The 243,793-nt window shown below is 43.0% G+C and overlaps 1 protein-coding gene across 9 annotated transcripts; it reads left to right on the plus strand.

Moving 5' to 3' along the window:
• The first annotated feature begins 88,530 nt into the window (after positions 1–88,530).
• Positions 88,531–241,788, plus strand: COL13A1 (collagen type XIII alpha 1 chain). Of its 9 annotated transcripts, none has more exons than XM_043550696.1 (44): positions 88,531–89,350; positions 100,308–100,377; positions 140,914–140,921; positions 142,968–142,994; positions 147,653–147,688; positions 151,070–151,096; positions 155,839–155,889; positions 165,625–165,660; positions 167,222–167,248; positions 168,421–168,447; positions 170,960–170,986; positions 171,095–171,121; positions 172,286–172,312; positions 178,066–178,131; positions 182,575–182,691; positions 183,102–183,143; positions 185,440–185,466; positions 186,277–186,312; positions 188,769–188,831; positions 189,692–189,718; positions 197,597–197,641; positions 199,519–199,551; positions 201,670–201,732; positions 205,360–205,413; positions 207,187–207,273; positions 207,997–208,050; positions 211,263–211,307; positions 211,711–211,779; positions 212,575–212,598; positions 213,732–213,785; positions 214,351–214,395; positions 215,450–215,602; positions 216,256–216,354; positions 217,539–217,592; positions 217,878–217,919; positions 218,693–218,719; positions 220,562–220,642; positions 223,703–223,738; positions 226,539–226,592; positions 227,153–227,206; positions 227,952–227,987; positions 231,965–232,051; positions 238,779–238,817; positions 241,326–241,788. In XM_043550696.1, exons 1-44 carry the CDS (start codon positions 89,048–89,050, stop codon positions 241,326–241,328), a joined length of 2,409 nt encoding a protein of 802 aa, XP_043406631.1. In that variant the 5' UTR covers positions 88,531–89,047; the 3' UTR covers positions 241,329–241,788. The 9 variants fall into 9 exon arrangements, with proteins under 9 accessions (XP_043406631.1, XP_043406632.1, XP_043406633.1 ...); XM_043550697.1 differs by lacking the exon at positions 178,066–178,131 and adding an exon at positions 174,995–175,051 and having other exon boundaries at positions 88,532–89,350; XM_043550698.1 differs by lacking the exon at positions 188,769–188,831 and having other exon boundaries at positions 88,532–89,350.
• Positions 241,789–243,793: the final 2,005 nt, after the last annotated feature.

Raw genomic sequence — 243,793 nt, forward strand, 5'->3', positions numbered from 1 at the left:
TACTGTACCTCCTGTTCAGTACCCTCCTTCTCTTTGCACTCCTACTTGCTCACAGCCCTGAACATGGCGGCTGCTCGAATCAGATTTAGATACAAAGGCTCCTTCCTGTGACTTTGCTCTGGACCACTGGAGATGGTAAAGGGAAAAGAGGAGACAGAACTCCACCAGCTAACCCTTGCCTTTTGTGCACTGAGGAGGGGGGGTGGGGGAATTTGGGGGAGAAGACAGAGGGACTGTGGTAGGAGAGGAACCCACTATGATTTTAGGAATCCAAGATTGAAATATATTCTGAAATTTATGCAGTGTCTAGTTCACACAGCTATATATGGAACTTGCTCTGTACACTGACTGCACTAAAGTGACCTGCTGTGCCTTGGGCCTTTCCCTTTTGCTTATGAGAGCAATGAGACCCAGAATGGGATTTCACTACTGAACTCAAGGGGGAGGAGCAGGGGCACTCGTATTCTGCATCAGCATCTCAGTAGAAGAAGCTCCATTGTCACTGCCTACTGTTGCATACACTGAGATAATGGAGCTGTAGAGAAGCCAAGCACAGGGTCATGGCTCAGGTACTCGGTGATATCAGAACTCATTCATGCGGAAAATGATCACCCAAGCCCCCACTCTCCGATCCTTTCTAACATGAAGAGTCAAGTCAGGCAAACAAGAGAAGTGCTAGGAAAGACAGTATTGTCTTGCAGGTAAACAATGAGAAAGCAGCACAAGGCCCACCTCAGAAGCTGGGAGTCAAGGCCAGGAGTAAACATTCCTCCCCTGGAAAAGGGAAGAGGCAGTAGGGACTGTGCTTCGGACATGTATTTAGCTGTCAGAAATGTAATAGCCAGAAAGGTGACTTTCCATCTCATTCTATGGGGATGCCAGGAATGAAATGCTACTGTGACAGAGGGGTGCTACAAACCGTATATCCATGATGCCCAGGAAACTCAGGGTCTGTACTGTTGATATCTTGAATAAGAAGCTGAATAGAACACGGACAGGAGTTACCAAAACATTGTTTCCATGTAGCACTTTTACTCATGAAACACAAGTTGGCCTTGCTGTGTAAGTCTCCACAATTGTTTTTTTCTCCTCCCAAAGAATCAATCATAGAATCATAGAATATCAGGGTTGGAAGGGACCTCAGGAGGTCATCTAGTCCAACCCCCTGCTCAAAGCAGGACCGATCCCCAATTAAATCATCCCAGCCAGGGCTTTGTCAAGCCTGACCTTAAAAACTTCTGAGGAAGGAGATTCCACCACCTCCCTAGGCATTCCAGTGTTTCACCACCCTCCTAGTGAAAAAGTTTTTCCTAATATCCAACATAAATCTCCCCCACTGCAACTTGAGACCATTACTCCTCGTTCTGTCATCTGCTACCACTGAGAACAGTCTAGAGCCATCCTCCTAGGAACCCCCTTTCAGGTAGTTGAAAGCAGCCATCAAATCCCCCCTCATTCTTCTCTTCCGTAGACTAAACATCCCCAGTTCCCTCAGCCTCGCCTCATAAGTCATGTGTTCCAGTCCCCTAATCATTTTTGTTGCCCTCCGCTGGACTCTTTCCAATTTTTCCACATCCTTCTTGTAGTGTGGGGCCCAAAACTGGACACTGTACTCCAGATGAGGCCTCACCAGTGTCGAATAGAGGGGAATGATCACGTCCCTCAATCTGCTGGCAATGCCCCTACTTATACATCCCAAAATGCCATTGGCCTTCTTGACAACAAGGGCACACTGTTGACTCATATCCAGCTTCTCGTCCACTGTAACCCCTAGGTCCTTTTCTGCAGAACTGCTGCCAAGCCATTCGGTCCCTAGTCCGTAGCGGTGCATGGGATTCTTCCATCCTAAGTGCAGGACTTTGCACTTGTCCTTGTTGAACCTCATCAGATTTCTTTTGGCCCAATCCTCCAATTTGTCTAGGTCCCTCTGTATCCTATCCCTACTCTCCAGCATATCTACCTCTCCTCCCAGTTTAGTGTCATCTGCAAACTTGCTGAGGGTGCAATCCACACCATCCTCCAGATCATTTATGAAGATATTGAACAAAACCGGTGCGAGGACCGACCCTTGGGGCACTCCACTTGTTACCGGCTGCCAACTAGACATAGAGCCATTGATCACTACCCGTTGAGCCCAACAATCTAGCCAGCTTTCTATCCACCTTATAGTCCATTCATCCAGCCCATACTTCTTTAACTTGCTGGCAAGAATACTGTGGGAGATAGTGTCAAAAGCTTTGCTAAAGTCAAGGAACAACACGTCCACTGCTCTAGGGACAGCTCTAATTATTGAGCTCAATGGAGTTACAGGATGAATTTTCCTCTTGATTATCTGTACTCCCATGGCAACTAGAGGCCCCAACCAAGATCAGAGCCCCATTGTACTTGGCACTGCACAAACCTAGAGTAAAAGGCAGTCTATGTCCTGACAGCTTTCAAAGTAGCAGCCGTGTTAGTCTGTATCTGCAAAAAGAAAAGGAGGACTTGTGGCACCTTAGAGACTAAAAAAATTTATTTGAGCATAAGCTTTCATGAGCTACAGCTCACTTCAGCTCACGAAAGCTTATGCTCAAATAAATTTGTTAGTCTCTAAGGTGCCACAAGTCCTCCTTTTCTTTTTATGTCCTGACAATGTCACAATCTCCCCTCATCTGTAGGCACTCATTCTGCTTCCCCTGTTGTTGCACCTTACTTTAGTGCATCCACACACCTGTAGTCCTTAATGCATCTTTATTTAAGAAAGGAGTTAGATGAGTTTTACAATCAGAGATACCAAACCAGAAAGCCTTTCCCTTGAGGACAAGATACTGCTCCTGAATCCAGATGCCTGCTCGTGTGTGTATGTCAGCCACTCTCTCTTTGTAGGAAAGATGTTTTTTGTCTGACAGACGAGTCTCATCAAGGAATCAACCTAATCCCTGAAGCATAAGATTTGGTTACCATCCTTAAGTTAGGATAAACAATTGTCCTAAAGAGACCTAGCTATGAAATCTGACTCAGTGACTTCCTGATGCCGTCACTTGATGATCATCTCTCCAAAGACATGACAAACTGCACAGGATACAACTGAGGGCAGGAGAGAAGAGTGCAGTCAGGAAAAACAGATGAGGTGGCCTAAACCTAGTTATTTCAATTTCATACTTTATTAAGTGTATCGTTATTCTTCAGGGCAGGAAATGTAGAATTGGAAGCGTTCCTCTCCAAAATCTGGCAGAGAGGAAACCTTTCTTCCTTTTCTTTTTATCACCGTCTCTCCCACCTCCATCACCCTGGCCTCTCCCAAAACACACAATTTTAGGTTTCAGTACAGATGCTCCAGATGGGACATTGTATACCTGAGCCTGGATGCTGAACAATGCCCACTTTCTTTCCCGTGGAGCAGCATGGAGTAAGAGACTCGTGTTGTCTCAGCTTTCGTAGTGGGAGATTTATGAGGTGTTCCACTCCAGGGGACACTGCCAAATGTTAATTGCTTCTGTTACATGACTGCTGAGGAAGAAAGGGAAGAAAAAGAAGGAACTCTTTCAATAAAAGACTGTGTTTGAGGTTCATTGCCTTTACATGAAGTATCAGTTTATATCCCTTCTGAATTGCTGGTCACCTTTGGTTCTGCTTTTGAATACCAGTTGCCACAGTGTTACCTGCCTTTATTCTGTTCTTGGTTAAGTAGAATATAGAAATGTCCAATCAGCACATTTAGCATGGAAGAGAAAAAGCCATGTTTTAAAAATAAACCCAAACAACACAGCTTCTTTGAAGTGCAATGTCTAAGCAAGATAACCACGTTGGCAAGGGGTTAGCCACACAAGGGGTCCCCATTTAACAAGTCACAGTTATACCTAACTTGATTGCCTCTCTCCCCAGTCAGTGGCTCTTGTTTTTATGCTGGTATAATTCTGTGGTGTTATACCCATCTACAACTATAGTCATGCATCTGTAAATCAGGCCCCATGTTATTATTTGGGGTCTAAGGGGAACACTTATTTTTCCTAATGTGTTTTTTTTTATTAAACAGATGTAATGTTTGGATCAGGGCTAATTTATTTTAGAAAAATGGCCTGGATAATTAATCTATAATTCCATTGAAAAAGAAAAGTTAGTGGGAATTTTAATAGAAGCAGTAAAGTATTCATTACTTTTGCAACACAACAGAGACACTTTATCCACTAAGCCAGTGGTTCTCAACCAGGGGTACGCGTCTTGCAGGGGGTACATCAACTCACCTAGATATTTGCCTAGTTTTACAACAGGCTAAATAAAAAGCACTAGCAAAGTCAGTACAAACTAAATTTCATACAGACAATTACTCGTTTATACTGCTCTATATACGATACACAGAAATTTAAGTACACTATTTATATTCCAATTGATTTGTTTTATAATTATATGGTAAAAATGAGAAAGTACGCCATTTTTCAGGAATAGTGTGCTGTGACCCTTTTGTATTTTTATGTCTGATTTTGTAAGCAAGTAGTTTTTAAGTGAGGTGAAATGTAGGGGTATTCAAGACAAATCAGACTCCTGAAGGGGATACAGTAGTCTGGAAAAGTTGACAGCCACTGCACTAAGCTTCATACACTTTTGATGTGGAGCCATGATAACCATAGGACGGTTTCTGTAGTGCAGTTGATATACTGAGAATTACCATTAAATAAAAAGTTAGAAGGGCTACGCAGACTTAGGGGCCTGGTGTGCAGGGGTAAACAGGTGCTGTGACCCACTATGCCCCCCTCCCTAGAATCAGTGGGCAGGAAGTGGCTGGGCAGGGTGGGAGAGCAGAAAGAACCTGAGCCAGAATGGAGTGAGTAATACTGTGTTATGGGAGGTTTCAGAGTAACAGCCGTGTTAGTCTGTATTCGTAAAAAGAAAAGGAGTACTTGTGGCACCTTAGAGACTAACCAGTTTATTTGAGCATGAGCTTTCGTGAGCTACAGCTCACTTCATCGGATGCATAGCATATCGTGGAAACTGCAGAAGACATTATATACACACAGAGACCATGAAACAAAACTTCCTCCCACCCCACTCTCCTGCTGGTAACAGCTTATCTAAAGTGATCATCAAGTAGAGCCATTTCCAGCACAAATCCAGGTTTTCTCACCCTTCCCCCCCCCCCACATACAAACTCACTCTCCTGCTGGTAATAGCCCATCCCTCTTTGAAACCTCTCTTTATAATGCGCATGATAATCAAGGTGGGTCATTTCCAGCACTAATCCAGGTTTTCTCACCCCCCCCCCACACACCCCCCTCCAAAAACCCCACACACAAACTCACTCTCCTGCTGGCAATAGCTCATCTTACAATGTGCACAGCAATAATCCAAGTTTAACCAGAACGTCTTGGGGGGGTTTTGTAGGAAAAAAAACAAGGGGAGATAGGCTACCTTGCATAATGACTTAGCCACTCCCAGTCTCTATTCAAGCCCAAATTAATAGTATCCAATTTGCAAATGAATTCCAATTCAGCAGTTTCTCGCTGGAGTCTGGATTTGAAGTTTTTTTGCTTTAAGATAGCGACCCTCATGTCTGTGATTGCGTGACCAGAGAGATTGAAGTGTTCTCCGACTGGTTTATGAATGTTATAATTCTTAACATCTGATTTGTGTCCATTTATTCTTTTACGTAGAGACTGTCCAGTTTGACCAATGTACATGGCAGAGGGGCATTGCTGGCACATGATGGCATATATCACATTGGTGGATGTGCAGGTGAACGAGCCTCTGATAGTGTGGCTGATGTTGTTAGGCCCTGTGATGGTGTCCCCTGAATAGATATGTGGGCACAGTTGGCAACGGGCTTTGTTGCAAGGATAGGTTCCTGGGTTAGTGGTTCTGTTGTGTGGTATGTGGTTGTTGGTGAGTATTCGCTTCAGGTTGGGGGGCTGTCTGTAGGCAAGGACTGGCCTTTCTCCCAAGATTTGTGAGAGTGTTGGGTCATCCTTCAGGATAGGTTGTAGATCCTTAATAATGCGTTGGAGGGGTTTTAGTTGGGGGCTGAAGGTGACGGCTAGTGGCGTTCTGTTATTTTCTTTGTTAGGCCTGTCCTGTAGTAGGTGACTTCTGGGAACTCTTCTGGCTCTATCAATCCCAACAGCATATTCCTTCCATCCCTGGAGCATAAGGGAAGCAGAGAAGAAATCATGCCACTCTGTGCATGATTCCCTGACTCGAGTGCTCCTGGTACCAGCACATCAATGCACTGCCCAATATGCAGGACTTGACAAAGCATCCAATTAAAAACTTTTTAAAAAGTCAATATTTGACCCTTCTGAGCGAAGCTCCAACAAACAAAGCCATTTCTTCAGCTCACACTGAGATCTACATGTGAACACTAAATTCCATGTAAATCAGATATGGTTTACTGTGGCCACAGCCTGCAGCTCTTACTCAGAACTGAGATACGACTGAGTAATGGCTGCAGGGTTTGACCCTGTGCATTTAACTTCTTTAATAAAAGAAAACAGAAGACTTTCCCCACATACAATGCTCACATAGTAAGGCAATGTTTGTATATGATGTTAAAGTAAGTCTGTGCAAAAATAAATCTCAGAAACAAAGAAACCTCATTATTTTGCAATACTTGGTATTGCCTGAGCAACACTCCAGATTCCTGATTGAGTTCAGTCTCAAATAGAGTTAAATACATTCTTCTTTTTCAGACTTGGCTTGAGTCGCTGCAGTGGTGTCCATGTTACGCACGGTGTATACCATTGGCAGGGCTGGATTAAGGCATAGGCTGCCTAGACACATGGTTAGGATCCAATTTGTGGGAGGGCACAATCTGAGCTCTGGCTGATTTGGTTCAGGTACTGGTGCAGAAGCCAGCCTAGTGGCAACAGTGAGGAGCAGCAGCTCTGGCCACCCCACTGCCATTCAGGTTTGTTTCAGCAGCTCCTCCATCACAGCAGGTCAGTGCAGCCAGAATTGAGTGAGTGTCATTGCTACATGGCACACAGGGGTTGCAGTGATGCTCGGGTTTGGCCCCGTGAAGGGGCTGTGGGGCCCCCCCTGAGCAGCACCCTGACTCCTGTGCTTCATCACGGAGGGCCATGCAAACCTGCCAGGATGCAATGCTACTCATTCAGTTTTGGCCCTGCCAACCCCTCCGTCATGATGGAGGGCCACAGGGCCAAATCTGAATGGGCAGTGGGGCGGCACATTTTGGGATCGGCTTCTGCACCGGGGCTCCCCTGCAGCCTTTTCCTGCTTCCAGAAGCCTGTGTCCCTCTGCTCTGCCTGCAGGACTTGCTCAGTGACAGCCTCAAGTCCTGTTAGAAGTACAGGGAGCCGCGGTAAGTGGCCACACACAGGTGAGCTGGTGGGAAAAGGGAAGTGGGGGGTTCTGGGGAGTGGACACAAGGGAAGTTTGCTTAGTGTAAGACAAAAATTTGTATGTGTAGACACCCTGCTAAGCTAAAGTGAGAGTGTTTCAGTTGTGTGCACCAAGTGAAAAATTTCTAGGGATGCCTCTGAGCCACTCTCCATAGTTTGTAACTCAGAGGAAGCAGAAAAGGAGTACAAGTGACTGTAATACATAACCTTAAAAAGAGAGCTATCAAGTAGTGAAAGTGCTAGAATCTGCCAGGAATAAGGGGACTCGCTGTTACTGAGTCCTGCCAGTAACCTCCAGTTATGAGTGGTACCAGAGATCCATCCTGAAGCATTGTTACTCAGCTCTGGAATCATTACAGGAGTCTGGATGGAAAACCATTGACATGGCCAAAATGCCCTTTTAGTTCCTAGAGCTGGGGTGGATTTGACTTGTACCTGGGAAAGTTCTGGAGATGGAAAAGCTGTAAGCAGAAATACCCTGACTATTCACAGCAAAGAATTACCCATTAGCCAAGAATTTCACAAAACCTCCAGACTGTTTCTCACAAGAACTCCAGCAAAGAGTTCAGACAGTCTTTGGGAAGGTGGAGAATGCCAACTTCTTTGTGGGGCATTTGCCCATATTCAGTTATCACTTTAAAGTTTATACATTTACTTTTAATAATGGTTTCCAGTTCACTCACCAATAACTGAATGAAACGGCTACAATCCTACAACTTCCTCAGCAGAATACTTAGCTTCTGACCCAGTGTTCAGGCTTCCCTCTCCCTTTCAGAAGCTGGACTTTCTAGTAAATAAAAACACCCCACCCAAAGAACTAGGCCCACCACTTGTATAGCCTGATGGAGCTAATTAGGTCCACCTGACAGTATGACTCAGCAGTAATTTACTCAGACTTTTAATGCATGAATGTATGGTGACTCAACAGAAGAGCCTTCCATTTCTATACAGGGCCTTAGAGTCTCCCACCTTGTTAGAAATCTGCAGTTATATGTATTTGGAAAAGAAATACACCAAAAACTGTGTTGGAAATCATTCCACCATGGAAAGGTTGTTTTATTCTGACACCTTTTCTGAACATTTCATTAGCTAACAGTTTCTCCCTGTCATACCTCAAGACCCTTGCCTGAGGAAATGGTAAGTCAAATTCATTCCTGGTTAACTGACTTCTGTTGAGTTAAACTAGCCATGAATTTGGCTGACTATGTCTGGGAATAACATCACCTGGGTACTGTAAATAACATAGGTATGTCATCTGCAGGACTCATTCTGACACCTCTACTGCAAGTGTCACTTCCTGAGGCAGCACTATATTCTGGGAATGCTGTCACTGTGCCGTAGCAATTACTGGGGTTATAAAATACTCCTCCATTGCCTCTCCTCCACCTCTTACATCAGCTTGAAATTAGACTGTGAATGAAATAGCTAACAGCAGCATGGCTGGCTGAATACCAGCTGATCACAACAATGTGGCAATCTTCAGGATGACACACTGCATGGTGGTGGGATCGTGAAATGTCCCCTCCAAGGCAACACTTCTCCAAGACATGAGGGCCTCCAGTCTCTGGAGAAAGCCTCACTTTAGTTTATAAAAGGAGAGTTCCTAGCTGAAACTTCCCTCCCATAAGTCACAAACCAGCTGGATCCAAGTGGCCTTCATTCAAGGAAAGTGGGGAGTGTTCAAGTGACTTTGAGTGAGACAGAAACAGATCTCTGTTTTGAGTAGACCCTTCTCCCTATCTATAGCCAGCCTCTCCAGCTTTATACAATTGACGTATGCATCTCAGCAAATGATGCCCGAGGACGAAAGCTGGGGAACAGAGCAGGAGGCAAAATCTGAAAACAGTTTGTAAACTGAAACTCTTTCTCTAGGCTTGTTAAATACCATAACAGCTTGTAACCCTGAACCAGTTTAGAGACCCTGTCCCCACTCAGAGCTGGATCAGGAAGTTAGCTTTACTTAAGACCCTGTTCCATTAAGTGGCAGATGAGTGGTAATAATGATTTATTTGCCAAAGTAGCCCAACAGGGTTCTCTGTCCCCACTGTTTTGCAGGATTGTTTTCACTTTGCAGAAGCTGTCACTCAGTGTTCAGATGGTTATTGGCTCCACTGTGCAAACAGTATGAGTAGATCTCCTGCTTCTGGTTTTCCAGGACTCTTTACATATTAGTGGTGATATAACAAACTCCTTCCTGCCTGGCATTTTCCACCTTTTGATGATGTCATCATGATGCAGTGTAGTCCTGTGCACTGTAGGGACTACTCTTTCTTGCCCTCTAAAGAAGGATATGTAAGAAAACGTAGTGGGGAGACATTAAGAAGGTCGCAAGCCAAGAACTGCCAGGTGTGTCATTACTCAGTGAGGGGTTTTTATTCACTTGGAATAATATTTTAGGAATCAACTTCTTCACATGAATTCATAATGCACCCTAGGCAGAGCATTCTGTTTGGTTTGGCCATGACAGCCTGTGACCCTGTGCAACCCAGGCCACCTTAACTTTGGCCGTGATACAGTGGAGCCTGCAAGAAGGATCATCTCCAGGAGCTGTCCCCTTTTCTTAAAGGACCACTTTAAGGAAGCTTTGCAAAACTGTTATAGAAATTCATAGGCTCAAGCACAAAGCTACTGACCAGCCTTTTATCATGATGATTGAGGATGGAAATAATAACGGTATTTTACTTACCAGCACTCGCCTCGAGACCAGCCCTCTCCTACAGAAGAAACTCTCATTGAAAACTCCTACAAGGTGTGCAGGCAAATAGAGTTCTGCAAGGCTACTTTTAAGTGTCCCCAAGGTTTCTGATCAATTCTGTTTGACCTGTAGTTAAAGAACTCAACTAGGTACGTCAGGTAGGCGGTGCCCTGGGTAGGCACTTGATTATATATTCAAAAGCACTTCCATGAAATGCCCATATTTGGACAAAGAAGAGTCCTTACTGGCATGAGAGAGGGCTTTAAGGGAGGGGAGGGGATTCTCAAATGTGCGCAGTGTTGGTCTCACTGAAAAGAATGATGAAACTGCTGCTGATTTCAAAGGGAGCAGAGATAGGCCAATACTGAGCATTTTGGAAAATCCCACCCTAATTCCCTGATCTAATTCCCCCCTGACACCCTATGTGGGATCCTTTGCACTTGAAAGGGATTTCTGATATTCTCTCACAATTTCCCCCTCCTCTGCCCTTTCTCCTTTGAGGCCATGAATCCCCCTCAGGATCTGTTATCAACACCCCTGAATCAGTCATTCTGAGTCACTATGGAACTTCACAAAGCGTTTCACCATTTTCACCTCATTTAAATAATCTACTCTCACCCCAGGTCACCCCTTTGGACCTGTCTGCTTTGTTCTTTAAGCAGCTTGTTGTTGCTGCTGAGTGATGCAAAGTTTTCCCTTCTCTTCCCTGGCTGCCCCATAGAACAAGGGACCAGGATCAGGGACCAAAGTGGATCTGTCCTTTAACAGGGTACAGTTTGCTTTTCTTGGGTATTGTAAATATGATTGTTAAGTAAAATGAACAAATCCAGATCAGATAGTTTGTTCTTCTAATACATCACGACCTCAGTGGGGAAACTGCACAGGTAGGGTCGATTCCATGTGTTGCTATGCATGCACAGTCACACAGGGATAGGAGGAACATGGGAGTATGTGTCCGCTTATCCTGCCCAGGATTTTATCCAGAATTAGACACCCCATATTGAGTTAGAAGCTACATTCGTCCTACATTTGTCCAATATTATAAAAAGTTGGGCCACCCCATGCATGCATGTGTGTAATATATCTATCTATCGAAAGTGCTTAGGTTATATACTTACTTCAAAATTTCTGCTGCTTCTACCCCCACCCCCACCCCCTGACTGCCCAAATCCACCAGCAAGTCATCTTGTCCCTGCCATTCTGTGAAACGTTTGCCTGTTCCAGTCCCATCAGTACCTGTCACTCCAGATGGCTGTGTCTCTCTCCGATCAACCCTGCTCAGCTCTTGGCTCGGGGAAACATTCTTGGTCACTGTTTCGCAGTCGGCTCTGCACCTGTTTCTCCACAACGGCACCATGGGAGTCTAAAGCATAATAAAGGGATATAAATAATGCAGTGACACACACACGCTAGCTTACACAATCCACTACGGGCGGCAGTGTGTGCAATCTGTAATGAGAACCATCAGCTGTCCTCTTGCAAGCTTCTCAAAACCCTGTCACTGGGCCCTTTTGGTATCATCCAGACTATCACAAGCAAGTGGGTCTTTGGGTTCTATATTGGGAGATCCTCCACAACCCAGATGGGGAAAATTTTGCAATTCTATCTAAATATTTATATAACAAATGCTGATCTTGAGCTATTTTGTTGCCATCAAACACATTTTTAGGTAGTAACAATCAGGGACCCAAATTCATCCCTGGTGTAACTCCTCTGGCCCAGAGTTTTTAGTTTTATTTGAGAGATCTGTGGTTCCTAGTACACTAATTTAAAAAGAAAGGGTGTTATATATGTTTACATTTAAAAATGTGTGCAAATCTGCCACTGAAAACCCAGTGAGGAGTTTATGAGATTATACAAAACTCCGGTGCAGATTCTCCCAAGTTTACAAGGTATATTTTAGCCAGTAACGTAGTAGAAACTCTGAGTTATATTTAAAATGAAAGCTTTACAATTACACTGATAATTCCCTGCCTCCTGTCAGCAGTGGCCATCTTAAGTGAAAGGTGACATCATCTGTGGTATCAGAAGTAGGAGAGACCCAAAGACAGAGATCGTAAACAAGTTTCCTTCCAGTGGAATACTGGTTTAACAATCAGGAGTGGGGGGAAGAGGGGAAGGAGTTTTTCTGTTTAAGCATTAACCAGATTATTTTAATGTTAAAGAGTACGATCCTGTTTCTGATCATTAAACCAGCATTAAAACTGAGTGGGGACTGTCAAATCTCAACTTGCAACAAATGGAGTCTCCTTTCAATACCTGCAAAAAAATTCACATTCCCAAAATACCAGGTCAAATTCTCACTAAAGCTCTTTGTTAAACTGTCTTCAAACAGAGCAAAACAAGGTCACTCTATTTGCTTTAATGCAGTCTGTGTATGTGTGTTTGTGTGCATACATGCATGAGAGAGAGAGAAAGGGGGGAGCTATATCACTTGCACAGGTATATTATCTTACACCTTGAGTAATGGAACTTGCGGGTGGATCTCTTACCCCGTATGAACAGTTACACCTAATACTTGGGGATGATCATGGGTTAGTATTTTAGTGCCCGGAGTGTTTTGTGCTTGAAGATAAAAATCTTGTTACATTCAGTGAAGTTTTGTTCATTGGGGCAAGTTTGGAGATTTTCTGACAGAACGTTTTTCCACTGGAAAATGCCAATTTGTCAAAAGTGAAACATTTTGTGGTAACATCTAGATTTCAGCTCAATTTTGTTAAGGTACCTATCTGCATCTTTAGGCATCTAAATGCCGTTAAAAGCTGGCCTCTAGTGACAAGCGAGGGGTTTTCTTCCTTGCATAAATCCTATCAAAAGCGGTCTGTTCTAGGAGTCCTTTCCCTCTAAGAGTGAAAAGCTATTGGTAAGGAGCTGAATATATACCACGCTCTTTAGCATCTGGTCAGTCTGACCATGCTGCTATAAAGCGGGGAAGGTGGTTACAATTTCCCATCAAAGTGAAAAAATCAGCAGGATCTTGTTCAGACGTGAGAAAGCCTACAGGACCCAATCCTTGAGCTCTGCCCAGGAATTGCTCCCAGCAGTGCTACAGACAAGAGATGCAGACAGGTTGTAGTCCTGTCTAGGGGTGCCATTGCCAGGTGGTTTTTATGGGAGCGCAGCAAACCCAAGATTTAGGACAACTGGGATGCTGATCAGAGCCAAAGTTTTTGAAGTTTCTGCTCTACTGAGTGTCTTTCAGCAAGACACAAGCAGCTCTGACATTCCAGGAAAAATAAAATAAAATTAATGGCCACAAAAAGACCCAACTGTATTTCATAGCTGTATTTATTTTTATAGCCCTAAGGTTTTAAGCAATCTGTTTACATAGGAAAAAGAAAAGGTATTGTTGCATTCTGATTAATGTATTATTCTGATCCTTGACAAACTATATTTTATAACACACAAAAATTGTTCTAAAAGGCTCCAGGGTTTTTTGGTGCCCTTGGTCAGGGTTCTAATATAGAGTGTGTTTGGGTGTGTGTATATATGGAGTTATACTGCTATGTCTCTCTCTTGAATGTCTTTCACCAACTCACTGATTAAAATATAGCCTCAGATCCCAATCCTGTAATTAACTGTGGGTGCACATTCGCCTGTGTGGAGCCCCTTAGACTTCAGTAGGGGTGTGCCTGCATGCAGTCACTTGCAAGATGAGGGACCTAGTCTGTAGTGGCCACAAATAGTTACGATCTGACAGCTGCGTGGTGACCTAATGTGAAATTAGTTGGTAATCTCAGTCCAGTTCCTGGTAGCGAACATGTGACTGTATCCCTAAAAACCACCATCACAGCCCGTACTACTTGGAACCCTTATTAGCAATCTCAAATAGAAGGCTCAATTCTTGCCTGTGCATAGAAACTGAACTCCCCTCTGATCCCTAGAGATAGTGCCACCAGATCAGGGTTGAGGTGCACTGGCAGGGCAGCATGGAGAAGAGTGCATTGCTGCTGCCCGTGCTTTACCAGTTCTGTGGGTAAACAGAAGACTTCAGTCTCTCCAATGCTGTTTTCAGTCTGGTATCTGGCACCAGCACTAAATTTATGTTAAGTAAAAAAAGCAACTGAGAGCCTTTGCGTGTGTTCCAAAGGTCTGAGTGCCACGAAACTAAGTGGTTTGGGGACAAACCAGATATGGCAAGCCGCATCCAGGAAGCCCCAAGGGATGCAGAAACACACCACGTGCTTTTCACTGAATTCTCAGTCCTTTCCGCACACTTTTGAAATTGTTAATATTTATTTGAATTTTCCGTCATCAGATTCCTTATGTTGCTAGGAATTTCCTTCTCTTGAGGTGGAATGCTCGCTTTTCTAAATAAGGAGCTCTCACACAGAGTTGAACACTGAACTGTGTTTAGGGGTGGTGAGTGGTCTGAAAAGTCTTATAATAGAACTTACATTTTAAAGGGGTATTGCCTAGATTTAGAGCCAATATTTGTTCCACCTTAAAATTGTTGTAATCTAGACGGAGATATCTTATCGCCTCCAGTAGTCTGATTTTGATCTAACTCACACTGTTTGTAAATCAACAGTTACACAAGTTACACAAGTCTAAATCCCAGGATCAGCCCTAACTCTCGCTCCTTAAAAACAACATCTTACTCCACCGTAGCTGAGGCAGTATTTTTTAAAAAGCCATCATTTTTATAGGACCGCTACAATTGTTTTCTGCTATTTTGTTATCTGCTTATGCCTGCTGGCTCTGACTGTAAAACCGTAATTAATTACCAAGTACTGTTCCCACATAGATTTCTGCTGGCTTGATTGATGATGCTGAATGCACAATTAAAGAAGTAAAAGAAAATATTCATGGTGAAAGGACACTTTCAAGGTGTTCTGTGTAATTAAAAAAACCACACGCATTTCTCTTGCTCTTGTTTACATAACCCATTGGAAGCTGGAATGCAGAATGTGTTACATTTAGCTATTTTTGACTTTCACTCGGTGCACATACCAGTTTGTTGGAGCTTCGCTCAGAAGGGTCAAATATTGACTTTTTAAAAAGTTTTTAATTGGATGCTTTGTCAAGTCCTGCATATTGGGCAGTGCATTCATGTGCTGGTACCAGGAGCACTCGAGTCAGGGAATCATGTATAGAGTGGCATGATTTCTTCTCTGCTTCCCTTATGCTCCAGGGATGGAAGGAATATGCTGTTGGTCCATTCCCATAACACAGTATTACTCACTCCATTCTGGCTCAGGTTCTTTCTGCTCTCCCACCCTGCCCAGCCACTTCCTGCTCAGCCACTTCCTGCCCACTGATTCTAGGGAGGGGGGCGTAGTGGGTCACAGCACCTGTTTACCCCTGCACACCAGGCCCCTAAGTCTGCATAGCCCATGCAGAGGCAGAATCTAGCCCAATGAGATGAGAAGCATCTCTTTTTTAAGTTCAGCTCCAGCTGAGGAAGTGGGCAAAGAAATCTACCTGACAGAAAAGGACAAGAGTGGCAGGGAACTAGCTTATTTTCATGTGTCTAAGACAGCATTGCAAATAAGAGGGAGTACACAAAAATGAAACACTAGGGGCTAGATTCTGTCACCCTTACTCATGTGGAGTAGTGTCTTACACTGCAGTCACTCCCAATTGTTTCAGTGGGAATACTTGTGGAGTAAGGTAGTACTCAGTGTGACTAAAGGTGGCACAGTGTGGGCCTATAAAAGTGGCCTAGAGTTAGCTTGCCTTTAGTACCAGGATTTCTCCCTCCCCCTGCTTTTTAGAAGGTGAATCTCAGTAGCAATACTGCCCTTCATGGCCCGAGCCTAAACTGGAGATCCCTGGCTTTGCTTTGTCCATTTTCCGCCTCATCACTTCTTTTGCTTTATTGCTTCTGCTGTGTTTTTACTCATCTCTCTTCTTTTACAAGCAGGTCCCTGAAACCCTTCTCTGGCTGTGTCCTTCCTGCTCTCCTGAAGAATCAGTTACTGAAATCCCAACTGGACTAGCCTGCCAGATTGCTTCGAGTAGTGAACTGCTGCCCCCGTTTCATTTGCCTTGTAGGCAACTCTGCTTTTCCTCCCTTTTCACAGATGTTTCACATTACTGTAGGGCTTCAAACAGGAAGGCCGGGGACTGTGGAATATTTTGCTACATTAAGTAATGCAGGGCAGGCTTGAAACATTTGGAAAGGAGGTGGATAAACTCAAACAAAGCTGGTTGTCGAAGCCCTGGTCTTGTGGGTTTCATGCATCAGTCTCCAGTGGTAGGGACAGATGGTAAAATTTGGCAGATTTGTCAAGAGAAAAGGATGAAGACTGTCACTTGCCTACGTGTAAAGCTGGCCTTTTGCTGCCTTTCCTTCCTCACCAACTCAGAATTTATCACCCCTTAGTAATTTTTCCCTACATGAAGCTTATTGCTCCTTTCCCTTGGGATGGCAACCTTATCCTTCAAGGAGCCAGAACTTTGGGCCATATTCAGAGATGATATCCACTAATTCAGACTCCCTTCATCTCGGTTAGAATATTTTAAAATTACTTACACCCACCCATCCATTCACTTCAATGGGCTTTGGATTGGGCCCTAAGTAGCTGTGACTTACACAAAAGGGAGCTCGAAGAAGATGTGAATTAAAGTACCCCCACTCTACTTTAATTTGAGCCTTTCTTCCACTTGCTCATAAGAACATAAGAACAGCCATACTGGGTCAGACCAATGGTAAATCTAGCCCAGTATCCTACCTCCTCATGGTGGCTTGTGTCAGATGCTTCAGAGGGAACGAACAGAACAGAGCAATTATTGAATGATCCATCCCCTGTCTTCCAGTCCAAATCCCTGGAAATGAGTTCCAAAGTTTGACCATGCACATTATGTGAAGAAGGACTTCCTTATGTTAGTTTTAAACCTGCTACCTATTAATTTCATTGACCCCTGGTTCTTAGATTATGCGACGGGGTAAATAACACTTCCCTATTCACTTTTTCCATGATTCATTATTTTATAGACCTCTATCATATCCCCTCTTAGTCATCTCTTTTCTAAACTGAACAGTCCCAGTCTTTAAAATATCTCCTCGTATGGAAGCTGGTCCATACCCCCAATCATTTTTGTTGCCTTTCTCTGTAACTTCTCCAATTCTAATATACCTTTTTGGAGATGGGATAACCAGAACTTCATACAGTATTCAAGGTGTGGGCATATCATGGATTTATAAAGTGGCATTGTGATATTTTCTGTCTTATTATCTATCCCTCTAGCCCAGTATCCTGTCTTCTAACAGTGGCTAATGCCAGGTCCTTCAGAGGGAATGAACAGAACAGGTAGTCATCGAGTGATTCATCCCCTTTCATCCACTCTCAGCTTCTGGTAGTCAGAGGCTAGGGCCACCGAGAGCACGGAGTTGCATCACTGACCATCTTGGCTAATAGTTATTGATGGACCTATCCTCCATGAACCTATCTAATTCTTTTTTGGACCATGTTATAGTTTTGGCCTTCACAACATCCAGATCCTTGGGGGTTAACCCCAGTATTTGCCTCTTTGCTTTGTAAAAGCAGACCATTTATTCCTACCCTTTGTTTCCTGTCTTTTAACCAGTTACTGATCCATGAGAAGACCTTCCCTCTTATCCCATGACTGCTTAGTTTGCTTAAAATACTTAGGTGTGGGACCTGGTCAAAGACTTTCTGAAAGTTCAAGTGCACTCTCTCAACTGGATCACCTTTGTCCGCATGCTTGTTGACACCCTCAGAGAATTCTAATAGATTGGTGAGGCATGATTTCCCTTCACAAAAGCTGTGTTGACTCTTCCCCAACTCCTTGGCCTAAGTCACACCTACTTAGACTCCCTCACATATGGACTGAATGGGGGTGAGTAGTTGTAATAGTTTAACTCAGTGTAAGTGGGTCTGACTCATACCATCTCTGAATTTGGCCCTTATTGTTACTGTGATGGGACACCTACCTCCTCCTAAATCACAGCAGGAGAGCAAATAGGAAGGATGTTAGGTCTAGAAAGAGGAATTTTTTGCTATTCTTTGATGGTCATTGGCAGGGAATGCCGATTCACCCATGCTTTTATATACAGTGTGCCTATCACCATGGTATCGAAGGGCTTAGCTATCTAAATCTGATCCAGGTTTCAAACTCTCTCAAAGTACATGAGCATTGGGGAAGTGGATTCCAGTTCAGGGTATTATTGAGAAAAGCCCTGATGCTGAAATCTGGGTCACAGTGTAGTTCTATGTTTCAAACTCCCTAAAAGTTTGGGGATGTTCAGATTGGGGGATCCAGTTTTGGCCCAGCTCAAATCACAAACTGTAGCTCCTTTACAAGGGGAAACTTTGTCAATGCCACACTGTATGAGGTCTCAGTCACCCTGTAGGAGCCCAAGGTGAGTTATGCTGAAAAGCATCAGCTACCCCTGAGCAGTCACATACTTAGTCAGCCCTTAAAGGCACAGCACAGCACATCCCCAGTCCTTGACAGGTGATTATACCCTCAGCCACACAACAGTCACCAAGGCAGAGGTTTCCCCCTATTTCTCCTCAGTTCTTCGGAGGGGGTGTCAGGGTGATGAGAAGAGGAAGGACCACGTTCCGTGTCTGTATGTAAGTGGGATTCCAATGGCTATTGCCTTCTCAGATTTAGAACAATAAAAGCAGCCATAAAAAGATGGAGCTTCTCATCTGAGGGAAGCAGATTCTGATGATGCTTGACAAGCAAACCTGTCAGGCCAGATGCTTTTACCCTGAGATTTACTTCTGGGTGCCCCAGAATCCTCTGCCTAACTCTTTGGCCTTTTGAGCAGATGGTGTGAAGAAGCTGGTAATTTTGCGCAGCCTTTTTAACCAGGCTTTGTTTGGAAGAGAAGGTGAGGAAAGGTGTCCTGTCTGGAGCAGGTAGCAGCACAGCAGGAGCGACAGCTTGGGATGACAGTCACACTTGCCTTCTCTGCCACCTCTCCACACCCAGTCCCTACTTCGTTCCATCTCATTTCTTCTCTCTCCCCCCTCTCCTTTTCTTTTACGCTTTCTACCTTTCATCCACTTCATCTCCCTCCCTCTAAAAGGTCTCTCCCCTTCTCTCTATCCCTTCCACTCCGTGTGTTTCTCCCTTTTCTGCTCCGCTGGCCCTTATTGACTCCTCTCTATCATCTTCCACCAACTACTTACCTCTGTCCCCTTCTGTCTCCCCATTCCTCCCTCTCTGTCCCTGTCTCTCCACCCTGCTTGTCATTATAACTAGCAGCCCAATAAACACGTCAAGAAGGACATCTGCTATTGCTCTCTTTGCCTGGACAGCCTGCTTCTCTCCCCACACCTCCACCTCCTCCTTCTCCCAAGCCACTTGGCTCTTTGCAGTGTGAAGACAGGAGGAGGAGGGAGTTGTGGAGCAGCATCAGTCTCACTCCAGCTGACATCTGGTGATCTGAGATCTTTGTGAAAAGCTTCAAAAGGACAGCTGGAAGTCTCTCTTGGTTGCACAAAAATATGCAGGACCCCCCTGATCATTGTTCATAAATACACCTCAGAGATCAGCCTCCCACATATATATGGAACCTAGACTGTAGTTATGGGATGGGAACAAAATGAGTAGGGTGGAGAAGTCAAAGGAAAGGGAGTCTGCACCTGTCACTTGGTAACCTAGGTTCTTTCGGGGTAAAGAAAAAGCTTCCCTGGCAGGAAAATCAAGTTCCTATATGAAACTGACACACTCAAGAATTGCTGATGGTAGGTCTCATGCTGATGCATAAGTCTCCTTTCATGACTCCTGTGATCTGAAATCACTTTGCTACATCATTATGCCCATGAAAAGGTGTGGGGGGAAAAAAGAGACATCTAAGCCAAGTTCTGCCCTCAGATACACATTCACAGCTCCCACCGACCCTACTCCGACCTTTACTATTTAAAGCACTGTGTTTTAAAGAACAGGTACTGGCATGTTCTAAAGACCGTTTGAGCCACTACTTGATTTGGCAGGTTTGGGGATTACTGACCTCCCATGTCCAGGAAAGACGGAGGTGACTTCATATGAACCTCAGCTTTGCTTCCTGGTCTTGAGGCTTCTCCTTACACTGGGTTTAGTCAGCCCTGTCCTGAATGAACTTTCTCAGGTGGTTCTTTTTATTCTGCTAGAACAATGTCCTGTTGCTGTGGCCTGGGAGTTGAGGTTCCAGTCTACTTCTGAGGACACTAGCAGGTCCCTATACCTTTGATGGGAATGACAGGATAGGAAGAACCCTGCCCATTTACAAAGTTATCTTTCCCTAATCAGTCTCCTGGATCCAGTTTGGGTATTTTGTAATTCCCCAAACACATGGCAACTAATATAGATGGTGCCAATTGCTGTAGAATCTAAGAGTGAAATATAGTGAATGACATGCCTCTCCCATTCAGTTCAGTCTAGGGTGACCAGAGAGCAAGTGTGAAAAACCGGGATGGGGGTGGGGAGGGTAATAGGAGCCTATATAAGAAAAAGACCCAAAAATCGGGACTGTCCCGATAAAATTGAGACATCTGGTTACCCTAGTTCAGTCATGAAATCTGGCACGGTTTTTCTGGTCCCCAGAGGTGTTATTCTGGGTCCTATACTATTCTGCTACATTTTAGTGGCCAGCATAGCATTTAACAGTGCCATGAGGGTCTGCAAATGCTGTAGTAGCCGTGATGGAAGTTTTGTAGTCCTGTGAGCGAGAAGGACTCGGGATACAGAGAGAGATGGCAAAATCTTAGGGTTTCACTTTTTGAAATTTTAGGGGGGAGCCAGACATTTTCTGGAACATGAACAAAATGAACGACCATCAAGGATTATTGACACCGCACCATAGCATTTCATCCACACCTGAAATGGACAGTTGCCTGCCCCACCGAGTCATGAACTATGGCTGCTACCCGAGTTGAAATCCATGGCAAAATTCCTATTGAATTGAAAGGATGGAGGATTGACACTGAAATTTGACATAACGTAGCCAGGGAGGACAACAAGCAAAAAGCGTCAGAGAGGGCCTAGGAGACCGGTGGTTACCTCCAGATGAAAAGATCACAAGATAATTGGAAAGCTGTGCACTATTTTCACAAAATGAGCTACGCTTCCATTTTCACGCACAGCAGAAATGGGGAAGAAGCCCCCTCCCCCAATTCCATGTGAAACTTTCCTCTTCTCTCTAGTTACTGATTAGAGAAGAGAGATTTCCCTTCCTGCATGACCAGGCCCTGAGAAAGAAGAGGTCGGTGACGAGCGACTAATGTCTCTCCTTTAGCCTTCCAAGAGCGCTGGAGGCTGCTGGGCCATTCATTCCAGCAAATGTCCTTCCCTCCTTAACCATTTGACTTTCAAAAAGAAAAGGAGTACTAGTGGCACCTTAGAGACTAACCAATTTATAAGCTTTCGTGAGCAATTGGTTAGTCTCTAAGGTGCCACTAGTACTCCTTTTCTTTTTGCGAATACAGACTAACATGGCTACTACTCTGAAACCTGTCATTTGACTTTCAGTTTGCCCATTAAAGTGAGGATAGCCTGATATCTGCAGTTCTCTTCCTTACAGTTTCTCCAGCAGGAACTGTAAATTAAAGCCTGGCTCAAAAACTCGTAAGAAGCAACAACCAGCAACATGAAAGGGAACGTTTGGAAACATTATAAATGCAATTAGATAGATAGCATCATCTTACACCACAAGAGACTCTTTTGTATTTTTATACATGGTAAGAGAATAAACTTTCTGAATGAATCTGTAGAGCCCCTGGGCCAAATGCTGCTCTTTTACACTAGCCCACATACAGACTCACATGAATAAAGATACTTGTGTATGTTTGTGAGACTGGGCCATGAATCACTAATAATTATTTTTTTAACATTCCCGACATGGTGCAAAACTATACATGAAAAAACAAAGTAGGAAGCAGATGAATGATCAGCCTTAGGACATGTAATAAGACAGGAAGGTCAGAGCTGCCCCTGGTGACACAAGGAACGGCAGCAGATGTGCACACCTCTTTCAGGATAAGTTCTGTATTTTCTTTTTTGTTGTTTGTTTTGCTTAGTGTGCATTTCCTTGTCAGATGCACACTGCTCTTCACAAAGAGCTGTGGAAAACTACTGCTCCTTGTGCCTCTGGGTTCTACCTGGTTTGATATATGTCATCATGCTGCAGCTCCTGCTTGAGTTATAATTAAAGTGGCAGCCCCCAGGGATTTCACAGCTGCTCAGGTCACATCAAGGGAGACTGTGAAACATTTGCAGTTATAACTTATTCTCCTAGCACAAGTTTTTCTGGAGCCACCTAAGGCAGCAGTAAATGGATCCCTGAAGCTTTCCTTTAGCTGCTATACACCTTTTTTGAGTCCTCACATTAGGGCACAAAACGAGGCAGCCTTCTAGCTGGTGATAGCCAGACTTGGGTGTTGGGGAAATGCACAGAAGGAAGGAGACAGTTTACAAAGTAAGAAGAGATAAGGTACCAAGTGACAAATGATAGTGAGACCTCTCCTGGAGGGCATGATATAAATAGACAGCAAAGGGTTTCATTTTCAATATAGCACTTGCCTTGTCTCCTCTCCCCACTCACCAAAGCACCGCTTAATGCATCCTAAACCTGGGAAACAGAAGATACTGGCAGTGTTTGGGAGGGGCCATTGGGGTTGATATGAAGAGGAGAGAAATCTGCTTCTGGAATTAAACTTTATGGATAACATTAGAAGGAGAGAACATTTTGGGGGGCCCCTTGTCATTGGGGGCCCTGTGCCACGGCATGGTTTGTTTCATGGTAAATATGTTCCTGGGTGGACCCTAGCTCACCAGAGGCACCACCCCTGAAGGTCCCAATTGGAAGAGATGTCTGGCGTCTCCGATTGGCTCAGACTCGCTTGTCAAGCCAGAAGGCACAGGAAGTTTTCTGAGTAACGAAGTGAATCCCTAGCTGGCTGCTACATTTGACCCTGCCTTCTTGCCTGACTCCTGAGCCCTGCCTTGTTCCTGATTCCTGCCTTCCTGTCCTGTTCCAATAGACTGCTCCTATGCCCCACCCCTGGCTACTAACTTCGGCTCTGACCTTTGGCTTGACTCCTGACTCTGTCTCCATCTTTAACCCCTGGCTCTGGTTCTCAGCTCCTGACCCCCACAGCTCTGACCACTAGGCATGACCGCCTATATGCCAGTAAAGGACAGTTTGCTTGGACCACTAACCCCTCTGAGTGGGCCTAACCTGGTATGAACCTAGTGGATCTCTCCCTACCCCCAAGGAGTCCTGGCGCTCCAAGAGCAGTTGACCTGCCTCCAGATGGACAACCAAGGTGTGTGGGTGCGGCTCACACAGCTGGTTACTGCAGGGGCAAGTCCTTCAACTCTGTGCAGAAAACAGTGTGCTCCAGGCCCATGAGCCAGGACATGTCCCCACCTCCCGGAGCACTTCAGTGAGGATCATTCCAAATTTCGAGGCTTCATGATCCAGTGCCACTTTTTATTCTTGCTTTTCCCTCAACCATACACATCCGACCAGACCAAGGTAGGCCTAATAGTCAGCCTGCTGACTGGGGAGGCCTTGGACTAGGCCTCCTCATGCTAGAAGCCAGCAGTCTAGTGCTATCTAGCTGGGACGCTTTCCAGCTGGCAATATCAACCATCTTTGGTGATGCCAGCCATGCTCGCTCTGCTGAGGCCTTCTTGCAGAAACTCTGACAGGTCAGGAACAGCTGCCTCCTATGCAGCACACTTCTGCCATCTCACATCAGACAGAGTGGAATGCAGCAGCCCAGCTGTTCCAGTTCTGATGGGGACTGCAGGATGAGATCACGGATGAAGTGGCTAGAGTTGAGTTCGTGATGGATTTGGGCACCTCTATGGCTCGTCATCTGGTTTGACAACCGACTGCGTGGATGGCAGGCAGAATGATGGGTGGCACTACAGCCATTCCCCTCCCCGCCCCCATTGGTTTCTGTTCCAGAGCACTCCCTTCCAATCCCTCTGCAGCAGGCCCTCATTGCCTCGGGTGCAGCAGAGAACTTTATTGAGAGAAATTGATGGGCCCCTGCTATCCTCCAGGCCATGCCCTTAGAGGTCACCATCCAAGGACACCAAGAGATGCTGCAGTTTAGTGCCTTTTCCCTGCATTTTCTTCTGATCCTGGGTATTTCTTGGCTGACTTTCCATAACGCTCTCATTCATTGGCACAAACTAAAGGTCAACTTCTCTTCGGAATACTGCCGGCAGCACTACTTGATCCCAGGAAGTAGCGAGTGCCCAGCAGAGCTCTGACAGTCACAAGCCAGAGTAGCTGGTCCAACAGACTCGCTTGCTGATGTGGCGCCTCGACTTCCACCGAACATACTTTGCCGATGTATTTGAAAAAAAGAATGCAGACATCCTACTCCCACATAGGGATTTGGACTGCTCACCTAACTACCGCCAAGAGAGAACATTCCATTTGGTTGCATTTACGCCAAGTCTGAACCCAAATTAACCACCCTGTGCACCTACCTGCAGGAGAACCTGGCCAAGGGCTTGATTTGCAAATCCATCTTGCCTGCTGGGGCGCTGGTCCTCTTTGTTTTAAAAGAAAGATGGTAGCCTCTGATTTTGTATGAACTACTCAGTGCTGAATCAGATCACCCTTAGGAACTGTGCCCCCTACTTTTAATCCCTGAACTATTGGACCATGTAGGGGCTGCCTGGATATACACAAAATTAGACCTCCAGGGTCATATAATCTCGTATGTATTAGAGCTAGGGATAAGTAGGAAACTGCCTGGCTCTGGGTGCATCAAGCTGTTGGCCTCCTGGAACACATCATCTTTGATTGCAGCGCACAACTTCCACTTCTGGTGTGAAGTCCTCTGGTGTTGGGCATTTGCTCCTGTCTCTCCTCTTCCTATTACCCTCAGTCAAATGGTCAGGTAGACAGAACAAACCAAATTCTGGAACAGTACCTATGGTGCTATATAAACTACCACCAAGATGACTGGTCCTTGCTACTACCCCATGTAGAGTTTGCATACAACAATATGGAACATGGTTCTACATGACAGAACCCCTTTTCATCAAACTATGGGGTCCACCTTTGATTTTACTTGGAACTATTTATGGCCTCCCCAATCCCACAGCCTTAGACTGGGTGCAACAGATCCATCAGCCCCAAGGTGACCTTAAAACCCACCTACAGGATGCCAAGAGAAGCAATAAGCAAAATGCAGAACAATGACAAGAAGGGCCCATTTTTTCCATAGGTCAGATGTTGTGGCTTTCAACTATATATCTGCGCACAGACAGGCCCTCTTGCAAACTAGATTACCAGTTCCTGGGCCCCTACTGAATTTGCCACCTAATCAATCTGGTTACCTTTGAACTCCTCCTGCCCCAGTCCCTCTGAATCCACATCGTGTTTCACATATCATTTCTAAAGCTTCTATTGCAGGATGTTTCCTCATCACTCCCAGCTGCTCCCCGGCCTCCTGGTACATGTTTACGGTCACAACAAATATGTCCTCCAGGAGATCCTTGATGCCCGAATGAGATGTGGTAAACTCTGGTATTTGATTCAGACTACAACCCTCTCGAAGAATGATCCTGTAAGCACACAGAAAATGTCCACACCCCTGATCTGGTAAAGAGCTTCCAAAAGAACCAACCTGGAAAACCCACCCCACTGACTTGCAGAGGGTGCCCTGGGAAGGGAGATGCGAGGGATCATGTGTCTTGAATCCAACTCCATGGATCCTCAGGCAGTCCTCAGAGTGCAGCCACCCACCAGCAGCTTACTTGTACCAGCATGGAGCGTGGGCTGGTGGATACTAGCTCACCATAGGCACTGCCCAGGAAGGTCCTAATGGAAAGAGATGTCCAGCCTCTCCAGCTGGCTAAGACTCACTATTTAAGCCAGGAAGAGGAACAGGAAGTTGTGTGAGCAACTATGTGAATCCTTGGCTGGCTGCTACATTGGACTCAGACTTATAGAATTTAAGGCCAGAAGGGACCATCATGCTCAGTTAGTCTGACCTCCTGCACATTGCAGGCCACAGAACCTCACCCACCCACTCCTGTAATAGACCCACAACCTCTGGCTGAGTTACTGAAGTCCTCAAATCATGGTTTGAAGACTTCAAGTTACAGAGAATCCACCATTTACTCTAGGTTACTCACGTGACCTGTGACCTAAAAGAAGGTGAAAAGCCCCCAGGGTCTCTGCTAATCTGACCCAGGGGTAAATTCCTTCATGACCCCAAATATGGCAGTCAGTTGGACCCTGTGCATTTCGGCAAGACCTACCAGCCAGACCCCTGGGAAAGAATACTCTGCAGTAACTCAGAGCCCTCCCCATCTAGTGTCCCATCACCGGTTGTTGGGGATATTTTCTACTAGAAGTCACAGATCAACTACTTGCCACTGTAGGAACCTGCCTTCTCCCCAATTCCTGCCTTCCTGTTCTGTTCCTGATTCCTGCCCTCCTGCCTTGTTCCAGATCCCTGCTCCTACTCCCACCCCAGCTACTGACTCTGGCTCTGACCCTTGGCTTGCCTCTTGATTCTGTCTCCTTCTTTGACCTCTGACTCTAGTTCCTGGCTCCTGACCACCACTGATCTGATGACCAGATCTGATCTCCTGGTCTATGACAGGGCTGGAGGTGCTGAGGTGTGTTTGTGGCTGCCTGTTGGTGATTTTGTTTCTCTCTTTATATGAAGGTATTTGACATGGTCACAGCTTTCTCAGGCACTGGAATCACAGCTTTTTGCTTACACTTGATAGCATCAGTTATGATTACCAGACAGCAATGGCAGAGACAGAAATTCCATTCTTGTGCAGATTAATTGTGGAAGCACTCTCAGGAATTGTGCCAGCCTCTTTATCAGTCTACCCTTCTTTATGTGGCTGTGGTTTGCTTTTGTGAGTCCCACTTGCATTTATTTGAATATTAGCAAATCTCTGGTAACCTTCTAGCTACATCATCATGCAGCCTCAGTTTGCACTGTGAACAGTAAAGGTTCACTTTGGTTCTACCATTCCAGCACTAAGAATCCCAGTCCTAGTTGAGATCCTGAAGCTCCTAAAATGGTCCCCAGTTAGTCTCCCCATCTACATCACTGGCAATTTATTGCTACACCTGCCATATGTTGGTCTCCATTCCGTACTAATCTCGCTTCAATCTCTGCTCTTGCAACATGGCCAACCCTTTAAGCTTCTTCACATTCTTCAAGCTGTCTTTTGCTCTAATTTTCTCTCTAACCAATCTGTTTGCTCTCCCACCTCTCTGTGAGATACAGATCTGTTCTGTCTCCTAGAAATGGGCAGACATGCTGAAGTTTTCCCAAACTAATATTTCCATGCTTCACTATGTAGCTTTTAGCTTCTGCTCCATTATTAGCGTTACCTTTGGCAGTAGTACGCCATCCCCTTTTAATATAGGTTTAAATTAGACGTGTCCCAATAAGAACTGGATAATTCAAGCAGAGGGTACCAGAGCACATTACCTTTCTCTCCTAGAGCAATTGTTCTGATGTTTTTCAAGTCAGTAGTGACTTAAAGTCTTGAACATCTGCTAGCTGTTTAATTGGTCTATGAGAAATAAGTTAGTAGCCTCACTCCATTTTGTAGCGGACAGATGCATACACCATAAAAAACACTGCCATATGTAGCACCCTTGTTTGCTGCCTAAGTAGACAGGCCTAAGAGTCCGTGCACAAGGGGAATGAACTATCCTCTCACTTAGAGGTGGCTTGAGCTGAGTGGTACAGGGAAGCTTACATTGCTACTACCTGTGCTACAGATAAAAAGAAAATATCACCCTCTAGGACTGTCAATCTGCCCCCTTCCACCAGTGCTAACATCACTTATGAAAATGGCGTCATGGTAGTGACAGGCCGCAGGATGGATGCAAGCAAGCCAGTTATTCACCAGCATCACCAGCAAGTTGTTCTGCCATTACAAGAGCCAAACAGCAAAGATATAGGAGCCAAAAGCTCTATTTTAAGAGGCATGAAGTGGAGCATTAATGGGAAATGATGATTCCTTTGAAAGATTTCTGCATATGTTCAAAACCTCCATGGTTTTCATAACAATTAGCAGTTCCAGGGCTCAGCACTTTGCCCAAGCCTGTCAGACAGATCCATACCTTATGAAGAAGTGACGTCTGGGTTTATTTCATAGGGATCGCCTCTGGACTCAGTGAGAGAGAAACATCTTGTTTCAATTCCCTGGACGTGCATATATCTTACAGTGCAATTTGTACCACATCTGTAACACCACCTCCAGAAAATCACGGCAACAAGGAAAAGGTGAAGGAAAAAATGTGCATTTAGGCCAAGAAAAATAAAAGTATGGAAAGTTTCTGCAGATGAGATCTGCCGACTTTTCCCACCACAAAGCCTGCTGCCCTCCTCAGCAAAGGCAGTGTTCGCCTCAGAGAATCCTCCCTGGAATGCAGATCACTCACAATGTGACCCACCCTCACTTTGCCCCCACCTTACCCCCAAACACTTGCCTGTATATCAGAGTGAGAGCTGCCTACAGGCCACTCCCCAATAATATCAGCAGCTGAAATTGTATTTTATAATGAAAAAAATAATCATTGATTCTATGCAGATCAAAGAATCCAAATACTCAAGAGAGTTTTTAAATCTTAGGAAAGTTAAAGGCCGGAATGGAGTCAGAGCAACCAGTCATGGGGAGTTTTAATCATTATGCAAGCTTCCCTACACGGCTCTGCCAAGGCACCTTGATCCTGATCTGCAGCACCAGCTGCTATTCTAGTCCTGAGTGCCCCGCAAACCTCTGCTAATGAACCCCTGCATGAACTGTAGTACCCCCTGCTATTTCAGTCTTACCATCTCTGCCAATGCACGTGAATTCAGTTCCCCCAATAAAGGCCTAAATTCCCCCTGACCCATGAGTGAGTGATGGAATGCCCAGTCTCCTGAGATGAGCTCATATGAGCTTTGCCTGTTAAAATTCTCTCTCACCACTCATGTGCAAGTCCAATGCAGAGAATTCCTGTGAAATACATCCGAGGGGTGCTTGCTTTGTTTGTGTAGCTTCCAGAAAACTCTGCTGGGAGGATGCTGAAGGCATTAGACATTGGGTGAGTGAGGGGAGAGGGAAACTGGGGGGCATGCAGAGAGCACAAAGCAGGATGGATCCACCGCCTGTCAACCATTGAAATTCCTGATATATGGAGTTTCTTTTGTGCTAAGATCAGCTGTCAGCCTGCTGCCTATTTTTAGGCCCGCAGATCCCACACCCTCAATACTATGTTATGGCAATACTAAAAGAGAGTGTGCTAACTAATGGGATCTGTGCATGGGTACTCATATGTGTTTGTACATGTGAATAGGTGTAAGTGTTTATGTATAATAGTGTGTACAGACATTTTTGGTTATATGGACAAGTATTTGGGTGTATTCTGTGACAGGGCCAGGCCAGACGGCTATAGGAGAGTAATAGAAGGCAGATATATTAGCCCCAGGCTCAGCAGGTCCCTTTTCCCTGGGTAAGGTAACAGGGAAGGTTCCAGAACAATCAGGAACCTTCTGAAGACAATTAAGACAGGCTGATTAGAACACCTGCAGCCAATCAAGAAGCTGCTAGAATCAATTAAGGCAGGCTAATCAGTGCACCTGTGTTTTAAAAAGGAGCTCACTTCAGTTTGTGGTGTGCGTGTGAGGAGCTGGGAGCAAGAGGTGCTAGGAGCTGAGAGTGAGAAAGCATACTGTTGGAGGATTGAGGTGTACAAGCATTATCAGACACCAGGAGGAAGGTCCTATGGTGAGGATAAAGAAGGTGTTGGGAGGAGGCCATGGGGAAGTAGCCCAGGGAGTTGTAGCTGTCGCACAGCTGTTCCAGGAGGCACTCTAGACAGCTGCATTCCACAGGGCCCTGGGCTGGAACCCCGAGTAGAGGGCGGGCCCGGGTTCCCCCCAAATCCTCCCAACTCCTGGTCAGACACAGGAGGAGTAGACCGGACTGTGGGTTCAGAAAAAATGGCCAAGCTGAGGGCTGCCGTGAAGTTCCAAGGCGAGCCAATCTGCCAATAAGCACAAGACCCACCAAGGTAGAGCAGGAACTTTGTCACAATTCCTATTCAAGTGTGCATTTTAACATGTATTTTATACGTGTATATGAATGTAGCAACCTGCATGGAACCTGAAGGAAGAAGCACAGTTGCAGGAGGGAAGAATTTATAGGAGGCACTAGTAAGTCAGTCTGTATGCCCATGACTAGAATGCCAGCTGCAGTTGCAACATCTCAGTAAATAATTCTCTTAATAAAGGGCCAGTTTAATTTTACCATTTTTTTAACCCAAAAACAAACAAAAATCCCAGAAGGAGGAATAGATTCATTATAGAGCTGAGAACTCTAGCAGCTACGTATAACTTTGGAGACATAAAAGACTCACTAATTAGAGGGGGAATCACTTGTGGGACATGTGAGTCCAGTTTACAGGACAGACTATTGAGAGAAACAGATTAAACCTAGAGAAATGCCTCCAAATAGCTATGGCAGCTGAACTATCCTAGGAAAGGATCAAAACAATGACAGTCACTAGTACAGAACAAGTACATACACTCAAGATAAAGGAACCCAGAAATCGGGGCAGAGACAGATTGACTGATAATGCAGGTGTCGTGTTCCAGCATATGTACTATGGAAAGCAGCATGAAATGCTGAAAGAAAGATGCCCAGCCTATGGGCAATGGTGCCAGAAATGTGGGGAAAAGAACCACCCTATGTCCCCAAACTGCATCTACAACAGTACATAGAGTGACTGAGGACACAGAAGCTTCCAGCGAGGAGGAGGAGGAGGATGTCTGCAGTGTGATTTTAGTCGATCCAAAGACTCTCAACGTACACATGCTGCACAAGAAAGCTGTCAGTTGTTCTCCCTTCTCTCTCACACTGATTACAGGATAACACCACAGTATCCTCAATGTGAGAGAGAAGGGGAAACAGTTACCATGGGCCCTGCCTAGTATTCTAACAGAACGTAAGGACATATTTTAAGGAGATGGACACCTAGAGGACAAGCTGCAGTTAGAAATAAAATCCCACATGGAGCCCCTGAGGCTCCCAAAACACAGAATTCCATTAGTCCTGGTGAAGCTATTGAAGAAGGAACTGTCAAGCCTGCAAAGAAGGAGCACATTACATCCATCAAAACTAGCTCAGTGTGGAACAGTAGTCTAGTAGAGGTGAGAAAAACTTCAAGGAAACTGAGAATCCATATTGATCAATAACCTCTTAATAGAACATTGAAAAGACATCACTACCAACTATCAATGACTGAGGACATACTACCCAATCTATCTAGGCCAAAAGTGTTCACTGCTTGTGATGTCAACAATGGGTTCTAGTATATTGAAATAGATGAGCAAGCCATCCCCCTGACAATCTTTGCCACACCTTTTTGGCAAGTATTGCTGGGTATGAATGCCAATGGCAGCAGCCCAGCCCCAGAGGTCTTCCAGTGTAAACTCAACCAAGCACTGAAGCATACCTGAGTTGAGCCAGGGAGTGTATCTACATGCACATGCATGACTGTCCAGTTGAGAATATACACAGAACAGCATGAGGTGTGCAAAGAATACAATGATCAACATCAGAAGGAGACTCTACAGCCTCATGAAATCTCAACCCGACCCTGGGAAAAGGTCAGAACAGACCTGTTCATTTGTAATGACAGGAACTACATGGTCACAGCTGATGACTGCTCCAATTTCTGGGAGGTGGACTATCTGGAGGACACTTAAGAAAAAACTATTATCTGGAAATGGAAGGTGCATTTAGCAAGATAGGGAATTCCTGATATGCTATTTTCAGACAGTGGGCCATAGTATACTGCAGCAGAATTCAAACAGTTCAGTGCCAAGTGGGAATTTGAACTCAAGACATCTTCCCCTGGGTATCCACTCTGTCTCTGGCAGACCAAGCACTAGCTCATGCCAAGGTCCCCATGTCTTAACTGAACACAGACAGACACTAAAATCTGGCTCACTTATGGGTTAACATTAATAGCATAGGTATTAGAATGATAAGAAAGTGTTTGGTGTGTGGACTCTACTGAATGCTAGAGACTCATTGACTTAATCTTTCTTGTAATATCGGTGTTCCATATTGTAATGTGATATTTGTGTGGATGTAGTGTGAGCTGTGTGAATCACTATGCAGGAGAGGGCAATGAAGAGCTACTCTTCTATAGAAATTGTTACACCCCTCCTGAAAGAGAAGACCTATTGATACAGGCTATGGTTGGATCTTACAACTGCAAACTCCCTACATCTGGATTGAGAAATTGTCAACAAAAGGATGAAAGACACTTATTGTTGTTTCGCTTTCCTTCCCATAAAGATGAGTCATGCGAATGGACTCCTCCCACCAGCTGAGTTTGCAGCAGAGAGCACATGGCAGGAGAAGGCTAAAACCCCAAACAAAAGAAACTAAGCATCTCTATATTTCTAGGACCTTGGAGGGGCAAGACATTTCCTAGGCATAAGCAAGAGATCCCCCAGCTGCTTAGCCTGGGTTAAAAAAGACAAATAGAGCTTACTGATTATAGAAGACTGTATTATCTTTTAAAACTCAAGACTGTAACTCATTTGTGTGTGTATGTTTGCTTTCATCAACCCTGTAAATAACTCTCTAGTTTCCTTTTCCTATTTAATAAATCTTCATATAGTTTATTATAGGATTGGCCATAATTGTTGTCCTTGGTGTGAGATCTAAGATGCAATTGACCTGTGGTAAGCGACTGGTCCTTTGGGACTAGGAGTAACCTGAATATTGCTGTGATTCTTGGTTTAAGGGCTATCTATGACAGAGATATGCTCACATGGGTGGCAAGACAGGCCAGAGTATCCAAGAGGACCATCTCTAACTCTGTTTAAGGCTGTTAACGTGCCTGAGGAGTGGTGCGGGTGGTTGATGAAATCTAAGTTTAGAACTCACAGTCAATTTGCGGTTTGTGCCTGGGTTTTTTTTTTTTTTTTTTTAAAACAGTCTACCCTGAGGTTGGTAGTCATGCTGTTGCACCCCTGTTGGGATTGTCATACCCACAAAGCAATGGGAAGCCAGAGTCAGCATTAACGACTGCCAAGAGACTGACGGCAAAAGCAAAACAGGCAGGAAGATCTAGCAATGTTGGACCATCACAGTACACCCACCCAGGGACTAGATAGTGCCCCAGCACAGGGACTAATGTGTTGGAGAACCAAGACTCTGCTTCCTATGTGGGGCAGTTTGCTGCAGCCCAGTGGAGGAATGATAGACAGGAAAGAGAAGCAGTTAAGAGAATGCCAAGCTACGCTGGCAGCCCGTTACAACAAAGGAGCCAAGGACCTGAAGTCACTGTGCTCAGGTGAGCAGGTCTGGATCCAACCATCAAATAGCCACACAAAGCAATAGTGAAAGGTAACAGTCCAAGCTGCATGTCACAAGAGGTGGCTACAGACTCAGGACAGTGGCAGAGATGAAACTGAACACAACTGCTGAGTGGTGGCAGACAACCAGCACACCTAGACAGATGGACCAAAGCCAGGACCAGGAAGGCCTAGAATGAGTCATCAGCTGGCCTGACATAGGAGAGTCAGAAACAAGGTATATGAGCAATACAGAGGGAAAAAAAGGTTGACCGCTAACATACTGAAGGCTGCAGTGGGTGGAAACAATTCCCCTCCAACAACAATAACAGAACTAGAAGATTGTTTAGAAGACCAGGATACATGAAAAACTATGGGGCAGACAACTGCTTGGCAGTAAAGGCCATATCCCTAGAGTGGACTATGTACTGGTAACCTCTGGCCCCAGTAACTAAGCAAATGATTGTACAAAAGATGGAACAATAACAAAAATTCTTGTAAGGAAAGTGTAGCAACCTGCATGGAACTTGGAGGGTGGAGCAGAGGTTGCAAAAGGGAAGAGTTTGGAAAGGCATCAGGAAGTTGGTCTGTATGCAAATGAATTGACTCCTAGATGCAGTTGCAATGCCTCTGTAAATAGTTCTCTTAATAAAGAATCAGTTTAGTTTTACACATATGGAGTCCTCTAATGTTACTACCCAACAGATGGTACATGAAACAATTATCATTAGGGAGCCATAAATCCAGCATGTTCTTGTCTGGGGAGAGAGATACATGGATTGGTTAAGGGGAGGAGTAGGGAGACAACCCAGTTGGCAAGAGAAGGTGAAACAGTTAAATATGGGGGGTGGGAGGAGTGGTTCTTGACTCACTAGGAATCTGCTTTCACCTGTTTGGTCTGTCCCACCTGTTGTGTTACTTTCTCTCTTGCTCCTCCCCCCATTATTGTCTCTCACTGCTAGGTACATAAGTCTTAAGTAAATGTACACAAACACGCAAGGCCTACCTTCCTACATAATGCTGCTCTGACTAGTTTCTGGCACCTTCTAAAATATAGAACGCTGTGAGCACCACTAGAGGGCTCACTGACTAGTTAAAGGGATACTCTATCCTATTCTTACACTACACTGCCTCTTCCCTTGTTTTCTCTGTTCTTCATTCCCTCTTCCCAGTGATGTGCTGCCAATATTTTAAATAACCAGCTCACTCAAAATTCCCCCTTCTGCCTGTATAGGGGAGCAGTGGGGGCAAAAGACAGATCTGGCTTCAAGACGAAGCTTGATAAGTTTATGGAGGGGATGGTATGATGGGATAGCCTAATTTTGGCAATTAATTGATCTTTGACTATTAGCAGTAAATATGCCCAATGGGGTGTTAGATGGGGTGGGATGTGAGTTATTACAGAGAATTCTTTCCTGGGTGTCTGGCTGGTGAGTCTTGCCCACATGCTCAGGATTTAGCTGATTGCCATATTTAGGGTCAGGAAGGAATTTTTCTCCAGGGCAGATTGGCAGAGGCCCTGGGGGTTTTTTCGCCTTCCTCTGCAGCGTGGGGCACGGGTCACTTGCTGGAGGATTCTCTGCATCTTGAAGTCTTTAAACCATGATTTGAGGACTTCAATAGCTCAGACACAGGTTAGGGGTTTATTACAGGAGTGGGTGGGTGAGATTGTGTGGCCTGCGTTGTGCAGGTCAGACTAGACGATCATAATGGTCCCTTCTGACCTTAAAGTCTATGATTCTATGAGTGCGTGTGGGCCAGGGACTAGGGGATCTACTCATTTTAAACAGAAATGTTTTCTCAGACCCTCGTTTGCCAAATGGCTTTGCCTTCTTCCTTGGTCAAACCTTCTTTAAAAACTGTGTTTGCTGGAGATGATTATATTATGTTCCTGAAAGACAGAGCATATACACATAGGATAGTACTGTGTCCAGCTGGTGCGATTTGAAGTAGGTGCTAGGCGCTGGGATGAAGAACTTCTAGGAAATCAAGGCGGAGGCAAGGGTATCCTTCCTGACACATTAAAACACCCCTGAAATTTAGTGAAATCTGGTCCCTTTCAAAACCAAAAATGTGTTGGGCAAAAGTATTTCTATGAGCGTTAAGGACAGATAATCCCTGGCAATGATGTTTTGCATCCAGACTGAAGGTAACTGCATCAGAAGGAAGGAAATCATACTAGCTTCCTATTCAATTTGTTGCAGTTTAATAACTAGTTTCCAGGAATCCTTGAGAGCCCCCTCCAGTGCATCACTAGCCTGAGCCCAGAAAACTGGACCCAACCTTAACTGTAGACAGGACCAATTAATTTCCTTAATAGCAACCCTGCCATAGTCAGTGCCAATATTTTCTCTAGTCCACATGTATGATCTGGTTCCAGTTTTACTCTAGACCAGGCCCACAAGCGAGTCGTAATCCTAGCTCCCAGTCTTGCTCTCACGCCTCTGACTATCCTAGGCCCATCAACTTCCAACAGGCAGTACTTTATCTTTCTGATGACATTCCATAGTGCAAGGATGTTGTAGTTTCCATATCATGTCACACTGGCTCACTATCACCCGTAACTGAAACAATAATATGGGGACAAGAAAACGTATGGAGAAACAGTTATTAAAAGTGTGGGGTTATCTCTGATGTTTGCACATAAAGTCATATAAATCCTCACTCAGCTGGTGTGCGTTGTTCCACTGACTTCAATGGAACTACACCAGTTGAGGATCTGACCTGGTGCCCAGATTTGGGGATCTATATGAGATGCTTCAAGACTCACGTATTTTCCCAGGTTTTTTCTGGAGTTAAGAGTTAGACTGGGGGATGGGCTGAATGATAGGGTGATAATGGGAAGGAAATTTTTGGGAGGTCTATTTTTTCTAATGCCATTTTGATGTGTTTGGATTATCGCTTATGGATTATTGCTTTTAGTTTTTATAATATGTCCCCAAAACTGATTGACTGGGTCAATGGGGGGGGGGGGAGGCTATGGAAGGCTAGATTCTTCCACTTTTAATCACACTGGGGAGCACTTATTTATGCAAATAAGCCTATTGGCTTCACTAAGGCCTCCTGTATGAGGAAAGGTTCATCAACATGAGTAAAGGTGTGGAATCTGGCCTCAAATTAAAAAAAAAGTATAATAAGGAATTTAAAACATTGACATTTGTTCTATAACCAACATCTCAGTCTGCAAAACTCAGAGCATCATCCAGGGTTCATGATGGTAGTGTAAGACCTCCTGGTTTTTGTGCATGACTCCTTTACGGAGAAGCCACCCAAACTTGGCAGAAATGGTTCCATGGCATCAGTGGAAGTGGGCAACTCTGTTGGCATTGGTTGCACACTGGTTTTGCAGGTAAGAATAAACAAATCTACTCAGTTGTGGTTAATGCTTGTTCCTGATGGCCAGAAATCATACATATGAAAAAGACTCTGCTGCTGGGACTATTGCGACACTGTGTGATACGTTTTCTGCCTACGGGAGAGCTGAGGAGGTGGTTTAAATTACTGGGCTTCAATGTGGGAGAAATTCTTTCAGCCACAACAGAAATGCAGACTTCCAACACGATGAAGCTTTATAATAAAAGAAAGCAAAATTTGCCGTGGAGGATGCAGTTAATTTTTTTCGGCACTGCGTCTTTCAATGTCTAAGCACCTTCCCGTGTTTGGCCATTTTGTTCTTAGAGCTGCTGCAGCCTACAAGAGAGGAGACACAGGCACCGTGCTTGCTCATTGAGACTTTGGCTTTCTTGTCTCTTGTTGATGCAGTCAATAGATCAATTATATTGATTTGTTTGTGATTTTTTGTTCTTATGATAGGTATTCCTGACATAAGACGGTCTTAGCACAGATGCTAGTCAACTCAGGGCAGATGCTAGTCAACTTTCCTACACACATTTCTGACAGCACTGCCCAATTTGAACTTGGAATGTCTCTCACTATTCCAGTCTTAGTACCCCACATAGTTCTGCCTCAGACCTTCAGTGCTGACCTGCAGCTTCCCATTATTCCAAGGTCTCTTTTGGGCAGAGACTGCCAGTCACATGGCATTCTGTACTGGTTTTGTGATGAAGACAAACACGAGCCCAAGCCTGCCAAGTTTTTCCATTTGTGAATTAAATTGGATTTGAACAGAGGTCTCCAGAGGAGACAGGCTGTTTCACTAATTCTCTGCATCGCCAGGTCCTAAGAGAAACTGCTTGGTCAGATCCCACGTGTTCTTGCAGTAGAGTCTGCATGGCAAATAGTTTACATAAAACAGGTCTTTCCCCCCTGTTCTGTTGTATGTTCTGTTAACAGCATTTCAGGCAGTGGTAAAAAAGGTGCTAGTGAGCTCAGCCACCATACGAGGAGCTGGGAATGTAAAACGTTGGCCATTCACCTCAGGATTGGTAGGTCTAGCCCATTGCGGGAGTCGTGAGTGCTGAGTTTGGTCTGACACTATGGCCACGAACAGTGATCCTGTCTCCAAACTGGTCCAGAATCTGGCAGTCACTTGTTCATTATTAGAGTCCCAGGCCTGAGCAAGTCTGAGGTGTGAACCTGTGAATTCCAGTCAGCCTGCAGGAGAGGGACAAGGTCATTGGCAGGACAGTAAGAAGGAGAGGGGATGTTTGTATTTAAAAGAAAAAATTTTAAAAAAGCGTATAGTCTGCCCTGCTTAGAAAGTGGTTCCATGATGATATTGGCAATTTGATTACTTCAGAACCAGGGCTAGAGCATTCATCTCGTTGAAGGTCCTTAAGGGGCTGTAAAATGACTCTCAGTCCCCCCAGGCTCTGATATAATGAATTCTGACCTCCACTTCCAAAAAGTGGTGCTAGAACTGACTCTCAGTCAAAGACAGGGTTTTTTTTTTAAAGGGGCCTGTGCTGCAATGAAAGGGAATGGAGTGAAAAGGGCAATGCTAATGATGGTACAGATGGTAGCTATGCCTCTGTTCTCAATCTTCCATCTAATGTCTTAAGCCTTCAGGGTGGGAGTCCCTTTCTGATGACTTTCCTAAGGTTCATTGAATGCAGTGATCCTCAGGAACGTCACCAGGCGCAGAAGAGTCCTCTATTGCTGAGCTCCTAGCTATGTTGCTCAGGCAACTTTAGCTCTCCCTGCCCACTGTTGGTAGCTAATAGGGGCTAGGACATGGTAGGAAGGAGCAGTCAGGGCAGGGACCTGCAGCCGAAGTTGCCTGGGAAGCACTGCTTGCAGCTTTACTATGAAAGAAGCTTCACCCCGATGAACCTCCTGTGAAAGATGCTGTGGGGTCCTAGTTCCTGGATCATGCCCAAATTTCAGCTCAGACACTTATATTGTCTCCATACATTTCCCTGCACTTTATGTTGGCCACTTCTCCCTTCCTTTTCTTCCTGTAAGCAGCATTGTGTAGTGTTGCTGGTGAGGAATGGCTGCTGCGCTTCCACTCCAGCTGGTATCACATCTCAGAGAAAATTAGTTCTCAGTTTGAGTATAATTGCCTATTTCAACCCATCATAATCTCCCATCCTGGGTCTAATGCTTTTATGTCCTTTAGTCACCAGGGTCACAGTGAGTTCCATTACTGGCACTAATCTGCTCACCTGGAAGTTTTGACACCTACAGTTAGAGGTTGGAAAGTTAGGCATTTTCCTCTATACATACTCAGGAGGGCTCAAACCAGTGGGAGATCTGCATATGATTTTAATTAGAAATAGATGTTTTCCATATTAAAATCTTGTGATGCCCTTCAAATATGTCAAAAAAAGCCCACATGAAAATTGTTATTAAAGCCACACACCTATCTCTGGCTTCTGTAGCTAATGCCATAAACTATCTGTAAAAGGGAAGTCCTATTAAAATCAATGGGAGTTCTGCATTCAGAGTGCTTGCAGACTAGGCTGTTATGTAAACAGCTTCTAGTTAGGTGCAGGGAATATGAGATCAGAGGTAAGATAATTGTACTTTAGGTCATTAACAGATTGCAGTTCTGTTGGTTAGAAACATTATAGGTCTGATATTGACAACCGTACTCATGTAGATCAGTTCACTTCATAAGCAGTAGCCCTATTGAAGCAAGGTGCTACTCAATTTGATTATGGGAATCAGAATCTGACCCTGTGTTGGGTTCTATTGCTCTTAAATAATCATATTTCGTAAGTCTGACCCTGAAACATAACTAGCCATGTGAAACTCAGACATCTTGAATTCACAGGGGTTCATGCAAACCCTTCCCTCAGTTTTGGGTCATGGGGTTTTAACCCCCTTGCCTCCCCCTGAGTTTTCCTTTACATTTTGAATTAAGGCAAACACTGCAAGTGAAAAATCAGCCAAACTGTCTGAGAGTTACCTAGTTTCAGGTTGAAATAAAACTAAGGGAAGCCTCTGAGTTTATTATGGTTTCTACCCCAATCAATAAACTGAAATAAAATTAAAAATTGGCTCAGGTTCACTTGAAACACAGCCCAGATTTGCTTGAAACATAGCCCAATTTTGTCAGAAGGCAAACCTTAAAAGAGGGTTGGGTTGTGTGTCAGAGAGGGGTGTCTAGCACCTGGAAACTACAATAATTGTGTAGTGCTAAACAGAGGAAAACAAACCCGCCTGGATTCCAAGACAGCGTTGTGATGCAGAGAGCACTAGCACATGCAATCAAACCCACAAAGGTGACTTTGCATCACCACAAGGGGAACAGAAATTAATACTTTAAATGCCTTTTTTTCCTAACTTAATCGACCCAAAGCAAGTTGAAAACTGGACATCAAACTGAGCCAGTGTATCCTCTACCCGGAAAGCGGGACACTTGACCATGCAAGTGTAACTCATGTGCTGGCAGGGGAAGAGCTGGGATGACTTGGAAACCCTTAAAAAGGCATTGCATTCCTGAGCAGATACAGCTCCAACCTGATTTCACCTACATGAGAAAAAAGGTCGGAGCTGCCTGTTTGACTAAACTATCCCGGCAGACACCCAGGATCATGTGAAAGACTGTGTAGTATTTTATACAAGAAATAAGCTTAGATAGAATCTTTATGCATTTTAAAAATAAGTGATAATGAATGCATTTTTCCCATGCTTATCCATATAGCAAGTACATTCCCTCTGGGAATATGTGCACAGTCATTCCATTTCTGTCCTATCAGGCCATGTTGCTGTAGATGTTAAATGCTAGAAAGAACAAACATATATTTTGCTTACATTTATAGGGGCAAATTCTATACTCAATGACACTAAAGTCAGTGGGGGTACCTCAGTGTAACTGAAAACAGAATTTGGCTCATTCATCATAAGGAAGAGTAAATTAGGAAGGAAATAAGACTAACCTGACTGTCATTGACTAGCATGCTTCTAAAACATCTATAGAGGGACCACACAGAGAAGAGCCCTTTGCCTGGAGTACTTTATACAGGCAAAATAAGGGTTTTCTGACTGTGTAATAAATTAATTTTACCCTAGACGCAGCCTGTCATTTCTCATGTTCTGCTTGGTTTGGGAGAAAGAGGAGTCAACAATATCAAAAGCCACCACTATGCCAATTACCCACAGAATATCTACATCACTGAGGCATCCTCAGACACAAACTACAGATGCTGCGGCAAGCAAGAGTAGTTGTGTCTCTTTCAAGGGCCAAATGCTTTGCCTGGCACATGTGTCTTGGAGCCCAGCTGGCCCATTGGTTCGTCAGACTCTCCTGCCTACCATCACCTGTGATGTCTGCAGGAAATGCTATCTGGACGATATAAAAAGCAAGCTGGAGGAGTTTAGAATGGAGCACGTCTGTGGTGGGTGGAAATGCTGCAGTCAGTCTTCAGGAAACTAGCCCTTTCCTCAAATGTACAAATTCTCACCTTCATTTTGAAAACTAAGCTTTCTGCTGTTGCAGTTTAGCAACGAGGCTTTGATATATGTTATTTACCAAAGGTATCTGACTATGACATTTTCAAGATAATGACGAGTTATTGGAACTGGATACGGCTAGATGGAAATCTGCAGTGCCAAGAATATTGCAGAGCTACCAAATCTGCTGCTCTTCCCAACAGGCTAGTGCTTTCTGGCCCTTTCTATTAGTCAACTGGAAAACCTAACCCATCTACTGCTGAGGTCCAGGCTTCATGCAGAGGGTGGAGGACGGGGATTTGGTATGAAATCAGATAGTTTATCTGTGCTAATACTTAGCTGTGGGATTCAAATGTTTAAAAGTGATCTGTCTTCCTGACTTCTCTCATAATTTAGATTATTCAGATTCTCTATACTCCCACAAGAGATAACGCTAAGGCACATGTTTCTACTGGTGCGTGCAATATATATGTAATATGTGCAAATTTATAATCCTTTGCTTATTTGTTAGAGGATGTGGCATGTGCTCCAAAGATGAGCAGGGACGTGCTTCTAAAACTCAGCAATATCTTGATAATAATGATGCCACCACTTTGGGTCATGAAAACCACCCTATCTTGGAAAGTGGAAACCATGATACACTGTGATGCATTATTTAGCACCCTCCAGTCCCACTACACTACTCTGCCCAGTCCAAGGCCTGCAAACTGTCAAAACTTTAGCATTAAATAGCAAGCTCAGCATCCAATGGCATTTTGTGGCCACTATGGCATTAATGAAGCTCATTTGAGTTCCAGTAGAGCTATTTGATGGTCTGCTTTTTGCAGTAATTTTGGTTTTATTGCCATGGGGAGAATGTTCCTGCAAGCCAATGAAATGTGCACAGGGGTGATAAAAGGTGTAAACTGAACTAACCTCATGTGGTCCCCAAGAAGCAAAAGTGGATGAAGGGACTTCTCCCTGTTTAACAGCTCCCTCTACTTTGTAATAAATTGGGCTTGAGGTGTTGCTGTACGAAAAACAATATTTTTATGATGGCTACAGTATGCCTGAGATTGCCCCTGTGGAGAGCTCCATGGACTGGTGTTTTCTCTTCATTACACCTCACTCCTCTTAGACTTGGTTTCCTGATGGCTACTTCATTTCTCTGTCCTCATGTTATTTTATTTTCTTGTAAGCCCCTCCACACCCCCACCAGCTTTTTTCAATTTTTGTTTTTGTCTCAGCTTATTTTGCTCCCCCTGCCTTTCTGTCATCTCCTTTGGTGCCTTCTTTTTATGAAACAGACATAGCTGGGAGGCAATGCCAATGCATGGGGTGCACTAAAACGTCCCCCCTCTCTCATCACTGGCAGAAAGTTAACATTACTATTGTGGTAATGAGTTGCCAACCAACAGAACAATCCTAAAACTCTTATCTTTTTTGACTGTGGAAACCTATGTGGCCCCATCCACTCAGGCCTTGGACTCTATAAAATCACAAAGGGTGTGGAGAAAGTGAATAAGGAAGTGGTATTTACCTGTTGGCATAACACAAGAACCAGGGGTGCCCCAATGAAATTAATAGGCAGCAGGATTAAAACTAACAAAAGGAAGTACTTCTTCACCCCACACACAGTCAACCTGTGGAACTCATTGCCAAAGGATGTTGTGAAGGCCAAAAGTATAAATGGGTTCAAAAAGGCATTAGCTAATGTCATGGAGGATAGTTCCATCAATGCTGTTAGCCAAGATGGTCAGGGACACAACCCCATGTTCTGGGTGTCCCAAAACCTCTGATTGCTAGAAGCTGGAACTGGACAACAGTGGGTGGATCACTCAGTAAAGTGCCCTGTTCTGTTCATTCCTTCTGAAGCATCTGGCACCACCCACTGTTGGAAGACAGGATACTGGGCTAGATGGACCAATGGTCTGAACCAGTACGGCTGTTCTTATATTCTTATGTTCACTTTCAGTCAGCTTGGTAGATCTGCCATAGAATCATAGGGTTGGAAGGGACCACAAGGGTCATCTAGTGTAACCCCCGCCAAGATGCAGGATCTGTTGTGTTTAAGCCATCCAAGACAGGTGGCTATCCACCCTCCTTTTGAAAGCCTCCAGTGAGCTTCCACAACTTCCCAAGGCAGTCTATTCCATTGTCCTACTGTTCTTACAGTTAAGACGTTTTGCCACGAAACTTGTGGCAGCACTGCGATTGCAGAGTGTCTTGCACTTAGGGTGACCAGATGTCCTGATATGATTGGGCCCATACCCCTACCTGCCCCCTAAAAAGTCCTGATCTTTCACACTTGCTATCTGGTCACCCAACTTGCACTTCAATCTCTACCGCACACTCTCAGCCCCTCCCTATGCAGTCCTTGCTGAATCCTTCTGGTCTCCATCCATTCCAACATGATTCTAAAAGCCTCTTGCTCTCCAAGCCCTGATCTAAAGCTCGCGGGAATCAATGGAAAGATTCTCATTGACTTCAGTGGGATTCGGAACAGGCAATAACCCGCACTGAAAATAGCATGAAAAGTGGCAAACCTCTTCCTGCTCAGCTATATGCACTCAAAGCCTCCGTATAACAAGAAAGTGTTTCTCTCCTGTATGAATAGGAACAAAACCTGTCTCAGTATAACAGAAGAGGAAGAGGTCCTCTGGATCCATTTGCTGAAGAAACCCCTTGTGGAGCAGAGGTGTTTTCATGACTGTTTGGATCCTGGTTCTTTTGAATCTAGTCAGCTCTGCAACAGACTGAATTTTGTTGGGGAAAGGGAAACCTATTGTATTAGATAGCAAAGGTAACTACTACTAAGTATAAAGACAGGTTTGCATTTTATGGTTTTGTTTTGTATTGTAACCATTTGTTTCCATCAATTTATCCTCACTTAAATAAACCGACTTTTGTTTGATTAGAAGAGCTCACAAGTGCTGTGTGGTTTACAGGAGTGGTGGTTTACAGCAAAACTGGTAAACTGGGGCACATTGCAACTTTGGGGGCACAGGATCTGGGCTTTGTGAGTAGCCAGTGTCAGGGGCTGTATATCACGGGGGAACGATTCAAAGGGACTCGGGGACAGGGATGTACCTACTGTTAACTTGCAAGATGAAGACAGGGCTGGCATAGCCCAGAGGAGAGTGCTTGAGTAGCTGGAAGGCTGGCGGTGTTAGGGTGCCAGGCAGAGGCACGATTCCCTCACGCTGGTGGCAAAGGGTAACAAGGTGACTCACAGTCCTGGATGCCCGGAGAACCATCATATTGAGTGCAGATGTGATGGGTAGCAGTACAAAACCCTAATGCACTTAGCTCCCTATAGCAGTGATATAAAGGAATAAAATCCCCTTTGTTCAGATGATGAGACAGAAGCAGCACGAGTTCTCTCCCCTTCAAGGATCTCTCTTTTTATTTAGCCATATTAAGTGTTGACTATCCCTCCTCTATTGCTTGCAGCCCACTCACTATTCCATCTGGCACTTTTCCAGTTGGCGCTGCTCCTTACTACTATTTTCTCTTCTTTGAAGGTTTGCACTCCACCCTTACAGAGGCTCCTGTTTTTAGAGGCAGCAATATCTTCACAGAGCCTCATCCAAGCTGAGTTGCTAACATTAGACAAGGGGGAGGCGACTCAGCCCTCTGAAGGGATGATTTCTTGTTCCCAGCTACTGTAGGAAATTGCAGTAAGTAGTTAACATCACTGGTAAGATGCATACAGAAGAAAGTATTGTACTAATTGTGACACTGGCAGACCAGGTGCCAGCTCACCCCAAGGCCACAGGGCCTCACTAAACACTAACAAGTGCATAGCTGGAAACCAGTCAGGCTCACCTGTGTGTTAGTATTGTTAAAATAGATATTAGCGTTATAAGAATGTGTTTAGACTTTGTGAATGCTTGTAGCGTGCTGCATGTATTAATCCTACTTACAATATTTGTCTCTCATGTTATAAGGTAATGTTTAAATGTTTGCTCTGTAACTATAAAAAGCTATAAAACCCCCAAAGTCAGGAGAGAAGCATTACTTGGTGTGAAATACTAGTTACTTGGTTGGTGAAATCTAAGTATAGAACTCACAACCAGTTTGAGGTTTGGGCTCTGCTTTTTGAAAGTCTGCCCTGAGGTTGACACTCATGGTTGTGAGCCACTCCAGCAATGTTTTCTCCAGGAATTGAAATTAGAGGGGGTGTCTGAATGTACAGGGTGTGTGTGTGTTGGAAAATGGCTAAATTGGAAACACAGCATGTAACTAGTTGACCACTGGAGGGATGTGGGAGTTTGGGGGTGGGCGTGGTGGTGTAGGGAAATCTCTAGACAGCTTGACACTAATAACATTAGATCTCTGATTTCAGTCAGTCAATAGCAGGAAATTAGAAATTAAAGGCTGCCACACTGTCTTTAATTCACCTTGTGAAATACAAATAATTCAGGCATCACGTGAGAGTTAAGGATGAGGTACTGTAACTGGCATAGTATGGAATTTCCTGGCTTTTATGGTGGGGATGGAAGAAAAGTTATGTCCTGAACTTTATCATCAAAAACCAGCCTAGTCTCTAAGGTCAATACAGACCCAAGCATATTTTAGTCAGTTTTAACATTTGTATTATGCAGCCAATACACTAGAATGATTCTGCCATTAGATACATGTTTATTCATTCATTCAAGCAGTTTTTAAAAGTGAGCTACATATCTATATGACTCAAACAGGATGCATCTGATCTGTTAAGCAGGTCTACTTTGGGTAGACAGATACTTCAATATGTGGAAGTTCCAGGAATTTGCAAAACAGGTTGGTTAATCTTTAATCCTTTATACAAAAAACATCAAAAGAAAGATGATTTCCAGCAGGGAAAATCCATTTAGCATCCTAGTACCTCTCAATTTCTAGGTGAAGCTGTCTCTGAAATCCCTTCAGTGGGTGAAATCCTGGCCCCATTCAAGTTTATAGGAGTTTTGCAATTGACTTCCATGGGGCTGGGCTTTTACTGTTTCATACTAGCCATCTGGTTACCAGCCTTACTGGACTACATATCAACAACTCTGGTTGCTTGGATTCCAACTGAACAGGTTCAGTTCAGGAAAGTATTCAATCATTGGGATGCTTTAATGTTTCAGGATTAGGAATATTTTATGTGGGCGTTGACAGACTAAACTGAAAACTAACATTACAAATGAAGTATCTCGAGCCAGGTTCTGATACTCTTATTCATGGTGAGTAGTACTTAACATGCTGCCGGGGATTTTTGAATGTTACAGTTCTTGATGTCTGATTTGTGTCCATTTATTCTTTTGCATAGAGACTGTCCAGTTTGGCCAACGTACATAGCAAAGGGGCATTGTTGGTACATGATGGTATATATCACATTGGTAGATGTGCAGGTGAACAAGCCCCTGATGGTGTGGCTGATGTGGTTAGGTCCTATGATGGTGTCCCTTGAATAGATATGATAGAATAAATGGACACAGATCAGACATCAAGAATTGTAACATTCAAAAACCAGTAGGAGAGCACTTCAATCTTCCTGGACACTCAATAATAGACTTAAAAGTGGTCTTTCTTCAACAAAAAAACTTCAAAAACAGACTTCAACGAGAAACTGCAGAGCTGGAATTAATTTACAAACTTGACACCATCAAATTAGGCCTGAATAAAGACTGGGAGTGGCTGGGTCACTACAAAAAGTAATTTTCCCTCTGTTGATACTCACACCTTCTTGTCAACTATTGGGAATGGCCCACATCCACTCTGATTGAATTGGCCTCATTAGCACTGATCCCCCATTTGGTAAGGCAACTCACATCTTTTCATGTGCTGTATATTTATAGCTGCTTACTGTATTTTTCACTCCATGCATCTGATGAAGTGGGTTCTAGCCCACGAAAGCTTATGCCCAATAAATTTGTTAGTCTAAGGTGCCACAAGGACTCCATTTTTCTTAAAGTGACACAGTGACCACCAACACACTCATCACTTTGCCACGTTTTCATCATAATGGCAAACACACACCAGGAAAAGTAATGGGCTGGAAATTTCAATTACAGGCTCTCTTTAGAGACATCCAGCAAGTCGAGGTTTTGGCAGGGTCAGAAATATGAAAGTAGGTTTTCCCATAATTTTTATAAAAAAATGTACATCTGCCCTTCATGATTTGGTAAAAAGAAATTATTGGACTTTTTGGACATGAAGAAAAGGTTTGGTTCAGCCTGAGTTAGGGGCACAGTTTTGACATCAGTTCTTGTTCTTATTTTAGTTTGCAAATTCCATAAAAATAGCCCTTTGGGGACTCAGTGTTCCTGATCATCCCTGCAAACATCAGCCTGAGAGTTGGAGAAATCATCCTGCAACAGGGACAGGCAACAACGGATCAAAATCTTTAGACTTCATGGCACACAAAGCAGCCCCACAAAGATTAGCTCACCACATGCTGAGAAATCAGTGCAAGTGAGGATGGATGACAGAACAGCAGCTGTGCATATCAAAAAGCCAGGAAAGATGAAGACTAACTTCACTCTACCAGAAAGCAACCAATATCTTCCTCTGCATGAGCCAAAGAGGATCCAACATCCATTATATGTAATTCCTACCCCAAGAGAGACTGACTCCCCAGGCAGACTGGCCCCATAGTGTGAAACACTTTTCAAAGGAGTTGGGCTTATATCAGGAAGGCTTGAAGTTTGTAACTGAACTCTGAGGAAAGGGAGCACCATATGCAGATTGAGTGCTCTCAGATGACATTTACAAACTTCCCACATTCTGATCCAGGACCAACTCCCCGACAGCATGGAATGTGGATGAACTCTCCTTCCCTTGGAATCCACAGTCTTTTCCTTCCCCACCTAATTTAATGCTACCAAAATCATTAATAAACTCAAAAAAAAAGGATCAGGGGACGTGTGGCGGGTCGGGCACCGCACCGTCTCTTTGTGGTAGGGATGGGATGGGGTGTCGGAACCTCACCACTCCCAAGTTCCCACGCCTGTCTCTCTCTGGACGTCCGGATGTGGCCTAATGGCCTCCTTCCACACAATCACCCCTGGCCGGTGAGGTAGTGCAGCCTATCGGCCGGAGTCCATGTAACTTGCCCCAAGCATCAGGGTGGTGTGGCCCAATGGCCAGGGTCCATATAAATCGCTCCCCGTGTTGGAGCAGTGCGGCCCAATGGCCAGAGTCTACACAATTCCCCTCGCAAGTGGGGTAGTGTGGCCTAGCGGCTGGAGTCCATAGGATTCCCATGGTGCGGAGGGTAGTAGGGGGACCCTGGCCCACCCTCTCCACTGGGTCCCGACCCTGGGCCCTGGTAGTGGCAAGCTCCCCTTGCCACCAGCTCAGTGGGAATCCGCCTGCAACACACTGAGTGTCTGTTAGGCTCTAACACCGTTTGCCTCTAAAGTTCCCCTGGGTCACTTCCAGTGGTGAGCTGGAGCTGGTTCGCACCGGTTCGATGGAACTGGTTGTTAAATTTAGAAGCCCTTTTAGAACCGGTTGTCCCAGACAACCGGTTCTAAAAGAGCTTCTATATTTAACAACTGGCCAAAAGTGGCGCCTTAGGCACCACCTCCGTGGGTGCTCCGGGGCTGGAGCACCCACGGGGAAAATTTGGTGGGTGCAGAGCACCTACCGGCAGCTCCTCGCCTGGCCCCAGCTCACCTCACCTCCGCTCCGCCTCTGCCTCCTCCCCTGAACGCACCGCCCCAATCTGCTTCTCTGCCCCCCCCCCCAGCTTCCCATGAATCAACTGTTTGCACGGGAAGCCGGGGAGGGCTGAGAAGCAAGCGGCGGCTTCGCACTCAGGCCCAAGGAGGCGGAGCGGAGGTGAGCTGGGGGGGGGCGGGCACGAGGCAGGCCGCCCATGTTGCAGCGGGTAACCCGGGGGGTGGGCAGGGGAACTGCTCCCCGCCCCAGCTCACCTCCACCTCCCTGGGCCTAAGTGTGAAGCTGCCGCCTGCTTCTCAGCCCTCCCAGGCTTCCCACCGAACAGCTGATTCGCGGGAAGCCAGGGGAGGGGGCAAAGAAGCAGAACAGGGCAATGCATTTAGGGGAAGAGGCAGAGGCAAGGTGAGCTGGGGCCGGGTGTGGGGCAGGGAGCTGCCGGTGGGTGCTCTGCACCCACCAAATTTTCCCCATGGGTGCTCCAGCCCTGGAGCACCCAGGGAGTCGGTGCCTAAGGTGCCACTTTTGATGTGATTGGTGGGGGGGAGCAGGTTCTCCCCCAGGTAAGCACCACCGGGTCTCCCCACCTCAACCCCTGGCAGATCCCTCTGGCTCTTAGGGGCAGGGCACAGTGGGCACCCACTACAGCGGCCCACAAGACCCTCCTGCCCAGTTCTGGGGGCAGTCAGGGGATGGGGAGGGGTTTGGATGGGGCAGGGGTCCCAAGGGGGCAGGGGCAGGTCACAACCCCCTTGTGGGGTGAGGAGGGAACCAGTTGTTAAGATTTTGGCAGCTCATCACTGGTCACTTCCTACCATAAACGCCAGGTTCTCTGGTTCAGGGGGTCCTCTGGTCTGTTCCCCTCCTGTGATGTCCTCCACCTGGGTATCAGAGTGCATCCTGGCTTGGCTGGCCTCTGGATCCTGGCACTCAGGCTGTCCCTCCTCAGGAGTTGGCAGCATGCCTCCTTCCCCTCCCATGATCAGCCCAGACTGAGCAGCTCTGCAGGCTTTTATACCTGTACTCCAGTTGGAGCATGCCCAGCAGAGCTTCCGGGGCAGGGCTTCCTCTGCTAGGAAGGAAGGGTTAACCCCTGCGGTGCCAGCGTGGGGCCACTCTGCCCGGACACAGAACCATGGAGCGGATTTTGCTCTCAGTTACATCACCATAAATCAGGAATTACTCCACTGAGTCAATGGCATTATCCACCCACAGGTCTAAAATCTGTGTGAGATCAGAATCAGGGCCCATGACTATAAATCTCTGAAAGGATGATCACACTGGAACCAGTGTGCACAAGTGCAGTTAAATATGGCCCCCCAAACCAAGACAAAATCCTTTGCCAAAATTCACAGGCAAATCAGCATTAATGACTTGGAAATGGAAGGACGAGATCATCCAAAGAGTACTTTACCAAACAGTTTAAGTTGTTCAAGAAAATAATTTCCCCATTACTCTACTTACAATGCATATTTTGTACACAGCCATGTTACTGCCCAAAAATAATAGTAAATGTAGTACAGAGTAGCATCATAGTTAAAATCCGTTCTTACAGGTTAATTCATAATAATTAGAGCTGGGCAGAAATTACAAACTGTTTTCTGCAAAACAGGTCAGGATATAATGGTCTATATCTATTCTGAATCCAAACCTGAAAGTCATATAGTGCATGTAACCCATGACTGAGCTTCAGCCACAGCTATTAACCATGAAATGATTACACAGTCCCTCATATTTTCAGGTGGAAGATAGGAGATGATATTCAATGTCAGATGTGAGCAATTAAGTCTTTGTATTGACCTGACAGAGAAGGCAAAATTTAAGGGAAAATGAAAGGCAGAATTTACTGGCTAATCACATGATTATTTGCAGTCATTTAGTAGCCAGAAAAGACTCTCAAGGAAACTACTGTAAAATATATAGGTCGAAATGTTCAGAATGATCACTCAGTTGCTGGATGCCCAACTCAAGATATCACTTTCAGAGGTGCTGAGTCCTGTATTTTCCGTTGCCTTCACTGCACGAGTAAAGACTCGGCACCTTTGAAAATTAGACTCATGGTGTCTCAAGTTGGGCACCTATATTTTGAAGCACCCGAACACAGAGGCCATTCTGATAATTTTGCACATAGAGACAAATTCTTTCCTTAGATACGCACACAAACTAGCCACAAATTTCAATGGCTCTTGCACGCATGTATCCGAGAGCAGCATCTGACCACAGGCTATATAGTTACTGTCCAAAGAAGGCAACAAGAAATTGTAAGTGGCATTTTATGCAGAAAAAGTAAAACTTTGAAAAGCCTGCCACGAACGAAATGCTTCATGGTTCTTTAATCAGCAAGATGGTTTTTCATGGACAAAAAATACCATGTTGGTGTTTTCTCCTGAATTCATCCAGTTCCCTACAGACCATCATACTTTCTGCAGAAACTGTTGATTAAACAGTCTGTCTAACACAGAAAGTCACATAATATGTCATTAAAATCATTTGTAATGCACTACAGGAGACACACCAATGCTGTCAGAATACATGGAGCTGGTTAACTTCACTTTGATTTACAGATAAATACAAGAAGTCTGTGACTTCCACTTGCTGACTGCATGCAAGCAAACTCCATGATTACATGCTGAACTCTGACTCTTTGGAATTAATTGGGACCACCTGGAAGTGTGACAGTAGCTCTGGTGTTACCCATCTCATCAGGGTGTCGTCCTCAATAACACCATTTGCATTGAAAAGTTAAGTCTTACTGCTGTCTCCACAGAAATAATAACCTAGATGAACCCGAAAGGTAGATAGACATACTGTAATGCTGGTTGAAAGATTTCACCCATCAAATGATAATGGAGAATTGAGAGTGGGAGTTGCTGATTTTGTGGAAACGATATAGCTGTGATGCCTCCCTTTTTTCAGCAGGGCAGTGTCTTGATTCATGAGTTTTTAGCACAAATAAAAACCTAAAAATTCAAAATATAGCAACTGCAAAATATACAAAATGACAGTGAATTTGTGAACTTCAGAAAAATCATGTAAAAGGTTACAGTGCAGCTACCTCTGGATCGATTGGTCAGGCTTGCCACAGACTGAGTCTGCTCTCACTCCAGTTTTACCCTTGTGTAACTCCATTGGCTTCAGTGAATTTTTTTTACGCCAGTGTGAGAGGACAATCAGGCTTTACATTGCTAATTATGCTGTTTATAAGGTATCCTTCTCATTGTCTTCATCTCCCAGAGATGAAGGAGTACATTTAAAATGAGGTCAGACGACACTTTGTACTCATCTGCTTTTTCAAGTCTTTTATAGATTTATGAAGGAAGTTCAAACAACCCAACAAGCCCCTTTCCCAATATCTGCTACATATCTCACTAAAGAGGGCTGTCACAACAGATATCAGTCAGAAGTTAATTTGAGGGCTTTTTGTTGACACATTGGGACTCAATCCTACAAACATTTACTGATGTGAGTCTTTTAGATCACATCCATTGTCCCACTGAATTTGATTAAAATAAATTAAGGAAATGACAAAGTTCTTCCATTTGGTGCTTTAGCAAAAATGTGTCAAGCCATTTAAGCCAGTCTGTGGCTCATATTTATTGAAGGTTATGTACAGCCTTTATATGGCACCAAAGTTTGAATCTTTTCTGTTAAGAAACACTGAGATCAAGAGTAAGACCAGACTTTGGGAGCCAAAGAGAGGGAAGTCCATGTCCAAGGGAACATCTGCCCAATATTATTTATCTGGGAACAGAATGGAGCCTTCTTTCTAAAAGAAAAACACAAACAAAATACAAGAAAATGTTAGGGGCATAACTAACACATGGGGTGGAATATGCTTTGTGGACTAGACCTCCTTCACTGCCTTACCTCCATCTCAATCCAATGGAAAAGATGCATCCTTCAAAGGACATTTCTCAACATGTGGTAGTTATGCCCACATTTTGTTTTGTTTTGTTTTCATTTGTGGGAGTTTTGCTTGGTTGCTTTAAAAGAAAGGTCCATTCTATTAAATGGTTTAAAATGCTTTTGTCAAAGCAGCTAAGGATACGGAGTCACGGGGCAATATCAATTCCTTTTTCAGTTCTACCCAGAGTTCTCCTTATTTGCTCAATTTATCAAGTACTGAGAATTGTTCTGGTGACAGTCTGGTGATGGCCTAAATTTCTGTGATCTTTAAAGCTCATGTCTGGCACAGCTGTTTCTGTTATTTCATCTACTTTTTGTCTGTTTGTAAAAGGCTCAGCTCAAGGTTAACACATGGGAAGTCCTGGGACTTTAATAGCAGTTAACTACTTGAAATTCCCATTGGAACTGGCAAACACTTTAAAAAAGGCTATTATTCCTCCGAGTTAACAAAGGGCCCATGACACAGCATGAACCTCCTCATATGTAAATAGACACTGTTTTTTTGATACAATGTGGTTATGGGAGAGAGATAAGGATGATGGGAAGAGCAATGCTCACAAGTAATGGCCTGGAGGATATGCCATGGAAAACAGCTTTGCACTGAGCAATTTTTTTTAATAGGTCCCAACAAAGACATGAAAAAAATATATGAGCAGCTCTGTTGCAGGGGTTATTATACTGAAGAGAAAACCTGACATTCTGCAAAAGGCACACAATGGAAAGGAGAGGAAGATAGTGTGTGTGTCTGCAGAATATTGGGGAGAGATGCAATTCTAGGATTTTGTGTTTGTTTTTATTTTCAATTCATTCCAAAACCTATGTCTAAATATTCCCTGAACTTTGGATCCAGCTCTCAATTTTATGACTCAGGCCTACCTCCAGTCTTCAATTTTCTCTCTAACTCCATGGCTCTTTTTTCCTTCTCTTTGTTTTATGCATGTGTGTGTTTGTAATCCTGGTTTCCATTACACCAACTTTCTTAGCAAGTGTGGGTGTATCTGGAGTGATACAATACTGAGCAGCAGCTTTAACCCAGTTATCCTACTTTCACATGCAGGGATGTCTAGCTGAGGTCAGCCATGGAGCTCATTAACACAGTAATTGCTCCCAGTTTGGATAGTTGCTTGGTCTCGTACTGTTATTTGGTCTGTTAATTCCAGGGAGATTTTGCTTGTATGATTTCAGTCAAGAAAATTTGAGAGTCAAGAAAAAAACGGTTTTCACCAGCTCAAAAAGTGAAGTGAACTGAAGTGAAGATTCCAGTTCTGCAGAGAGACTGACAGAGACAGAAAATATTAATGAAACAATAAAGATACATCTTTCATAGAATCATAGAACTGGAAGGGACCTCGAGAGGTCATCTAGTCTAGTCCCCTGCACTCAAGGCAGGACTAAGTATTATCTAGACCAGTGGTTCCCAAACTTGTTCCACCGCTTGTGCAGGGAAAGCCCCTGGCGGGCTGGGCCGGTTTGTTTACCTGTCGCATCCGCAGGTTCAGCCGATCGTGGCTCCCACTGGCCGCGGTTTGCTGCTCTAGGCCAATGGGAGCTGTTGGAAGCAGCGGCCAATACGTCCCTCGGCCTGCGCCGCTTCCAGCAGCTCCCACTGGCCTGGAGCAGCAAACCGCAGCCACTGGGAGCCACGATCGGCCGAACCTGCAGATGTGGCAGGTAAACAAACCGGCCCGGCCCAGCAGGGGCTTTCCCAGCACAAGTGGTGGAACAAGTTTGGGAACCACTGATCTAGACCATCCCTGGCAGGTGTTTGTCCAACCTGCTCTTAAAAATCCCCAATGATGGAGATTCCACAGCCTCCCTAGGCAATTTATTCCAGTGTTTAACCACTCTGACAGGAAGTTTTTCCTAATGTCCAACCTAAACTGCTCTTGCTGCAATTTAAGCCCATTGCTTCTTGTCCTATCCTCAGAGGTTAAGAAGAAAAATTTTTCTCCCTCCTCCTTGTAACAACATTGTTTTAAGCCCCTCAGGACAGGAGCAGGGTGACCACCCCGCTACAGTGTCCCTTGAATAGATATGATAGAATAAACGGACACAGGTCAGGCATCAATCTTCCCTCATAGGTCATGTTTTCTAGACCTTTAATCATTTTGGTTGCCCTTCTCTGGACTTTCTTCACTTTGTCCACATCTTTCCTAAAGATGTCAAAAGACCTACTGTCAAATATCAGTTCAGTCTCACTCTGGGGAAGGTGAAGTGTCAGAAGAAGCAGGATTTTCAAAAATAGTAAATGTGTGTTAAAAAATTAACATGCAAATAGAAAGGTTCTAATCTCTTATTGCCCTTCACCTTATGTAGCCATTCACACCAGCACAATGGGAGTGTAAACTGCTGCTAAATCAGCATGGTGTAAATGTCTACACAAGATGCAGGCCCATAGAAACTGAGACCCAGTGACTTTCAGCTCACTACACCAAAGAGTTGTACTTTCAGTATGCCATGTTTTGACTATTCAGCACAGGTGAAGGCTGCTCACCCACATTAAAAAGAAAAGACAAAAAACAAAGATTGGGAATTACTTTTTGGGGTATATATTTGTAATATGAATTGAAAGCTGGCTAGAGTTCGGAGTGCAGAATATTTGGTAAAATTAAATGTAACCAAATTCACAGTGGACGAGTGAAAAGCAAGAGTGTAAGCCCCATGCTGGTCTGTAATGTGTTGTCTACGGTCAGTGTGCTGACAGACTTTACAAACACACAGCATACAGCACATTCTGCAAGTGGCTTGTTTACACAAGGCAACTTGTGCCCTTCCATAACTGTAGCAGACAGTGTCCAGTTCAAAAATCAGACAGTGACACTGGGCCAAAGGGTCTTTAATGGTCATATCCATGGTGACCCCTACAGATTAGTCATCTTTTGGGTTTGGAAATTAAGCAGTAATGGGCCTTAAACTGCTATTTCATTCACCTTCAGCTCCTCTCCAGGGTCCTATTTCTTCTCCTCTGTCCCATTTTACCTGTAAACCAAAAGAATACACCCACGACTCAACCTCTGCACTCAGGGAGGCAATAAAGGGCTAATTTTCAAAGCAGTAAAGGTGAACTAAAAACTTTTGTAAACTAAAAACAGTGAAAAACTCCCAACAAAGTAGCAGAAAATGTGTGTGGACTTCATTAAAGCAAAGGGTTTGAAAAATCACCTCCTTCTTGACAGACCTTCCAAGACCTGAGATCAGGATGCTGTGTTTCCCCTACGACAGCCAATGTCATCACTGACACTCAATGCTTTAGGTATGCTTTACCGAATTGGGGCCTGGGGGTTGAAAGTGACTGTTTATTTTTTTCATAGTTAGAGCAGGTATCCTTTGAGGCATTTCTTTCTCAGTCTTTGCTCCAGCAGCATAGTTAAGGTTGCTCCACTCTGGCTCTTTTATGAGCCCCTTCTGATTTCTGATACATATGTGTGCTTCGCTGTGAACCTTGCAGGCTGAGCATGAGTAGTGGCGTGCAAGCAACACCAGTCTACTCACTCCATAATGGAGATCCAAAAGAATGTGGCTCTTGGATTAGCTCGGCCAGTTTGATTTTACAAGCGAGCACCTAAAGCACAGCTGGAAATGATAGTTTTTATTAATATTTCTTTATTAACAACACTGTATGCAATGTGAACTCAAGGGATGGGCACCCTCTTTGCTGAGAATATTGTTTCTCCCTCTCTCCCTCACCCTCTCCAGAAAACAGCATCAGCAAAACGGTATGCCTTATATTCACCAAGGAAGTTGCACCAATTTAGTTAGATCAGTTTTTAAACCAATTTAGTTAAAATGATGCACACACCTGCGTGGACTCTCCTTTTTCAGTTTAAGAGTGGGTCTAGTCAGTGGCTTAGAGTGATTCCCAATAGATTTCAGCTAAAGTGAAATACACCTGGTTTAAAGTGAAATAAGTGTGTCCAGACATGCTTCTGCGCCAGTTTAACTAAACTGGCTTAAAATCACACCTTCAGTTAAACTTGTGCAATTGTTTTATGTAGAACAGCCCTGAGGGCCTGGGTCCTCTAATGTAGGGGTTCCCAATGTTTTTCTTTCTGACCCACTTTCCCCCCCCCCCCCACAACATGCTATAAAAACTCCACGGCCCAGCTGTGCCACAACAACTGTTTTTCAGCATATAAAAGTCAGGGTTGGTGTTAGGGGGTATCAAGGAGGGCAACTGCACGGGGGCAACCACAGGGGGGCAACGTGAAGCTAAGTTGCTCAGGCTTCGGCTTCAGCCCCAGGTGGCGGGGCTCAGGGTCTCGGGCTCCAGTCCCACTTGGCAGGACTTTGGCTTTCTGCCTTGGGCCCTAGCGTGTCTAAAGCCAGCCATGCTTGGCAGACCCCCTGAAATCTGTTCGCGGCCCTCCGGGGGCCCCTGGACTCCTCATTGAGAACTACTGCTCTAATGGGATGATTTCAGTGGGGCTCTCTTTGGGCACAGGGGTCTGCCTGTGCTCAGCTAAGGACAGCAGTCATTGGAGAATGAAGATGGTACTTGTAGTATTCAGTGAAATTTCACCTGTGTTAAAGACCCAATCTTGCAGTGGGATGCCATTGCAGGATTGGGGCCTTAACATAGGTGAAATGTCATTGAGCAGTACTAGTACTATATTCACTGTCCAGTGACTGCTGTCCTTTACTGAGCCATACCTCAGCTCTGCCACCTTGTCAAGGGGAAACAAGGAACCGTTTTATATTTTGAGAAGCTGTCCCAATCCCAACGGCTTGGTGCAGAGATGGGATTGTCTTAAGGAGCTTTGTTCACCCCTAAAACTCCCAGGCACCAAGAGAACAATCAGGAACCAGTATCCATCACTACAGATTTCCCCTCATTCCCGGCCAGTTCAGTCCAGCCCAGCCCAGCCCAGCATGGACCAGGTCCAGCAGTCTGAACTCACCTGATGGTTTGTGTTTTGTTTTTTAAACCACAATTAAACCACAATTAAACCACACTATCTGGGTCACACACCAAAGGCCTCGCCATCTGAGTCCCCAGGATGTTTATTCCCAAGCATCATTTAAAATGAAAAATAGAACAATGCCAACTTTTCTGATTCATTCCTTGTCCAAGAGGGGTGGGGAGCAGAGAGTACGCTCCCCATTTTGTTTCTTGTCCCCAACAACCTACATCTCTCTCTGCCCTCAATTGAACACAGATGCCAGGAAATAATTCTGCGGTAAGTCTGAAGTGAAGACACATGGAGGGAAAAAATCCTACATTTGCAACTTAATTACTGTCATCTATAGAAACGTGGATAGTGCTGGGGAGATCTTTGAATCAAGCACACAGTCATGTGTGTATGTGTGTGTGCACGCACGTGTACATATGCTCTTGCAAAGTAACTTACAACATGCAATAGCTCACCCTGTATTTTTGGCTGTAATGCTACACTATTTTTAAAAAAAGATTACGTTTCCTTTTATTGTTTATTCAGAGAAACATGATCCCAGCCAGATTAGTGTTACCAAGGCTAAAACTGGGGGGTGATATTACAATACATTCTCACTTTGTCTGTCTTGTCTATTTAGGATGGGATTTTCAAATGCACCTGAGTTAGGAGCACAAGTCTCGCTGAACATTAATGTGATTGGTGTCCCTAACTCAACCAGGTGCTTTTAAAAATCCCACCTTTGTCAACTCTTTGAGGCTGTGACTGTCTCTAACCATGTATATGTACAGGGCCTAGCACAATAGGACTCAATCTTGACTGTGGCCATTTGACCCTATTGTAATCGATTAATCAATTAATTAATCAATCAATCAACCACTTCATCCTTTAAAAAACAAAACAAAACGAAATAAACTTGCTTTCCTTTTTCCCGGCTGGCTTCAGTGAGAATTCCTGGGGTGAACAAATCATTTCAAATAACTTAATTTGACTTGTATAGGAACTTGGGCAAACTAGGCAAAGTCTGAAGAATTGCAAACCCATTTGAAAGTCTAGAATGTGTAGAACCTTTTGAAAAAATATTTCTCTTTTTCTCTCTCTGGGTCATAACAGCAACTTAAGGATTCCATCTGCTAAGACCCACTACATTTTAGTATAGTCTCAACAATTCTGTCCTGGCACTACTAACTGTTATCCACAGATCTCTGTTACAGGGCTCCCGGGATTTCATGGCAGTACTTTCCGACAGAAACATACACGTTCTACTTCCAGTCAAATACTTCTTGACTTTCAAAGCTAGCCAGGTACAGAGTGTATGCAACTTTTCCTTCTGCTCCTTTTTAAGCATCTGAAAGTTGCTTTACAAGAGTCCCAGTTCTGCAACCCCTAATCACAGTGCTACTAAGTGGGAGTAAGGATTGCAGAATTGGGCCAAAATTCTTCCAGCTACCTAAGGATAGAAAGAGGCCGTCAGCATTTGCAGCTATTGTGTTTCTTGTTTGACTTGGAAAACTTCCACTGATTTTTCTGTGAGGACTTTCACTCCTTCACACATTTTTGCCAGATTTGTTTGGTATGTTCTGGCCAGACCTCCTGAACAGGGTCTATCAATAACTAGCAGAGACAGGCATTAAAATGAATGATGTCTGAACTTTGTTGAGGAACATGCAGATAGAGTACAAGCAGCGTTCTGCATGCTCAGACAGCCCCTTCCCTGAGACTCTGCTGGGACTTGGAGAACCACAAGGAAGTCACCAATCCCTTCTGGGATCACAAGTCACTGCCTACTGCCAGCAATCAACTAAGAATAAGTACACCATCCTATCACCTTCCAGGGGTGAGAGACACCATGTTACATATGCAAAGGCACAGGAACGGCCCTAGTCATTTTGCCAGCCACTGAGTCTGCAAAACCTCTCAAGAATAGGCTCCTGAATGAGATTTCTAGCCTGTCCACATGGTGATTCCCATTACTGATAACAGGAGTTATGCACATGACCCTCACTGCCCTGTGGCAAGTCCTGCTCTTGGCTCTGTGAGACTCAGAGCTGGAACTTAGGGGGATTCACTTTAGATACAGATGCTACAGATACAGATGCCAAAGCCTACGGGCACTTTTATTTCCTGCGCTCACTTCATGAGTTGGAAAAGCTGCTGTTGGCCAGTAACTTATTGAAACAAAAAACCAAAGACAAAGTAGACGGGAAGCCATGTGCCTCACCAATAAGCTGAGCCTGTTGGGTTGGTTTCCATCCCAAAGTGGATCCCCAAAGGAAGGGGGTGATCACTTCTCTCCTCCCCTTCACTTTGAAGCTGCCTTTCTGCACCCCACTTATTAACTCTTTAGTTCACTTCACCACAACAGTTCCTCATGCTCTTTGCCAGGGTGGGGCTATTGTCATTCTGTTGACTCAGGTGGTAAGGAGGGTTGCCCTAGAATTGGAACATCCCTAATCCTTCTCATATGTTTCTCATTGTTCCCAATAAAGGGACTTTCCTGCTCGACATCTGGTCAGAGGCTGGCACAGCTGATCTAACCATTGCCCTCCCCATGGATATAAGTCAGCTGTGGAGGAGGGCTGCAGCCTCATTTCATTCCCCACAGGAGCAGTAGGAATCTGTAAGATTGGATATTGAGTATACTAAAGGATCCCCCCGTCATCCAAAAGCAAACCTCCATTATGTTAAGCAGACTGGACAATTGTCTCCCCTGCTCCATACCTGCCTTTCTGCTTAAAGGCTTGAATAAGAGTTGGTTTTGATTAGATCATTCCTGGTTGGTCTTAGGTCTTTGTTTCCTAATGTCCACGTTAGACCTGGAAATGTGTCAGGCTAGAAAATTTCATTACGTCAAGCACACAATTGTTGGTGACCTCTCGAGGACTCCCAACATACAGTACTTTGTTTCACAGTAAATGCATTATGCAGCTCCCGTTAACCTCCATCCTCCTGGATTTCAGCATCAGGCCAGCCATTTGTTCCTACTGTACAGCACCTCCCTATGTTTTTGTTGGTCTAAATCAAGTGTATCCAGGTTTCCTGGGCACTACAGTGAGTGACCCTGGGGAGTTGCACTGAAAAAGAAGGTTTCTCTCAAGTTGAGCCATGTTAAAAATGTCACCAATAAACTTGTGATTGGAAATTTTTAGCAAGTTTGGCAAAAAATTAAATTAAATTTAAAAAGTGAGCAAGGGTGACCTTTTTCTTAGCGCAGCTTGACATTGTGTCTGAGAGTTGAGGGGCTGATGGCTATGCTGTACTAGGCCTCTGCTCTCAAATGACTCTAATGTACCATTAAGACATCTGGCAGATGGTCAAAAGGCAGTTATGAGAGAAAAGGCCTTTTAATGGCAATTCAAATGTATGAATTGAATTTTCCATGAGGTTCTTACCCAACGCATAGCTTCGGTGCTAGTTGACTCCACTCCTGAAGACCTCTCCCCCAAAGCCTACATGATGAGGCCAAGCACCACAGACTTTTGGTAACCCCCAAATAAACCTGTAGCCCTGCTTAAAAGTCCCCTTCTAAACTTCACAAAGATGAAATCAAGTAGAAATACCCCGCCCCCATTACATGCTTTTTGTATAAGGAGTGAGGTGAGGGAGTCAAAACCAATTGTTTGTTGTCTCTCTTCCCATTTCTCTTGCTCGTGTTCTTTATTCACTGTCTCTTTCTATTGTGTTTTCTCCCTACAATGGTAAGAGCCTCTTTCTCTTTGTTTGTTTAAAACAGAAAACATGAAAGGAGTTATCTCAATTTGTACATATAAGCAACTTTTAATTGGGGGAAAAGGGAAAAACAATCAAAAGAAATATGAAAACCCAGGATATATATTTACCTATATGAAAATGAGCAACACAAATCCGTGTGTCAGGACTTTAGTCAATCCACAATTCCAAGTAATAACTGTCCAACTCATGGAGTTCCAGAACTCTTAGTCCCAAGACAATGCCCATCCACCTAAAACCACACTCATGGGTCCAAAGAGACTCTTGGTAGTTGGGGGGGGGGAGGAGTGAGAACGCAGGGGCTGGCCTCTTGTGTACCCATCTATTCCAGTCCAGATAAAACCTTCCTATCAGGTCCCACTCTGATATGTAGCTATTTGATCCAGTTCTGTGATACCAACTCTGCTTCTGCTGGCCTGGGGCATTGTGAAGTCAACTCAGTGCTGCTCTGGTTATCAGGGTGCTTAAAAGCCACCTCTGTGCCCAGTGGCAGATTAATGATTTTGCCACCCCTAGGCCCAGAAATAATTGCCCCCCCACAGCTCACCTCCGCTCCGACTCCTCCTCCTCCCCTGAGTGCGCCGCCGGGTCCTGCTTCTCCCCACTCCCTGCTTGTGCTTGTGCACGAAACAGCTTCGCGAAGGAGGGGAGCAGGGGGGGAACGCAGTACGCTCAGGAGAGGAGGCAGGGCTGGGGCGGGGATTTGGGGAAGGGGACCAATAGGGGCAGGAGGGGGCGGGGAAGGGGGCAGAGGGCGTGAACCGGCACCAGGGGAAGGGCTGCTATTATAAATTTGCCGCCCCTGCAATTTGCCGCCCTAGGCCTAGGCCTTGTCGGCCTAGGCGTTAATACACCGCTGTCTGTGCCCCATGAGGTCAGGCCTCCCAGTGAGGACAAATCCAGTTCATTGCCACCACTTGTTCAGTTCCACAGATTCACTCCTCACAGAGCACAGACTCTCCAAGTGGGGAACGCAGAATAAAACAGACACTTGGACAAAGCGCCTTCTCCATGAATTAGTGCTGCAATTCTCTAGAACTGAGCTCCATTCCCCTTCTGAATCTGAGTTTTGTTACTAAGCCAAAGCCTGATAGTTATAAAATTCAGGGTGACCTACTCACTCCAGGGGCTATCCAGAAAATTCCTGTGCCCTTTCATGAGTATAGTAATACTAGTGAACTATCATCACGTTTACAAATCAAAACAAACAAATTCCAACCAAAGCAACAACATTCAGTTGCTGGAATTATTGGTAAACAAAATTAGAATTCATGTAAATGAAGCTGGCCAGAGCTGGTTTTCTCCTCTCTCCCCTATAGAGGGAGCAGAGACTTCCAGCCCTGTATGTCTTCTGTCTCTGGGGCTTTCATCAGTCTAGTTAGGTTATAAGCTCTTTAGGACAGGGATTATCTCTTACTATTTGTTTGTACAGTGACTAGTGCAATGGGTACTCTAAACACTACTGTAATACTAATGAAAGAGTTGGAGCATACCATCACTTTTAGGGGGCCATAATATTACCTATTCCCCCTAGTGTGAATTCTGCTGCATGGCCTATAACAGGGCCTACAAATTAAATGAGGAGGGAGTTTAGGGAGTTTCTCTGAGTTTCTTTTGCTGCTTGAGTAGTATTTTTGAATTCTCTCTACACTGGCATCTTGTCAGACTTCTTATGTTATTAATTTGTGTGGTTTTAACATGGATGTGATTTTGTAAATTGAAAGACATATTTAAAAAGTCAAATCTGGACAAAATGCACTCTGGAGCTCTAGTAATTGTACACAATTTAAAATAAAACAATCCTGAAATACAAATGGGCTCAAACCAAAAACCTAGATCCAAAATCATTAAACTTGGAGGGGTTTAAAAAAAATCCAGACACAAAATATGAAGCTTCAGCTCATCCCTATGTTTAATTCTCTTTAATGTGCAGTTCTAGTCCTACAGAGATGGTTCTAATAATGTTTAGTATGAATAAGCAGCTATACAAGTATAATGTAATCAAGGTTCATTTTAATTCAGCCTGTTAGGTCACAAGGCAGTGTGGTCCAGGAGGGGCCAGGATACATGAGTTTTATTCTTAATTCTTTAAAGTGACCTGCCACGTGACATTGGCAAGTCACTTAAATGCTCTGTGACTTGGTTTTTGCACGTGTAAAATGGGGATAATGATACTTATCCTTCTTTGTAAAGCACTTTGAGATCTATGAATGAAATGTGTAATACAAGAGCCAAGTATTGTTAATTATTATTAATTATTATTATTGTTATTGCTGCTATAGTACTATTAGACATTATTATTGGTGGCAATTTATACTTAGAAATCTGGGGCAAAAGCTTTAGCTGATGTAAACCAATGGAGCTGCACTTATCTACACCAGCTGAGGATCTGGTATCTTTTTTTTGCTGCCAGTAGTTAATTTGTTTTGATACTTATCTGTTGCAATGTCTTTTGCTGTAGGCAGAATAAAGAGTACAGGACATAATGATACGTTTATAAGATCTGATACTTAACACTTCCCCACAATATATTTCCAACATAGGACAATGAGAGCAATGCCAGTAAATAAATATGTTAACACTCATTACCAATACATGAGACAGACTAAACTCTTGGTAGTTTGTAAACTTTCCTTGTGGAAGTTTTTTTAATGTATAGTAATGTAACGAGGCTGTGGTTGGCCATCGATCTCTGTCAGCCCACATAGACTTCCCTAGTCTTACAGTGACTTCTGTACATTGTGCAGGTGTCAGGTGGGGATAGTGGCTACCGTATGGCCTTTAGGCAGATTTCTAGTGTAGCAAAAGCTTTCCATTTTGGAACAGCTTGGAATCATTATATGAGCAGAGAAAGTGCTTGTATAAGGTAAAGCAAGGGAAACTGCCAGCCCTTAGGATTTTTGTTTTTTAATTTCCTGTGTTCCAAACAAATAATAGGGGAGCTATTCTAAGCTGGATGTACTCACATCCTGAGGCCTACAGCTTAGCAATATCAGGTGGTAGTTGGAAGGGAATGTCAATGTTATCCAGTATCAGTCCTCCTCTGTCTGGGGAAGAAGACTAAAGATTTAATTTGGGGACCGCCACATCTCCTGTCCATTTACCCACCCCAGTCTCCTGGTTTGGGGGCCTACAGCCTTAAGCTGCATAGGACAGGTCAGGAACAAAAGTCCTATGTTTGCCATGTCTGTGCGTGATTTTTCCTGGGTATGTTATCTCTGACAGTGGTGGTGTCACAAAAATACTGCAGTTCAATGTAAGTCTGACACTGCATCGTGCCACTGCAGGGTAATGTGAAACTATGAAAATGTCTATTTTAGACAATACAGCAATAAAGCTGGTCAACATTTTTTCATCAGAATATGGCCTTAATTAAAAATCAACATTTGTCACCAAAAAAGTTGACATTGTTGAAATTATTAGTTTTTAAAGAAAAAATTCTCACATTATCAACTTTTTTTGGATTGAAACATAAACAAATGGATCCATTTCGAATCCTTCAAAAGGAAAACAACTTTGCAATTTTGAATTTTTATTCACAAAAGTCTTTTTTTTTCAATTTTTCAAGCAGCTCTACGTAGTACAGGGGTCGGCAACCTTCAGCATTGGCCGGGAACAGTGTACTGCAGCCACTGGGAGCTGCGGGGGGCTGTGCTGGCGGACGGTCAGTGTAAACAAAATGCCTTGCGGCCCGCCACATGCCGAAGGTTGCCGAGCTCTGACCTAGTCACTACTGCTGGGTCTCCTGGTTTTGTGAATGTTGGTGGATTAGCATGTGCTGTGTTAGTATGGGTGAGACTATCTCTAGGCCAGGCCAAATTTTTAGAAAACATTGTCGCTTTTTTCATACACAATTCAATTTACTCCACAGTATATTACAAGGACTTAATCCTAGAATCACAGAAATTACAGAAGGGAAAGCCCTATTAGGTCCATTTCCCTGGCAATGTAGATCTATTGTCTTGTCTTTGTCCACTCTGGTTTTAAATGTTCAGAGCAATGGAATATTTTAAAGGGACACTGTCAAGTAAAATTTACTTTAAAAAAATTACTTATGGGCCTAATCCCCATTGCAGTTGCTGTGATCTGAGTGTAAGGAGGACGTAAAATGCCCCTGTTCTGTTTGGTAGTTTTGATATTCACTTTTGCACAGATGTAAATAACTACACAAGGTGCAACAAAGTGGAGAATCAGGCCCACATATCTTTAGACCAAATCTGCCATAATACACCAGAAGACCAGTCCAGAATGCACAGAGAACTTCCACCCCTCTCCACTAGAGACAACCTGGGACTGCCAATAGCAGGGGAGGGGGAGCAGAGTCGGGGTAGCCGGTTTCAGCCATGTTACTGAGCATGCTCAGTCCATTTAAGCATGCTCAATACAAGCCAAGCAGCAAATTGGGGATGGACACATGACCCTGCATGCCCCCACCCCATGTGTCGCCTCTGCTCTCCCCTACACATGGGTTGCACACCCAGACCTTTGCAGTATTGTGGCCTGGTGCAGCACAGCCCTTAAGCACATATTTAACTTTAAGCATGTGCTTAAGTCAGCCTTAGGGAATGTCTTCCATTGAAGTCAAAGGGAGTTAAGGGTGCTTAGCATGTCTTTCATCCTCTTCTACTTGAAACACAAAGGGGAAAAACAAAACAAAACAAAGCAAATGGAGTCAGTCACTTTAGCAGGGAATATTGTTTCCAAGGTTTGTACAGTCTGAAGTACTTGACAATGTTCTTCAACCCTCCAGTGTTTCCTACTGTATTACTGACGGCCTCTGGTGTACTGCACAAAGGTGGCTCATGTCCAAGCTTGTACTAAAGCTATCCCCGCAAAGTTAATTTCACTACAGTGCATATTATTAAACAGAGAGCACTTACATTGAAAATGTGTAGAAACACATGTAAGGAAACACTGAATGTGTTTGTTATAGGATGGCATTCCTTTTATACCAGCATCATACAGCTCGGTCATGTTAATGGTCAGGGAACATTTAACTTCTCCATCTGGAATCTTTATCCCAGGAAGGTCGCAGGCCCCACAGGTCTAATGATGAATTTGCTTTTAGTTGCAGGTGATGAGGTAGAAGTGCTGGGATTGTATTTCCGAACATTGCTTAACCAAACAGTCTCCTCAACACCTTATGGTTTCTCCTCTGTACAGATCATTGTTCTTTCTGCAGACAATACATTATGCATTTCCTTTTGAGGTGCAAGAAGAATGTTCACAGTTTATAAATGAAACTCCAGGACCATGAATTTTTCAATGGATGGGTGTGGTATATTCACATACACTGCAGGTTCCATCTCATGGTTTGGGTTTAATTCTTACGTACGTATACAATAGCTTGTACTGGACTTGGAAGCACCTTGGCAGTACCTGAGTGAACACCAATCATCTTTTATAAAAGCAACTAGGAATGATCTTTAAATTTGGCAGAACACGGCTAAAAAGATCGAAAATCTCAGTCTTTGTTAAACTACAGCTGCTACGAGGAAGCCACAGACCCACTGTTTGATTGCTGCTTCTTGTGAACTTTTCCAAACCCGGTCTATGGTTCAGACAATGGACCTCTTCCAACCACATTTCCTTGAACATTAATAAAAGCAAATAACTAGCTATAGGCATTCCAACTGCCTGTGCAAAATGATTTCTATGCCCCAGACAGGAGTTTTGTTCTCATGCAATCCCAAAATCAGCCACACACAGTCTGGAGCTGTTTAAAGATTTGCCTTTGTTCATTGACCAGCTCACTAAATAAATCAAATTCCTGCTGAAGAATCTGGCAGAAATGTGTGTGTACAATGAGCTTCTCTGGGTTCTGACCCATGAGGGATATCAGCCCAGCCAGATTCTATTTCCCTGTCACACAATTAATCCATCTCCTGGTGATACTCACCAATGCTCTGCAAAACGCTGACATAGTTAGAGAGCCATCATCATTCAGAAATATCTATCCAAGTTAGGTACTTATTTGGCCCCCTTTACCATAGTATCTGAGCATGTCACAATCTTTAATGTATTTATCCTGACAACACTCCTGGGAGATAGGGAAGTGTTATTATCTCCATTTTACAGATGAGAAAGTGAGGCACAGAGAGGCTAAGTGATGTGCCCAGTGTCACACAGGAAGTCTGTGACAGAGCAGGGACTTGAACGCAGCTCTCCCAGCTCCTAGTCTAGTGCCTGAACCACTGGACCATTCTCTCTCTCTCTCTTTATCAAAAGCATTGTTCAAAAAGTAATATTTAGTCATGTGAGCTTCTTAAGGGATGGCAGTCTCAGGCAGAAAAGGTCCAGAGGAGGTCAACAGAAATTATTGGTGATATGGGTGAGGTGAAGGGAACATTTCTAAACAGTCAGCAATGAGAAGGTCAGAGGGGATATAGCATGGGATTTTCAAAATCAAACAGCATTGGCCTAACTTTGCTCCTGCTGAATTCAGTGGAAATCCCAACAAATTCAGTGAGAACAGAGTTAAGCCAACAATCAGTGCTTTTGAAAATCCCACCCATAATCTTGATAGTATGAAGGAGGCTAGTCAGGCCTTCCTATTTACCATCTCTTCTAATACAAGAAGTAGAGAGTAACTCAACTGTGTTAAAATATAGCAAGTCTAAAGTGGATAAAAGGAAATACACAATCAATAATCAATCTGTGAAACTCACTTCAGCTGAATATTCTAGAGGCTAATCACTGAATAAAATCTGTTTTTAAAGGATTAAATACTGGGACAGATCTTTGTCTCCCTACTTCCTTGCTGCACCTAGATATCTGGTGGATCTAGCTATCTGGAGATTCCCTGGTGTATGGGAATCCTTAGGAGGGAAAGAGCTGGCATAGCCATTTCTATGCCATCTGCTCTCGCAGGCTCCTGTTTATGATGTGTGACAAGGACATGACTGAGAGAAAGGAGCATAGCTGGAACATCTTTGAGGTCCAGCAATCCCTGACTAGCACAATAGCCCTTGGAGGGCCATACTTAGAGGATGCTCTAAGCTATGACAGGGCTGAACTGACCCCTGGAAACTCCTAGAAATCAGAAACCAACATGCACACAAACTTAAGTCTGCCTCTGTAATGATGACATCAGAAGAAAGAAAGAAAATACAACCAAAATCTTTGTTTTAACAAGTACAAATTAATAACAACACAAAATACTACTCTAATATAGTTATATTCAGGTATTACTAAATATATAGTTAGTACACGTATGTGTGCTGGAAAAACATCACATGTAAAACAGGTATCATATGTACAACTTCCAAGCAGTACGAATACAGAATTTTGCAGTTCTAAAGTTTCTCCAGCCACCGCAGAATAGGAACTTCTTACAGGACCTTAGAAATAAAATTGGACAATGGCCAGATTTGAGGTTAGAACTGATATGGATACTATCAAGTTACACTGATTAGTCAGAAATTATGACAACAACCACCATCGTGGATCTCATTTGAGAAGTCGGTAAGGAAAAAAGGAACACCTCTTATCAGGTAGATACGTGATTTTAATGGTGGGATTGAGGGCGAAAGGGTGAAGACTCAGGGACAGTGCAGCAACACAAGACCCCAAAACAAGCACAAATTCTTTATTAATTTGGAACGTAAAATTATCTGGCACCAGAAGTGAGTTTTAAATGCAAATGAGCTGTGACAAGTTTTTGGAGGCTAGCTCTCTAAAACACTAAGGCTTGGGGGAGATGTAAGTGATTACATAACAAACTGTTCTAGCAATTTAGTGGTCCCCCCAAAAAGCTATTTCCTGGGGAATTTGAAGACTCGCAATGGGATTCAGGCCCAAGGAATTTCATCCATATGATCCCACAGAGATGTGTGCTGCTATTCCTGTACATCTTGAAAGGAACCTGCCATCAGATCCTTTGCTATTTTCTCTCATATGGCCCCCCTGATAGGCATGATATTTCAGTCTCCGCTAACCCATGCACTCCAAATATTTAAAGACACTTGTGCATACATAGAATCACAATTTGCCTTATGTTTAGGAAGAGACACTAGGAAGAGGCATTCCTTTCTCTACAGACATGCCTGGACAATGAATTCCCTTTCCCCTTGAGAAAGATAAACCACAGTGTCTCAGTTAGCCCAGATGGTTTACGGCAAAACAGAATTTTGCACCAATCAATCACAAATCCTAACAATGAGGGTAAATCATACTTAGATTCTGCCTTATCTATGGCAGTTGATCATTGCTAACTCATCATAAATTCATAGCTTCTTACAGTTTCAGGCCAGATGGAACCATTAGATCCTCTAGTCCAGGGGTTCTCAAACTGTGGGTCAGGACCCCAAAGTGGGTCGAAGGGGTTGCCAGGGCTGGTGTTAGACTTGCTGGGGCCCAGGGCCGAAGCCAAAGCCCAAGGGCTTCAGCCCTGGGCACATGGGCTAAGGTTACATGCCCCCTGCCCAGGGCAGAAGCCCTTGGGTTTCAGGTTTGGCCTCCAGTCCAGGCGGGGCTGTGGGCAGGTTCGGGCTCCAGTTCCCCTTCCTGGGGTTGTGTAGTAATTTTTGTTGTCAGAAGGGGGTCACAGTGCAATGAAGTTTGAGACGCACTGATCTAGTCTGACCCCCTGTAAATCTGGCCCTTAAATATCACCCAGTTATCCCTGTATTGAGCCCAATTACTTGTGTATGACTAAAGTGTATCTTCTAGAAAGACATGCAGTCTTGAAGACATCTAGAGATGAAGAATCCACCACTTCCCTTAGTAATTTGTTCCAATGATTAATCATTGCCACTGTTAAAAAATTATTCTTTATTTTCAATTTGAATTTGTCTGGCTTCAGCTTCCACCCATTGGTTCTTTTAGGGCTTTCTCTGCTAGATTAAAGAGCCCCTTAGTACTCAGTATTTTTGGTCAAAAGTGTTGGCTTTAGGTTAGCTGTAGTCTAAGTGTTTTACCACATTTAGCTCCAAAGCTTGGTGATCATTTTCTGATCAGAAACGATACATTAATTCATTAAATTAGTTGTTTATGAAGGATCCCCATGGGGCTGACTTACCTCATGATAATTTACTTGAAACAGTAGATAATTAATCACAAGTCATTCCATTTTGATGGGGATGCTCTTTCTCAAGGGTTTATCACTTATCCTCATTGTCACCACTGTATTAAAGAAGACTCACAACTATCCTATTTTAGTTGTCTGAATAACCTCTGAGAACAGTGGATAATGACCACTAGAACTGTTTTAGTTTATTTAAACTAGGTCCAGTACCACCTCATCTAACCAGATATACTTATCAGAAAGAGGACTCTTAAAGCTAACGTGCTTCAATATTTCCCCATGAGGCTCCTATTTATTGATTTGCTTTTCTTTTTAAAAGTTACAGGACATACTTTTCCGGCATCCACCCAAACTTTAGTTTTCACTTTTTCAGCGTCACCAGTGTTTTTCCACTTGCTTCATTCTAGTAATCTCCTCTATATTTGAAAGGGCCAGTTTCCCCATATTAGCTCTCTGAGACTGAGAGTTATGCTTAGTGCATGCACGAGATACATAATTGTGTTTCTTACAGTTCACGTAAATACCATCAAAGGAATCACACCAGGTTACTCTAGAAAATTGCACTGCACAAAAATTGCTAATCTTACAGTCCATTAATGCCAATTGACGCTATGAATGCTCAGCAATTTTGTTAATCGGGCCAAACATCTCAAACCAAGCACCCAAAATTTCAGGCACCCAAAATTCAAGGCCACTTTGGAAACTCTGTTTTATCACATTGCCAATGGATATGGCACAGCATGGTTACTTTGCTCTGTTTCCTTTTTGTACACCAGAAGCGTTATTGATAAAGTCAGCAGTGTGGTGTTTGGTGATCACAGATTGCCTACGAGCTTGCAAGGGAACTTCTGCCCATGCATTCCATCTGGCTGGGCATAACAGCAGCAAGAGCTTCAGAGTGACCCACCCAGACGCTGTCTGGGAAGCTTGCCCCCTAAAGGCAGAGCTCCCAACACCCCAGAACCTACTCGTCTCTGGGATTACATTTGCCAGCTAGGTGCTGCTGCTCCAGAGCCTGCAAGTGGCGCTCTCACATTGTTTTCCTGTTTGCCCCTCAAAATAGTGGCGATTGGGTTTTATGTAATTTCTCAATAGCGACATGTTGGTTAAAAAAATATGTAGAATCAGAGTCTAACATTTTTAATGGGAAATTTTAAAGGTGGTTTTAATACTTTTTAATATTTTATTTTTACGCATAGCTGTTTATGATCAGAATAAGGCATCTCAAGTTTGAAACTGATACTTGTTTCCTTACCAGGGCTGGCGTTAGACTCGCTGGGTCTCAAGGCAGACATCTGAAGCCTGTGCCCCGCTGCTTGGGACTGAAGCCGAAGCCGGAGCCCTGCTGTCCAGGGCTGAAGCCCAAGCCCTGCCACATGGGGCTGAAGCCGAAGCCTGGGGAACTTGGCTTCACAGGGCCCCCTGTGATGTGGGGCCACAGGCAATTGCCCTGCTTGCTACCCTCTAATGCCGGCCCTCTTCCTTACTGCAATTTGTCTTTGCATTGCAAAAGTGTTCCTTGCATCATGATTGCAATTATTTTATTTGTTAGTCTCTAAGGTGCCACAAGTACTCCTTTTCTTTTTGCGAATACAGACTAACATGGCTGCTACTCTGACACCAATTATTTTATTGTATCACTTATGAGAATTAAGCTGCTGGCACTGATTTTATATAGGAAAAAAGATCAGTTGTTTTGAAAGGCAACACATAAAGAATCACAAGGACTTTGCAAACAGACGTGATAAAAAGGTAGGTTAAATCAGCATAGTTCCACTGACTTCTGATGACAACCTGAGGTGCTCGTCCTCTGTCTCCACATCATGGTATTTTGCAGCTGAGTCTTCTCTCGCTTACACTGATGTAAATCTGGAGTAACTACAGACAAGTCAACTTAGTGTAAAACACCAGGGCCTGATTCAAAGCCTACTCAAGTCAATGGAAGACCATTGACTTTAAAGAGCTTCTGATCAAGTCTCAAATTCGAGGTGAATCAGACTCTTTTGTCTTTAAAATCAGTCATATCAGTGACCCCAACTGTTTTGTGGTGCCATTTGAAATGAATGTTCATGTGGTACAGAAACACGTGTTTGTTAAGGATGGCGAATAGTTCAGCCAGGGAATCTTGCACTCGCCTAGCAATGCCAGCGTGACCGATTGTGAAAAAAGGAAGAAAGTCGTCAGGAGGTGCTTCAAGAGGATCAGAAATTCTTAGTGGCCAGCACCAGAATACCCCAAAAGATGCGGAATGATATACTGCAGTTGTCTAGCTGTGCTGCTAAAAAAACACCTTCATTCGTATGGCAGCTAAAAGACATGACAAGTTGGAAGAAGCCTCACACATGGCTGGGTTTTTTTTGAGAGAGCTGACTTTAATAAGACAGGTTAACCCCTGTGACAGGAAGATTTACATCAGACATTGCAAAAGCAATGACAGAGAGAGAAGCATGTTACAATAAGAGCTGTGTATAACATGAACCCTATAAGCAGCAGCAGCTGTTGCCTCATCCATGTCATGCAGCTGTAGCTGGAATGACTTCAGTGAAACTCCTAATGCAAAGAGCAATAAACTTTCTTACAGGAAGGTTGTGCCCTCCCTCAGGTTCTTCCACTAAACTGTCACCAAACTGGAGACATGAAGTGATTCTAGACATGGAGAGGAGCTACAGATTAATAATTACACTAAGGCCAATCATTTTAGACTTCCATCATTGGAAGCATTCCCAACCAGTGGAAACTAGAGCACAGAAGAGCTAGTGATCTGACATCACTCACTGACAGAGAGGCGTGAGAGAGCCTGAGTGAGATGGGAAAGGAAACAAAAAAGAGAAAGAGGGACCCAGGTGGTATTTCACAGAAAACTCAAAAAAGATGTGACACCAGGATTACCACTACCCAGGAAACCCCAGCACAGGGCATTTCCTGACAGTTGAGAATATCAGGAGGGGACAAAGTTCTCTTTTTCCTTTTCCTCCCCCTAAATTTAGTTTTATTTAATTCTTTCCCCTCACTTTGATGTGAATTATTGTCAAAAATAAAACCAGCATAGGTTACAATATTCAAAATCTGTGTTTGTTTTATGGACTACCAGAGAGATGGACAATACAGAGATAGTAAGGAGAAGAAAAGGGAAAAGAGGAAGTGAGAAAGAGTCTGTCACTGGATTGTGTAGGAATAGGGTAGTGTCCTTTTAAATATATTTGAGCTCTCTAGTGGCCTTCCCATGTTCTATGTTTCAGAGGCAGCCAGAAACCAGTCAGCGCAGCAGTATTTATGTAGCTAGGCCGGGCTTGTTCATATATATTTAATAAACATGCTTTTTTTTTTTTAAACTCAGCTGTACCCCTGTGGTTTGTTCATATTGTTATTGTTGTGGAAAGAGCAGATGACAGAAGAGTTACTTTCTGGAGTGAAGGCTCAAGTACTTCTGCTTTCCTCTTTCCTCAGGGCCTGATTCTCCATTCCCTGGCACCTTGTGCGGCCATTTGCATCAGTGCAGGATGGGTGCAGAACGTTACCAAATGAGAGTGGTAATGTTTTACCTCTACATTGCATCACTGTAAATAACCACACGAGGTGGAGAATCAGGCCCTTGCTGTCCAAAGAAGCTCTAAATTGTGGCATTCTTTGGCAGCATACACTGGGTTACTGATAATCAATCCTTCTTCTGAGGGAACCTCAGATCAGTGTGTTTTTTAGCCATAAACATCAGCTTATTCAGATAGTTCTGCTTCAGATCAGAACACTCTCCGCCAAAGAACACCTTACAAATGATACAATGTTTTCCTCTAACTGAGCCCTTGTGCAGGACACACCCTTTGCCACTCATTTCCCCGCTCAGAAGAGTCTTGGGTCTTTGCACACTTTCTGATTCTGTGATTTTAAATTTCATGGGAAATAATGGAGGAGCCTTCAGACCCTTGACCCTCCCCACCCTGGGAAAACCAGAAACTGTCCTGACAATGGATCCCTTTCCCACCCCACTCCCACTCTGCAGTTCTTCCAGTTTAACCTGCCCCTCTATAAGAGGCCAACTTAAGGCAATGGGCCACCCCTGGTGTAAATTCTTTGCCTTCAACTGAATTACACCAGAGATGAATTTGTCCCCATTATTACAGATTGCTGTGAGACCTGAATCACTCAGCCTTTGCAAAGCTTGTCCTGGAATGTGGGTAAATCATCTACCGTATTTGCAGAAGCAGGCACATCAATCGGGGAATTAGACCACCCAACAAAATAAAGCATCAACCTACAGAAGACAGTACTTGTTTTCTGTGCTGCTTTGTAGTTCTTTGAAGTGTTTAGGTAAACAAATGTTTGGGGTTTCTGGACACACTTTGAGTCAAGGATACATAAGACTAATTACTCTATGTATCTGGTTTGGATAACAAATTCTACAACTTGCATTTGGTCTGAATCCCCACCGCAGGGTCTAACTCTTTGACAATACACGTCTCACTTGGGGCTTACTCAGGGTTTGGAATGCAGGCAGCATCCTGGTAATTATAGACATTAAGAATGAACGTATGGGTGAAATCTGTATTTACTTTTATGTGGTTAGCATGCAAATATGGTACATGCAGTGGCTGATCTGTTGCTCACTACCTCCTCTTCGTGTTGTATGCCCCTAAACTAATGGCAGACAAACTATTTTACACAAGGTATCTGCTCCTGCTCCCATTAAAATCAATGGCAAAACTCCCACTGCTTTCTGTGGATCAAGACTGGGACAGTCACATCACTGATAGGATAGCAATAATCCTGCCAAGTGCTGTCTGCAAGTAACCAAAAATTGCACACCATGATATGTGATGCTCAGTCTCTAAGGGGAAACCCTTGCCACCTATTCCTTCAGAAAACTCTACATTTCATATCTCCTCAACATGAAGAATACACTGTGTCCTTATTAAAGATACCAGGTGTAATGACCAAAATGACTTCAAAGATGGCAATCAAGGGGCATTGGCTTTGGCCTCCCAAGTATAACTAATGAGAAAAGGGATTTACTCTACCCCCTTCCTGCTCCGAGCTCAGCTCACAAACCCTTGCCTTCCTGTGATCCTACGCTGATCTCATTTCGTTTTCCACTTTTCCCTGCTCCGCTGTTCCCATGCCTGAGCTAATGTAGTTTCTCCCTCCTTGTGCTGCTTCCTTGCTTTCTGACCCTCTCTGGTCTGCAATATTGCTGAAAATTGTGAGAGTGACAGCGCAGGAGGAGTGAGTCCAGTGTCATAAACCAGTTTCTATCCAGCTGTCATAACACTAGCAGGGGAAAAACAGGGAGATAGTTATGGCTCCCTGATGCTCTGCATTGTGTCTATGGCTCTCCCTGATGCTCACCTTGGTGGTGGCATGAACCTTCTGCCTCTGGCAATGACCCCCAACAGACCATCATCTAAAGGGATCTCTGGAGTATATTGTGCTCTGGTTACTGCCATCCACTACCCCTTCCCTCTCCCTGCACTGGGGGCTGCAGGAAAGGGGAACACGAGTCAACTCAGCCAACTCTATATCCCTTGGGGATTCCTCCGCGTGCTGAATGGCACAAATTTTGGAAAGCAAAAGCTGGGAATCTGTCCGCTGGTGTTTCCATACCCCAAAACCAAAACATGTGCTTTCATTCTAAATGTAAAGGACTAGATCTTTGGGTCCAGGACAATCCCTTTGCATTGCTCCAGCTGTGCAAAGGATCCACAGAGATGGCTTAATTGGACAGATCATAGTGCACCAAATGGCTGGTGTTTTCAAAAACAGTTTTCCTGGGGAGGATGCTCCCTGATCCTCTGTAAGGTTCTTACCTCTGTTATCTTTAACTGTCCCATATGTTTGACACATGGGCCATAAACAGACCCATACAGTTCCCCTATATTGTGTTGGTGTGGGTGTGTGCATCTTTTTCTACCGGGATCAGCTGGTGTTCTTCAAGTTATCATTGAATAAATATTCTATTCATTACCTTATTTTCTCTAGAAGTCCTGCCACCCAGGCTGTGCCGGAAGTGAGATAATTGTGCAGATCAATCTGGAGTAGATGGCCATCTCTGTGACTCCCACTGCACAGGGCAAAGTCCATGTGAAATCAAATCCAGACACCAGAACAAGAGAAAGAGAAGTGACTGACTGTGAGAAACTGAACTCTACCTTCCATGCATGTAACTGTCTAGCATTTCTGTGGGGAGCAGCTCCCCAAGAACGTCACAAAATGAGTTTTTCAGGGCAATGCTCCTCCACTTGTCCACCTCAAACCAAAAGACTGATTGAAAACACAAACGAAGTTGCAAAAAAGGAAGCTTAACTCTGAATATTCTGGATTCTGTTTGTATCTCAGCTTTAATGCAATTTTAACCTAGTTGTTTTGGATTTCTTTTATTGGGGAGGAGATAGCCAATCTCCCTATGCTGACTCCTACCCAGCTTACTGAATATGCCATAACAGAACTGTATAACACTAGGGGGTTGGTTCATCTGGGCTCACTCTCTGAGTGAAATGCAGCTGAAATCTCCAAGTTTGCCTGGTGTGATACTGAAACCATGAGAAGCCACCAAATTCCGTATGGTTTCCTTCTGAAACCATAACTCAGCTTAGGTTTGCTTAGTATTCGGCCCAGGATTGTTGTGCACTACGATGAGTTTGGGCTTTGTTACGGAACACACAGAATTTGTGGGGGTTTGTGTGAAAGTTTTGCAGAGCTGCAGGAGCCAGCCCTTATTGTCAGACGTATGAAGCTGACTTAACCTCAATTAAAAAGAAAAGAAATTAGTCTGGCCATGTTAGGGTTATAAAATGACAAAGCCAAAACTAGATGTTCCCAGTTCCACATCTTGTTTTGTGTCCTTGATGTTTGCCAAATCTGATTCACAGTATACACTGAGCCCTTTTGTGTTTTAGAAACTCAAGTGATTGAAAACAGCCATGATATTGCAGCATGTAAAGCCTTACTACTCATGAACAATACATTTTTTCCATTTATTTTCATAACTCTTTCCCCAATGGATAGCATGTGCCTCAATTTTGTAATTCCACAATGGGCTGGAGCAGCTCCTAAGGGAAGAACTGTTCTGCTCCACAGGCTACTTAATACTTACTATAAACAATTGCCAAATTAGGTAGTTAGTACCCAATACTACTGACCTGACCAGCATGGTATGCATATTTGCGTGTCTGGGGAGAAAAGGGAGGTGAGACTGGGGTTACTGAGCAGAAAACCTGTACTATAAGAAGCTTGTAATTGCATATTTACAGTGCACATCATATTCCATATCTTCAAAAGAAATGTAATCAAGCACTGGTCACTCAACCCATGTCATACCCAGTTATAATGTATCCAGTTAAGGATGGAGTTTTACCAATAATCCAGAGGGATACATTTTTAAAGGAGGAGAAATCTCAGTCCTGACCTGCAACCACCCTCGCTTTTTTTGCCCCAAGTAACACCACACAATTCTCTAAATATCCCTTAGACCTGATCTATGACCTCCCTCATTATTCAAGTCCAGGGCACGCCCGTGCAGCTATGGTCCTATATATTCATCCTCATCTGACATTCCAGTTCTGTGCTTCCTTTCATAGAAACTGCTGACCATGGCACATTGTGAGATGGTGCACAAATGGAGAAACAGATGAGACCACCAAATTCATTTCCACTCTGCCCTCCAGAATTTAAGGTGACAGATCTTTCAAATCATATGAAAAAAGCATCGGGCTGCTGAGAAGTTTTCCTTCAAGGAGCACAATGTGCTATAATTTGCGGTGCACAAAGTGGGTGAAAGGTTGGGGAAGCCCACAACTGGAGTGCAGGGAACAGGTAACATCATTCTTTAAAAACTGGAGGTGGTGCCAGGGCTGCTTACTAAGAAAGCAACGGACAGTTGGATTACACTGAAAAGGGAGATCTTGAGACAAATGCAAGGCATTCTCTGTGGAATTACCGGGAAAGGCTTGTGGCAAACACTGGCAGAACCAATAACTCCCTAGGCCCGTAGGCCATCTCCACTGTCACGGAGATTTCTAAGCATAGCAACAAGTGGAACTGGACCTGAGCCACAAAGTTCAGATCCAGAATTAAACGCCCCCAAGTCCCAGGTGTAGTAGTGATCTAGTGTTGCGGTTAGGCTCGTAATTAAGACAGGAGTCAGCCACAACGTTTCAATCTGCATCTGAGCCTTCCCCCATTCAACAGTGTTTTTAACTAGTCTTTCTGTACAGATCCATCCCTAGGCAAAACAAGTCTGACCTCTGCTTATGCACCATCAGTAAAAATAATGCCATCAAGGACATTACAAGTATCTATAACTTACTGTGGTGCGGACAGAGATTTCAGTTGCTTACCTGTCTTTTTACAATACCTGTAAGAATGACACTCTCATGATAATTAAGTGGCAAAATAACAGCAGCAGCTTCAGACCTTTCCTTTATGGGCTGGTTAATTTGCCACTAGCAGACTCTGGCCTCTTGCAAACACTCGTGCCCCTTGTGAACAGCAGGGGCCATTCACTGACAGATCCCCATTCAGCTGCTCCATACATTTCCACCACTCCAATGTGCTGTTTTTCTCTCTCTTCCCTCCGCCCCCTTTGCTCTGTCTCAGAAAACATCTGTTTCCAGATGTTGTTCTCAAGTCTAATTAATGCAACAAAAGGCTTGAGTTAATATATTTACAATGGCTTGAAATGTCGGCTGCTAGTTAATGTCAGCAATGGATCACCAGAGCACAACAGGACCCCCGCATTTCCTGACATGGAGGGGGGAAAAGAAAAAGAAACGGTGTGGATTTTTTTCCACTTAAGACATGGCCTTAAAAGGGGACCAGCTCCTTAAAAAACACCCCAGATTTACAGGATCAATACTGTGGGCAGTTACTGAGACAGCTGGCTGGCGCGCTCAGCTACTGACAGGAACGAGCTGTTTGTTAAGAGAAGTTCAACTTTCAGCAGAGGAAAGTTAACACTGCTTGGTGCTGTCACCCAGCCCTTAGAGTCCAAATAGAATGTTGCCATAGATTTATTATAAGCTTGGTTAAAACACATAGCAGCATATGGCTGTGACTGCACAAAGATATAAGAAGACCTGCGTTCTATTCCTAGCTTTGCCAGTGACTTCCTCCTATGTGACCACTGGGTCCTGAACCTGAGAGGTGAGGAATGCAAATGCCAACTGAAATCAGAGAATTGCAGGGGCTAGGCAGTTCTCTCACAATCAGGCCCATAAAAAAGAAATTTCTCCGTGACTCAGTGTCCCCACCTGTAAAATAGGGAAATCATGTTTACTTTCCTACTTTAGAGGGGTATTGTGAGGCTTAATTGTTTAAGGTTTGTAGAGAACTTTGAGATCCTCAGATGAAAGGAACTAAAGAAAAGCAAAATACTAGCACCAGTTGTAAATTAATATACATAGACGTGTATAGAAAACAATGAACAAACATGTAAATTAACTAAAAGTATCTGGCATGTACTCAAAACAAAATAGCACCTGTAGGCACAGAGACAGGTTCACATCTCCTTTCTGCTTAGGGAAGTACATATTTTAATATATTTACCATAAGTTTCATTGCATGTTTATAATATAGTGTTACCGCCCCCAATGGACTAGTTAAAAACCATGAATGTCTGTGCTTATTGTCCTTTTATGGAATTATCTAAAACTTCCAAAGGAAAGAGAGTGCTATAACCTGAATGTTGGAATTCTGGGGAAAGTCCAACTAGCAGAAGTCAGCTGAGTGTACTGGGTCAGTGAAACCACACCACTGGTAGTGTTTGAGCATCTGGTTAAATGTCCCCAGCTTTGAAAGTCACAGCAAGTTCTGGGTGTCTTTCAGAAATAGGGACACACACACACACACACATACACACCCCCGCCCGCCCTGGAGGACTACGAAAAACCTGTAAAGAATTCTGTACCCAAATCAAGAGAAATGAGGTGATTCTAATTGCTGGGGACAGTCTCTGGAGGCACCTTATTAGCAGAGCAGCACCACTAACTCAGCTTACACAGTTGGATATGGTCCATAGCTAAATTAGTCAGTTTATATTGGCACAGGATTATAAAACTCCTTAATTCCTCATGGATAAAAAAATTACCCTCCTTGCACATCTGCAGCCAAAACTCCTCATCCACTAAACTTTGCTGAGTTGCAGCTCCCCAGCCTGCAGCAGCTATTACAGTAAATGAACTGATCAGAAGAGGAGGAGCTGGCTTAGAGGCAGGAAAAGGCATTTATAAAGTCACTCAACCGATGCTCGTGTCTGGACTGCAGGATCTATATCACAAATCAGATCTGAGGAGTGGGGAACTCTCTCCAGCTAGCTCTGGGATTTGAATTATATACACACAGCATGTTTCCTTCTAAAAGTTAAGGCTGGATTTGGTGAATTTCAGTGCTCATACTGGTACAAGTGAGACAGACTGATGGCCTTAGCAGGAGTCAGGCAGGTGCTGCACAAGTTTCTGCCAGTTCTCCTCAATCATGATCTTCCAGACCCCTTGCTATTCTGAACACTGGCTACTCCTAGCATTGCCAATGCTGCTCAGTCCTAACTCTTCCATCCCTGGTACTTCAGTCGCTGGCCCCCATATAGCTCTGCCCCAGTGCTTCCATCGTGGTCGTCAGCATCGTTATTGCGGCCATGGGCCTCCCTAGCCAACAGGTTTTTTCAATTCACCTCAGTACTGTCCTGCAACACCCCTTGCTATTCTCTCCCTCCAGCCATCCCCACATCTCTGTTCTAATCTGAGAAATCCATTATCCCAGCCCCAAGCCACCAGGCATATCTCACTTCAAACCTGTCCTACCACACTCCCTCTACTACAAGCCCGAGTCCCAACTGAGAAGCAAGAACTAAGCCTGGCCAAGTATGGTGGGTTTGTGACGTAGGCAGTCGCCCACTAGCAACTTACCTGGGAACATCATCATCATCAGCATGTTCCCATTACGCCTCAGGCGTTTAAGGCAGTGACGAAGCTCCTCCACTCCTGTCTGTTTCTGGCAAGTCTTTAAATGGTTCCCCAGCTGTGCCCCAGGCTTTTCAGCTCGGCTTCTGCAGCATTTTGCCATGTTGTTTTCGGGTGGCCTTGTTTTCACTTGTCTTCAGGTGTCCATCTTATTGCTAGTCTGGTGATGGAATCCATTTCCATCCGAAGCACATGGCCAATCCATCTCCAACACCTCCTGGCAATGATGGTGCTCATATCCCCTTGGCTGCACTGTGTCAATAGATCTTGGTTTGAGATTGTTCTGGGCCAAAAGATACAGAGGATTATTCTGAGGCAGGTTGTATGGAATGAAGACAGTTTGGACATGTCATACTTTCTCATTCCCCAGCATTCTGCACTGTAACATAGTATTGGAAGTACGCAGCTCTGATAAATCTTGAATTTGGTTTCGGTTGAGCTGATGATTTCCAGACTGTATGTAAGCTCCTGAAGGCGTTCCTGGCTTTATTGATTTTGTTCCAGATGCCCTGGCTTGTTCCACCATCCTGGCTGATGGTGCTGCCCAAGTATGTGAATGTTTCTACATTGGTGAGAACATAATCCTCTATCTGTACTGCTGATAGTGAGGCAATATTAAAGGTCATGATATCTGTCTTATTGTGATTGATTTTTCAGTCCAATTTGCTGGCTGAATGCATTGAGCCAAGTTGTTTTTTCTTGTACATGGTGCTGGGTATATGATAGGAGAGTGAGATCATCTGCGAAGTCCAGGTCTTCAAGGGTTGAGAGGGGTGTCCATTTAATGCCTCTTAGCATGTCTTCTGTTGTACGCTGCATTACGCAGTCGATGGCAATGTTGAAGAGGATTGCAGACATGACACACCCCTGACGTACTTCTGTTTTGACTTCAAAACTGAGCTTACTGTGATCGCGCTGCATGTAAAGTTGAAATAAAAGCTTTTGATGATGTTGATTATATGAGAGGGATTCCATATGCCTGCAGAATGCACCATAGGCTGGTCCTGTGAATGCTATCAAAAGCCTTCTCAAAGTCTGTGAAGTTTATTTAGAGCTGCTGTTGCCATTCTAAGCATTGTTCTATTATGTTTTGTGGAGTGAAGATCTGGTCTGAGCATTCACGCCCTTTTTGAAACTGGCTTGCTCTTGTCTGAGAAAATCTATCAACTGCCTCTGATATACGCTGGACTATGATCTTACCCAATACTTGGCACAGATAAAAGTGTGATACCATGCCAGTTATTACAATCACTGAGAGTTCCTTTCTTTGGTATCTTCACTATAACCCCATTGGTCCATTCATCTGGCACTTTTTCCCTTTCCCAGACTGATGTAAATAGAGGGGCCAGGATAGAGCCTCACGTTATTCAGGAGCTGGTGAGACCTATAGCTTTCAGCTGTAACAGGTCAGTGCATTAACTCCTGGAAAACTCTGCCATTGCACTTAGCCTAAAATCCATCTTCTTAAATAGATGCTGGTCAACAGGGCTGACAAATGGGCCACCATTCATCAGCAGGAGCAGTACAAACTTGAGAAAGGGTGAGGGAGATGGATTTTCAAACCTATTGTCTGTTTAATACAGAAATGACAAATGACACATGTTGTATTATTTATCTGTTGTACTTGTAGGGTTCCCATCACAATAGTATCTAAATACTATCATCTAGGTGCCAATGTGCTGCTATTTCTTCATATTTCTCCATCAAATTTTACCAACCTATAGAACAGAATCATCAGCAGAATTGAAAATAGGGCAATGAACTTAGACATTTCTCTTTCTTCCCAGATTTGCTTGTAGGATCTCCTATATCCTATTTTTTCACTCTTTTAACTCCCTCACCCACCTACCTTTGTCTTGCAGCTAACATGCTTTCAGCCAAGAAGGTCTGCATGGGCATCTCCTTAGGACTATCAACACCAATTTGAAATGGGTCATAGAAACACCTGTTGAGTGACAATTTCTTTCCCATCCTAGAAGCTTAATATACTAGCTCCAAAGCTACACCTGCTGGCCAGGCTTGGGAACCGGACGTGTTTCTTTCACATGGTATTGTGGATATTAACTGGGAGTTGGAAAAAAACCCTTCAGGTCTCCTCTCCCTGACTTCAGGGTGACACAGTGATGTTGATCTCCTGGAAAGTCATGTAGAAATGGGCCAGAGCTGGATCTGATCTGGATCTGAACTCTTTCCAAGCTCAAGGGTTTTAGATCTAGGGGTTTGTTGCCGGCCTGTCCCTAAGTAAACGGGCACAAATGTGTTAACCTTTCCAAAGTTCAACATACTTGTCAATAAACTCAGTTATGAGGAGATGTAGAACATTCAACATGCACCTAGTCGTTCTTTGCTTCACATGCACCAGACATGTACATGAAATCAAAGCCACATGACAACTGGAGAGAAACCGAAACAGAGAAGAGAAAATTGTGAGGGAATCACGGGTAGCAAACCCAGGTCCATAGGCAGTCCTCAGAGTGCAGCCACCACCCACCAGCTTGCTGGGACCAGCAGGGAGTGTGGGCTGGTGGACCCTAGCTCACCCGTGGTACCTCCTAAAAAGCTCCTGATAGGAGGAGACATCCAGCCTCTTCAAATGCCTCAGAGTCACTACTTAAGCCAAGAAGCACAGGAAATTGTCTGAGCAACTAGGTCATCCTCCTTGATAAACCTGCAGAAAACCAAGAAGCCTTCCTGTCTTTTCACCGTACAACTCTTCCTTGCCTGCTGACCAGCTGCTCCTCCATCACCAATTTCCCTTCCTCAGGATGTCCCCCCATCCTTCATCTGCAGCAGTAAATGGGAGACTCTGTTTGGGATATAGCCTCCTTTGTGGCTGACCAGGCCAAAACTCACCTGAAATGGTTTGGACTGGCTATGTGGAAATGTATACAGTAGATTTTAACAGGGCAGAGAACGATTCCTTCAATCATACCAAAGCAGAGTTGATTAATTAAATCAACTGCCTATGGAAAAGATACTTGGAAATGCACTGATCTGTGGGTACAGTCCTGATGTGAAGAACTTGAAATGGATTTCTGTGCCTAGCTAAAATGGACTCTGCATACAACCACCAGGGAGAAGACAGGGCTATAATTTTTGTGCCCTATTGGAATGATATCTAGATCATCTTGATATCTGGTATCAATGGGGATTTAAATGCAAAGGGAAAGCAGATCACGAATAGATAGGAGAGAATTGTAGAAAGAAAAGTATTTACTGCAAATAGTGTGATGCTGCCATATAAGACCAAGAGCAGGGCATGTCTTGTAACTCCTAAATTCTGGCTTGTCCCAAGACGTGGATAACATCCAAACCTCAAAATAGGGAGGGTTAGGCAGTTAGCACAGGGTTCATGTGACAATGCAGGTGCTTCAGGCTTTTGTGATTGGCTGCCCTTACCTGCCAAAGGGCCAGTTCTACAACTCATGTGAGAGCTAGTCAGTGTGAGTGAGTGTTGCTGGATCAGGCCCTTAATGAGGAACTTCTGTGCTGGTCCGCAGGGTATGTGCAGCTTGACTCCCTTTCCTCTGCCTATATTCAAACCTACAATGAATCTTGTGCTGCTGAAAACACCATGCATCTCTGAATGTGAGTGGCTGGTACAACCAAGGTCTTAACCTAGTTAACTGGTGCAGTTCCCTGAAATGGTTGAGAACTAGAATGACTGTGAATAACCTGGCCCAAGAGTCCTTTCCTTTACAAAGACACATGCTGTACAGCATTGTGTAACCAAGAGAGCCCCAGAATAGGGGAAAATCAAAAGCTTCAGGAAATTCATGGAAGGCCACAGAATGCTCTCCTGAAATGTACACACTTTCTCTGTGTACTAAACTCTCAGATTATGCAACATCAACTCTTTTATATGAGAAACTGTTGAAAGAATATAACCATCAGAGGACGGAGAATGTTTTCCATTTATCCAAAGAAACAACATTAATTTGAGCTGTTAAAAGACAAGAAACCTGTTAAAAGAAATTTTTAAAAAAGGGTTTCCTGCCTAGCAGACGCTAAAATCTCATTTTGGAAAATAAGTGGCTGTGAAAGGGATGTGGCTATTCAAAGAATAAGCACTGTGTGCTACTGGGCCCTCAGAGGGTTTGTTTGACTGAGAGGGAACAGTTCTCTCTCTCTTTAACCTGCTCCCACAGGTCTATTTCTTCAAACTCTCCGAACCGGAGATCAGGATGGAGATGAATATGAGTTTTCTCTGCCAATAATTCCAAGCACAGACTGCATGCAAAATGTTCATTTAAAATGTGTAAATGACAGGGAAATAGTCACAGGGGAACTTGACTTAAGAGGTCGGTTCACAGCTTCTGATTTAATGATCACACATCACTGTAGCCTCACATTGCTTTGTTGCTGTGTATGAGTGAGGGACAGAAACAGACAGACCAAAGGACAGGCTGAGGGCAGATGAAGGGACAGAGGGGACACCACCCCTTGGGGTGAGATACTGCATGGGATTTATTTTCCTCAATGTGCAGAACATGGCAAAGCTAGGTTACATTTCAAGCCCTCATAGTTGGGAAGATTACATTTGGATCCTGTTTTCAAGGTTAACAGATGCAGTGCTGTCTTCCTAAGTCAGCAGATAACCTAAAACAATACCTCTGAGAGAGGTGAACTGGTGGTTGCTGTAGGGTGCCCTGAAATGCCAGATAAGCCTGCAAGGCATTTCTTACCTTCTCAGGTATCCTTCACCTGGCTGTGCTCACCCTGAGAGCTTTATCCAGGACTTGGGGATGCTCCCGAGTGGGCAGAGTGGCTGTTCATTTAGCTCTGTAGAACTAATTACAGTCCTGTGGGAGAAGACTCAGCAAGAGTAGTTAAAAGAACCATGGAGTGCGGATGGCTTCTGCCAGTGTCAAAATTTCCTCTACTAATGTATAAGGGCAGAGAAAAGGAGCCATCCCATAGACACGGATGTACCTCATATAGTGCAAGGGTATTGTTCCACCAAACCTGCAGGCACATACCTTTCAATGGCTGGGTCAGATATCTAGCAATCAGCACTGCCAATTAACCATATAAACCATCAATTAGTGCTAAGAATGGGTAGAGTTGGTGCTCATTTAATATCTCTTACTCGTTTTCTCTCTCTAGAACACCCATATCTGGTCCTACAGACCTGAGACCTTTAATCTGGGTGCTAAATTTCAGCACATGTTATCTTGAGAAGCTATTGAATTGAGTTTCCATTTCTCACAGGTTTCCATGGGAACAAGTGTCAATTTCTCTTGAGTTCTATAGAAGTGATGGCTACACCCTCTTTATTCCTGTTACCCAGCCCACTACACAGCTCTCATCCCTTCTCCAGACAAAGTAACCATTCTGTAAATCTTTTCCAAACAGGGCAAAATCCTGTTTTATGGAATGCTTAGTGCAAAGAAAGGAGAAACTGCACTGATTGAGGTACTTGGCATGTCTATCGATAGCCCCTTTCTAACCCGTGGTCTCAAATCACTTAACCAACACTAGGCAAAGTACACTCAAGATGCTCCAGAGCTAATGACCCTCTTTGCACTTCCTGGGGAATAAATTCTAATGGAGAGCTGATGGTGTCTCCACTAGTAGGGTCCTCTTGGGGATGCTTGCTATGGAAAGGATCCTTCTTCACTCCCACTGGGGGCTCCATGGGAATCCTGTGAGCAGGAATCGCTGCAAGGAGGTGTTCAGTCAGTGTACTGCCAGGCTGCCTGGACACCCCCTTTCCCCAGCTAGCACAGCCTACAATGGGGCTACACTGGTCTGCTACATTCCCCTGCCTGTTTCCCCAGTGCAAAGAACTTTGTGGCCACTTTCCACTGTAACATCGTCCCTTAGCAGAGTTGCTGTCACCACAGACCTCTGCTACACTCTGTGCCTGCAAAATCTGATATAGACCTGGCTGTTAATTAAAACCCATGTGAGTTAAGTGAGAGATACTGCGACCAATTCACCCACCACTGAAATGCTGCCATCTCCCCAGTGGAACATAGCACCTGTATAACCATGCAGGCTGCTGGTGCACTGAGACCATTGCCCATCATGCTAGCCACTATTGTCTCATTGTTTCCTTTCCTTTCCCTTCCCTGTCTGTCTGTATCCATCTGTTGTCTCTTGTCTTATACTTAAATTGTAAGCTCCTTGGGGCAGGGGCCATCTTTTGTTCTGTGTTAGTACAACACATACCACAATGGGGTCCTGGTCCTTGACTGGGGGTCCTAAGCAACATGGTATGTAACTAATAGATGATAATAAATAATAATAATAATAAAATGATATTACATTTTAGATAGCAAAATGAATAATACAGAACCCAGTGGGAATTGCAAGGGGAACATAGGCAGACAGAATGTAATTACCTCAGCTGGAATTTGGCCAGGACCCATATTTTTACTTCAGCAGAAAGTGACACAGGATCTGTAATGACCGCAAGTGATAAGAGACTCATTTTTTACATCTGGTTGAAAAAATAGTACTTTGAGCAGCCCGGTGCCCCCTAGCCCTATGCTTGGAGAGGAGAACAATATGTACTGAATCATCAGCCTCACTTCCTGCAGCACAAGAGTGTGTCAGGGGAGGCGTCCTGTCCAACAACTGACCTTGACCAAGCACGATTAGGTTATAAACCTAACATGATCAGAAATATGAGCATTTAAGAGACCCCCCCCAAGCAGTGATCCCCTTCTCTTCCAACACAGTCTCCAGCTCCTCCATTTTGAGCCATAACATAATTTTGATTGAAGATATCTGGGATCTATATGCCAGTAGAGGCTGCTGAAAGGATAGAGCCCATTCAGTTCAGCTGCATGCTGAATGTTAGATCTTACGTGGCTTTTGTGGACTTTGTTCAGAGTTTTGGCTATTTCCCTCCTGTCCCACATCAGTGAGCTGCTCTTCTGAAACACCTGCGCCAAATTAACCTACATGTCCTAGTTACTGAGCCAGATTTGCCTCCATACCAAGAAAGAAGCCAGTGGAAGATTCACTGCAGAACAATCTGAAAGCAGGGTGAAGTTCTGCTCCCAGTTACTGCCGTCCCAGACAAGTTCACAACACCAGATCTGTCCAGAAACCAGGACCCATTTGTGGCAGTATCATAAAGTGCCTTCTGAAGGAAGTTAGAAAAACACCATGGTGTGAGACAAGGGAAGAAGTGTGAGTCCTGTCTCTGCTTTACAATCTCTTTCCTGATACTATAAATAACTGCAGTGAGTGCCACTTCAAAGGGAAGGGGTAGCTGACGAGAGGTGCTTTGGGGACTGATGGGGATGGGGGCGTCGCAAGGTCTGATCCCACCCAGAAACTTTGCATAAATAAATAAATCATTGCACAGAGAAAGAGAGAGAGGGAGAGCAGAGGAGGTTACTTTGGGAAGCAGTACAGCTTGCTCATCCGATCCGTGTAGTTCAGACAGAGTGTGTCATGTTACAGAGAAGCCAGGATCAGCCACAGTGCAACTCCAAAGCAGTTGAGAATTACCTCTCTCCAATGGGGACTTTCATGTGCAATCTCTTAACCACTCTGCTAAGGAACTGAAACTGACAAACCTAGAGGGAGAGGAAAAGAACAACAAACAAAAAAGACTGAAAGACATAAACTGATCTGATTATTTTCCCCAAAACTTTTCTGGAGTTGGAGCCTTTCTTTTTTTTAAATAACTTTTTCCCCCTTTTTATCCATACAATTTTGTTATTATTGTTGTTATAATTTCTATTATTCAGTGGCATTGGGATTCCCTCGGACGCTGCTCTTCCATGAATTCTGGATTGTTCTTCTTGGAGTGGGATTGAAACTTTATTTATTCTATTTATTTATTTATTGTTTCTCAGGACAGGGAGGGAATGTTGGAGGAGAAGGGCTGGAAAGGTGCTAGCAATGGTGCCTTTGACAGAGGGTGCATCGCTCCCCCCAGGACAGGGGATGGAGAAAGATGCTGCAGGTTTCCTCTACTGCTGGGCTCTGGGCTTCCTGGGGTGTCTTTGATTTCTCTGGTGTTGAGCCTCCTGCTATACTTTAGGACATCAGACCTGCAATCCAGGGTTTCACATTTGGAAGCAGACAGATGCATTCAGCTCCCTGCCTGGCTCTCTGCAGACCAAATGGAGACAGCTATTTTGGGAAGAGTTGACCAACTGCTTGATGAGGTCTGTGTGCTTTCATTTTCATATAAATATATATTTTAGCTTTTTCTATTTTGCTTAAAGAATTTTCTAAGCAAATGATACAACCGAGTGCCTGTTAACTTATTCAGATGTGAATCCCCTCAGATAGCTCCCCTTTAGCCCTCCTTCTTTATAAGCAGCTCAGATTTTGCTTCTGTCTGACAAAGTCTATGATTTGTCTGAGCTTTCACGGTTTTAAAATTAGAGGGTTTTGTTTCTTTTCCCCAAGAAAGGGCCCCTTTATAGCATCAGTTTTTAGCTTCAGTCTGGTAACGAGGGGTTTTGGATTCATATGAGATGACAGAATACCACTAGGGGTAGGTACACAAGGTGCAATTCAGAGACCAGATTTAAACATCACATTAACACAGTTTAAAACAAATAGAAAAATGCACCACCAGCTGAACCGAACATGCCTGGGAACAGCCTGGTGATAGTAGCAAAGGTACCCATATTGTGACAGGTAAACTAGGAAAAGCAGCAGGCAGAGACAGGTAAATAATATGATGAGCTGATTCCTAGATGCTTGTTTCAAAGCAGTTTGGAAGAAATTCCCATTTATTTCAATCCAAACTACTTTTACAGTAGTTTGGAAAATAGAAAGACAAATATTGCTAGAGTCCTTCTAGGTATTAACAGAAGTTCATACTCCTGAACTCTTCGCTGGCTTAAGCACTTAGGGCCTGATCCAAACATTCCTGAAGTCAATCAGAGTCTGTCTGTGGAGTCCATGGGGCTGTGGATCAGATTCTTAGATACTACAGTGATAGCTACTGTCAAAAAATCTTAGACAGACAGACCAATAGATAGATGAGTCATATTGTGCATCTTAAAGCTCAGAGATAAACCCCTCCAACCCTGAAAGATCTCCCATTTCATCATTGTAATGTAGCCACTTCATGTTTCTAATCATACAATCACAGAAATGTAGGGCTGGAAGGGACCTTTGACAGTCATCTAATCCAGTCCCCTGCACTGAGGCAGGACCAAGTCTACCTAGACCACCCCTGACAGGTGTTTGTCCAACTGGTTCTTAAAAACTTCCAGTGACGGAGATTCCACAACCTCCCTTGGAAGCCAATTACAGAGTTTAACAATCCTTATAGTTAGAAAGTTTTTCCTACTATCTACCTTCAATTTCCTTTGTTGCAGATTAAGCCCATTATTTCTTGTCCTACCTTTAGTGGACATGCAGAATAATATATCACTGTCCTCTTTAAAGCACTCCTTAACATATATGACTGTTATCAGGTCCTCCTTCAGTCTTCTTTTCTCATGACTAAACATGCCAAGTTTTTTTAACCTTCTTCATAGCTCAGGTTTTCTAAGCCTTTTATCATTTTGTAGCTCTCCTCTGGACTCTTTCTAATATGTCCACATCTTTCCTAAAGTGTGGTGCCAAGAATTTAACACAGTACTCCAGCTGAGGCCTCACCAGTGCCCAATAGAGCGTGACAGTTTTACATAGGACACTCCTGTTAATACAGCGCATTTGTTCGTCTCAATTGTTGTTGATGGCCAACTTTTACAACCCTGTACAGCTTGTGGGTTTTGCTGTGGTTCTGACAAGTGCTAGAAGTTAGATTGGTGCTCACTTGTCCAAACTGGTCAAAGATGCCGAACTTTGGTGTGCACTGATTCAAATGATAAGGGAGGATGTTCTGTGATACCCAGAGAGATCGGGGGCGGGGAGGGGGGAGGGAGAAGGGGGGGTATGCTAGGTCTTTTTTTTCTCTTTCACTGTGCAAACCACTCGAGCTTTTGCTCAAGTCATAAGTATTACAGATTCGTATAAATGTGGGGTAGGGAAAGGATGGCTTATAAAAAATGGAGCTAGTTTCTGCAGCCCATTGTGTTTCATTATTTCATTCACATATTGCAATATTAGGAAACTAGTGAAGGAACAAAGCAATAAAATTACTCTGTTTTAATGGCCATTGAGAGCTGCATTACCCTAGAACATCAGCAAACAATGAATAAGAGCAGCACTGTGACTCTACCATGATCTCATCATACTCTGAGATAGGACTTTTGGCTCAGGTTAAAATAATGGGGGGTTCTGGATAAAATATCACTGTACTACATGTAATGACTCTGTGTTCTTGATATCTGTGGATGGTTCTTTGACAGCCTGATTAGCTTGCAGATGAGCTCTTTAATAGCTAACATTGGTATGGCACTGCAGTGGGGAAGCTCACACAGCTGAACTCCGAGCTGGGATTGACAGGGCACTACCCTACAAGCCCACACTACTAGTAATGCACTTCTGTGAAGTAGATCACATTGCTAAAGTCCTACTGACCTATGTGGGGCACTGCCACAAAGAGGCTCACACACTGTTCAATTCCCAGCTGACCCTGGCAGAATGGGAATATGAAGGAAGTCCCTATCGCTGGAGTCCCTGCTGGTATTGATAGGACACTGGTGTAAGGAAGCTGGCATAGGAGACAGCACTGCTAGGACATTGCCTTGCGAAAGCTTCAAAATTATAACAGAACTCAATGAAAGAAGTTAAGGAGGACTTGTGGCACCTTAGAGACTAACCAATTTATTTGAGCATGAGCTTTCGTGAGCTACAGCTCACTTCATCGGATGCACTTCCGATGAAGTGAGCTGTAGCTCACGAAAGCTCATGCTCAAATAAATTGATTAGTCTCTAAGGTGCCACAAGTACTCCTTTTCTTTTTGCGAATACAGACTGACACGGCTGTTACTCTGAAACCTGAAAGAAGTTAGGTTCTCTAAGAGAAAATGAGTCTGATTCTCCTGTCACACCAGATTTACACTGTTGTAACTGCATCTACTTCAATGGAGTTACTCCTGATTGACACCCGTGTCCATCAGAAGAGAATCAAACCCAGTAAACTATATGTTTTCTCTTCTAATAGCTAGTTCAACACTCTAGCAGCACAAGTCCCCAGGAAGAATGTCAAGAGATAAGAAGGAAAGAGACAGAGCAAAAGCATAGAGGAGAAAGGGAGACTGAGAAAGGAGATTAAAGGGAGGGAGAACAAGAATGGGAAAAGCAAGAGAGGGAGACAGAAACTGGTGGAATATGAGAGAAAGGGGCTGGGAGATCGCTTTAGTGGAAGGGTGAGCAAGGAAGCATATTCATCCCCTTCTCTTTCAGAGCGTCAGGCCTCTTACGGCCACATCCTCCCGGACGAACTACACTCTCCCTCAATATTTTGACCTTAATGAGTTTTACAGCTGCCAGTTTCATAGAATTCAGCACGAAATAATGTTTTTTAAAAAATCCCCAGACTTTCAAAGCTGTGGAATCCATCCTAATTGGGGGAGGGGGGAACTGCTGGGGTAAGGAGAAGGACATGGAGTGAAGCAGCCCGGCATCCTCCTTTCAATTGTGTCAGGGGGTGAGGGTGGGGGGACACCTGTATTTGTGGACTGGGGATTTTGTGAGTGTGTATGTACATATATTGGGCTTTGATTCACATGCATGTGACTGTGTGTTCTCTGTGTGTGGATGTAAAGTCAATGTATGTACGAGAACTGTTACTGCATGTGTTTGTGTGTTTATGGTGAATGTGCAGTTTTGTATGGTGCATGTATGCAAGTGTGTTGCAAATGGGCGAGTTGTGAGGTGTTTCTATGGGTGAGCGTATACTTGAGAGTGGATTGTGATTGTGTGTCGTTTTCTGTTTGCCTGTGCGTGTTCAGGCTGCGTTACCACCACATACCTTTATGGGGGCAGCATGTTGGGAAGACTAAGGGCCCAATTCTCATCTGTGCTCTGGTGGCATAAAGGGGATACCGATGGCACCCTGGGACTAGTCCTTTGTTAGGGGGTTTCTCAGCTAGCTTATATCTGCCAGAGTAGCTCTACACTGCCGTCCCCACAAGGAGTAAAAGGTGTGCCAGGGCAGGCAGGGGAAAAGGGAAGGAGAGGGAGTGGTTGGGCCATGCTGGACTCTGGCTGTTCTTGCCTGGGGTTGGTCCAGGTGTTCTTGCCCGGGGGCAGCCAGTGCAGTCATAGTGTAAGTTCTAGCTTGCACCAGGGGCATGAAAGAATTCCAGCTTCCCTGAAAACATGGTGATGGGAAGGAGGTTGGCAGCCACATGTCCCCCTCCCCCAACCACACCCCATTCCTCTGTGAAGTGCAGGAATGGAGCAACAGAGAATTGGTGCCTAAATACATAAGTGCTCTAGCAAGACTCTCACTCACACAGACAATACTTGTGCTGCTTACACCCAGGTGAAGGCCCACTCCTGCTTCCCATGGAGAGTGAGGAATCAACTGGAGAAACACATCCAGCACAACAGAAAGCCACTCTCATCCATTTCAATTTCCTCTTCTTCCCAGGTGCTGCATCCACAAGCTATTCCATGTGGGCATCTACCTCCAGTTCAGGTTGTTCCAGTGCTGCCCACTCTCACATTTCTTTAAATCTTGTGATATTTGTCGTCTTTGTAAAGCCACAGCTCCTGGAGTCAGGGCATTACATGAGAATCTCAGTTTTCATTTTTTTAAATGTAAGTTTCTAACTGTCATAGTTGCAGAGAAAAGCTTGAGAGACTCCGGAACCAGAAGGCAAATAAAAAGAACCCAAAACGGTATCATTTTTTAAAATCTCATGTTTTTTAATCAAATCTCATGATATTTTTTTTACCTAACTCTCATACTTAGTGTTGTTCCTCCCTTCAGTCCAATAGAATTAACAGACTGGTGGGCAGTCCTGTACAGAGCCAGGCTGACTCGTGCAGACTTCATTAGCTACTGTCAAAACTTCTCACTAGGGTCACGTGTAGTAAATACTGGGCTGGAGTTTTCTGCCAGCCAGGAATGGATTCTATGTCTTTTCCTGAAAAAGTCTGTGCCGACTAGGACTGATATGGATGTTTCCGAGAAAACTTTGGCTGCAGGCTAGAATTCCTCTGTATTTATGGGGCATGAGAAAAATCAAATAACAAGTGCAAATAAACTGTACAGTTGGCATTGAAAGCCGAGGCAGTGATTTGAAAAGAGGCAAGAGAAGCATTTCCCCAGGCTTGTGAACATGTGGCCTTGTCTCTTCTTGCCAAAAGCTCAGTGGGATGGAGCATGGGGTGCTCTCGGGGCTGCCTGCTCACAATACATGAAGAAGTGGTGAACTTCCAGAGTTGGGAATTCGTCATTTTACATCATTTAAAAACAATCATCATCCTGAAAACCCCCAGGAAACAGAGAGTTGACTTTACTACCACTCTGCACCTGTACAAAATAAAACTCAACTGTGTATCTAATGTCAAGGAGCCCATTTTTCACCTCTTTAAAGAGATTTGGGGGCTGGGTTGGAGAAGGGGAGAAGGGATCAATGTTTTTTTCTATGTGTCGGTATAGACTTCTAATTTTCTCAGCCTTGGGGAAGGTGCTCAGCAGGGGAACTCGTGATATATTTTCCTTCTCTGTTCCCATCTGAAGATTTTCCTCTCACTTCATTTAAGTGGTTCAGGGAACTAAATTTCATGATTCTTGCTATCTAACGGTCAGCTAGTGCCAAGCTGCGGTGCCTTTAGTACTATGTACTACCTTCCACTGGGTCTCCATCTTGGCATTGCCAATCCCCTACATTCAAAAATCATGAGAAAGGTCCCAAAATCATGAGATTGGCTTAAAATCATGAAATTTTATAAAATAAGTTTTGGTTTCTACTTATTTGCCTTTTGGTTTTTGAGTTTGTAGAGCTCACTATTGAAGGCTTTTCTTTGCAACCAAGGGGGCTAGAAACCTTTTTAAAAAATGAATGTGAGAGTCTCACATGCTCAGGTAACATGCTCCAGGAGGTGGGGCTATAAGAACACCAAATACCATGAGACTTGAGATAAAATCACAAGAGCTATTAGCAACGCTACTAGTCTTTGCACTCTTCTGATTGGCTATAATGGATTCTCTAGAATCTGTTTCCTTTAGCAGTTGGGGGTAGAACAGGAAATGATTTTACCCCCCTCATGAACCAAAACAACTGCAGCTGCTCAAGAGCTCTAATCCAGTGCTTCCCAAATGTTTGACTAAGGTGACCGATCAGCTGCATTTGGCTTTTTTTTTTTTTGACCCAACATTACGTATATGCACCTTCCCCCTGACACCACAGCCCTAATCCCGGCCCAGTGTGGAGGGGACGCCCAGGGGCGTGGTGTGGGGTTGGAGAGTGAGTCTGCCCCGCACTTACCCGTACTCACTCACTCATGACAGAGGAGAGGTGAAGCCAAATTTGAGTGTGTGGCATTGTGAGCTGGCGCATGAGGGTGCAGCACCTCTAAGGTATGGTCCGGCCACCCCTCCTGGAGTGACAGCTGGGCCAACCCTGAGTGGTGGTGCAGCCCTATGTGCCAGGTCCCAATGCCCAGAACAGGGAGCTAGGCCCAGCCCCATGGGACAGGAGTCACTGCTGTGTAGTGGGCTCACTCGCCAACCCTCCGTACCCTCTCCGGGGCCTCCTCTCAGCACTGGGGCAGGAGAAGTGTATGTTTGCCTAGACCAGAGGCCAGTGATGGGTTAATCACCGTACATGATGACCCATCTAGACCTTTCCGCAACCCACTTGTAGGTCGGGACCCACAGTTTGGGAAACACTGCTTTAGTTTACCCCATCCCAAGTACCGCTCCCTGTTTCCCCCAAGCTAGGACACGTCCCAACCAGGCACTCACTTGGAATGGAAGAAGGGTTTTAAAGACTCCTATTAACTTCAACTGGATTTGGATAAGGCCCTATAAGAATGGAAGTTAGCAGTACGCTGCCATCTATATCACCTTCAAGGAAACTCACTGCCTGCTTTATTTGCTATTTCCAACATGTATTTCAGATAGACTTTTTGTTCTATTTGCCCACTCCCGGATACAACATCTTCCCTTCTGCTCACAGCTACCACGGCACATAGTGATGAGTGGTCCCATCAATAAAAGCACAGTAGTTGCCAGATAACCACAAACAGGACCACGAGCAGAACCTACAGCCTGTAGCTGCAAACACAAAAGGCACTAACCAGAACATGAGAATTGCAATTCCAAAAACTCAGGACAAGTTTGTAACCAATTAGTTGTATAAACAGGAAAAGTGCAGCCAGGAATGTGGATTTTTAAGTGACTTTAAAGAAGTAACTTGGACAAATGGTATCATGATCCTAATATCAAACCTAACCTTGGAAAAAACAGACAGGGTGACATAGTGGTAAAAAGACCTGAGCCCTGCCTACCTCTCGCCCTTCTACCTTTTTTACCATGGGTGCAGCTGCACAGGGGTCTGATTTTGGCCAGTGTGGATGCACCTCTCAGGTGTGTAATAATAGACTCCAGTCCCACTTAACAATTTGGTGTCAACGGATTTACAGACATCTCAGACTGGATCCTAGAGCTAGTGGAAAAATAGATCTTATTTTTGGGAAAAATTTTCAAATGAAATGAAAATGTATAATTTCCATTTGCATTTTTTCACTGATTAGTTTCGAGTTGATGAAAATCAACAGCCCTCCTCCCCCAAAATCAGTTTTCTATTTTCACATCCCTACAAAAAAATTAAGCAAAATTGGAAATTTTCTCATAGAAATTTCTGTTTAATGAAGCCATGTTTTGTAAATAAACAAACAAACACATAAATGGTTTTGACCCACTGTACTGTCTGTTTCTTTACCAGCTGAAGAATTACTAAAAGCATATCCAGGGCTGCCAAATAGTTACCTAGGACTTTTCCAGTAGTGACATTTTATATAGATTCAAACATTTTACTGGGTTTAAAATATCAAATGGGTTACATCAATATTCATTGTTTAATTCTTTGGATATAAATTTCAAAGCAGCCAACTTATTTCTCTTATAAAAAACTGATAACTTTGCTGCTTATGATGCGGGACAGAGAACATCAGTTGTAGCATAGGAAAATCGTTTATAGATCGCCAATACATCTTCGTCTCATCTGCCACACTCCCTCATGTTCTGGGTCTTGACCTTTTTGGAGCAGAAATTACTTCTTGTATTTAGTGAAGTGTGTGAATAGCGGTTTTGTGATATGGAGAAATGAAAGTGAAGACGAAAGCAGTAAAATTACTTTCATTAGTGACCTAAACTAGGAATTGAACTTAGGTCTCCTGAAGCCATGTGTTTTTCTGTCAGTAGTCAGTATTGGTCTAGTATATTATGCATGGAATTGAAATCCAGCAACTCCTATATTCTAATTCCACAGCACAGAAACACAAAGCCCCTGTTGACTTATCCCTGAAGTTTCAGTGGATCTCAGAGGATCCGTGCAGTCTGGGGGCCCATCTGGCTACTTCTTCCATGGGTTCAAACCACAGTGGAAGAATTTGGAGTAAACTCCACAACGGGAACTTTGCAGAGCTTTCCTCTGGGAGAAGAGGGGCAAGCCCTCTATCAGCACCCTTTATAAATTCTTAGATTCCAAGCTCTCCCAGCCATTTCTAACTATCTGTTTATAATTTTGTTTTTAAACTCCAGGGGAACATATGATGCTATCACAGTGATCTTATAGGTGATTTCAACTGTACTGTACATTAGGTACATTCCATTCTTCACACTCAGTGAATAAGGCTCTGGTGAGTTCTGTATTTCTGTTTCCAGAGTCTGGTGGGTCATCACTTCTTCTGCACAAAGTTCTCCAGTAGCAAAGTAAATTGCTGATTAATTAAATGTTTATTTCCACTAGTTGTGTGTCACTGTCAATTTCTTTTGACAGCCTGGATGTCCTCTGCAATTCTGCGTGACAGATCCTTTTTACATTTTTAATATTTCTGTTCTATAAATAGTACATCAAAGAGCCGAGTTCCAGGCAGAGCATTAATCTTCACTCGTTAGAGAATGACTTGTCACAAAACACTCCTGTCCATGCAAATCATGCACTGTGACATCATCCCTTAACTCACAAAGATAAATGACATGCAGGGCCCAATTTCCAAATGTGGGAACCTTACTGAAATGTTGAAATCTTGTGTTTGGATGTTTAAATTGGCACTTGGATGAAAAGTGTCCATTTGTTCCAGTTTAAGATTCCATATAAAGCATATGAATCTCCTATCTGTGCCCATGTTTGGAATTAGCTTAGAGTATTAAAAACCGAGCTACAGCTGTGAACTTTAATTGCAGATGGGTCTGAGCCACAACATTTAGATTAGGATCCAGATCTCAACATTCCCAAAGCACAGAGGCATTCAGAGCTACGTTTTTAGTTCAGGAGGGTATACATGTTATATAGCTGTGAGGGAACTGGAATTTCCATTTTAGGGAAATTCCATGATTTTGACATTTGTTTTCATTCTGAATCAGAATGAAAACAAAAAATCTAGGAATTTCCCATGAAATGAAATTGTAGGAAAAAAATCATTTTGGGTCAATTGAAATGTTTCCTTCTGATTTTGACTTTTAATTATATCATATCACCTTATATGATAAATTTTGAAATGAAAAGTAGTTCCATTTTGATTTTATCTAAACACTTTGTTTCAGTTTTCTTTTTTTAAATTAAATTATGTCCAAATCAACATATTCCCATGGAAAATTTGTATTTCAATTAATAACATTTCGATGACATGTTCCATCAGAATGTTTTTGACCAGCACTACATAGTAATATGACATATACAGTACCTATTTTTGCACAGTTATCAATAGGAAAAGGCTCAGATGATATATTGTAGTATCCCAGACCATATTTAGGCTCCTAAATAAGTGACATGGTTTTCAAAATTACTGAGCATGCATCAGTTCCTGTTGACTTCTCAGTAAGGTCAATAAGAATTGCTAGGTGCTCAGCACTTTTGAAAATCATGTCACCTATTTAGGAGCCTAAATACGGATATAACAGCCTAAAGTCAGACACTTATCTTTGAAAACGTTGGCCCCAGTTCTCAGAGATGTGGAGAACAAGAGCAGCTGAATATGATACAAAACGGTCCTTAAAAGTTAGCTGTGATTCATTAGTGGGGAGTGTTGCCCTAAAACTCGTACAGATAGTTCTCTATTTAATGGATAGTCTTCTCAAATTATCAACACACCCGCAACTCCAGTCATGAACAAGATGCAGCCAGCAAAGGGATAAGTCATAAACTGCTTCTGAACAGAGACCCTGTGTGGCTCACCCAGCATCTCAGTAATGTATAACCAACCTAGATGGATTCATGTTTTCTCTTCTCAGTCATGATAGGTGTATTAATAATACACTCATACATATACAATTAAAGCTGGTCAGAACATTTTCAACAAAACGAGTTTTCATTTTCAGAAAATGGTGTTTTGTAGAAACTAACATGTCACAGAAATGTATTGATTTTGATAGAAAGGTTTCTGAGATCCAAAGTGGACTGTCTTGTCAATTCCCAGAGAGAGAGAAAGACTTAAATCAAAAGCCTGACATGTTTGATCCAAAATGGGCGTTTCGACACAGCTCTGTTTCACAGACATTGTCAAATGGTTTTCTTTTTGTTCCAATGGAATAGAAACATATTTCAAAACCTCAGAAGTTTTTATTAAATGGATTTGTCGTTGCCAAACCAGATCTATATGGAATGTTTCAAAGTTGCTGTCTTCTCTAGGATCATCTCTTTGGACAACAATTACCAGCAGGCCAAGGAGCTGGCTCTTTGGGAGAGCAGGACCTGTCTCCATTTTTCATCTGCCACTTTGAGTTTTCTGTTGGGTTTGTGAGCATTACAGCCTTCATGTGGGAACATAGTTACCTCTTAATTCATCATTGCGGCTTTTTGCCAAAGGATCACTCTTGAAGGTTATTATGAAGTTTTCTCTGCCTGGTTTCAATCAAGAGACAAGTGGTATAAAGTTTAAGGTTGTGGACTAATTACCTGCCTTCAATCCAGCACTAGGCATCTCTTTCTCGTTGTACCTCACGGATTAGCTTCCTCCCACCCTACTTTTCGGACGTCCTGAGGTTTGGGTTTCATCACTGTTACTGATGCTTTTCCCCCATTTACTTTACAGAAATTAAAGTTCAACTTGCCGAGACATCGAGAAGTTCGAGATACCCACCAGAGGTGCAACTGCCCAGCAGGTAGGGATCTCAGAGGCCGTGGTACCTTAGAATGACTAATGAGCTCTTATTTATTCCATCTCACCTTGAAAGCTTTCCTAATGTACTGCGGTATTGGGTTATAATTATACATATACTATAATAAACCTGCATATGGAATGTATAAGTACATACATATAGGTTTGGTTACTTATTCATTATATAAATAATAAATCTCTATATGACGGAAACTCATGAGAACACCAATATTCACACACCCAATGTGAGCAATAAAATAGACAACCAAGTGTGTTCTTATGTTGTCTGTCTGCCTACCTCTCATGCAGTGACCTTTAAGACTCATGGAATTATACAAATAGCTGAGGCATCTTGTAAAATTACATCCCTTGACGTTTTGAAATAAGTCTATATTTTATGGCATTGTTCAGTCATGCTTGTTTCCAATTCCAAAGGATCGTGGAAACACTTCCTCTGATGTAGTTTTAATACAATAGGTGAAAAAAAAATTATGGAAAACCCATTCATGAGATGCATTTTATTCCATCATCATGAGTCATGCAGTCTTCTTTGTCATCTTATAATAAAGTATACTAAGTACAGAGGAAATAGAGAGGTGGGGTTGTTTTATTTTTAAAGAACAATAGCACTGGTCTGTGATGGGAATGGACCAAAACCCAGAGTCCAAACACTCCTGAACTTTGGAAGATTGCTACAGACAAGATTGTTTCCACAATGGTACAACAGGTTCAATTTATGTTTAGTTTAAAAGACAATGCAAATTAAACATAAATTAGACGGTCTGGTCATTATCTCTCTTTATCTACACTGTATAGGAGAGATGGGTGAAGCGGTTCAAATCAAATAAGAATCCCTCAGCCTAAATCTCTTTCCAAAACTCAAATCAAAACTTTGTTGAACCATTGCTGAGTTTCAAAAAAGTTCCACTAATTTTTCCTGTCATTAGCCTACAACTTCATGCACTGCTCCACACCCACGTTATTGCCAGGACTTGACATATAAGAGCTGAAATACCACAAGAAACAATTTTCTGGAGCAGCCAAAAGCAGGGACCTTGGAATTTGAGTACAGGTAGAAAAAAATAGATTAATACATTATTAGGCCAGAATGGATCATTATGATCAACTACTCTGACCTCCTGTATAACATATGTCATAGAATGTCACCGAAGAATTCCTGCCTCAAGCCCATGAGGTCAGCTGAAGGTAGCTAAGACCCTTGTGAAGTTGTGACAGCAACAGTGGCAGACTTGTCATAGGATTTGGGTGGCTACTCATTCCATGCAGTTCTCAGTGTCTTCTGAAAAGATAGCCTTGATTCCAACGAGAGATGAATATTTCTCTAGACCTTAATTGACAATGGGGATGATGCTTTCTCATTGCGTGTTGCACCGCTCTGTCGTAAGTAAATATTCCAAAGGCATAGATGCTCTTTGCAAAATTCCCTTCAGTCAGCCTCCTCATTCAATAGGTGAAATTTAGTCATGTTTCAAAATAGGTGGCATGGCTGGGGTTGAAGCCTTGGTTGACTCCAACCTGTGCACATGTGCTGCTTCACTGTGGTCCATAATCCAGGCGGAGACCTTGGAAATCATTTCACCCTTGACATTTTTTCTGATGCCTGAGATGTCTGAGGGCTAGACACAATCTGGAGTCCTAGACAGTGTGACCCTTATGGGGAGTTTGAGGCTATCACAAGCATGGAAGAGAATCAATATGTTGCAAGCACTCGGTATAAGCCCCTTCCTCCCTAGCCAGCCCATTCCAAGGCCTGTAAACAAGCACACATAATCTCCCTTGCTGAAAATAAATGTTTATCAAAAGTGACATTTGAGTATAACCACAATTCCAAGTCCAACTTGTTGCATGGTACAGAAGGGAAAAGGAAATCAAATCCATTTGCTGACCTTCTCAGTACAGGATATAAAGGTCCTGGACAGTCAGAGAAGGGTCACACATACAGTAGGAGGGGTCCACAGCTCTAGGGCACAAGAGGTTTGTTTGTGAACTTAAACAATTTGAAGGCGGAGAGTAGGGAAGCAGAGAGGATGTATAAGTGTGTAACTGTGTCTCATTTATCTGGGTATTCATGATAAGAACAAGAAGAATAGCCCGGTCAGGAAAACAACAGGGTTTTTTTGGTCTTATATATAGAAAACAATAAGGAAATATATGTTTCCTAAAACTGGGAAGTTGATACTTCAAATCATTCATGCTTTGTTAGGGTGTGACCACTTATGAGTGGAGTGTCATTGCTGGGTCACTGTGTTTTTAAAGAGTGTAGGCCATAATAGCAAGTCTCTTAGTGCTCAAGGCATGTGCATTCAGGTTAACAGCACCAGCCTTGGTTAGTTGGATGAGATAAATATCCCGTGAACCCTTTCATGTTCCTGTAATCTTCCAGGCTTCTCTGGTACCAGACTGCCTGAAACAGGTTTAATGTATGTCCTAAGATAGACCCAAGTATCCACAAAACATATGGTAGCCGTTGGGCTCTTCCCACTACAAACCTTAACAATTAGGGATGAACAAACCTTGGGAACTATTTCTGGGTTTACAAAACTACCTCAGGTATTTGAATTATTTTTTCCTGTAATTTAAACCAATGATTTTTCAAAGGAGATATGATGTTTAAAAATGGATGGGCGGGTAAACATTGAATGCTCCAGGTGGACTTTGAAGAAAACCCCACATATTACCACAACTGGTGTTTACATGAAAATAGAATGAAAACAATATCTGTGCAAGTAGCAGACTAGTTCGGCTGGCAGCTGAGCAACAGATTGCCTCATGTATAGTTTACGAATTGTGGTAATGATGATGACACAGACTAATTTGAATTATGGTAGAGTTTACAATGTGCCTGACACTTTCTAAGCGTATATTAAGACTAAGTTTCTACCACAAAGAGCTCAGAGTATAGGCTTTTTAAGGAACCACAACTCAGTACCTAAAGGAAAAATGAAGAATTTACTGACCAGCCCAGAAGAGCAAAGACTGCAGTCCTAAACATGGGTGATGTGACACTCAAGAATAGACAAACACTCAACAAACTATCTATGCCCCATCATTCTGACACATATCATGCTGTCAAAATAACAAGGACTATTAAACACTCAAGAGAGCCACACAAGGTCACCTGCCATATCTCTCTCCTGAAGAAGCTATAGAGATCTCTTATCCTAACTTCCTTCTGAAAAAGTGAGGAATACCCTCACAATCAGGACTACATCTACTCCAACCCAACCTCAGCTGAGATGAGTTGTTCTCTTCCTGACAATAACATCCCAGAATATTCTCAACAAACTAAAGTCCAAGGATTCGTTTAGTGACTACATCCTACCAGCAGGTGCCCGTGTTCATTTCTGGGGAGTGGAAGTGACACCATGTCTTGAGAAAGCCCCCTTCAGATTTCTGAGCAGGATTTTGGAACATCTAAAGAACAGACCATAGTCAAAGATCCACCCCAGGTTTTGATCTGAGGCCATTGCTTGCTGGGCAAGACTTTGGAGCTTCATTAGGACTGTGCACATGCAGAGCAGAGATGTTAAATAAAGTTCATGGTTATTAGAAGAGAGCCACAAGCAGAACCTCAAATCCAAACTCATTTGAATTTGGATTGCCCATGGATTTGACCCCTAAGTATGAACCTGACTACAGTGTGGTCAGGTACAAAACTGGCAGGAGCTTATTTTCCAGCAGTGATTTGGATGTGCCTGAAATCTCTTGCGGATTGCTTGAGATGACAGAAATCTCTCAAGGACAGCTGATTTCCTCAGATTCCTGCCATTTGGTTCCACACTGTCATGAGAACAGCTTGTTAGATTGCAGTATCACTGAATGCAAATGTAAACCCTCCTAATCTAACCTCAGCATGATCCAGATTTGAAACTTGTCTCCTTAGACCATCTCTTATAGCTATCTACTGTACCTCAATCCTGAATCTCAGTGTTTGGATTCAAGGAGCTCTTAGTGACAGAAACACAGCCAAGAACACCCCCCAAAAGCAGGTTGGCACAAGTGGCTGTCCAGTATATCTCACATACGTCATTTATTTTTATCATTTTTATTATAATTTTTTTATCTTCCTCTCTTTTGCTCCTATTTTCACTATTCCTTTGTATTTGTTTTATGCTCTGCTGGCTCTCTGCTTCAGTTTTCAACATAATTTTTATTGGATATTTTCTTTGCTCATTTTCTTACAAGATTTGTCTTCAAGAAGAATCCCAGTTCAAAATATTTTAGTTTATCAAACTTTTGAGAACATGAATGGGTTCGAAATAAGGCAAGTTGAGTTTTCCATCATTCTAAGTACCAGGTTATTATTATCTGTATTGCTCTAAATCGAGATAAGGATCTCATTGTGCTAGGCACTGTACATGCATATACTGAAAAGCTGGTCCCTGCCTGTCAGTGTATCAGTAGCTAAAAGATCAGGCTGCCTCATGGATGTAATATGTAAAGTCAGGTGTATAAAAAAGCTGAAAAAGTCTGAAAATGTAAAAATTTGATGGCAACAGACCATAAATCCCAGTGATGACTGAACCTGGTAATATTCTGAACAAAAAGAGCTCTCAACCATGCTTGTAGCTGTTTCCATTGCTCCACACTGACTCAACAGACATCCTAGGTTTCAGTGTGATGTTTGGGGCTATTGTGTGTGCTGGTTGTGTTGTTATGTGGGTGGTTTTGAAGAACTGCAGTTGGGACAAGTAATCACAATCTGTGCAGTCTCCCTCATGCAACCAATGAAATGGTCTCATGTAAATTAGCTGGAGAGTAAGGGTGATGATTAGTTGAGTTACCTCTTATATCAAAGGACTCTTGGCATATACATATAAGATACATGCCTTCCTTTGGCACAGGTGCAGTTTGTAAGGTCAAAATGGCTGAGAAGTTAAAAATTGGGCAATAAGAGACCACAAAACCTAGTGATGATTCAGCCTGGTGATAGTCCGAACAAAAAGAGCTTTGAACCACACTAGTAGCTGCTTCCATTGCTTCACACTGACTCTTCAGACACTTTAGCTTCAGAATGACATTCCGGGAATCTTGTTATATAGCTGACAGGAGACAACAGGTGGCTACAAGACAGAGATAGCGAGGAAGGGGAAACAAGGTAAGAGTGAGACAATTGTTATAAGCAGCAATCACAACTAATGAAGAGGTAGGGTTGGTTTTGTTTGTTTGTGGGGATATTGAATTTGAAAGCTGATGGACCAGTTAGTAATGGTGGAAAGCCTAGGACTGTGACCTGACTTTAGGAAGAACTCTATAGTAATAGAGAGTACTCACACTTCTGACTCCAGAGGAGGGTTGCATAATCTGTGTCCGACTGCAGCAACCTGACACCACCCTGCTGTAAGTTACATGAGCCAGGCGTTGGCACAGCTTGATAAAATGATTTCACCATCTGTCAAACGAAAGAGCTCCTGTGAGAAATGTCTTCTGGACCCTTTGAGTCCTGGAAATTCTCTAACGTAATTTCTTCCTCAGTTCTCATGAAAGTCCTTGCACAGCCATAGCCCCTCAGGAAGACTACAAGAAAGAAAGAAAATGTGCCTCCTTCTTTCAGATTTCACACTTACTGACAGGGGCCACCAGAGCTCTGAATTGCTGTTAATATTTGTCTTCTTGCATTGTAGTCAGTGATGGCAAAAATAGACAGGGTGTTCTGCCTCTATCCAAACTCACAGCACACTGAGCCAGTGGGGACAGTAGGATTTAGTCCAGAGGCTCCACTTTCCAGGAAGGAATCAGGATGAGACCCCTGTAAAGCCTTCAGGAAAGTGGTATGGCAGGTGACATACTGGGCCTTTCTTCACTCTCCTTCCCCTACTATAGCGACTCCTCTCCTCTAGGCCCATATTTCTTGGCATGGCTGCAGCTAGGATCCTCTTAACTTAAGGATGATAGAAAGGAATCTCACTGGACTTATCCAGGCCACAGGCTGCAGTCCAGACTATGTCACCCAGCACTGGTACAAGCCAACTGGCAGAAAGCAACAGGATTTCCCATTTCCCGCCATCTCCCCACCCCTGCTCTTTTTCCTTGCCTGACAGTTAGCAGGAAAGAGGAGGGAATATCAGGTTTTTCTAAGTACAGAACTTTGCATTTTTCCATACTGCATGACTATGCAGGGGAGCAAGAGGGAGGAAAACCACTCCCTGCTTAATCACATTAGCTCTCCCCTCATCATGGCTCCAGGCACAAAGGGGAGGAGAGCAGAGGCTGAAGATCTGGTACTACCCTTCCCCAAGCAGAAGGACCAGTTGATGATTGATCTTTGGCTCTACCCCCATAACATGGTGGCCAGCAGTGCTGAGCCAGCATGAAGGGGAAAGGAAAGCTGCACCCAGTAATGGGTTGCAGTATATACTTCCCCCAGGAACTCTTCACTAAAGGGAAGCTGTAGCAATATGGGGAATTTGTCTTTGAACAGCTTGTGAATTCTATTTGGTACTGGGGACTTTCTATTTGTTTCTATGTTAGACTGCAAACTGCATTTTGAACATGGGGCTTGCTTGCCTTCTCTGAGGTGTTTTGCCTCCATGTTGAGCTAAAACCCACAAGAGAAATTCTTTCATCTGGTACAGGGCTAACATTGGAAGGTCATTAAATATTGATCATCATCCATTCAAATGGAGCAAGCCTTGGACAAAGAGATGGCTACTGTCCGAGGCAAATCAGTTTTTCAAGTCTGAATTCCTGTAGGGCGGGGGGAAGAGATAACTAAGCAACAGATCACCTAGTGGGGGATTTTGATCTAATAATGCTGATCAGGGGTCACCTGACAAAGGGGACTGGAGATTATAAAAGAAAGGGTGTCTCATTGCCACTTTAGAGACAGTGAGAGGAAGGAGGAAAAGCAAAAAGTTGTCTGAAGGAGTGAGAGGACATTGAATGTTCTGGAAAAGTGTCCATGTGTGGGAGGGAAAGGGAGAGAAGAAGGAACCTGGATTCCCTGAAAGGCTCTGCCCTAAACCCAAAGAATGTTCAAGAGGGGGAAGGAAACTGAGGCAGGGAAATGCATGTTTCGTCTGGATCTGTATATCTCTTGTGCTGTCTGACATAAAGAATAATTCATTGTGAAACCTTTGTGTATTATCTTCTTCAACTATCATGCATCCCTTAAGGGGTAAACTGTAAACCAGAGTGCCCCTCAGGGCGTAAGAAACTTTGTTGTCATTGGGGGGCAGCACTGGTCCTGGGGGTCTTGGGCAGCTGAGCCTCAAGGTCCCCCTTCCGTGAAGAGGTAGCAGACCGACTTTCTGTGCCTAGGAAGTGTGCCAGAAAGGCAAGAGCTTACTGAGACTCATTGACACTTAGAGCACATGGGTCCAGCAGTTTGGTGAGAGTCCAGCAGAGGACTTTTTATCAGGGCTCTGACAGGACAGAACGTTTCCTGGATCTCCTTGGTCGCTCTGGTGGAAATCAGACCGTGACACCCTTGTAAGAGGTGCAGTAGGTAGAAGCTCCCTTGCAGGAGCAAGATGTGGTGGAGAGTGGTGAGGACAAGCTATGGCTCCACCTACCACCTGCTCCTCTCCCCCCATTTTCTGGCAAGGTGCTTTATGGGTGTGTGGTGTGTGTGTGAGGGAGGAAGCAACTCAATAGCAGCCCCAGTACTTGCTCAAACACAGGGGCTACAATTCTGGTTGGCTCTTTTGTGTTCCAAACAAAGGGAGATTCTTTACTCCTTCCCCCATGTACACTGTGCGGCTGTCTAAGCTGAGACCACCATTTCCCCCTCCCTTTTTACTTCAGCAAAATTCCCAGCGATGTCTGTGGAATTCTGCCCCCTACTTGTGTCAGTTGTACCCTTATGCCAACCGATGCTCCTGCTGGGGCAGCCCAGCTCTTCCCTAGCCCTCCCAAAGGGCTTGGACTAAATGCCACAATCTAGCTCAGTGCAAGGACTTTAGTATTTGGAAGCCAGAAGGGGAAGTGGGGGTGGGGGGGGAGAAGCAGCAGAAGACGTGGGACTCTGCAAGACTCTTTCTCATTGCCCTTAATAATGCTATAACACACTGATCTAAGTTACAGCCAAAGAAAAATACATTTAGGAGGTCAGCGTCCTTCTCCACAGAATCCTATACACCTGTCACGATGGCAGGGAAGCGGGAGGAATCTAGTCCTACTCCTTTTACACAAGATAAGTGTTCCAGCGGTGTAATGCCAAGTCAGCACGGAGACCCTTCACTCCATTCTTTTCTATCCACTGGCTCACGTCACATGATTCAGGCCTGACACAAAGTGCTCCCTCCCTCCATGTGTGCTGGGAATCATGCCAGTGTCAGCAGCTCCTAGAGCTTTACTCAGTGGATCTATATTGGAGTCAGTCTCCATCCCTCCCCTCACCTGCCAGGACCCTTTGAAATGTTTGCGGGGGTTTATTTATTGTTGTTGTTTTTAACTCTGTCCTTTTTTGTCCTGTTGGGAGAGCTGGCGCAGGCACAGCATGACAGATACTAGTGCTCCTGAGCGGCCTGTGAGATTAAAGGCCTGGAAACCAGCTGAACTCTTGAGTTTGGCTTGCAAGGCATGGGGGTGTAGAGAAGTTTTGAGATTCTTGGAGGTGGGGGAGATGAAAAGGAGTGGTCTGACTATTTAAATGCAGGGGCTCTGTTGAGAGGAAGTGTGATTTGTCAGTTTGTCTGGCTCGGGGCCACTGAGAAGTGCTAGCAGGGTTTGTAACTAGATATGCCATCCCCTACAGTTCCTACAGCCATACCTGCCTCTCACAGACACAGCTCTCTGGGCTCATCCGGGCACAGACGGAGAGAGGAGAGGTCCTGCATCAGTGGCCGGGGGCTGGGTGTGTTTGTGGGTCTGCAGGCCTGTGCTCTTAACTGTGTGTAATATATACTAGTATAGATTCGTGACTGGTTGGGATTCGGACACCCTATGTTCCACCACACTCTCTGAGATCAAAGGGAATGGGGTCTTTGGTCCTGAACGCTTGCGGGGACAGAAGCTGTACCCTTGCAACACCAGCAATGTGTAATGCTGTACTGAGAAGGGCTACAGATTTAGCTTTCAGATGGGTCTGAGGATTATTTGACAATATTTTCAACACATCACAATAATTAAGTTTTAATTGATAATGTGATTACATCTTGCCACCTTTCATCTGTTGTATTTGTATAATTTGCTGGTTTTAACATTGCTGTTTGTGAGGCACTTAGACTACTATGGCTGTTTTCATCTTCAGAGGACAATACAAATGTTAACTAATCAAATCACACAGCACTCCTGTGCAGTAGGGAAGTAGAGTGAGGCGGGAAACAGTTTTCCCATCCCGCAAGAATTTTCAAGATTTAAAAAAAAATTCCTATCCCAAATTGGGACAAAAAATTTAAATCTTGAATGTTTGCAATTAAAAAATCTTGAATCAGGTCAATTCAAATGTTTCCACTCTGATTTCAAGCTTTTTATTTTTACATTTTTTTACTATAAATTATCAAATATTGAAATGAAAAGGTATTTCAAACTGAGAAATGAAACTTCCATGTAATCAATCTTGAAACTTTTTTCAATTTTTTTTTTCAAACTGTGAACTTTGTCAAAAACCCCTCTTTCTCCCAAAAAGTTTTGGTTTTGACAATTGGCATTTTCTGATGCAAAAAATGTTTCATCAAAAAATTCCCAATCAGCTCTGTGTGTAAGTACTTACCAATGGGGAAACTGTGCCTCAGAGAGGTTAAATGACTTTCTAGGATCAATCAGTGAATTATGGCCTCGCCCAGTTTAGAACTCAGCAGTTCCTGGTCAGACCAGTAGGCACCACGGGCTTTTCTGCTAATGTCATTCCTGGAAAGTGCCATACTTTAAAAAATGACTTAGCAGCATCAGACAAGCTGATTAGCTAGCAGGAGCACCTTGTGGGTGTAACACATCTGGAACGTTATAGCATAGTAATTGTTTAAATAATTTTTCCTTACTTTACTATATAATAACTTTGCTTGGGAATTATATGATTCACTCAAATTTAAATCTGTTCTCTTATCAACATTTTTTGCCCTCCATTTTATTCACACACTCTGGTCTGAAGGGTTTCTCATGCACAAACTGGGCTGCTGACTGTATTATAAATAGGTTGAGCGTTGTTTGGTTTAGAAATACTGTTGAATCATTTGTGTTGAAAATATAAACACGCAATGAATTCCATGGACTCTGCAAATGAATAGATGTGAGTGAACAATTTACAAAGAGCTATTTATTTAGTAATTTAACCCCTTTTCTGTTAGTGAATTAACAGACTGCAGCTTAGTCAATATTCAGAACTGTTTGATGAGTAAATGAACAAATTTCAGCCTATTGCTTCTTGTGACTATTCCTTCAAGGATTCAATATCCAGAATTCAATACTTAAACTGTTTGATTGGTCAGCCAAATCGTGTTATTGTTTCTGTTTCTGAGTGGTTGGTCAAACCTTTGTAAATATCTTCAACTCAAATCAAAATATACTGAAGTCAATGGGACTCTCTTTCTGGTGACTTCAGTGGGCTTTAGATCAGGCCCCCAAAATAATTTTGTTTCACCATAAAATAAATGAGCTTTCATAATTAAGAAATCTCAGGTCAAAACTTGCTTTCCACTGATTCTTTAAACTTTTCCCATCTCATGAATATTTGTGAAAAGTGAGTTAACAGGCTGCAAAAAGAAAAGGAGTACTTGTGGCACCTTAGAGACTAACAAGTACTCCTTTTCTTTTTGCGGATACAGACTAACATGGCTGCTACTCTGAAACTTAACAGGCGCAAAACAGTCAAAGTGAAATTCTACTTTGAAGTTGCGAACATGCTGGTAAACGTTTTCTCCACTATTTGCCCGGCTCCGATTATGAAGAAATGAAGGCAAGTCCAATTCTGAACCACCTGCTTTTACATTAGAATTAAATCAGTTAAATATTATAAGCAGACAGAGGTGAGATTAAAACGCTGGATCTGAAAATTTCTAGGCATTGGGGATATTTGTGTTTATTTATCTAAGGTAATTGTATGCTCATAATCTGAGCATTGCATTGTGCATTTCCTTTTAGCCATTTTAGTATTTGTATTTTAATTAAATTAAGCTACCCTCAATTTCTTATATTATCGGAGGCAGTAAATAGGAGGACTTGATCAGCTTTCTTTATTTTAAACCTTTTATTTTAAAACATCTAGATTATGGATGGGATTTTCAAAACCACTGAGTGTTGGCCTAATTCTGTTCTCATTGAATTCTATGGGAGTTTTACCACTGAATTAAGTGGGAACAAAGTTAGGCCAATGCTGTGTGATTTTGAAAATCCCGCTATGTATCTCCTTTGACTCTTCTCTAATTCTTCTCATCACTTATTGTCTAGAAATGTTTCTCTGCCCACAGTCAGATCTCTAATAATTTCTAATTTAATAAGGAGGAATAAGATTAAGATAGTGGTTTAGTACATGTGAAGTCATTTCAGTGAGTCTAAACAACGTGATTAACAAAACATGGATATAATCTATTTTACTGTGTAGAACGTATGTTAGGCAGTGATCTGGGGAGGCATATTTGTATGAGCTTTGTGCCATGTATGTGGAATTCCCTCTGATCTGCAGCAGCTGGAAGAAGCCTCTGTGCCTGAACTTCTGGGGCCAAGTCCTCAGCTGGTGTTAATCAGGGTGGCTCCACTGAAGTATGGTTTGTAGTGCCCAGCAGAGTTATGAATTTAAGTTCCCACAGGACTGGTTTACACTAGGAAATTAGGTCTGTAAAACTGTATTGCTCAGGGGTGTGAAAAATCCACACCCCTGAACAACACAGTTAAAATGACCTAATCCCCACTGTGGGGATAGTGCTAGGTTGATGGAAGAATTCTCCCATCAATCTAGCTACCACCTCTCAGGGAGGTAGATTACCTAGACTGATGGGAGAACCCCTCCCATCAGCATAGGTAGTATATTCACTGAAGTGCTAGAACAGAGCAGCTGCAGTGGTGAAGCTGCGTCTCTGCAGCATTTTAAGTATTGACAAGCCCCCACTCATCTTTTGAAGGTGTCGTGCAGGTTTCCTTTGAGGACCAGGACTGAGAGGTCAGATATGGCATGACCGCTTTGTGAACATGTTCATTCCTGGGTGACGGGTTTTTGTCTTTGATCATTTTTCTGTGTGCATTCATTCAAGAGCAGAGCAATTGTCTGGTTTCACCCACAGAGTTGTTGTTGGGACATTTGATACATTGGAAGAGGTACACCACATGTTGTAACAGGCATGTGTAGGATTTATGGAACTTGAAAGCTGCGTGGTGGCAGAACTGATCATCATAGCAATGAAGATGGTTTTGCTTCTGTTGTTCTGGCAGGATCTGGTGCCGCTTTGAATTAGTGCATCCTGCTCTGTGGCAGCTTGCTTCTGATGATGATCTTGGTGAGATCGGGGAGTTGGTTTAGGGCAGGAAGAAGGGGTGGGAAAGATTTCTTTCAGAATATGGTCCCCATTGAATATGGGTTGTAATTGTTTGATGATACCCTGTATGGATTCTAGCATGGGTTGGTAGGTGACAACTACAGATGTGACACTGGTAGGGTTTTTTCTGTATTAAGGCAGGTTCTCCTGTGATATTTCAGTACCCCAATCCATGAGGCCATCTACTTCTCTGTGTTATTTAGTGAAGGTAGTTTTAAGTGTATTAAAGTGTGTATCCCAAAATTTCTCTTCTGAACATATTCTGTGGTATCTGAGTGTCTGGCTATAGATAACAGATTTCTTGGTGTGTCTGGGGTGATTACTGGATTTGTAGAGGTAAGTGTGGCAATCTGTGGGTTTCTTGTATATAGCTGTCTGTAGGGTTCCATTACTGAAGCTGACCATGGTGTCCAGGAAGCTGATGATAGTGCGGGAGTGTTCTAGATGGTGTTTGAGAGATGGGTGGTAGGTGTTGAAGTTGTGGTGGAAATCTATAAGGGAGTTTAGGTCCTTTCTCCAGAAGATGAACATATCATTGGTTTTGTTATGCATTTTTTCCAGAAATTCTTCTTTGAGGTGGCCCATGAAGAGGTTGGCCTATTAAGGAGCCATCCTAGTACCCATGGCTGTTCTCATGATTTGGACAAAGTGTTTGTTGTTAAATGTGAAGTTGTTTGGTGAGGATAAAATGGATGTATCTGGCGATGTGTTTGAGGTGGATTTCTGAGCCTCGTCCATTGTCTTGTAGATACTTGAGGAAGGCAATAATGCCATCATATTGAAGTATATTGGTGTATAAAAAGATGACATCCATGGTGGCAAGCATGGTGTTCTGAGGGAAGTTGTTAATGTTGCAAAGTTTCTGGAGGAAGTCAGTTATTTCCTGGAGGAAATTTGCTCATTGTGTGGTGAGTGGTTTGAGGATGCTTTCTATAAGTTCTGATATTCCTTCATTAGGAAGGAATCTGTGGCCAGATAGGGTGGGTCTGACTGGACTACTTCGTTTGTGTATCTTGCGAAGCATGTAGAAGCACCCTGGGATGGGTTAGTCTGGGATGAGGTTGTAGAGTTTCTCTTGCAGTTGTGTGGGGAACAATTTGATGATATCCTTAATTTCCTGTATGATTTGTGGTGTAGGGTTTTCTTTGAGTTCTTTATAATAGTTGGCATCAGCGAGTTATCAGCTGCCCTCCTTGATGTTCATCACAATTGAGGACTACAATGGCGCCTCCTCTGTCTGCTGGTTTGATCAGTATCTGGTGGTTGGATTTCAACAACTGTATAGCTATCCTCTCAGTGGTGGAGAGATTGTGGTGGATGTCATGTTTGTTAAGGATTTCAGTCATTTTTTTTCCTGAAGCAATCGATGTAATGATCCATTTTTTGGTTTTGTCTGCTCAAGGAAAATAGATACTCAGATATCTCCTAAAGGGAAGCTTGAGATACATGGTGATGGCTGCAGCAGAAACATGCTGTGTGTGTGTATTTGTTGGGTTTGTTTACAGAGGTTTCTCAAGAGTATTTACATCAAGTGCATTCCTGTGCTTATAATGTATATGAGAGACATGTGCATCAATCAATGCCTTGACAAAGCAAAGCAAAAACATCCCAGTTGTACAGTCCTGGAGATTACATAGCTACTGAACAGAACCTCATCTGTTCTGCTGAGAAGACTCTACTGTGAGCAGAGGGGATGGGATGCAGCAAAGGGAAGAGAATGAAAATGAGTTTTGAAAGAAGTTGATGTCCCCAAGCAGTCTCAGTCAGCCAAGTGTACACATGCATGTGCATATATGGTCACGCAGTATGCAGAGTTGTGAAGAGGAACATCCCTGGTGCTCCCCTACCTCTATCCTTATAAATATTGTCATTTATACGTGGCCAGGATGCATAATCTGCAGTGATGTAAAAGCAAATAAAAACAGCACCTTCTTCCTTAGAAATGACTGAAGCTGTCAGTGGAGTTTCTGGCTTTGTGGGAGATGTTAAAGCCTTTCAGAAGATGGTTATTTATCTGTCTTTACTAACAGAGAGGAGATGGAGGTGGCAATGGAGGGAAGGAAATGCTAGTGAGAGAGAGAGAGAGCAGTTCTTCCCCTAGAGGAAAGGAGCAGAGTGGGGAACTCTTAAGTAGTATGTCTCTTCCACTCCATCGTCGTGTGCTTCTGCCGCTCCAACCACTAACAGGAAAGACTGGGAGCCCAAGAAACTCATCAGCTGGACACCAGCTCTTCCCATTGTTTCCATTTCAAAGTCCCTTGCCTGGTGAATTTTCACTTCACAAGTAAAGGAGGAGGCGGGAGCTGAGTTCACCCAAGCCAAGGAGAGGGCCAGACTGGAAGCTCTCTATAGCTCTTAGCAAAAGGGGTGGGGGGTAGGGTATACACCCTCTGACTTCCCGTACTTTAACCCTGCCTCGTGGTCAGGATTGAGGCAGGTTTGTGGGAAAGCTGAGTTACTGCTGCCCACTCAGTACCTGTTGTTGACAGACAAAGAATTTTGAAATCCAGGGCTCTCAGTCTGACACCTTTCACCAGCCTGAAACTGCTCCCCACCTCTCAAATGTACTGAAAAGAAGTCGGGTGCTTCACTCCTCATGGGGATTGCGAGCTTTTCTCTTTGAGATATTTTGTTTCTGGATGGAGTTAGATTCCGTTTCAGTTGCTCTGATCAGTCTCTGCCTTATCTCTTAACCCAGCCCTTGAGACCAAGAAGCCGGAGGATCTGCTGTGCCTGGTATCTAATGGGTGTCCTTAATGCACTGATCAACAGGAAGAGCAGTGACGTTGTCTTCTTCCTCCAGGATCACTTTTCAGCCCAGCTGCCAGGCCATATCCTTAACTGGGGTCTGTACGTTTGGTGGGGGGAGGAGGGAGAGAGAAAATGGTGCACTGCATGCTGGGTAGGACAGCTTAGAAGGCAGAGCTGGTACAGAGAGAAACATCATCTGGTAAACACATAACACTCTCCCCAATCGCCTCCTTTCCTCCCCCCTGCTTAGGAACACATTCAATCCTCTCTTTGATGGATGTCCAAGAAAATACTTCTTCCACATCCTAAACTTGTTAGCACCAGTTAATCATCTTAACCTTCTTCCCCTCCAGATACACACGCCAATGAGTTTCCCATCACAGACTGTCATTAAAGACACAGCAACGCTTTTCAGGTTTGGTTTGGTTTCAAAGTAAAGCTTATAACAATTAATTATTAAGCTCTTGTGTTAACCCTCAGGTAGACACAGTAGAGATCCATTCTGAATCAACTTTCAAATCTCACTGGATGGAAAGCAGCAATCAGACCTACCACCACTTAGCTGCAATTATTATTTCTTTGTTTATCTTGGTACATCTCTAAATTGTCCTGGACTACGGATTTCTGACAGGAGCAGACATTCAATTTGAGATTTACCTGCAATGTAGTCCCAAGGGGCGGAAATTGAACTAACACAGTCTGAAGCAGTATCAGACAGACAGAAGACTTTCTCAGACTGTCCACTCACTTGTAAGATGGATGAAAACAACCAGAACTAGGCTAGTGTGTCTGCCTCCATCTGACCTGACCCCTAGCACTGGTCCTGTATCTAGTCCAGATAAATAACCACTCTGTATACAAATCTTCTGCTCTGCAGCTTCTCAGCTCATGAAAGGCTGCGGAAGTTTAAATGCAGGAGGATTAACAACTATATCAAGAATGGCATAAGAATATATGTGAAAACATAATTTGTTAGGACTTCTCCCTCTCTTCAGATTTTCAGACAGGTTTCTTGTGCTCTGTACTTCTGACTCTATGATATAGCCACATACACTGTGGGCTGCCTTTCTTCATCCCATTTATCTGAGTTAATTACTTTCTCCACTCTGAGACCTATATAATGGTCTCTATATAGAACTCCCACTATGTCCATTGGAACTAAGAGCATGGATCAAGATCAATATGTGGCTTTTAGTTTCCAAGATCCTCATATTTGAGGCTCTTTTATGCTTCTGAAGACCAGACGATAGATGGAGATGGAACATTTTCTCACTATGCTCCTTCCCTGTGAAAGTTCTTCCCTTAAAAACTTAAACAGCTACCCATTTAAGGGTCTGGCTTAGCACAAATTGTATTGGCTTCCACATCCATGTACCAACCCATGACGGCTCACTGTTTTTTGCAGTGGTTTGGGTCCCTTGTGTTTGAGGCTGGCTTTTGCAATGGGTGCGACTGCAAAGGCACACATACACCGTGGTACTTCCAAAATCCTGCATAAACTTCAACAAAAACACAGAAACTTTTGCAAATGGAGGGTTTGAAAGACATGGGGTGGGAGAGGGTGCCAACGGGTGAAAATGTGGTTCTTTAGGTCTAGGTTAAAGAATTCTTTTTGTATTATGACCTAATAGTGAATTGTATTTTTCCTGGTTGGTTCTATGTAAGGCACCTTGGGAACAGCTATTGTATAATAGCCTATCTTCTCTTACACATCAGTGGCTGGAGCCCAGGACTATTACAGTAGGGTTTTTTACTGTGAGGTAACAGTTGCTATTGTGTAACATCCCTCTCCTTACCACCTGCTGGTGCCTGGAATTGTGTGAGGATGAAAATAAACAATAGGTGTAAGGCAGGTCTGGCATTTCCAGAGTTTGGGTCTGTTTCCCCATGCCCTGGAAACCAGATAAAATGAATTAATGAAATCAGCAATTCATCCAGTAGTTTGGTTTCTCTCGTGCACCAGATTTTCTGGAGCTTCAACTCAGTTTTTATGTTTGCCCCAGCAGTTTTACATCCACAAGCACTTTCTTACATAAAATCCAAAATTTATACACACACATTCGGGGATGTACACAAAATGGACCTGACTAGACATCATGAAATACCTATGGCATGAAAATCAATATTTTTTAACAGAAATGTATTAATCAAACTTGAATCTTTTTAAAATATGTATTTGAAATAATGATGTTGGTGGATGACACTCTTTCTGTCACTTTCGAATGAGTTCTTGACAGGATGCTAAGGAATACTGGGCTAGTGGAAAGACTATATTTTTGCTGAGATATATTAGAAATCCTTGACCCTCTGTGATCATTAAAGACTCCACAGCACTTGTTACAGGAATGAGCCCTGTTAACTTAGTAATTTAGCTAAATGATGTCAAGTTATTAAATTCTACCAGCCTAATTCATCCCTGTAGATTCAAATGGATATAGTTGGGTTTTTTGTTTTTTGTTTTTTTGCATTTCCCTCCTGAAAACACTGTTGTTTAGTGTTACAGATGCAGTATCATAGCCGCATTCCACCAAGCCTGGCGCATTTCAGAGGTGGGTGAAGCAATCCCTGTAACACTTTGGCTCTTTAAAGTCCTTTTGGATCTTTTGGGGATGAATGGTGTAACGATCTTGGAGTTCATTAAATAACAAACCAGTGAATGAGAAAGGAATAAAACAAACTCTAGAGCATCTCTGGGGAACTGATGCACATAGCCATGTGGTGTTCCCAACCCCCGCCTCCAAGGCACATTGCCAAATCCCTATGCTCATAATACTGTCCCTTATGACGGAGTGTCTCTAAATTATAATCTTCTACAAACATATCTCTACAAATGGTGCTATGGCAATGTGCAGTATTGTATTTTAAATCTCTCTCACATGTGTTATGTAACTCACATATGCTAGATGTTTGGGCAAATATGTTCTTTCCATATGTGTCCTTCTGTTCTCTGAATTTGGTAGGGCAGGGGCTTCCACTTTTCTGTGGTATCTCTCATTATTTCCTGCACTAGTCTGATCTGATTTTAATACTCTTTCTAATAAGGCCACAAAGCCTGAGGGCTGCCCTCTTCTTTTATGATGTCATTGGTGAGCTGCATCACCATCACTCAGCTCAGTCAGGACAATGTAATTAAATCAATGTATTCCCATGGGGTGTGTAGGGCGAAGGGAGGGGAGGCTGATTAACAGTACATTTTACACATGTGGTTTGAGACCACATTGGCAGAAGGGTAATATCAATAAATTGTCTGCCTCTTCTCCCTCCCTTAGGATGTCTTTTTCTTCCCCCTTTCAAAGAGAAAATGAAGATTATATCAGCCTAACTGGCATATGAACTGATGGGGGTTTGTGTGAGGGACTTGTTTATTATGGTTTGATGTAGCTTCAGGCAGCATGTGTATTACAGAAGAGACCACCCAGTAATCTCCTCTGAGGTGACACAAACTTCCCCTTCCCCCAGCTGTGTGGGTCAGAGAGGAGCAGACAGGGAAGTGACGTGGGCTGCAGGAGTAACTTGCAATCAGAAAGGTTAGGTAACATGTGGGATGCATGGTGCAGTATCTCACACAGGGACCTAGCACATGTGTACTCCCTGGTTTCCCCTCTTTCGTAAAATCAGTCAGCGCCTTCCGATGGAGTGGGTATTTTGCTTGGGGTGGTAACAACTGCTGAGAACTGTACCCTGGCCTTGTCTCTAATAGACTCTGAGGCACATTGTGGGTATTATTTTAATACTAGCTCTTGACTAAGGGATTTTAACAATAGGAGGGAGCTACTGTCCTTCCCCTGAAGAGAGTCAGTGCCTAATTAATAGATCACCCTTAAAACCTCTCAGAGAATGAAAGCAAACCATGCCAGGCACAAAGAACAAGAAGCAACAACAGGCAGAACAAGAGCAAAAACAAAACTAAAGAAACAAAGATGGGCAGTAGTGCGAAGGTGGAATGTCCATGTAAAGAAGGAATACCACAACCCTTGCAACAACTCTAGGGCCAGATTTGGATGCCCTTACTCACCTGAGTGGTGTTTATGCTAGAAATAATTCCACTCAAGTCAAAGGGAGTTTTTGGGTAACAAGGTGTTACCCAGCATGAGTAAGGGATTAAACTCTGGCCCATAGCATTATTTATTTTTCATATGATAATTCTGGGCCCATCAATAACATCGATACATGGCTTCCATGTTTATTCATTCAGGTTTATCCGTGTCCTGTATTTTATAAATCGCTCACAAACTGGTGCACTCTCTTCTTTGTGCTGTTGAAGAACACCAAGGCTTTTCAGACTATCTGCACCTCTGTAAGGGAAGGGATATGCATTGCCACACTTTTATGAACAGATTGTACACTCATTGGGGAGAGAGAACCCCATGAAAAAAACCCAGAGGGCCCAAACAGGCCCCCTTTGTGGGAATTCAGTGTTTCTCATATATGGCTGGGAAACATTTTGGTCCTATCGTGGAGCATGCATGCCAAAAAATGGGGGCAATGGTGAAAGCTAGGTCTCAGGGATACATTCTGCTTTGACTGACCCCTGAGTAACCTCAGTGAAGTCTCAAAGAAAGTGACATCTTCCCATGAGGTGAACTCAGAGGAGTTCATTGGTTGTAAGCAAGGGCAGACTCTGTTCCTCTCCCTCCTCCCCAATTCATATGACCTCTGCAATCCAGTGCATCCGATGAAGTGAGCTGTAGCTCACGAAAGCTTATGCTCAAATAAATTTGCTAGTCTCTAAGGTGCCACAAGTCCTCCTTTTCTTTTTAGTCATTTTGCAGTGTCAGGTCTGGGAGCTGGGTGAGCGTGGAAGCATTCCACTCTTTTTCTGCCACTTCATGCTCTGCTAATAGGTGTTCTGAGAACAAACTATGGAGGTGTTCTGCTGACTCCAGAAGATCCACTCCACCTGGATTGTTCCCTGGTGTCACACCAGTTCAGCTGGTTCCTTGGTTTCAGAGCATTCACCTATCCAGTTCCTAATCCTGCCCCTTTAGAACTGACACAGTAACAGTCTGAATACACTGATGCCATACACACCTTCAGGATGCCTTGGCTGAGTATCTGGTTGTTAAAACAGGGCTATTGTAAAAACAATCTCATGTGTGCAAGAGACAATTTTAAAACACAGTAAAGTAGAAAGATGCAAAAACAGAGAGAGAGAGAGACTGTGTTTGAAAGTATGTGATCTTCATATAAGCAGCCTAATATTTCACAATTGATTATCAGCTAATATGCACTTCCTTGTTCATTTAAACCTGTGTGTGGTAACCTATTGTTCAGACACAACCTTTGTTGTTGTGTTGAACATACCGAAGGAGAAAGAGAAGGGGATGGGGGGTGGGATGGGGCATTCCCTTTGTGACTTCCCCTGTCCCCAATTTTCAGAGTGAATTCTGGATTACTGTCAATCCATCGAGGTTTCTGGGTTTCTTGACAAGCTTTGATCTTTTTCAGACAATAGTGGGGACTGCTTCTCAGTTCTGTTCAGAAGTGAAGCCAATAGCATCAGACTCCTTGCATGAAGTGTGGTCACAGGCACTTGGTATTAGGACTGCTCCCTTGCTAGCCTGTGAGCTCTTTTACCGCACTGTATTCCGACAGAGCACTCTACTTTTCTTGGCGAGACACCCCCTTTGTCTCTATTTGTTACTGCTCTCATTTGTAAAAGCCGTGGGTCTTAGAAGTAGGGCATTATTGAAAATTTTCATGGCATCCTTTTATTGTGTGTTTGTTGGAGGGATTTCTGAGATTTACACTTAATTTTTTCTCATGACTTGGGGGACGTTTCCTTTTACCTTTATTGTCCCTCTCCTCCTCTGGGAACTCTTCCCCATTTGTTTTGCTGTGTATGAAATGAGGAAAGTCACTCTCTGTGTTGATTTTCCCCAACAGCAAAAAACAAAAAGAAAAGAAAAAAAAAGAAACATCCTACCCTTTTACATCTTCGTTGCTCTCCCTTATTTCTTAGACTGACAAGGAACCTCTTGGGCCTTAGTTAAGAAACACCCTTTGGCCTAACACAAAGCCAAGGCCTTGACAGACTTGCCCAGCTTTCTGTTATTAAGAAAATGAATAAATCATGAAGACTTTAATGGATTTGTTCACAGATGCAACAGCGTGACTGAGACTAGGAGGAAAGACTGGTGTTTCCCAGGCCAACTTAAATGTAGAAATGGCTGTTATTTTAATTTTGGTTTTGCCTTTCAGTGACCTATGGCACTCATATTCTCTCTATAAAAGGTAACACCTGGTGAGTCTGGTATGGGAGCTGCAGTGTTCAAGCAGAGTAGTCAATAAATATCCGCAGTTTGATCTAGGTAAAGAAAACTACAAATTCCTCTTTCCCCCTCGGTCACTTCCAGGGTTTGTTACCATATGCATAGGCCAGCTGCTCTTGGATAAAGGGCTTACACAGGTGCACCAATGGCTAACCAAAGTAAGTACAGCAGGACAATGAAACCCAGATATTCAAAACTTATTAATGAATTATTTAGTTTTAGAATAATTAATCAATATTGTGCACTTAATCTTTTAATCAAATTTATTATACAGGCACCCTAAAGTTTCTTCAAGAAACTGAGGCATATGGCAATAAACGAATGGAAAGTAATAAGCTTCAGATGAGCAGGCGACTCCATAGAGGCAGGGTGCCTGAGTTAAGGAAGGGTCCTAGAAACCAGAGCAAGTATAATGACTGTGGAGGACCAGGCAGTATTTCTGCCCTGACAGGTAACTCCCAGGATCACATTTTCAAGCTTTCTTTGCATCCGATGAGGACAAGAAACCTACCGTTTGAAAATGAAAGCAAAGATTCTGATTTCGTCATGTGCTTCCAGGAGCTGGGGCCTTAAGGAAAGGCCTATAGTGCCTATGCCTGAATGTGGCCTTGTCAGTTCTGAAGTTACAGTGACCAAACAGAAGCACCATCACAGGTGTCCTCACAAGAAAATTGACAAGAGAGCTGCAATTTCAGCTCTGCTCTGTCCACAAGTCCCACTGACAAAGGAGCAGGGCAATGCCATGAGCAAGAGCTTGAAGAAAGAATTTATGGTTACTCTAATGACAGGGTTTGGGAGGCAGCCAGGAGCCAATTCGTGCCATCCTTTAGACAGAGGATGACAAGCAATAGGGATATGTTTATGGCCTTTATAGGGCCAGTGCTGTGACTAGGCTGTTACAGGAGATATCAATCATCTTGATGGCCAGACATGAGCTCAGTTAAAGGAAAGACCACCCCATATGTTTTAATATCCACAAGGGATGTGAGACAGTGTTTGGGAGACAACTCAAGTAGGCAGTGATGTGAGAGGAAAAAGAGAGTCTTTAAAAAGACCAGGGATACACAACTCTCATTTGCTCCTCCCAGCTTAGGTGACAGGATCTGTGGTTAGAAAAATAAGATGCAAAATAGATTGGGAAGGATGAAAAGAAGATAGTGTATAGATTAAAAAGTGAGATAAGAGAGTAACAAGAATTAGAAAAGAAAGTGGCTAAAAATTAATGTGTGAAAGTAAATATTAAAAGAGTTACACATTGGTAATTAAGATAATGGAAGACAGAAAAGCAGGAATGAATTTATGTAACTTGGCATGTGAGCAAAAGGTCACGAGAAAGTTGTAAATTTAGACATATTATCATCAGATGTTTTTATATAATTATTAACTACAGTAGTCTCCAACCATCTACCTGGACAACTGCCCTACAAGAGAGATTATCATAACTTGCAGCCTAAGATAAGTACAATTTTTTTTTTAGTTCACCTGGACATGATTTACTTGTGTGTGTGTTAGCCAAGTTTCCTGTAGTTTGTTACTGATTCTATGGAGTTGTGCAGTGCATGGCTGGAGGCTAAGGATAATATCTAGCTCCCCAGAAGAAGAATTTCATGGATTTTCTAAGTAAATGGCCACATGCAGTTCCAGAATTTTGAATGAGCATCACCTAAACTCCTGGAGCAGAATATGTTATGTTAGATAAACTACAAAGTGAAGCTTAATAGATACTACCCAAAGCTATTCATAGGATCTGTTCCTTAGACAGGTATCTTGTTTGAACAACAACTTGGTTTTTATGTTAGGGACAGCATGCGGGGACAAAGGAATTCAGGCTGGGATTTTCAAAGAGACCTATGGGGGTTAGGTGCCCAACTCCCTCTGAAATTCAATATGATTGAGTGTCTAACTCCTTTGAGCCTTAATGAGTACAAATTCTAAGTCGCTGACTCCTATAATTAACCATTCCTAGTTCACATGTTGGATATCCTGTAAGAACTTTGATAAGATGTTATGTTCAGGTTGCAATTCTATTCATTTATAAAAACAAGCCATTTATGCTTATACCTTAAATCTTTTTTGTACTGAAGCATCTACCAGTCCAGGCAGGACAAGACTGTCCCCAGCACATTTAGCTCCTGTCTGAGCCAAACTTAGAGCATTGCTTTCTCCTGCCAGCTTGAGTCTGGGTTTTGGTTTGTTATTTCAAGTGCCCATAAGCTGAAGGCACCCAAATAAACTCAGGAAAAGGCAGGGATTTAGACAGAGATAGCAGCAAGGCTAGAGGAGAGCTTTATATGCCAGAAAATGTCAGTGTAGATTGAAGTCAATGGTGTATAAACCAAGTGCAAGGTGTGATGACATTCTGGTGCTAGATCTAGCGCTGTGCCAGTCATTCAGTTAATACCTAATAAGGGAGATGTTTTGGGCCTTTCTTTAAACACATGGAACAGTCATGATGCACAAAGCAGGACTACAGTTTTTGCCCATGTAAAAACAAACATAACTCAGTTCTAAGTCTCTCTTATTCAGTAACACAGATGGTTCAGCCATGTCAGAAAGACAAATTAGAGGATTGGGCCAAAAGAAATCTGATGAGGGTCAACAAGGACAAGTGCAGAGTCCTGCACTTAGGACGGAAGAATCCCATGCACCGCTACAGACGAGGGACCAAATGGCTGGGCAGCAGTCCTGCAGAAAAGGACCTAGGGGTTACAGTGGATGAGAAGCTAGATATGAGTCAACAGTATGCCCTTGTTGCCAAGAAGGCCAATGGCATTTTGGGATGTATAAGTAGGGGCATTGCCAGCAGATTGAGGGACGTGATTGTTCCCCTCTATTCTACATTGGTGAAGCCTCATCTGGAGTACTGTGTCCAGTTTTGGGCCCCACACTACAAGAAGGATGTGGAAAAATTGGAAAGTGTCCAGCGGAGGGCAACAAAAATGATTAGGGGACTGGAACACATGACTTATGAGGAGAGGCTGAGGGAACTGGGATTGTTTAGTCTGCGGAAGAGAAGAATGAGGGGGGATTTGATAGCTGCTTTCAACTACCTGAAAGGGGGTTCCAAAGAGGATGGCTCTAGACTGTTCTCAGTGGTAGCAGATGACAGAACGAGGAGTAATGGTCTCAAGTTGCAGTGCGGGAGGTTTAGGTTTGATATTATGAAAAACTTTTTCATTAGGAGGGTGGTGAAACACTGGAATGCGTTACCTAGGGAGGTGGTGGAATCTCCTTCCTTAGAAGTTTTTAAGGTCAGTCTTGACAAAGCCCTGGCTGGGATGATTTAGTTGGGGATTGGTCCTGCTTTGAGCAGGGGGTTGGACTAGATGACCTCCTGAGGTCCCTTCCAACCCTGATATTCTATGATTCTATGAAAAGGAATGAAGTGTAAATGAGTATGTGTATCTTGGGAGAAGGCTGAATCTTTCATGATCAGAAAGAGAATGACGCAATACGGATTTATTTGATGACCTCCTCTCACCCCACCACAAGTACACATTCTCCTATATTAGATGGAGCCCCTGAATCTCTGCTCAGAGTTTGTCCCCTGCTGAAGGTGGGGGGAGTTTGACTATGTAGGCACATGACTGCTTTGTGTTGTGAATCTGTTATATAAGTAGCAGTGGAAATTGCAATATGGTGAGACTGTATGAATGAACCAGCCCTGAAATGAACATAGGAGCAGCCAGTGTTATAACAACAGTGAAGCCTACTCAAGGGATTGCCTGAAACAAGGAGTGAACCAAAACAACTCCACCAGTTGGAGCACCTGCAAAGAGCTGATCAAAATCTGGACCTACCTTTCCAAACTGGATTCTGCAAATGGCCACTATCTTTAACATATGCCAAATCCACCTGGATCCAAAACACCCTCAAATTCTGGAGTCTTTGAAATCCAGATTTGGATCCGAATTCCACAGACTGAGCCCAGCTCTAATCTAAACTACTGCAAAGCAGCATATAAACGGCCACCTGCCATACTGAGTAAGGTCAGCTTTGGGCTCCTGACATTTTAATCAGCATTTCATAACTAATTGCCTTGACACCGCTATCTTGTTATCAATTAACATAGACCTGAATGTCAGGAAGTAATTGTATGTCTCTAACTTTCTAAGGCTGCCTTCTGGGTCTGTGAAATGGCTGGATTTCCTCACAGGGATGTCATTACACATTTGGCGCGCTCCTCTTTTTGAAGAGCTCATGAGGGTTAATCCAAAGGAGTGACTATAAAGCCTTTATACTACCCATCACAGTCATGTATTCTGGGTCTGCAACAGCAATTACAGAAAAACCGTAGTACAAAAATGTTTGAGAAAGTTTTAAAAACATGTATTCCCCTCACCCTCTTTTTTGTGTTAATTAAGGCTAGTCTGCCTTAGTCCAGCTATCCTAGGGTTACCATACATCAGTATTTTCCTGGACATGTCCAGCTTTTTGGTTCTTAAATCGCTGTCCGGGAGGAATTTTTAAATATCTAAAAACGTCCGGGATTTTGCCATTATTATTTTTCCCCAGAGAAGAGTTGATCATTCAAGAAAGAGAGTGAATGTTGATCATTCGAGAAAGAAAGTGAAAGCTGATCACTCGAGAGAGTGCCCGCTTTCCCCCCCTAGCTCCCAGCACTTGCGCCGTGAAACAGTTGTTTCACATGGCTGGGAGGAAAGGGGGAGGAGGGGAAACGCGGCGGGCTCAGGGGCGGAGGCGGGGCCGGGGTGGGGATTTGGGGAAGGGGTCCAATGGGGCAGGGAGTGGGCGGAGTTGGGGAGGGGACTTTAGGAAGGGGTTGGAGTGGGGGCAGGGAAGGGGTGGCGTTGGGGCAGCGGTGCGGGGGGTGCGAGCAAATACCCCCCTACCCGTGGAGTGGCCTCTTTTTTGAATGTTCAGATATGGTAACCCTAAGCTATCCAGATCTCAGTGGGAGAGAAAAACTATACGTGATAACATTTTAGACACCTTTAAAAATTGCCTCTTCTCCATACGTCAGTGGGACCCTTTAAAAGGTTCCACTGGTTTAAAAGACTGTTTAAACACAGTTCTGGCAAAGTTTCCATTTCTAAAGACAGGGAATATTTTTGGTACCTGTAGAATATTTCAGACCATTGGAATCCACTGTAATAATGCCAAGTTTTTAAGAGCTGATACCTTGGGATTTGAGGCCTTCCAGGCTAGAAAGAAGTGCGGTACTGGCATATCCTGTTATAAAATTAGGGTTTCCTCTTCCTAATGATATAAAGCTCTTGCTTCTAACCCTGATGCATCATAACATATTGGACCTTTGAGCATTCACTGGGACAGGGTTGAATACTGCCTCTCCTGATGCTGTAATTTTTCGGGGGGACACTTTACCTTTTTGGGGGGTGAGGAGAATACAGAGCCATTTGTCTGTTTCATTTTTAAAAAGGCATTTGAAGATGCTGAGAAATTTGGAATGTTAGGAGTGGTCCCAGTGGAGACAAATTCGTGAGCACAGAGCAGGGGAAGCAGTCAAAGGTTTATGAGGAATTCAATATTTTTTAAATGATCATCATATAGCACCAGACATGTGCATCGTGCTGTACAAAATCAGAACATTTATAACACATTTCTGCAGTTCATCACATGGATGTCACCACCACATATACAAATAGAGAGAGAGGGCAGCTTCTATCTGTGTAAGAATTAGGGCTGTTGAGAAGGGTAGAGACAGGGGAGGTAATTTACATGTCACATGTGCCTTAGAAGACCATAGGCTACCTATAATGACTCTGTTTTTTCAAAGTTCATCATTTTAAAAAGCGATTTGCAGGCTCATCTTTGTTGGGAATTGCTGCATCATTCCCCTGATCCGCCCCTGAAATGTTTGTTCTAATCACCCCCACACCCACCCCGTTTGCCATGCTGCAAGCACTACAGCTGGATAACAGCAATGGCAATAACTTACATTTCTACGGCACCTTGCAGCAAAAGTGCTGAGTAGAACAGGTGCTTCCAAAGCAGTCCTGTCACTGCCTGGAACGGCATGGAGGGCTGCTGGCAACAGGGAACTGCCTCTCACCACCGCACACCATGCCACTCAGGGCTCATACACCATAACAAAGTGACATTCAAATACAGTGCAAGCAAAACACGCTCTTAAAGTGAAAATCAATAAAAGCAAACAAGGGGATTCAACTCAAAAGAAAGGAACTGTGGGAGGTAATACTTATAGGGCCCCTGCTATGAAGAGACAAAGGCACTTCATTCTAGCCGGGTTTAATTGCTATGAATGTGTGATCGTCTGTTTGAGTGATCTCTCACCTTCACCTCCCACCCTCTGCTGGTCATGGATTTGTTCCGTGTTTGCTATTTGTTTGTAGGTACTGAATTTACTTTGTCTCCTGAAGCACCTTCTCTGGCTCACGCAAATAACCTACCATGAAAATATGAGATGGAAAAAATGATTGGCCTCATTTGCACCTATACTGGTTTGAGGGTTTCAATTCTGAGAGAGTTTTGTGCAGTTTCCCTTTGGCCTTGCTCCTCAGGAATCCAGGCCTAGTGACACATGGTCCATCAAGGAGTAAATAGAACCTTTTCTTCTGAGCTAGTGCCTCAGTTTCACCAGGACTGCAGAAACCTAAAATACCTGTGAGAACATACTGTAGATGTTACTCCCCAGGACAATGGATGCATCCGATGAAGTGAGCTGTAGCTCACGAAAGCTTATGCTCAAATAAATTGGTTAGTCTCTAAGGTGCCACAAGTCCTCCTTTTCTTTCTGCGGATACAGACTAACACAGCTGCTACTCTGAAACCTGTCAGTATGCAAGGCACTGCATTTAGCCGTACGGAGTGGAAATCTATCAACTTCATGAAAAAACTCGTACAGATACAGACAGACATCATCTTCCTTTCCAAATGCAAACGGATGGACATCATACCAAAAGGACTGAAGGTAAAAAATCCATTACAATCTACATACCACACAGACTATGCTGACAGCTTGTGCCACACGCTCTCAAAGAAACTGCGGAACCACCTGATCAACATCCTCTACAGCAAACAGGGAAAGAGTAGGAATGAGCTCTCAAAACTGGATACTCTCATAAAAAACCAACCTTCCACACAAACTTCCTCGTGGCTAGACTTTACAAGCCATTTACAACACACACTTTGCTTCTCTACAAAAGAAAAAGGACCCTAAACTATCTAAACTACTACATGCCACAAGGGGCCACAACAGTGGTTCCCTCAACCCACCCAGCAATATTGTTAATCTATCCAGCTATACTCTTAGCCCAGCAGAAGAATCTGTCCTATCTCGGGGCCTCTCGTTCTGCCCCTCCACCCCCATGAACATGATACAGTTCTGTGGTGACCTAGAATCCTATTTTCAACGTCTCCAACTCAAGGAATATTTCCAACACACCTCTGAACAACACATACTAACCCACAGACACCTTCCTACCAAGACTACAAAAAGAAGGATTCTGGGTGGACTCCTCCTGAAGGTCGAAACAACAGACTGGACTTCTACATAGAGTACTTCCGCCGACGTGCACGGGCTGAAATTGTGGAAAAGCAGCATCACTTGCCCCATAACCTCAGCCGTGCAGAACACAATGCCATCCACAGCCTCAGAAATAACTCTGACATCATAATCAAAAAGGCTGACAAAGGAGGTGCTGTCGTCATCATGAATAGGTCAGAATATGAACAAGAGGCTGCTAGGCAGCTCTCCGACACCACTTTCTACAAGCTATTACCTTCTGATCCCACTGAGGATTACCAAAAGAAACTACAGCATTTGCTCAAGAAACTCCCTGAAAAAGCACAACAACAAATCTGCACAGACACACCCCTGGAACTCCAACCTGGGGTATTCTATCTGCTACCCAAGATCCATAATCCTGGATGCTCCATCATCTCAGGCATTGGCACCCTGACAGCAGGATTGTCTGGCTATGTAGACTCCCTCCTCAGGCCCTACGCTACCAGCACTCCCAGCTATCTTCGAGACACCACTGACTTCCTGAGGAAACTACAATCCGTCGGTGATCTTCCTGAAAACACCATCCTAGCCACTATGGAGGTAGAAGCCCTTTACCCCAACATTCCACACAAAGATGGACTACAAGCCATCAGGAACAGTATCCCTGATAATGTCACGGCAAACCTGGTGGCTGAACTTTGTGACTTTGTCCTCACCCATAACTATTTCACATTTGGGGACAATGTATACCTTCAAATCAGCAGCACTGCTATGGGTACCCGCATGGCCCCACAGTATGCCAACATTTTTATGGCTGACTTAGAACAACGCTTCCTCAGCTCTCGTCCCCTAATGCCCCTACTCTACTTGCGCTACATTGATGATATCTTCATCATCTGGACCCATGGAAAAGAAGCCCTTGAGGAATTCCACCATGATTTCAACAATTTCCATCCCACCATCAACTTCAGCCTGGACCAGTCCACACAAGAGATCCACTTCCTGGACACTACGGTGCTAATAAGCGATGGTGACATAAACACCACCCTATACCGGAAACCTACTGACCGCTATTCCTACCTACATGCCTCCAGCTTTCATCCAGACCACACCACATGATCCATTATCTACAGCCAGGCTTTACGATACAACCGCATTTGCTCCAACCCCTCGGACAGAGACAAACACCTACAAGATCTCTATCAAGTATTCTTACAACTACAATACCCACCTGCTGAAGTGAAGAAACAGATTGACAGACCCAGAAGAGTACCCAGAAGTCACCTACTACAGGACAGGCCCAACAAAGAAAATAACAGAACGCCACTAGCCATCACCTTCAGCCCCCAAGTAAAACCTCTCCAACGCATCATCAAGGATCTACAACCTATCCTGAAGGACGACCCATCACTCTCACAGATCTTGGGAGACAGGCCAGTCCTTGCTTACAGACAGCCCCCCAACCTGAAGCAAATATTCACCAGCAACCACACACCACACGACGGAACCACGAACCCAGGAACCTGTCCTTGCAACAAAGCCCGTTGCCAACTGTGTCCACATATCTATTCAGGGGACACCATCATAGGGCCTAATCACATCAGCCACACTATCAGAGGCTCGTTCACCTGCACATCTACCAATGTGATATATGCCATCATGTGCCAGCAATGCCCCTCTGCCATGTACATTGGTCAAACTGGACAGTCTCTACGTAAAAGAATCAATGGACACAAATCAGACGTCAAGAATTATAACATTCAAAAACCAGTTGGAGAACGCTTCAATCTCTTTGGTCACTCGATTACAGACGTAAAAGTTGCAATTCTTCAACAAAAAAACTTCAAAAACAGACTCCAACGAGAGACTGCTGAATTGGAATTAATTTGCAAACGGGATACAATTTAACTTAGGCTTGAATAGAGACTGGGAGTGGATGGGTCATTACACAAAGTAAAACTATTTCCCCATGTTTATCCCCTCCCCCACCCCCCACTGTTCCTCAGATGTTCTTGTCAACTGCTGGAAATGGCCCACCTTGATTATCACTACAAAAGGTTTTTCCCCCCCACTCTCCTGCTGGTAATAGCTCACCTTAAGTGATCACTGTTGTTACAGTGTATATGGTAACACCCATTGTTTCATGTTCTCTATGTATATAAATCTCCCCACTGTATTTTCCACTGAATGTGGAAGTGAGCTGTAGCTCACGAAAGCTTATGCTCAAATAAATTTGTTAGTCTCTAAGGTGCCACAAGTACTCCTTTTCTTTTTGCGAATACAGACTAACACGGCTGCTACTCTGAAACCATGACAAGTGTTACAGGATTACCCTGATTTCCCATTGTAACATTCCAAAACATCACATTGTGGTAATGCCGCCTTGCATCAGTATTGGGCTTTTGTGATCTGTCAAAGTGGCGCATGGTGTTTGTTCTGCTAGACAAAGTGTTAAAGGTGGCAGTTCTTACTTTGAACCTATAGGTCATGCTCTCCTCCTCAGAAAATGTAGTGAGGCACACTGGTTTGTCTGTTAATAGATATTATTGTCAACAGTTCCTCCGAGCACAAAATGGTTTCCCCAGATTCCTGCCCTTATGCTTTCAACTGATTTGGGTAAGTCTTATGCATCATAAATAGTGCAACTTGCTTCTTCACATCTAGATAAAAGAATGGCAGGATAGAAATTGTCCACATGGCATCTAGTTCAAAAACATCAAAGGAGAAGAAAACAAAGCTTCCAAACTTTTGTCCATGTCAGAACACTGACTGTGTGTGACCCTCCTCCTCCTTCCCCACCCTCAGAGCCGGATATCTTCGTGACATCCTTCTAGCCAAGGAATAGGCTAGTGACAATGTGGAGGCATGAAGGTGATGCTTCCACAGTATTTCTAGAACCTAGCAGAGAATGGCAGCAATGGAGGTGGTAGCATGTTTCACTATGGCCAGACCAATGAGTTAGCCTCTACCCCAACTTTTCAGCATGACAACGAATATCAAGAAGAGAATCTTTCCCAGGGCTTGATCCAACAACCTACATAGAGCAGAGTGGTGGGTGCCAGTTAGTTCAGGGCTTGTGATTAGCACATTCTTGCAGCAGCATTCCTCCATAGCAAGATTTCCACAGAGCAGGGAGCCATCTTCAGAGTCCCCAGCCCCGCTCTCTAGACCCTGCACACATGACAGAGGGCATAAAGGGATGTGGCCATGGGTGGGCAGCATGGCCAAGTGATGCATTCCTAAGCACAACCCATTGAGCACTAATGAGATGAGTGGCAGACATTTTGGAGGTATTTCACTACTCCTGCTCAGTCCCAGGAGTAAATCCTGAATGCACAGTGTGGATCAAAAGGGTGTGAGGTATTGAACCGTATCAGCACCTTAACCTGCTTGCTGTCGTCGTTTGCTGCTCAGTGCATTCCCTTCCATGTCCCTGCTGGGTCAGGCCCCAGGTGTTTATCTGAAAGTGGCCTATGTACCCAGTATAGCTTTCATGTGGCTTAGAGAAAGGCTTCTTTGTTTGTTCTTAGTGTAAGTTTTTTCTACCTCATTGACGATTTCTTATAAACATACTTCTCAACTTGTAACATGGCACCAGTAAGAAAGATGCTACCAAAAAACAAAATATAGCCATGACTATGCAACTTAAAATGATAAACGGCTATGGACCAGGGTGAGTGAGGGCTTAGTGGGGAGGGGAGGTAAAAAATAAACATGGAAAAGGACAAAACAGATTTATGTGCACGAAGTCCTGAACCTTATAGTATCAATTGCAGCAGCAGCAGCTTGCATCATCTCAACTTGATCTCTGGGCACTTTGTGGGAGGACGTTATTGAACAGTGTGAGAAGTGTGGCTGCAGAAATGATCTGAGCAGCTCATACAACTGTTGCTGCTTTTTCAGAAGGGAAATTAGTGACAGGGAGAAGTCTGAAGAGGTTACCATGTGTCAGAAAACCTGAGAATTGGAATATTAAAGAATCAGAGGAGAAGTGGGGATGTGTCCCTGTTCAGAAAAGAGGGATGACACTCAGGAGAGGGACAGTGACATTAGCTGACCTAGCATGTCATGTCCATTTGCTTCTCATTCTCCCCATGTCCTGCAAGCACTTAAATAAAAGGACTGGAAAATGTCTCTCTTTCGTATATCTTGAGTAGGTGCCTCTATACCCTCTGCTGAATTGCTGTTTTGCTGATACAGACTAACACGGCTACCACTCTGAAACCTGTTTTCCTATAGTAAAGCCATACAACGAATCACAATAGATAACCCTGGGTTACACGGCTCCCATAGGCACTATTATCCCCTCTTTCTCCAGTGGTAGAAGAACACAATATTACAAATGTCTGCTGCATCTGAGCAATGTTCCCTCTAATTTTTGACAGGCCGTGTGTACAAAAAATTCCTTCTGTGCAAATTGCTGTGCTTCTGTGCAAATTTTTGTGTGCGCAGTGTTTCGCCGTGTGCGCGGGGTTTAGGATCTGTGTGCGTGCGCACACGCGCACAGCTTAGAGGGAACAGTGCATCTGAGGACTCTAGCTTTCTTTTTGCCAGTACTAAGAGGTCCTGCATTCAAAGTCTAGCCCCAGAAGGCCTCTACATGTAAAGTTATTGCAGGCTTAGTGTGTTCTTACAAGAATGCTCAGCTCACTAATTTGAGTTTATTTATATATTACGCTGCTGCTCGCTTTCTATGACTATTAATTTTATAGAGGGAGTATAAAGAGGATGGACCTCAGCTATATCTCCTGCCTTTGATCTGCTTGTGGCGCACATACTAATAAGCAAAGAGCCGCAGGCATCACTGGATTTACTGTGTTGTTCAGGATATAACAGCATTGCTGAGTTTATCTCTTGGAGCAGACAAAGGCTTATATTTTCTTTCAGTGGAACTGCAAGATCATTCCATGACATCCCAATGTCAAGTCTCAATTGGTCTGGAAGGGCAGGGCTATTTAATTATTTTTTAAAAAAACCCAGTTTTTGTTGTTACAGTTGCAACATTACATAAATAATAAGCACATACAATAAAAGATTATTCCATGGTTTGTTGAAATGTGATTTACTAATAGTGAGAAATACTAGATGTATCTATCCCATTGGCTGAGCTGTTAACTTAATGCAGTGCAAACAAGGTCAGGTGATCTCATCTTACTCAGAAAGAAGGGGAGTCTGCTATTCCAGTACAAAGTTTAGTTATCTGGACTGATGTTTGTAAATTTGTCCATGGTTTTAAAACATTGCATAGTTTGGAGATTCATTGGCTAATTCTCGGTGAATGTTCCACAGTTTTTACTGGAATCGGGGGCTTATTGTGTAAGATCTCCTAGGACAATCTGATTTCTTTATGACAGAAAGATTGTACTGTGTAAAGGTGAGGTGGCATCTGGATCTGGATCCACATTAGATTTAAGGTGAGGTTGCAAGTTCAAATGGAAGGTGCCAAAATTTTGCTAGTTGATTTTTTGAGATTTTGGCTCTAGATACTGGAAATCTAAAGAGAATAACTTTTATCTTGTGAGATTTCCACTATTCAGAAATCAAATCTCACAAAAATATTTTTTTCCTCAAGATTTGAGCGTCATCCAAACCAGAACTGGTTTTCCTTCCAGTTTTGGATAAGACCAGTGGCCAAACTCATAGAGCTCACCTGGGATTCATGAATGTGAATTGGACCAGCCCCACAAAACTGCAAAGGGGTTCTGAATGAAGTTTCTGGTTTTGACTCATCTCCAGTTCTGATATATAATATAATACCGGTACTTATAATGGAGTGATTAACTGACTGACTGACTTAATTTCCATGTTCCCATTGAGCTGGAGTCTTGATATACTTGTTCATTACGGGCGCTTGAGTACAAGGGTAGAAATGCCAAATGTGAACTTTGATCAAAAGTCACCATAAGGTCACCAGTCTCTTTTATTGGATTTTACAGCTGAAGTGCCACTTTGAGCCACAATCGTGAAAATCGATGCATTCATTCATTCACCATGGTCTGATGATCACAGGGGAATTAAATTTGATGTTGCTATCATAGATCACCAAAGTTCAAGAGTCAAATAATTTTTTTAACTGATCTTAATTTCTCCCATGAGGTAGTCATGTTGGGTGTGAGACATCTAGTGTGGAAAAACTGAGATAATCTAAGGTCACCAGTTCTATTTACTGGAGTTTAGACAAGAACATTTTTTGAAGATGAACAAATACTCCACAGGCATCTACAGAGCCACATCCAATGCTAACGGGTGAGCCTGCTGTCAGCTACTCTATCTTATCAGTTAGCCGAGTTTCTGGGCAATTTTCTTTTACAAAAAATATCTGGAAAATATGGAAAACACAGAAAACGTTGACAGTTGTATTGAGTATCCCACTTTCCCCACTGAGAGGAAACCACAAAAAATAAATCCAAATGTTCCTTTTCACAAGCAATATCCACAGAATTTTTCAGGAAAATTTGGGAACCTGATGAAAGAAACTTGTCAGTTTAAGTGCCAGATATTTACTGGTATTTAGTCAAAGTTTTATGTACATGGACTCTTCAGTTCTGCATACTGGCAGCTTACAAAGGTTTTTCTAAAGAAAAGAAACCAAAGGTATTAAGGAAACATCTTCCTGGAGGATAGATTAGCTCCCAGGGGCACAGAGACAGAAATAAAATATGGAAATTAGCATACAGTAAAAGAAAAAGGTATCCAATGTATTTGATAACTGTAATTTGTTCATTACCCTTTCCTTGCTATTGTATTCTCTCCAACAGGAAGGTCTGTAGTGCTTGTAATAAACCATTATTATACAAGTTAGGAGTATTTTACCTCCCTTATGTCTACCAGACTGTTTTAAATTCTAAAGAGTTTATTGGGCATGAGGGTGGTTACAAATATAAGTTCCGATCCTCAAAATCCACTTGAGTAACTTTACTCACGTGAGGAATGTAATGGGGCTGCACACTTATGCTGAATTACTTATATCTTAGTTTGCAGGATTGGGCCCATGGTCTGTTTCTTTTGCTTTCCATTTGTTATTTAAGTTCAGTGTTTAGTTTCAATACTAAAGACTAGATTTACCACTCTTCGGCTTCCAGCAGCAGCAGCAGCACTTGGAAGGGTGGAAATCTAATATCTATGAGCAGAGTAATTTGGGAATAAAGAGACAAACACGGTAGCAATTTCAATGCATGAGCTATTACAGCCTAGTGCTTTCTTTACCCACAGCTTTCTTTTTCTGGTCGTTGTCTGCTGTGACACTCTCAGCTGCTGTTCTTTGGGAAGGAGGTTAAAGGGCAGTTTGAAAGTTATTTTGGTTGAACACGCTCATGCCAGGAGCATTTCTGAAAAACAGGGGGGTGTGGAAGGATGTGGGTGCAGCAGAGAAAACAGAGAATGGATGTTTTTTACATCTTCTCCATGTGCTGCCAAAGTTATGGTTACACCTTTTAAGGTCACCCACCTCATTAGGTAGAACATTCCTCATGTCCAACCCCCACAGTTCCCTTCTGTCACAGACTTGGAGAGTGCCACATCTGTCTCTGATTAGGTGGGCTGTTTTCACCCACAGTCTTCTCTCTGTCCAAAACCAAAGGGGAGTCTGTCTCCACTATGTATCCTTCTGCCCGGAGCCCCCAAGTGTCCATTGTTAGGTAGAGAACTCCACAGGATTCCCAATTTTGCTATATTATGAAAGGGTTGTCTCCTGAAATCGCAACCACTGAGGGGAAGGAGGTTGCTTCCCCACCTCTAGTCAGAGGTTTTCCTGTCTTTTGCTGTTTCCAGCATGTACCTCCGGACTGTTGTGCACAGTCTGCCATCTCTCCTCAGATGTGTAGATAATCTACAACACGAGTTGCTGTGTAAAAGTTAAATATTTGTTAATACCAACCATAGCACAACATTTCCTTTTGAAACGGACACTTGAACTTGTTTGTCAGATGCTGTTGAATGCGGAGGGAGTGAGAATTGGTGCTAGGGACAATCACTCAGCACAAGGTTTATCAACAAAGGCTGTTGAAGCACCAGATTAATGGCAGTGGCATATCAGAAGCCAATTCACATAAATAATAAACAAGTATCTCCTCCTTAACCAACCAACCATCAGCAAATTATTGCCCACATCAGAGAGCAGCGGGCAGTATGGCTTGTCAGGTTGGGAAATGCAAGCATGGCAAGCTAGACATTTTGATGTTCTCTACATACAGCCAGAGGGACTCTGCTGTAGTTTTGCCCCTGTTAATATGGACCTGAGGTGATCTGCAGATGAGTTGGACCCATCCAATTGCCACAATTCAGTGGGACATGACTAGTTTAGGCCTGAGCATAGTTTTGGCCCCTGTAGTCAAGGCCTTGTGTACTGTGTTCAAGAAAGGCCTCTTGATTTCTGTAGCAGCTTTATGCCAATTAAAAAGTGGAGGGTTTTGCTACATTACATTGAAAAGGAATCCTACAGTCAGCACAGTAGCATCTGGTGGTGTTTATCTTGAAATTCAGTTCAGTGTAGTTTGGGTGTGCTACACACATTTGTACTGACAACACATAACCATGAGAGGAGCTGGAAATTTTGGAAGTTAAGTGTGGGGAGTTTGGGCTTTCAGCAACAAATGAGGCATGGGAAGCAGTTTAGGACTGCTGACTAAATACACCGGGTCCAGTCCTCAGCCTCTTTATGGCTGCTTTGCACTCTGTCGGGTGTCATAAAGCAGCCATAATGCAGGCTTAAATGGTTAATGAAGATACCCTATGATGAGTGAATCCGTGGGTGGCATACAGCCAGTGTACTATCTCCTACTCCACTCTCCCTTTCCAATGTAGGGGGCTTAGCCAAGGTGAAGTGGGCAAGGCCAGGGCATCTCTATGCCCGAGCAATCCCCACTGCCAGAATGACCCCTCAAGGCCACAGACAGCCGTGTGTAAGAGCAGCCCTGAGGCTGCTTTAACTTACACCCGGAACTAGCTTGGGCTTCAGCTGTCCCCTGCTCTACCTGATTAACGTCACTCTGGCAACACAAAGCAGCTGTAAAGCTAGAGGATCTCATCAGTGAGAACTCCCCTGACATTGGGGTGTGTCTGAGAGAAAGAGGGTGTGGCTGCAGCATCCTTATGCCCCAGCAGTCCCTGGTTGCTGCTGGACCAGTCCCTTGTCTGCAGGCAGCCAGGTATCTGTTAGAAGAGTCTGAACCTACTCTAACTTGTGAAATGGTCCCTGCCAGATGGAATCAGGGGGAAATAAATATGGCTTAAAACCACTTTTGATTCTTGCTCCAGTCCTGTGCTGAATACAGCTAGGTTAGAATAAAGGATCAGCCAACGTAAGATGACTGCATATAGTGTCACTTCTGCTTAGAAATATATTCACTATGCCAGTTTCTGAATGGGCATTCCCTATTATGTAACAGAATGAGTGAAGAGATATTACTCAGACAATGAGATCTACGTGGCCCACTGAGCTGTAATAAAAGAAAGGTGGGATGGAGCAGTGAGGGCGGGGGCACGGGACGAGGGAGCAGGGCAGACGGCATATTGTGAAATGTAGTGCTCCGGCAGACTATGCTGCGGCTGCTGCTGACAGAGATCTGGCATGCTTCACTGCAATCTGATCACATCAGCTTCCAACGTGTCAAGCAGCCCATGATTTCAGTAAGAGATGCAGATGGGGTTGCTGAATGGCAGCCCAAAATATTCTGTGACATCATACAAATGGTCACGGTAACAAGTGATGACATCACAGTGGATGTCTGTCTCCATTTTCCTCACAAAAATAGACAAAAATTCCACTAGGCCACAAACATCTCCAAAATACCAGTGACTGACTTGAGGATGAAACCTGAGAGAGAGAGAGACTGGATTTTTCTGTTAATTTTTTGTGTTGAAAAAGGACAAATTGCGTAAAGCTTTTAACAAACATGGGGAGCATAAATTAGACGCAGCTTCTAGATTGAGGACAGTTGCTATTTGATGGCATTTGCTGGGCTGTTGGATTTTATTATTATTTTCTCAAAGGCAACATGTTCCAGAATGCCAAGCTGTTGCCCAAGAAGGCACAAAACTCATTAAAAAGGGGTGTACTTGGCAGTGAATAAATGGATTTAAATTCTGTCCACATGATGGTTTGTCCCTGTGATTGTAAAAGGGTGCAGATGCTGTAAACCTTACTTAGGTGAGACATCCCCTTTGGAGAAAACTGCACAAGTAAGAACAAGCAACATGAATGAGGGCTGCAGGATCGGCTCAATAGCTAATAGCTGGCACAGCCTTATCATGATTAGCATCAATACTTTGCAGCTGCCAACTGTGCTGCAGCCATGATAAAAAAAAACCCCACATGGTATGGACAAGCTTGCGGGTTAGTCTATAGCATGATTTTGGCAAGCATGAATCTAAATAAAACCCAAGCCTCTTTGCAATATAGGACTGAGACATCATTCAAGCCGTAGTGGACAAATTCCACCATAGGTTATGAGTGCTACTCCTGAGGACATCAGTGAGAGCTTAGTGCATGTAATGAATGGCAGAATTCAGACCACAACAAATATGCACCTGGAATTTAGGGATGTGATCTGAGAAAGTTTGACAGGCTTTTTTTAGAGCACATTTGTAATAAACCACAGGCCTTTCTCTATCTTCTCTCCCCAAGTGAGATCATCTCTACGTAACATCACCCATGCATGTCCAACGGACCATGAGAAGGACACTTCTGTAGAGTCCCTCCACTTTATCTTTTGATTTTAAACTTGACTGTCTGGAGGAGAAGAGAGTATTAAATCAGAAATTCCTCCTTTAAAAGAAATTAGAAGAGACTGACAACAGAAGACAGTGATGGCTAAGGTGGTATATATTACACCCCTAACACTCAGACTCCCTTAAACTTTCTATTGATGTGCAGGGGATTCTAAATGATGAAGACCCAGAAGGCATACGTCCAAGCAGAATGGCAGCTACTTTGGCTTACCCTTTCTTATATCTTCTTACAGCTCTTTCTTGTGGAAACTAAACAAATTTAGCCTTCCTCACATGTTGACAGAGTGTGAGTAGGTTCCAGGGAGTTTAACTGAGCATAAATTAGTGTAAGTTAGGTCCCTCTCATACCACCTAACATATCACTTCTGGATTGCACCCGCAGCCTGGATGAAAGTGATCAGCAAAAATAATTATAAGGATTACGTATTTAATTATGGTAAAAGGAGATATTGATTGTTTGATCAGAAGAGATTCTGACCAGACACACTACACTCAGCTGTCTTTAAACCTATCTGTAAATGATGCAACATCTTGATTTTATTTCATCATATTTACCCTCAAAGATTTTAAAAATCAAATTTAACAAATTTGTAATTCATTGCTCTTGGCGGCGAAGTGATTTCAATTAACCTGAAATGAAAATGAGTGAGAGACAGGCAGAAAACAGAGAGAAGGAGAGAAATTTGGGGTCTGATTCTGACCTTGTTTTCAGTGGTGTAAATCAGGATGAATTCACTGAAAACAATGGAGTTACTTGGGTGTAGAACAAGAATAAGTGAGATCAGAATCCAGTCCACAGAGAGAACGAGAGAGCGTGCAATGTAAGGAGTGTTCATCTAAACTTTGTCTTCAGGATTTATTATATAACAGCACTAATAACTGTCTATTTTCCTTCTTCTTTCTTTCAGGGCCTCCTGTAAGTACCAAAGTTCCAGTGCGTTTGCGAAGTGTGCACCTGATGGTAATGGGGCGAAGGGGGCTTGAGGGGAAATTAGCAGTAACCATTGTCTCCCATATGCCATGTCCAATGTTATAACCAAGTTTTCCTTTAAAATCTCCCAGAATCTCTCGAACACCAAATATCCTTTGTATTCAGTCAGAGTGCCTGGATCTTTAGTGGGATTTCACAGACACACCCATATAGCTCTGCACAATTCTGAAATCTCACAGCATGGGATTGAGAAAGCTCACAGGGTAGAAATGGTGAATATGGAGGGCTAGAAATACTCCCAACTATTTTCATGTAGAAAAATGAGGATAACAGTGTGCAATTTTCATGCATAGGATGCCATACACTGAATTTGACATATTTTTTTAGAACTGGTGCAAATATATGTTGCATACGTACCTGTGCAACTTGTTCTCTGCCACTCAGCCATGGTTGCTGAATGTTTGGCCCTAGACGTGCAATTATCAGTTTCGAAGAAAAATTGTGTAGACAGCTTCCTTTCCAAATGTTAGCCAAATGCAAAAATTCAACTCAGACAACTTAGACTTCAGAAAAATGTCCCAACTACTGCCAGAATGTTCCTAGTTACTCATTATTGCTAGGAGACCTTGAAGGGTATCAAGGGAATCAGAAAAAGCCTTGCAAGGACTGAAGGAAAATTCCCACTAACACTAATTGATAACAAATGGGACCACCAGAGAAGTGATGACACAATATGCTACTGTATACCAGCTTATTCTGACCCCTGAACCTGTCTGTATAAACAACTGTTTAGGACAGGAAGTGAGAATACTGTAGCCAATTGAAATAACAAGATGAAATTAGGTGGACTTGAATTTAATTAGCCAAGGTGGAATTTTTCATGGGGTAACCACGCCCCTATTCTCACTAAGAATGTCAGGAGATTTTAAGGGACTGCAAGTGATAGCAGTTCAAAAATCACAAGCATAAGTTCACTGTTAAATATTTAAGCAAAGCACTTGGTGTTTACATGCTGAAGATTTTCGCCAGTTTTTTTTTCTGATTAAAATGGATGGGAACTAGTTTATGATGTGTGGAACAGATTCCCACACTGCTGGTTTCACATATGTCACTCCAGCTAGCAACTCAGAAATGCTGACACACCAAAAATCTCAGTTTTTTATACATTTCACAGTATGTAAATGTGAAGTTTCAGACTTCTGAGCTGAACAAAATGGGAGCAGCTCTTACGCTGTATCATTTAGGGCCAACTGAGGGGCTATGTTTTTGCAGGGCTGTTTCTGATACATGACAGTGGTGAATAGGATTGGCAAGGCTGAATTCCAAAGAGTGAGAAACAGAGAAGATTAAAACACTTCCTAGTTATATTTGTTCTTGGGCATATACTGTCAGAGCATCTGAAGGGACTTAAAATCACACGTTGAATTAGAATGTCCTAGACTCATTGAATTTCCAGTGGCAGATTCTGTCATTTCTCTACCAATTTTGATGTAGATAGGGTAATTTGAAAGCCAGCAACCTGTAGATGTGTAATTGGAAAAAGAAAGAAAGAAAGAAAGAAAGAAAGAAAGAAAGAAAGAAAGAAAGAAAGAAAGATTATGTGTTAGTCCAGAGGTTCTCAAATTTTTTCATAGTGTGAACATCATCTTAGATACCTTCCCTCCCAGTCATGATCATACAATATCTCTGTGGCAACTCCAGAAATTCTGTACATGAACATTTAATATTCATCAGATGGAAACAAGGAGAAGGCTCAGAAACATGTCACTAGCTAGCTCTCCATGGGATACCAGTTACCTACAGACCCCAGTTTGGGAATCTCTGTGATAGACACATGCCAAATAGAAATAAAGCTTTAAAGATGGGTTGGGAAAATAGAACAATCAGATCGGGCTAGTACAAAAGCTGTTCTGATGACTTAACAGTTCTGTTTTCTCATTGTTTATATTGGATTTCTTCTTTTTAATCAGTGCTTTCCCTACCCGCTACCCCAGTTTTTGTGCCAATGTTGCCTTTTCTGTTTTATTTCAGGGCCCTACAGGAAGACCAGGGCTTCCGGTAAATAGCTTTTTTCTATCATGTTATTTCCTTTTTATTCACTCTCTCTCTCTATCTGGCAGTAGTTTGAAAGGCAGGCCTCAAGGCTGTGTAAATTGGGACATAGTAGTGGTCTCCGGTGGTCGAACTAAATTAGATGAAGAGCATGTTGTAAATGAGATATGGATCCCAATAGGATAGGAACAACAGGACCTTGGCAGGACAATGTTCCAAGAAACACATTCTTTATAGGATCCTTTTGTGTTTGGGAAACATGTGGCCTTTTAAAATCACCTTTCCAATATGAATCACCTTCCCCGTCTAAGAACCACATTTGTATTGTACTCTCACTGATAGAAGCTCAGATTCCGACAGGCTTTCCAGGAAAGACTGGAGGTTCTATTTCGAGCAGATACCAGGATGGATATTGCAGTGATTTGGATTGTTTATTTTAATTCTGGAGGAGCTTGGGAGATGCAGGAAGCATCCATTTAATCCATGCTGATACAGGAAGTAGAGGTGAGAGGGACATACAGAGGTCAGGCCACAGAGAAGTGAAATTCAGACACCAAATGGACACGAAGCCATCCCTTCTCATGGCTCCAGTAGAGCCAGTTTAAGGCCAGTTACTCCACCTGTTTCTTAATGTATTCCTAGTGAAGGGGACACTTTGTTACATTGTCATACTGGTTTCTGAGTTACACTGAGGGCTACGTGCTTCACCTTTTGCAGGTGTTCTGGGCAGGGAAGAGAGCTCAGGGGTCTCTTTCCCCCTCCTCCACTTCTGTGCATAACCACGCAAGGGCCAGGCAGAATGGTGACCTAGCACTTCATTGAGTGTAAGGCAGGCAGCCTGGGTACTGTGCCCAGAGGTGCTTCTCATTTCCAAGGCAGCACAGACAGTGATTTGGGGTGTTGTCCAGTCTCCAGCTCCCCTTTGCCTGCCAATGCAAGCAAAAGGGAACCTCTGTTCAATGGCCACCGCTTCACTCTCCCCTTTCAGCACCCCTCAAACAGAAAAGCCAGTCTGTAACCTAAAGTTCTTAAAAATTTGTTTCTTTGCCCGCATAAGCTTGTTTTTGTGAACAGTCCCATTATCACTGGTTAAAATTAAATCAACATGGTGCCTGCCAACTTCTCAGGGAGTTGTAAATCCATAACTAACTTTAATCCAAATGAAAATAAAGCATTAGCAATGGTCTGTTGCTGAGATAAATTGTGATAAGGATTTTAGCTGCTAGGATCAATATATTTTCTCCACTGTGGCAGCCTGAGCCATCTCCAGGGCAGAAATCAATAGATGGATGAAAAGTAGTTGGCTCATCTGAGGGCAGCAGGCCACATATCATCAAAGCAGTGCAGATCCTTGGGCTGTGGTGGACTCATCACTACTCATGGACATACTGATTGCCACAGTAGCAAGGAATTCCTTTGTTCCATTTTTGGTGGGTCAGGAGGCTGTTCTCTCTCTTCTTAGACAAGGTTTTGACCACCGTGGTCCACGTTTTCATTGCCTTCAGGTTAGATTATTCTATTCACGCTACCTGGGGCTGACCGTAACTGTCACATGAAGGCTGCAATTGGTGTAGCACAGTGTCCCACCTCACAAGTAGTAAAAGCTGATGCAAAGTGCTGTGTGAAACTGCTGGCTCCCCCTTCATCAAAGGCCCAAACTCATGGTTTGGCTCTAATTTACAAGGCTTTTACAATCCGGGGTTAGATTACTACAGAGTAGCCTTACTGTCCGAGACCATCCAAACCAGCGGGGCTCCTGTACTGGAGAGACTCAGGATAAGTCTTTCAGGATCAGGGACCAGAGCATTCTCAGCAACAGGCCCCAGGAGATCCTCCTTTGCCAGAGGAGATCGGACCAAGCCACAGCCTTACACACTCTGATCCCAACCTATACCACCTTTGGATGAAGTCTCCTCAGCAATGACTTCCACAAAAACAAAAACAAATCCACACACTGCCTGAGGAAAAGAGAGAGTAAAACATCTTTTAAGACCACTCAAAACTGTTCTTCTTCATAACTGTTGTTTGGTGCTTGGATACTAAAACAATAGCCACTTTAGAAATACAGCAGGCAGGCAGGCAGTGGGGCTATGAATACAATGCTAGCATACAGTGCAGGACATAAGTATTATCCACAACAGAGTGTATTTCCTGGCTTCACATCATAGACAACTCTTTCTCATAAACATCTGGCATTTATTTGCGATACCACTGGGACCATTTCCCCCCTGCTAGTATTGTTTAGAAGACCCTAAGTACTGTGTAGTCAAATACCAGACACAGTGCACTCATACATCATTTCATGATGAGGTACTTGGCATTCTGACATCAGGTACTGTACCAGTCACTGTGCAGACTAATATCAGACACAGCTCAGTCCTATACAGCATCAGTCATTATGTGGTCAGATACCAGTCACAGCACAGCCAGGAAGAGTTTCTCAACAACAGATCCAAAAGTCTGGAACACCCTTTCACTACAGATCATGAGAGTTTGACCCTTGTCATTTTCATAACAAGTTGCCAAGCTCAGCTGTAGAGGAAAGCAATGTCCAAATTAAAGAACAAGAAAACTCAGCAGCAAGCTCCCAAGCAGAAGCCAAGAAATCAAAGAGCAAGGCAATGAATTTCCTGTCCCTTATGGAGAAATTCCATTGTTTTCTGAATAAACCATGTACAGCACCTAGACACAGAAAGAGAAAGAGAGAGAGAGAGAGAGAGAGAGAGAGAGAGAGATCAAATAGCATGTTGATGGGTGCAGTATAAAAACCAGAATGGGATGAAATAGATATAATCTCCTTTTACTTTGCAGTCACATACCATCTATGTAAATTTAATCAAACTGCTTTGTATAACTGTTGCAGCAGAGATATGGCTTTTTGATTTATCCAACATGTATGTGAAAGAAATGCCCATTGATTATGGAATAGTATTTGTCTATAACTATGGAGTTGTTAAACTTCTAAATACTTTTTACCTCTTTACATTTAAATCTTGTGTATAGTGAAGTGTATTTAGAACATTAATCTAAAGTATTACTATGTACATCAGACAGGGAGCGAAGAAAGGTTACTGAGCAACAGTGGCAGCAAAGTGCATTCCTTGAATGGCGAGAACTGGCCCACTCCCCTTGAACTGACCCACTCCCCAGATTTCAAGATGGTCTTCTCCATTTTGCTTTTTCTCCACACTGCTTTTTGCAGTTCCATCACTGGATAGCAGAGCGAATTGGCAGGTGACAGTAGAAAAATGACCATCAGTATTGTTTTATATTCTCATTTGATTACAGACACTGCTAGGGGAAAAAAAAAGAATTTCTGAACATTTACCAACATCAAAGATTATTTTCCTCGGCAGAGTTACCTGTGTAATCAGTATGTATCCCTAACTTCTACTGATCACTATGGACACAGCGCTAAGGTCCTGGCCCATTGCCATGATTAAAGGGCTAATGACAGAAGAGGCTCAACGATTATCATGTAGGTGACACAGTTAGGGTTGTTTTCCCCTCACCCTTGAGTCAGCCTCCTACATTGTCTATGTTCTCATCGGGTGCGGCAGAAATCAATCTCCTCAGAAAACAGTATTACAGTGAAAATATATGAGAAAGTACAACAGAAACATTGATTTTTTTCATAGTGAAACTTAAGAAAAAAACAAATTGGCAATCAGAAACAATACTGAGAGATTTTACAATGTCATTTTTGCAAAATGTACAGCAAAATCCACAAAACAATGGACACCATAAATAGTTCTGTATCTTCTGAGCATCAGCATACTGCTCTCTAAGTCTGGATAGCGTTCACTTTTTGTGACCAGAAATACAGAATTTTTTTTTAATTCTATAGTTAAATTTAAATATAGACTCAGAACTAAAATCTATATAAATGGCTAAGAATATGCCAATGGCTTTGTGTCCATGTGTCTTTGCCATTCAGTTCAAGTATCGTCTCATACATTCTTAGGCAGGCACATTCATGCAACCTCACTTAATGATTTTCACACCCTAAAGATGCTCTGGGCAGCATTCTGTACAGTTAAGAGACACAGAACACAGCCATTAATATACGGTGTGCTAGACACGCCATTTCCTGTGTTGGCTTGTTATCCACATTAGTATAGCTTTCCCTTTTCTGGACTACTGGAAAATGTGAACCTATTCATGGTCTCTGAGAGTTCTGTCTTAAGTGATAACAGCTCTATAAATAAATAGCTACCATTCAGATTTCCTTGGAAAGAAAGAGAAAAATGTGATAATTAGGTACTGAAGGGAGCAGTTTCCCAGCAGCTGGATTATAGAAAGTGTTGAAATTATGATTAGACTCATAGTTGGATCACAAACTCTTGCCTTTTTTTCCTTTCCAAATGGTTGTGCTTTGTTGGTTCCTTGTGCCTATATAGCAAGGAGTTAAACTGATGACTTACATACACATCCATACGCACATGCTTACACATATGTTCAAAAATACATACAAACATATGAACATGCTTTAAATATATGTATATATAGTGTGTCAACATATGTGCACCTACATACACATACCTCAGTCAATTAATAATCAAAGATACACACATATATCTACATGTGACATCTAATTTGTGTCATTCTGTAGTCATGTATATGACCAGTTTCCAACTGCTGTCTGATTTTGCATTAATTGTTAGGGAGACAAAGGCGCCATGGGGATCCCTGGAAGAACGGTGAGTTACAACCTCTTGCATCTGCCTGACCTGACTGACACACATTTTTCCAAAAGCTGGGATGCCTGTGGGTCGTTTGGGGTGATACTTTAATTATTTCAGGGAAATGATTGCCCCAGCCCCTTGCTCCATTTTAAGGTCTGGTTTGGGTATAACAAGGGAAAAAGCAGCAGCTTCCCTCATGAACAAAGCTGAATGAACTGCTACTCAGATCTGCTTCCAGGTTTAGAAATTTTAGGCTGCAGGTTCTATCATTTGTGGTGTAACTAGGCTCCACCCAGAAAACAGAGGCACGAATCCTTGGTAAGTCTATAGGGGGCTCTTATCTGAGACATTTCTATACAGAAACCAAATCCAAATGGGACTCTTGAGAAGGAGGCCCTGGCTACATTCTGAGAATGCTCCCTGTAGCACCATGTGTTCAAGTGGTGCCAAGCAGTCGGCTGCCGATGGTTTCTTGCTGCCTGCAATGTACTTGCCTTTTGCCTCTGAAGGTCAAGGAGAGGCAAGCTCCCCCTGCAGATCTGTCTGTCTGAAAAAAATTATATAGATCAAACAACATTTGTAGCCTTTTCTCAGCCTATGAATGTACAATGTCTGCCCAACACATTGGCTCTAATTTGGCCCTCCAGGCATAGAGTACACATTTAAAATAACAGTGACACTTTGAAGAAGGGCTGGGCAGCGCGTGTCATACAGCATCACATCAACACCCCAAACACCTTTGCATCGTGCGGCTCTGCCTTCTGTTCCCTGTGTTCCCTCTTCATGGAGTTGTTCTCTTTATTCCCCATACATGTTGATGTCTTTCCAAAGAGGACAACATAACAGCCTCAGGAGTGAGGTGACATTCCACTAAGTTCACTCTGACTTGTGGATAGGTCCTGAATCCTTATGCTTTTCTCTGGCTGAGACACCTGCCCTATGACCACCCCACATTTCAGACAGAGAGAGGAAACTGTGTTGCTAGCTACCTTCACTCCTTGTCAGTTCCCAGCTGTTCAGCTTGCCACAGCTGAGCTCGCCTGAGTTACCGTTTGGATAGCTTCCCCCCAAACATTTTGCATCTTTAAATATCTTTTGGGAAGGCTGTGTGTGGATGAATGAGATGTGTCTGGGTTTGGTGCCTGCAATTTCACAGGCAGCTATAATATAGAGTGGCTAAAGTGGTCATGTCATAAGAGATTACACATCCAGAGCCAGAACCTCAGCTGGTGTAAATCGGTGCAATTCCATTGAAGCCAATGGAGCTATACGAATTTACATCAGGATCTGGCCCACAGTGTTTGTTATGGAAACTGATTAGCGAGGAGAGGTTCTCTTTTTACATACAGATACAACAAATATTATTAACAATTAACAATTCTTGGCATTAAGTGACTCTTTACATCTTCAACGCATTTATAAACATTAATGACATAATCAGCTACTCACTGCCATGAGCAGTGATGGAAAAAATATAGAAAAAGGGTTGGCGAATTCCACAGGTAGGGTGGGCATAACTCGGGGTGGCTTGGCTTTTACAAACCTCATGAGCCAGGGTAATTCAGATTTGAGTCCCAATTAATCCAAGCCCCCAAAGTATGGGAGGGTTTTATGGCTCCATTATATTTTATGTACTATGTTTAGGACTTCCTTAGCGATACCGCTGGGTAACTTTCTCTCTCCAGTAAGGTCTCTTCCAAATGCCTCATTGGTATTGGAGCCTGGCATGCCTGAGGGGATTAGCTCTTCAGTATTACTGTATTGCCAGACTCAGGGTGATTCAAGCAATGCTAGTATATCTTCACAATGCCCTTCTGGTTTGATGTTGTGTTGAGGATGACCAGATGTTCCGATTTTATAGGGACAGTCCTGATTTTTGGGTCTTTTTCTTATATAGGCTCCTATTACCCACCACCCTCGTCCTGTTTTTTCACATTTGCTGTCTGGTAACCCTAGTTGTGTTGCCATGACAACATTACTTTGTAAGTAACTGCTGCGTTCAGTAATGCGGCACAACAGGATATAACGCAAGGTAGTGCAGTTTATGAGGATCACTGCTCTAGACAGAGATGGAAGACAGACCGAAATCCATATGGTGCCTTTCTAATTTTCTGCTTATTCGTATGCGCTAGAAGAGGGGAACTGAGTAAAAGTGCCCTTAGACCTTGCTAGGAGGCCTCTGAGAGGCAGAGGAAGCTGGCTCTGCAGAAATGCCAGCCCCTGCCAATCGCCAGGGTAGTGAAAGACGAGCTAGTAATCAAACTTGAGACTTTGGATGGGTAACATAGATCACCACACTTCCAGATGAGCCCCTGTTTAAAGCCTACATACTCTGTTCATTGAAGACCCAGCTTTGCTGTTCTTATACTAATTGAAGCCTTACTCTGTGAGTAGTTCCACTGAAATCAGTGAGACTACACATGTAGTAGGTTACTCCTCAGTGTGAATAAGGGTGGTAGAATAAGGTCCTACCATAAAACAGGCCTGTTTTAATTGTAATTAACCCACCTGGAGTGACTTAATATATTAAACATATTTCAGTATGTAAGACTTATATGTATTTTGCACATTTAACCCACAGATTTCACATAGCCAGGCCATATATTATATCTAATTCCCCCTCTTTGAGCCAGGCAGAAGAGAAAGAGAAGAGAAAAAAAATCAATATTTTACTACTGTTCCAGTAATGAAGACTGTCGATTAAACATATTTCCCCTGCCCCACCCTCCCATTCAGTCAGATACCTTCTTCCCAGCACATTCATCCATTTATCCTCCTCTGCCTTTCCTCAATGACCCTCCTGTCCCACACACTGAAAGGCTGGCCAGGAACTCCTGCCACTTGGCCAGTGTGGACTGACTGTTAGCCAAGTCCATCTTCAGCCACTGTTCTGACCACCATGGCTAATCCCACCCGAGGACTATCATCCCTGGTGGCAGCTGTGCCAAGGTTCCTTGTGAGGTCTGTTGCTGCTGCCTCACTTACTTGTGAGCTGATGTCTCTGAACTCTGAGCCAGCCTTGCTAACTATGGCGAGCTTATCACTAACACACAGCTTCAGTTTCCCCACCACCACCACCACTTGTTAAAATCAAGAATTGATTTTCTCACGCTGGCTGAAAACCCAATTTCAGCTGCCACCTCTCTCAGCTGCTCTTCCTCAGAGATATTGCCAAGACAGCTGATCTTGAGGGCAGTGGAAGAGGGAGAAGCAAAGGTCATTGTGCTTGTGTGTGAACCTTAAACAGAGCATGCGTCAGTGTCTGTGACCTGTTTTTTGTTGCGTTGTTTTGTGTTTGGGTTTAGTGTGCCATTAACACTGATTCCTGTGTTTGTGTCTCTTTCTCTCTCCCCTTCACCCTTTTGCATGCGGCTGCGACTGGTGTAATTGACCCAGGGACTAAAGGGGCAACCCGGAGAGAAGGTGAGTCAGCTCTTTCCAGCTCATCATGTCATACCCTGACCTCTCTCAGCTTCCTCTTCAGCCACCTGAAATCCCTTCACTTCAAATCACAACAACTGAAGAGCTGTGCCTTTAAAACCCTCCGTGTGTTTAAACCATACATGGCTCTGAACTGCCCCACCCCTCTCCGCTCACAATATGAGCTCATCTCTTAAATTCCTTCCAGCCCACACAGCGTCTGAGGATGTTGAATTTTTTTGTTTACTATAATTTACTAACATTGTAAGGGCTGACTTCCAAAGGTGGATGGGCACACTCAATATTTCCAGCTGAGCCTTTGTGGTTTTTTAACCATTAGCTTCTTCACTGCTGACAGCTGTGCCTGGTAAGTCCAGGAAATGTGCATATGCAAATGTGATAAGATATAACAGCTATGTCCTAATGGCCCATCCAGTTCCTATGTGTTGGGCTTCTCCTATTCACCATTCCTCTGGTCACAGGCTATGGCTCACCACCTCCATTCCAGGGTTAGTTGCATAGTGAAAAAACACAGGGAAACAGGGAAGAGATGGCCACCACTCCAGACACATACACTTTTTTACTTCAGTTGTATCTTCTCCATTTAAAAAAAAAAAGACCCTGCAGTACTTCCTGTCTCTCTGAGCAGTTCCCTAAACTATTTGAAAAGTATTGAATGAGTTTTTTTATCCCTACATAGAGCTGGTAGTTTACAAAGCCACTAATATGTCACAATGGTGACACAAATTTCATGAAATATTCAATGTCAGTCAACACTTTATGTCTTCAGATGCCACTACATCATACACTCAAAAGGGAAAGATAGGAGAGGGACAGAAGTGCCTTGAATCAATTCAGGCAGCATCTAATTAATTGGAAAATGAACAGCAATATGTGCAGAAATTAGGAAATGTCTAGATGTTCACCGCATTGTTTGAGGAAACATCTGTAAAGAGTATGGTATTGGCAAACCTGTTCAGACCTCTGTGAAAAAGATAGGGGACAAAACAATGACATACCATAGGAAGAAAGGGCAGGGCAGGATGAAAACCTGGTTCTTCTTCTTCTTCTTCTTCAGGTCACTCCCTCTTGTCCCCTGTTCGGATTCTCCTGGTAGACAATCAGCATTATCAAATCATCCAAAATGCCAAAGCCCCTGTGGCAGATGATGTAGTTGTATCACATGATAACACTCTTTCCATTCCACTAGTATCTCAAGAGGAAGTTAAACAGCAGCTACTAAAGATGAACATTTTAAAATCAGCACATCCAGATAAGTTGCATCTAAGAGCTTTAAAAGAGCCGGTTGAGGCGATCACTGGACCATTAATATTGATTTTTCAATAAATCTTAGAAGGGGGTGCTGTTGCAGAAGAGTGGAAGAAAGCTAATGTGCCAATATTTAACAAGAGTAAACGGGATGATCTAGGTAATTATAGGCCTATCAATCTCACATCAGTCCTGGGCAAGATAATGGAGCAGCTGATATGGGATTTGATTAATAAAGAATTAAGTGAGGGTAATATAATTAATGCCAATCAACTTTATGGAAAATAGGTTATGTCAGGCTAATTTGATATATTTTTGATGAGACAACAAGTTGGCTGTTAAAGGTAATAGAGTTGACATAATATACTTAGACTTCTGTAAGACATTTCACTTGGTACCACGTGACATTTTGATTAAAAAACTAGAGCAATATAAAATTAACATAGCACTCATTAAGTGGATTAAAAGTTGTCTAACTGGTAGGTCTCAAAATGTAATTGTAAATAGGAAATCATCATTGAATGGATATAATTTCTAGTGGGGTCCTGTAGGGATCAGTTCTTGGCACAATGCTATTTAACATTTTTATTAATTACCTGGAAGAAATATCAAATCATCACTGATAAAGTTTGCTGATGATGCAAAAATTGGGGGAGCGGTAAATAATGAAGAGGATAGGTCACTGATACACAGCAATCTGGATTGCCTGGTAAACTGGGCACAAGAAAACAGTATCCATTTTGGCCGTACGTACATGATGGGGAACTTTGGAAGCAGTGGCTCTGAAAAAGATTTGAAGGTTGTGGTGATCAGCTGAACATGAACTCCCAGTGCGATGCTGTGGCCAAAACGGCTAATGCAAATCCTGGTTTGCATATACAGGTGAATCTCAAGTACGAGTAGAAAGATTATTTTACCTCTACATTTGGCATTAGTGCAGCCGCAACTGGAATACTGTATGCAGTTCTGGTGTCCACAATTCAAGAAGGACGTTGATAACTTAGATTGGACATTTTTCTGAAAGATCTGCTCTAGTAAGTATTTTGGGGGAAGTTCTATGCGCTGTGTTAGGCAGGAGGTCAGACTAGATGATAATAATGGTCACTTCTGACCTTGGAATCTATCATCTGTGACTATCAGTCATGTATTGTGTATTATAAAGCACATTGAGAGCCAGAGCCAGTCATATGACCTGGATTTGCCGTGAATCTTTGACGGCTTCTGTTTTTCCAGGAAGAACTTTACTGTTTTTTTCTTAATCCAAAATGAATGCCTTTTATAGATAGCTACAAACAGGACTTTCCCACTCCCCAGGTCCTGGCAGGTCACAGCTGCCTCTAAGTTGCCCAAAGTTCCCCATTTTTACTCTTGCTTTCTTCACTCAGTTTCTCTCTTCTTTTCTTTAGGTAGTTAGAACATTCTTCCCCAAATCACTGCTACTCTTCTTTCACTTTTAACTGAGGAAAACTGAGAGGCTGTCCCTCCTTTTTGCAGCCAGATCATTCTTCTCTCTGAACACTTGTCTTTCAGTGACTTAAAATCCCGTTTCCAAGTCCAGTGAATAAAGTTGACTCCCTTTAAAGAGAAAGTAACTTCTCTAGAACCATGGACTAAATATGTTAGTCTTTCTCCAGCAATTAATGCCACTCTTTAACATTATTAATCTACCAAAGTAGAACCTCAAATCTGAACATCTCAACTCAAGGAAAGCTGCTCCTCAAATCTGGATGAGGCCCGTTGACGTTTAGGCCTATCTCTGCTTTTGAACACAGAAGGTGTCCTGTGCAGTGGAAGAGTTTCCATAGCAGCACATCCATCCTCTGCAGTGAGTGACCAGAGAGAAGAAATGGTGAAGATATTTACTGGGATGGACCCAGGGCATTGGGGAGGGGTATGGCCCGATTACACTGCACACCAGTGGTTTTTGGCTGGCAGAACTGTCCCTATGGCAGTGTTTCAGCCTGAACCCAAAGGTCTACACTGCAGTTTTATAGCCCCACAGCCGGAGCCCTGTGAGCGCAAGTCAGCTGACCCAGGCCGGCTGCGGCTGTGCCTCGGGTCTCTTAGCGCAGTATAGATGTACCATAAATGTCTATCATTGCATACAATACATGATTAAATCATAAGAACCTTTTGTCTCCATGTCAGTCCCTACTTATTTTAGAAACCAGGTTTGACCAAGCCACTTATTTCTGGGTACAGTACATCAAGCTGCTTTCACATGGAGTTATTTAGTTTACTTTAGACCTAAACTTTCAAATTCCAATCTGGTCGCTAAATCTCATTTGATCCATTCATAAAATCATAAGTACTAGAGTTGAAAAACACCTTGCAGATTATGCAATCTGTCTCGCTCTCCTTGCCCTACCCTGTGATATACAATGTGGTCTCCAGTGTATGTTCAGAACTGGGTTAACCACTATTTTAATATCTCCAGTGATGGTGCTTTCACAACTGACCTCAGGAGACTATTCTGTCCTAATAGTGATCTTACGTCTTACTGTTACATTGTTCCTTTCACTCCAAAGGCACCCTGGCCGCTTCATAAACTTGATAAAGTGTGTACATTTTGGGTATAGAGCTGCCACTGAAATGCAGATGCATCTGGGGTGAGATGTGAAAGCTGTTTAAAAAGCACACAGCAATAGACTGGAAAAGGAAATGTACATCATTACCATCAATTCAATTTCACAAAGGAAATTTAGGGAGGCCGAATGTCATGACCTGAATTAGAGTTTACCCAGGACTTGAGAGCTAACACCACAGCTCTTACTAAAAGTTTCACAGGATCTTTAATAATCACAAGAGGTTGCATTTTATCCAAAAAGTATTTTTATATTTTATATGTTTGTAAATTTTCCTTGCTGAACATCTCATTTTCCCCTTATACTGCACAGCTTTACTCCTAGTTATGCCTCTCTGCATTATTCAGTCCCTAGACTAGGGCAGGTGAAGCTTCAGGATGAACAAGAGTGATCAAATAGAGGGGAGGCAAATGTGTGCTCCCAGGGCATGGCGAGTATGCAGGCATTAGATGAGGTCTCATGTTCCTCTCCAAAGAGACTCATAGTGGTGCCATCTCTTAAGGGGGGTGGGACACTTCAAAATGGCTTCCTCTCATGAACAAGACAGACCAAGGAGGTTTCTTATCCCAGGTGGGAAGGGCTCTAAGCAATCACAATTTAATCATGGTCTCTATAGAGAATGTGAATATTGATTATTTTGATCTCCTTTCCTTAACTGTCTTTCTTCCTCCGCCTCATTATCTCATGCAATCACCTCTCTCCTCCCCTCTACTGATTCACTGTCCCCCCTTTTCTTTTCTTCATCTCGCTTTGTGCTCTCTTTTGTCTTCTAATGCTTTCACATCTCCCTCTTCCTCTTTCTCTTTCCTTCTTCTGCTTCCTTGCCTTCCAGTTTTTCCCTTTTTAATCTTCCTTTTCTCACACCTTTTCTGCCTCTGTCTCTCTCTGCAGGGAACCCCTGGAGAAGCAGGCATGTCCATCATCGGTCCCCGAGGCCCTCCAGTAAGTGATTTTCTCTCTATTTTTGTATGATGCAGGCTGTGGGTGAGTTACTGAAAAAAGACTAAGGAGGGGTACCAAGTCAGCAGCAGCATTTCCAGAGGAGCAGCAACACTATCTGATGTGGATTTCCTGTTTGGCCAGACTTGTTTTTATACAAATATTATTTACTATATATAATGAAATTACAGCCCAAATTGCTAGAATTAGTGAGCACCTAGTCTTTAGCAAGGAAACCATATAGGTTATTCCAGTGGTTTTTTCTCCTGTGTTTAAAAGGAAGAGAACTAGTTCCACCTCTTGGCAGCAGGACTGATGCCTTGCTATGAGTACGCCCTTCGCTTTGGGCGAAGCATGTCGTCTTTGGCTGAGTGCTCTTTGCAATCAGTCTAGTTGGCAGATGGCATTGCTCCATCTTTACAGTGCAACATGTCTGGGATCAAGGCTGGGCAAATGGCTGCTGGAGAAACAAAAATGGGTAATTTAGGAACTTGCTTGAAAAATTCAATTTCTTATCCTAAGACTCAAAGTTTTTGTTGCTCAGCCAGGTTCACCAATGACAAGCATGTTACTGTCAGAGTGCTGAGGTTTCTCTCTGAAGAGTTCAGTGAACCCTTCCTCTGCTGCGGTCTTGATGGCTCGTTTTAAAATTAGGGAGCAGAGAAGAGGCACTTAGAGAGGTATGCTGGGCTGGAGAAGTACAGTATTAGGCCCTGATCCTGCCAGGAGTTTCACACAGGTGCAGAGATCCACTCACATGAAGCTCCTAAGAGAACTGGGGCCTTAGTGTCCAAGAAAGAATACAAGCCTAGAGCTTTCATACGTCCCAAATTCTAGGTCCTTCTTGTATTGAAGTTCATACTTCTAGCTTTCCCTAACAAATGCAAATGCACGGTGTTATCCAAATTTCTGTTAGATCTTTGTATCATTATAGAAACTCCAGTTTTCCAATACATTTCCAGTGGTTATTGGGTAGAATTTAGGTTTGTATTAATGGTATTAACTTTGCTGGGGTTCTTTGATCTAACTTCATGCCATGAAAAAAGCTGAAGCACATTTCTCCCCATCCTTCAGGAGCTAAACATGGCTGCCTCTCCAGTGGCACTTTCAAAAAGTGCCTTTCACACAGAATGAAATTAAATGTGAATTTAAACTCCATAGAAAGACAATTGAGTTTAGACAATGTGTATTAGGTAGGACAACAAATATGTGACAAATATTAGCCCAGCTTATTATTTTATCTACATCTTAAATATTATCTACAGCTTATTGCCCAAATAGGTTATTACCACTCTTTTTCAGGCAAGCATCTCAGATCCATCCATTCTGATATACCATTAATTTCCACTGCAGTGTGGCAGAAAAGATTCAATCCCCCTTCCCCCACACCTGCCCTGGTAACTTCCTTTTTTGATGAGCTTTGTGAGGAGTAGCATCCTTGACCTAGAGAGAGGATGGAGGACATATGACCTTGTTTCACATCTAACCGGTTGAAGTCAAGTGAAAGAGACCTCGGCAGTCTGGACAGTTGGCTACATCTGGCTTTCCAATTATCTTTCCAAAAGTCCCGTGGTAAGTGTTCCTAATAAGAAACAGCTTAGTCTGTTCCCAGCGCCACCTGTCCGCCACTGTGGGTTTGATAAATGACAAAACCAAACCAGGAAACAAATGCAGATTCTTGGGCTTTTCAGAAGACAATGACTTTTATTCTGACAGCTGCAGTTTTCTGAATGGCAGATAGCCTTTTAGGGTCTTGTGCTAAACGGCAGAAGTTGTTTCAGCCAGGATGTTCCCGCTAGGCTGCTATTAGAAGCAATAAGTAGGGCCCTACCAAATTCATGGTCTATTTTGGTCAATTTCACAGTCATAGGATTTAAAAATTGTAAATTTCAGGATGTCAGCTATTTAAACCTTAAATTTCAGGGTGTTGTAATTGTAGGGGTTCTGACCCAAAAAGGAGTTGTGGGGGGGAGGGGTCACAAGGTTATTGTAGGGGGGGGTTCTGGTACTGCTACTCTTACTTCTACGCTGCTGCTGGCGGCGGCGCTGCCTTCAGAGTTGGGCAGCCGGAGAGCGGCGGTTGCTGGCCGGGAGCCCAGCTCTTAGGACAGTGCCATCACCACCCCCAGCACAGCAGTGAGGATGGCATGGTATGGTATTGCCACCCCTCCTTCTGCACTGCTGCCTTCAGAGCTGGGCACCCGGCCAACAGCTGCCGCTCTCCGCCCACCCAGCTCTGAAGGCAGCGCATAAGTAAGGGTGGGAATACCGTGACCTAAGTTCCCTGTAAGCTGCACAGCAGCCTATTTAGCGCTGCGCAGGTGCTCAGAGAACCCGCCCAGGGACCTGCCGTGGCCAGGGGAGGGGCACCCTTCCCTTGGCCACAACCTAGCCCGGCCTTCAACAATGCTGCGTCCCGGATCTGCCATGGCCGGGGCGCCTCTACCCCATTCTGAACCCAGCCAGGGTGTTACGGTGCAGCTCAGCCCGAGCCACGAGGTGGTGCAGCATGGCCCGGCTCCAGCCAGAGCCAGGGCGGCCCAGCCCGAACAGCCCAACTCGGACCCAGCCACAGGTGGCCCGGGCCTGGACCTGGGCAGCTCGGCCCGGACCTGTCAGGAGCACCCCTCCCTGAACCCAGCCCCAGCCTGGAGTTGCGGGGGCTGGGATCCGGGGCACCTGTCCTGTGATCCCAGCCTTGGAGCTGCCACGGTGGTGGGAGGTGCCTCTCTCCCCAGCCCAGGTGCTTCTGTGGGGGGAGAGCTGGGGGGGAGTCCTCTCTCCCAGCCATAACCCCAGAGCACCTTCCTGCACCCCAAGCCCCTCATTCCCGGCCCCACCCCAGAGTCCGCACCCCCAGGTGGAGCCCTTACACCCCTGCACCCCAACCCTCTGCCCCAGCCCTGAGCCCTCTCCCAAACTCCAAATCCCTCCACTCCATCCCACCCCCACCACATGAATTTTGTTATGTGCACCGATTTGAAGGTGATGTGTCATACATCACCTCCATATTGGTGCACATAACAAAATTAATTCTGCACATGGGTGGGAAAAATTAGAGGGAACACTGACCGTGACCCCCCCCTAAAATAACCTTGTGACCCCTGCAACTCCCTTTTGAGTCAGGACCCCAAATTTCAGAAACACTGGTCTTCCCCGTGAAATCTGATTAGTGTAGGGTAAAAGCACACAAAAGACCAGATTTCACAGGGGGAGACCAGAGTTCGTGGTCTGTGACACTTTTTTTTGGTTGTGAATTTGGTAGGGCCCTAGCAATAAGGAAGGACAATAGTACATCAAGCAGGTTGGGAAAGAGGACCTAATAGACAAAATGTCCCTCCCCACTACCCCAGGGTGAGACACATTGCTCACTCTCAGCGGAGTCTAGGAACAGGAGCTGCTCTCTGGCACTGGAAAGGATATATTATTGTCCTGATCCTTTTAGCCAACAACAGGGTGTCCTGTTGTTCCTAGCAAAACATTAATCACAACTCTTTATTGAGCTTATGTGGTTTTAATTTTCAATGAGAAAGGCTCAGCATAAGCACTTCTAGGAAGTATATTATAAGTCTCCCAGACTTAGAATAGCAGAGACGGAGGAAAGGAGGTTGTTGTTCAGGACTGAGGTGTTTCAGAAGTGTTGTGTTGTGATCCAGGAATAGAATAGCCAGGGGCGGTACAGGTCAGCGTCCATTGACAGTGCTTGTTCTGCCTGCACTATGCTGGGCTCAGAGTGAATCAGTCCCTTAGTTTTCTGAGCACTGAATTAAGCACACAATGGAGTATAAGAATAACAGGCTTGTCCCTTTCCCCCTTTGTCATAAACTGCAGCTCTTAGCTCGTAATCAGCCTGAAGAGTGATGCAGATATCCTGAGAGTTGTAATTGGATAGATCTACCAACAGCCCCAGGGTCAGCCTCATGCTTTTAGCTGCTCCTTCAGGCTGTCTCTCTCACTCCATCTGTTCTGATGTGACCTCAGTTCTGTGATCTCTCTCTCTCTCTCTCTCTCTCACACACACACACACACCTGTTGTCTTGGTGAGGCTTACGCTTACAATTATGTTAACGGGAGGGCAAGTTCACATCTGCCAATCTCACTGGGGTTTTAACTCAACCCATAAAAAGGTTTCACCCAGCTAATAACAATATTTAAAATGGATTTTTGTCTATCACGGCCAAAGCTCTTAGAAGACCTATGACTGAAAGCACCCCTGTATACATGCCCTACACATTAGTGTAATAATCTTTGTGCAAAATATGCCTTGTGAGGTATCATTTAAAAGCTAATGACATATTGATCATCAGTATTCTTGTGTAATGTATGTGCAAAATGCTTATTAAGAGTTATGAACATAAGCTGAAATTATGACTACAATGTGCTTACCAGACTATTCTGGGGAGTGGGTAAACCGGTTTCTCAAAAACAAAGGACAAACTGACGCCTCTAGCCAGGTGTCATCAAAGTTGAGTGGCAATCACATGTCAAAGTGGGGCAGGAACAGTTCGATCTGCATTTTAGCAAACAACAACATGGAACCTCTTTTACCACAAGCCTCCCTGTCTCCTTCTTCACCACAGGAATGAACTTTATCTAAGGGTAACCCTCAGGAAAATGTATTTCCAAGGGGGACAGGACTATAAAAGTGAGGGGCAAAAACACACCAGGTTTTCTCTCTCTCTCTCTTTCTCTCTCCACCTCTTCACCTAAGACGACAAAGGAAGCAGCCCTTTGACTCTGGGGGGAGATCCCGATCAGAGAATTTGATCAGTTCTGTTGCTGGGATATTACCTTGAACCAAGTGTAGCTTATTAAGTTTGAGCTACTGGAAAGAGTTTTATCTTTATTTCTCTTGTAACTTTTTCTGACTTTAATACCTTGTACTTGTACCCACTTAAAATCTCTCTTTGTAGTTAAATAAATGTGCATTATTTTTAATCTAAACTAATCCAGTGTTGTGTTTAAACTGAACTGTTTGGTAACTCCAGTTAAAGTTGCAAACGGTTGAATATTGACCCTTTACAGGGGCAATGGATCTTTTGTATCTGAACTACCCAGGAGTTTGGGAAAACATGTTTTGGGGGAAATTCAGGACTGGGGGTGTGTTGGGATCAGTCTGCAAGTAGTAACCCAGGCTGGTGAAAGCCAGAATGTGGCTGGTGTGTTGCTGACAGGCTGCTGGGGTCAGAGTTGCTGGACCAGGGCTGTAGCTATAAACAGATACTCAGGGTATGATTTGCATGCTGGTGGGCTGTGCGCGAGTAGCCCAGGTTGGGAGCTACAACAGTAAAGCATAGTGAGGCATCTAAGGTTGTGGGACAGGAGGTGACACAAAGTTGGGAGGTATTGTCAATATGGAGGAGGACCAGAATATCATACAAGAAGATCTGGATGACCTTGTAAACTTGAGTAATAGAAATGGGATGGAATTTAATAGTGCAAAGTGCAAGGTCATGCATTTAGAGACTAACAACAAGAATTTTTGCTACATGCTGGGGACTTATCAGTTGGAGGTGACAGAGGAGGAGAAAGACCTAGGTGTATTGGCTGATCACAGAATGACTATGAGCTGTCAATGTGATGTGGCCGTGAAAACAGCTAATGCAGTCCTAGGATCTCTATTTCCAGTAGAGACAGGGAAGTGTTAATACCATTATATAAGGTACTAGTGAGATCTCATCTGGTATACTGTGTGCAGTTCTGGTCTCCCATATTTAAGAAAGATTAATTCAAACTGGAACAGGTGCAGAGAAGGGCTCCTAGGATGATCCAAGCAATGGAAAACCTCTCTTATGAGAAGAGACTCATAGAGCTTGGCTTGTTTAGCCTAACCAAAAGAAGGCTGAGGGGAGATATGATTGCTCTGTATAAATATATCAGAAGGATTAATACCGGGGAGGGAGAGGAGTTATTTAAATTAAGCACCAATGTGCACACAAAAACAAATGGCTATAAACTAGCCATCAACAAGTTTAGGCTTTAAATTAGGTGAAGGTTTCTAAATATCAGAGGAGTGAAGTTCTGAAACAGCTTTCTAAGGGGAGCAGTGGGGGCAAAAACCCTAACTGGCTTCAAGACTGTGTTTGATACGTTTATGGAGGGGCTGGTCTGATGGGACTGCCTACAATGGCATGGAGCCCATCGGCAACTGGCATTAGCAAAAATCCCCAATGGCCAGAGACTGGACACTAAATGGGGAGGGCTCTGAGTTACTACAGAGAATTCTTTCCCAGATATCTGCTTGGTGGGTCTTACCCACATGCTCAGGGTCTGATTGCCATATTTGCGGTTGGGAAGGAATTTTCCCCTGGGTCAGATTGGCAGGGATGCTGGAGGTTTCGCCTTTTTCTGTAGCATGAGGCATGGTTCACTTGCAGGTTTAAACTAGTGTAAATGAATGGTAAATGGTGTAACTTGAAGTCTTTAAATCATGATTTCAGGACTTCAGTAACTCAGACAGAAGTTAGGGGTTGTCAAGGTTCCTTCCCCACTCTGAACTCTAGGGTACAGATGTGGGGACCTGCATGAAAGACCCCCTAAGCTTATTCTTTCCAGCTTAGGTTAAAAGCTGCCGCCACCAAAGTGTTACACAAAGAACAGGGAAAGAGCCCACTTGGAAACGTCTTTCCCTCCAAAATCCTCCCAAGTCCTACACCCCCTTTCCTGGGGAAGGCTTCACCAATTTGTACAGGTGAACACAGACCCAAACCCTTGGATCTTAAGAACAATGAAAAAGCAATCAGGTTCTTAAAAGAAGAATTTTAATTAAAGAAAAAGTAGAAGAATCACCTCTGTAAAATCCGTATGGTAAATACCTTAGAGGGTAATCAGATTCAAAACATAGAGAATCCCTCTAGGCAAAACCTTAAGTAACAAAAAGACACAAAAACAGGAATATACATTCCATTCAGCACAACTTATTTTATCAGCCATTTAAACAAAACAGAATCTAACGCATATCTAACTAGATTGCTTACTAACTCTTTACAAGAGTTCTGACCTGCATTCCTGCTCTGGTCCCAGCAAAAGCATCACACAGACAGAGAGGACCCTTTGTTTCACCCCCTCCACCCCAGCTTCTGACCTTAAAGTCTATGAGTCTATGAGACACAGCCCCTTACTGGTCTGGATTGTACCCCAGAACTTCACAAGTCTGTACTGTCAAAATTCACTTCTTCCACCCCCAAAGTCTGTTGAAAAGATTATTTAATTTCATGGAGAGTTGGTGATAAGTATAAAGGATTACCTAATGCCAAAGATAAATAAGCAAATGCTGGAGGTTGGGGCCACTTTGGAAAGAGGTGGGATGACAAATAGTTTCCAGATTTTCTTTTAGAGGAAAGAGGAGGTTCAAGTTTTCACTTCCAGAATTTTCTGCCGCTTAACTTCTCTTCAGGCATTCTGGCCAGAAAGAAGCATTGTGCTAATAGTGGCAGAAACAGACAATCCCTATGATTTGGCAATTCCCAGGACTATGAACTTGATATGAACAACATTTGAACAAGAGAAGGAAAAAATGTTTCTTGGAATCTTTAGTTGGTCAACTTTTGCTTTGGCCTGTTATTGTACACATCAGACTTTAGCCAAGGAGTAAAAGGAAGCAGTTTATAGTTTACAAGAAAGATAGCAGAGGCCAAATTGCACCATTTCCGGGTTTCCTCCTTGATTCTTTTCTTAGCACTTCTTGTCTATGGGAGTAGTCCAAAAATTAATCATTTATTAATGGGATCCTCTCAGTTCTCACCCTTTTGGAAATCAGCATTGGGCAGATCATTAAATTTATAGTGTATCTTCTCCTCTGGTCTCAAGCCAACGGATCCAGGTGGTTTTATATGTATCCTGCAAAGCAACTATGACCAAATTCAACTAAGTAAAGCTTTAAAAAAAACAATGTGAATGATTCAGTCATGCTAGCATTCTGAATAACAACATTACTGTTTGGTGCAATTTGAGACATTTTATTGTAGCCGTAGTTCTCTAGAGCTCTGCAAAAGAGATTTTGGGCCCAACTCTACATTGTGCCAAGGCCCCATTATGTCACTCCAGAGGCGTAAGGGGCTGTAAAGGGGTGGAAATATTCTCTGTGGAATACCCCAAGGTAAAGGCTCCTTCTACTGCCAAAAGGGCTCTAATCTGGCCCTTTTCCCAGTCCCCAGCATATGTCAGGGGGAGCAAAAGAAGAGAAGAGGCAAGGCTGGGTATTGATGTGCTCTGGCTATTCCCTGCTTCCTATAGTCTATTGGGTTTAATTCCACAATGCTGCACACTGTCTAGTGAGCTAATCCCTTGCTATTGCACAGGACTGTTAACTACAGTGATGGAGGAATTCAAAATGCACTCAGGCTCACAATTTCCGAAGAGCCCCACCAAAATCATGAACTCTCCCTTATCCGCTGATCCCTGTGCTTCTGCACTCCCTTTTTCTCCCAACCCAGCCAGATCCTTCTCCTGACCTCCCAACTTCTTTTCTCTCATTCTGACCGTGCATCCAGCTCCCAAGTCATTCGCCTCAACTACTAAACAGCCCTGAACCTTCATTGATACTCCACTGTGAGGATCAAAGTTCTGGTCATAATCTATGTTCAGTCCCAGCAGTTGTTTCATTCAAATCTTATATGCTTCGGGACTTCCCTAGGTTAAAAGTGCCCTAGGAGGTATTTCCCTTCTCCATCTCACCCAGCTCAGAACTGGGAAGTCTCAGAAGGCACAAGGTCTGAAGAGAATAGTTAGCCCAGCAGAGAGAACTAGACCTACTGAAATTGCAAAATTGATTTCAGGGGTCAGAGAAGACGAGGGAGGCACAGAATTTACTTCATCCAACTATTTTAATTTAAACGGCTTAATTTCAGGATCGGACTGAAGTTTGTTGTTATTCTTTCCAAGATGGCTCACACATCGCTAGCTAAATCAGGATTAAGATATCCTACAAGTCCTGTTTATTTAAGGGTATCTGTGCTCTGGCACTTAGTGTTTTGCAAACCAGCAGCCATGAGGCTTTCACCCTCTAATTGTCTGCATGTGGTTGAATCTATGACAAGCAGTCTGACTGTCACTCCATTGTGTCATCTGCCAATACTTGCTGCATTTTGTTTGATTCAGATCTTGCACTGACAATCAGAAACTGACTATTGGAAAAGAAGAGAGGGGAAGGGGCTTGTTTACATCGCCCATTCACTTTACATACAATCCCTTTTTATTTTGCAGAATCTCTGCTACAAAATTTTCTTTGTGGGTAAAATTAATGAAGTGGGGCAATAACGTAGAGTTTGTCCTGATGATATAGACTTGGTGAGCTGCAAGTGTTTGCACATTGCACTACACATCACTCAGTATTAAACACCTCATTTTATGGCCATGCATGTGGCTATGCAAAGAATTTCCATAAAGAGAGCTTAGGAGCTGGAAAATGCTCCAGAAGGCCAGCGTGTGAGCTAGGAACGCCCATTTAATTACTTTAGAAACTTCAGACAAAGTACTCGGAGTCCAAATTGGACCGTCTCCAACACTGTCCTGGCTCCGAACAAAACAAAGCTGTGACTGGAGACTTCCCCTGGCTCCCCAGTAGCCTGCTTTCTTAAAACGCACTTGAGTATTGGTGACTATACTGAGTGATATTACACAGAGATCAGGTTGGGGAAAATAACAAATCCTGAGGCCCTACAGAGCAATTTTAGGAAGACATGTTGCACTGCGCTCAGATTTCTTTAAACCTCCCTGTCTCCATTTTATTCTTCTCAGGGACAGCCTGGAACAAGAGGTTTTCCTGGATTTCCGGTAAGTGGAACTGTTAATCTGAGGTACAAGTGTATAATATTGCCAGCTCGTGTCACTAAAGCTAAGTGCCTTTCAGCATTTCCATCCAAAACTATGGACCCAATATAATGTAATTGAAAAGTTTTTTTCTGTTTCATTACTATTTTCTTTTCTTTTTAATGATGCCTTAAAAAACAAAGATACAACACTAAAGGAAATTAAATTTTCAAAAAACCCTAATGTTAAAATACCACAGTTGAAGCCAGGTCTGTGCTGTAAAAAACACCCCAAAACCACCAAAATAAAGAAAACAACACCCAGGTAAATGAAATTCCAGCCTTAATGAACTCAAATGTGATATTGTAATAATAGAGAGCCCCTGAGATTCATCCTGCTTGTGCAGTGTGGCTCAGCTATTGACCTTGCTAGACGGAAAGCCCAGGCAGCAGGAGGGGGAGAGGGTAAAAGCATGGCTGGAATTGCTTTTGCAGCACTGTCAGTTACAGCTACAGCCTGAGTGGGCAATGACGTGAAAAACAGATTCTGAAGATGAAGAAATTCCCATTTCAGCCCCACACTTGCTGGCAGGTTGGTCATGCAGCACCATCTACAGCATCTATTCTGTTCCCAAACTCACTATTCATAATGTACTTTCTGTTAATTTATTCTGATAACTGAACTGCCCTTGTCTCACACACTCCTCTGCCAGCCTGCTCAGTTCAGCGGGGGGCTTGGTAGTTTCTATTCAAGGATTTGCTGTGTATAAACTCAGATCTGCGGGCAATTGCCTTGGACCGAAAAAAAAAATGCGGAATCTGCAGTCCCCATGCTCACGGAACACTGGACACTCTGCCTTGCCTCTCTGAAAGGTGGCCAATAATTGTAAACTACCCTCACTTTAGTAGGAGCAAGGCACTGAGGAGAAGCAGATCTCTCCACGCTTTGATGTCCAATCATAAGGAGAGCAAACAAGCCCAGATCAAGTTAAAACAAAAACAAAAACAAACCAGAGCCCAGACCTCAAAGGTGTTTTAGTGCATGACTCCCATCTTATCCTTTCCTTTCCCTCACTTCTGCCCCTCTCCACGACTTCTCAGTAATCCTGCCAGGGTCCTGAGGACCCCCCATTTTTCCTACACAGCCCCCCACACTTGAGCCCTTGCATCACAGCCAGCATCCTTCACCAAGGAGAACTGCAAGGGCCATTCAGAGCCCATCAAGATAGTGCCTTAATTAGACAGAGGCCACTAGTGACTGAGGCAAGAAATTCCCCCATGGGACTGAACGATGGGTACATTGGCTCTGCAGCACACCCAGCCAGTGAGAGACCAGGGTAAGAAATCTCTCACATAGCAGCACTCCACTGGGTTAGTCAATTTGCTTTCTTTCTCCTGTGTTCTGCATCTCAAGTCTAAAGGAGTTCATTGGTTAAAGTCACAGCCGCATCATTCCTTCACTGTTCTTTCTGCCACATCCTGTGTGATCCATCTGTATCCTATTGAGTCCCCACCCAGATTTGTGGGGCAAATGCATAAAGCACCAATGAACTAGTTTCCAATCAGCTCTCCCTTTTTTCTTTCAGGGCCCAATTGGTTTGGATGGCAAACCTGTAAGTGAAACATTTCCTTCACAGCTTCTCTCTCCCTGTCCCTGTCCCTTTGTCTAATATTTTCCCCTGTCCTCTGAGCCAGGCTGTTAATAGGTTAATTTCTATAAAATTATTTTGCAAAGTGTGTGCATGCCCTTATGCATATGAAAGATTATGGGCAGGAGAACACCACCACCAAATCGCCCTGGAGAGTCTTCAGAGCATCAGTAAATCCTGGAAGGTGCCCTACAGATGTTGCTCTTCTGGTTACCCTATTGCTTCATCTATGAACTAGCACTTATCCCTGAAGCTTCCCTTTAAACCTAACTGAGCAACTGAGTTCCCACCTCCAGCAGTGACAGCTAGAGACAGAGACAAATAGAATGAGTTTCCTAAGCTTCAGATATCATCTCGCTGCAGCCTAGACTAGCTATTAATTGAACATTATGGTTTATTCCTTTCCCACGTTGCAATAGGTCAGCCAGCACAGCAAACGATTCTGAAGGCCTTTGTGGCACTCAAACCCCTTTTGTGGTGGACTTTGTTGTAAAACAAACAAACAATGTAAATAATGTCTTGCCCCTTTAAAAGGGAAACAGATACTGCAGAGTTTCTCCCAGCCAGAGTCAAGAAACAAGGCATGAGTTGTTTCAGGCAAGTCCAAAAGAAAAGTCTAAATTGTAGCTCACTGCAACCAAGTTACAGAAAGAAAGAGAAACCACATTCCTCCACCCAGTGCTCCTCCTAGCACCAGACTGCATGCTAAGGATCCTACCTCACTACCAGAAACATCCCTCAGCAGTTCCCAGAACCATCCCTCTTATACTCTGATGGGGGTAATTAATCAATCAGAGCACTGCTACCCTGCACATCACTACACTCAGGGCAGACAGCTGTGCTCTTTCCTCTAGTCCAAAGGAGAGCATTAACCCCTTCCTGCCAACCTCTAAGGAGGGTCTAAATACTTCACCACATGTCCATGCTATTCATCAGCAAAGCTTTATTTTCTGTGCTTCGCTCCAGAATGATCAGGAGTGATGATCCACTTGCTGCCAGGCTACGTGGACACAACATTATGTCTTCCTTGGTTCCAAGAATAAGCAAAATGAAATGACCAGCCACAGCAAGGGGATGTGTAAATGCAGTGCTTAGGCCTGATTCTATCATGATATCACACTCTTTTTCCTTTTCAGGGCCATCCTGGACAGAAGGGGGAGATGGTAAAAATTACATGTATATCTTCAGGGAGCAGTGGGTTGGTTTGGGTTGTATTGGTTCTCCTCAGGGGCATTAAGTAGAGTTTGACTCAAATGAAATGAGCTAACCTCTGCATACTAACCACCCAAATTCCTGCTAAACATACTAACTTTCTAGCTAATATACTAAAATGATAGCAGAAGCTGGGAGGTTTATCTATAATTTTTACATGATGAGTACCTGTATCATCATGTCACAATAGCAACTCTATAGTTATGCATGGGAATGTCACTTCCATTATTAAACCTTAAGTTCGGTTACTAAGTATGTTCTTTAAAAATACTTTGGGAACTGAAATGTTTCATGGTTGGACTCATCTCAGAAGTGAATGTTTATGGAAAGGTCTCAGAGTAGCAGCCGTGTAAGTCTGTATTTGCAAAAAGAAAAGGAGTACTTGTGGCACCTTAGAGACTAACAAATTTATTTGAGCATAAGCTTTCGTGAGCTACAGCTCACTTCATCGGATGCGTTCGATGCATCCGATGAAGTGAGCTGTAGCTCACAAAAGCTTATGCTCAGATAAATTTGTTAGTCTCTAAGGTGCCACAAGTACTCCTTTTCTTTTTGTTTATGGAAAGTTTCATAAAAACCCATTTAGCAGATTTTGGGTTTTCTGAACAACAACAAAAAGCACATTTGTCACCTGTTAAGATGATTTTTCTTGATAAATCCAAAATGGCTTAATTGTAATGCTACCAACTTGGCATGTACTTAATGGTGTCCTAAACAAGGCCTTGTGACTTTGAGATATCTGAAGAACTTTGGTTGTGAAATCACAATGATATAGATGTTTAAAACTAATGTGTAGCTGTGTTAATTTCCTTCATTTTATCAAAATTTCAAATTTTGAAATTTTTGGCCAGCTCTAATTTTCAGAGGTTTCACATGGTTCAGGGAGTTCACTATTCACAAGGTTATTCAAATGAGTAATTTGGAAAGCCAGCAATTAGTAATATCCCTGCAGCCAGCAGTCATATCAGCTACATATAGGTAACTGGACACACTTTGGGTTACTCAGTTTTTACTGTTTTTGTTCTTCCAAAAAATATCCATTTTGTTAACTCTACTGCTATTCTGCCTATGTGTGCTTATTCCAGCAAAGTCACTAGTTTCAGTAAGTTGCAGTCCATGTGTTGATATGCAAGACAGAGAACTAAAGCAATGTGGGTGTTCTCTCTTACTCTCCACTTAAAGCTAAAGTAAAATCTTATATCTCTCCCTTACTTTTCTCCCTAGAATCTGTCAAAATAGTACAAGCCAGAGCCCCACCAAGCTCCTGCTTGACCTGACGTGAAGGCCAGCAATTACTGATTTAACACTACTTTGCAAATGAATTGTCTTTCTCTGTCCCCTTACTGTTCAAGTAGCTTTCATTAATATACCGCATGCACAGGGCATATCATTGTTTGCACCAGACAGAAGCTGCCTGCTTAAGGTGCTAAATATTTTGTATTTAATTTAATCCATTAGAATCAATATCCAGTCATGCAGGATGCTTCCTGAGTATTCCTAAACATCAAATTGAAGAAACAGAGAGTTAAAATGGGCCTGACTTACACAGGATGCTCCCATTGGCTTCTGTAGTTAGAACCCATCTTTCTGTAGGGCTAAATGCTGCCCTTTGAGGGCACACAAATGATTCTCAATTAAGCAAATGAAAATTTTATGAGGGAATTCAAGCACAGACTTTGGCTTTTAATTTATTCAGGAGTGAAGCTGCAAGGTGCCGAGCAACTGCAGAGAGACACTAACCAACCTCAGTTCCTATGGAAATGAACAGAGGATGCCCAACACATAGATAGAATTAGGCCTTAAAAAAGAAAAACTATAGGTGAAGCTGAACCCGCTGGTGAGCGTGTATTAGAGGTGCCCTCCTGTGCTGTGCCATGCCGTGCCATGCCACAGAGGATATTGTTACAACCCCTCCTTAGAGAATTTTAGCAGCTCATGCTTTTAGTTCTGAGGCCCCTGGTTCAATCCCTGGTGTGTCAGCCAAGATGGCAGCCATCAGATAAGTCGGGACTCATCTGGGGAGTCTCAGATGCTCAGGATGAGCATCATTTGCGCAGATGAAATATGTAACTCTCTGGTGCGTCTGTGTTACTGGTGCCCCTCTGTGCTGATCCACAGAGAATATAAGTTGCTCCAGTATCAGCTCATGCTTTTGGTTCCGGAGGTCCCTGCTTCAGTCCCCAGTGTGTCAGCCAACAGGGCGGCTGTCATATAACTACTTAATTTTTCACTCTCCTGTTGGCATCCCCATTCAGTAAAGCTGCAGGACTTATGCATCTTCGCTCCTCTAGTGTAAGAAATGCTGGAAAGGGAACTGAGATCTACCATAGAACATTTTGGCTAAAGACTTTTTAAAAAGCCACATTTCCATCTGAGTACATGCCACATGTTGAGATGTTTAATATTCCTGTCATTGACTATATAAGAATATATATATAACTCACAACAATGTATTTTTTAAAGGGTGTTGCTGGTCCCAAGGGACAGCCGGTAAGTGCTGTACTTATCACCTTCTTGTAAATCTACCTTCTTTTGGCACTTTTCCCCTAATAGGCACAGTGCTCTTTAATTAATTTTTTAATTGTTTTCCTTTCACAGGGACCTACAGGACAAAAAGGAGAAAAGGTAATTTTAATGGGAGCTGGGTTTATAATGACATTTAAAAAGCAGGGAAATGATTGAGTGATTCATCTTGGTGCGCCATAGCCTTCAGCTACGGCTTTCAGAGCAAATTAGGTCAGTTCACAAAACAGAAAAGATTTTTCTAGTTGTGGGCTCATCCTGTGGACATCTGAAAATCAAGCTGTGTTCCCCCTGCTTCATACATCAACTCCTGTCATGACCAATGCCAAAGATTATGGACTGAGAACTCCTCTGGAAATGCTGTTGATAATGCCTGAGGCTGAATGGAATACAGCCTGCTCTTCTATAGCTAAAGAGTTTAGGGTAAAAACTTATTTTCTTCACTAAATCTGCAGCTCTGACTCAGAATAGAGATAGGAAGCCAATGTGAGCTATACCAAAGTGCCTTTTTTGACCATACTCATAATTTTAACTGAGGCTAAAATGTTTTCCACATGGTCACATTGTAATCAGAACAGATACATTTTAAAGCATGAAGGAGAGTCAAAAGCAGCAATGGATAAGGAGCACCATGAGACCGAGGTGCTTTGATGAGGTTTTGTTTATTTTTTCCTAAATTGTTTTAAGAAAAAGACCCTGACACTAATAACAAAAGACAGTGTTTCCAAAACTAGAAGCCAAAAGCATGTCTCCTAAATCGATACATAGGCCTCTAAATAAGAGGTCTGATTTTCAAAAGTGCTGAGTGATGTTGGCTCAAGAGTTTTGAAAATTACCATTTATTTAGGTGCCTAAATATGAATTTAGGATCCTGTTTTTTAAAAATCTTATCCCAACTGTGAAGACCCAGCAGCTACAATGAAAATCTGATGGGTTATATGCTGTGAAATCCTATAAAATGGTAGTTTGTGTACATTTCAAAATGAGAGAGAGAGAGAGAGCGTGACAGTGAGTGAGTGAGTGAGTGAGTGAATGTCCATTGCTTTCTGTGGATCTCTGGCCAAAAGAAAAATGATGACACCGGGGAGAAAAGGGGTAGTGGATAATATGCTGGATGCTCAGCTGGTATAAATTGGCATCGCTGGCCCATTGAAGTCAGTGTAGCCATGCTGATTTTTACCTGCTGTGGCTCTGACCCCATATGCCTACTTTAGTTCACTGCATTCACAGTTTAAACTATTTTCTTTTAATCCCCTCCTTTCACAGGGCCAGTGTGGAGACTACCCACACAGGGTAAGCAGTATTTGTTATTAACTGTCCCATGGCTTCCTGCACATTAATCCTAGTCTGTTTGAATGGCTTTTATATGGGAATGTAGGATATTTCATTAATGAGGTCCGTCATATGTGTCCCATAAGTGCCATTTTACTGACTGATATGTGTTGTTAGAAGGTACTACATAGAATTTTCAAGGAGGGATTTACAATGTTATTTCATTCCTTTAAACTAGGACAGACCTCCAGATATATACCCATACCATCCCCTCATACCATCCCCTCATGGAGAACCCCCCATCATCATCCTGTCAGGAGGTGAACTTTGCCTCATGAGGAAAAGGATGTGGGCTGCACCTCTAAAGCTGGTGGATCACTAGGGATCTGTAGGAATCCGGGGTCATTCAGAGGTTTTGTGCCTCCATACCAGCTCTGGACCCTAGTGAGTGCCCTCACTGGCAGCATGGCTAGGACATCTGGGGGGACTCAGGGAAAAGGCTATACAGCTAGGGGCTCTGTTACCTTTTTCACCTAGTTCGCACAAGGCCCAGTCAGGGCACAATGGGCATCTCCTGCCCTGATTCTGTACTGTCTTGGACACTTCTCCCTTCCCAGCCCCTCTGCTCTCTACCCTCTCCTCTTCCAGCAAAGGCCCTGGACCATGTGGAGAGCCTTCTATAGAGCCTGAAGGGAAGGATGGTGCTGCAGAGTTGGCTGAGCTAAAGTTGGGTGAAACTTCCATGGGTGGCCCCCTCCCAGTGCAGATCCAGAGGGCACAATCTGGCCCATAAAGGGCTGCAGAAATGTAGACTTCAGGAGCAAATCAGTGAAAGGCAATGGGTAAAACTGGCAGTGTGCCTGGAAAGCCTATGTATTTATAGTTAGAATGATTAAAGTCCATGTATTCACTGAGGGGCGGGAAGTTTTTTGAGGGAGGAGGGGTAGAAATTCTTTACCCAGTAAATAATGCCTATGGTCTACATTTAGCGTTAGACATCCAGTTCTGTCACAGTTCCCAGTGAATTCCCTGTAATCTTGTAGATGCCGCCTGGCTTTTTGCACATCACTGGTTGGAAAAGGGGAGGGACACTTATTTATTTTGGTAATAATCTTATTAAGCCCAGGAAGTAGCCCCACTTGCTTCCCCATCCTGCCCTGTCCGGCATGTACCCCTTTCAAGAGAGACGGGCGTATATCATGGGGTTTAGGGGATTATAGGGATAGAATTTAACCAGGCATAAACAAAACTAAAAACAACTCTAGCTCTGAAAAGCCATTGGAAATGCACTGGAAGGACATCATATGAGAGGATTGAAACTTGTAACCACTGTGCACAGGGAGACAGGCTTAAAAGCTTTCTATTTATTTTTTCAAAAGCCTCTGGACAATTAGATCGGGTGCTGGCCCCGGGCCCAGAGAGAAGTGGGGCTAGGGGTGGTCCAAGACTCTGGTATAAAGACTACATGTAGATAGAAAACCTGTCAGTGCATCTGCGTGTTGGGGGGAGGAGGGTGGTCGTGTGTTCCGGCCCTGATACAATAATAGAAGGTCAGCTGTGTTTATTTAGACAAGCCATCTCACTAGATTGTTATGTTAAAAAAAAAAAGCTAACAACAATGTTCACTTAAGCAGTGTCCTGGGTTCCATTACAGCCCTTGGCTCCAGACTGTCCACATTGTTCAAGGTGAAAAGCGGGGGCAGGGTCCTAACAGAATTAGGAACGGAGAAATTGATTACAAATTAAGAGGAATAACCTCAGTTTATACCTGACTGAGGTCACAAGTGGTCTCACTTCATAGTCATTGCTGGATGTTGGTCCACATTTAAATACCACCTCTACCCCATCAATAGTTGGCAGTCTCAATTTAAAAAGGCCCAGGACTGTAACACAGGAGGTGCTACAGCTTAGAATTATGATGCAGACTGGCGAAGCTAGGCAAGGGAACCCTGCCTGTGCCCCTCTTGGCTCTATCCAGGACTAGAGGAGCACCAAATCCAATCTTTTAAAAAGTGGTATGGAGGTGCTTAACCTGTCTGAGTCAGAGCTTCTGACATGTGTGTGACAACTGCCCTCAGACCAGTTTTCTGTGTTAATATACCTGTGAACCAGAGGGCTCTAGGGGGAAGGGAATAGTAGATGTGCACCAGCCTATGCACAGATATCCCTCTCTTCCTCGTTATAAGGAAAAAAAGGGGAGTGCACATTAAGAAAAGTCCCTTTTTAGATAGTTTTATGCACTTTTTTAGATAACTTAGAATTTGTCTGGTTCAAACAAGCAGCAGTTACCATCATCAAATGCCATGGGCAGGACAATGAATTAGAAATATGATAACAACAGAGACAGGTTTTTGTTTTTGTTTTGTTTTTTTTAAAGAGAGGAAATTTAAAGTCAGGGCTCCCTCTTAACCTGCCTTGGCCCATTTTTTAAACCATCAGTCTATTGTGTAACCCATGAGCAAACAGGACATACATTCCCATAGGTAAAGAGACCATACTAGGAGGTTACATGGTATAATCCTTAAAGACAGACTGGGTCATCAGAGCATGTTCCAAAATCACAATGGCCAGTGTAGGGCTGGGAATGGAACCTGGTCTCAGAATAGTCAAGCCAGTAAAGTTCTTTTTTCTCTTGTGGTGTGGTGTGATGTGGTGTATCTAACTGACCCAGTTCTGTGTCACTGTGTCTTCACTATCCCCTAGGAATACCTAAGTACAACACTCGCAGCCCTGCGCTCTAATCAGATCCTTACACTAAAGGTTTGTGGGTAATGGTCTAACTGGACCCAGTTCTGATGCAAAAGAAACAAGGATGTGGATCCAATATTGCATGCTCTGTGTTGACAAGAACTTGCCATTAGGACTTTGGGGATGCAATTCTGGGGACAGAAGAAAGAGGCTTGAAAAACATTTCTTACTTACACCTCATATGCTTGCTCTCTATGTACTTGAGTTCATAGCCAGGTCCCTTCTCACCTATGCTCAGTTTTGAAGAAGGGAAACTAAATAATCTCCTGAGTTTCTATGCCGTTTTTGTCCTTACTGATTTTGAATAGCCCCTCCCACTCCCTTCTTACCAGCCAGCACATTTCAGCCACTACTTCTTCGAGTCAATAGAGTTACACAAGATACAACAGGGTTCCCCCCACACACACACAAATTCCATCTTGGTGACTTCCAGATCATTCACCCAAGTTACTACAAGGAGATGCTAAATGGACCCTTTGCCCACCTGAAAGATAACAGTTTTCCCAGCCCCCACTACACGGGCAACCAAGCCAGAATGCTCCACTGAACCACCAGACTGGTCTCTTATATTACCTTGCTCCCTGACATTGTCCTGCTAATGCCCAAAAGGAAATGTGCATTCATCAAACCAAGCTGAAGAAAATTCTAGAATATCTCTGTATTTTCCAGCCATTGTGATACTGCATCATGATGAGTGGTGTTGACCATATTCCACACAATGCACACATGGCACTGAACACCCTAATTAGTACCATGAGAGCTCTGGTCAAATCCCACCTGCCCCACTCCAGCCCTTCCTTTCTCTGTTCTTTGCCCCATTCTTCACAAAGGCTTGCTTTTTGGCAGAGGAGAACCTGCTCCTATCAAAAGTGGCCTGGCTGATTTTCTAGGGCTATTTTGTACTTCTTGATATCTTATGATTTCTTGTGTTAGATTAGGGGACAGGAGAACATTAAAAATGATGGAAACCTGGAAGGTCATCAGTGCAGACTGCCACTGAGAGACTGACTGGTCTCCAGAGCCCTGGCACTGAAAACATGGCTGCTTACTCCCTCCCAGATGCCACATATGCTGACTGCATGGGTACTGCAAGTTTTCAAAGGCTCAGTTGATCATATAGCTTCACCTCAAAAGCTGAAATTATCATGTTTTATTCTTCTGAGTTTCAGTGCACCCTAATGTGGTCTGTAAATCTGTTTTTAATTGTAGTCCTCTGAGTCAGAGGTTCTCTCCACTAATTTACCTCAAGTATGTATTTACTGTTTATATAAACTGCCCAGTGGGCAGGACTGTAAGGCTGCAATATTGTGGTGACATTTCACTTTGCAACAAGACTGGGTTTGAGCTTTCAGTAAAACACAAACACCCATGTTTAGGGGGAGCAGAGCGTGCTGCTTAGATGCACATCATCACTGTCATGGGAGACCTGCGGGCAACACCTCTCAGCCTCGAGTTCACAGCTCACACAGGGGAAACCCACAGAGAGGAGCACTGTGTGTGCACACATGGAGGACTTGCTGCTCCCCTCACTTACACTGCTGTAAATCAAGAGTGACTTCAATGGAGTTAGGACTAGTGTGAAACTGAGGTAAATGAGAAGGAGAATCAGGCCTAATATGAGCATTCCTGGTGTTTGAATCGGTGCTGTCAACACCAGTGTTCTGTGGATCAAAGCAGCTTCCTGAGTGCACAGGCAGACAGGAGCATGTTTGGAAGTGGAAATTAGATACGGCAGAAAGCTGAACAGAAGACCCTGAGCTTTAGCACATGGTTTTGATTTGTGAGGATCAGCTTTGTGATGTAGAGAGGATTCCTGTCCAAAACGGATCACAAGCCATTGTTACTGATAAACAAGGAGACACAAAGTGCAGGCTCAGCGTATTGTGAGGCAGAAGTTCATCCTCTGGTAATCAGGGGACATCTCAATTCACTTGCAAGTTGGGTCCTGATGATACTGAGGGTCTTTGTGAAGCAAAAGAAAATGAAGGATCTTGAACAAGTGAGACGGTCCCTAATAGAACTCTGCTTTGCTATAAAAGGGTATAAGTTCACAAACTGGTCTCATTCTCTCATTGCTGTCCCTGACAGGAAATGGGAGGTTGATGAACAGGTGATGAACTTTGTCTCTGCTTGGGAGGGACTCCTTCACTGTTGTGCATTGACCCCTCCAACCAGTTAAATGGTGGAATCCCACAATAGCTTGAAGGAGCAGGTCTAATGAGGAGGAAAATGGCAAGATTATTAGGGCTTTTAAAGGAACATGGAGGACAATCTTGGGGTAAGGGAGAAAAGGGGATAACTGTGAACTGTAGCGATGGTAACTGTATAGTCACGTCTTCGTAATTTGTAAAGAATTCATTGCAGATTTATCTAGTAACAAGATGATGTCCAGAGAAAAAATATATTTCTTGTAATGAGGGGCACAGAAATATGGAGCCACAATTGCCAAAGAGCGCAGGTGACAAGAGGAGCTTTAAAAACATAGAACAAACTGCTGTCTTAATAAGTGCCCCAATCTAACAAGGACAAATTGAGAGAAACAGCACCGTCCCCAGCGAACTTTGGGGAGCTGGGGAAAAGAATATTTGTTTTGTTGCAATAAAGTTTATCTGAGGAGTGCAGCAGAAAGCTGGCACAAGAAATCTCTTGGTAAGTTTCCTTTCTGAGCCGAGAGAGAAAGCAAGAAAGAACTGATAGAATGGTTGGGTGTGAGAGACCAAGGGGTAGCAAAATTATAGTCCCTTCAAGGAAACCAGGGCCTTCCAAGGCCTAGCACAAAGGTATTCCTTCCTGTGTTTAAAGTACAATACAGAAGAGCTCAGAGGTTTGCCAAGCGGTACCCGATGACAAGTATCCCTCCCTGTGCCGTTCACAGCTATCTCTCAACTGTGGTTTATTCTCATTACAGTCTTTCTTTTTCCCTATCTTTTCATTTTCTTCATTGGCTGCTCTCTCTTGATGTCCTACTGACTCCTTTGCCTTGTGACCTTTGCCCTGTGACCTTCGGGTTCGGTCTTCTTCTTCAGCTGTTGCCTCTCCTCAATTCAGTGCGGCTGGCTCCACCCCCGGTCATAAAGAGACGCACTTTCCAGGTAGACACTTTTTCCTCCTTGCCTGTTTTAAGCCTACTCTGAATCATAAGATTAATTAGCTTCTTTCCTTCCTTCGAGAAGGGGTTTCAACAAGACTTTGGCAGAGCCAGGGGGCTCTCTTTAGAGTGGAGCACATATTTGGTGGGAAAATGTGTCTAAACAGAAACATAGTGAATCCAGATTTTTAAAATAAAACAAATGAAATATGAAACATATGACTCAAAGGAAAATGCGGTAAAAAAGGAGGTATGTCATGGATAAGTCTGACTGCTACCTTAAGGAGCCAGTTCCTGCATGCACAACAACAACATCAATGGCTGGTCAGAGATCCCTTTTCGAAATTTAGTTAAGTGCTGTAAAACTGGTGCAAGAAGCCATGCTTACTAGGCAAACTCCTGTCTTAAAACATACTGAGCCACCTCACGTTATCAGCTGATTTTTGTCATTCCCTTGCATGGTCACATCAAACAGTTTTCACTGTGTTTGAGATATAGAAAGCAGGATGACTCAAGGGATGGGTATTCCCTATAGAGCCTTTCATCTCCAGGCTACTGGTCCATGCTCAGTACAGTTTACCACTTACCTAGAGTTATCACCTGGTGTTTTTTCACCCATGTGAAATGAACTGGTGATCTCAGCCCAGTCTCTACTGGACAGGTGTTTACAACACACAAACCACCACAGCTGGCATTCGTTGCCCCCCTAGCTGGTAGTCTCAAAAGAGAAGCAACGGTTTGAGCTAATAGAAAGATTTTTAAAACCAAAGTTCATTTCCTGGGCCAGGTAGAGAAGCTTGCACTGCTGCACTCCATTCTATACCTGGCTTCATTCTCCAGGACTGTGAATCTCATAAGCATTACTAAAAAAAAAAAAAGTGAATCTGAAGTATAGGATTCATTTAGCGTCTGTGAAATTCACTCCGTAAGCAGCAGAAAATGTAAGCCCACTCCAACAACTCTTGCCTCCCCACAGCAGAATAGTAAGTCATATGAACCCTGGGAGCCAAACATTTGGAATGCTAGAAAGAGCTGAAGCTGTAAAACAAATATGACCACTAGTAGTTGGAAGAAAAACTGCTGCTGCTTTACACTACATCAGCAAGAGTGTTATAACAGAGAATTTCTTGCGGGGGGAGCAGTGGTTTAGCTGCAAGCCCTGCTAGAGGGAGAAGAGAACATTGAATCCACAAGGAATATCTAGGCAACTAATTGGTGTTTAACAAAACTGAAAAATAGCACCGATTAATGGCTAAAAATATTAAATGACATCTAATAAGTATGATATCTGATCTCCAACTTACTTTATCTACCCTATGAAGTGAGCGGTAGCTCACGAAAGCTTATGCTCAAATAAATTGGTTAGTCTTTAAGGTGCCACAAGTCCTCCTTTTCTTTTTATCTACCCAGTTACATTCCAGTTAAATCCTAAAGGGTCTTTCCAGGCTGAAAGTACTAATAAGAATATAATTATGTAGTAACTAAGCTTTATGTGACTAGGAGTCTGTCTATATGGAGCACCTGCTTAAACAAAGTGAGCTCAGTCCCCTGCAAAAAAGCAAGGACACTGCAGTGACAGCATATGCTTTGCTCAGGCATCCCACCAAAGAAGGTTGCCTGTGTCTCTCTGAAAGCTTGCCAGCTGCCAGTGTGAATTTCCATCAAGGCAACTGGGTTTAACATATATACACACATTAGCACCTTCTGTGCCCCGTCATCACAAGAAGTGGATAGCCACATCCAACAGAGGGCCCATTCCAGTTATGGACAGTCTGAGTAGTGGGAGACGGAGCAGGCAAATAGGATTCCCCCTTGTCTCAGTAAGATATAGAGTTAGCAACTGAAAGTACCAGCAAGGGCTAAAACACAAATAGGTGAACTTTATCACCTTAGTATGTAACTAATAGTTTGTTTTCATAGTCAGAAGGTTTTTAAAATGTGTCTTTTTAAAACGATGCCAAATCCAAAGGCTTGATAGCTCAGCAGGTAAATGGATTCCCCGTCTGCCTGGCTTAACTTCAGATCCTTGTCGGGTCAGAAGTGAAAATAAATGTAGTCTCAGCCATGTCTGGAACAGTGAGGTGTGTGCCAGGGCTAGCAGTGTAAGTCAGGAATGAGAGGCAATAGCAAGGAAGTCTTGGGCAATTTTGTAGTGTGCCGCTGCCCAACTCTATCCAAGGCTATTTGCCTCATGTTTTTATCAGAACCAAATTCCCTCAAAAAATTAAAAGCTAAAAAGTATTTAAAGGTGTGTGGCTGATAATCCTTTAATGGCACTGGCTATAGAATATACATTCAGCTCAATGAGGCTCATGTATCCCTATGGAAAGACCCCAGGATGTGCTAGGAACTGCTTACAAAAAGGGGGAAAGATAAAGCTCTTTTTTCCTAGGCCGTAGAGTGGGCAGGGTGAACAACAAGCTATTCTGATTGGATACGGAGGGATATTACAGAGGGGAGGCCGGGTCACTAATGGGCTTGAAATGTTTCATTTCAACTTTCTCATTTTGATTCATATAGTTTCAACTTTTATACTGTATAAAATAGTAACTATAATATATCAATATAATATATCATATTTAATATAAACATCAACATAAAAGTGATCAAAATGAGAAAGTTAAGACAAAATGTTTTGACATTATCAAAACAAAATGAAATTCAAAACAATTTGTTTTGCTTTTTCCCCATCAAAAAACTTGTTAAAAAACCGTGGATTTCGATTAAACTGCATTTTCCAATGGAAAACTGTTTTGTCAAAAATGTTGCAACCAGGTCTGCTGCTAATGTGACTGGTGCCCTCTAATGGCAGTGCCCTTATACTGACTCGCCACCAACTACCAAACCCTCTTTCATTCAGGTTAAATCCTCACCCATTACAGTGTTAGCATCTCCATTGTTATAAAACAGTCCTTTTCTGCTGGTCAGTGTTGTTCCTTACTAGTTCGAGGGGAATTCGCTATGGCTAATGAAGTAATAGCTGTGGCCATTCCTTGGGCACCTTGAACAAGCCTATTTTTATGTAATGCTTGTTGTTAGCTTACAAACTTAAGGACACTGAAAGTAGGAAGAGGGATCACATAACTGACTCACAAGAACACATACCTATAGCATAGATGTAGCATTGGTACTACATGCAAGGGATATGTAATACATGCATTGTACACAAGCGTGGATAATGACTGCATGTGAGTGGAACCCCATTGTACCCAACAACGTCATGTTCTGCGCAGTGCAAGTTCAGCGGAGACAATGCTCTTTATCTCCTGTGATATAGCCCCAAACCCATATATTAATTTTGAATAAATTACTACGTTTTATTTCAGGCCTTCCAGTGAGATCACAAAGAGAAGTTTGTTGAGCTTAAATCCTGCCACTGGTAATAGGACTTTGTGATACTGTATCTAAGAAGAGGGAATTATAAAAAAGAGAAAGCAGAGAGCTAGATAGCTTAACTTGAGAGTCATAGCCCCCATGGAATTTACTGGATTAATCATTTATGGATCAGCAGTCTGGTATTTAAATGGGATCCTTCTAAATCATCACCTTCTCACCACCAGCCAGTTAGACTCTTGATTCCCCCACCCTGGGACAACAGAGGCAAAAGCCATGTATGAATGCTTTAGAATGTTGGGGAATCCAAGATACTGGCTGTTGAGGTGGCATGTGATGGGCCAGCTACAAAAGGCTTAGTTCAGATAAGCACCCAAAAGTTTGGATGCTTTTGTGTACCTTATCCAAATCAAATGGATTTTAAGTCTCACAAGAATAGGCTTTCTCATGAGAATCCTAGGTCTTCCTGTTTCTGGCCGGCTCCAAATTAAAAGAAATTAAGAAAGAGCAGACACATGCCAGAACGGAGAGAGTGTTGTCTAGTGGTTAGAGTATGAGGAAAAATTACACTGAGGACTCATGGCTCTGCCAGTAAGTGACAGAGTGACCCTGGCTTGATTTCTCTAAAATGGGAATGAGAATAGTCCCCTATTTCAGAAGGCACTGTGAGGTTTCAGTGATCATTGACTGTACAGTGCTTTAAAATCCTTACATGGAAAGCACTCAGAGATTCTTGGGGGATTCTCAATATTATTATATATAATTAATTACACTTTTTTAAACTTAAAAAACCAGTTTACTTTGTATTTGGGTTGCTCCTGGCACTATTTTAGTATCTGATCCAGTTTTCACATTTCCTCTAAGTGAGCTCTGACTCGGAGTTTTAAAATGTACTTGCAAACTACAGGGAAATGGCTCCAATTATCCACCCAGAAAGACCATCAGAAGGGGACTTTTGCCTGAGTTTTGGAAACCTCTCCTGCCGCTAACTGTAACTTGCTTGGCTTCTCGCTCTTTCATTTGCTCTGGCTGAGCTGCTGTATGTCACACACCCTGGATAGTGGGCTATGGGTTAACCCTGCCTGATGGTAACCCTTCTTTTAATGAACCTCAGGGTGAACAAGGACAGGCGGGGATTCAAGGTCCACCAGGGCCACCTGGTCCACCAGGGCCAACTGGACCATCTGGACCAGCAGGAAATCCAGGACAACCTGGCCTAGTTGGGCCACCAGTAAGTTTAAAAGAAACCAAACAAGCAGCATTTATCCTTCCTCTCCCCTGACATGCATGCAATTTCCTTAGCCTTTTATTGTCTCCTGTGAGCCGGGTGCACTGACCACAAGCAATGGCTGGAGGAAAGAGTTCCCAGGCAGGGAGGGAGGAGTTCTATGCCTCCAGCTATCCCTATCTGCACACACGTGTGAGAGGGTGACACCAGTGCCATTTCCTCCTCTCCAGCCTATGCCATGGGGAGGAAGTAACACTCCGGCTGTAATTAGCCTGCACTCAGCAGAAACCAGACTAAAAAAAGCCCTTGAAATCTCTTTGATGTTCTGCTCCTAGTTCTATTCCCAGGCTGACAGCAAGCAGCCTAGGCAGGTGAAAATACTGTCACTAATGTTCCTTTCCCTCTCACAACAGGGCAAAGCAGGGGAGCCTGGAAAGGCAGGCAAGGATGGAAAGGTAGGTACAACAGAGCTGCCTCACTCCTTTCTCTTGGGCATGCAACATTCGTTGCATGAATGCAGCCAGCTCCTTAATGCCTGAGGATGTGGAGAATGCCTGCAGGACTGAACCAAGTGTTCAGCTAACTGGGTGGCTGCACTTAATGTCTCCATTGCTGTCTGTTTCATTCACCTGGGGTCACCTCAGCTGGCTCTGCTCTCAGGGTGCACCCAAGTTCCTTGCTCAGAGACCATGGAGAGGCATCTTAGCGTATTTTCCCATGGTAAACATGATCGGAAGCACTTTACATTGAAGTCTTCTGTCCAGAAAAGAATATATACAGTATAGCTAGTGCCAGTGCTAGCTTTTCCCAAACTGACCCACCCATCTATGAGCCTCAAACCTGACCTGGACTCTCCTGGGGGTGACAGGTAATTTAGTCTCCACAGACTTTCAGTCCTTGGTCTCTCTGCCAAAGAAAATACCAGTTATGAGGTTTTACAACTGCTGACATCTGTCCACTAGGAACTGAGTGAAACCATCAAGTCATTTTATATAGGCCACGTAACAACCATCAGTTAGGCATGAATTTTGGTCTTTGCCAATCTAAGATGAGTTGGAACTAATAACCTATATGTGAAACGCTCCTTAGTTCCAGAGTAGCAGCCGTGTTAGTCTGTATCCGCAAAAAGAAAAGGAGTACTTGTGGCACCTTAGAGACTAACCAATTTATTTGAGCATAAGCTTTTGTGAGCTACAGCTCACTTCATCGGATGCATTCAGTGGAAAATACAGTGGGGAGATTTATAGTTCATTACCCTGTGAGTCTCTCACTTCACCTCTGCGTCAATTCATTTGTATGTAGCCTAGAATGATAACAGTGTCTAGGGACTGAGTAACTGAGAAGAGATGCTGATAATAAGTTAGGGATGGAGGAATGGAGAAAGGTCATAAGGATCTGTGATAAAAAATCACCAGGATAAGAACAGCAAAATTAGGGCTTGCTTATGCTGATGCCTAACTTTTGGTTAGTGTGTTTGCATGCAACAAAATACGGGAAGCCTCTGTAATGGTTGAAGATGTACAGCCTATTACCTGCTATTTCCTTAGTAGCACACGAAACAACTACTCAATTCCTGTGTCGAACAATGAGGAGCATGGCATGCTGGGCATGCCGGACATCCTAGTACTTAGGAAATAAAGATCCTTGCATTCTCAAATGTTTATAATAGCTGTTTCAAACCTGCTTGAGAAAAGGGACATGCAGTCAACAGAGGAAAGAGAAGCCTCTCTGTGCATGTGATCTACAGGCAGAAGACTCAAGACTTGGAAAATCCCGCTTTTGATCTTTTAACCCAAAGTAGCTGTCTGAATGGCCATAAACAGGCAAAAATACTGTAAATTCAGGCCGTAGAACATATGTGGGGTATCTGTTCCATCTTTCTTATTTGGATTGTGTATATCATAAGGGCAGCTGCCATATGGAACTTTTAGATATTAATATTTATATGGTATGTATAGTACCTGGCGCTTGATATGTGTGCAGATTGAATGGCTATTTCTAATTTAGCACAACTACTGGTGTCCTTCCTTCTGAAAGTCTTATTAACATATTCCCACTACTAGGCAAGTCAAAGAAATCCATGTTCCATAATACCCATGCTTCCTGCCCCTAAAGAGTACTTTCAGACGTGTAGCATGCCACACAGGTAGATTTCCTTTTTAATGAAGAAAAGAACAGCTCTATTTGCGATCTGATAATAGCACATTCCACCCTGAAGAAAGGATCTTTCTGTTATTCCGCCGTGTATTCTAAAGGACAGGTAGTCCATATCAACTCTCTCCCTCCCTTAACTCCTTTGAGATCACCTAGCTGGGTAAGGAAGAGACTAGCCATCTATCGAATACTACCAGTTTCCAGTTTTGATGGTTTTGTTTCTCCAGTGCATATACAGACAGTGAGCTGGGAATGAGCTAAAGTTAGGCAAGAAAAATAAACCAGATCATATTATGGGACCATGACATGCTGGGCAAAGTAGCTTGGTTTTCAAATTTACTGAGACAAAGCCTGGTGGTTTGGGACAGTACTTGTGGGAGGGGGGCTTGGCTGGTATTTACTGAAATGGGGAACCGTAGAGTTTATTTACGCGACAATGAGAATCATTTTTGCAGTGACATTTTAAAGTGATGAACTCTTTAAAATCAAACTAGGCAGTGATTGATGTCCCAGTAGAAAAAAAAATTACCCCCACCCCAGTTCTCTAGATATTTGCAGTTTTCCCTACCTCAGAATGTGTTCTTATTTTATCTACAGGGTTTACCTGGACCCCCTGGACCAAAGGTGAGACATTTTTCATCATCTGTAAGCAAAAACAAGGAAAAGAAGTTTAAAACCCTTAGCATGGACCCTGAGCAAAGCTGGACGTGATCATTGTGGAGAGGTGGGGAAGGGAGAGGAAAGGAGGGTTGCTTCATAATATTTCTGAAAAAGTTCATGACCAGACTGAAACATCTTCCTAAGGGCCCATTCCAAGACTCCTGGCTTATTGTTTTCAATGGAAGTTTTGTCTGAGTGAGGAGGTCGTCATCAGGAAATATTGCAAAAAAAAAAAAAATGCAAGCCATGTCTTTGCCGGACTTTACCATAGATCATTTACCACATTTTGTGAATTTATTTTGTAGCCATGTTGCTAATTTTGTCAAATTTCCCATTTTTACTTGCCAAACTTATGAAATGTCACTGACAAAATGTGAAATTTCTTTTGCCTGCAAAAGTCCCCTGTTTGCTTTCCCTGAGACTCTTCAGACAGAACTCTAAGATTAAGCCGTGTTAGGGCAGATTAACTGTGTAAATTGAAAGCAAAACCAAACAGTGTGCCTTGCAGTGTGTGGTGCGGCTTTCCTATTATGTTGTAATTCATGCAGGGTAAAACTCACTCCTGTGCATTGGACTCAGACAAGACATATGCCCTGTTTTGCAAGCTCCGGGGGGACTTAAATGGTGTCTAGGCCTCATTGTGGTTCTCTGCACAAGGGAGCATTTCACCCTCAGTGTCCTATTTTTCTTCCTACATCTGCACAGGGCAAAGGACAGGGATTTTCCCCTTTTCAGCCTAGCCTCATCGGCTTGTCTTCATTTTGATTTTTGCAGGGAGACCCTGGAATTCAAGGATACCATGGGAGGAAGGTAAGAGAGGGAGGTAAACTTCTGAGACGCGCAGAGCAACTGGATGATCAAGTATCTTAAAATGCATTATGGTGAACCAGAGTCTGGTGGGAGTGTAATAGCAGAGAGATGCCATCCTTGCCACACACATTCATACACATACAGCCAGAGGTCTTCCATCATTTCCTGCAACGAGTGACTTGCTGGCAAAGGCTGGGTATGGAGGAACTCTGACCTCCCCCATAGCCAGCATTCCTCTACCATTTCCTGCAGTGACTCCTTCTAAGCGAGCCGAGTACTGAAGATAGTTTCAACTCCCCGGTAACCACTACGCCTACCTACTTCCCTGCAGCAGTTTCTTCTGGAAGAGGCTGAGGCAGGAAAAGCTGTAAGCTCCCCTATAGATTCACTTCTTCCTGGCTGAAATTTATTTTGTGCACCCATGGGCGGACATCCTCCCTCTCCGTCCACCCAGTCTGAATGAGGGTTGGAACAAGCTATGGCATTTACGTTCCCCCGGTAGGTATCGTTCTCCAGACTAAATGATGGAAGGTTTGATTCAGCCATAGGTTACCAGAAAGAAGCTGGTATTACCCAGGGCTGTGGATCTCTAGCATTGAAAGGTCTGCCCAAAGGGTGGTTGTCCCAGTGCAAGGCATTTGCACTCCCTATATGTTATGGGGCACCAAAGTGGCCAGAGCAGCCCTAAAATGAGATGGTGCTGACCAGAGATGGTGCATAGCCGGGGTGCCAGGGGAATATTCAACTCATTCCCAGGCAGCTGGATTCTGATGAAGCTCCAACAGCACATTAAAGATACTCTCCTGGGGAAACACTGTCTGCCTTCCCCCAAGGTTAAATCCCATCCTAGGACATGGCTAGCCCTGCCCCAGCGGCGCTGAATCCTCCCAGAGAGTTTAAAGGACAGACAGAGAGGGGGAGAATGAAATGAAAGAGGATAAAGGGGGAGAAATATTGACAAGGAGGATGAGGGAGTGAGAAACGGAAAGTGAGTATTTCCAACAGCCGACAGTTGTACATGCTGTGTTATCTATACGTTCTTTTATGGATGCTCTGTGGGTGAAGTGGCAAGACCTGAGAGCTTTTTAATTAGTTCTGCATAAACTGAGAAGTTTTAGTTATGTCAGGAAATGAAAATTATAGCCCCTGTGGACCACAGTCCATTCCTGCAGACACACACAAAATTTACTGCTTCTTCTTTCAGCAAACTGTCGGTTTTCTCATTAACCATTCATCCTTCTCTTTGCGACGTTCAGGAGGCTTCTTAACCTTCAAATATGCTGAGGATGTCACTGATATGGCATATTAGTGGGTGTTTGTACCCGGATCTTTTCCTATGCATGGCAGTTAATCTGGTTGATTTATTTATCAAGCAAGGGGGCTGAATTCCTTTCATACTGTGAGAAGGGTGATCCCAGGTCTGGGATCCATTAATGGGGAAGTGTGCAGGAAACACAGGATTGAATGAACACAGAGGAGAAAGTCCTCCCCACTGAGTCAGAAATGAAAGGAAGGAGAAACTTCTATACTGCCCTTATCTAATGGGCAGACTCAGGATTTGGAGAAATCTCTCCCTCCGTTTTGATTTTTTGTATTGAAGGTAGCTTTGTGACACCAGGGATGTGGTGACTATATCTTCAAATTTAAAAACCAGGATACTTTTGTGGCAACATGTTTTAGGGTCATAAAATACCCAGGCAAAAGGCAAAAAAAAATTTTTTCAAGATGTGCTGGTGTCACTACTGTTAGCTTCTGACTCAACAGCACCACAGGTGTGTTTCTCAGAATGGAGGATTTTTTCCAGTAACTCAGCATTCTGAGTGAGTTTATAACTGAACATCAAACCAGTGTCATTAACATTCACTTTGAGCAAAAAGAACAGCTTTGATACTCTCTACACTCAAGTAGTCATTATCTTGCTCCAAACACTTCATCACATTGAATTCTTGCACCACTAGATTTTTTGTTCCTGGTAAACGCATGGGAAATTCTACTAAATGTAGCAATATGGCTCAACAAACATTTTCTAGTTATTAAAAACCAGCAACCCAACATGATGACTGATGAAATGAAAAACCAGGATTTTTCAGGCAACTCAAAAGAAGTTCCTGGGACACTAAGTTGTGAAAAACCTGGACACATGGATATATGGTCACTTCAGCCATGGATAAAATGTATTATATGAGGACTGGAATACGTGTTCATAGCACCTAAATACTGATGGGATCAGGCTATTTGTGAGGAACTGGCTTCTGTGTTCCATCTCTCTTTGCTTCTTGCTAAGCAGCATCTCTCTCAGGGCAGGGTAAGAAGGTTACGTTGCCACATGTATTATGGGACTGTTCTCTGTCCATCCCTCCCACATCTTTGTTAATATTTCTTGATATACTGAAGGCCCCTTTTCTTCCTTCTGTCTGTGTTTGCCTCTCCCTCCATTTCCTTGCTTCTCTTCTCAGGGTGAGGTGGGTGAGGCTGGCCTACCAGGTGCACCTGGCCTTCCTGGACCTATTGGCCCCAAGGTAACCATTAAACTAAAAATTCTTAGCTGGTCAGTACCTCCATCTGCTTATGCAACTTATTGCCACCCAGACATGTGCACCTTTTACAGAAACACAAGTATACGGGGGTGTGATACAGTCTCAGGTAATATGGTAAGCAATGTGATATAAATGTCTAGATAGACTCAACAGATTCTTTGCACACTCTGTCTAGATGACTTACAAGATCCAGAGTTGTTTTTGTAGATGGGGCCTGGACAATTGTTAGCGACTGGCCTTGAGGCAAGAATGATTCCTTGCTCTCTGGAACCAGGGCCAGGCTCCAATGTGCTCTGTCACTTGTAGATGTTGTAATGTAATGACTTGTATGTGCATAGACCATTATCTTCTGCTGGAACATGACAGATTTGGCAGTTAGTGGAGCTGCTCCTTTACATAACCTCTGGCTTTGGATACTGGAGGTGTTTGAGTGACAATGCCTTGGATTTTCAAAGTCAACTCCCATTAAAAGTTAGCTGGATGTAGGTACCTAACTCCCTTTGGCTCTTTTAAAAATCCCAGTCAATGCCTCCTATGGATACTGATGAATGTCATAGACACTGATCACCTAAGTGTGTATAGAACATTCTCATGCACCCATTTCTCCTCTACACATTGTCTTGCATCGGTGTGCAGGGATGAACTGAAGTCAGACCCTGAGATGCTACAGTCATTGTGCTTTATCCTTCAGTCATTACTCGGCGGCTACAGCATGCATGTCTCATGAGCTAAGCTCTATCAATTACTTTCTATTGTCATTGCTATTAAGATTATATTGTTTTTCTCTTTTTGTTCAATATGTCTATCTCTGTTTCCTCTCTATCTCTGTTCTCCTTGCACAGGGTGAAAAGGGGGACACTGGCATGAAGGTAGGCATGGGAAAGATGGTTTTCTACCATATTTTAAGAGACAAGTTGCTGTTCAGAACACTGTATTGTAATCGGGAGCTGGGCCTGAGAGAGACCTGTTGGATATTTAATGGAATATACATATGGACTGTGATTAATCACTGGCAGACACGCCATGTCCTGATTCTTTTATGTACATGCAATACAAGCTGTATTTCTCTATGACGTTTACTAATGATTTGTTACATCTCTGTATTTGAAGGGATGGGCTGGGGTTTCCTCATAAAGTCTGGTTAGCTGACACATCAAATCTACTCAAGCTCTGCAACTCTGAGGCTGAGGTTTGGCACTATTCTTTCAGTCTCCCTCTGCTTCTAGGCTGGACAGCTCTTTTTACAAGCTAACATGGTTTTATGCCCATATGTTATCTATTTGGTTAAAATTTATTGTGCTGACATTTTAAAAATATATTACTCAGTACAGACTGTTTAAAACTTTACAACATTGGCCGTTTTCATGACAGTCAAAGCATATTGTGTCATACCATATATTTTAAATATAATGAGAAAAGGCCTGTTTTGTAATATTTTACATATATTAACTCTGACATATATATTTAAAATATTTATTATGTGAAATACATTGTATTAATCATGCCACAAATGCATCCATATAAATTTTTCCTTTGCGGGGGATTATCATTCTAATGCACTAAAGGTTCCTTTCAACTATACTCTTGTGTGTTAGAATGAGTTTAAAGAGATCTTCTTGAGGGATCTGGGATCTCCATTTAATAGTTGTATATTACAGCAACAGATGATCTTCCTTTTAAGATCAACTAGAGTACCACCGAATAGATCTTCTAAATCATTGCTTTATGCAGATCCTACTCATAAACAACACCTGCATGTAATCCAAGATCCTTCCACACTTCCATTCTTACACTGGTGTAATTTCATTAACTTTGATGGACTTAGTCCTGATTTGCACTTATGTAAATGAGAGCAGAATCAGACCAACAGAAGATGGGTTTTAAGAGCTACGAAATTACTGGGTTCTGAACAACTGTATGCTTTCTCTTTAAACTAATAGGTAGAATGAATTGTCGATGACTGAGGGCAGTATATGGTCCTAAATGAGGAAAAATGCTATAAGTAGAATCCAAGTCCCAAGCCTGTTTTTATTCACTTCTGTCACTGCTATCAGTCACCTGTTTCTCAGGCACTCTAAGTACATGGATTAATAGGCCTTTGATTCAGTTTCTGGAACCAAAACCAAAATTGCCTGGTTCCACCTCCAGACTAAAATAACCCCTCAATAACAGATGACAAATCTGAGACAGCCTCTCAAACATTCTAATCCCCTTTATCAACTTTAATTGCATTGATCGCTTGCCTGTCTTGTATTGCGATCCTAGGGGCTTATCACAAACTCTCCTTCCCATTTCCTTGATGTATCTCGGACAGCAACAGAGACAAGGAGGGGGACGGGAGTGGTAGCTGCTAGTCTAAGGCAGACTGCATGGAATGGAGAGAGAAATGTGGTAACCTTTCTCTCTCGTCATTTACATTTTACAGCAAACCAATATGTTATTTTCTTTTGTGCCATAAAAAGGAAATCTTCTTCAAACCTGTCCAGTGATCTCTCTTGGTCAGTTACTCACACACACACTCACAGATGCAACCTCCACATTTTACATTGGAAAGCAATGGATAATTTTGAGCCAGGAAATGTATCCTTGCTCTTGTGATCCTTATTCAAGCCAGGTTCCTGAGGTTTGAGCAAACCCCCGACCCCCCAACCCCTCCAGCAATACATTTTGGAATGGGATCATCAATACATGTTCTAAAGGGCCACCTTCCCATCCCAGGTGCAATGTATCCCTGTTTATTAAGACTCTTCCATTTGTTACTGCCATTCTCACTTTGTTCTGGGTTCTCTTATTTCCCCACGCAGAGGAATAAGAATAACAGCAGAACGTAAGATCCCAAACTAGCAGTAAATCAGCAACCAATGTACGTTCAGACAGTGCATGTGTTTGTCCTCCCTGGAGTGGCTTCTTTCTAGGTATTTTCTTTACAAAAGAAGATTATATGGGACTTGGGAAGGCCCTTGCTGTTTTCCCCTTCAAACCATTCTGCTCCGAGTTAAACATGTGCAACCTCATTAACGGTGACAGGGTTGTGCAGAAGTAGCTGGTGTCACAGTTGGACTCGCATTATCAGAATTTGCCCAGGATATTGTTAATTTGTCGACTCTTTAAAAATGACCGTTTAGGCTCCTTTTTTGTAGCTGGTTGCATACTGAGCATTTGTTCCTAATTACATTTTACCTTCTCTCACTTTCCATTCCCACAACTTACACTGTTTATTGCAGAATCTGGGTGTCTCACTTTGCCTCTTCCCCCTTCAGCTTCCATGGCACTGGACTAAATGTTAGCCCCATTAAAGTCAATACAAGTTTTATCAGTGGTGCTGATAAGACCAGGATCTGACCCTTTGCATATATATTTTCCTGTCAAATTCTGTTTAACTTAAATGATCTATTTTAGGAAGTTCCTTAAAATTATTTTAAATGATTATTCTTCATTCCCAGAGGCAGGAGACTAGGAAGAGTAGAAAGCAACTGCTACAGGCAAGGAAGCCAATAAGCACATAATTTTCTGTCTCATGAACAAGGATCCAAGCTTGAAGTGTTTTCTTTGTTTTAATTAGGGGTTCATTATTACAACCCAACACTGCCAGAAAACTAATCAGAATGTGGCACTCTCCATTATTAGGGATACCCTCAGTGTGTTTAGGCTGGTAACATGAAAGGCAAGGGAAGGAAGGGTAGATCTGCCAAAAGAGGCAAGCAAGTACTTTCTGTGCCCATGAGAAAAGCTGCAATCCACTTCTTTAAACTCCTGCTGTGAAGAATGTCCTGTCTTTCATGGCATATAATGCCACATTTATATGAGACAAGTGACATTTGGGGAATTGTAAAATGGTATTGTGGGCTTCCACACTTATCACATTTCAATGGATTCCAGATCAAGTGTGGTCAATTTACAAAATAAAATAAATAAATAAAAAAGTCTAACTACTAGCCTTGCAAACCTGGGATCTGAAAGTGAACTGGGTTATTTCTGACCTGGGCACAATTCCCAGTCATAAAGATTCTGCAGGCCAATGTTGCTCTTAGGTGCACGTGTATAATAACTTCATTCCTCTTTAATTAGACCCTTAGTTATACCTGCATGGCCCTATTGCCTTCAGGTATGATTGAGGGCATAATTTGAAGACAGTGGGTTTGCCCACGTAGCCCTGTAGTTGGAGCTCAGTTAACAATTCTGTTGATGATGAGAAAAGAATCCAGTTCACTCTCCCAGAGCTGGGTTGGTTTTGCAGAGCTCACAGCAGGAAAGAATCTTATTTTCGCCACATCAGTTGGCAGAGCTGACTGAATACACAAAGGGAACAAATATCCAGAGGCTAATGCAATGTTAAAATTACATAGTTAACATTTTTTTAATTCAGGAAATGCAAAAGTTAAGGTTCTTGCTACCTCATTGCACATCCTGTATATTTTATAGGATATACAGTATGACATAAAGAATACAGGGAGGCAGTGTTGCCCAGTAGACAGAGCATGGGGTTTGGCATTAAGAGACCTGTTTTCTGTTCCCAGCACTGCCACTTATCTGCTCTGTGACCTTTGGCAAGTCACCGCACTTCTCTGTGCTGTAGTTTCCTCATCCCCAAAGTGGGGATAATGAAACTTACTTCCTTTTTAAAGTACTTTGAGCTCTATGGATAAAAAGCACTACATAAGAGCAAAGTGTTATTACTAAATGTCTTATTTAGCCAGAAAAACAGGAACAGAAAATATTTATATGAGCAAGGTGGCCATGTTAGTGTTGCTGTAGAAACTTAAATTATTACATATTCTGACTATTTTAAATTTAACTGTGCATTCTTATTATTGCATCAGTAAAGTTTCTTGCATTGATATATATTACCATTCATGTGTATTGCACTTTAGAGGGTTGGTAGTTATTTCCACTGTGATCTCTCTGTTTCAGAAGAGTGGGTGTGGAGGATCTAGTCTATAACAGAGTATTTTATTCACACTGAACACCCACTGCTTTGTACTTTTCTGGGACTTGGCCCCATATCACACTAGTTTCTTGCGGTGGCTTAATTAAATATCAAGTGTTGAATCTGGAAACTAAAACGACAGATGAGCAGTAAGGAAATGAAAAGAGGATGGTAAAAAAATTATTTTTCTGCTTTTATGAATTTCCTCTTTCCTTGATTTTATAGCTGTCTTCAGTTCCCCAGGGTCCCTCCGTGAGTTAATATGCAGAAGTTTGAGGTTAATATGCTCAAGAATGGCATGCAAGCTACTTAAAGAGGCCCATTTGGATAATGGGTACAGCGAATTCAGCGCTGACACATAGAGAGTGTCTACATTGCAATTAGACATTCACGGCTGACTCTGACTCACAGGGCTCAGGCTAAGGGGCTCTTTAACTGCAGTGTAGATGTTCGGGGTCTGGCTGCAGCCCAAGCTCTGGGACCCTCCCACCTCACAGGCTCCAAGAGCCTGGGCTCCAGGCTGTGCCCAAACATCTACACCACAATTAAACAGCCCCTTAGCCTGAGCCCCGTGAGCCCGAGTCAGCTGGTATCAGGGGTGAAAGTAACTTAAAAATCTGACCAGTACGGGGGCCCAGCTCTGGGCCCCCAAAGGGGCAAAGCCTCGGGCAGAAGGGGGCGAGGCTGGGGGTCAGCCTCCCCTAGCCAGCCCTTCAGCGCTGCCTGGCCTGTGCTGCCCGGGGCTCCGGCGGCAATTCAAAGGGCCCGGGGCTTCGGCTGCCACTGTGCATTTTTAAATTGCCAGGCCCTGGGGCAGCTTCCCCTTTTGTCTGCCCCCCCCCCCACCCCCCGCCGACAGCCCTGGAGGGAGCAAAAAGGGCAGCGATGTTAACATGGGCTGTGTACGGGCCTGTACCAGTGGCCACTTCTTACCGGTACACCATACTGGCCTGTACAGGCCTACTTTCACCTCTGGCTGGTATTGGCCACCCATGGGTTTTTAATTGCAGTGTAGACATACCCATAGTTGCAAGCAATACTAATACTGATCAGCATATTTTAAATGCTTGGGCCCACCTGGAAATTTCCAGCTATACCAATAGGTTAATGCGACACTGAACATTCTGCTGAATAAAACATCAAATAGTACTTTTGAGGGATATACTGAGAGAGTTAAATAAGAGCTTCACCACTGTCTGTGAATGTGGTCGGCTCATTGAACACCAGCCATAGGCAGCTTGCTAATCTGGGATTTCTGATCCGCTACTGATCTGAGGGCGGTTTCAGATTTCAGCATTAGAACCATTGAAGCTCCATACAACTTGTGGCCTGAAGATGGGTGAGGAAAGCAGGAGGAGGCATTGCTAGTGGATGGGACTAAAACACATTATTGGAAATTCTGGTCCTTAGACTGAGGTCTTGCACTGCCCTCTGCTGGGGTGTTAAGAGAAGTCTGGTGTCAGTGCAGTTCTTCAAATCCAGATTACATCTGAAGAAACAGTAACTTTTCCAAGTTTATTTTTAAAACAAATCTGCCTCTCCTCCATTTTGCTCAGCATGCTGGTCGAAAAGTTTATGTCATGAGAGACATTTCCCTTCCTGCATTAACTGTTAGTTGTACATGAAAATGACATTGTTTAATTAAAACTTTAATTTCCTGAGCCTTCTGCTGGCTGTGGACACCTTGCTACATCACTTGTGACCCACAGACCATACATGAATTCTATGTCAGTGATTGCAAACGCACTTCCTTCCAGTTTTTGTCTTGGGGGTAGGAGTGCTAATATCCATATCCAGTGTGTGTCTCATGTATCACAAACAATATCAGCTATGTAGTGAATATTAAAGCTACATAGACTGTCTTGACATCTGGGATGCAGAAGTATGGGCTGAATTTCACAGTTACCACCCAGGCTGTTAAGAGGCAGTGTAAGCTTGTGGATAGGGCACTGAGGTACAATTCAAGAGATGTGGTCGGTACTATTCCTGGCTCTCCCCATGACCAGCTGGGTGACCTTGGGCAAGTTAGTTTACCTCCCTGTGCCTGTTTTCCCTCCCACCTTTTGGCTTTCTTATCTTTTTAGATAGAGGGCTCTTTAAGGCAGGGGCAGTCTGTTTTCTGTAGCTGCTCCAGGCTCTTTTATAAGGCAGGTGGAGGTTAATTTCTGCCTGTAACAAGCCCCTTAGAATTGCAATGTTGCAGATTAGGACGCTGAATCTCAACAAGTAGTGAAAATGCTAGCATGTACATGGGAACATGAAAGCCAGGCTGAGGCCCAGATTTTTGAAGGCATTTAAGCACTGCTCCACTCCGTGCTGCAAAGCCTAAGTGACTTAGGAACCTATATCTCATTTTTCAGAAGTGACAAGCTCTTAAGGACCACATTTTTAAATGTACATACATGCCTTATTCTCTTAGAAATCAGTGGGAGTTAGGTGCCTAAATATCTTTAATAATCTGGCTCCTAAGTGCCTAAGTCATTTTTGAAAAAGAGACCAAGGCTATGTCTACACAGGAGACCCTACAGTAACACAGCTGTACTGATGCAGCTGCATCACGGTAAGATTGCTTAGGTAGCTGCTCTATGCTGACAGGAGGGAGCTCCACCATTGACATAATTAAACCACCTCCAATGAGCGGGAGTTGCTATGTCGGTGGGAGAAGCTTTCCCGCTGACATAGCACTTTACACACTACCACTTATGCCGGCGACACTTACGTCACTCAGTCGGGGTGTGCTTTTTTCACACCCCTGAGTGACATAAGTTTTGCCAACACCACTGTAGCGTTTTAGTGAAGACACTACTACAACTGCAGGAGAGCTTCTTCCGTCGGCATAGTTAATTCACCTCCATGAGAGGTGGTAGCTATGTCGATGGGAGAAGGTTTCCTATTGACACAGCACTGTCTACGCCAGGGGTTCGGTCAGTATAACTACGTCACTCAGGACTGTGGATTTTTCACACCTCTAAGCGATGCAGTTTTACCAATATAAGTCTGCCTGAGCAGAGCAACATATAGATACTGTTAAAAATCTGAGCCTGAGGACCTTGAACTACTTGACATCCCAGAGAGTCCACCTCAGACAGAGCAGACCTGCCAGCTCTGCAAAAGTAGAAAGAAGCACCCATCAACACATTTTGATCTGACAAAGCCCACGTCTGTTGACCTTCTGGGTATAAGCAAGGCGTTTTTGTCTGCCCCAGCTTTTGCCTGAGGTGGAGATTATAGGCTTTAGGTGTATCTTTGTCCTGGGGTAAATCTACATAATTATAGGGATACTGATCAGTGTATTTTGCATACCGCATTCTGAATTTTGTGCCCAGAGATATTGTGATGTGTACACTGTACTGATTCTACAATGGAAATAAAGAAATGGTTTCCATACCCATGTGCTGCTCAGGAGCTGGCACTGGGTGTTAGAAAGCTCTTCAGGGCAGCAGATGCAAGGTTTAAACATAAGGCTCTCATAGTTCTGCTCTCGTTTATATCACTGATGTAACAAAACAATTTAGCTCACATTGTCCTACCACAGTAATGGGAGTAACATTTTGAGACAGAACATGGCAATGCAGTCCTTCTGGTTCCATCCAGGTGCTAGGAGGTACCCTAACAAGAGAAGCTCTGACTAAGAGAAACTGTCTTGTTGAAAATAAAAGCAGGAGTCGGGGTAAGGAGGTTCTGGCCTCCTTGACAAGAACTTCTTGACATCTTGTGCAAAGTAATGTCCACCACTGCTTTAGCGATCATCAACACAGATCCTCCTGAAGACTCATCTCATGAATGTCCCTCTCAACTTTGTTTCTCGTTCCATTTCCAGGGGGAGAGGGGCATGCCAGGGCTGCCAGGAAAACATGGAGCTAAGGTACCCTGCAAGGAATGGAGTGAGCTTTGTCTACCTGACCCTGCCCATACCTCTCAACTGTCCCTGAATTTCAGGGATGGCCCCAATTTGGTTTCTAGAATGATTCTTCTCACTTTCTCTGTCATTTTCTTTCCGCTTCTAAAATGCAAAGCATAGGGCCTAATTTATCAAAGGGATAACAGGGGAGAAAAGTTTTACTGAAGAAACCACATGCCTATTCCCAATGCTAATTCCTATTTTGAGGTCTAATCCTGCAAGATGCTGAGTGTCCTTTATTCCACTGAGATCAGCACCTCCCAGAATCAGACCTGTAATACTTTATTCTAGTGAGAATTACCACTAATTAGTATTGGTAAGATATCAGCACTTTATAAATTGTGAACATGTATCTAGTGGCCCAATTTACCTCTGCCAACTCCAGTTTTAGGTATGTGTTATTCCATGGAAATCAGTGGAGTTACACCAGTATAAAAATGGAGAATGCAGTGGTGTATCAGAGCCAGTGTGCGTACGTGTTACAGGATTGAAATTGATATTGGAAAAGATCACTAGACTTATTCATTACAATTTTAAAGTAGAAAAATAAGGAATAGGAATAGCATCAGTTCAGTAAAATCTAACTCCCAAACATAATCTGTACATGATCCCTTTCATGACTCGGGCCCATATTTACTAAAAACTACTCACCTCTGATACATTTCTGAATGCTTTTTCCCCTTTTATTACATAGAATCCCTGATTTCCATCTTCTGTCCTTGTGTTTTTTAGCTTTGTCCCTGATTTCTGTTTCAGAAAGTTGAGAGGTATGATCCTGCCCTTCCCCTGCTTCACACTTCTCCTTGTTTGAATTTTTCCAAGCTCTTTCCAGTTATGAACTCATTCTCATCCTTCTTTTTTGCTTCTCATCTGCTACGTTAAGTTCCCCAAACCTTCCTGTTAGCTGCTTTCTAACCCTGCTTCATCTCATTCTCCCCCACCTCGTTTCCTAGATTGTCATTACTCCTCATGTTTGCTTTCATAACTGAACATTTTCACAAGGATCTAACTAGTACTAACACTTAGAAAACAAAAATATCTAGTCTGAGCAAGGGAGTGATGCTGAAGTTTTGCTTTTGCACCATTGCCACTGAGGGAAATATAATCGTATCCACAGGAGCACCTGCCCCAAGGGTCCAGTAAACAACCACCTCAGTTTCCGGGGTGGGACTCAAGTCCATAATTTGTTGGTGGTGGTTTGTTCTGCTGTGCAGAACGACGCAAGAATCTGAGTGCTTGAGAGTCTTTTTGCTGGTGATAGCTGGCTTCAGAGATTTCCTCTGCAAATCTGATACTCGAGTGTATGTCTTCTGTGGTAAAACAGAATGATGATTGTTAACAAGACCAAGAACATTTTCTCTTTCTGTTGTCATTGGACATTTTGTTCAGGGACTCTTTTTTAATAAAAATCTGGATTCAAACATTTAACAAGGTGTTTGGTCCTCACATTGTCTCCTTCATCCGTTTCGCAACACTGCTCCCATGGGGTCATGGGTTCAACTTCACTAGAAGTAGCACACCTAAATCTGGGGAAAGAGATAAATTGTTTCCTCTGTGCGAGTTGAGCCAGTGATGTCTTTCTGTGGTGGCACACCCTCCTTGCTATTCTGGATAGCATAGGCACGACTATAGGGAAGGTAATTTTAATGACTCTCCCGGTTTGGGGAACCAGGATGGATGTGTGTGGTAGCTACTGTGTTACAATGTCTCTTCTGAACTTTGGAAAAGGAAAAACATAGATTATTTAAAGTTCCTGCTTGGCTGATTTTTTTTTAAGAATATATATTTATATTTACTTCATTTCAAACCAAGTGTTCTCATCTTTCCTCTCTCTCTGCCAGGGGGTTCCTGGAATGGCTACTGCAGGGATGAAGGTCAGTTTTACATTAAAATACAGCCTCTTAGGACAGGTCACGGATAAGAAAGAGGACAAGGGCCATGAGAGGAGATGAAACCTCCAGCCTTAGACTGATGGCCATTAGTTCATGGCAGGAAAGCCACGGATTAAAAGAAAATGGAGACATACATTCATTTTCCTGCCAATATGGAAAGGGGAAAGCTCAAGCCAAAACAGATATAGAAAATGGCTATCCCTTTTATCAGGGAGAGGCTAGGGCCCGTCTATGTTATAGCAAAATGCTAACTCCAGTGGGAGAATGACTCATCCCTTCCTGGATTGGTCAGCTAAACTATACTTGTTCCAGGCCTGACTGTAAGAAGACTTCGGTTCTCTTAGTCCCTCAGTTCACTTTCTGTGAGACAACGGTCCTCTGTTGGTTTCAGCTCCTCTCAAACCCCATTCTTAACAGTACTTGAACCTCCCTATTTCCATAGCTTCCATTTATTTCCTAATAAACAAAATTATTATTAATTATTATTATTATTATATCCCACCTTTTCAACCAATATCTCTGTTTCTCCACTACCTTGGAACCAGATAGATTTCTGCATTAGAATATGCTCAGTGGTCAGATTTCATGGTGACAGGCAGCCTTATAAAAACCTAGAAAGATAGGTATAGCCAGATCAGCTGGCTTGAAACAGCCCAGGTGAGTTCCAAAACCCACTGACTGATACCAAGCAACAATGGAATGCTCTGTCCATGGGCCTAAAAAACCTTGGAAGCAACAAGCACTGTCCTCGACTGCTGGTGAAGGCTCTCTCTCCCACTCCCCTTGGCTGGTATAACTGCCACCGCCAAGATTCCATGATTGTCCAAGGCCCAGCACAACAGGGCACCAATTGTGATTGCTACCTTTGGATGCTACTGTAATACAAATAATTAGTAATAACAATAGCCGCAGAATCCCCTAGAGCCAGCAACAGCTGTACAAGTAGCAGCTCAGGAACAATGTGACTCACCACTAGAAGCTTTCTGAACTTGTGAGAGAGCTGGTGGGACTATTCCACACTTCTTGGTAGGACCCTTGGGACATGCCCTTTAAACAGGAGGTCTAGGAAACTATTTCTTAGGGAACAACTCAAAATGGTCATTTACCTCCCTTTTATTAATGGCACTTTTGGCCTATGGGCTGTACCATATGTCTTCAAAATTAGGATAAAAACAACAATATCCATGTACAAGAATAACCAAGAGAAAAGAAAAACCAAGTCTGCAATATGTCTTTAAATTTGACCTTATACCCCTATTTCCACAAATCTAAATTCAAATTGAAATCAAACTAAAGCACAGCTTTGGTTTGCTGCCTTCTTAAATGACCCTTCTCTTTTTTTATCTAGAAGTGGGTTGGCCACCCCCTCTATTCTCTTTCCTTCTCACTGTATATTTTTTCCATCTTTTCCTCATGCAGGGCAAGCCAGGGAATCCGGGAGAAAACTATTGCTCTTAAAGGAATAATCACTGCAAATCTGCATTTCCTGTATTTTGTTTACTGGAGCTTATATTTATAAGGAGTTTCCTGGTGTCCTCTGTAAAATGCCATCTCTGCTTCAGAAAAGCAGAGTTGCATTTCTCCCTAAAAGAAGAGAGGCATGTTTGAGAGAGATTTCCATATTGTAATTAGACTATCTTCTGTCCCCTTCCCTCCCTACTCACTCAGTGCTTGTGTCTGGGGGGGATATTCCCCTGCTATTCTCTTTCTTTTCTTCTTTGGCCCTTAGGCTATGTGGCAAGCTGCTATTACTGGAGAGTATATTCTCTCCCTGTTCCCCTTGGCTACCTCTCCCCAACAGCACTTCCAGGGACATGCCAGTGCTGCAGAGGGAACTGCTGGGGACGCACTCCTGCACTTCTGGCAGATGCTGTATAAATTGGTCCCATGTTTCATGCCCCCTCCTATCAATATGTGTAAAATAGTAAAAATGGTACAAAAATACCCCTGAATTTCTTTCACTTAGCAGCAAATTCAGACAACTGAGCAGCTGGCTCCTCTTGTTTTAGCTTTAATCAGGTTTGTAGTGTTATGTTGTAGAGTGTGGAGACCGCTAGCCATATAACAGATGTATTCTCTGTCTCTTTTCTTACCAACAAGGGAGAACCTGGAGTTGCAGGGATGATGGGCCCCCCAGGTTTGCCAGGGAAAAGGGGACAGAGGGTAGGACAATGTGTGTTTGGATGTGATTTCTTAGCACTGCTGTGCTGGCCTGCTCCTCCCTTATAGGCATGGCTAAAGTGGGTCTGCTTTGCACTACAATTCCATGCGTGTGGTGGAATGCTCTTATCCCATTGCCGATGCTCTCATCTCATTGATGAAAAGTGCTTTGTATGTTCCTCCTTGCAAGAAACAGAAAGACCAACCCAAAGGGGGAATGAGTGCGTTCTGGGAAGGGAATGAAGTACTGAACATTAACATTCTCTTGAAAAAGGTTTTGTACCTTTTGATTACGGCAATAATAAATTATGAGGAATCTGAATACCCGGAATCAGGATGTCTTAATGAACGTGTATGCACCTCAGAATGTTCTCTGTAGGTCCTCCTCTCACTACAGCACATGAATGCTGATCCTGATTCTTGGACTACAATGAAAAGCAGATATGCTGAGCACATAACAGGAGCAGAGTGCTGGAGTCAGAGGAGTCTGGAGCACTGGATTATTCAGGAGAAAGTATTATTTTGATTATCCTGAAAAGGAGATAAAATCCTTACATCCAATTAGTATTCCTTCTGCCGAAGAGGCATAAAAGCCTCTTGCTATTCAAACCAATGCAATTATTTAACAAGACCGACTGCCTGATTTTGTGTGTAATGCATATATCCAGATGGGCCAAGGCCCACCTCCTGTTGTACAGATGCCAAATTAATTGCAGGTAGAAATCAGAGCATCTGCACTTCTAAATACCTGCTGTGTGATTGCGCTCTGGTAAGTATTGTACCCCGTTTGCACTCATGACTGAATTAGGAGTACAAATTTTGCAGGTGCAAATCATGCCCATGAAAAGGATATCACCTTATTGAAAATGTGTCCCTTAAATAGGAAGGGACTGAGAGTATGTTCATTCCTCTTTGAATTGGGGTGTTGCCCATGGCTGTTTCTAATGAGCGCTCAGTTTTTTAAAATGATTGACTTCTGTTGTCTGCTCTTTAGGTTCTCAGTGAACTTTTCACTACACGATATACTGTGTCTGCATCCATAAGAGCAGCTTCCCTTTACTGGGGTGTTCCACTTTGACTCAGTGGATTAATACGAACAGTGACATGGCTGGAGATCATAAGGTTCTGACATCCTAGAGATGGCCAATAATTCAAACTTTTCCTTAGGAAACAAAATCCAGCACATTGCCCTTCTCGCTTTTCCAAGGAGAAAATCATTAGCTTGTGGTTGCAAGGTACATGTTCTAACAAGGATGAAAAGCTACAGAGCACTTACACTGAGCTGGAGGTCAGAGTGTCTTGTAAAATAAATAACTGTCCTATCTTAGGTGGGATGCAAAGTTGTCTAGAACAAGGATAGTTTTCTTTTAATTAATTCCTGTAGAGCCATACAGTGCATGCCCCTTCTCAGAACACTTTTGCAGGCACCTTGCATGTTAGATGTCAGTCCTTGAACTCTGTTGAAATTCATATACGTGTCTTTCTAAGAGATTAAAATATCTCAGCCATGCATGCAAGGAAAAATAAATTCCTTACCTATAATTTTTCCTTTGATTTTGTTATTGTAAGAGAGCCATGGGCTATTGTGGGCTAGGGTCCTGTATAAATACTTTAAAAGTCTCTATAGACCAAATTTCTGAGTTAACCCTCCTTAAAAGAGATTCCATGTACCTGTATGCTATTGAGAAATACAGTCAAGTAACTGTTCATGTGTGAGTTACTCTTTGACAAATTAAAGAGTTTAAATAAATCTAAAACCAAGTATTATCCAATGCTACTGGGGGGGAAAGATTGGGGAAATGGGGACTGATCATAGTAAAAACCATAGTAAAAAAATCATAGTCATCATCATCATCTATAAAAATCGCAACTTTGGAGAACTAACAATTACAGGAAAGAAAATATCTTTTCTCTAGTGGTAAGTGTTATTGTACTAGAGACATTCTCTTAGAGACTAAAATGATTGTAAACTATAGCAACCAAAACCCTGTCAGCTGTCTAAATAGAGCCTGTTGTACAAGCAGCTCATCACGTATGGAAATGCTGGAGATAAGGGTTTGGTTTACAGTTTGCACCCTGTGGACAGCCTAGAACAGGCTCTTAATCAGAACTTATAAGGCAGTAAGTGAGCCAATTGTGGCACAAAAATTCTAAGAGATATGCCTTGTACCGATGGCTTCAGGCACACAAAAGATATGACTGCAAGCTGAACAAAGTCACTTCACAAAAACAGCCATGGGGTGGCATGTGTCTGTCCTTTACTCATTTCAGTGTGGAATTTAACCAGAATCTGATTATACCTCTCACGACTCAGTTCAGTCAGACTACTCCTCTTGCTGGGGTCTTGATTGCTTAGGGGTCATGACAAGGATGGCCTATCTGGTCCTCTTCTGACCTTGTAATTTTCCCTTTTCCTGTTTTCGCTCCTCTTCATCAGCACTGAGCACTTTAGAGTTTGGCTGCTAAAGGAGATGATGCACTAATTCTTTAGAGCCTGGTGATTGAGAAGAGGATTTGTTATTATCAATGTACTAGGAGATGAACAAACAGAAAATATCTAAAGGTCGAACAAAGGGTATATGAGTATCTCTGAGATTCCCTTACAGTACAGTGAGTTTGATTCCTTTGGAGGAATGTTGTCAGGATGCCGTTCGAGCTCATCGGCTGTAGTTATATTCAGAAGAGTTAGGTGGCAGCAGCAGGAGCAGGAATGTCTTTCAGAACCGATATGAAAAGAGTTATTTTGGTACGTGCCCCTCAGACAATCTGGGGCATTGTTGCACTATCGAGCAGTGCTGCACAATGCTATTCAATCACAAGTTTTTGAACTTTTACACAAGATATGACCTGATATTTGGCTTGCACAGAGGGCCCAGTTTCATATTCCCTGAACCTTAGAACACTCAGCCTCTTGTCAAGGATCAGGCCCTAAGATGCTTTCAGTCATTTACACTTAATTGAGCAGTTCCTCAAAGAGTGTAAATGGTCACAGTTCCATTTACTTAAATGAGCTCTGACAATTGACACCAGCCACAGAGTTACCCCAACAGCATCTTGTGTGAAAATGTCTCTCTTGATTCCATGCGACCATTTGTATCTTGCATTCACTTTCAAACATTCATTTGCTGCATGAAAGGGACTAGCAACAACCCATGTGTTCTACAGAAGGAGCATATGTGCAGGTGGCAAAGAATTAACAACACCAAGCACTGCCCATCTGCAATGAGTTTGTTGAGTTTTGGCTGTTAGAACAAGGAAGAAAATACATAATCAAAGTGCAGGTTTTAAAGTTCAAAATGACCTTTAATTTGGTAGCGGTACAGTGGCCTTTTAATGCTAAGAGTCTCATAGAAAGGAACAGACAGTGGCACGTACTGGCTTTCTAAAACATAAGGTGAAAAGACGTCAGAGATAAGAGAAAATGATGACACAGTTAAGCAGATACTGAAGGCAGGGAGAAAGCCTTGGCTGCCTCTTAAACGGGTGTCCCAGTGGGAAAAGAAGAGTTTTAGGAATGTTTGCTGTATTGTATCAGATGAGTTCTATGGATTCAGTAGCACTTTCACTGATCCCACAAGTAATGGAAGCCATTAAAGCTACCCCCTGACCATTTCTGCCTTTCACCAACAGGGGGAGAAGGGAAGAGCTGGTGATCCCGGACTTCCTGGATTCCTAGGACAGAAGGTGTGTAATGTTCTCTGACTTTTGCCACACTTTTCATCCCATTTCCCTTCCCCTAACAAAGAAGCTTGCACTCACATGTACACAATTACCTAAACTGTACGCACATGTGCTTGCATACGCACTTACACATATATGTGCGCACACACAAATACACTGAATACGATCACCTGTACTCTACCCTAGAGGTGGGAAAGTGTCAGGCTATGCAGATAATATGAACATGATTCCATGGCCAGTTCCACTGAGGAGAGGGAATTAATTTTATGTCGACAGGATGAACACAGCACATTTCTCACCCTACCTTTATGGTACCCCCCTCTTCAATCCCTGCAAACTGGCAGTTTCAAGACCAGTCCCAAGAGCAGCCAGATCCCATTGATTTAGATTAATAGCCTTATTTTCATTTTGTTATGTAGCTTTTTTAAAAAATACCCAGTTACCTAGTGTGAAAATTTGATTTATTTCAACCCAAACAAAACACTGGGATCCAACCAGAAATAAAACATTTGGGGTCAAACATATTGCTGGTCTAACTGGGTGCAGCTCCATTGATGGCACTAGAGACACAGCTGCCTGTGACTGTGGTAAACTTGGTCTACAGAATAGGAGGAATGAGTGGTTTAGGGGACTGACAGGAGAATACAAATCCTTTCATCTTTAGGATGCAAGCTCACAAATCCTGTCCAGATCAGTGACGACTAAAATGCTCCTTACCATCCAGTGGCTATTTGATGCTGTATATAAAATGAGAGGGTGGTTTCTGTACAGCTCCCACTGCATGTCACACACACGCCCCCAAATGCAATTACAACTGGCACTAACTCTTCAGCAGAGAGCCAATGGACTGAATGGGCTGGCCTATTGCACTGTTAAAATGGCCACTATAGAAAAGGACTGAGACACAGTGGCAGAGCAACGTGGGGAAGCCTGTGCTGCCAAGGCTGTATCTGTTTTGTGACCACAGAAAGGATTTCAGTCTCCAAAGCTGTCAGATGAGTTGATGGAGAGGTACCAGCAGGTCAAAAGGAGTGGGGCTGAAAAGACTGATGGATTGGGGCCGGAGGAAGAGTAGGGAATGAATGGATTTTGTGCATGATGGTGGGAAGGTTGGAGGTGTTTTTCAAGCCATGTCACGTGTATCACTGACTGAGGTGGAGAATGTTTGAGGGAGCCCCTTGTTTAAATGTTGCCAACACGCTGCTGACTAAGGGTGTGCCTACACTTGGAGCTGGGGCTCCAGTTCCCAGCTCGAGGGGGACATATTCACATGAGCTCTCATAGATCTAGCATGCTAAACATAGAGTGTAGCCATGGCAGCACAAGCAGTGGGAGGGGCTAAGCTCCCTGAGTGTGTGCCCATCAGATACTAGGTGAGTACTCAGGGAGCTTAGCTCCTCCCACTGCTCGTGATTCCACGGCTACATTCCATATTGTCGAGAGCCAGCGTGAGTATGTCTCCTCACGTGGGGAGTCAGGCATGAACGGCATTGGCAGAACTGTGTACAAGCAGAGAAGTTCAATAACAGGAGGGGCTGCAACTCCAGATGCAGCGACACGGGGAGAACCCCTCTCTAGCCAGTTTTATCAGTCTCCGGTTCTCCGCTCTAAAATTCACCAGTAAACAACTAAGTAAAATGTAGCCAGGTTCTTCAGTAGCACCCTGCAGCCAAACCTTGTCCTGCTTCCCCCGACCCCAAAACCACAGCCTGGCTCGTGAAGTTACAGAATGAGAAATTGATTTAACTGATGGTTGATTATTCCTTGTTGAACCAGGGAGAGAAGGGAGATGCTGGCAATTCACTCGGGGGAGGTAAAGGGGAACCCGGACCCCCGGGACTACCTGGGCCTCCAGGACCAAAGGTGTGTCTCTTTCCTCCAAAGGAGTCTGTGTTTCCTTTTTGCATGAGAATGTACCTAGCTCAGGGTATTTAGGAAGGGGCTGAAGTTTGCATTTGTCTGCACTTGGCTGTAATTATGCACTGTGGAGATTTCATAAGCTAGCCAGCTCCTGCAGAGTTCTTTAGTTTGTTATTTTAAATGCTGAAGGTCAGAAAATTTATGAACTGCATTTCCTGGGGAAAAAAACCCTACCTGTGTTCAAATGATTTCCCTCTAGTGTCTTTAAGCAAACAGTCCCTCAGAATCACTGCCAGCAGCTGGTTCCATAGATAGCAGCTGGGACAGGGTGAACATTGTGTATCAAGACTCAGAAACTCCTCTCCTGCTGTGTTCCTGCCTAGAGAACTAGCAGCCCTCAAACCACACCTGATAGCAGAGGATGTTTAGGACACTTAGGACTAGTTCCATTCACAGTGCAGTTAAGAGATGACCCATTGGTTCCAGTTCATACCACCCATTCACTTTGTAGTCCCGTAGCCCATGGGTAGTGTAGAAATAGGAAGTCACCTCATTGCTCTGAAACTCCTAAAAGAAATCTGGGTATGACAGGGCTACCTGAGCTAGTGGAATGTTTCCTGTCTGAAGTGCTGTCAGGTCTAACCGCTGACCCTTAGCACAGCCATTGTTAGAATTGCTCCTTTCTGCTCATTTATATGAATCTGTTGCTTTTCTCTTTTCTCCTAGGGGGAAGCTGGTGACATTGGCCAGACTGGCATTGCAGGACCGCAGGGGAAAAAGGTACAGAGGAGGAGGGCACAATAGGGGCTTATGGCTTAGCAGAGGATTCCAGGCCAGGGAGCTCAGTTACAGTATGGCAATAGGAAAATTGTTTCACCATACAAAAAACTTCCCTTAAAAATACCTGATGGCTACAGCCAGTCATTAAAAGAAACAACAATTTTCTCCAGTACACACAACATTTTCTGCAGGATCTGCACATCCAAAGCAATCAGAGCAGTATTAATCAACAGGCCCACACAAGCCTGGGTCTGAGGTGCAACGGTATTTGCAGGAAGAAGGCAAACAAGCTGCAGTGGGAATGCCCAAGCAGGCAGGGAGACTCTGAGGACTGCCCAACCAGCTCACACCTAGCAACTGCAGTTATGTAGTACAGGAGCTATGGCATCATGTTGGCCATCCATAGCTGAGGATTGGTGGGGTGGAGGGCAGGGAGTAAGGAAACAAGCCCAGAATAGGAAGTGTGGAGCTAGACAAGGAGAAGGCTCTGGGAAAAGAAAGGGTTGCAGCCAGACTGACTGACTCTCCCGATATGTCAGGGAGGCTCCCATTTGGACCAAAAAACTCCCAACTCCTGATTGAATAATGTTGTCGCCTCATAAAACTACATTGCCCAGCATCTTGTGCGTTAGCCACACACACACATATCAGTCTTTCTCTCCCTGAGTCAGTGAGAGAGGCTGAGGCACATGTGCACCTGATGCACAAGATTCTGGGTAATAAGGCTGACGTCTGCTCTGCTTCTGCAAGAGGGGCGGGGTTGGCTGGGCTTGGCAGCCAATGGCAGGGCAGGGAGGTAGATTTGGTGTGATGGTGATGCAGAGCTGAAGCAGTGCAAAGTTGTGGCTGGACAATATATCAAGGAGGGGTTTATGCCCCATTTTCCCCAGGCCTTGGCTGCAGCAGAGAGGGGGTGAATGACAGGTTCAGAGAGGGGAACATTCCCACTCATCCTGGGACTCAGCACAGCAGGGAGGTTGTAGATTAGGCAGGGGGGATCATGCCCCATTCTCCGCAGGCCTTTAGGTGCAAGAGGAGGGCTAACATCCTCTGCTGTCCCAGGACTGGGCACAGCAGGGAGAAGGGAGGCCTGCACGGTTCTGTTCCGCTGCAAACACCCTGACAAGAGTGAATGTCTTGTCTCTGCTTCCCTGGGTGTAACTGTGGGCCTGTCTCCCCAAAGGCCGCGTATGGATGAGCTCATTATAGCCTGGCCAGGGCAGGGTCCTGTAATTCTGCTTGCCTCACTGTGTGTGCTCCAGGGTACAAGGACCTGGGTGGGGGGACAGGGAGACTGAATGGAGGTATGAGTGGGGGAGCAAGAGTGTGGCAGTGGGGGTGTTGGTGGGGCTGGAGCAGGGGCAGTGAGGCTAAGGGGATGTGGAGGGGGAGTGGAAGGATGCAGTGGGGGTATTTGGTAGGACTGGGGGAGTGGAGGGGTAGAATGCTCCCTGAAAGTAGTTTGAAAATGTTGGCCAGTATGCTAGTGAGACAGGGAGGGCTGAAAGTTAGGGCTCCTCAGATCTGGGAGGAAAGGGGAGGGGTCTAGTGGGTCAGAGCAGGGGGACCTTGATGGAACTAGCAGGTGGGTGGGGTGCTACCTGAAATCAATTTGAACATGTTGATCAGTACCATTGCAGCACAGCGGAAGTGCTTCCTTCAAAAGAGGTGTATCAAGAACGGGGACTAAAGGCTTAGGAAAATAGGAGGAGATGTACAACAACATTTTAAGACCTATAGATTCTCCCTTGGCTGACCTAGCCTTTTGAATAATCTTTTCAAACAAGCAGCTTCTGGGGGAATGTGCTGAATAAAGAATATGCTAGACAGTGTTGTGGAATGGTGATAGTAGGGCATAAGTAGAAACAGCAGCTGTAATTACAACAATAAGTGTTTTTGGCTGAACGTCCTGAAATAAGAAAAAAAAATGGGGGTTATACATATATAAATGTACTTTCTGGGGAGAGAAGGGTCTCTTTAATTGGAAAACTGTCTTCATTAATCAGTTGATCCTTGTTTGCTTTACCTCCTAACATAATGATGTAGCACTTGTGACTGTGTTTAATGGTTGCTCCTAAAATGTGAGCTTTACAGTCTCATTTGAAGTTCAAACAAGATGTCAGCTTACCATGTACAAGGCACTTGTTTGTAGTGTCTACGTTATAGTGCTGAAGAATGCGTCTCTTAAAAGAATATTACAAAAGGCCACATACACAATGGGAATTGTCCCTGCAAATCCTGTTAAGGCGGCTGAAGCACAGAGCACCACTCTGGCTGTAAATCAGGGCTCCGATGGGATGGGATGTCTAAGGATAAAGAATTAAATTTGTAGGAGGATCAAAGACTTTAGCGTTATTCATCACCAGCAAAATACCAGATGGCCACTCCACGTTCATCTCCCTGACCTTAAACAATCAGCTTTGTCTAGTACCAAACTTCTCAATACAGAGAATTTTAAACACTGCTTGAACCCCCTCTCGTGGTGTGTCTATTTCACATTCTGATTTCAAGTGCCCCCGAACATTAGATTATGACTTCTTGTTTTACCATTCCCCCTGTCATCTCAAGAGGCTGTACCCAAGGTCACAGTATTGTGACCATTCTGAGTACTGGTAAGCATAATCAGTTTCCCGTTTTGCTCTTCTTTTTTCGTGACTGAACACAGTCATGTCTCAGGGCTGCACTCCTCATTACAGAACTATCATTTTAGTCTGTGCAGTACATTCCATCAGCAATGGAAGAGGGAATGTCAAAGTCAATATACGAAGACGCAGACTGGGGCCTAGGCTAGGGGCCTGCACATGGGGCATAAGTGGCAGTAGGAGTGCCCCATCCCCACGTGTCTGCGTGCCTGCCCTGGACCTTGGGCTCAGAGGCAAGTGGCAGCTAAGCACCTGCTACTCTCTCCTCAAGCAGGTGGGTAGGGAGAGGTGGAGAGGGAGCAGAGATTTGGCGCCGTCATTCTTGAATGCACTGGCCAGTATGAGGTGTTGGGGCAGTAATTTGCTACTGGTATGGGTCTATAGCAAATTACTATCCCCCGCTGGGGCAAGGAGAGAGCAGGGAAAGACAAATCCTTCTGTAGGGTGATTCTGGGGTGACACAGCTATGCACTGCCCCTTACACAGGGTCTAACTCATAGCCCTAACTCATTTCATAGTTGCAGCAAAAAACTCCAGACCTTTGATAATGCAATGTTTGTATTGTTACAGGGAGAACCTGGAGCACCTGGAGAACAGGGGCCTGTTGGTCCAAGGGTAGGTGCTACTCCACTGACGAATAAAGGGGCTTCATTCATGAAAATATAAGGAATTTTAGAAAGAGCAGAAGACTACTTGTCCTGTTTAAATGGCTTCCAGACTGTTTTCCTTGTGTCTTGCCAAACCCTTTACCATGATTAACTGGGTTTATAGCTCGTTTGTATTGCCATGGTAGAGCAAAGCAGCTTGAGCACACTGGTGAATCTGACCCGTAGAACCTAAGAGCAACCAGTTTAGCAACACTCTTTGTACTACATGCTGGAGTCTTCCCGCCATAAGCACTTCCCCACAGCTGTATTTATCAATCTCTCCTTGAACGGTTTTAACTGAGAAGAATTCAGACAACTCCATCCTGCATGGGAACACCAAGTCCTGACTGGAGATCTGGTTCATTTTATAGGGTCCCAAAGGGGAGCCAGGAAAGGACGAAATTGTGGATTATGATGGTAACATCAACGAAGCTCTACAGGTGAGAAACTAGCCTACACAGCTCAGGAGCCATGTTCAGTGACTCCTGGAGTGAATTGTTAGGTTGTTTTCAATGAGACCCTTTCTCTCAGTCAGATTGGTTCTTTCTCCCTTTGCTTTGTAGTGACAGAGAGATCCCCAGCAGAGCTGCAGGTCACTACACTTTTTAGTAGCCTAGGTGATGGAAAAAGTGTGGGGCCAGGGGAAGAAAATGTCCCCTTGGAAAGATAGAAAATTTAAGAACATTGATATCACATTTCATTTTGGATGGACAAAACTAAGCATGTCAGTCCAGCCCAACATATTTCTTCTTCCATACTAATAGCAATGAATAATGCTTATTGTTTATATAGTGCTAGTCCTTTACAATGACACAGGACACATTCTTAATAAGGTAGACACAGAGTTCATCTGAACTCCCTCATAAGAATAACCCAGAACATACATATTAGATTGTTTAGAAAAAGGCCATAAACCATGCAGGGAAATGTCTTTCACTCTAGACTAGTCATGCACCTACCAGGAGACGATTACCCACAATTTCTACCATCCAGCCTTCCTGACAGCCCCTCAGTGCTCCCAGCACAGAAGGAGTACATTTCTGGAATACTATTACAAAGGGAGCTGGGGCTACTTTTCTGCTTATTTTAATTTAATGCCTGTAATATACTTCCTAGTCATCTTAACCAGTATAGTGTTAAAAGAGAAAAAAAAAACCACAAATACTGTGTTCAGAAATAGTTTAACTTTCAAGTGGGACTTTTATTTGTATTTATTTATTTATTTTAATTTTTAGGAAATACGAACGTTGGCCCTGATGGTGAGTTCTTACTCTTCTCGCTGGGCATTTTGTTTTTTGAAGAAGTAACTGGATTTTAGTAACAGCTAGAGGAAAGTAGGCAGTGATACAGACTGGCAAACTTTTAATTCTATGCCACAAGAATGTCTGGCCTTTACAGTTTCGTGCTGACGCTGAAAAGCAGCATTGACTGCTAAAAGAAGGACACTTCTTGTGTTTTACTCCTGAGGCTCTTATATTATTAGTACTATTTGTTTACCTGCTTTGTAAAAGTAATGCTGCTGGTCAGGCACTCAGACAGCAGAGAGGATCAAAGTAAGGAAAGCCCAGTGCAGGTCAGGGTTGGCCTAAGTAGTGCTATTTTCAAGGCCAGTGAAAATCTCCTCTCTTAAGCATGCCCTTCCCTAATACCAGAGATGTATGATAGCCCCGCACTGTTTCTCCTAGGAGATAGACATCAATATTAATCCCAGTTGAGGGGGCAATTTAAAATGGCATGAAGAACTAGGACCATTATCAAATAGCTATGACCTTTAATTTTATATGTAGCAGATACTATGATGATGTGCACATTAGGAATTTGCATATCAGCCAGCGTTTCCAGTAGTGGCTTCTTATTTTGGGGGCTTCCATTTTTGAGTGCTCACCTTTATGACAACATGCATGTCTTAAGCTGGGTACTCAAAAATTGAGGCACTTTTGAAAATTGCAGGTAAATAAATCATTTCTACCACTGCTAAATTTGTGATACTTTGTCACTTAATTAAATTTAACCTGCACTGGGGAACTCAGAAATATAGAATTTTCCTGCTATCGATGTTCTCTATTTGGGTACCAGATTACAAGCAGAATATATTTATTATCAATAGCAAATAATTATTTTAATTGACTTCATTATCGGAAGCAGATAATCAAAAATGCCATTTTCATAGTAACTTTTTTTTGTTCATCAAGTGGAGAAATAAATCTGTGGCCGAATTTGACTTTGAATTGCTACTGTTGGTTATTCAGTAGCCCACTGTTAGTTATTCATTTTCCAGGTTAATATATTTCAGGATTGCCAGTGCAACAATGTAAAGAAAATACAATTCTGCCTTCCCTCCAATATGAGAAGGTTTTGAAAAAAATGTCATTTGTGTATTTTTCTTATGTAGGGACCTCCTGGACTTCCAGGAGTAGCTGGGACCCCAGGGCTACCAGGACAGAAGGTACCACTTTCCCTTTGTCATTCATAAAAAGATAACTAGAAATGCATGAGAATCAAAGGCTGGAATACTGATGCTATTATGCTCCTTGTCCACCTGCATCACCCATGACATTCTGCAATCCTTCTCCTCCTTGCACTCTGTACATGCTTGGTTATCATTTCTTTGCCTTCTCCATATCTCACATTCCTCCCCCAATGACCAGGCATGGCCTTGGCTCAAGGAAGGAGAATGATTTCTTACTCCCACTGTCCTTCAAACAACTGCATATTAGAGTTAATCTCAGTGCATGGTTACAGTCTAGTCCAGGCCATGAACTGCCAATCAGTATGAACAACTATAGTGGAGTTACGCACCCTTAAAATTCTGACATTGTTTTGAGCCCTGTCTCTTAAGCATTTGCAGCCTTTATTTTTGTGGTTATTAGTAATGAGTAACTAGCTCTCCCATAGTCATTGCTGTTGACTGTTTCCATAGCACAAGCCCCATCTTCCAGTTTCCAAGCCCCATGTAAAAGTAGGCAAAATAACACTTTTAAAAAATGATCTATGATGATTTTGCACTTTAGGGTGAAATTGGTTTGCCGGGTCCTCCTGGACACGATGGAGAGAAGGTAAGATCAGAGATGCCATTTGCAGATGAGAGTTATGACTCTTCTCTGTTGCTGGATTTGTGAATTTAATGGCTGATAATAATTGGAGCTAGTCAACAATGGGAATATTTTTCCATGAACATTTTTCTAATGATGTCTCCTCTCTTTTCCACGGAAATTCAAAATCTCACCACAAGTTTTCATCAACCTATTCAATTCTGAAATTTTCTTGAGCAGCACTGTAGCTGCTCAAGGACAGGATTAGTTTTTCATAAACATTTTTGCAAAAAAATTCATCCATGTTTTTGGGGGGACAAGGGGATGGCAAATTGAATTTGGAAAATTTTGACCAGTTCTAAATAATATACATACATGAACCATTCAGCACATCCTTTTTCACCTTTTTTTGTATACGTGAAAGATATACACTCTAATTCATCTCTCATTTGTACCAGATTTACAGCAATGTAAGAACATTGGTGTTACTCCTGATTTACACTAGGTTACGTGAAAGCAGAATCAGACCCATTAAGGCTCAGTCCCGCTAGCTGCTGCATCCTCTGACCCTGAACCAGCAAAGCACTTAGCGATATGTTTAACGCTAAGCACATGAGTAGTCCCCTAGGGTCTGATTCAGCAAAGTGCTTAAGCACTGCTTATAATTTTGGACTTTTAGTCACTACTTCATCAAACGTTCCTCTTTCACCCCAAAAATGTTGATAAAGGAAAACTGCAAATTTCACATTACTTGTCCATGGACAAGAGGAGAGTGTTGTCTAATGACATCTACTCCTATGCTAAGCACTACCTCTGTGCAAACCACCAGACTGTATCTTGTAATAGAACGAGAGGGACTAAATCTCATTTACACTAAGCCTCCCTCCCCCATATTCCTCTGTGAATTACATTTGATTACACTCACTGTAAGGCTCCATTACACTACCTGAGCAGTGTAAAGGAGTTTCATTGTGAATGAGAGTCAGGCCCAGAGACTCCAGTGAACTAAGCCCCATACTTTGATTTCTTTCCCTAACTGTAGAAGTATTATTTTTAAATCATGTGGATATCTTTTTAGGGGCCACGAGGTAAATCAGGAGAGGTGGGGCCTCCTGGTCCCCAAGGGCCCCCAGGAAAGGAGGGACCTCCAGGAGTGAAGGGAGAGACTGGACTTACGGGGACCCCAGGAGCAAAGGGGGAAAAGGGGGAGGCAGGAGAAGCTGGCTCTCCGGTGAGTAAATACAACACATCATAGCAGTGAGTTGTGTTTGTAAACAGTCACGGCAGAGATGGACATGAACCAAAAGCCTGGGTGCAAACACCTGCAGATGTTGAGGGCCTTGAATGTGAACTTTAGGGACAGAGACCCTCCTTAGTGTACAGTGCATGTACATGTAGAAGTAATCACATCAGTCTTTCAGGGTTGAAAACCCTGGCTGCTCTCTGAGTGACACATCCTAATTGTTTCTCTGAATAAAGTAATAGTGGATTAATAATGCTTTACAGATTAAAAGACACTGTGTCTCTTATGTATTTCCAGAAGGTTATTAATAACTGACTATTGCTCTCAGTCCCATAAGAATTAGTTGTTAGGACGAGATTTTGGCACTAATCCAGGAAACCACTTAAGCATGAGCATAACTTTAAGCATGTGGGTATTCCCATTGACTTCACATGGAGCAATGCAGCACTTCACAACTACAAAACCAGATAGCATGCACCAGTAACCCTCTGATTTCAAGTGGAGTGAAGTGGAGAACATTAACATCACCCATGCCACTCAAGGAACTAAAGGAGCTTTTCATATTTCAGTTTAACGTTATGTCTATCTTTTATTTGCATGATTTAGTATTGCAAGAAACAAAAGTCTTTCTTGGTCTGTAGGGTCTTGATGGCCCAAATGGGGAGAAAGGAGAACGAGGTGACCAAGGGATACCAGGACCTTCAGGATTACCAGGTCTAATTGGACTTCCAGGATTGACAGTAAGAGTGCAAAAGAAAGAATGAATTTTCAAGTTGGGTTAAACTGAGGACAGAGCAAGCACCAGAACTCTGAGAGTTACATGTTCAAAAGGGCTTACATAATTTAGGAGCCTTAGATCCATTCAAAAGTGACTTGGGGATATAGAATCCTAAGTCTCAATGAGAGTCAATAGGACTTTTCTCCTAAATTGCTTTGCACTTTTGAAAAATTTACCGTGCATGCTGGTGAAATAATAGCAGATCCTAGCTATACTCTCCATACCCCAACTCTAGGATTTAAGAGAATAATCCCTAAACTGAAAATCCATCCTGGGATAACACTTTCAGGGACCTGAACCTTCACACACTGCATAATATTGGCACAGATGTTCAGGGGAGCAGAAAGGGATGCAGATGAACGATGTTTGTAAATAAATGCTAAGTTCTCTTTCCTCCTTGAAGGGATTGCTAATTTTAAACTTGTGGCTGTTTCACAGTTGGCTGTTGGTGGAGCTAGACTCTCACTGGTGCTTCTGTTTACATAAAAACAACAACGAGGAGTCCTTGTGGCACCTTAGAGACTAACAAATTTATTTGGGAAGAAGCTTTCGTGGGCTAGAACCCACTTCATCAGATGCCTGGAGTGGAAAATACAGGAGCAGGTATAAATATATGAAAAGATGTGACTTGCTTTACCAAGTGTGAAGTTAGTCTAACGAGACAATTCAATTGACAGCAGGATACCAATGGAGGAAAAATAACTTTTGAAGTGGTAATGAGAGTTGCCCATTTCAGACAGTTAACAAGAAGGTGTGAGTAACAGTAGGGGGAAATTAGGTTTAGGTTTTATAATGACCCAACCACTCCCAGTCTTTATTCAGGCCTAATCTGATGGTGTCAGTTTGCAAATTAATTCCGGTTCTGCAGTTTCACGTTGGAGTCTGTTTGTGAAGTTTTTTTGTTGAAGAATTCTTCAACCTCACACTTGGTAAGGCAATTCACATCTTTTCATGTATTTATACCTGCTCCTGTATTTTCCACTCCATGCATCTGATGAAGTGGATTCTAGCCCACGAAAGCTTATGCCCAAATAAATTTGTTAGTCTCCAAGGTGCCACAAGGACTCCTCGTTGTTTTTGCTGATACAGACTAATACAGCTACCACTCTGAAATCTGTTTACATAGTTATATTGTTGTGTTTACAGGGAGAGAAAGGAGAACCTGGTGAGGATGGGGAAAAAGGAGACGCAGGGGACTCAGTAAGTTTCTCTCTTCACTTTTTTCTGTACTATCAGAAGATGTACAGTTGAATCTTGTCACCAGTGCTTCTTGAAACTCTGCAGGTCTCACACCAGCCACCTTATCACTGACACGACAGCATCCTCATAGCCTTCATGAGCTTCTTGGAGTGGCAAACACCATTTTCCATGTGATTTAATAACCAGCCATCCACTGCTCCCAAAAACCTAGTTTTCTGTAGACTGTGCCTTGTACTTTCACAGAAGCTTTTATTATGACAATTACTTTTTTACCTTGATTTTTAGGTATCAGGGCCACCCGGGCCCCAAGGCCCACCAGGTGCTGCAGTAAGTTCTGATTGATTACTTTGGGGGACGAGACTTAAGGAGAGATTTGAATGAAGTTAGTGTAATGATTGTACAGATTTTTGATGGAGCTTTTTTCGTGTATAAGAAGTGGTGTGGGAGACAGAGGTATCTGAGGGCGAAGCTCACAGGTCGGCAGTAAAGGTTGGAAATAATGGCAGCATAAAGAGAGAAACTGACACAGCAGAAGGTTACTAATTTAGCTTGATAGCTGTACCCTATGTTGTGATGGACCTTAAAGTTAAAGGAAAGCGCTTGTGTTTGATGCAAAGGGAGCCAGTAGAGAAATGTAACCAGAGTGACGAACCAGGAAAATGATCTTAGCAGCAGGCATGCACCACTGCCAGACTGTTTTTGGATAGACTCTCTTCATTACCAAACCAGAGTACATGAAGTATGCCCTAATGTAAAAAATGATACCTTCCAAAGCACTATGTATGTATATAGTTGACAATGTCATATTAAGCATATATGAGCTCAGTATGCCATAAGAGAAAGGTTGTATGCAGTGTTGTTGTAACTATGTTGGTCCCAGGATATTAGAGAGAAAAGATGTGTGAGGTAATATATTTTATTGGATCGGCTCTGTGTAAGCTCAAAAGCTTGTCTCTCTCACCAACAGTAGTTGGCCCAATAAAAGATATTACCTCATCCACCTTGTCAAAAAACCAAGGTATCACACTGCACATGAAACCAGGATACTGGGATTTAAAATCATAGTAATAAAATATTACCATTTCTTATCTCAACTGTAGGGTCTTCAAGGCCTTCCAGGACCGAAGGTAAGGCTATAAACTGTTAAGTATTGATATTTTACTTGAGTTGGCTGGAGAATTACATAGGTTTAAAAATTTGTTTTTGTTCTGCACTGGAATGAAGATAAAACATTCAGACATTGTGTCAGAAACATCCGTTTAAGGATTGAAAAGGTCAAGTTTTCAATTCAGGTCTTTCTCTGTGATCTGAGAGTCCATCCTGGACCTCAGAAACCTTCCTGATGAAAATTTCACCTAACTAAATATGTCTCTGCAATACATTTTGGTTTTGACAAGACAGCATATTTCAACAGCATATTTCAATTGCCCAGCTCTACATTTTAGCTTTGATCCAGTTAGGTGGTTTAAATGACCTCTCAGTGAAGATTGTAAGATGTTTCTCTAAATATGGAAGTACCCACTCCTCCTAAGTAGTTTAGGTGTTTGGCTTTCTGAGCTTATCCTCCTAATACATTCATGGTGCCAATTGGAATGGCACCTTTACAGGACACAGCACTTTTGGGACAGATGTCCTCACATTGCATACCAGTTGGCTTTCAGGATTGGTTCATTCTGTAAAAACCAGAGATGTTCATTCCTATTGTCCCCAAGTGTTGGGTACACATACAAATATAGAAATGTTGTTGCTCAATAAACCACTAACCACTGCTACCACCTGTCTGAAAAACCTTTGAAAGACCCAGGCCTGGTAGTTTGTGTGGGTATGTACCAAAAAGACCCAGACCAAACAAATTCCTGAAGTTTTGGTTAGAGGTGAGGGAGGAACGACCACACATGACCCTCCTCAAATTGCTCTGATACCTATTGGCCATATAGGCCTGGTCCTAAAAGAAACAAGTCCAGAAAAACTTAGGTATGGAGTCTTATATTCCATCCCCTTAAGCTACCAGGTTCCTTATAGCCTCTTCAGTCCTATGGCAAGTTTTAGTGACTGGGAAGAGAATTGGCTACCCTTTGGAAGCACATGTTAGAGGTAGGAAGTCTCTTCCAAGTACATACACTAAGCCAAATAGATTTGTTTCTGGGAGAATGGGCAATGATATCCATTTTTACCCAAAAAGGAATGCTTTTTCATAATTAAGGGAAAGGTGGCAAGTATGTGTTATATATACATTCTAGAGCTGTACAAGAACTGGAATTTTTCTTTCTATGGGAGTTTTGCAATTTTGAAATTTCTTCCATTCCAGAATGGAATGAAAACAAAAAATTGCAAAATTTCCTGTGAACCAAAATTCACATAAAAAAATTGTTTTTGGTTGATCAAAACATTTTGTTACAACATTGAAACATTTCATTCTGATTACAGCTTTTTTCATTTGATATTTTATAGTATGAAATTAAAAAAAGAACAATCATTTAGAAGCGGAAAGCCAAAATGTTCCATTCCAAAAAGTTCAAAATAGAATTATCACTTTTGTTCCATTTTAATTTCAAGATGAATCTTCATCAAACACATTTCCATGACACACGTCTGCCGGAAAATTTCTGACCAACTCTATTATATACACTTAACTTCCACATGCTTGTCATAGATCTACTTTCTCACTAATTTCTGAACACCAAAGGGAGGGTAATATATGAGCTCTGTTCCCCATAAATTCTGTAATGAGACATTGGCCCTGATTCTTGTCTCCCCTGCACTGGTGTAAATCAGGAGTAACCGTACTGAAGTCAATTGAGCTACAGTGTTGTTCTCCAGTATGAGAGGAAAACCAGGTCCACACTATCCAAGGTTTCTTTGGCCTCTACTATACTATCTTTGGTGCTGCTATGCCTTTGGAATGGAGAAATGTTTGTTTTAGAAGTGGTGCCATGATGGGTTTATTTTCTGATCCATTCTTCCTTCAGGGGGAAGCGGGGATTGATGGAATGAAAGGAGAGAAGGGTGTCGAGGGTGAGAAAGGAGACCGAGGTCCACTGGGATTGCCCGTAAGTCTCCAGGAAGCAAGGAGAACTTGGGAAGCCATACATAGTCCAGTCTTAGAAAGATCCCAAAATAAGAGAGACAGATAAAGATTTGACTATCTAAAATTAGAGTTAGGGACAAAAAGCTGGCCTATGAGCAGCAGTGCCTATTGGGTTTTAGTGATGGACAAGCCTCAACTGTTTTGGGCAGTTGGTTGGGATCAGCATCTGAAACTGGAGAAGCTTCTCCTTTGGATCTGTAAAATTGGACTAGGAATCTCATTAGAACAGGTTCCCTCAAGTTCCTTCTGCTTTCCTGGCTGAAAATATTGTATGAACAGCTTTTCTTCTGGTCTTTTAGCACTTCTGGGTTTGGTCCTGGCCTTAAAATGCTGAGATGTGCAAAAATGAAGAGAAACCAGTTGGTTGAGCTGTTTGTAAATTGAAAAAAGGTTTTATTCAAGCTTTGGGGTCTTTTTAATTTATCCAATCCAGTTAACTTATCCCTGTCGTTTTTGCAATAAAACTTGATGCCTTCCCAGAAGCAGTAAATATCCAATTAAGTTTCATTCTTCTCTTGTATATGTAGTAAGGATATTCTATTTCAGCATATTCATGTTTAAACCAGTGTTACTGTGCTGCTCAGTTACACGTTATCAAGGAAGCACTAATGAGTTTCAGTAGAGTTAAGAATCAGAGTATGGGCGCTTTATATCAAAACCAAGGACTTTGTAAAGAAAAGGCACAGAGTTTTACCTATTCAGAAAAAAGCACTGAAGTGAAAGCACCAAAGTACACCTTTGCTGAACCTCACACTGCCTGGAAACATTCACTGCAAAGAGCTTGTTGTGTGCACTTGTGTGATTTGTTGTTATTGGCCTTTGTGTTATCACCCAGCACTCTTGTCCAGATAGTTTTGGCTGAAAAATTGCATGTCTTTGTTTATAACAATGGTGCCAAGATGTTTAAAGCAGTGATGTGCTAAGTGACTTCAAAAATGAGGATATGACATATGAAACTTGGTTGGGAAGCATGTTGAACAGATGGGCTGGCTCACACATTTCCTTGTCAGCTCCCCCATCTACAGTTCCTTATAATGCTATGCAAGTGGCAATAAATCAAGAAACAAACTTGCTCTCAGGGGAGTTATATGGAAAGCAGAAACCCTCCCAATATCACATTCACCCTCAAAAACATAACTGGGTAGTAAATGAACCACACAAAACATAATTATTGAGCTATGCAGCCATTGAGAGTTAGCAAAATATTTATAGAGATGTAGATGGATTTTATTTGCCATATTCAGAGGAAATAAGCTACATACTCAGGACATATACATACTCTCTTGTTAAGATATAAATGGCCTGATCCTGCAAATTTTCAGTATGTAGACCCCTAAATGTGGTTGAAATAATTAAGCATTTAATTAGCATTTATTGTGACAGAGATAGACTGCAGATAATGTGTTAGAAATCAATTGTTAAATCAGCACAATCCCACCGAGCTCAACTAAGGGCAATAAATTGAACCAGAATTTGGCCCCCCCGACTTTAAACATTTAGACCCAGACGCACAAAGGAATCCAGAGAGACAGTGAATGAGAATTCCTTGTGATTAGGGCAGCCACCATGGAGGTGGGACACTGAGGGCCCAGTCCCCTAGTTCCAATGACCCTTTAATTATTTATTCACAGAGGAACAGGTTCAACAGGAGAGACTGCAGGAGTCCCACATCAGAGTATCCCTTAGTTCAGTGATTAGCACACTCTCCTGAGAGGTGGGAGACCACGGGTCAAATCCTTTCTCCCACTCAGGCAGAAAGGGCAATTGAACCTGGATCTCCCACAACCCAGGTCAGGGCTCTGACCACTGGCTAAATATTGTAAGGTCATCACCCCCACTAATAATAATAATTTTGAATGGGACCCAACCTGGTAGGCAGCCTCTGAGCGTACCCACTGGATAGGGCCCCATGGGTGAGATTGACTCCTTTGCTTGTCTTCCCCTACTTTGTGGATCGCACGGGGGCTTAGGTGGGACACAGGAGTTCAGACACCTAGACTGAGACAGCAGTGCACGTACCCAGAGACAAAAACATAGGCGCCAAGTGAGTTTAGGTGGCAGCTGAGCAGAAGTTTTGCAGACCACAGTGGAGCCTAAAAATGGGTCTAAGGCACCTAAGTACCTGTATGGAACTGGGCCTTACATATTTAAAAAATGGCTACTCTAGACAGTATTACAAATTAAGGTGTTCACACTGCAATCAGGCGAATGAGATCAAAACTGAGAAATACTGTGTCAACACTATCATGCACATGTCCTACACTATTGATTACAAGATATTATATGTGTGTGCAAGAATTCTTAATTCTAATTCAAATTAAGGATCAGCAGTGACCCTTCCAAAGTTGAAGCTAAAGCAAGATTCCCAATATAAATCTGATTTTCAGCCACTCACAACAGCTGGCTTTACCCCCTTGTCTGACTGCTACACCATGCAACTCTCTCTATGTGAAGCATGGGCAGTTTTGAAAATGGAACGCAAGTCCCCACTAAACTGACACACACTTCTAGCTGGGAACTCCCTGAGCAGTGGATGGCTCTCCAGAACCTATCGATATCTGGGTGGGTTCTAGGCTCCTTGATTCCACTCTAGTACCTGTGCTGTATTTCATTTTACTGATAATTCAGTGCTGCGCTGGCCAGCCTGACACTGTAATTACAAGGGTCCTCAGCTCCACTGTCACAATGCCCGTCTCCTTGCCTAGAACAGCACAGAGCAGCTTCTCCCTAGGGTGATCACTGAGTGGTACTTTGAAACAGAGTAAGAGGGAATGTTGCATTTTCAAAGGTATCTTAAAGGCACTAGCCAGTATTACGTGCATTCAGTGTCTCTATGTTTTCACTGGTTTCCTTGTAAGTACCATCACCTGTCCTTGAGTTCTTATTTTTTGTTTTTGTTTATTGCAACATATGTTTGTCTCAAGTCACTGCTTCACTCACCTCTTCCCTCCCCCTTTCCTTTTTCTCCCCTCACCTCCCACTCCTTCCTGCCTTTTTTGTTAACCCTTTCCCATCTGTTCAGGGTGCTTCAGGTTTAGACGGCAGGCCTGGACCACCGGTGAGTTCCATTTCTCCGTTACCCTACATTCCTTTTCCCTGGTACTGTGATGTGTCTTGTCCATCCCACTATGCCCTCATTTACATTATGAGTAGCTTTCTTTTCCCTGAAGATGGATAGGATGTCAAAATGCTAAATTTAGATATTGTTACTGAGAGGTGAAAGATCGCCTTCTTGTCGTTCTCAATAATGTACGTCCATTTGGGACTAGGGATTTTAGCCTTAATCACATCCTTTTAAACATTTTTTTACTTTATTATTTATTATTATTACCAGGATTATATTAAATGAAGCCTCTGCATGAACCCATGATGCCATGTACTTCTGTCCTCATATTGTGAACTGTCTCCGTCTTGTCTTTCCCCGTGGTAGCCTTGCTTACAGCATTGTGCAACAGCATCTCCTCAGACTTGTCTTAGACATAGTAACACCTCGTGTTTTGTTATACGGGCAAAAAGCTTTGTTGTGCACTGTTCTCACACATACCATTTAGGACTGCATTGTAATGGGTTGCATGCGCAGCTCTTATTATAACCTTAAATGCACCTCTCCAGTAGGAGGAGATGCATGTGAGAAACCTTCTGAAAAACAGCACTAGCCACCCCTTTGTGAGCACCAACACACCACACAGTTTCCTGAGCTTCAGCAACTTCATAAATGCTTTCCCCAAGTCTCAAAAACCATTGGTGGAAGTTTTAACTTTAATTTTATTTATCTGGGAGGCAGTGAGGTCTAGTGGTTGGGCAGGAGGCTGAGAACCAAGACTGCTTGGTTCTGTCCCTCACTCTGTCATTAACTCACTGTGAGACCTGGGGCAAGTCAGATAACCTCTCTGTGCCTACGTTTTCCTAAGTTGTAAAATGGGAACAAAAATAATGATGCTAACCCAATTTTATAAAGCACTTTTGATCCTTGGATAAAAATTACTATGTAAGGGCAAAGTATTATTATTTCTTCATAGGATGCTATATAGCCTCCAAATACAGTCAGATTTGACTTTTTCAGAGGTACTTTGATTTCCCCTTTTTCAGTGGAACAGGAATTAATTTAATTGCCCCATAACTCTCCCCAAAAAGAAATTGAATGACAACTTCTCATTTGCATATTTGTTTCAAGAAGTTGTATATTTACTTTTACAAATCTTCTAGATATTCCCTATGGATCTATAGGGACTCTAGGCCTTAAACTATCTTAAAATGGAGAAAATGTATAGGTAGTTAAAATTCCCATGGTGCACTTACAGTCCTCTGCATGAGTCCAGGGAATGATTTTTTTTTTTCGTTCACACTCAAGTGGCGTGTGTGTGTCATGATGAATTACTTCTCCAGCCAGTTCCTGCAAATGCTTACAGGTACAAATAGTCCTCCTTACTGACGTGAGTCATCCTACAGAAGTCAGTAGGACTTCTTTTGTGAGTAAGGATTGCAGGATCCAACCTCTCCTGATTAAACCTCCCACTTCCTTTTCCTTCAATCAAAAGGATAAGCTACTGTAAAAGGTCCAAAAGGTCTCCCTTTTCCATTCCTGTTTGAGAAGTAATTTTCCTTTCTAGCAGTCCAAGAAAGAATTAAAAAATTGGAACTTGGATGGATAGCTAGTTTTTCACCAGTTCAACATAATATGATCTGATCTGGCATAGAGTTAAAAAGGTAAAATGCATAAATATGTTCTGTTTAGAAAGGTGCTTTGAAATCTCCTAATCCTTTACTTAGATTTAAAAATGGCAGCCTGGACAATGTTAGATACTGTGGCACAGAACACATATGACCTATGGTTGCCAACTCTCCAGGATTGTCCTGGAATCTCCAGGAATTACTCTTTAATTAAAGATTAATTCTTATGTCATGCGGCAAAACCTCGACGAATATGTCCAACCAAAATTAGCAACCCTAGTTATCACATGTGGCATAGGAGTCCACAAGAGGCTGAATCCAGATTCACATGAGTGTAAATCATAAGGATTTCCACAGAAAATCTGAATTAGTTGTCTTGTCTTCAAGAATGATAACACTTCTCATGGCCAAAAGGGCTATTGCCTACCTACTGCATTATTAATGCAAAAAGATAAGAACTGATTGGGTTGACTACTTAACTTACCAACATCTAAGCAAGCTTCAATGTGGCTGAAAATTTTGGTATGAAAAAGGGAGATTGCTCCTGGGCCAAAGGCTGAGCACAGACACTGGATTTTCCTTTACCATGACCTAGAATTTGGTGGAGTGATCCAAACGGTGAAAGGGTGGACAGAGGATTTAGGACTGAATGGGTACTCTCTCATGTTTGCCTCTGTGTATGCGTGCATCTGCATTAGTCCATGCGGCATGGTGACCTTTCAAATTGCATGATGATCTGCCTACCAAAAAATAATGCAAATTCTATTTCATTTTTGCTCAGCTGAACTCATTTGGAAAAAAGCTTAAAATGTCGCCTTTATTCTGCTACAGGTTTCAGCTTTGCTGGGGATGCAAACTCAGGGGTAAAACTACAGTCACCTAGCAAATAAAGGGGTGTCTGTCAATGTTATTTTTCAAGACAGCCACCCCACAAATAAAAATAAGGCTTTGTAAAAATATACTAATCTTGTATGGCAATTTCTATGGTCCTGTAATTGCATGTGGGAGTTGTTGAGAGAAACTGTCCTCATCAATCCTGAAAGCTGTAGTAACTGAAATGACTCCTTACATAACTGGAATCTCCTTCTCAGCTCTGCTTTTTCCTCAAGGACCATGCTGTTTCTCAGTTGTAAAGAAGCCTGATCATGAAGAAAATGGTTTATGTCTTTTTCTCTCTAAAATTGCAGGGTACTCCAGGACCAATTGGAGCTCCAGGACCAGCAGGACCAAAAGGGGAAAGGGTAAGTTATCTTTAAACGCACACACACACCCCCCTCCCCAGCTTCTTCAAAGGTTCATGGACAGTGCCAGCTGCTACTGTTTCTAAAGTACAGTAACTGCAGCTCCTTCCAGAAGTTGGGACTTGCCTCTTTGTGACTTTTAAACATTTTATATTTTGGCTTCTTCTCTACAAGGCAACTAACGTCCCTGAAATAGGTGCCCTTTGCATTATTTTCAGAAGTGTTCGTTTATCCATCTGTGCCCAGCCTGTTAATGGGTATGTCTACACTTCAAGATGGAAGTATGAATTCCAGCATGGGGAGACATACCCATGCTAGCTCTGATCGAGCTAGCCACTAAAAGTAGAGTGTAGCCGTGGTGGCACAAGTGGCAGGAGGCGCTAGCCACTCCAAACTTTTACCTTCCAAGATGCTATATACATACTTGGGCAGCTAGGACCTCCTGCTGCTCGCACCACTACAGCTACACTCTTGTGAGTTGGACCTCCAGATCAAAGTGTATTTGTACCCCATACTGTGTACAAAAATAGAAAAAATCTTCTCTTTTGTCTCTATTTTAGGGCAGTAAAGGAGACCCTGGAAATGCAGGACCAAAGGGGCCAGCTGGGCTTCCTGTAAGTATTGATGTCTCTAAATTGTCTGCCATCCATGAAGCTTTCACCTTCCAACAGCAGCATACTCTGCTGTAATGGGAGAAAATGTTCTCTCACTGCCATATAAATGTCAAAGTGAAGCTGAGGAATTTGTACAAGTAATGGTAAATTGAAACCCTGGTTTTCATTTTCAAAGCAAGAGACTTTTCTCCCAGTCCCAGCATCCTGAGTGATATTTAAATAATTCAATTTAAAATTAAATACTTTAAAACAAACAATAGAAAAATAATTAGTCTAGCCAGCAGAAGAATATATTTTAAAGCATAGAGAATAAAATATGTAACAATGTAGATCCTGAAATTACTGGAATAAAGAGTAAGCCATGCTTAGACTATTCATATGTTATACTAAGGTACTTTTATTGAACATATCCATTCCAAGTGTTTACTGTTCTGAACTGAACATCTGCCTTCCAAAGGCTGACAAGACAGAATTGGGGCCCAGTTTTGTAACCCTAGGCACACAAGTAGCCCTTCAATGGGACTACTCACATGATCAGGGTTTATTCATGTACATAACGGGTGTAGCATTAGAGCTGTAGCTTTAGATCACAAACTATCTTCGTTTTAAAATAGAAATGAAGACGTTAGTTTATTTGCTGAATTTTTGTCTGAAGAATTATTTTGACTGAGTAAACAAAGGGACTAGTTTGGCTGACATTGATTTAAAATATATATATATATTTCTTCTTACTGATCTATTTTAGGGTTTACAAGGCCCATCTGGTGACAAAGGAAACCGGGTAAGTCAGGAACCAAACTTCCTGCATTTGGTTACTAATGTCTTTATGCAGGGGTGGAATGGTTAATTTCTGAATTACCTGGAAAAAAACCAGATGAATTCTTACCTGTTAAACCCTTATAAAGCAACTTACAGATGTGTAATTTACAGTGCGATGGCTGTAATGCACCATAACCAATGCACCATAACAATGCACCATAACCAAAGACATCATCATTCAAACACTAAAAGCATACCCACTGTATTTTCCGAAGTGCTCAGTGGTGGCCTCTCTCTGTTCTCACTGAATGAGGCCAGTACTGAGTGCTCTTGAAAATCCTACCTTAACATGCTTAGTGAGATGTGCAGGGATGTAAACCAGACAATTTCCATGAGTGTTAATAATGGCGGTATAGCTAAATCTTGTCACATGGTACTCAAATTGCCCTTGAATGCTGAAAAAGAATGTCAGCCACTTTATTGCAGCAAAATGTTTTCCAAAATTTTCAGAATTACATCTTTTTTTCAACCAAACATGGAAATCTGGAGAACAAATTAAATATGACTATATTAAAGAACCCGATCATGCAGTCTTAGACTCCTTACTCTGGCTTTGACTTGAATTGGCATAAGAACTGTAGAGCCAGGTCCTAAGAAAAGCAATAGATTATGTTAATTGCTGACAATCTTTTTTACATCATGTGCCTGTGTTATAAAGAAATAAACTATATCCAAGTGTATATATTTATGTTTTTTTTATATTAGGATTATTAGTGATCTGAATCCTTTGATAACAACAATAAAGAGATACACAGTTGAGAATAGTTTATTCACTTGAAAGATCTAGATTCTCTTTATAAGGCTCTGATGCCATATGCAAGCATTTCGGAAATAGACTAAAGCTGTGATGGAATATGTGTCAAAGCAGTAATTGTATGAGATTAATATATTTGCTGATAACATCTGACAAGTGCTGTCTCTCCTTCCTTATCATCTGAAGTGCTCCTCTGATTCTATGTTGGACAGATTAACAGTTTTGAAAAATGCACTGCCAGTCAGCATGTTAAACAAGGAGAGACTATTCCAAATTGCTTGAAATTCATGGCAGCTCCAAGGTGCTGCTACCTTTTAATCATTCCACTTCTGGTTTTGCTTTTTAACCTCCTCTATTTTATTAAGGTTTTTTTTTCTGAATAAGACATAAGCTTAACAGGATCTTTATTTAGACTTTTTCAGTTGGCTTTAAATCTTGGTAATGTATTTAGAAGATGGGTCTTTTGTTGGCTGCAGTAGGAATCAGTTTGGGTTAATGTGGCTTCATGGTTCTCCCTCACATAAAAATAACTGGAGAGTGGGAACAACAGCAACTTTCATAGATGATGAGAAGGGAGTGTCACGGTCCCCTTGAAATAAATATGGGCTGAAATGCAACAAATGTTTTGAAACAAAAATGTTCGAGAAAACTGAGTCTGTGAATGGGCAAATACTGTAGCTTTTCAGGTCTGATCCAGCAAATATATATTTTATCACTAACAATTAAATTAAGGGCTCCTCCTCAGCCCACAGTCCTTTTAACAAATTATTAAGAGGGCTACTTATTAGAGTAACTCTGAGGAATTAGAGTAAATTTTATTTTAAAAAAATTAAGCTTCCCGTAGCAAATGGCTTTGTCCGATGCCCCAGTCTAATTGACATTCTTACAAATACCTCCATTCTGGAGACTTCTGTGTGCTCAAATGCATTGTTAAGCCACCAAATGGTGTCTCTCATTAGCCAAACTGTTTAGTCACCAAGAGTTTGCTCTCCGTTCCCATAGCCCAGGGTTTAGCATAGGCTATAGTACTTTCATACCCATTTATGGGAGACATACCACAGTAATGACATGACATGGACTTCTTCAGGTACAAATGCTTTTTATTTTGATCATCTGAGATGGACTCCCTTTGACAGGAGACCTGGAACAGAGAGTTTTAACAAATGAATGCAAACACCTGCCTTGTGTTTGATAGCTTCTTTTCCAGCAAGAAAATGTGTTATTTTAAAATCTTTTTAATAGTAGGTACTAGTAACAGCCATGGGCTATTAATAAGATTTATGCACATACATTGTGATGAACACATTGAAAATAGGTTCTGAAGTGCCCACCCCATTCCCTGCAGTAATTTGGCAAAAAATCCCCTTCACAGGCCTTCTAGTTGCAAAAGACAGAACTGTGCCTTTTTATGCTGTGGATCTTTTCTGTGGAGCAGAGCCCTTTGTTCTTATGTCACTGTAGGATGTATAATAATAGCCTTCAAGATCCAGTGCAGTCATGAAAATAGTGTGCTGTGTAACAACTGAAATGTTACTGGAACATGACAGCCTTGTGAATAACCCAACTGAAAAAGTATAAATGCTGAAAGTGTGCATTAAAGCTAAACTCTTCACAGTTTTTTTATAATATCTATTTTTTTTCTTCTCCTGTCTGTGTGTTCGTGTGTATTCCTTGCTTCTACAGGTCCACCTTTGTCCCCTTTATCCCTTCCTCCTCTTTTGCCTTTTTTCCTGGGTCCTTCCTCCTCCCTCCACTACAACCCATTCCACTTTTTCTCCTGGGTTATCCTCTCTCTGTTCCAGTGTTTGATCCTCGGTGATTTCTCCTAGTTACCTCTCCTATCCCATCCATTTCTTTTGTCAGCTTTTAATTTATTTTGTCTAAAACCTTTTACTTTTCTTTAAAAAAAAAATCTATACCTCTGCTGCCTGATTTTATTGAACCTTCTAATCCTTACCATCTCGACACTAAATAAAATTCCCTCTTCAGCCATGCCACTTCCATTGTATCCTCAGCAGCTTCGAAAAGCTCTGCTCTTTTGAAAAATATAATTAATATGAAGATATTTTGTATATATATTTTCTTGTAAATATCAAGGCCTATCCTGATGTTGACCTGCACTTAGAATTTCTATTTAATTCAGTTTGAGTTGAGGATGAAATTTACCCTGTGCAGAGAGGCAGCGGGAGACCTGTTCACTGTTTAAGATCCACTTATGCCCTGTTTTTAGACAGGCTTTATGCTGGCCCTCTGCACAGGGATGAATTTCATTCTCTGGGTGTGATTCTTTTCTCACGGACCCCAGTGTAAATCAGGAGTAACTCCACTGAAGTCAATGGCGTGACACTGACTTAAACCAGTTTTATACCAGAGAAAATTCAGACCCTCTCTGCACAAAACAATGGCAATATCACGCTAATTCATTTGCTAAAATTAAAGCTGTGACAGATACAGATCTGCTTTTGTTAATCAAGGAAGAGAGACATTTTATTTTTTTAAAGTACAGCATTTAAAAAAAGCAGTGGAAAATGCTTACGTAAAACATACAGTATTTTAAAAATCATTTAAGAGAATGCATTTAAAATTACTTGTTATATTACTATAAACCAGAAATACTTTGGGGGGAAGGACAAGGAGAAGTATAAAGGAAAACAGGTGTAAAACTAATGAATTGGTAATCCGGTCCAAGGATGTGACAAAACAGGAGAGCCAGACTTGGAATCAAGCGGCCAGTATCTTGTTCCTTGGGTCAGTGGAGCTCATGAGAGTCCAAGAAGTGACACACTTGGGCTCCCGAGCCAGGCTTAGGATCATTCAGTGTCCAAACATCTTCTCCTAGCCAGTCTGCGGAGTGGTATTAGGTGTCACTCTCCTGGCTGGAGGAGTCCCCAGTGCAATCCCATCTCCAAAGTTCAGGGGGCTGACAGTTCAGTTAATGCAATGGTGGGATCAGAATCCTTATCAGGACAATTGCTGAAGGGTAATACATGTAAATTAAAAATATCAATAAATCCACAAAAGGCTTTCCTATAAGGGCAACTTAACTGAAGGAATCTCCTTTTTTACAATATTTTTCTAGACATTTGTTTATTTATTTTTTTTAAACAATCTCTGACATTTATTTGAAATGGATGATCCTAAAGCTTTTGTGTATTTTTTTTCTTGGACTAAACTATTATTTACAGGGGGAGAGGGGCAAGAAAGGCTCTAGAGGGCCTAAAGGGGATAAGGGAGACCAAGGAGCGCCTGGATTAGATGCACCCTGTCCATTGGTATGTTCTGTTTTATAAAATGTTTTATTTTAAGATTTGCCAATGAGGAAGAAAGAAGGAAAACTTCAAGTAAATGACGGGCATAAAGAGCACCCTACTATAACAAAAGTCACATTGCTTAAATAAGGTCTTGCGCTGCTGCAGCTGGAGTCTACGGCACAGCTGTTTTCTTCAGTGTGAGCCAGGAACAGTCCCTTAAAGAGCAATGGGGCTATAGAGTAACTTTGGCTTCGGCCCTTTCTTTTCAGGAGCTCAAAAAGGAATGGGTGAAATGGCAAGAGGCTGAGAGCAAAGGGGTTTTGCTATGAAAGGAGAACCTTGGAACTCCCATGCCCCCACTTACGGGTTGTTGTTCTTTGGCAATGTTTAATATCATCACCCGTAAGCAGTGATGAAATCTAAAATGCCTTCTTTTTTGCTCTGAGCAGTGTCCATCTGATGTGTTTTGTAAGGGAGTCGCTCATTGATAATGACACAGGGCACCCAGGTTAGGATACCCAGTGGGAAAACAAAAATCGGTGTGAAATCTGATGGGAGGTACAAAAAATGATCAAGATGGCTATGTCATTCAACATGACGTTATCTCACTTCATTGGAAGCCTCTTTACATTTAAAAAGTAGCAAGAATGATCCAAATTATTGTCTAAATTACTAATGGAAAAACATAATGATACATGGCAGCAAGGATTATTTCATATATATCAATCATACCCTAGCTATTAAGGAAGCTCTGTGTGTCTAAAATGTTATCATTGATCTTTTTAGTTCACCTCCCAGGTATATTATTTGCTCAAGCTGAAAAGTCACTTGCATACCACGGTGATAAGTGCAGTGTATGTGCCCAGCCAGATCCTGCACAGATGTTATTCTCTTTTGTTTCAAAGTGGGGACAGCAACTGAAGATGATTTCTAAAAACAGAGATCCTCTTCCCACTCCTCCCACCAATAGAGTCCTCCCAGATTTAACAAAATTGGAAAAACATCTTCTGACTCACACAGAATACAGAACCAGCAAGGCAACCTTTCCTACTGGTTATGTACTAGAGATTCAAACACTGATTATTTATGTACTGGGTATGTAGCTTGAGTGCCCTTTGATTATACCAGTGTGGGACTGGGCCTCTCCTCCCATGGCATGGAGGGGATGGCATTGACTGGAATAATTATAGTGGTTGATTTCATGAACAGGGACTCCGAGGTTTTAAAGGCGAGAAGGGTGAGCCGGGGTTACCTGGGCTGGACGGGCTGGATGCCCCTTGCCCATTGGTATGGTGTTACCTTCCCTTTCCTGCATGCTTCTGTTTGCTTTTCATTCTTGATTGTTATTTTATGATACCTCCAAATAGTGGCATGAACTGTAAACCTACAGCAATGGTGCCATCCTTACCAATCTCCATCCTACCTCCCATCACGCGGCTTGCTTCACAATATGACCCATAACACCCTTTGCAATGAGTCACGGTTACTACAGCCATCCCTTTGTGGTGCTGGGAGAAATGAAGCAGTAGTCTGGATGTGCTACCACATTGCAGAGTATTAACAGAGTATTGTTCATAACTGCTTCATTTCCTCCTTTAAGATTTCCTTCAGAACCCCTGCTGGACCAATGCTTCGAAAGCTGACCCTCAAATACCTCAACTCTCTATTTGATCATTTGAAATGCTTAAATCCTCCATTAACTCCGCGGGCCAAGTGTGAATACTTGAAAGTAAAGTCTGACTCTCCTCCACATCACCTATGCACCTCCCACATTTCAAAACAACCCATCAGAATGCAGACATAACTCTCAAACAATCCCTGAGAAACATACCAGTTCAGTATTTCAAATCATCAAGTTTCCAATAATTAATTTCTAATTATAAGAGTGTCCCAAAAAGACTGAAGCACTCCACTCTTATGTCATAACTTAACAAAAGACCTCTCCTAAGTCATCTTTCAATCGCTCATGAGCAACATAAATGTCTGGAGGAAAATTATGGATTTTGTAGTGCATTAAGATTGAAAACAAATTTGGGCTCTAATGGAAGAATCTTTCAGAACTGAGGGACCTTCATGGAGAATCCCATGCCAGCAGCTCCTTTTCTCTTGTGATAAGGGAGTGCCAGCTCAAACGCCTCTTCTGGCCTCAGCTCTGGCAGCAGGCCCAACGTTTCTCCTTTCTGTTGTTCTTTAGTGTCTCAGAGAAGGTTACTCTTGACTTGAAGGCTGCCTAGTACATTTCCTGACATCCATCTTACTTGACTCTTAAAGGGATATTATCATTTTAATGCCCTTTCCCAAATACTGTATGTAACCCAAATATGACAAAGCTGCTCTCGCCATCACACTAAAAAGCATCAGTTTATTCATTTACTCAAAAAAACTCAGCTCAAAGGCAGTATCTGTTTCTTAGGGTATGTCTGGGAGGTGTGATTCTCAGCATGGGTAAACAGGCTTATGATAGCACCAACTGAGCTAGCGTGCTGAAAATAGCAGTGTGGACACACAGGTGTCAGCTCAGGCTAGCCACCTAAGTCCAAGCCACCCAAGCAACTGCCTGTGCTACAATGTCCACACTGCTATTTTTATCCTGCTAGTTCAAGCAGAGCTAGTGACAGTCTGTGAGGTCTAAGGATTTACTAAAGGACAGTCAGTGGATTAAAACTCATGATCCTCCTAGTTTCCATTTCTAATTTGATAAGTCCGGGAACAGCGGTGACAGCGTGGGTTGTACAAGCCCACCTGGGAGCCACGGTATGGATTTGAGCAGCTAGCCTGTGTTGCCTTGGCTTTACTGCTGTTATTATTCAAGCTAGCTAGACCAAAGCTAGCATAGCTACATATGCTTTAATTGCAGGGTCGAAATACTCTTAGAATGATAGTGCCAAGTCCTACTCGATGTTACACATGCACAATCACATTTGCAAAAGATATGAACACAACCTGCTCATTTGACCTCTTGGGGCCATAGACAAACCAATGGAAAATTATGTTTAAAAAAAAAGGGGGGAGGGTGGACTTTACTGAGAAACAGTTGCTGAGTCTGAACTGAGTTTTTCCTGAGTAGATAAATACAGTGTTTGCCATTAAAATCTTTACAGTTTTGCCTTTGCAAGTAGCTAACGTTACTGTCAATCCAACTATTCCCTGCAGTTTGCACTTCAATTTTCTTTGCATAGTGAATAATTGAATACTTCTGTAATAATAGCCACCTTCAAAGGCCAAACTGTAAAGATTTTAATGGAAACTCCTATTCTGTGAATACTGGGTAAATAAACAAATTCTGCCCTTATTCTCACATATGATCACAGAAGCTAAAAATGCAAAAGAACTGTTCAGTCAACTAGATCACCTCCTGCAACTGCAAGTCACTTCTGTACTGAACATTCCTAAATTGTATAAAACACTCTGAGAGTATCTCTAGATAAAAGGATTCTTCCACTACTCTTGGAAGACTAGTTTTTCTTCTCTGGCACTACTTCCAACGGCAAATTGCACTGCAGGGCAGCAGCATAATGCATGTCTATTTCCTGACTATTTTTGTTATGGGAGACACACCAGGAAATCTGGTGAAATGAAAATGCCAACAATATACAGTATTCTGGCATCGAAGCCAGTTCGAGACATTAAATAAGCATGTTTGTTGACCCAAATCTGTTAACACTTACCTCTGCCTGGCATTCTGCTGACACAACTTACTTCCATGCAGGATCTGCACAAATGTATGGAGTCTGTGAACTAATCCAAATCTGAAATATGGGAATCTAATGACTCATTACTAATAAGCATGTCCCACTTTCCTCCCTCTGCAAACTAGCCTGCAACAAACACTTCCTTGTGATCCTGTTTATCCTTTGATCCTTAAACCATAACTTTCCAGATTCCTGTTCCTTTACACACCTAACTTTCCATTTCCTCCTGCAATGCACTACACAATTCATTTCCCCCACCACCAGCCTACCAATGGGAATGCCACTTCTTCCCCAGTAAAGGATCCATAATCATTTATTTCCACAGTCCTGCATCCTGGGGGAGGGAGCATTGCTGGGAGGCTGCATTAAGAGAAAAGGACTTTCTGTCATCACCCAGTGATATCTGATCCATCAAAGTTGCTTATCCATGTACTTCAGTTAACTAGTTTCTCTCTCATTATAACATTGTTCATTTTCTTCTCTTTGGTTTTTCCTTTCTTTTTTAAAAACGAGATGTTAAGCTGTGGAGATGTCTCCTACAATAATTAAGAAGCTAAGAATAAACTAATTTGACTGAAGAAAATGGGTCCAATTCATCCTTTGTATAATTTCACTGACTACAGTAGAGTTACATCAGGAGTGTATATGACCCACTGTTCAAGCAGTTGTAGGCATCTTCTATAAGGATTTGATTGAACTGTCTAACTATCAATGGCCTAACTTGTTAGGCTAGGCTGTTCACCTGTTTATTATCCCAGTAATTTCTCCCCACCATCCTCAATTACCTGTTTCACAAGGCTGATTAGTGCTGATCTGAGTAGAATTAATAACATTTCACAAAAATTCATCTACCAGTTTCCAAGGCAAAGGTAACCCTGTTTGTTTACTTTTAATATCCAAATGTTTACAGGATACAAAACTTTTTCAGAATAAAAACACTCTAAACCTGTATAGGGATGTCTGATCCTGCAATCCTTTAGTGCAGGATCCTGCCAACTTCAAAAGGAATTCTGCACAAGAAAGGCTTGAAGGTTTGGGCCCTGTGAGAATACAGGCCTAATCCCATCCATTTTGTTGAGGCAAAATGCCTATTTGGCCAGCTATTCAGGATGCCACAAAGGGGTTGTAAAGCTGTCTTAAAGGGGCTGCTAAAGATTCCTTCACAGTAGAGGAATCCTTATCTGGTGTGGAGCTAACTCTACTCGTCCACCTCCCAGACTCTCTCAGTGTAGGAACATGTTGGGGTAGGAGGAGCATGACTGGAGCAGTCCACATTCCAGTAATCCCTACAAACATAGTGGCCCCAAGTAAGCTATTGCCAGCCAGCACAATTAAGAGCACCCCTGAGGCTGCTCTAGGTTATCCCAGGGGTTGAATTGGCCCTGGCTGTACCCAGGATTAGGGGTAGCTAAGAAAGAAAGATAGTGCAAAGGAGCCCTTTTAAAGAAAACTGCACCCATTTTCCTCAGTACAGGGCTCTAACTACCACCTGGTAGTAAGCATTTAAAATAATTAGGTTCTTAATTAGGTTGGGCATGGCAGCAACCATCTTGATGAAAAGTGACAGCAGAAGTAAGGGAGCCTGATGTCAGAGACCAAATAAATTTTCAATCAGATTTATAAATGTTATAGTTAACATTAAAAACAAACTTTTGCGTTGAGATGTGAAATATTTTGCTTCATTATTAAACAGTTAAGTTCCTATTGTGACAGTGAAATAAGCATTCAAAGCAGGGTGAAATCGGTTTTATAATCCATTCTCCCAAATCAGTGACTCATGCCACCACTATAGTAATTGAGCAAAATGGAGGCAATAAATTTCTTTTAATATATTCTCAGAGCCTCCATCTGGATGGCATTGCTTCTGGGCCTCACCCCAACACTAAGGGATTAGCCAGCCGCACCAGAAAAAACACTTTGCATCCATCCTCATTTCAAAACAGCACTGAAAGGCCTCAATCCCACACTTCACTCCCCACAAAAAGCACAGAGTAAACACTTTAAAAATGGGCCGATTAGGCCAAGATTATCTGTCCTGTTACTATGGTTAATAAACATTTATATTATGGTAGTGCCCAAACACCCCACCCTAGGACACCCTATGCCCCCATAAAGAGGCAGTCCCCACTATGAACACCTTACAATCTAGAATTTTCAAAATTGTTTAAAGTACCAAATCATATCCTGAACTGGTGTTCGAACAAATCTCAGATTGCCACACCTTTTTCTTTGTGCCCCATATGCTGTACAGGGTTTGCCAGTGCCCCATTGGTATCTCCTTTCTTGCTATTGAAGAATATCTACAAACAGAATAAAAGTGTAAAGCAATACAACACAGAGATTTCTGATGTCTCAGCAGATTTGACACAAGGGATTTCTTGACATTTAGAAATAAGGACCGTACAGCCAAGACATAAGAAAGCGTAACTCCCAGTGAATTTTGCTTAAGTGGACAAAGTGACCATTCCTCACTCAATGCTAAAGCCAGCCCAGATAAATGAAATGAAAATATTTTCCAGACATTCCTGCAAGTCCAAATGTTCATGCAGTGTTTGGGATCCGCTTTGCCTGTATGTTGTCAGGAATGGCATGTCACCTCCAAATTATGACATGGAGTCACGCATGACAACGTAACCAGCCAGTTCATGTCTCCCACTGCCAACATCCTGATATGTTTTACTCCTGAATTGGAGCTTTTATGTTTCCCTCTTCAAGAAAAGCAGAGCCAAACACATTTTCTGAGCAGAACTAGAGCATATATGCATAACCCTGCAGCCTAATACCCATCAACAGGAAGCCTATGCGTGTTCCCTGCACAACACCGACAAATTTCCCTCTTGAATCTCTGGTTTCGGATTGAACCCTAACCATGTCTTTCAGCCAGAAAAACAGATGACCCAAAACAGAAGGGGGGAAATTATATATATTAGAACATTTATCCCAGCCCAACTCAGACTTAAAATGTTTGTTGCAGCTATATTAGTTAACCCTTTCCTTCCTTCCTTTTGGCTCTGTCTCCTGATCCTAAACTGTGTTTGTTTCCTTCTTTGTTGTAGGGAGATGACGGCTTGCCAGTTCAGGGCTGCTGGAATAAGGTAAAATAATCTTGGAACTTCTATGACTGTGCTGAATTAAAGGTGTTGATGCATTTTGCAGATGATTTTCTGTGAGTCTTTCTAATGACAAAACAGATGTGTAAAGCATGCAGTGGATTTTCAGTGCCAGTGCTCATGACAAGCAGGATCAAAACGGTCCATTTGTTTTATCCAATAATACACAAATAAAATAGGTTAAAAATTATGGAATTGTATTGGCAACCCTGGATATTTCAGGCTTAAAAAATATCTTATAGTTGCACAGAATCTGAACTCATTAGCTGTGTTATATTCCTACATATCAATATATTATTAGCAAATCATGCTTTTTATCCATAGATCTCAAAGCACTTTGCAAAGATGGATAAGCACTGTTATCCTCATTTTGGGGAAACCGAGACACATAAAAAGCCAAAATTTTCAAAGTGGAATGCCTAATATTAAGCACCTGAATCCATTTTAGGCACCCAAATAAAGGTAATTGATCTGATTTTCAGAGGTTCTAAACACCTGCAGATCTAGTAGACTTAAACTGAGTTAATCTGGAGTTACTGGTGTAAATGAGATAAGAGTTTGAAACAGAAATATCTTATATGTGGTTAGGTTGTTGTTTTAAACTGTTATTACAGCCAATCCAGCATGCTAAGATAAAAGACAAAACAAATAAACTAAAGCTCCACATTTCCTTCTGACTCTGCCTGGGTTATAATTAGCATACTTTATGTTTTACAACTGAGGAGATTTTAAAAGCTCTGAAGGGAACATTACAGCTGGGATTTTCACAGAGCCTAAAGGAGTCAGGCATGTAACTCCCATTGACTGTCAGTAGGAATTGGGTGCTTAACTCCCTTAGTCCCCTTTGTAAATTCCAATCTAAAGATCTACTGATAATTCAAGATCTAGTGCTGTGATCAGCTCTAATGCTGTTTATAATATTTACTGGGAATCTCACATTTTAGTCCTGGCTGTATAAGATGTAACATGATTCAGTGGCTGGAAGTTGAAGCTAGACAAATTCAGACTGGAAACAAGGCATACATTTTTAATGGTGAGAGTAATTAACCATTGGAACAATTTACCGGGGATGTGTGTGGTGGATTCTCCATCACTGACATTTTTTAAATCACGATAGGATGTTTTTCTCAAATATCTGCTCTAGGAATTGTGTTGGGGAAGTTCTATGGCGTGTGCTATAAAGGAGGTCAGACCAGATGATCACAATGTCCCTTCTAACCTTGGAATCTATGGATCTGTGTTCCACTGAAATACTCTGTAGCCTTGGACAAGTCACATGGGACCGAAGTTTCAAAACCTGCCTCTAACATTGGGTGCCCAACTTTAGACATCTCAGGCCTGATTTTTCAGAGCTTGTGAGCACCTGCAGCTCTCATGCATTTCACTGGGAATTGTAGGTGTTCAGCACCACTAAAAATTAGGCCCTCAGTTTCTAAATTAAGACATCCACAATTGAAGGACTCTGAACTAGAAGTCCTTTTTTGATCATGTAGGTCTTAACCTCAGTGTGTTCATCTTCAAAAAGGGGTGTATTATCTACCTCACAGGGCACTTTGAAGATCAATTAATTAACTGATTTGTAAAGTGCTTTGAGATCTTTGGATAAAGGTTGCTGTTTAAGTGCAAAATAGAATTACTTTGCCAAATCCTGGCCCAAGTATATCCAGGATGCAGAGCACTCAAACTCTGTCGTCTGCCTGAGCTTTGCAGTCATGACAGTTTGTGCTAATTCTGAAAGGACACACTACCTGAGGCAACTCAGAGCCCTTACAAGGCTGCCCAAAACCTACTCCATCCCAGGGATGCTCCCCCCAACCAAGTACTTGAGGAGGACATCAAAGGAGGCACTGAGACTATGCAGTACATCTGATGTCCAAGAGGAATAGGGATGACACCACCACCGCCTGCTCCCCAAGCTGGCTGACAGCTATCCAAGCAGAAATTGAAATCTTTGAAATGGAAATATCAGATGGAAATATAGGGGCCTCCTGACCTGAAGATTCCAATCAATGATATATTCACAGACATCCACTTACACAAACGTTGTAATAACATGTTTTCTTTAAAGAAAGACAGCATAGAAACCTATTCAGGTCCCTTCTTTTTCTGCAGTTCAGCTGCATAGGAGTTCTTGATGCCCTATAGCCATTTGAGGCGTACGTATCCATCAGTGCCACTCTTCAGGTTCTGGATCATTATTATTAGTATTACCTGTTGTTTGCATTAGTGCAGAAAACAGCTGCACAAACAGCAATTTCAATAGGTGTGGTGGGGCTGAGGAGGGTGGAGAGTCATCCAACATTGTACCCCCTCCTTCCTAACCAGACAAATGAAAATGGTCATTCCTGAGGTTCTTGATTGCTTCCTCTGCTGTTGTGTGTCCTGGAGCATGCTCACATAACAAGGTCCCCCCAGCTGTGTTTCCCTCCATTAAGAAATCCTTGCAGCTGTTTGAATTGTGAAACTAACACAGGTTTATGTTTTCTTTTGCAGTGATGGTTCTAACCATGGACTGGCCTGTGTGTGTTTTGTACATAGAATATTTATTTTTATACAATGTTCTTTTCTGAAATGCCAAGAAGTTATACATTTTACAAATTATCAAAAGCTGCATATATTTTGTACAGAAAATACTAAATTTCCCTTTTTCTGTTTGTCAATACTTTATATAATTCTGTGTCTATATTATGCTTATATTGTTGTGGAGTCCAGCTGTAATATTTGCATGATATTTGTGCACACTTGATGAGTATTGGAACTTAATAAATTATTGCATTCAGGTGCCAAAAGGAACTGCCCTATATAAATCTGAAGGTCATTTCCCTTGCCAAATCAGGAAAATTAAAGAATATTTGAAGTGTTATGGATTTTATTATTAAAATGAAATATGACAATTATCTTTTTGTGAATAAACTATGGTGTTGCTGGAGAAAGCCTGGGGCAGCCAGCAGTGCTATTAAAATGAAGGACTTCTATCTTTTATTTATTACATCAATATAGAGCATAAGGGCTTTCATACTTAGTTTGCCATATCCTAGTGCAACCAAACCACCGCTAGAGGACACTACTGGTGCTATTTTAACAAAGGTGCCCATTCATCAGTGAGGATGGTTAGGCAGCAAAACACATACACCCATACAGAATCTGTCTTAAACTCTTGTAACTAGTTAAGATGGCATGTTTCACATTACCAGTTAGCCACATGAAGGACCAGCATTTGTGATTATGGTACCAGTTCAGCAAGGTACTCAAACACCTGTCTAATTTTAAGCACAAATAGTCCCATTAAAGTCAATGGGACTATGCACGTTCTTAACATTAAGTAGCCGCTTGAATGCCTTGATGAATAGAGACCTATATGAATACTTAGTGTACATACGAATACACATTTAGGGTCAATCATAGGGTTACATGCAAATTTGCAGAAGAAAATAATCTTAATTTGCATATGCATATCTTAAATACTCTTCTTGGCTTTCCTATATTAATGTCTCAATTCCAAGGTGCCCACTCAGATAAAACTATGTTAGTAGGTTAAAGAGAACATCACAGTGTATATTACAGAAGCAGTAAAGTAAAGAAGTATGGACTGGATGAATGGAGTATAAGGTGGATAGAAAGCTGGCTAGATCGTCGGGCTCAATGGGTAGTGATCAATGGCTCCATGTCTAGCTGGCAGCCGGTATCAAGCGGAGTGCCCCAAGGGTTGGTCCTGGGGCCGGTTTTGTTCAATATCTTTATTAATGATCCGGAGGATGCCGTGGATTGCACCCTCAGAAAGTTTGCAGATGACACTAAACTGGGAGGAGAGGTAGATATGCTGGAGGGTAGGGATAGGATACAGAGGGACCTAGACAAATTAGAGGATTGGGCCAAAATAAATCTGATGAGGTTCAACAAGGACAAGTGCAGAGTCCTGCACTTAGGATGGAAGACTCCCATGCACCGCTACAGACTAGGGACCAAATGGCTAGGCAGCAGTTCTGCAGAAAAGGACCTAGGGGTTACAGTGGACGAGAAGCTGGATATGAGTCAACAGTGTGCCCTTGTTGCCAAGAAGGCCAATGGCATTTTGGGCTGTATAAGTAGGGGCATTGCCAACAGATCGAGGGACGTGATTGTTCCCCTCTATTCAACATTGGTGAGGCCTCATCTGGAGTACTGTGTCCAGTTTGGGCCCCACACTACAAGAAGGATGTGAAAAAATTGGAAAGCGTCCAGCGGAGGGCAACAAAAATGATTAGGGGACTAGAACACATGGTTTATGAGGAGAGGCTGAGGGAACTGGGATTGTTTAGTCTGCAGAAGAGAAGAATGAGGGGAGATTTGATAGCTCCTTTCAACTACCTGAAAGGGGATTCCAGAGAGGATGGATCTAGACTGTTCTCAATGATAGCAGATGACAGAACAAGGAGTAATGGTCTCAAGTTGCAATGGGGGTGGTTTAGATTGGATATTAGGAAAAATGTTTTCACTAGGAGGGTGGTGAAGCACTGGAATGCATTACCTAGGGAGGTGGTGGAATCTCCTTCCTTTGAGGTTTTTAAGGTCAGGCTTGACAAAGCCCTGGCTGAGATGATTTAGTTGGGGGTTGGTCCTGCTTTGAGCAGGGGGTTGGACTAGATGACCTCCTGAGGTCCCTTCCAACCCTGATATTCTATGATTCTAAAAGAACACAATGGGTGCCACACTAGTGTAGCAACTGACCTCCATATGTAAAGACCACTTGAAAGAGATTGCTAAACCATAAATCTCAATTTGATATAATTACGCACAAGACAAACTGTGATTCTAATAACATAGATTTCAGAGTAGCAGCCGTGTTAGTCTGTATTCGCAAAAAGAAAAGGAGTACTTGTGGCACCTTAGAGACTAACAAATTTATTTGAGCATAAGCTTTCGTGAGCTACAGCTCACTTCATCCGATGCATCCACTGAATGCATCTGATGAAGTAAGCTGT

The sequence above is a fragment of the Chelonia mydas genome, chromosome 7 (genome assembly GCF_015237465.2).
Source record: "Chelonia mydas isolate rCheMyd1 chromosome 7, rCheMyd1.pri.v2, whole genome shotgun sequence".
NCBI classification, from domain to species: Eukaryota; Metazoa; Chordata; order Testudines; family Cheloniidae; genus Chelonia; species Chelonia mydas.

What these genes read in the sequence shown, in the direction of transcription:
- COL13A1 (XM_043550696.1), top strand. Translation starts at nt 89,048, where the DNA reads ATGTTGGAGGAGAAGGGCTGGAAAGGTGCTAGCAATGGTGCCTTTGAC. An exon ending in CTGGATTCCTAGGACAGAAG is followed by an intron (nt 205,414 to 207,186) that starts GTGTGTAATGTT and finishes TTGTTGAACCAG; the next exon opens with GGAGAGAAGGGAGATGCTGG. An exon ending in CTGGACACGATGGAGAGAAG is followed by an intron (nt 214,396 to 215,449) that starts GTAAGATCAGAG and finishes ATATCTTTTTAG; the next exon opens with GGGCCACGAGGTAAATCAGG.